The sequence below is a fragment of the Ochotona curzoniae genome, unplaced genomic scaffold, assembly GCF_017591425.1.
Source record: "Ochotona curzoniae isolate NIBS_2020 unplaced genomic scaffold, NIBS_Ocur_1.0 contig_3644, whole genome shotgun sequence".
Classification (NCBI taxonomy): domain Eukaryota; kingdom Metazoa; phylum Chordata; class Mammalia; order Lagomorpha; family Ochotonidae; genus Ochotona; species Ochotona curzoniae.
The window spans coordinates 1-212,111 of NW_024465934.1; the positions used below are offsets into that span (position 1 = coordinate 1).

At 47.4% G+C, this 212,111-nt stretch overlaps 5 protein-coding genes, 1 long non-coding RNA gene and 1 pseudogene across 10 annotated transcripts; 4 read left to right on the forward strand and 3 right to left on the reverse strand.

Annotated features, from left to right (window-relative positions):
* Window positions 1-7: 7 nt before the first annotated feature.
* LOC121158209 (nuclear body protein SP140-like protein) lies at window positions 8-9,746 on the forward strand. The gene is made up of 7 exons (XM_040982866.1): window positions 8-92; window positions 2,723-2,865; window positions 3,998-4,036; window positions 7,131-7,172; window positions 8,019-8,134; window positions 9,564-9,684; window positions 9,729-9,746. Exons 1-7 carry the CDS (start codon window positions 56-58, stop codon window positions 9,744-9,746), a joined length of 516 nt encoding a protein of 171 aa, XP_040838800.1. The 5' UTR covers window positions 8-55.
* A 143-nt stretch (window positions 9,747-9,889) lies between these two features.
* LOC121158212 lies at window positions 9,890-13,107 on the forward strand. The gene is made up of 3 exons (XR_005884170.1): window positions 9,890-10,029; window positions 10,544-10,684; window positions 12,273-13,107. It is a non-coding gene; the product is annotated as an uncharacterized LOC121158212 (long non-coding RNA).
* Window positions 13,108-23,303: 10,196 nt separating this feature from the next.
* LOC121158211 (sp110 nuclear body protein-like) lies at window positions 23,304-42,156 on the reverse strand. 3 transcript variants are annotated; one of them, XM_040982868.1, is made up of 14 exons: window positions 42,087-42,156; window positions 40,895-40,979; window positions 38,673-38,834; window positions 36,919-37,087; window positions 35,555-35,788; window positions 35,175-35,258; window positions 33,244-33,318; window positions 32,330-32,398; window positions 30,613-30,675; window positions 28,956-29,096; window positions 27,136-27,201; window positions 24,940-25,038; window positions 24,359-24,498; window positions 23,304-23,531 (listed from the first exon to the last, which is right to left on the reverse strand). In XM_040982868.1, the coding sequence occupies exons 2-14, from the start codon at window positions 40,895-40,897 to the stop codon at window positions 23,415-23,417; spliced, it is 1,422 nt and encodes a 473-aa protein (XP_040838802.1). In that variant the 5' UTR covers window positions 40,898-40,979; window positions 42,087-42,156; the 3' UTR covers window positions 23,304-23,414. The 3 variants fall into 3 exon arrangements, with proteins under 3 accessions (XP_040838802.1, XP_040838804.1, XP_040838803.1); XM_040982870.1 differs by lacking the exons at window positions 38,673-38,834; window positions 42,087-42,156 and having other exon boundaries at window positions 40,895-41,240; XM_040982869.1 differs by lacking the exons at window positions 30,613-30,675; window positions 42,087-42,156 and having other exon boundaries at window positions 40,895-41,240.
* Window positions 42,157-49,981: 7,825 nt separating this feature from the next.
* Window positions 49,982-206,676, forward strand: LOC121158210 (component of Sp100-rs-like). The gene is made up of 7 exons (XM_040982867.1): window positions 49,982-50,125; window positions 64,026-64,183; window positions 65,117-65,282; window positions 66,358-66,441; window positions 204,139-204,296; window positions 205,230-205,395; window positions 206,471-206,676. The coding sequence occupies exons 2-7, from the start codon at window positions 64,028-64,030 to the stop codon at window positions 206,674-206,676; spliced, it is 936 nt and encodes a 311-aa protein (XP_040838801.1). The 5' UTR covers window positions 49,982-50,125; window positions 64,026-64,027.
* On the reverse strand, window positions 112,264-130,397 carry LOC121158214 (annotated as a pseudogene).
* On the forward strand, window positions 147,081-153,201 carry LOC121158215 (nuclear body protein SP140-like protein). The gene is made up of 6 exons (XM_040982875.1): window positions 147,081-147,269; window positions 148,116-148,231; window positions 149,659-149,779; window positions 150,053-150,124; window positions 150,639-150,779; window positions 152,367-153,201. The coding sequence occupies exons 2-6, from the start codon at window positions 148,140-148,142 to the stop codon at window positions 152,457-152,459; spliced, it is 519 nt and encodes a 172-aa protein (XP_040838809.1). The 5' UTR covers window positions 147,081-147,269; window positions 148,116-148,139; the 3' UTR covers window positions 152,460-153,201.
* Window positions 163,396-182,250, reverse strand: LOC121158213 (sp110 nuclear body protein-like). Of its 3 annotated transcripts, XM_040982874.1 has the most exons (13): window positions 182,181-182,250; window positions 180,989-181,073; window positions 177,014-177,182; window positions 175,650-175,883; window positions 175,270-175,353; window positions 173,337-173,411; window positions 172,423-172,491; window positions 170,706-170,768; window positions 169,048-169,188; window positions 167,228-167,293; window positions 165,032-165,130; window positions 164,451-164,590; window positions 163,396-163,623 (listed from the first exon to the last, which is right to left on the reverse strand). In XM_040982874.1, the coding sequence occupies exons 2-13, from the start codon at window positions 180,989-180,991 to the stop codon at window positions 163,507-163,509; spliced, it is 1,260 nt and encodes a 419-aa protein (XP_040838808.1). In that variant the 5' UTR covers window positions 180,992-181,073; window positions 182,181-182,250; the 3' UTR covers window positions 163,396-163,506. The 3 variants fall into 3 exon arrangements, with proteins under 3 accessions (XP_040838808.1, XP_040838805.1, XP_040838807.1); XM_040982871.1 differs by lacking the exons at window positions 180,989-181,073; window positions 182,181-182,250 and adding an exon at window positions 178,768-178,918; XM_040982873.1 differs by lacking the exons at window positions 170,706-170,768; window positions 180,989-181,073; window positions 182,181-182,250 and adding an exon at window positions 178,768-178,918.
* Window positions 206,677-212,111: the final 5,435 nt, after the last annotated feature.

Below are 212,111 nucleotides of genomic sequence, written 5' to 3' on the forward strand. Positions count from 1 at the left end.
TATACAAAAAATTGCAAAATTCAACGGTCCTGAGCTTCCCGTCGAATGTGGACCCATGGAGGGGATTCTATACAAGAATCTGCTGCAACAAGGTGAGCTTCATGGGCTTCTGTGAGTTACCGCTGAAATGCCCCTGCAAAGAGCGTGCAGTTCAGGAGGCAGACCACCATGCTGAGCCTCCAAGTCCTGCTGTGTTCTGTAACATCGCCAGGAGAAGCCCTAGGACTCAGTCTGCAGCTGTGCCCCCAGCCAGTGGTTCTCTAAGTGAAGGACAGCACAGCAGAGTCAGCAAAGGAAAAAGACACTTAGCTCTGGTCCAGAGGAGACCGAGAACAAGCCCCTTGGGAGCCCTATCTGCTGCAGGCGCATAGGGCACAGTCCTGCATGTGTCACATGGTGACTGCCAGGGAAAGCCAGGATTTCCATCAAAAGGTAATCAGTCATGGAGACGGCCTCTCCATGGCGCATTCCCAATCCCAAACTCACAGAAGGAAAGCAGGTGTTCTGCATAAGCTGCGTGGCTTGCACACACACACTTGCAGGCACAGCTGACCACTCTTCTCAGTTCTGAGGATGGCAGAACCCCTCCTGAACTCCATCCCATAAGGCCAGCTCAGGACCGACCATTCCCCATTGGCTCTTCTAAGGATAGTCCCAGGCTCATGGTGCTAGCTTTCTTATACACACACGCCAGATGTCCTGTAGTAACAGTGGCTTTTCCAACCTCTGAAATGCGTAAGACATTAGCCTACTGGGCCATATCTCCTCTCATCATGAGAAAGGTCCACAGGATGCCATTTAGCACTTGACACCAGCTCAAGCAGCTCAAAACCTGGATTAAAAAAATGCACACATCTGAGAAATCCCACAGGCCCTTCATGGGCCCTCTCCCCATAGCAGCCTTATGCTAGGGGCGCAGAGCTCAGGATTTGGAATCAGAAGAAAGATCGGCAGCCTGTTTCAGATACACTATGGTGTGTCAGTCAGTTTTCCATTCCTACAATGAAATACCAGAGGCAAGCTCCGTTATAACAAAAAGAGGTCGGCTTAGCTCTTGTGTTTGGAGGCTGCAAGTGTGAGATGAGGCAGCCACATGTGTCCACCCTCCAGTGAGGGCCTCCTGATGGATGGCACCTGGATGGGTGGACATGAGAGGAGAGCACACTGCGAAGCAGAAAGCCCAAGAGCAGCTGGACTCCTGCGATTCCTTCTGTGGGCAGCCCCTCAAGCACCTGCAGGGTTCCCATGATGCCTGACTTCTTCAGGGTCCAGCCACTTCTCCCATGGCCACACTAAGGACCTAGCATCCCACACATGAAGACTTGGGGGACAAACTCAGAAAATGCCTTCGCCATGACAGTGTGCGTCAGGTGTGACATGATACTCAGTCGCTGTGGCTCTTAACTTCCCCCCACACACAATGAGAACAAGTAAAACTTGCCTCCCCCTTCTCTGCCAGTTTCTCCCACTTCCACAGTATACCTCTGGGCTCCAATGGCTGTTTAAGTATTTGCTCTATGATTCTATTTCATATTTGTAACTTAACTTTTCACTTTGGAAAACATTTCTGTAATAGAGGTTTATTTAGTGCCTCACACTGTGTCTCACTAAATCTTCACCTTGCAAGCACCAGAATCTAGTTCAGGTCTCAGATGCTCCACTTCCCATCCAGCTCTCTGCTTGTGGCCTGGGAAAGCAGCCGAGGACAGCCCCAAGCCTTGGGACCCTTCACCTGCGTGGGTGACCAGGTAGAAGCTCCTGGCTCCTGGCTTCAGCTCAGCTCCAGCTGTTGAAAATGTTTGGGGAGTCATCCAGCAGATGAAAGATTTTTCTGTTTCTCCTCTCTGTGAATCTGCCATTCCAATTAAATAAATGTATCTCAAAATATTTATTTCCATTGGAAAGGCAGGCTTATTTACAGAGAGAAGGAGAGACAGAGAAAGATCTTCCATCTGCTGCAGGTTCACTCTTCAAATGGTCGCAACAGCCGAAGCTGAGCCTATCCAAAACCAGGAGCCAGGAACTTCTTCCAGGTCCCCCACGTGTGTTCAGGGTCCCAAGACCTTAGGCCAGCCTCTGCTGCTTTCCCAGGCCATTAGCAGGGAACTGGATTGGAAATGCAGCAGCCAGGATTCCAACCGACACCCATATGGGTTGCTGGTGGAGGATTAGCCTGTTGAGTCATAACACCAGAATCCTATAATAATAGTTAGTTTTAGCATGAAGTAGCCATGAGTACAGACCATGATAAAGAGTTGATGATCAATCATTATCTTGAGGAATGAAGTTATGCAAGTCATGGTGGAAGTAGCTGTAAAGACAGTTTCCACGTGGCTACATATAGCATGGGGCTGTATGTCCTCATCTGTCCCACTGATGTTTAGGCTGGCACAGAACCAGAGAGAGACAGGGAGGACAGTCCTGCTTGTTCTTCAGTGCTGCTCAACTGCTTTTTATCATAATAAAATATTGTGAACGGGTAAATATTGCTGGCAGTTATTCTCCACCTCACTGCATGAAAGTCCCAGACACAAATACACGATGCAGAGTCTCCTTCGACCCTGACCTTTCTTTCTGGGAATGGAGCACTGAGGTCTGTTGGGGAAACAGTCTCCTGTGACAGATGCAGAACCCCAGATGGGCAGCTCCACGGCCAGGGTGGTAGGAAGCCAGGCTTTAGTGCTGTCGCCATGGAGGAGCTAACCTTGTCCTGATCTTACAGGCTCCAGTCAGAAGTGTATACAGGGTGAGGATGGACGGTTCTTCACCCTGCGAGAATTTGAAATTGAAGGCGGCTACAAGGCATCCAGGAACTGGAAGCAAAGCGTGCGCTGCCTCGGGTGGCCCCTGAAATTTTTGATCCAGGTATTTTGGTGACTTGAGGTCTTGTCAATGCTTTACCATCAAGATTCACCAGTCTGGACTTTGGGGGACCTTTGCTGTGTCCACAAAGCCATCCTGACTACATCCCAGGGTGACAATGCAATTGTAGCTTTACTGCACAACTCAGTGTCTCCATGATTGGCTTGCTTTACAGCCTGGTCCTGTAAGTACATTAGCATGTCCCCTTTGGGGGACAGGATGGTTGGCACCTTGTGGTCTTCATTCTGCCACAAAGGAATTGTGCAGTGGGTCACATGAGGGGAGAAGGGAGTGTGCAACTTTAGGAACCAATAAATGTACCGTCATAGAATTATGTATATGGAAATGCTGAATGGTGTGGGTAGTTCCTAGATTCTAGTGTATTTCAGCTAGATGAACCAGTCAGTGTTAACCTTGAAAGAGGACATAAACAGAGTACATTATAAGTGATAGCTTTGCCCCTTCCATGAATCCCCTGGCATGGACAAGGCAGGAACAGGCTCTCCGTGCAGATGAACCTGTTGAATTTCAAACCCGGATACTGAGCTCTTCCAGCACACCTCAGACAGTCCTTGCTTGTGGCATTCTTGCAATGAAGAAAGGGTTTTTTGTAAAGCAAATATTTAATGAGCTCCATCTCAAGCTACAAGAGAGGGCCAGGTATGAATCCCAAACTAGGGAGATGGCTGCCCCCAACCACGGAGTAGCATGGGGCGCATGCTGGAGTAAGGAGCATTGGCAGGAGGTGAGGAAGCAGCTGGATGAGGGACTGTCGTTTCTGGCTCTGAAGTCAAGGGCAGATTCCCAGGACAGTTTTCATGTCCAAGAACAGTCTGGCAAACAAGAATGATGAACAGGGCATCATATGTGCACACAAAGGACAGCCAGAATTGTGCTGCACCATGTGCTGGGACACATCTGGTTAAAAAGGCTCCAGTTGTTAGCTCAGCTGATGGTAGAGGGCAGGAAGCCCTCCATTACCAGAGCATCGTGGAAAACAATCTCCATGAAGACATCTTGACTTAGAGCTGACAGTGAGACACCCAGATAGAAATTGCTAGAAGATAGTCATAGACACAAGCCTCACAGAACAAAGGCAAGATCCATGATGTCGCTGACTGTTTCTGTCTTTCAGAAAGGATTTCTGCAAAACCCACCAAGAAGCAGAAGAAAGGTGACTATCGCCTGACTTCCTACCAGTGTCTCATCCATCCAATCTCTGATTTTCCGTGATAAAATTAATTTTATTCATGATGCTCTTGCTGCTTCCAAACATCGCACAAGGTAGGAGGCTTTGGGCACTGGAAGCTGCAGCTGGAGATGGGAGCAGTCCTGCAGAATAAATGATCAGAGTGAGCCCCCCTGGTATGTATTTCACTGTCACGCCACTTCCAGTGGAGCCTGCGTGAGAAATCACCAGGCCGAGGCGGAAGCTTCAAGGAAGGATGCCTCCTGGACTCGGCTGCATCTCTAGTGGTCTTGGCATTCCTGACTGTGCTCTCTTTGCTCTTATCTTCATGGCTGGAATAATACTACTTGTGTTCGGCAAAGGCTCAATGTTCCTTTATAGTTCTATGAAGCCTTCTGACAGGAGACTGGACAAGGCTGGCAAGCAGTCTGAGATAAAACTATCAGGTCACTAGCTTTAACAAACCTACCTGGGACTATGTTTGAGAATTCCTAAAAAGAAGATTATAGTGGAAATCTATAGCTTAAAACACCATACAGGAAGAAAAACTAAGAAAAATAGACAGGTTAATATTAAAGCCAATGTAAGGCACAAAACACAATGAGAGCTAAGCGCTTAATGATTAAAACTGCAGCTGGTGCCACACCGCATCCACAAGAAATAGCAACTGCAGGCTGTCACCAGGCTGTTAGAGAACAATCTTTTATCAGCAGACCCACTTACCTCCCTGGAATAATTGTTTGTGAAATGTAACCACATGAATAAACAAAGAGAACATCCCTTTGCAATCATCTACTATATATAAGCTGATGCCTTGCTTTTGCAAAATGCACTCACGTACAACTGCCTTGCGTTGTCGTGTCTGTCTGTCAACCGCGAATTCTTGCCCACCGTTCCAGGGGTCCTGTTCCCGTCGGACTGATTGCTCCCAGCTGAGCCAGTCTGTCGCATTTCACTAGATCTGAAATGTCGTACTTTCTTAGAGCTAAGCACAGACGATGGAAGTGGAGTTTAAAAAGCAAGTGTGGGTTTGAAATACATACAGGGAAGGAGCAGCTGTTTCGCTGGGAACATCCTATGATCACACTAAATGACCTAATGTAGAATTCCCCAGGGAACGAACATCACCCAGTGGCCAAACAACAAAAACACATCCTCTGCCTTTCATGCATACTTTCCCTGCACTGCACATAAGCTTGTATACACACACACACACACACACACACACACACACACACACGGGAAATGCTTTTGCTTTATTACATTCTGAGAAGAACAGGACTGCAGCAGAAGTGCCCTGTAAGCCTGCTGATCTGCAGTCTCTCCTTTGTGAAGAGACCTCGGCCTATCAGAGGGGCTCTACAGACCCCATGCCATCAGTGATGGTGGAGACTCCCTCCGTGTGAGCGAGCCATTATGGAGTTCACAGACCAGCGACCTCCATGCTGTGTGGACTCCAGAGAAAGTAGTGAAAGCACTGCCTTGCCTGTCCTCGCCAAGGCTGCAGGTGAGCGAGCAAGCACGTGGTGCAGGAGTGTCAGGGAAGGACTTCCATTTCCATAACCTGTGGCATAGGTAACCTTCCACATCCCTTGCATACCAGGAAGCCAGTCCTCACAAAGCTGGCCAGGGGCCATTTTCTTCACTGACTTGATAACTAGAGATGCAGGGACAGGCTTCTGCATCCACCAAGGTTTCTGGAGAGAAGTGATTTGATCTATTGATTAAGTGAGTTCAGCATAGGCTAATCCAAAGCTGGTCATCTCCCTTCCTTCGCTTCATCACAGGTGCTCCCCCGCCATGCCCTAAGCACCTGCTCCAAAGGTGAAACCACCTCAGCTCCCAGAGGGTCTCTCCACCGGGTCTTCCACCCCAGCCCTTGGTTTCTGATTCTTGTGTTATGCATCCATTCAACAAGCAACTGTGGAGCAGCTATTAGGTGCCAGGTGTTATGCTGATCAGTGGTAATGCAGAGCAGGCCAATATGACTGAATTGTGTAAGCCTCCTGCCTGACTTGGCATAATAATACATGGTGGGGCTGGGGGAAAATGGAGTTCTGCACCACTCAAAGAGGTGGGCAGTGACATGGCCATCATCTCCAGTCTGTGTGGTCTGAGTCACACTGAGTGCTGTGGGCAGGAGGTAAGAGCTGGGGTAGCCATTGTTCTAGGCTGGAGGGAGGCCAAGCCATCCCAGATACCCAGGGTCCATGTAGCTGGGATTCAGGAGAATGTGGAGAAGTCCCATCTTGAGGAAGAAGAGCTGTGAGCACTGGAGACTCTGGGAACTTGTGGTCCTCAGCATTGCATCCCACTGAGGAGGTCTTTTGGGGGCTGCTGCATTGCTCTGAACTGAATGGTTATGAGAGTCAGTGAATGGTGACCCAGCCTGGTTTCCACGGTCCTAACTTAGAGGAAAAGGGCCAAGGGCCCCCACGTGGGAGGACCAGCACAGTGTCGTGGCTTAGTCTGGGAACCAAGGCCAGGCTCCCTGCATGGCCTCCAAAGGCCTGCACCTGGGGTTGAAGAACCAGGTCTGAAACCTACTTAAAGCCAAACCTCCATGAACACAGTAATGAATGCTTTCCATTCTCTAGTTCGACACCCAGCCACATAAACACAGATACAAAATGAAACCAAGGGAGGGCTGTGGCACAAAAGACTGAAATGTTCTGTTCAGGTGTCACAGGTTAAACTGCTGCCTACAACACTGGCATGCCATCTGAGTGCTGGCTGAAGTTCTGGCTGCTCCACTTCTGATCCTAGTCCCTGCTGATGCACCTGGGCAATGCAGCGAAAGGTGGCCCAGGTGCTTGGGCTTCTACTTCACATGGGAGAGACCCAGATGGAGTCCCAGGAGTCAGGCTTGAGGCTGGCTCAGTCCCAGCTGCTGTGATCATAGGGGAGTGAACCAGACGAGTCTCTGTGTGTGTGTGTGTGTGTGTGTGTGTGTGTGCCCCTCTTCCTCTGTAAGTCTAACAAATCTTTAAAAATAATTCTTTTAAAACTATACTCATGAAACTATGACTCATGAAACGTCATATCCAATATTGTGACTCAGTCTTTCTCTTTTCCACAGCGTACACAGCAGTCTGACAGCAGCATCTCTATTGACCCTTATGTAAGTACAGTCTCCTTCCTGTGATCCTGTGAGAGTCCGGGCTTCTCCCCAAGCACATGATCTCAGTCCTACTGCTGTCCCCTGCCGCATGCTCACAGTTGGCGGCAGAATGCCTTTCGTACCCTGGTTCTTTCACCTCAACACACAGAACTCCCAGGACAGGGTCTGCACCCAGGCCTGCCATTCAACTGCTCAGAGGCTTATGGATGGAACTACGGGACACAGAATGTCACAGAAGTTGACTCCATCATAGTATGTTCTCATGAACTGCCCTGGAACAAGTCAATTTAAATGATGAATGTAGCTAGATAACACACTATGTTTTGAGGCCAGGCTTTGCCAACCAAAAAATAATTGATTCAGATGATTTTTAGTTCATTTTTGGTGCTATTTCTAAGCTATTCTGGGTCTGAATCTCAGCTTTCATAAAAACTTCTGTCCTGTCACTGCCCTGCACCAGTGGCATCCCATATGAACACTAGTTTGAGTTGCAGCTGCTGCACTGCTGATCCAGCTCCCAGCTAATGTGCCTGGGAAAGCAGTAGGTGACGCTCCACATGCTTGGGCCTCTGCAGTCACATGGGAGACCAAATGGGGTTCCTAGCTCCTGGCTTCAGCTTAGCCCCACCTCTGCTGTTGCTGACACAGAGCCAGCACTTCCTGAACTTTACCGCACAACAGAATGGTCTTGAAAAATCTCCACTCGATGTGGATCCTTTCCTTTTGAGGTTGGAGACTTCCAGGTGTCACCTTGGCATGTGCAAGGTCACATGTCCTAGAATCCCAGTGTGTTGACCTGTGGGGTCTCACTAATCCCCAAGACATCTATTCCATCTCCTCTTTCAGCCAGAGAACTCCAATGAGTGTGACATGTGCTGCCAAGGGGGGATGATTTACTGCTGCGATACCTGTTCAAGATCCTACCACCAGGACTGCCACATCTCACATATAGACCCTAAGAGGTTAGTAAGCCACTTCCCCACCCAACCCTCTCCTGGTACAGCACCTGCATCATTCACAGCTGGCCTGCCGGGTTCTGGGTCCTGGTGAGAGCTTCAAGGATCTATCAGATGAGGATCCATAAGGATCTCCCAGAGCTCTAACGTGGCCAATAGCAGCAGACTCATAGAGGCAGAGTCTCTTCAGATGGTTCCTAGAACCTCACACACTGACACAGTGACACCATCCTACCCTGGCTGTTGGTTCAAGCCATATCTCTCCCCTCTCCCCGACCCTCTACCATACACACACATACGCATCCTGACCTGCTGTGGCAACATTGCAAGCATGGTTGTTAGGGCCTTCAGAAGGCTGTGCCACTATCTGTCAAGTCAGCTGATTCTGCATCGCAAGGAGCATGGTAAGGTCTGTGAACTCTGTGGATGTGAGCCCCTGCTTCAGACAAGGCTGATGCTGTGTAGGTTACCATGGAGACCGATGAGGTGTCCTGAGAATGATGCTCTGGGTAGAACTGCTGTGGCCAGGAGAATGGCCTCTATGAGGAAGGCATCTGTCCTGGTGAGGTCAAAGCTTTCTCCTTCCATGTTGGGAGGGATCAAGTAAGCCACCTGCCCCCAGGGTGCCATCTGAGGGCATCAGTGCAAATGCATGCCTTTGATGAACTGGACAAACTATAGAGGCAGAAGACAGAACAGCCGTTTTGATCAGCCTGTATATAGTCCCAGATCCACGCTGGTCTGGGTCCATGGAACATGCACTGAACATCCTGGGAGAGGTGACATCTCAAGGATGAGTTATTGTATGTGTATCTGATTTTCTTTTTTTTATATATTTATTTATTTTGTATCTGATTTTCAAAAGCCTCACAGCACAGACAGCAGGGGAGAGACACTGGGGAATGACTCTTAGGGCAAATGGAAGGTGTCTAACTCATTTGTAGGTTTCCTTTCCAAGAAGGTTTTACGGGACAAATTCTAGAATGGAATAAGGCAGTGTCAGAGTAGAAGATGCCTATAGCTTGGCTTTTGCCAAAAGTGAAAAAAACAGAAACCTGGCTCTCCTGAGTTTGACAAAGATGAGGTTGATGCATCATGGCCCAAGACACCAGTACTTAAGGTGCTAATTTCTAAGACTTGACTGTGCCAAAAAGGAATCGTTATCAAACTCCCAGAGGCTCTGATGCAAACTCCAGGTTTGGAGGTGAATGAGACTCCATCGCTCCTTAGGCATGTCACTCAACAGGCTTGTCACTCGTGCTGCCACTCTTGATGGGAGGGGAGTCTCTAGTTACAGAAAACAAGGGGTCTCCAAGAGGAGAGTGAGAGAAAGATGGAAACCACAGGTCAGTCTTGAGGAGAGGACTTCAGCAATCACAGAATCCCTGACTGACTCACCGATCCTGTCTTTGCTCACTTATGTCCAACCTCCTAGCAACCCATGGAGTTGCCTCAACTGCAGGACCAAAGACATGTGGCAGAGTTGTGGGAAGAAACAGCCACTTCATCAGGAATCAGAGGTGCTGCAGATGCAGATGAAGCCTGAGCAGCAGCTGGTGAGTGGTGCCAGGAGCCTGAGGCCACTCCTTGCCGGGCACAGGGCAGGAGCGCAGTCTGACAGCAGGCTGAACCTGTGCCTGAAGGTAAACCACAGGCCCTCACTGGGCTTCCATCCCACGACCTCACACCAGAGTGTGGTCTTCAAAGGAGACCCGCATTCCATGTGTGCTCCCAAGAGTCCGCAAGCCTGGAAGCTGTGTTCTGCCTGGGCGTGTAGGTGAGCAGCTCTATGCAAGGGGCCTTTCCCTCACTGTCTTCATCTTCTACAGAGATGCGAGTATCTCCTCCTGAAGGTATACCAGTGCTCAGAAAGTACCGCTTTTGCCTCGAAACCGCATTATGTAAGTAGCAGCCACAGCCTGAAGGCTGTGAACTTGTGATTGGAAATTGTACAAACAGCTTTTCTCTCTGCTTTCTGGGTGACTGTCTTCCTTCATATGTCTTATCACAGATCATCCTAGATGAGATCTCAAGTTTGCATCGTAGATGGGGGGCTGAAGCCACATAATTTGACTTCTCAGAATCTGGAAGCTGCAAGGCTCAGATGAGGGTGCCAGTGGGGTTGGGCTTAACCCAGGCTCCTCCTCTGAGAGAGCTAGCTGCACCAAGAAGGAGGGAGCTCCTGAGGGTCTCCACAAGGGCACCAAGCCAATGGGGAGGCTCCACCCTCACAACATGGTTACCTCCCAACAGCTCTTACACGGGGGGAGGAGAGTGTCAGGGTTCAGCCATGCAAGGGAGGCGGGAGGGGGAGGAACACACGCCCTTTCCTCATCCACCCACCCTGGGAGTCTAGAGAAAGCAGGCGTGGAGCCACACCCCCAGCCCTCCCATTGTATTTGTTGATCTCAACAGGGCACCCAGCCATGCCAGGGCACACAGGGGCCCGTGTTAGACGAGATCAAGAAGAAGCTGCGCAGTCAGGTGTACTCGCACGTGGGGGGCTTCGTGCAGGACATGCGCCTCATCTTTCAGAACCTCAAGGCGTTTTGCAGCGTAAGTGATGCTCCTAGCGTCCCTGCTCTCCGTCATGGCCTTTCTACCTTGCATCTTCTATAGAGCGAATGTTTCAACTGCCCTCGTCAGTTGAGAAGCTCATACAAGCCAACGTGATAATGACAACCTGGAAGTATCCAGAAAGCTCTGGGGGGAAATAGCCCAAGCCAGAAAGCGTCACTGCCAGCAGGACCTAAGGCCCCTGCCTGTACTCTCTCACAGATGGAAGATTTCTGCCAAGGCAGAACGCTCGGCGTTCAGCAGAGCTGTTCACCCCCACAGGAAAGACAAGGGCATTTTCAGGGCAATCAGCTCTTCCCATCTTGAAGGGATGCTGTCATGGACGCCCTGTTAAAGCCTGGGTTCACTTGCCCCATGAGCAGCCAGTCCATGGCTGATGCCAGTACGGTGGTGAGAGAAAGTGGGTGTTGATTTTGCACTCCGTGATGCCCTGAGGGACTGAGGGCAGCAAGGCTTAGGGACTAAAGCTGGGGCTGAGCCGTGCTCCCCAGCTTGTGTGCCACGGTGCTGGCAGCTTTCCTGTGATTGGTCGGTGGCTGAAGCCCCCGCAATTTCCTGAGAACATTGTGATGGCAGAGTGGACCAGAGGCCACCATAGATGGACATGGTCACTGTTTTGTTTGGTCAAGGCCAGGGGTTCTTGTGAAGTGTCTCAAATGGAATCCAGCTGCTCGAGATGAACTAGAGAGGTCATCATGGCTTTGCAGTCTCGTGGCTGCAGTCTTGTGGGGCTAGACTGATCCTTTTCCATAGAGTCATCAAGGCGGAGGCATAAGAGGACACGTTGAGGGGCGAGGCCGGAGCCTGCTAGTCTACCTCCCAGCCGGTAGGGACAGGCCCTGCAGACGACACCACACCAACCACCTCCCACCTTCAAATCCTGCTTTGCTTTACGCCTGAATTTCCTAGTCCTATAGCAAAAATAGTGAAAGGCATTCCCAAGGGGTGAGGTCAAGGTACAAGGGAAACGTGAATTAAAGGTAGACACTTTTGTGCTATCACATTATTACATTTAAAATGTGCTAGTATCTAGTATCTAGAATTCATAAAAGTGACATCTATCCATGAATTCATAAAAGTTATCCAATATCTAAAATTCATAAAATTAAATCTCTCCGTGAACTGCCCATCAGGAATTAGCCTGAAGTTTGTGAGTTGAGTATTCCTAACCAAAACATGTGAAATTCCAAATGTTCAGAAAATTCCACACTGTAAACCTTTGCTTCATGCATTAAATTATTAAAAGTTGCGTGCACACTTACCTACGGGCCGTGTGGAAGGCACAGACGGTACATCAATGAATTTTTGTGTGTGAACTCAGCCTGTATAAACAGTGCATCCTGTTGCGCATGTGCAAATGTTTGCCAAGTCTCCAAAACGCAGAATCTGCCGCACTCCTGGCTCCAGGCGTCTTGGGGAAGAGGTGCAGAGTCTGCTTTTCCACCTTCCAAAGAGAAACCACCAGAACAGCAGAGCACACCTGCCTTCCGGCTGTGGGGCTCATGCCCACGGGGGAGGTGAGGAGTGGAGCCCCACAGTGGCTAATGTCATATCTATTCCTTTTCAGGATGGAGTGTTCCTGAGTGAACTCGAGGCCAAGTTTGAGAAGAACTTCCAACATATTTTTGCAGTTCAGGAAACCGGGCAGAGCATGTCTTAGTTGGAGCCCACCGCTTGTCAACATTTCTTAGCCATCCCTGACCACCTATTTGTCTAAACTAAATTTAGACTTGTCCAAGTGTTCGGATTGAACCACTTGGAGAGAAAGTTGCTGTGGAAGAAGGGCACCTTTCTCCACAGAGCGTTGGCCTGCTCATGGCCTCCATGCATTCAGATCCTTCATCAGATCCTTCAGCAACGTCGTCTCTTCCCACACAGGACTGACATTCTTCTTCACCCCGAAGTATTTTATGTTTCGGTTGTTACTGTCAACGGTACCACTCTCCCTGTGCTTTGTTACTGTCGACTGTTACAGAAAGCTCCTGAGATCTGTGCATTCACTCACACACATGCAGATGTAAGTGCAGAGATCACTCCCTTACTGAATGCTGGGCAGTACTGGCGATTGTTTTCTGTTTTGTTTTGTTTTGTGCCTGGTACCCAAAAGCATCAGGAAGACTTGGTGGATACATGACATTTCCGTGGAACCGCGATTGACTCCACTGATGGAAGCATTCACTACCTGGGCTCTGAAAGCTCTGACGAGCCTTGGCTCTGCTGGAGGGTGGCTCTGCCTAGATGGTTAGGGTCAGCCACTCCAGGTGGCTTCCTGATGCCACCAGAAAGCCCACAGGGAACATCCGAGACCGTGGATGCGGCGTATTCTCTTAGAACATACTTTTTCTTATGAGTGAGTGTACATTCAGCAATGACAATAAAAATAAAGAACAGTGAAACATAAACCAGTCCCGTAGTCATTTCCATTGTCCGTATCCAAAATTGCACATTGTATGTAATTTACGTACCTGCTCTATCTTTATGCACCTGGCCACGGTTTGCTTCTGCCAGTACCACCGCCTGGCACTGTAATGCTAGGAAAGCCGCAGCATCGCTGACTGATGAGAATGTCTGGCTCCATTACAAACCTAGGACCACCCTTACACATGCCTCCCTTCTGTGGCCAAAGCATCATCATGGAGTATATGACTCTACAGACATGGACAACTGCGGGGAAATGAGTAACTCTTCAGCAGGTGCCTTATAGTCCAGGCTGCAATACCACCTCCAGATTTCAAAAGGAGGATGGAAAGGCCAGGGAGGTGGGAGGGTGAGCAGAGAAGGTAGGCACTGGATGAAGCTTCCTGTAGTGCAGAGGGAGCCACTGTGATTCCAAGGACCCGGCTCCAGCCCTGCAGCACCGCATCACCTGTCACACATCACATGCCTGCAGGGAGCAGGATACAGAGCTCTCCTTGACCAACATCAGTTTCCCCTGTAACCCTTATGATTCACTCAGAAATATGCCTCCAAGGCAAGGGTCATCCGTGGCAGGTGCTCCCAGACCCTGCTTCCCAACATCACCAGAGAACACGGGGAGCTCGCAGTGGTCCCAAGCCACAGAGCAGTGACAATGCGGGGTCTCCCGACTGCTGTGGCATCCCCCCACAAGAGCAGACCAGGCCTGGGCCCACCCAGACAGAGCTCTGTGCACAAACCCACATCATCCTGGCACCTGTTAAGTCTTGCCCTGCAGCCCCCAGGCTGTACTATAAGTCAGGAGATAAGCTCTGGGTGAGTGCAGACCCATTGTCTCCGACTGCGACACAAACCCATCCATGGCACAAGGGTTGGCAGCTCTACTATCCATCTCCCACATACATTCCTCATGGTATTCCGTCCTTACATCTGGCAGGAAAAATGGCATGCCTCCCTATGAGTAGCTCTGGAAATGCCCCCTCCGAGGTAAGTCACTGACAAGGGCTTGCTCAAAGGGACCCGATGGGCACCCACCCCGTTACCTCCCCAAGAGCTTCCAGACCTGTCTAGCTGCAGGGCATGTGGGGTGTCCTTGTGCGGGGGACAAAGGTGCACCACTCATGTGACTCTGCCTGCTACCGGCTCATTCCTTGGAATCCATTGAGGCACCTTCCCCCACCGCACCACCACCTGCCCTCACCCTCCCACCCCAAGACTCCAGCCTCCCCAAGACAGCGAACCAGCAACCGGATGCTTGGCTCCAGATGAATGGAAGGCTTGTAGGAAGGAAGACAGGGCTGCCAGGGTCTTGCGGTCGTGCGGTGTCTGTGTGACTTCAGCCCAAGCAGCAGGGCCAGGGCCTGGCTGCACAGAGCCCTTTTAACTTGCTTCTGGTGAAACCCAACTCTAGGCTGGCAAACACTGGCACCCAGAAGCTCCCCACCTGTTGAGTGCACCCCTCCATGCTGGCCTGGAGCCATGCAGTTTGCACTACCTGCTTCTTCTCCTGGGCTCCCTCCTGATAGGGTGCCAGGGGCCACTGAGTTATAGAGAAATGAGGGGCAGCTGGACACACAGTTAGGCAGCCTCCTGGATTCCCACCTTCCCAGCTGCCACTTTCTCATTTTCTTCCGCAGGTTCCCTCCCACCCCTGACCTTGAAAGGTGGAAGCGACTGCAGGTCAGTTCTTGGGTAGCCTCGTTCTGGTCCCAGCTCCAGTGTCACTCTCTGTGCTGACAGGTCTCTAAGCCTCTGCCACCCAGGCAGGCTTCTGACCTCCAGGATTCTGACACCTCCACCTGACCCTGGAATGTCTATCTCGTGTTCTTGTTCTCCAGTAGTCAATGCAAGGAAATGAACAGAGCATCCACACACAGCACATGAATGCAGACAGAACTGGTGCCACTGTGAAAACAGCTCAGAAGGGATTACTTGAAGAATCAAAATGGCGGAATGGGTAAGGACACGTTTAAACGGATGGAGAAACATTTAATCAGGATGAAGCAGAGAGGACATTTTTCAGGAAATAGGAAAGGTGAGTACAACAGCAGAGGGGTACCTGGAGACTGACAGACACAGGAAAGCAGCGGGCACAGCAGTGTGGTGTTGCAGTGACTGATACTCCAGCACGGCGATCTGAACTCCACTAGCAGCCTGAACTCCACCAGCAACCAGGTGGGAAGGGACTTTCACTGGGTGCTCACCAGGTGAACCCAGACAGGGAACTATCTGTCCTGCTGGTCCGTTTGATTTGGCCAGGAGCAGAGACAGAGCAATAAATCTCAGGTGGTGTGAGAAGAGTGAATTTCATAGCCCAGTCAGCCCCCTAGAGCTGAATTGGGCACCATTTTGCGTAAGGAGGAAAGGGCAAGGGAAAGGACTGAGCATGCTCTAAGAGGGAGTGAGCTCATTTCTGACTCAGTGAACTGCAATGACGTGGCATTCTACAGGTTCCATCCAGGGCAGGTCTGGGTAACCCTCGGATCTGTCAGCCAGCAGATCAAGAACTGTTGTGGTAGCACGTCGGGCGCCATTTTGTGCACTGTGGCAATAGCTTTGGGACTGCAAGTGAAAACAGTGAACTGCGCTTGGGCTGAGCTCGTGAGAACTCACTGAGGTCCCGCAGGAAAATAATACCGACTGTGGCATCGTACCGGTCAAAATAGGTCAGTGTGGCATCCAGACCTAACGTCCAACAAGTTCCGACAAGATCAGCACCACCAACAACCTAACTAGATAGTACACCTGGTGTCTCAAATCCTGGAACCCACTCCAACCGGAAGAGGGAGAAAGGTTGCAGAGACACTGGTGCAGCCTCAGCACAGTATCACAGGAGGTGGAGAGCGGTGAGCCAAGAGCTGGGGCTGTGGAGATCACGGTGGATATCTGACATAAGAATCCAGGCCTGGAACTCGCTGGAGGTTGTGGCACAAGTGGCTGCAAAGCAAAAAAGTGGTGTACCAACTGTAATAAGTAAAATCGCATTGTAGACCTGTGGGTGACACAGCTTAGGACCTGCCCCAAGAAGAAGACTCTGCTAACTAGAAGTACAATGATCAAGAGCAAAAGAAGAGACAAAGGCACAATGAATCTTACTGAAAACTCCCCTGCAAAGGAGCAAAATCCTTTGGCCAACCTCAGAGTTCACTAAGGAAGACATCGAGAAAATGGGGGACACAGAATCCATAAGACTCATTTTAAAGATTCTGGTCAAAAATGAGAAGCTCATGCAAGAGTTCAAAGAATTTAAGGAAGCAGTAAAGCAAATCAAGGCTGGGATATCAGAAATTAAGAACACAGTAGAGCAAATTACAAGTACAGTGGAGAGTCTCCAAAATAGAATGAAGCAAGCAGAAGAAAAAAATCTCAGAATTGGAACATATCTCCTGTCACCAGGGGGAAACAAACAAAAAGCTGGAAGCAGAGCTGGATCAGGCCAAAAAAAGTATTCAAGAATTGAAAGACACTATTAAGAGGCCAAATATAAGAGTTATGGGAGTCCCGGAAGGTGCAGAAAGAGAAGCTGAGTTGCAAATGTATTTAATGAAATAATCAAGGAAAATTTCCCTAATCTGGAGAAAGAATTGGGAAACAAGATCCAGGAGGGACACAGAACTCCCAACAGGCTTGATCAAATGCAATCTTCACCAAGACACCTGATAATCAAGCTCTCTTCAATTGAACATAAGGAAAAGATCCTTAAATGTGCATGTGAAAAAAATCAATTGACATATAAAGGAATGCCAATTAAGCTCACAGGAGATCTCTCACAGGAAACTCTACAGGCAAGAAGAGAATGGAGTGACATATTCCAGATTCTAAAAGAAAAAAATTGTTGGCCTAGGATAACATATCCAGCAAAGCTTTCTTTCATCTTTGAAAATGAAATAAAATTATTCCAGAGTAAAGAAAAGTTAAAAGAAATTGCCTCTTCCAAACCTGCCCTACAAATGATACTTCAAGATGTTCTCTTGACAGAGAAGAGGAATAGCACCTACCAAAACCAAAGGCAAACGGGAAGAACATCCCAGTAAAATGACAACAGAAGACTAAATCAATGAACAATCCATTCCTAAAATGACAGGACCAAATTAACTCTGAATGTAAATGGCATAAGCTCAATCAAACATCATAGATTAGTAGACTGGATTAAAAAACAAAACCCATCTGTTTATTGTCGGGAGGAGACACACTCCAACAAAGATCAGCGGAAACTATATCACATGGGTTTTGTTGTTTTCTATTGGTTTCATCTCTTCAAAACACTTTCTTCTGATTAAATCATTCAATGACTCGTAGACCATGCAGTGGCATCACTTTCTTCAAGAAGGTTCTTGATTTTCACTTCTTCAGCTACACATTATACATTTAATAGCATGCTGTTTAACTTCTTGGTAGTGTTAATTTCTTTTTTCTCTCAGATGCTGAGTTTGTTTTGTGGCTCTTCATTTAAGGGAATGCATAGTAGTTGTGCAATGGAGATGGTCATATCTAGTAACATGTCATTTAACTTCATGGCATTGTAAATTTCTATTTTTCTTTCTATTGTTGATTTTGTATCATGACTTTGCATTTAAGGAAATGTACAGTAGTCATGTAATGGAGACTAACATCCAGATGTGAGGATGCAGTGTGGTATGCATTTCTGCTTCCAGACAAAGATGGACTTACAGTGAAACAGTTTATATTATATTTTGACAATAGGACTCAGGACTCTCTGCCATTGTCCATGCCCGAAAAGATGGACATATGACTGAGTATGAAGAACTATATATTAGTGATGATATAAAGGAACTAGGTGGGTGGGGGAGGGAATTGGGGAGGGGATAAGGGAATATGGAACTGTATCATAAAATGACAGCAATAATAATAAAATGTGAAAAAAGGGATTACTTTTCTTTTCAAGAAAGATTTATCTTTATTTGAAACGCAGAGTTACAGAGCGAGAAGAAACAAATATCTTCCATGTACTGGTTCATTCCCCAAAATGGCCACAAAGACCAGAGCTGGGAAAGAGCCAGGAGCTTCTCCAGGTCTCCTAGGTGGGTCTCCCATGTTCTGCTGCTTTCCCAAGTGCAGGGAGTTGGTTCCAAAGTGGAGCAGCCAGGACACACACTGGCACCCATCTGGCATGAGAACACTGCAGGTGTAGGCTCAACCTTCTGTGCCACACCAGCCCCAGGCATCACAGTTGAAACGTAAAATTCAAAGAGAATCCTCTTGACTTAGATTTTGACGTCGATTTGCTTTCTTTCGATCCCAAAGTCATAATCTGAAAGAATTGATGAGCTAGACATCACTAATTTTTTTAAATGTATGCCTGTCCCCAGCTGGCTGCTGGTGGGTCTCAGAACGGGGTGTCTCATGCCTGTATCCTAGACAACAGCCACCATGTGCACGTGGTAAGCTGTCCCTGGGCCTGCCTGGGCTCTGAGGGCTGCTCCCTTTGGGGAGAATACACCAAGGGGGAGGTCTCCAGGGCTGGGCAGGTCCAGGGCCCACCTGCGGCTCACATTGGGCAGTGAATGGGATTGGGGAGGGGCGCGACCTTGGGCCTGGGAGTTTAAACTTCCAGCAGCCTTCCGGCTGCTGGTGGGTCTCAGGATGGGGTGTCTCATGCCTGGGTCCCAGAAGACAGCCACCATGTGCACGTGATAAGCTGTCCCCAGGCAGCCAGTATGCCATTTGGTGCCAGGCTCTGCCTGTTGGCCGCCCAGCCGGGGAGCTCTGGGTTTTGGTTCTTTGAGCCGCTGCTTAGTTAGCTCCAGGTTGAACCCATTGTGCTTCTAGGACATGAAGCATTCGTAAAGATTCCCATTGGCAGTAACTCTTCCTTTGTAAAACTTGCAATCACTGAACAATGCTGACCACCAAATACCAGTCCATGCAGAAGCTATGGCTTGGGGCTTGTCCTGCACAATTATATCATGTTACCTGACATGATGATGGATCAGGAGAAGGGTTACAGTAAGCAAGCCATTACATTAACTAGCACTCAAGAACCATAACCGGGAGTAGATTCTGTGAGGGATGTGTGGGCCACATCCTGTGAAAATTCTAGCCCCACTGCTTAGCTCAAGAGTTGGGGTGGTGATAGACTAGATGTGACCATGGAGCCTGCCATCAATCACAGGTAAAGGAACCCCCAATAGTCTGGACTGGTCAGGGCAGCAGCACCCAAATGTGCATTCTGAATAGGGTGTGGGGTGGGCCGGCTGCAACGCACACCAGCTCATACAAGGCCAAACGGAAGGCCAGACTGCGCCGGGCACTGGCCTAAACCCAATGGCATGTATGAGAACTGGGTCTGGGAGTGGATTAAGTGGAGCAACTTGGGAAACTCCCTTGGCAAATTGTAACTCCCACTGGTGAACATGTGGTCCAGGCCTGGGGATTGGACAAGCTGGGAAAATTAGCTCCAATGGCTGGGTAATGTGTCAACTAGTAATGGAACAGACTGGACCGAACAGGACTGAGCAAACCTTAGCCCACAAGCAAAACTAGAGACCAGGACGGAGCACAGGTCATGCTGAGCTAGGCTCTTGTACGTACTGGTGTGCATGAGCCAGGAATGCTAAGCCACAGTGTTGAAGGCAAAGGTCAGGACAGGTAAGGGTCTGTGCCAAGCTGAGTCAGAGCAACCACTGGCATGCGCATGATCTATGGCTGCGAATAGGCCTGGTTGGGGAGCTAGGGGACAACCCCAGCTGGGTTGAGGTCCCACCAAGGGGCGTGTGACCTAGAATGGGAGCTACGTTCTGATCTGGAAACGGTTATAGTCTCCCTTGGCACAAGTGTGGACTGGGATTGGATGCACCGAACTGGGCCGGACCCCAACACCCCCTGGTGTCATGGAAGACTGGGATAGATGTGGGACAAACTAGGCAAGGTCTCTACCCCCTACTGAGCCATATGTGAGCCATATGTGGGTATGGACAAACCATGGTTGGGCTGAAACATCCAACAGCAAGAACCAGTTTGGGTTGAAGGCCAGTCAGGAAAAGCCACTGTTCCTGCTAGGACAGGAGGTAGACTGAGTAGGGTTGGCTCATGGACCCACTGGTAAGCGTGAAATCTGGCATTGGGAGAAGTTCTGATGGAGGAGCCTGGGCAACTGCTCTGGCAGGACACAGACCCGGCAGGTCAGCGCAAGAAACATGATAGGATACAGCCCAGAACAGGCCATGGAAAGTTTCCCACTGGCATACAATTGGCATGGGTCGGGGAAGACCAGGCTGAATCTGTTCACGTCATCTACTGGCATTCCAAGCATCAGAACAGTGTGTGTCAAGCCAGGTTCGGTCGCAACAAAGACTAGTGCACAATACGGAATGCCAAGGTGAGGTTGCCTGTACCAGAAGGGACCGCAGCGCCCAACCAGCAAGCATGAGAACAAGGAAGGGAGGCGAACGAGCCGGCAAGGGGAATAAGGGAGGCTTCCTTTGCTGGACAGCTACTCCCACTGGAGAGTGTGGGCTGGGATGGGGGCAGACCAGACTAAGCAGGGCTACAACACCTGTGTGCCTCATGTGGACTAGATCAGGGAAAAGCCAGGCTGGGCCGATTATTCCTACTGGTGCAAACAAAATTAGAGTGGGAGTTGGTTGTTTGGGCTTAGCTGCAGCATCAGCTGGCAGAAGCTGGCACTGGGGGCTAGGTCTGTCAAGTTAAACCACAGAACTACCTGGAGAGAGCACAATCCGGGAGTGGGAGAGGCCTGGGAGGGAAATAGTGGGCTCATCCATCTTGGGTAACCAATTCCATGGGAGGGCACGAAAACCAGGACAGGGGCTGGGGTGGAATGGGGTGTGGGACAGACTGGATTACTGCTACACATACTGGCAAACCAGGGTAGGGGCGGGCCTGGTGGGGGTTATTGCGGGTCGCTCCAACTAGGCTGCAGCTCCCACTGGTTTATGTGAGGGCCAAGTATGTGCTGGGCAGAACCAGGCTGGACTGCAACACCCATTGGTCCCAGTGGAAGTCGGGAGTGAAAACACAACCAACCCAGGAATTGCAACCACCAGCTGATCTGGACTGTGCCGGGCCCTATACTTGCTAGCACATACAAGAATCTGGTTTGAGTACAACTCAGATAAAGTTTGTTTGGAGATCTCCCCAATCAAAATGTTGGACTCTGAACCCTAACGAAGAAAAGAGAGAATATAGAACAGGTCAGCCAACCATCTCAGCTATGATGGACTATGTCAATCAGTGGATTCTTCAAGGACCTCATAGTGCTTGGAGTGGCAAGATTGGCAGCGATTCATAACTGTTGAAATATCAAATCCACTTGAGCAAGAACCTCAGGGCATACCCTACATGTGGGACTTGGGGAGGGTAGGAAATTGGGTGTACCTTCTCCCTTAATACCCCCTTTAAACATGAAGGAAACAATATGCACCTGCTGGGACCTTCTGGTTCAGGAGACTCCACACCTGCTTCCACTGCATCTTAGGTCATGGAGGCAGCACCCCGTGGGCACATCACGAGACACACTCTTGGAGGATCAGCGTCAGGTCTGTTTATTGCACACATGCACACAGCTAGACCCTCGTAGAGGCCGGGTGAGCTGCAGAACTAGTTGCGCACTAGGAAAAATAGCTGAGGGAGAGCCTAGCCTCAGCCCATATCTGATCAGAACTATTCAGTCTGTGTCAGGAGGTGGGACTGAGAGGTGTGATGGGGTGTGCCCCTGGCTGTCACCTGCTACCACGTGGCATTATAAGGATTGGAGACACTAGCATATCTTACATATTAATGAGTGATCCTTGTTTTCAAGACGTGTAAGTTACAAAAGTAACAGTTGTTCTAGGAATTCCAGGTTAGGTGCTTGGATCCCTGGCTCCAGCTTCCTGCTAATGCAGACCCAGGGGAGGCAGTAGCAGTGGCTCAGATAACAGGGTTCCTGCCCTCCACGTGAGAGTACTGGATTGGTTTCTGGCTCCTGGATTTAACAAGGTACAGACCAGGTCACTGGGGGCATTGGGAGTGAACCAATGGATAGGAAGTCTCTTTCTGCTTATCTCTCAAAAAAATTCCAGTTGTATATAATTCCATAATGCAGAAGATAAGTGTCCCTGTGATTCTCCTCTCAGGATAACAACGGTTGAGTATTTCAGATACTTGTATGGTTTCCGTGGCAGACCTAGCTGGACTCCTCCCTCATACATTACCACCAGCGTCAGCTTTCTGCTGCTGTCCTGACTGTAACAATGTGTGGGGACTTCCCACTGGTGGAAATATGAATCCACATAACTAAGAAACACCATTCTGTGTTGTCAGAGTCATGATATGCAGGCTAAGCCCCTGCCTGTGATGCAGGTGTCCGTCCAGTAGAGGGGCTGGTTTGAGTGCTGGCTGCTCCACCTACGATCCAGCTCCCTGCTAATGTGTCCAGGAAAGCACTGAAGGATGGCCCAAGTGCTTGGGCATCTGCACTCACGTGGGAGACCTGGATAAAGCTCCTGGTTCTTGCCTGGCCCCATCCAGGCTATTCCAGCCATTTGGGGAATGAACCAGCAGATGGAAGATTCTCTTTGTTTCTCCTCCTTTTTCAATAACTGTGCTTTTAAAATAAATTTTTAAAAAGTCTTTTTACAAATCCACCATTCTGCAGATGTAACAGGTTTTTCATAGCTGATGGGATTTGTGTTCCTCTCTTAATTTTGTACCATGATTAATGTTACACTGAAGATCCTTGAACTCCTGGATATTTCAAATCAGGTTGGAAAAGCGGTTTATGCAACACATGGTAGAATCCGCAGCTGAAATTGTGAATGAAGCCCTCAGAGGGTCAGACTGGGATCTCGGGAAAGACAGAGAAGTGCTACTGTCTGTGCTGGAAGCTCACCCTAACGACCCTCCCTCGTGAGCGATTGAGACTCATTCCTGGAGAACCCAGGCAGGCAAGTGAGGAAAGACAGGGCACATGAGGTCAAACAGGCAACGGACAGCTGCAGAGACCAGCTCGGTTGAGCAAGCATCCTGATGCCACCACCAGCACACACTCTTGGGCAATACTCGTGTCCTGTAGGGATCAGCGGCTTCTCCATTCCTGTGATTCTCTTCTACTCCAATGCCACGTTTACTTTTCCAACTGTGGTGTTCTAGTTCTGACACCTTCGGTTTGTAGTCATCCCAACAGCCATATTTTAACAAAACACACACATGGACACATCAGTTTGTGTTCTAATTTTTCATTTTGGAAAAACCTGTTCTTAGCCATTTAAGATAAGCTGTGGAATCCTATGCTCAGCAGTCGCAATGATGATGTCCTGCCAGGATGTGGAAGTTACTTGGAGCTGGTTAACTTGGGGACTCTGAGGCCTTCAGACAAATGTGGCAGAAACTCACCTGCCCTTCCCCCTCTCTTGAGACATCTGCCTGGAGGACAGAGCAGCAGTCCTTCCTGAAAGAGAGGAAGCATCAGTGAAGGGGATGAGTCTAGAGCGTCCTTTGTGGACATGCAAGTTCCCACCTTCCCGCTTACATGCCTGGACTTCACACCGGACCTCAAACTCAGAGTGTCTACCTGCAAAGTAAGCTCCGGTCCCCAGCCAGCTCGTTCCGACTCTCCCTAGTGGGGAAATCAGACTCTTGGGTCACTCAGACCTGAGACCCATGTCCTTTTGCCCCAGTCCCTCATCCATCCCTGCACTCTCCCTTCTCATGTCTTCCTCTCTGGATGAAGATCCTTCCAAGTGCATCCTAGTGGTAACTGCTTATCCCTGGAAAGTTTGTGTGTTAAGGTAGCTAGGGCTGGTCCCCTGTGTGCACCTGACCATGGGCAAGCACAGTATCTGTGCAAATGCAAAGGAGAGCCTGGCCCCCAACAGTGGCCACAGGTGTTTTTAGAGGGGTCCCGGCAGGTGGGTGCTGAGCAGGCGATGATCCGATGATCCAGTAGAGGAGGGGAAGTTGTCACAGGTACCTATATCTCCCGCTCATTTCTTTCCCACCCTCCCCACCCAACACTGGCAGACCACGTCCCTCCTTCCTCGAACCCCTCGGCCTGCACATTGGAAGCTCTCACATTATTCTCTCTGCCCTTGAAATTTCCCAACACCATCACCCGTCTGCCTCTGTTGCCTGTCACGCTTCTCTGGCTGCACTAAGCTCCACCTCCATCATGCCGGTGAAGCTTAGTGGGAGTTCCTTGGTCTTTCTGCTCCTTGAAATCCTTCTCATTCCTGGAAGGCTTCCAACCGCCTCCTGTGAACTTTTGCCCCCATTCACCTCCAGCAGCTCTCTGAGGGACTTTTCTCCACAGCGGATGTCCCGTTTCCAGTTCTTGCCTCCTCGTTTCCCTTCTGCTGCAAATTCACTTGGGGTGAACCAGGCACCTTTTCCATTCTGAATACACTTCTCCAAGGAGCCTGCAAGGGAAGGATGACCCATTTCAGGATCCAGCCCTATCCTCTCCTGCATCCCAAGTCTTTGAACTCCTGCTCAGGGCATCCACCAAGAAAGGCTGGCCCTGTGAGGTGGGGGCCTCGAGCAAGAGGTCCAGGTTCCTTCTCTCCTAACCTAAAGGAAGCCTAGGAATCTGCTTGGGTGGTGAGGGAGTCGACAGAACTTCCATGTTATGTGACACCCACACGCCCCAAAGCGCTCAGCGCTGCTGGGTGCATTTGGATTTCCTTGTGGGAGTGGGGCAGTCTGCTGGCCAGACACAACATGGGAAAAGGGCTTTAAATCTCTTCCCCAAACACTTGCTTCCCTGCAGCCATTTCTGGAACAACGACATGTAAGGGCCCTCTCCTCCCTCTGACTCCCCCATGGTAGGATGCGAAAGAGCAGGAGACCATAGGCCTCACCTTGTCTCATTTTCTTTTTGTATAAAATCCCCTTAGCCTTTCCACAGGTCACAGGAAGCTTTGGACAGCGAAAGTCCACGGTGTCATCCTCATGGTTTTCTGAAAGTAGAAGTTGACCTTACTCAGTTCTAGCTTCCTCTTGCATTGTCCCCTCCAGGAAACCCAATCAATGGGGATCAGTGGTAATCAATGGTATTGGGAAAGATAGCTTAATTTGCAGGAGGCATTCCACTTTGAGCAGTGGATGAGCTATCTGCCCAGCGTGGTGTGCCGTGCTCCCTACTGATTACAGATGTCTCAAATGGCAGAGCAAAAGGTGGCTTTGTGGGTTACCATGCAGAGTTTCCCCTTTCCTGGGGTAGGTAGGTCACCAAAGCAGGTGGTGTTTTTTGACCTGAAAGCTTTCAAAGCCAAGTCTATTCCTAAGCCCAATTTCCTGGACTGTTCTTGACAGTCCTGCATTTGGCTTATTCATCGTAGCAAATTGCACCCAAGAGAGGGGACCCTGTGGGGAAAGTGCTGGTCGGGGGCGGGGGTGGGCTCTGACATCAGCCAGCCCATGCTCCTAGGTGAGCGTCAATAGGGACTGGTGTGGAGCACCACAGTGAGTGAACAGTGACAGCCTGCTGTGAAAAGCCAGCAGTTACAGATGAATGAGTTCATGGAAATGAGAAGCACAGGCAGGGAAGGAAATTAACAGAAAAGCCTGACCGAGTCCAGGAAGTACAAAACGGAAAAGCACCTAATTAACAAGGCCGGCAGAACAACTCCAAGAATTCTTAGAAAACATAAGGGGAAAGAGCCAGGTGAAAATTAGCTGTGGAAAAGGCCTGGAAAAGATCTGGGGGCTGGGAAGCGACACTAGAGGGGATGTGGAGGGGCTAGGGAAGCTCGGGGGCCTGGAGGAAAAGCAGCCACGAGAACATACTACCAGTGGCAACGTGGACCATCCTGTGTTGACAGCTGGGGGAGGTGGGGCCGGGCAGGGCTCAGATTCACAGAGAAGGAGTGGTGGTCAGCTCACTGTATGGGGAGGAGTTGGCACTACAAGTGAGACAGGCCAGACTGCAACGGTCACATCAGAGACACCTCAGCAGGCTCCCCAACACGTGATCGGCAGCAGCACAGAAGCCCTGTGTTAGAGCAGGAGGCACGGCCAAGGCCAAGTGCTCACGGGGGGAGGCATGTGCCCAGTGTCCGCCTGCATCCCGGATCCCCCAGGGTTTTATAACCCACGTGTCTGGGCTCATTTGCCTTTTGGTGCAAAGGACAAAGGGCTCAGATCACCTGGGCTGATTGTGGCTGATGCAAGTGCTTCAACTTTTAATTGAATCTGTAAAATGGGTTGGTAGTACCAGTTACGATGAGGATCTGATGGGCTAACTGCAAAGCAATGTACATATTTGGATTTTTATCAGGGTTTCTGCAAAACGTTGTGTGGATTGTGCAGGGAGCAGTGTTGAAGAGGAAGATGCTGGGATTTCACCTCAGAAACACACTCAACATGTGTGCTTAGCACAATCATCTTCCAGCAGGGAGTAGCAAAGGCCTTGTCTTAAAGAGTCAGCTCTGCGAGAGGAAGGCAGGGGTGGGGAAAGTGGCACTCGGTGTCCAGCTGACCTAGAGTGGGCGTGCCAAGCTGGTGCAGCCTGTGGGGTGTCAGTGCTGGCGAGGTCCTGGCTGTAGACCAGGGGGCCAGGTATGTTATGCTCTTCCCTGCTGTCCACTCCTTCCACTGCACACTTACAAGGCCAGTGCTGCCCGATGCATCAGCAGCAGAACCAGGGCACTGCCCACCTCTGCTGAGGAGTCCAGCAGCTGCCAACACTGTGAGCCAGGCATCCCAGGGCATCCATGAACCCACCGTCCTTGCATTTCTGCCAACAACAGGCTGGAGGCAGCACAGGCTGGGATCTCTCTTTGAGAAGCATCTGTAGGACTTACAGTGGGAGCAAGTGACAGAGGGGACAGTCAGCAGCAATGATGCTGAGGAGGGAAGGTGTGGAACACGATGGGGGCAGTGGGAGTAGGGACACCAAGAGGCCACGTGTGGTGCACAGAGGGGAAGCACAGACGCCAGCCTTAGAGAGCTCCTCTCTGCTCTGAACTGACATGGAGGCGGAACCCAGGGCAGTGAGGACAGGGGTGGGAAGACAGTAGGGGACCAATTCCAGGGAGGACCCTGGGTGCACCCACCTCTCTGGAGAATATTTTTCTGGATCCTTTTTGAACGTGCACGAGTGTTCGCTTTCTGTTTCTTTTCTAAAGAAATGAAAACATACCATAAACAAAGATGTATACACCTCATATGATAACAATTTTAATTTTTTGCTGTATTTCTATAAGTTAGGGGGAGAAAGAATATATATATATACATACAGTACAGAAAGAGAGACATGACAGAACACGAATTTTCACAGTAAATGTGTACTTACGTATTTAATATAAACACTCGAAGTGAACAAAAGGGACATGTAGTTTCTGAATATCACACAGAAGGGCTTTAACGGCAGCAGAACGGGGCATGGAGCAGCAGTTCTCAGGGCAGGCGAGTTGGCCTCCTACATCAGCATGTGGCAGGGATGGGAAATCCTGCTGCCACGACCACCGGCACCTCACGGTGAAGGACAGGGGCTTGCTAAGCAGCCCCTACTGCACAGGGCAGTGAACACGTGAGCAATTATCCTTCTGTAAGGCCAACTGTTACATGAACCGCACACTCATACCTGCACACTACAGATACACTCATTTTTCCAAATTAAATTGTCCCCGCAAGCAGAAGCTTCTCACAATAAGTGAAAGGGGTTAATTTTTAACATGAACAGTCATATAAAAATGGGCAAACATAAGCAGGTAGTCTATGAAAGAAGAAGATTCTGATGACAGACTTATAAAACAGGTAAATTAGTAAAGACAGGTTAGACGTGGGGTACAAGTTCCCAGTGATTCAAGACCAGTATTGGCAACTCCAGCCCGACAGCCTGGCACCTCTTCATGTGAATAAAGACTTAGTGCAGCACGACCCTGCCCACACCCTTGTGGGTGTGTCCCTGGCTGCCAGCATGCTACAGAGACAGAGCTGAGCAGTTGATGCACAGACTGTGGGGCTGTAAGCCTGCACTATTTATCATCTGAAACTTGGGGTTGTGGGGGAACTTGCCATGCAGCAACTTTTCCCTTCTCCCTCATGCTATTTCTTCATCACAAGGTAGATAAGGCTCAGCCCCACATGACTGACATGCTTGGCTCTAGTGGCTGACAAGCCTCGGTTTAGCACATTGCTGCTTTGGGGCCAGAGAGAAAAGGAACAGGAGCTCTTCAACCTTTGCCCAGAAACTGACCCTGTGTTATAGTCCACCTTTCTCTGGCTGACTTAAGTCACATGGCATCTCTGAGTGCACAGCGTGGGTGTCTGAAACCTTCTCAAGGGACTGGGGACGGGATACTGATGAGCAGTGAGACGTATGCACAGCCTACTGCCGTGTGTGTGCCCACGGCACACAGAAAGTCGGAGGAAAACCGTGGAGAGGCCAGGAGTAAAACCTCATTATTTCTAGTGTTGGTGAAAATAAGGGCTTTTGTTTGCTCATTGGGAGTGCAAACTGTATACAAGATGGGTAAATGAGGAACACTCTACAGAGTCCTTGACCAAGACACTTCACTTCTAGAAATGAACACTGAACAAACAATCCTGAAAATACATCCACCCTGAGGACTGGAGCCACTTGCGATCCTGGCATGAAAGAGTTGATCACACTCAGTGAAGTAGTGGTGCCTCCATTACTGCAAATGGAAATAGCAGACACTGGGGAGCAGTCCAGTGAACACACATCCAAGACCAGCTGCTCCCTGAGGATGTCCTGCCAACAAGCTCTCTAAGCCCGACTGAGCCTTGTCCTGGCTTCACGTGCCTCTTGGCTGTATGTCTTCCAACAGCTTTACGCTTCCACCTGCTCAGGAGAGACCACGCACACAGAGACAGAGTCCATCAAATGGCGGAGTCCATCGCAGCTTACCCTCCAGTCTGGACACCCGGGTACAGTTCATTTTTGCCTTCTTGTTCCTTGTCATCACCCCTGAGTTTTGGATTGGATCCCCTTGCCTTCTAGCCACCTGCTCCAGCTTCTTTTGCATTCCATGCCCAGATGAGACAGCGCCTGGGCCAACAGTGATTTGTGATTATTCTACATTTGGGCCTCCAGCAAACCTCTCCGCACCCCGCACCCAATTCGTGACTCCCTCCTTCTCAGTCCAGCCACTCTCCCACCCCTTGGAGATCCATGGACCTTTCCACACCCCGCACCCAATTCGTGACTCCCTCCTTCTTAGTCCAGCCCGACTCTCCCACCCCTTGGAGATCTATGGACTTTGCTTTAGCCTGGTCATTTCTCTATAATTACTTCTTTGTTTTCTGCAGTGTCTTCCTTTCTCCCCTAGACTCACTGTACTTCTTCCAGTTTAGCTTTTCCCCCTTTATGTCCTTCACCACCAACATTCCATAAAAGAAGGACTGGCATCTACCTGGCTCACTCCTGAGTCCCCATGGCTTGGGCTATAGACCTGACACTTTATGGATGCGCTACAAAACAGCCCATCTTTGAAAATACAAAATGTGTATATTTTTCATTACTATAAAGTAGCAGGGTTCACGGCTATGAAATCAACAGGATTCAGGGAAGGGCAGAGGCTGGCCCAGAGCCGAGGAGTCACTGCTCATCCTGGCCATCTGGGAGGCCTCCAACACTGAAGCACAGAATCTCCTGAGTGGTAGGGGATCCCTACATTCCCAGAACCACCTGTCCATACCAAGAAGCGCTTAGAGGCCTGCATGTCAACTTTCCTGGAAGTCATCAGTAGAGGAAAAGCAAATGGCAGAGAGTAGGTTTCCTCCAGCCTAAGGAGGCAATGGGTAGGAAATCAGAAGGTAGAAAAGGAGGGCAGGGGAGGACGAGCAAGCAGAGTCCAGGTCACAGCCCGAGACTAGTGGTGCTGGAGCACCCTGAGCCTTTGGAGGTGTCCTCAAAGCAGTCGAGCACCTATCTCGACCATGGTTCGGCAGCTGCAAGGAAAGTTCTTCCAAGAGTCCCTATCCTCCACACGGGCAAGGCATCCCACATCTCCCTGACAAGAACCCCCGAGGCCCTCAGCAAACAGCCAGGAATGGGGGAAAAGAGGATGAGGAAACAGAGTGAAGAGGGACAGAATCTGGGGAAGGAGATGGAGACAGGAGGGCGGCGAAGCAGGCAGTTTCTTCAGCATGTTTCCTACGCTGCCAACAGCACAACCTCCATGCACTGAGACGCAGACAGGGCAGGGGAGGGGTTCTGAGAACTAAGTGACTCCAAACGTAATTCCGGCTTGGGATTGGGCGCCTCAGTCCTGCTGCAGCTCCCTGCTCTCCCTGGCTGGGACCCTGCAGTAGACACAGTCTTCACCTCGATGCTCCCTGCTGCCTCCTGCCCCCACCTCCACCACCAGTCCTTCCTGGGGGCAAGAGACCAGAAGGCCGGGTTTGCGTCACTGTGGTGCCAGGTTCTGTCTTGGTGGGAGATGTCTGCTGATGGCGTGGCTTGGGCAGAGATGGGCCAGTAAAACTGGGTGACCACACTGGTCGCTCAAGTGACAATCAGAACACTTACAGGAGAGTAGTGACACTTCACTTTTCTTGCTTACCTCCTGGGGTTTTTGTTTCCTCTTGTCTTGAATTTGAGCAGCTAGCTCTCTTTCTTTTTTCCTCTAAAAAACGGGGAAAAAAATGTTTCTGTCTGCAAATATTGATTATTAAAGGCTATACTGTGAATTTTTTTTCTTAATGTTCAAAAAATGTATTAGACTGTCCACTGGCTGGTTTACTCCCCCACATACCTGCAATGGTCAGGGTTGCACCAGGCTGAAGCTGGAAACTCAGAACCCAACTCAGGTCTCCCCATGGGTGCTAAGCTGGGGTTGGTGCTGCACCCAAGCCCTGCCATGTGGGTGCTGCTGTCTTCTTTTTTCTTTTTTGAAAGCTTTATTTATTTATTTATTTATTTTTATTGGAAATGAGGATTTACAGAGAGGAGAGACAGAAAGATCCTCCATCTGCTGGTTCACTTCCCAAGTGGCTGCAACGACTAGAGCTGAGCTGATCTGAAGCCACGAGACTCTTCTGGGTCTCCCATGCAGGTGCAGGGTCCCAGGGCCTTGGGCTGTCCTCCACTGCTTTCCCAGGACACAAGCAGGGAGCCAGAAGAGAAGCAGAGTAGCTGGAACATGACCCAATGGCTACATGGGATCTTGGTGGGTACAAGGCAAAGACATTAGCCACTAGGTTACCACACTGTGCCCGATGCTGCTATCTTCACCACCAGGCTAAAGGCCCACTCCCTCAATGCTTTTTAAACCAAAATTGTCTGTTTTCTCATCACTTTGTGGAGGCCTATGTGATACCAGTGCTTCTCTTTTACCTGGAAATGAGTAAAGATGTAAGAGAGCTATACTAGAAACTCACACTTAGAATATACCAATTTCAAATTAATAACCATTTTTTAAGACTAGAAGAAGAAAGCAGAAAACGATCATCAGAAGCCACGGACATGGAAAGGTTTTCCAAGCTGAAATTCAAGCCTAGGAATCAAAGACTATGAAAATGAAGTGAGAAAAACTGCACAATATGTAACATAACAAGTCATCATCCTTCACAGAGGAAGCAAAAAGCAAGTACTCTGTGTGGAGCAGAGACCAGCATTGTAGCGGGTTAAGCCACTTGGCCCACCACTTCGCACTTCTCTCTTGCATTTCATGGCTGCCCATGGACCAAGAAGTGATCTGTGGACAGTTCTAACTGGGGTCCCCAGGAAACCCCTTCTTCCCCTGCCCGATGACCTTTCTTCCTGAACCCAGATCCCTCCCTTCAGGGGCTCTTTACTTGCTTTTCTCTCACTATTTCTCCATGAGTATCTCTTTTTGGTTGTATATAGGTTTTCTCCCCTGAGATCATCATCTGCTTTCTCTCTCTGTCCAGGCACCATGAGTGGAAATCCACCATATACAGTTAGGGAAATTTTAGAGAAGCCTTGTCAAGTTACCTGCAAACTTGATCTATAATTAACCCTCTTCTAGAAACCACCCCTCCCATCCCCAATCAGATCCGAATCCAGCCTGTTTATAACACTGCCTGAGTGTCCGTCCTCAAGGCCACGCTACTCCACTATGTCCACCTCCACTCCTTCTTAACCCAGCAGCCACTCTGATCTTGTCAACTTTAAAACCAGACCACGTCACTTCACGGATTCCACCTGTCCAGTGGCTTCTCACTGCATTTGAAATGAATTCTAATGCCCACATCTTGGCCGGCCGACCCTGTGTGAGCTCTCTCCAGCTCCCAGCTCCTCCCCTTGCCTCATCTTACCTCTTGGGAGTCTTTTTTTCTGACGTCGCTTTTTTGGAGTTGACCAGATACTCCTTTTCTTCTTAGTTCCTAAAAAGAAGGGACAGAAGACATCTTTTACATTCACAGGTGTAGATCTTCCGACCTTCAATGTCAATGATGTTCAGCTTCTAAGAAGGAGCAAACTTCAAAGACAGGGGTCAAAAAAGGGGAATTATTGAACATTAGAAATGGAGCTGGGTCTCCATTACAGAACCTATAAGCTGGCCCTTTGGAGTGACCAGAATATGTGGCAGAAGAAGCCACCAGACACTGGTGGAGGAAGGATTTGAGATGCCAGAGTGTTGGGTGGGTTGTCTGTTGCCTTTAGCTACTGTCAAAGAACCTAGGATGATGGCAGGACCTACAGTGGGAGAAACACAGCATTTGATGACAGTGGGAGAAACACAGCATTTGTCTTTCGGGGGATGGTGGGGAAGCCGGCAGGTGACAATGATGGAACGAAGGGACTTTCAGCTGGGTGCTGGAGTCTCCAAAGAGGGGACACAGGACCAGGGTCCCAGATTGGAGCATCAGGCAGCAAAAAGCAAACTGCAGCCTGCCTCCCACCAAGCAGCCTCAGCAACAGCAGGGAAGGCCCAGCCATGTCTTAGAGGAAATGCTGTCTGCTCAGGGGAAACACCCATCCATTGCAGAGGTTGGTGCAGCTAACTGTCTAGGAAGCTGGGGAACTGGGAGACCAGTGGTGCCAAGGGATGGACATTCAGAATTCCCTCTGGTTTCCCTGTGAGTCTCTTCACTGCAAGAAGGTACCATGAGTGGGAACAATGGAGAAGCTGTGCTGGCCATCCCGAAGCAAGACATGGCAAGCTATGATAAGGGAGAGAGAGCAGCTGTGGGTCCCCTGACACCTGCAGGAGGAAGACAACTCTCACCTTTCCTGGGAGATGGGCATGGGACCTCCTGGGAATCTTCTGGGTCATCTGGCTCTGGAGAATCCTCTCTTTTCACTGACAAGAGAAATGCACTTTAGGCTCAGAACATCCGGGGGTCGGGGAGGAGGCAGGATGATAAGAAGGTGAACCTGCTGGCACCACACCCCCAGGGGTCCCTGATTCTGCCTTCATTTTGCCAGCCTGTGATGGTGGTTCCTTGGGTGACTTGTCCCAGTGACCCAAAGGATATAGTGAAGGGATATAGTGACCCAATATAGTGAAGCCTTAGTCTGACCCATTTAGGGGAATTGCTTCAGTGGAAGCGGGAAGACAAGCCCACGGGTTCTTGGTGGCTGTGCTCCAGGGATGCAGCTAAAGGCAGTGGGGAGCAAGATGTCAAATTCTGATGGCCAGGTAGAGGGCACCACCTTGGCCTTGTGGAAAATATGGTATTGCTGCGATGTCTACACATGCTGTATCTGTGACTGTCTCACCTTGAGAAACAGTAAAGGAGACTAAGTGCCTTGTATACCATTAAACACAGAAGGACGGCTGAAAAACCAGGAGCCTTTTTCTTTTTCAACAGCAAATGTACTTGGACACAAGGTCCTACTAGTTTCTGGTTGCAAAAGACAGGACTGGAAAGTTCCTCTTACGCAAGGTTGCCATCTTCCTCTTGTTTCCCAATACCACGGACCTGTCTCAAATGCTGGCCTACTTAGGAGCAGGTGAGAGAGGGGACAGGTCACCATTAGATCCCTGAAATGAGGACATCCACAATTATAGACCCAAGTGACCTGGAAGTGACTAAGGTTCAAAGTCAGGGTGGGTACCAGCAAGGAGGAACAGCACTGCCTCGTCACTGTTGGGCCACTCAGGACTTGCTGGCTTTGCTTCTTCACAGTCATCTAATTCCTTGCAATATAAATCTGTTTTCTTTTTGTTTCAAAGGCAGAGAGAAGTAAGTCTTCCATCCTGAAACAGCCAGAGACAAGCCAGGCCCCAACCAGGAGAGAACTCAGTTGTCAAATCATTGCAGTTTCCAGGCCAGCACACAGGGACCAGGGTAAGGAGGAGAGAGAACATCCAATTCCAACTGGTCCCCACGATGGGGCGGCCAGCTGCCAAGGCCTGGCCCATGGTGGGAAGGAATGGGCAAGTCAACAGTCATTTATGTTCCATGAGTCATTACTGTAATAATGCTACTTAGTATCTGACAACTGTGAGGATGGAATCTTCTCCAATGGAATCCAGAGCTCCTGGCATCAGCCCTGTCCATCGTCGGCTGTTGCAGCTTTTGGGGGAATAAACCAGCAGATAGAATCTCTCTCTCTCTCTCTCTCTCTCTCTTTCTTGCATGCTCTCTCTCTGTGTCTTCCACTCTCTGTAACTCTGCATTTCAAATAAATAGATCTTTATTCACAGTGTTCCATTTGGGAACACTGTCCAACAATATCGCACTGCCAGAGTTAATGTGAGCAGATGCTATCATAGTGATGATTTGGGGCAATAAGTGGCATAATTTGGAAGCTCAATCAAGTTTGAATGCTCTTTCAACATTTAGTAATCTCTCTCCTTTTTAAAAAACAATTCTTCTAATGTTAGTCTTGCAAATTAAACCCTACTAAGACAAATCAGGTTGAAACTCAAAGCTCCCCCTAGTTATCCTGGGTCAAGGAACCAAATAAGGCCACCAGCTCGGGAGGTGCACCACTTACCTGACCGTCCAGAACAGTGTGTGCAAGGCTGACTTGCCCTGCAGTGGGGGCTGCTCAATCAGCACCTCTGATTCTTTTTCTTACTGTTTTTTTTTTTTTTGCCATGCCCAGGTGGGTCTCCTGGGGTTTCTGCCACAGCTTCCTGCTTGGCAGGTGCATGCCATCCTACACAGCCACCTGGAGCTAAGCTAAGCCGGTCCCAACCCACATTACCTTGGGCAGTGTCCAAAGGAGGGCTGGGCAGCCTTTGGGGGTCTTCCTGCTCATCTCTTTCAGATATTAAGTTGGCGTTGGTCACTGCATGGAGGAAGGAGACCCTTACAGGTTACAGGGACTGGGTGGGAGAGGAGAGTGTGGCAAGAACACTGGGGCAGACAGAGTGCCAAGGGCTAAGATAGGTGGCTGGTGTCCTCACAGTGGGAAGTGGGTGCTCCAAGCTCCGGACCTCCTGGGACACTGCCCATGCTCACCATCCTTTCTGGAAGGGGCGGTGCGTGGACAGGCAGGACCATGGCAAGGACCACTCCAATGAAACACAGCCCAGGGTCCCCAGGGTGGGCACACATAAGGGTTGGACAGGGTTTGTTTCTCACCTGGCTTTTTCCTTCCTTCCAAGATGTGCACAGGCTGAAGCACAGAAGTGTCCGAAGAGCTGGGCGAGGACACTCCAAGGTCACCAACTCTGCTGGCACTGGGCAGCTGGCCCTGAGGAGGCGGCTGTGGCAGGGGCAGCAGCAGGGTCTGGGGGCAACTCCCTTCAGTGGGGCCAGGTGGGGCTTCCAGCGGGATTGCTGGGCGTGGGTGCCACTCTCCATAGGAAGTACAGACTGGGATGGGGAAAGAGCATGTGGGTCACGTGGGGGAGGGGATTTTGCTGACGGGAGGATAGGGGTGTGCAGTTGTTCACTAGCTTCCTGGGTACAGAGAACAGACTCAAGGTCCTCGGCCCACCCGTGCCCTTTTCTACTGTACTGGATAGGGCCACCCAGTGCTGCAAAGCCCTGATCTAACATGGGTGTGGTTTCATACCCAAAGCTCACTTTGCCTTTCTACACAAGCATTTAAGCTTTTTCATTTCAGTTTCATAGAATTAAATCAATCACGTACATGCAATAATTTTAATAGAAGTCTCTGCTTTTAGAAATAAATACACAGGGCATGCCTCTCTGAGTAAGTACAATACAATAAAAATTCCCTTGCAGGGGAATGAGTCCATTCATATTCTCATGTCTGCAGATTCAGCTCCTGGGCCTCCTGCCGTTCCCTCCCATTGGCTTACACTGCCCCTTCTCTTACTTTACTTCTCCAGGACCCTGAACTTCCTCCCTACTGTTCCCCTGCACGGTTGGTCTTCCCTTGTGATTCTTCCCCATCATTTTTCACAGAAGTAAAATTGTTTCATGCAGTGAACAGGAAAAGGAAAGGAAAGGTGGATTTGGGGAAAGAGCCTGGAACAAAATAAATGAGGTTGAGCCCCATGGGGTCGGGGCTGTTCAGCCATGGGGTTCCTTTGGCTTCAACATGCTTAGCAAAGCTTTGCCTGTCCCGGCTTCTCCTGGCACTGCCCTGATGCTGCCGAGAGAATGGGCTCACCTGCAGGTATACCTGCACCTGTCTGGAGCTCAACCTTCCCCTTGGCTGCCCCCTTCTCTGACACTGTGACTGTTACCTGGTTACTAGTCTCTTGGGCATCAGCTTTTACTGTGTTCAAACCATGTTCCTCGTATCACCAAAATGCCCAAGTGTTCCCCGTTTCACTATGTTGAACCTTTCTCACCACAAGATCTTGTTTTGCACAAAACTGTTTTTCACTGTTGAAGACTGATGGTTCATGTCACCACTGACAAGAGCAAACTTGGAGAATCCAGATGTTGGGGAGTTAGCTTCTTTACACACCCCCAGTCTCCCATCGGGCTGAACTGACACCCTGACGGCTGGACACGGCTCAGCTCCTCACCTCTCCTGAAGCTCGTGAGAACTGCTGCCAGCCTGGGGTATTCACACAGGTTGATGTGGCTGAACAAGGTGCCCAGCAATGCTGGGGTGAATGTCTGCTCCAGCCTGGTAAGAACGTCATACACCACTCTGCTTACAGGGACCAAACGACGACACTCCTCCACCGAGTCCTTTCAGAATGGAGCAAAGAATGACAGCCCATGCTTATCCAAGCAGACAGAGAGCAAATCCACTCACACACGTGGGGCTCTGTCCATTGTAAGAAAGCTAGTTTACCCTTTCAAAAATTTTAACAGAAAACACAGTGCCAAGTCCCCTAAGGTGAAGTTTTGTGAAATTTGATATCATATACACTTGAGGGAAGAGAATCTCTTAAAAACAATCTTATTTGTTTGAATGGCAAAATGATAGAGACAGAGGGACAAGACACAGAAAGAATCTTCTGTTTGCTGGTTCACTCCCCAAATGGCTACAACAGCTGGGGCTAAGGCCAGGCCAAACCAAGAGCCAGGACTGCGTCTAGCTCTCCCACATGGGTCAGGGAACTTGAACTTGAGTCATCCTGTCTTGCCTTCCCAGACACACTAGCAGGGAGCTGGACTGGGAGCAGGGCAGCTGGGACTTGAATAAGTGCTCTGAAATGGGATGCTAGTGTCACAGGTGGAAGCTTAACTTGCTGTTCTACCATGCTGGCTCATGGAAGACAGCATTTTTAAGGAAGTAAAGTAGCATCATGGGATGCTGTCATGTAGTTAATTTTTGAAGGCTTTGGGCTAGAAACTTTTCCTTTCTTGTACTTGAGGTGGTCTAAGTAGCTTCCAGACTCCCTCTTGGTGAGATGAAGTTGAGAGAAACAGAACAGAAGAGAACTGATAGCAAACATGCACTGAACCCCTTCTAGGCTCAGGGAGCCTTGGGTATGGCGTTGTGTGTGAGAGCAGCAAGACACGGCCCGTGTTGGAGGTGGGCAGTGTCAGGTAGAGAAGATGAGCCCTGAGCAATTAAACACACGTGAAATGAATTCCCAAGGACGGCTATGCATCATGCTATGAAGGAAAAGTGCACATAGCTATGGGAGAGATGAATGACCAAAGACTTTACAGACGAGGGCTAAAGAGACCTGTGCGGGGCAGTGATGACGGAAGGAAGGAGCTGCAGCAAAGAAGGCCACCCAGGGCAACCGTTCAACACCTGCTAGCACCTATGAGCAATCGCACTCCTCCCGAAGACAGGCCCATTCAGAATCTTGAATGTGAACTTAACAATGTTGAGATGTGACCATGAAGGATCAGAGTGGGTCCTGAATCCGAGAGTCATCGAAAGAGAAGGAAAGCAGGGCAGACATGGATGACAAAAGGACACGGAGCTGGATGTGTGTGGCCATAGGCAAGGCGCACCAAGCAGCCACCAGACACCACGAGGGAGGCAGGGAGTGGAGTCTCATCGGAGCCTCCAGACAGAATCAACCCCATCAAGTCTGGACTTGGGATTTCCGGCCTCCACACCCATGAGAAGGAGTGAATTTCTGCTGTTCTGAACCAGCTGATTGGAGGTCATCCACTAGGGCTGACGCTGTGGCACCCTGGAAGCTAATGCCCTCTGAGTGACGCACAGACCCCATCTACGTGAGCATGAGCAGGCCCAGACTGGACCTGCCAGATCCCAGAAGCCGCAAGGGCTGGGGGTTTGAATCTCTGTGATTGGACAGCCCTGTTGGGGTCTGGGCTGCCAGGAGAAGGGGTGTACCCGACTCACCGCAAGCACTCTGTCAGTGATGAAGGAGTTGTCCCGGAGGCCCTCGAAGAACGGAAACGGCTTGTGGATGGCATAGGCGATCTCCATCTTCTGACACATGAAGTGCTGAAAAAGAGCCTCTTCCAAGGCCGCTGGCACAATGAACATCCTGCCGGGGGCTGCCTGTCAGGCACGGAGAAGCCCAGAGTCAGAGGGGTGTGCCCAGCCGCTCTCGGCATGGCCCAGCCCCTGAAGACGGGCAGGTGATGCCCAAGTCATTCCTCACTGCAATGTCTGCCTGAAACGTGCACGGGCAAAGGAAACAAGGACAATTTCCAGGAACTATGCATGCCAAGAGCAGCTGACATCATGATGCTAAAATTCCAGATGCTGAGGCACATGTGCTTTACAAAGCTATTTATTAAGTGCCTCCTGTTTACCAGACTTTGTTCTAAGGGTTTTTTATGCAGTAATGTATTGGATCTTTTTAAAAAATATTTTATTTATTTGAAAGGAAGAGTTTTATATAGAGAGAGGAAGAGACATACAGAGAGACATCTTGTATCCACTGGCTCACTCCCCATATGATCACAACGTCCAGGACTGGGCCAGGCTGAAGTCAGGAGCTCCTTCCTGGTCTCCCACGTCGGTGCAAGCGTCACGTACTTGGGTCATCCAGGAGAAATAGCAGGGAGCAAGATTGGGAATGGAGCATCCAAGATTTGAACCAGTGCCCAGATGGGATGCCAGCAACTACATACAGGTAGAAGCTTAACCTGCTATGTCACAGTGCCCACCCCACTAACCTGATCTTTACTAAATGTTTGTAGGATGGTTACTATGACTAGACCCATTTATATTGTTGAGGACACTGAGCCATAAAGAGGTTTTTTCTGGTTTGCCTCTAAAATGATTTATTTATGGGGTTAGAACGGTGGCACAGCAAGCTAATTCTATTTGGTGTGGGTATTCCATATGTGTACCAGTTCAGTCCAAACTGCCCCATTACTTTCATTTTTCAATAATAAATTCATTTTATTTTTGATGATGTTTACATATTTGAGAGGGATGCATGCCCATACAGATCACCGATTAGGGTGCAGAGGGTTGAGGCATGGGGAAAGTGGATGAGACAACTGCTTCTAATCTTTTTTTTTCTGTATCTGTGGAAAGTGGAGAAGGAAGAGGTGAGGGCCACTCCCCACAGCCCAACTGCATCAGTACTCAGGGATTGCTACCCAATGTCATCCCAGGGTCCCCAATGTGGAGCATGTTCTGAGGATACTGCTTAAGTGGTTTTAACAGTTCTGAGATGCTGTTGATTGAGTTGCTCCAGGGATAAGGAATTCCTTCCAAGGTCCATTGGCTGACATAGTCCACTCAGAGTCTCCATTCACCCAGACACTCGCTATCAAAAGCTTGTCTGGGAGAGCTGTTTAATTTGTTCTGCCATCCACGGTACTAGACATCCTCTAGGCCTAAATGAACTGGTTGCCATGTCCCCCGTGAGCAGGTGGGCATGCCGTTCACCACACAGGCCTCAGCAACCATGGAGACCCAGCTCTGACATACGCACCCCAGGGTCAGACCACACATCTGTGATTTTCACTGTGGCTGGAGTTTTGAGTCCATTGATCCAGCTGGGGGCTCCCCAAAGAAACTTCATCTGAGGTGACTTTGGACCTGACTCCTGTGTGGGTTTGGTTCAGTCTGTCACCCACATCAGCCTACACACACACTGATGGTTTCCGTCATATGGTCGGTTCTGTCTCCAGCCTATCTCATATGCAAACTAAGGGATGCTGTAGCCAAGGCCAACCTTCATGCACACAGCTGCTCTGCTTCTGATCCAGCCATAGGCTAACGGCCTGGGAAAGCAATGGAGAATGACCCAAGGACTTGCACCCCTGCACCTATGTGGGAGATATGGAGGAGTTTCCTGGCTCCTACCTTTGACTCCAATCGGCTCTATCTAGCTGTTGCAGCCATTTGGGGAGTGAACCAGTGGATGTAAAATCTCTCTCTGTCTCTCTCCCTCACTCTCTGTAATTCTGAATTTTAGGTAAAATAAATAATCTTTATTTTAAAAGTTATTTATTTATTTGAAAGGCATAGAGATGGTGAAATCTCCAGTTACTGGTTCACAAAAATGGCTGCAACCATCACAGCTGGGACAGGTGAATGCTGGGAGCAGGAACTCAACCCAGGTCTCCCAAGAGGGTGGCAGGGATCCAGCCACTTACCATGTATGCTTTTCAGGGTATACATTCACAGGAAACTGGAACCGGAAATGGAGTTTTGACGTCAACGTGGGTGTCCTGGTAGGGCCTGCATGTGTCCCAAGTAGCACTTTTACCAAGATGTCCAACACCTGCACCTGTGGACAGGGAGGATGACTCCTGCTCCAGCTTGTGTGGCTTATAGAGAACAGAAGGGAAAGAAGCATGCTGCCCACACTTTGCACAAGGGAAGGAGACAGGGGAAGGAGAGATAGCACAGACCTGGGCAGGAGTGCAGGTCAGTATGATCGCTGGCTAAGAAGAGGCGACGGCCCTGCAGCTCCACACAAACAATGCATTACCAACAGTGCGCAGAGAAAGACATCTCATGGTTTCTCCTTCTTACTCTGCTATGAGCCACAGAAAGGTGAAGTCACCAGCTCCAGGCTTTCTTGGTGGCCTAGTAGAACTTATTGACCTTATGGTCCTACTTTTTATCACACAGGACACTGCTGTTCAGAGCGGGGGCTCCTTTCATGATAGATGGGATCTGACACATGAATATGCAAAAGGTAAACATCCAAGCAAAGCAGGGAAACACAAAGACACAAACAGGCTATTAATAAAGAGCTAAGTCCAGCACTCAACAGCTGCATGAGAAACACACTGACCACCAGCAGTCAGAAAAGCTCAAAGGAAGACAGTTTGAGAATACATGCACTTGTCAAGTTGGCCAAGCTAGGAAACCCTAGTCCTCATCACTAAATTTAGAAGCTAATTTAATGATCACCCCCAAACGAAGCCCTTTGAACTCCTGTTTCTAGAAACTGAACTCGAAGCAAGAACCATGAACGTGCCTACAGAAAACACAGGGGAACCTTGTGGCAGGCTTCCAACAGTTACTCAACCAATCACTGGAAAGGACTGGGAATGCAGGAGCAGCCTGAGGGCGGGGTCAGCGTTTCAGGGAAGATCCAGGGCACAGGACACACTGCTGCAAACGCCAATTTAGGAGAAAGGCAAGTATGTCAGCTTTGCCTTCCTGTGCCCCCTTTCCCTTTTATGTGCTCCCCAAAGTCCCACCTATCCTCTCCCACCCTTGGGACAACCTCAGAATCCAAACACTTGCATTTCAAGCCCCCAGTGGCTGCTTCCAGAAAGTTAGTCCAACAGCCCTAGCCACCAGTCACGAAAAGTTAGGGGCCCGAAAACTCACCTGTTGCTGCTGTTGCAACTGCTCCTATGCCCTTCTTGACCCCAGGGAACTGAGGCCCGCAAGTCCTGTGGATGGCTGACCCAGGCAGCCAGGGCCTGCTTCTGAGAAAACGAAAGTGCTCTTAGGAAGTTGTGGGCGGGACCAGTGCTTGGTGCCCAGGCCGGCCTGTGGGCGGGGCCGGGCCGGAAGTGGGGCCTGTGCAGCTGCAGGTTGATGCTGCTCAGCCCCTCAGGGTCAGCCCTCAGAGGGGCTGAAGCGGGTGGGGAGCCAGGGACCCGCTCGGAGTGTTGGGAATAGGAAATCCACCTTTGGGTGTGTCTCACATGTGGCCCAATCTGAAATGGCCTGACTCACCATGGCTTTTGCTGGTGGGTACTGCAGCCTGGCTTGGTCCAGCCTGCCCCTGGGGATTTCACTTTCTTTGGACTGCCTGCTGCTGCCACTGCTGGGAGTGGACCCACTGGCTCAAAGAGTCCACAAAGACTCTTCACACACTTTAGGCAGTGTCTCTTCCCCCAGTCCACCAGAAAGGAGGGCAGTGGCAGACACAGCAACAGGGGGGCTGTTTCCAGGGACCGTGCCCTCTGCTTGCCTCGAGTCTAACCTTTCAGGATCCGGGGCAGCTGAACTTTGTGCAGAACAAAGCAGTCTTTGGAAGTCAGCAGAGTCATGGGGAATTCTAAGCTCCTGGCAGCTGGAGGTGGCATGGGAGCAGCTGCTGAGTTGGAGGTGGACCCCAAGTCTTCTCCTTTCCATTCTCATGTGAGCAGCACTGGCGGGCTCAGGGTCAGGGGAGTGACCCTCCCCCTGCAAAGGGAGCACTTCCAAGCCCTGCTTCAATCACACAGACATAACACCAAAGCTTGTTGCTAAAAAAAGAACTCAGCAATCTATATCCATTTCCAAGATCTACATGTCTGGAGAAAGTTCCAGAAGATGGTGTGACTCATGCCTCTGCCTGCACGATGAGCATGCAGATGAGTTCCTTTGCACCGAGCTGCTTTTCAATCCCAGCCTCTTTCCTGGGTGAAATGTGAGTTCTTTGTCTTGAAGACCCACTGCTGTCCCCAGAAACTTGTTCTAGAATGATTCCATAGTTATTAGCGTGCATAACTACAGCCAAGTCGGAGTCAAGGCTGCCACATCAATGACACTAAAACAGGTGCTCGACAGAACCGAGATTTTAATGCAGGGGAGAGAGAGCACCTGCCCTAGCTGTCCCTTGGATACTTTTGTCACCACGTTTGAGACGCTTCTGGAAATCTGCAGATACCCACATGGTTGGATGAGGAGTGGTCTGAGTGCATGGTGGGGTTGGTGCAGGGAATGCAGCTCATGTTGGAGAACCACAGGGCAGCATGCAGCGTCGGTGGCTTTCCCTGCTCCCAGTTCCTTCTCTTTCCATCGAGTCACTCTGCCCCTCACTTCCTGCTGCACCAGGGAAATTGGCTTCCCTCATCCTGTAAGCAGCAGTTTGGGGAGGTCAGGATGCAGGCTCCCTACAGAAAGTGAGAGCGAGTCGGGTGTCCCTGAAACCAGGACCTGAAGCTTTCACACACAGAGAACTTCATCTTAAAGTCATACTGTGCTGCCTGCCCCAGCCGACGGACACTCCAGGGAAAGGGGCCTCATGGCTTCCAAGGACTGTTCCCTATGACATCTGAGTATCCTCCTGCGGACCCCGAACCTCACCATGGCCCCTGATAGTCTGCAGTGTTTGTAGCTCAGGCAGTGTCCATCTCACAGTGGGAGCCTGCTGAGTTCTGACCCTGGAGGGCACTCAGAGGACTCAGCACTGTCATTGTCCTAAGCTATGAGATCATGGGCTTTGGGTAAAGACCCCTCGGGCTCAGCTCCCAGCGTGGGCCGTCGCTATGAATCCACATTGCACGCTCCTTGCGGGGGAGGAGGGAGATGGGGACCCTCTGCTTCTCTCTGTGTTCTTGGTTGGGAGACATCCTCCTGAGGATTTAACGAACCCAGGAACCAGATGTGTCTGTACTATACTTCCTGTTAGACCCAACTCTCCTGCTCTTTGGAAGACAACGTTTCTGTCAGGTTCTATCAGGGCAGGACCCGAGTCCCTTTAAAGTGGTGGCTGCTTCAATACATCCCTAAAAATAAAACAAAACCATATGCAACAAAGAAAAAAGAAATCCTCTCCAACTTGTGAGAAACAGCGTGCACAGCTTTCCTGTCACTCCAGATGGTTTGTTAACTCCAGTGGAGATCTAGAACAATCCATGCGTCTTCTAGGAGTTTCTTGGTTTCCAAAGTCCACTCTGGGGGGCACAGAGTGCCAGCACTTCCGATCAGTGCCACCATTCTTCCAGGGTGGCGCTCGCCTCGGGGGCCCTGAGGTCTCCAGGACCAGTTCTGGCCATGGGAGGGACAGTGCCAGGGGACAGCTGAAGAGGGAGCACCACACCTAGCAACGTCCGGTGTGCGGTGTCCAGGAGGCGCCTCCCGTGCATGGCACTTCCGGGAACTCCGCAGGAACACCCGCCTGAGTTACCGGAAGCAGGCGGCCCTGGCGGGGAGAAGCCCGAAGTGACGCCACAGAGTAAAGCGACTTCTTGTTGGTTATCGAGGGGGCCGGGGAGAAAGCAGCCCCACCAACGCTCTCCTTATTCCAACTGGGTATGCCTTCTCTGTAGCCCTGGGCGTGCCTTCCTTGTAGCCCTGACACTGTGGTCAGCCTCGGGCTCCGCAGGCCTTCTGCTCCCATCAGACCTGAAACCCCCTGATTCTGCGTGACATTGAAAGTGGATTTTTCCATCCTCAAGTCTTCAGGTTTCCCCTGAACCCACAGGCTGGGGGTTGGACAAGGGCTACAGTGGGGTGGGATGGGGCCCATGGCAGGCGCTCTGTGCACGCTTTCAGAAATGTTTGCAAGGTCCCGTGTCCAGCCTGGAGCTGGCCAGCTGTTTCTGTTTTCTGATTTCTCGGGAAATAGAAGAGTGAGCCCTTAGCTCCTTTGTTGGAGGATTGTCCGAATGGTGAACGGCCAGTGTCAACTCCACCTGCTCAACCACCCTCGTGGGAAAAGGACCAGTTTCCAACATGCAGTTCATGCTGCCACAGCTCAAGGATACCATTACCGTGGTCACACCCAGCCCGGAAACCCAGCCCTTGCACACATATGATCCCTTCACTCACAGCAGTTCACATCTTTGGGCACTGAGGACCGCCCAGCATGATGTGTGGGTAAGGGGTCGTAGCCATGGAGAGTAGGCCATGGGAAGAGCAGAGGGTCTGCATTCTCTCTAGAGTGGGATGGTGTCACCTGCTGGACAAGTCCACCAGCCATTCTCAGCTCATGCCAACCAGTCACTGGGCACTCGCCCCTGCTGCCCAAGGAAATGGGTCCATCTCCAGAGAGAAAGCCAGGAGTTTCCAAGGTTGATGTCAATGTTTTGAGAACCAGCACAACCCCGACCAAAGAGCCGTTGTACCCAGAGACCCCTGCGGCTGCCAGCTGTCGAGATGCCGTTCTGTTTGCCAGCCCACCAGCACCTGATGAACCTCGTCCCAAGGTAAGCTCACAGTTCACCCGTACCCTCATCAAAGGATGAGGCCCAGGAAATTCAGCAAATACCTGGGATTACCCGATGTGTTTCCTGAGCCACTGTGTAACCTGGAGCCATTTGGGTGCCAGCCTGCGGTGTGCGTAGCCACATTGGTACCTGGCAGGCACACGGGGGTCAGACATGGCATCTGCACAGTGATGTCCCATCAGCTTTAGAGAACTTGACTTGGAGTTTCCCAGGGACTGGAGCTGCTAGAGCTGATGGTCTCAAGAGGCCCACCTCACCCTCTGCGCTGGGGCAGTGCGCTTTCAGTTAGCTCCCATCGATCACGATTTCCAGCAGGAGCTGCTGTGGGCAGGGCAGAATCTGCTCTTCCCTGCCTGTCTGCTCTAGCCATGGTCAGCTGGTGTGTGTCAGACACCCCGGGCAGGCTGCACGCAGACTCCTCTCCCCTCCCTCTCCCTCTTCCCATGGCAGAGCCTCTTGACGGCAACGCATCTCCTCTCATACTTCAAGAGTGTCATGTTGGCTCATGGGCCTGGCTTATAAAGCTCCACTCTAACCGCTGAAGCCAACCTACTCTCTTCCCAAGGCTCCCACGAGCACCCCGAGGAGCCCGCGGTTGGATTGTGTCCTGTCTCCCCTCTCTTAGTTTCAGCAGCGTAAGACCTCGGGGTCTGAGCTCCTGAGGTCACGAGAAAAGTAGTGAATGTATGGCTACAGCCTCCTTTGTGTCTGGAGTTGTCAGCAGGAAATGCGCAGTGAATTGGCTCTGCGCCATCCACTGTTGCTGCCTGCTCAATCTTCTGCGCTTACTCATCACTGAGTAAAATCCATGTGCTGGGGAGGGGTTCCCACAATTAATTTGCAGGGCATCCAGGAGAGCAGGAAGATGTGAACTCTGGGCCACCTTGGGACTCCCAGAAGAGGGAGCTCCCGGGAGGCAGATGGCCCTAGAGGGTTAACAAGGGGTGGAGTCATGGTACTTCCTGTTGGACTGGAACCCTGAATTTATGCGGATGACAAGACTGCTGATGCTTTAGAACTGCTCTCAGAAATGTATTCTTAAGTTGGCCCACATGTGTCTAGGGAAAAAAGAAAAACCAATGCTTCCTTGCAGGTCCTGTAAAATTGCGATCTTGCAGAAAGGATATGTGGTTCCTATTGCCACTACCAACAGAACCCAGTTCAAGGGAGATGGTAATATCGGGCATGGCCACTAGAGGGGAGTGTGGGAGCTAAGCTGAGGCAGCAGGCCTTTACTTGGATGGATGCTCTGGATGTGCAGGGTCTGGGTTGGGCACAGCCACTGACTGGTCAGTCCTGGGGAACACGCACAAGGGGCTGCGTGGGTATGGGCCGCAGAGAGTCGGGCTGGTCGTAGGTAGCACCAGGCACAGGGGCTACATAGCAGGAAAGGATGTGGGTAATGATGCAGCCTGGGAAAGGGGATTTGGACTGTGACTTGGGGCCAGCCCCTACCTCGGCTCCCTCATGAGGACAACACACTTCTTGGGGGCTTTTTCAGAAGGGGGATTGTGGGGGTTGCAATGCTCCCTGGGGCTTCCCTCCCCTTCTTATACCCAGATCCCATTGTTGGGAGCCATATACATTATAGCCATATTAAAGCCATTTTGGAATCTAGATCTGGCTCAGTGAAAAGTACCAGCTAGCAAAGTGCAAGGGAAACCAATTTTTAAGACACCCTGCGGTTTACAAGTTATCTAGCAACCCACCCAGCTCTGAGCACACTTGGTGCTTGTAACAGGATGTTGGCTTGTGCCCTACCTGCTGGCATCCTCTTGTGAGCATAAGGGGGGGGCTTTGGGAAATAGCTACCCAGAAAGAGTTGTGAACCATGCCCGCCTCTTGCAAGCATAAAGGGCTTTTAGAAGTAACTGTCCAGAAAGAGCTGTGAAGCCATGTCCTGGACCCTATTTCCTCTTTCTCCTCACCCATAGATCCTGTCTTGCAGACTATAAAGCCTTGTGTGAAAATAAAATTTGGTCAGCTTGATCAGACATTCCTGTCTTGCTGTCCATTCCTGTGTCTCTTGTCCTCCCATTCTCTCCTAGGTTGGCTGTGACCCCTGTTGACTGTCCTGCTGGACGGGACACCCCATAGCCCTTTCCATGTCAGCCTGGGGCCTCTTGCCAGCCATCCACTTTCCCAAGAATTTGCTTTCCTGTAGCAAGAAGAATTACTTTTCCATTCCCAGGCATGATCCAGCCCCTCACAAGCTCTTCCCCCTGTGGTACCCAAAGGCCCCCACTCCTGTACCCCGTCTCTGAGTTTCCACTAAGCAGATACCCGTGTGGGGGTGGGGTTGGGAGAGGAGGAGCCAGGCTCAGTGTCACCCCAGATGTTTATCTCTCTCTCTTTTAAAGATTCACTTTCTTTATTGGAAAGACAGATTTATAGAAAGGAGAAACAGAAACTGAAAATTCTTTGTTTCCCCAAGTGGCCACAATGACCGGAGCTGAGTGGAACTGAAACCAGAAGCCACAAGTTTGCTCTGGTCTCCACATGGGTGCAGGATCCCAAGATTTTGGGCCATCCTTGATTGCTTTCTCAGGCCACAAGCAGGGAGTTGCATGGGAGGTGGAGCAGTTGGGGTACGAACTGATGCCCATATGGGATCCCAGCACGTGTACAGAGATTTAACAACTGAGCCACCGTGCAGGTCCCCATCACAGGTTCTTCTAAAAGCTGCAGAGTTGGTACTGCTGTTCTGCTGAACCGGGTGGGAAGGGGAGGATTTCTGCACAATCGTGTGATTCCAAGAGGCTGTTACTGCCCACCCCTGTCTCTGCCCACTTGGGGCACAAGCAGATGACAACCCACAGAGAGAGCCACCTCTGTGTGCTTGAACACTTAGAGTGTCAGAATGTGCCCCTCCCCGACCCGTTGCATCTTTTCTCACACTGATTTCCAACTAGATCTCCAAGTAGACATAATCAAAATGAGCAGACACGTGGGGACACACACACACCAGCTTTATTCTTGCTAACAGCGCTTGAGACATAGATTAGACAGGTGGAATAGACAGCCCTAAAATAGACTCCAGAATTGGGCTGATCCACAGAGCCCCAGGCTGCCCCACACCATCAACCAACATCCCCATCCCCACCCTCACACCAGCCCCTGTCACTGTGCACTTGAGCTTGGTGGTACCCTGTCCACAAGCCCTCCCCCTGCCGCAGCGAGAGATGTCTACCCCAGAATAAGACACAAAACAGACCATGCGTGTGCACCTGCAGGTGCAGAGGTCCTGTGTCCTGCCGAGGATGTCCTGCCCAGCATCGGCCACTGTGTCCTAAGTTGACTGATCCCACTCCTCTGTGGAAAGCGAGAGTGGGAGTGGAGAGACAAGAAGCCCTTTCCTCCCTGTGTTTTCAAGGGTGATGTGCAGGTGCTCTTAAGGCAGCGGAGTGTCATCAGATTCCCTGGGAGGAGTTGGGAATCCATTGCTCTTATGCCTTAGCCATCCACCCCCTGCTTCCCTGGGCCCTGGGTTCTCCACGCCCCACCCCTGCTACTTCCAGTCCCTGCCCCCTCGGTTCTGTCTGGACTTCAGCTCCCCAATGGAGTCTTACAGCTGCATTTGCTCCCCTGTGCTTTGATGCCTACACCCCACATCAGATCACGGGTGACTTCAGTGTGGAAGGGTGAATCGGCTGCGGCCCTGGGTAGGGAATCAGGGGAGCAGCACTATGTACTGGCTTGCTTCCTACCTCTAGGGGCCTCCTCCTCAGCCCTAGCTGGGGTTGCAAAGCAGCCCGCAGTCCTGGTTGGTACCTTGGGGGCCCTCTTGCCCCAGCCTGATCACAAGGCATGCTGGTGGAGTGCCCAGCACCAGGCACCCTGTGCTTTCCACACGCGGGCCTGCCCATCAGCACCACTCTTGGTGCAGCCTGGGCTTTACATGGGCCCGTGAGAAGGGCTGACATTTCTGCTTTCCTCCAGCCACCCTGCCCCACAAAGGGGCAGATGGGCAGTCAGCACCTCCGTTTGCTGTGTGGACTGTGCCCTGCTCCTGCAAGGCAGAAGCAGCTGAGGACAACTTGGGTTCAAGGCATTTTATCTTTCTGACTTGGTATGCAAAAGTGGACTCCCTGGAGCTGGTCCTGCTGGCCCCGGGATCCCCCTTTCCTGTCCTCCAAGTGGTGTCAGCCACCTCTGAGGGCAGCAGTGAGGAGACAGCTTGTTTAGCTCTCAAGTTGTAGTTTCACTTCTCTTTTCCCCGTTTGGGTGGAGCCTGCTGGCTTCCCAGCCAGGCCCTCTGAGGCGGGGGGGGGGGGGGGGGGGGGGCTTCCTGCTAGGGCAGGGCACAGGCAGGGAGCCTGGGGGAATCAGAAGTGGAGCAGGCTGTTGGCAGGAGGGGACAGCAACAGCTCTACCAGGAGAGTTCTTAGCCACTTCCTTAGCTGTCTGTCAGTCCGCAGAGCAGCTCCAGTGTCCTCAGCTTCTGTGGTTCCTGGGGACTAGTGCAGATTCCCAGGAGATCAGGTAGGTGGGCTGAGGAGCCCGGTGTGCGGGAATGGGCTGTGTGGGGCAGCTGGGCCGTTTCGAAACTAGCAGGGGGCAGTGCGCTGTGAACACAGCTGGAGGATGTGTGACTTTCTCATTCAGCAGCTTCTACTCCTCTGGCCAGCCTGCCCGCAGACAGGGCTGTCCTGGTGACGGGTGCAGGACTGATTTCCTCGCGGCCTCTGAACGAACTTTCTCTAGGGTCCCTGCCTGCTCCTTCACGCAGGTCATGGCCATCAAGGAAGCTTAGAAAATAGCAAACATGGGAGGAAGCGCTTTGCCCATTTTCCAGCTTTGGGCGTGGTGGGTCTCACCCTGGCAGCAGGACCAGCCCTGGACTGACTCGGGTCTGAGCTTTTCTCTGGAAGAGAGGGGCCCGTGGGCATCAAAGGCTGGTGCAGGCTCAGGGGCTTTATTTTCACTCTTAACTTCCAGATGAGTGGCACTTCTGACATAGTCACAGAAATCGTCTCTTTTCCTGTAGTGGGCTCAGAAATAACATGGCCTCATCGTTTTGATTTAATTTTTCACAAAGAAACATGATTTTGTTCATAAAATTTCCAATAACACAGAGGTAGACAAGAGAAAGAAATGCTGTCGCTCCTTCCATTCTCAAGTCCTGCGATGTCTTGGATGTGCCTTCCGTATCTGTGCACTTAACATAAATAATTGGCTTTGCAAATATTGAGGGTGCTTCAAAAAATGGAATGAAAAAATAAAGTTTGGGTTTTTTTGATGCAGAAAATATTTGAAATCTGTATGTACAGGTGTCTCCAGGAAATTCACTGCAAATACAGGTTAGGAAAAAACTATGCATGAAATTCCAATGAACTTTTGCAGTCCACTGATAAAATTTACATATTCTCCATCAGTAATAAATGGGACTAGACTATGGGTATAGGGTCTGCATTTTTCATTTTCAATTATTTTAGCAGTGGAAATCTTAGCAGTCTTTGTGTTTATGTGTAGCTCTACCTCACTCTTTCTAACAGCTACATGACATTGCTTGCATAGGATTTATACATCCTTATTGTCAAACGAGTACCTGTGGATGAAATCTAGACTCTCGGTTGTTCACTTTGATCAACAAGCCATAGTGATGGTTGTGCTTCTCTCTCGCTGTGTGACAAGTATTTATCTTATGTCAAAAACCAATAACAGGTCTTTTTGTTTGTTTCAAAGATTTACTTAGTTTTAGTGGAAAGGCAGATTTACAGAGATAAAGAGATACAGAGAAAATAATCTTCCATCTGCTGGTTCACTCACCATGCGGCAGCAATGGGTCTCCCACGCGGGTCTTGCAGGCCTCTCTCTCGGGTCTTCCAGGTCTCCCGCATGTGGCGCAGGGTCCCAAGGCTTTGGGCCATGCTCAACAGCTTTCCCAGGCCACCAGTAGGGTGCTGGATGGGAAGCAGAGCTGCCAGGATTAGAACAGCTGCCCATATGGGATCCTGGCACATGCAAGGCAAGAATTTAGCCACTAGGCCACTGTGCTGGGCCCCAGCAAAAACAGGTCTTGAGGCAAGGTTAGAACATTTACTGGCTGGGTCAGTGTTTTTAGTAAGAGCAAATGAGGGAAGCCATCTCTCCCCACTTGGCCAAACTTTGCGACGGTGACATGTGACTTCTTGTTTCCATTTGTGTTTTCTGGTTGCACGGGCAGCTGGGGAGTTTGTGTGTGTTTAACAACCACTCAAATCCCCTCCTCTCTCGCTAGTTCATTCTTTGCCTGTGTCATTTGGGTTAGGCATTTGGCCTCCTGTTCAGGACATGGGAGGATTTGCTTGATATTCTGAAAAGCAGAAGTACGCTTTCCTCATCCTTTATCTTCGCAGTAGTCATGGCCATATTGAATACTCATTAGGGTTTGGTTCTTTAAATGTATATTCTTGTAGGAGTGTTTCTGAGCTCAGTGCTATAGTTCCGTGAATCACCCATGAAGCCATCATGTCAGCCACCGTGTGTTTGTTTCTCAGCCTAGAGTTCACATTCCTGCTTTGTTTAGGTTGTTGGGAGGCCTTCAGCACCTTGGGCTACCCTCTGTCCCTGTGCAAGTTTGCCTTCTCTGCCCCTTTGTTGTTTGGCATGCTACCGTGGCCTCACAGCCCACCTCGCCCGTGCTTGCCCGGAAGCTGGCTCTCATGTAACTGCCTTGGCTGAAAGTGAATCATCTCCCTTCTGGGCAGTTGGAAGATTCTTCTTAGGTGCTTGTTTCACCTGGGGGTGCCACCCGTCTGCACACTGCTTGCCAGCGCTGCCCTCTTGCCCAGGTCAGCAGAGGCAACACAAAGTAGGGACTTATTGGGTGCAGGTTTTTTTTTAGTAATATATGGGAATTGTGTAGTATGAAAAAATTCTTCATGAGCCTGGTATTCTATGGTATAGAAACAGTGATGGCAGTGGCTTGCCTCTTGGTCCCAATCCTAAATCATTTTTAAGTTGAAGAAAAAAATTTTTTTTTTACTATTGCACAAACAAGGGTGTTGCCTGCTGTTAGTTTTCTTTTAAAGAAGGTTTTCTCAAATGAAAGAAGTTTTACAGTTAGCGTTCAATATTTCCAATATGTAGTTTGGCTTATTTCTGCTGTTTCTCACTTATAATATTATTTTTTATCTGGGACTATAAAAGATGATATTTATTTGAAAGACAAAGTTAGAGAGACATGGAAGAGAGAGAGCAAGAGTGAGAGAGAGAGAACTTTTGTCTGCTGGTTCAATTGCCAAAGCGCAGCAACGGCCAGGGCTAGGTTAGGCCAAAACCAGGAACTTCTTCTGGCTTCTTTTAGGTCTCCCACACAGTTGCAAAACTGCTGTTTTCCCATGTACATCAGCAGAAAGTTGTATCAGAAGTGGAATAGCTGGGACTGGACCCAGCACCCACATGAGACACCAGCACTGCAGGTGTCAGTTTAACCCACTGTGCCACAGTGCTGGCCCTGTCTTTCTCCTCATCCTCCATATTAAAGCTTTTAGCAGCTCTTTTATACCGTCCTCCACCAATCACTTCTCCCCATGGTCCACTTGGCGCAACCTGATAGGCCAGTAGCAATGACATAATCGCAGGAAGGGCATCAGCCTATCCCTGTGACTTCCTGTTTATCTGCTGGCGAGACCAACCCCGCCTCCTGGCCCTGGGCCAGCCGCCATCTTGCAAAGGCCCTTCCTATTCCTGGGAGTGGCTTCCTCACCCCGCTCCCCACAAACATTGGATTGTAACAATGGACAACAATGTTAGCTGTGTAAGAAAGGGATGAGAACCTAGAGGAATGAGAACTTATAGACATTAAAGGACATTAGAAATAACTGGAGATCCCAAAAGAGAGAGTTGAAAATTGATCAGCATTTCATGTATGAAATGACATGGCCTGGGATGTGTGAAGTGCTGATCATATCTGAGACTGAGACTTGGAAAATGCACCAGTTGGTAGGATGTTGAAGCCTATATATTGGCTGGAAAAGTTGCAAAAATGGAGTCAAAGACGAGATGTTAGACAGCAATGTGTCAATATACTTAAAGGCCTGGGATCTATTGGATTTCCCAGTGGATATTCAAATTGTAAATTTCTTCAGCAGTTCTGATAACTCCAATGTTGAAGTTCTCAGTGAATAGGAAATGGTCAGTGCAATGAGAGAGGAAAGGAAAGAAAAGATTTTATAGGCTATCGAATTGGTTGGTTTACGTTTAACTATTAATTCCATGGGAAGTTTATTTTTACATGTGAAATGAAATGCAAAGCTGCTTTTAAAATCCAAGCATTTATGTAACAGCATTGCCAGACTAGTTTATCCTTTATTGCTTTGAAATAACATCAATTTTATATATTAAAGCATCTTGCAAGGAATATTTTACAAGGGGATGAGCTCCTCGCACCGTGGGTCAAGCCACCGCCATCCCATAAGGGTATTGGTTCAAGTCCCAGCGGCCCCACTTCTGATCCAGGTCTCTGCTGATTGCCTGGGAAAAGCAATGGAAGATGAGCCAAGTGTTTGGATCCCTGCCTCTTGCATGGGAGACCCAGGTGAAGCTCCTGACTTCTGCCTGGCTCAGCCTTGACCATAGTGGCCATCTCATTAGTGAACTAGCTGCAAAAAAAAAAAAAAACAAAAAAAAAAAAAAAAAAAAACTGTCACTGTGACTTTCAAAGAAATAGATCTTCTGTTATAAAAAGCTCAGGGAAAATGCTTATATGAAAAAAGCATGTGTTTCCAATAATTTTTGCACTAAAAGTAAACTAACCATTTCATTCCATGTTTTTTACAAACTTTTTGAGGTACTCTGAAATGTGAGTCTGTGCAGATGATTTCTGTTGATAAGTATTCTTATTTGATAAACTACTCTTATTTGTATTTTAATATTGAAATGACTTATTGACCATTATTTTAATGGGAAGTACAATCCCTTTTCATAGATCTTTTCAAAGCACAGTTGGCTCTTCTGGAGTTTTATTCCCTGAGAAAAATTTCAGAACCAATTGATAATGTTCTGCAGCCTGTCTAGCTGGGAAGCCATCCCGGGGCACCCCAACCTCCCCATCTAAGCAGTTCTGGCTGTCTTAGGCTGATGTGGCTCACTTCTGAAGCTGGACCTCTCCTGTGTTGGAATTGTTGTGGGCATAATGTGTGCTCTTCTTTCTTTCTGTCCTTCACTCATGAAGAATGCACAGATCTGCATATATTTTAGAAATATCCTTCATATCTGAAAGTCTACTCTCACAACTACCAAAACTGTGGCAAGCATAGAGGTTTACTATGAAAATTAGTCTACTTCTCTTTTTCCATTTTCAGTATTGCTAATGAGAAGCCTGCAGCCATTCAGGTTCTTGATCCTTTCTTTTGTATCACTTGCTTTTCATTCTTTGAAATTACCAAGTTCTTTTCTTTCATCCGTTGGTTCTGACATGTCTGGATCGTTTGCTTTAGTGTGGGTGTAGTGTTTAGTCACTTTTCTAAGTCCTTCAGGACTATTTGAGATGGAAATTGATTCTAAATCTCTTAAGTTTGATTCTAATGTTTCTTTGATTATTGTTGTCCATCTTTGAACCTTTTAAAGTTCCTGTTTTTGGATTTTAGGTCCAAGAATAGGTCTTCCTTCTGGAGTCTTCTTGGGCTTTCTTGTGTTTTGCATATCTACCACCTATGAAATTTTTTCAGATTGTTCTTTGCTTGTAGTGATTTTTAAATTTCTTCCATTTGTTCCATTAAATAAAAGTGTAGGTAGGTTTTCTAATGTAACCTGTCTTAGAATTTCTGACATAATATCTTCTTGGTCCTGTCACACTGATTTCCCATCTGCTACTGGGTGGTATTTACCAATAGTTTACTGTAAGGTCTTTATCATATGTGTCTATGAGCAACTTTGAGCCCAAATCTTTATTTCTTAATTTGTAGTTGTCTGTTTTTGACGGAATGAATACACCAGCATCCAGAAGAGATTGGGAGTTGTGTGTGTCTGCTTTTCATGCTGGTACTGCAAAGCCTCAAGGGAAACTTCTAGGTCTGTTTCAGCTTGCAGTTTGGATGTTACAGTTCTGGGCCAGGAAGCCCTAGTCTGATGTGTCCTGGAGGCTTCTCAGCATGGGTGGGGGGGAATGATCCCATGGTGTTCTAGGAAGCAGGGGAACAGCTAGATGGGACCTAACTCAGCCATTGCTCGAGAACACCTTCGAGGGCTTGTCCAGAGTGAGCTAAGGCTTCCCACTGTCCCCACCTTTCAGCCACCACAGTTAGATCAGGTCTCCACTCTTTCTTTTCTGTTGGGTTTTTTTGGTTTTTTTTTTTTTTTAGATTTATTTATTTGAACTTGAAAGTCAATTACAGAAAAAGAGAAAGATTTTCCATCAACTAATTGTCTCATTCAACCTGCCACAACAGGAAATGCTGCCCTGGTTTGAGGCCAAAGCCAAGTACCAGAAACTTCTTCATGGTCTCCTTCGTAGGAGATTCTGCCTGCATCCTGTATCAGAATGCCTGGATTTTAAGTCCGTGATCCACTCCCAGGTCCAGCTTCTTGCTAATGAACACGCAGGGAGATAATGCTGATGACTCAAGTAGCTGGATCCCCACCAGCCTCTTGGGAGAGACCCAGATGGAATTCCTGGCACTTGGCCTTAACCTGGCCCACCACTTGGTCGTTGCAGATATTTGGAGGGTGAATCAGTGTATGGGAAAATGTCGCGCCCACGTGTCTTACCGCCCAGCAATAAGACGCAGACGCGAGTGAAGTCTTCTGCGGTAAAATTTATTGCGAGCACCAAGATGAGGAAGAGAGAGAGGGGCGACCCCAGCAGGCTGTCTGCTCTTATGTGCTGACTGGCCCCGCCTCCGCCGATGATAGGTCGGCGTCATGATCACGCAGGGTCCTGGGCGACCGGATTCGTCAGTCCCCAGTGTTCACGTGCCGGCCACGCCGCAGCTCACTGCGCATGCGCTAGGCACCTGCGCAGTACCGCGAAGGCTACGTGACTCTCCACCACGCACGAAGGTGTGGCTTCTTCGGCCGGCGCCATTTTAGGTACGGCATGTGGCCAGTGCATACAGATGCGGCTTGCAACATCTCTCCCCTTCTTATACAATAAAAAAAATAAGCTGGTATGGCCCTGTCTTAGGTTGTAGACTCAAGGCGCACGATACGTCATAGGGAGGCTGCGTAGCTTGACGTAGTCCCTGTCTTAGACCGATAATTGTCTGGGTCTATCTTACCCGTCATGGGCTACAACCGCGGTGGTTGTAAAGAGCAATGTCTCGACAAGGCAGTTATAAGAGTGACTACCCTCTCGCGTGCAGTGGACAAGTCCTGCGAGGTGCAAGGGCTAGTCAGGTGCATCATGCTCGAACTCAGTGCAATGCCATAATGGCCTGAGGTGCAGGAGCCATGATGTCCATGCTCTTAACTAAGCCTGTTGAAGCATGCTCAACCATACCATGGGGGAGTCACCATTCTGCATGGCTAGTAGGGCTTGATGTATTGCCACACAATCTCGCTGAGTGCGGCGTCTCAGACGACACAGGCAAAAAAGGCATAAGGCACAGCCTGCACACAAGAGCAGAATCAGCACAACCACTCCCACCCATTCCTTAATATGGGAAGTGATGTTCCAAATCCAAGTGGCCAGGGTTTCAGCAACAACAGGATCCACCCGTGTAGAATTAATCTGGACAATGGCAATTCTCAACTCCGACTGTAAAATATCAAATTCTCTCGTCCAATTTCCTAAAAGATAAGAAGAAAGCTGGCAAGAAAGATTAGCAGTCGTTGAAACATTTTGAAAAGGAATAGAAGTAACACATAAACCTTGACACTAAAATTCTCAGGAAATGCTTGAATACAAAGCGTGTCCTGTAGGGGGAATAAAAAATTACGCACATTCTCCTTAATATCATCATAAGGGAGAAAAGGCAAATCCAAAGAAGAAAAAATCAAGGAAACACTCAGGCTGAGTGGGCAGCCGGTAAGGGTCGTGGAAAAACACTCAAAACTCCTCATCGTGGCTCAGCAATCACGGTCCTCACAAGCGCCATACAGACCATTAGTTGCACCATCAGCCGTGTTTGCACTGGGCGGGGCACCATTGTCCTGTGGGATTGTAGGAGGAGCTTCTGATTGCAGGGTTGCATGAATCTTCCCCAAGTCAGATCCTCGGGCAAGCGTTCCAACGGTTGCAGAAACGTCAGAAGGCGGTGATGGACAGAAACGAGTCAATCGAGCTGGAACCCAAACCGGAACTGGGGCGTCCTGTGGAAACACACAAATGGCTCCTCGAGCCTGCCTAATAACTGGGTCTGGGCCCTTCCATTTGGACTCCAGAACATCCTTCCACTTGACCCAAGATTGCTCTTGCGCCGTGTTGAGGGAATGACGATCTGCAGCACTGAGGCCTTGCTCATCCAGCTGTAAAAAATTGATGGTGAAAAGAGCCAGGGCTAGAGTGGCCCGAGGGCTCTGACTGGCGAGGCCAAGTGATTCCCAGGTGGTTTTTTGTTTTTGTAATATTTCTTTTTTTTTTTTTAAAGATTTATTTTTATTATTTTTTCATTGGAAAGGCGGATATACAGAGAGGAGAGACAGAGAGGAAGATCTTCCGTCCGATGATTCACTCCCCAAGTGAGCACAACGGGCCGATACTATGCCGATCCGAAGCCAGGAGCCTCTTCCGGGTCTCCCACGCGGGTGCAGGTTCCCAAAGCTTTGGGCCGTCCTCGACTGCTTTCCCGGGCCACAGGCAGGGAGCTGGAAGGGAAGCGGGGCTGCCGGGATTAGAACTGGCGCCCATATGGGATCCCGGGCGTGCAAGGCGAGGACCTTTAACCACTTGCGCCACCGCGCCGGGCCCTGTAATAATTCTTTAATAGAGCGATGAGCACGTTCGATTATTCCCTGACCTTGTGGATTATAAGGGATGCCAGTCACTAATTTGACACTCATTTTCTGCATTACACGTGCCACAAAATCACCAAAGGGCTCATCCGGCTCCTGCTTAACCTGTGTAATGCCCAGTTTCTCTTGCCCTTTAAGTGAAAGAGCCTTCCAAGCCTTTATAGCTGCAGTAGAAATTTGAGTATATACTGGCCATGGATATCTATTTTGATCATCAGAGTATTGGCCTTGTCCGGAAAGCATATTATAAGACCACGTCAAAGTGTCGCCGCCGCGCTGTTGATTTGCCCGGGCGGTCTCAACCAAAAGCTCTTGCCAGAGGCCCTTCCAATTTAGATATGATCCCATATTAGGGAGAACAGCCTTCACCACAAATTGCCAATCAGAGGGAGTCATATTCATTCCCCCCATACGTTCTAACAGGGACAAAGTGTAATTGGCATGAAGACCGTATTGCTTTACAGACATGGCCAATTCTCGCACTAATGCTGCATCTACCTGTCTGTAAACTCTTTCCCTTTCTTCTTCTAAGACGGGGAACATATTTTGAAGTTCCCGGCGTGTGGCTGGATCGATGAAGGAGGAGTCGGCACCACAACTCATGGGCGGGGCAGATGGCTTCACAGCAGGAGGAGCCATTAGTGAAATGGCTCCAGAGCCCTGAGGCCATGGGCCGAGCGTGGCCGGCGCAGTAGCACCGCCATTCTCTTTCTTCTCTTTTTCTGATCCTCCTCTGCTTCCTGCGGGTTGTTTGCGTCCTAAGCGCCTATCCCGCTTGTACCCTTCCTCCGCATCGGATGTCTCCAAACTTGATGAGGAAGATCCTGCTTTCAGTTTCACCTTTATTTTTTGCTTCAAACCGGTTCTCCTCTCCCGCTCTGTTTCTGAGAGACTATCCTGGGCAGACTGAAGGGCTTTGTCACTCTCTCTGACCGCTCCCTTACGGAGGGCATAAACCATCTGCAAAAATTTCACCAGAGAGACCTGTGCGCCCATGTCTATAACCAGAAGCAGTGGCTCATATACCTCCGATTTATGCTCCTAGTCACCCGAAAGTTCTCCCTCTCAGAGCTCCTTACCTGTTTTTTGGCCGCAGTTCTGACTTCCTCCCGTTCGAAATGGGAGGCCCCCTCCAGGTCCCGGGTTTCCGGCACCAGTTGTCGCGCCCACGTGTCTTACCGCCCAGCAATAAGACGCAGACGCGAGTGAAGTCTTCTGCGGTAAAATTTATTGCGAGCACCAAGATGAGGAAGAGAGAGAGGGGCGACCCCAGCAGGCTGTCTGCTCTTATGTGCTGACTGGCCCCGCCTCCGCCGATGATAGGTCGGCGTCATGATCACGCAGGGTCCTGGGCGACCGGATTCGTCAGTCCCCAGTGTTCACGTGCCGGCCACGCCGCAGCTCACTGCGCATGCGCTAGGCACCTGCGCAGTACCGCGAAGGCTACGTGACTCTCCACCACGCACGAAGGTGTGGCTTCTTCGGCCGGCGCCATTTTAGGTACGGCATGTGGCCAGTGCATACAGATGCGGCTTGCAACAGGAAAACTCTCCCTGTCTCTGTCTCTGTTTCTCTCTCTCTGCCTTTCAAAAAAATAGAGATAGGGTCCCGTTTTTCAGAATCTGCTTTTTGCTTCCTGGCCTAATGCAAGCACATGGCTTAGGCTCTGCTGTTTGAAAAGCCACATAGTGTGATGATCAAAGAGGGTGGTTGGAGGTGGGAGCGTTGGGAGTCAGGAAGCTGGAGAGAAGGTGGCCTGAATTCCAGTTCTGTCACTGTATGAATCAACTGGGGTAAGCTGGCTTCACACCTGTAGAACACTGGTGACGGTAATGGTTCTCATTTCATGGAAGGGCCAAGAGAAGAGACAGTGTAGCACCATGGAAGGCACACTTAAAAGAGTGTGCTGTATCAATCAAGCACTCACAGTATTTCTAAATGTGTTGCAACAAATTGGAACCTTAGAATGCTGTACCTTTTCAGTCCTGAGTGTCCATTTAAAAAAAATTCAGGTTTTAAACAGCCCAGAAAAGGCCATGGAAAGCTACACACAGGCATACAATTGGCATGGGTCGGGGGAAGACCAGGCTGAATCTGTCCACGTCATCCATTGGCAAATCAGGCACCAGTGTGGGACTACCCATTTCGGTCGCAACAAAGACTAGTGCACAATACAGAATGTCAGGGTGAGGGTGCCTGTACTGGAAGGGACCACAGTGCCCAACCAGCCTGAGAACAAGAAAGGAAGTGGGCAGAGCCGGCAAGGGGAATAAAGGAGGGTTCCTTTGCTGGACAGCTACTTCCGCAGGAGAGCATAGGCTGGGATGGGGGCAGACCAGACTAGGCAGAGCTACCACACCTGTGTGCCTCATGTGGACTAGATCAGGGAAAAGCCAGGCTCGGCGGATTATTCCTACTGGTGCAAACAAAATTAAAGTGGGCGAGGGTTGTTTGGGCTTAGCTGCAGCATCAGCTGGAATCTGGGAGTGGGAGAGGTCTGGGAGGGAAATAGTGGGCTCATCCCTCTTGGGTTACCACTTCCACGGGAGGACATAAAACTAAGATAGCGGCTGGGGTGGAATGGGGTGTGGGACAGACTGGATTACTGCTACACATACTGGCAAACCAGGGTAGGGGGCGGGCCTGGTGGGGGTTATTGTGGGTCGCTCCAACTAGGCTGCAGCTCCCACTGGTTTATGTGAGGGCCAAGTATGTGCTGGGCAGAACCAGGCTGGACTGCAACACCAATTGGTTCCAGTGGAAGTTGGGAGTGAAAACAGAACCAACCCAGCAATTGCAACCACCAGCTGATCTGGGCGATGGACTGTGCCAGGCCCTGTGCTTGCTAGCACATCCAAGAAGTTTTTTTGGAGATCTTCCTAATCTACATGCTGGACTCAGAACCCAAACGAAGAAAAGAGAAGACAGAACAGGTCAACCAACTATCTCAGCTAGGATGGACTATGTCAATCAGTGGATTTTTCAAAGACCTCATAGTGCTTGGAGTGGCAAGATTGACAGCAATTCATAACTGTTGCAATATCAAAACCACTTGAGCAAGACCTCAGAGCATGCCCTACATCCGGGACCTGGGGAGGGTGGGAAATTTGGTGGGCCTTCTCCCTTAATATCCCCCTTTAAACATGAAGGTAACAATATGGAAAATATACTAGTATTATCCACTTTCCTGTAGCCCTTGAACCTTCTTACCCTAATTAACTATGTAAAGATTGTCAAAAAAAAAAATTCAGGTTTTTGTCTTTGATTTAAGTTTGGCTTAGCTACATTCCTTCTCTACTCAGGTTTTCAGAGTGTTTGTCATCAAGGATGTTGAACCTTACCATGAGCCTGTTGAGATGATTTGTTTGTCCTTCCCTCTGTTAATGTGATGGGTCATATTTATAGATTTGTGTGGTTAAACCACATGTACATTCCGGGAATAAAGACCACCTGATCCCAATAAATGACCCTGTTGGTGTGCTACTGTATTTGGTTTGCTAGTATTTTATTGGGGATTTTTGTAATCACGTTCTTAGGGAATTTGGCCCAGTAATTTCATTTTCTTAAATTGTTGTTTTCTGGAGTTGGTATCAGGGCAGTGCTGATTTGGAGGTGTTCTCATCAATTGTTTGGAACAGTTCGAGAAGGATTTGTATTATCCTCCTGATTGTTTTGTAGCATTCAGCCATGTTGCCATCTAGCCCTGCACTTCTAGTTGATAGTAGATTCTTTTTTGTTAGTAATTCAGTTTCCTTACTCTCTTCAGATTTTCTGTTTCTTCTTGATTCAGTCTTGGTATGTTTCCAGGAATTTCTCTATTTCCTCTAGGTTACTAAATTTGTTGGTATGTAACTATTCATCATAGATTCTTAGGGTAATCTGTGTATCAGTGGTATCAATTGTGATGTTTTCTTTTCACTTTTTGATTGGGTTGTCTGTCTCCTGATTAGTCCAACTAAAGGCTTGTCAGTTATGCTTCTATTTTCCAAGAATCAACTCTGACTTTCGTTGAGCTTTTTTCCTATCGTCTCATTTATTTTTCTGTCGTTTTATTCCCTTCCTCCTGCTGACTTCAGGGTTGGTTTTTCTTTTTCTGGTTCCTTGAGTTGTAAGTTGGATTGTTCACTGAGTTTCTCTCTTTTTGTTCAATCCCAGTGTCTATAGCTAAAATCTCTTCTCTTAGGATTGCTTTTTTTTTTTACCAAAGTTTTGGTATGTTATATTTCTATATCCATTGGTGTCAAAAATGTTAAAAGTCTTCCATTCTTGTTTTTTTCTTTCACTTGCTGTTTGTTCAGTAATATGTTAACTTTCATGTGTTTGTGAATTTTTTCAGTTTTCCTCTCATTACTGATTTCTAGTTCATATCATTATGGTTAGAAAAGATACTTGGTATAATTTCGGTCTTTCTATTTGTTGAGACTTGTTTTGTGGTCTTGGTGATCTATTTTCTTTCAACACACACGCCCAGGCTCTCTTTGGGAACCATTTACATAGACTGTGATTTTTCTTTCTTTCATTTTCAGTTGTGTGTCTGTGAAGTCAGCATGAGTGTCTTGTAGGGAGCAAGCAATTAGATCATGTTGGACTTACTATACTTTTTTCTGCCTTTTGATTGGAGAATTTGATCTATTTGCATTCAAAGTAATTATTGATAAGTAAAAATTTACTGTTGCCATTTTGTTAGTTACTTTCTGGCTCTTGCATAGTTTCTTTGTTTCTGTATTTTTTCTTGTTAAGTTCATTTATAATTTAATGCTTTTTGGTAAAGATAATACTTTTTTCGCATTTTGTGCATATACTGATTTTTTTTGTAGTTATCACAAGGCTTGAAAAATATCTAGAGTTGTATGTAATTGAAATTCAGTTATTATCAACTAAAATAGAAGAGCACCAATTTGTGTTAACACAAAACAAAACCAGTTGTCTCGGGTAATATGGTTGCCATTCTTGTTACACTCTCAGCTTACAATTGTTATTATTACACCATGTGATATCACTCATAACTAAGTTTTTGAGGTAGAATGGCATTTCTCACTTAATTGTGTGGTTTGATGACTGTGATCAGAAATAGGGCATTTTGCTTTTGTCTTTTTGTGATCTGTTTTCTCTTAATTGCTCATTAAGATAAATTTTCAAGGACAGATCCTGTTTTTCTTTCATTATTTTATACTCCTGTCTGAATGCCCTTCTTATTCCACCTTAATTTTATAGGAGTTAAGGTTTTTCAATTGAAATACATTCTACATAAGCTTAGGTGGGAAGTACCTATAATCGCTGTGATGCAGGATGGGCTGGGCAGTCCGCAGTTACTTCTTCTGTGACCTGTGCGCTTCCTCCCATTTCATCTCTATTGCTTTAGCTCCGTTCATTCTGGCATCTACCTAGGATGCTTGCTTTGAATGTGCTGGTGCGTGGTGGCCTTTCCTTCCCGAGTGTGACCTTAGGACCTCCCACGGGCCCTGTAATCCTAATGACCATTTTCATGGGGTGTGCTTTCCCACAGAGATGTCCACAGAAGACGAAGAAGAAAAGCTCATCTATGAGGCAGTGTTAAATCATTTCAAGAGCTGCAGAGTGGAGATCTCACATGCAATAACGCACACATTTCCTTTCCTGCATGGCCTCCGTGACCGTGGACTCATCACGGATAGAATGTTTCAGGTAAGTGAAGTCCACTGTGTCACAACCTGGTGTACTAGCAGCCACTTAATTTATGCTCTGATATTCCAGATTCAATTTCAAGTTACAACCAGTGACAGACAGGTGTTTCTGTAAGTGCTTCTGTATCACTCATGCCCTGCTTCTCCCTGATGCGATGGTGTTATGTGACGCCCTCTGGAGGTGGGCGGATGCACTGGTGATAAGCCAGAGTTGACACAATTGCACTCTTAGATGGGTGCTGTCTTGTATATGTCATACCATGTAGTTCAAACAATCATTCATTGTAACATAAACTAAATGTTGTAAATAGTTTTAGTGAATTAATGGTTTTACTGGTTTACTGAAACAGTTACTGGCACAGCACTTTATTTCAATTAATGTTGATTCAAAATATCTAAGTCCAAAAGCCTTAAAACTCATTGGGATGAATTTAGAAGTAGAGGCTTGCTTGGTTTTTCTTTCATTTGTGTGTGTGTGTGTGTGTGTGTGTGTGTGTGTGGCACTTGTGTAGTCTTAAGAGTTTGAGTAGGGCCCAGCATGATAGTGCAGTGGCTAAATCCTCACCTTGCATGGGCCGGGATCCCATACTGGGCACCAGTTTGTGTCCTGGCTGCTCCACCTCCCATCCAGCTCCCTGCTTGTGGCCTGGGGAAGCAGTGGAGGACGGCCCAAAGCCTTGGAACCCGGTACACGTGTGGGAGACCTGGAAGAAGCTCCTGACTTTTGGATTTGGATTGGCTTAACTCTGGTCATGGTGGCCACTTGGGAAGTGAACCAGCAAGTGGAAGATCGTTCTCTCTCTGTGTGTCTCTATCTCTGCACCAAAAATTGCTTTAATAATAATAAGTAAATCTTAAAAAAAAAGAATGAAACTGACTTCTGGAGCTTGTTGTAGCTTAATATTCTGTGTTTTTCTATTTTATATTTTTTAAGGATGCAGAAAATTCTTGGAGAAACATGATGCGTGTTGAACATGTGGTGTATGATGTTCTTGAGAAACTGGAGAAGTTTGACGAGACTGTTTTCGAGGCAGTGTTCAACGAGGTCAACCTGCAGGAATACCCCAAATTAGTTCCTGTTCGTAAAAGCTTTGAAATTGGTAATTATGTTAATTGTCTACCTTTAGGAGTTTAGGGTAAAATATTTTCAGCAAGCATGTACTGAGTTTCTAACACAAACCACAGACTGTGCTGGACAGTGGAGATAAAGTACTTGTCAAGACAGACGCGGCATGAACCTTCTTGGAGCTTCTGGCATGATAGCAGGGGTACAGCCGCCACTCAGAGATCTGCTGAGCCAGGCGTTTAGAATAACAAGATGACCAGCATGACACGGGCACCACGGTTACTTAGGAGGACACAGGACAAGTCACAGAAAATCCCAATGAGCAGAACCAGTGGCTTCTGTTCCACTGGAGCCCTTGTGCTGGTCTACACTGCAGCCCACCCCATTGACTGCAGCCTGATTTGAGCGATAGACAGTCTAACTAACTGTGGGTGCGGGACCCAGCTTGGCTTGGTACTCTGTGCTCATGGGGTCGGTCTCTTGTAAAAACCTCCCCAGCCAGTTTCAGGGACACCCAATGGGGGCAAGGCCAATTGTAAGAGTCACCACACTGAAGGGAGATCTCCTCACCCCTTACTCTGCTTTCTAAACAATAAAAGAATCTTTTTTAAAAAGAGGTACCAGAGAAAAAACCCCACATGATTCTCTTTTATTGAATATGTTGCTATCTGCTTTCTCTCTCTCAGCACTCTTTTTTTTTTATTGTTGTTTACATTGTATTATGTGATACAGTTTTATAGGCACTGGGGATTCCCCCCTCCCCTGCCAAACCCCTCCCCCCATGGTGGATTCCTCCACCTTGTTGCATAACCACAGTTCAAGGTCAGTTGAGATTCGTTCCTTGCAAACACATACCTAGTCTCTCAGCACTCTTTAGGTAACACAGCCCACAGTGCTTCCACTTCTGTTTTCTCCAGCCTTGCTTGTCTTTTTCTGTCTGGAAAACATAAAACCTCCCTTGCTGACATGCCATCTCCCATGGACTGATGGGGAACGTTCAGTTCTGTGGGATGCACTGATCCGGAAACTGGAGAATCCTAAGCAGGTGGTTTTGTGACTTCCATGGTTCCTGCGAAGATCTCTAACCGCCTTCTCATCTCTGTCTTCAGAAGTCAACCGCAAGCTTCGATTCCAGAACAATGTCAGAGGCCACATAGAGGAGAATTCCAGGATTCAGCTGCCACTGGAACAAGGTAACAAGCATTTCTCACTTGTAGAGGGAACGGAGCCAGCTGGGTTCTGGACAGAGAGGATAAGCCAGGGATGGAACGTGGGAGGACATGGAGAAGGTCAGGGACACGAGGGAGGACATTGAGAAGGCAGCCGAGGTCAAAGTGGAGGAAGCCAGACTTGCACAGCTGAAACACCTGGAAACAGTAGTGCTAGAGAACCTTCCAGACAGGAGAGCTAGGGGTGGAGCCCTGAAGGGCTCAGAAGCATGGCCCGTGGCCAGCGTTAAAGAGGAGCCCAGATGAAAAGCTTTCCACTATCTGGTCTTTGTCCTCTAACACACAGCATCTGAATATGTTAAACTGGTAACACGTGTGATCCATATCCTTGATAACTATCTGTGTGTGCAGGTGCCAGGAACAGGGAGGGATGAATGGAGGAGGAGAAAGGGTTCAAGGCTGCAGGGTGTGGGCAGGGCTCCCTGAGGGATCCCCAGGCACGTCGGGAGTGGAGAGCAAAGGGAGACAAGGAGAACCCTGCAGCTCACAGCCCACTGACACAGAATAAAACGGATGACTTGATGTACCGAGCATATATAGCTCTTCATATACTTTTTGTGGTAAGAACACTTAAAATCCGTTTTCAGTAATTTTTAAGAAAACGAGATGCTGTTGTGAAGCACAGATGAGCTCTGTGATGGTCCTCTTGTACCTGGCTTGTTTCCCTCAGTGTTGTGTCCTCCGGGTCATGTGGGTTGATTCAGGTGATAGGAGCTTCTTCCTTTTGAGGCTGAGTCGTATTCCTTTGTGTAGATGTCATCTTTGCGCATTCCTCTGTCGCCGGGCACTTGGGCTGACTTCACGCCTCGACTTCTGTGTCTAATACTGCTCTGAACGGGGGAGTGCAGGCACCTCCGTGACATATTGACTGCATATACTTGGGATAAATATCCAGGAGTGTGACTGCTCTGTCTTACGTAGTTGATGTGTGATTTTCAAGGAATCTCCATTTTGTTTTCCATGATGGCTGTACTATTTATAACCCAGCCAGCAGTAGCACCGGGGTTCCCGTTTTTAGACATCACCACCGGCATCTGTCCTCTCATGTCTTTCTGCTAAACACCAATGCAGCCAGCGTGAAGTGACATCTTCTCATGATTTTACGTTATGTTTCCCGGGTGGTTAGTGGTGCTGTGCATTTCCCATTTACACGTTGGTCACTTGTATAGGTCCTTTTGTGCAGGACTTTTTTGATAATAAAATACCCATTATTAATTTATTATTGAGTTGCTTAAGTTAGTTCCATCATTTGGGTCTCAGTCATTTAGCAGATAGATTTGCACATGTCTTCTGCCATAGTGTAGGTTGTCTCTTACCTGTGGGTTATTTTCTTGACTCTACAGAGCTTTTGGCTTTAGATAATCTTTGTTGTTGATTTTTGCTTGTATTGATCATACTTTTGTGTCACATTGAAAATCATTGCCAAGACCCATGATATGTAGCTCTTCCCCATGTTTTCTTCTACAGTTTTAGGTCTTAGATTGAAGCCTTTAATTCATTCTTGATGGATTTTTTCAGGTGATTTTGATGAAGGTCTAATGTCACTCTCTGGTCTCGTGTTATCCAGTTGTCCCAGTACTGCTTATTGACAAATGGTCCTTTCCGCATTGTGTGTTCTTGGCACTTTTTCTGAATAACAGTTGACCATGCAAGAGTTTATTTCTAGACGCGCTGTTGTGCTTCATCTATTTAGGTGTCTGTGTTTATGACAGTAGCGTACTGTTTGGCTTACTGTAGTTTTATAGTGTACATGTGTATTTTAAAGATTTATTTATTGTTGATGAAAGAACTACAGAGAGCAGTAAAACACACACATTCCATGCACACACACACACACACACACACACACACAGGTATCTTCCATCTTCTGGTTCATTCCCCTGATGGCCACCCTGACCATAGCTGGGCCTTCCAGAGCCAGGAGCTGGTAGCTTCTTTCAGGTCTCCATGTCAGTTCAGAGAGCCAAGATCTTGAACATCCGTTGGTGCTTTCCCAGGCCATTAGCAGGAAGCTGGATAGAACTGGAGCAGCTGGGACACAAACTGGTGCCCATATAGGATGCAGGTTTCACAGGTGGAGGATTAATATATTACTCCACTGCACTGTCCCAGTATTTCTTTGCTGTCAGATACTGTGACGCCTTCAGCTTTGTTCTTTGTCATCAAGTTTGCCTCAGCTAGTCAGTCTGTTGTGTTTCATAAAAATTGTAGACTTAGTTTTGTTTTGCTATATCTGTAAAAAAAAGTCATTGGAATTGTGAAAAAAAATTATATTAACTCTATAGAGAACTTCAGTACTACACACAGTCCACAATATAAATTTTTTGAATTCATGAACATGAAAAATCTTTCCATTTATGTTGTCATCTTTTCTAGATGTATTTATTTTTATCGGAACTGCAGATATACAGTGAGGAGGAGATATAAAGAGGAAGATCTTTATCTGCTGGTTCACTCCCCAAGTGGCTGCAATGGCCATAGTGGAGCTGACCTGAAGCCAGGAGCCAGGAACTTCCTCTGGGTCTCCCATGTGGAAGCAGAATGCCAAAGCTCTGGGCCATCCTTGACTGCTTTCCCAAGCCACAAGCAGGGAGCTGGATGGGAAGTAGGGCTGCTGGGATACACACTGGTGCCAATATTGGATCCCAGCAGGCGTAAGTCAAGGACTTCATCCACTAGGCCATCAAGAGCGGGTCTATCTTGTCATCTTTAATTTTTTTTAATCAAAGTTTTAGGATTTTTAGTGTACACATGTTTTACTCTAAATTTATTTCTCTGTATTTTGTTCTTTATCAGTTCCAATGTAAATGGGATTTTTTTTTCCAGAGTGGCCATGCTTAAAAATGGAAAAGCAACATTTATAGTAACACCGCTGACTTTTTTTTCCTTCTTTTAAAATTACTGTTATCGTGCCCGGTGCAGTGGCGCAGTGGTTAAGGTCCTCGCCTTGCACGCCGAGGATCCCATATATGCACCGGTTCTATCCCGGGAGCTCCGCTTCCCTTCCAGCTCCCTGCCTGTGGCCCAGGAAAGCAGTCGAGGACGGCCCAAAGCTTTGGGACTCTGAGGCCCAGAAGAGGCTCCTGGCTTCGGATTGGCATGGCATCCACCGTTGGGCTCACTTGGGCAGTGGATCATCGGACGGAAGATCTTCCTCTCTGTCTCTCCTCTCTGTATATCTGCCTTTCCAACAAAAAAAATGATAAAAGTAAATCTTTTAAAAAAATAATAAAATAAAATTACTGTTATCATTTTATGATACAGTTCCATAGGCTCTGGGATTTCCCTCCCACCCTTGTCAAGTCCCCTCCTCCTCTCCCAAGTTTACCTATATCATTACTATAAGTTCTTCATAAGGAGTCATATGTCCGTCATTGCGGGCATGGTAATGGCAGAGGGGCTAGCATTGTATTGTCAAGATGTAATTAACAGTTTCATTGGGAGTTCATCTTTGGTCTGGAAGTAGAGATACATACTGCATTGTATCCTCACATCTGGATATGACAGACTCCATTTCACAGTTACTGTACATCTCCTTAAGTGAAAAGCCACAATACAAAATCAACAGCAAAAAAAAGAAAAATAGAGATTTACAATGCCATGAAGTTCAATAACATGATACCAGATATGAATATGAAAGTCTCCATTACAAAGTTACTGTACATTCCCTTAATTGAAAAGCCATAAAACAAAATGAACAACAGGAAACAAAGAAATTTAAAATGCCATGAAATTAAATAACATGTAAAATAAAATCAAGAACCTTCTTGAAGAAAATGATGCTCCTGTATGATCTACGAGTCAGTGAAGAATTTAATGGGAAGAAGGTGGTTTGAATGGATAAATTAAAGATATATATATAAAATCCATGAGATATGGTTTCTGCTGATCTTTGTTGGTGAGATATTTCTCCTGTAGGCAACAAATAGATGGGTTTTGCATTTTTAATGCATTTTGGGTAAGTATGACATTTGACTGAAGAGTTAATCCATTAACATTCAGGATTAATATATACGGGTGGTAATTTGGTCCTGTCATTTTAGCAATGGGTTGTTCGTTGATTTAGTCTTGTGTTGTTATTTCACTGGGATGTTCTTCACATTTGCCTTTGGTTTTGGTAGGCGCTATTCCTCTTCTCTGTCAAGAGAACATCTTGAAGTATCATGTGTTGGTCGGGTCTGAAAGAGGCATATTCTATAAATTTTTTTTGCTTTACTGTGGAAGAATTTTATTTTATTTTCAAAGACAAAGGAAAGCTTTACTGGGTATGTAATCCTGGGCCGACAGTGTTTTGCTTTGAGATTCTGGAATATGTTGCCCCATTTTCTTCTGGCCTATGGAGTTTTTGTGAGAGATCTCCTGTGAATTTAACTGGCATTCCTTCATATGTCAGTTGATTTTTGTTTCACATGCACATTTCAGGATCTTTTTCTTATGTTTGACTGGAGAGAGCTTGATTATCATGTGTCGTGGTGGAGATACTTTTGGTCAATCCTGTTGGGTTTCTGGATGTTGTTTGCCAATTCTTTCTCTAGATTAGGGAAATTTTCCCTTATTATTTCATTAAATACATTTTTGAACCCAGCTTCTCTTTCTGCACCTTCTAGCACTCCCATAACTCTTACATTTGGCCTTTTAATAGTTTCTCTTAATTCTTAAATACTTTTTTGAGCTTGACCCAGCTCTGCTTCCAGCTTTTTGTCTGTTTTCCGCTGGTGAAAGGAAATATCTTCCAATACTGAGATTCTTTCTTCTGCCTCCTTCATTCTACTTTGGAGACTCTCCATTATACTTTAATTTTTGCTTGACTGTATTATTAATTTCTGATATATCAACTTCCATTTGATTCATTTTCTGTGTGACATAGTCCTTAAATTCCTTGAATGCCTGCTTCATATGCTTCTTGTTGATAAGAAGCTTTAAAACAAGTGTTTTGAATCTGTATCCTCCACTTTCTCGATGTTCCTCAGTTAACTCTGAGGCTTTGATTCTTTGTAGGGAAACTTCAGTAATATTCATTGTGCCTTTGTTTCTTCTTTTGCTCTTGGTCATTGTGCTTCTGATGATCAGACTCTTCTCCTTGGGCCAGGTTTCTAAGCTGTGTCACCCACAACTCTATAATTCGATTTTTCTTATTTGCTAAAGTTACTTGTGCCACTCCCTCCAGTGAGTTCCAGTTCTGGGATCTTATGTTAGACTTCCACTGTGGTCTCCATAGCTCCAGTTCCCGGCTTACCAGTCTCCAGCTCCTGTGATACCGTACTGAGGCTGCACCATTGTCCGTACAAATTTTTCTCCCGCTTGTAGGGGTTTGAGCAGTTCCCAGGATTACAGAGACACAAGGAGTCCTATATACCTAGGTTGTTGGTGGTGCTGCTCTTGCTGGAACCTGTTGGCCACTAGGTCTGAGGGCCACACGGACCTATTTTGACCTGTCTGATGCCAAAGTTGATATTATTTTCCCTGTGGGACAATTGCTCAGTGAGTACGCTCAAGCTCAGTACAGACACAACTCACCGTGTTCCTTTACTCCTTTTTTTGTTGTTAAAGATTTATTCATTTATTGGAAAGTCAGATATACAGAGAGGAGGAGAGACAGAGGAAGATCTTCCATCCGATGACTCACTCCCCAGGTGACCACAATGGCCAATGCGGCCGCTCTGAAGCCAGGAGCCAGGAACTTCCTCCAGGTCTCCCACGCGGGTGCAGGGTCCCAAATTTTTCGCCATCCTAGACTGCTTTCCTAGGCTACAAGAAGGGAGCTAGATGGGAAGTGGAGCAGCTAGGACACAAACTGGGACCATTCTTGGTTTGCAGTTCATGCAAGGAGAGGACTTCAGCTACTAGGCTACTGCACTGGGCCATTGGATTTCCCACACTGGTTGGGATTTTCCCCCCACGCCTATTGGATTTTCCCCACGTGCCTGAGATTCAGAGAAATGGAGGTCGTGAGTATTGACGCCAGAGAGACTATTTTCAATAAAGAGAGGCAGGCAAGGGGCTAGGCGTCAAGTAACTGGGACAACAACCAGGAATCCGTGAGTGTGGAGAACAAAGCAGCAGCAAGACGAACAGGTGTAGGGAGACACGGGTGCCAGGACAGGAGAATGGGACAGTCGGGTGTAGAACCCAGTAGAAAGCTAACATAGGAGTGAGAGGCAAGTGTGAGTGTGGGGACAGACATGGAGTGAGGGTGGAGGTGGAAGATTCTGGTGGGCTTGGTGAAGCTGCCCACTCTGCGTCACTGGTTAGCTTTCGGCTTAGGGCCTGCAAGCACCTGCCAGTCCCACACATTCAAGGCATCAGCCAGGGACTGAGTTCCCTCAGCCTCTCGGGTGTCCTGATGATGCTCTTTGCTGCCACTCGAGACTAAGGGAGAATTTTGCTCCTTTGTGCAGTCATCCACAGCGAAGAATCTGAAGCGCTTACCCATGAAGACCAGCCCCCAGAAGTCTCCACTTCAACCGCGGGAGGTGAGCCTGGTAAGGAAGGGCCGGCAAGGCTTGGGCGGCGGGAGTCAGAATGCAGAGTCATGTTTCCCTAAGTGTTGGATTCTGGGTCTATTGTCTACGATGGTTCCAGCTTATGCTGGGAATCCCATCGTCTGCATTCATGCTACTCGACTCTTTTAGGAAATGCAGGGAATGAAAATTGCAAGAATTGCTTGCAAACACATGCCTAGCATAAAGTTCAGCGTCTTATTGTCCAGATAAGTCCAGTGGCCTCTTGGGGAGACCTTGTATGGTCTGAAGATACGTCTAACAGAGTAAAGATCCGGTCAGTTAAAAGCCCCAACAAGGCCTCAGTATCAATATACAACATTATGGAATTAATTGACATAGTATTGGGTAAACAATATGTTAAAAATAATGCAAGGCATGTGTTTGCAAGCAATGAATCTCAACTGAACTTGAACTATGGTTATGCAACAAGGTGGAGGAATCCACCATGGGGGGAGGGGTATGGGAGGGGTTGGGGGAATCCCCAGCGCCTATAAAACTGTGCTACATAATACAATGTAAGCAACAATAAAAAAAAAAAAGAAAATTGCAAGAATTTATTCTTGAGGATTGGACCATGCTTTGGATGTATGTAGGGATAGGATAGCAAAATGATGCATCTGTCTTTAAGGTTCATTTCTATGTCTACAAGGTTTTGGATATATGCAGTGGTGTCTATGGAGGACAGAAAGCTAATATTCCCTGTGGGAAGGTCACATTGTCACCTGATCCAAAGCTTTGAACAGTGGCAGAAGAGAACTCACCAGCCAGCGGGTGGGAGCAGCAGTAGACAGCTCAAGCTCTCTGGACCCCAAGTTTTGTTTTTGACGGTTCTCCCGTGAGTCATGGCGTATACAGTGATTTGTCAAGAGATTTGCATAAATAATAGTTCTTTTTTCTCTTTGCACCAATTTTGGATGATAAGAGGCACGGACATTATCATCTTTATTTCCAAATGATAAAACCCAATCACGTAAGTGTCAGGCGGTCTTCCCTCACAGTTGCATAAGGGAGTAAAGACAAGGCTAGCGTCTCGGATTCTGTGTTTATTTGCTTTGCAAAACGAGCAACAGAAACGCTTGTGAGAATGTTGAGTTATCTCAGTCCTGTCTACAGCATGCGTTGGTGCCAGTTTTGTAATTTCTTAGATATTTTTGTGTTATGTCCATATAGCACATACATACATATATATGTATGTATGTATATAGGATTCTAGAAGCACACCTTAAAACACACTAGGGAGAGACCTAAAAACTAATGCAAATGTTACCTGGTCTGAGGTTGCAGAAGAATGGCATTTTAATGAATGCCCTCAGAGGCTGTGAACTCTGAGCTCACTCATTTCCTATTGGATTTCTGACATGGGTTGGGATTTCCCCACACGCCTATTGGATTTTCCCCACGTGCCTGAGATTCAGAGAAATGGAGGTCGTGAGTATTGACGCCAGAGAGACTATTTTCAATAAAGAGAGGCAGGCAAGGGGCTAGGCGTCAAGTAACTGGGACAACAACCAGGAATCCGTGAGTGTGGAGAACAAAGCAGCAGCAAGACGAACAGGTGTAGGGAGACACGGGTGCCAGGACAGGAGAATGGGACAGTCGGGTGTAGAACCCAGTAGAAAGCTAACATAGGAGTGAGAGGCAAGTGTGAGTGTGGGGACAGACATGGAGTGAGGGTGGAGGTGGAAGATTCTGGTGGGCTTGGTGAAGCTGCCCACTCTGCGTCACTTTGGTTAGCTTTCGGCTTAGGGCCTGCAAGCACCTGCCAGTCCCACACATTCAAGGCATCAGCCAGGGACTGAGTTCCCTCAGCCTCTTGGGTGTTCTGATGATGCTCTTTGCTGCCACTCGAGACTAAGGGAGAGTTTTGCTCCTTTGTGCAGTCATCAACAGCGAAGAATCTGAAGCGCTCACCCATGAAGACGAGCCCCCAGAAGCCTCCACTTCAACCGCGGGAGGTGAGCCTGGTAAGGAAGGGCCGGCAAGGCTTGGGCGGTGGGAGTCAGAATGCAGAGTCATGTTTCCCTAAGTGTTGGATTCTGGGTCTATTGTCTACGATGGTTCCAGCTTATGCTGGGAATCCCATCGTCTGCATTCATGCTACTCGACTCTTTTAGGAAATGCAGGGAATGAAAATTGCAAGAATTTATTCTTGAGGATTGGACCATGCTTTGGATGTATGTAGGGATAGGATAGCAAAATGATGCATTTGTCTTTAAGGTTCATTTCTATGTCTACAAGGTTTTGGATATATGCAGTGGTGTCTATGGAGGACAGAAAGCTAATATTCCCTGTGGGAAGGTCACATTGTCACCTGATCCAAAGCTTTGAACAGTGGCAGAAGAGAACTCACCAGCCAGCGGGTGGGAGCAGCAGTAGACAGCTCAAGCTCTCTGGACCCCAAGTTTTGTTTTTGACAGTTCTCCCGTGAGTCATGGCGTATACAGTGATTTGTCAAGAGATTTGCATAAATAATAGTTCCTTTTTCTCTTTGCACCAATTTTGGATGATAAGAGGCATGGACATTATCATCTTTATTTCCAAATGATAAAACCCAATCACGTAAGTGTCAGGCGGTCTTCCCTCACAGTTGCATAAGGGAGTAAAGACAAGGCTAGCGTCTTGGATTCTGTGTTTATTTGCTTTGCAAAACGAGCAACAGAAACGCTTGTGAGAATGTTGAGTTATCTCAGTCCTGTCTACAGCATGCGTTGGTGCCAGTTTTGTAATTTCTTAGATATTTTTGTGTTATGTCCATATAGCACATACATACATATATATGTATGTATGTATATAGGATTCTAGAAGCACACCTTAAAACACACTAGGGAGAAACCTAAAAACTAATGCAAATGTTACCTGGTCTGAGGTTGCAGAAGAATGGCATTTTAATGAATGCCCTCAGAGGCTGTGAACTCTGAGCTCACTCATTTCCTATTGGATTTCCGACATGGGTTGGGATTTCCCCACACGCCTATTGGATTTTCCCCACGTGCCTGAGATTCAGAGAAATGGAGGTCGTGAGTATTGACGCCAGAGAGACTATTTTCAATAAAGAGAGGCAGGCAAGGGGCTAGGCGTCAAGTAACTGGGACAACAACCAGGAATCTGTGAGTGTGGAGAACAAAGCAGCAGCAAGACGAACAGGTGTAGGGAGACACGGGTGCCAGGACAGGAGAATGGGACAGTCGGGTGTAGAACGCAGTAGAAAGCTAACATAGGAGTGAGAGGCAAGTGTGAGTGTGGGGACAGACATGGAGTGAGGGTGGAGGTGGAAGATTCTGGTGGGCTTGGTGAAGCTGCCCACTCTGCGTCACTTTGGTTAGCTTTCGGCTTAGGGCCTGCAAGCACCTGCCAGTCCCACACATTCAAGGCATCAGCCAGGGACTGAGTTCCCTCAGCCTCTCGGGTGTCCTGATGATGCTCTTTGCTGCCACTCGAGACTAAGGGAGAATTTTGCTCCTTTGTGCAGTCATCCACAGCGAAGAATCTGAAGCGCTTACCCATGAAGACCAGCCCCCAGAAGTCTCCACTTCAACCGCGGGAGGTGAGCCTGGTAAGGAAGGGCCGGCAAGGCTTGGGCGGCGGGAGTCAGAATGCAGAGTCATGTTTCCCTAAGTGTTGGATTCTGGGTCTATTGTCTACGATGGTTCCAGCTTATGCTGGGAATCCCATCGTCTGCATTCATGCTACTCGACTCTTTTAGGAAATGCAGGGAATGAAAATTGCAAGAATTGCTTGCAAACACATGCCTAGCATAAAGTTCAGCGTCTTATTGTCCAGATAAGTCCAGTGGCCTCTTGGGGAGACCTTGTATGGTCTGAAGATACGTCTAACAGAGTAAAGATCCGGTCAGTTAAAAGCCCCAACAAGGCCTCAGTATCAATATACAACATTATGGAATTAATTGACATAGTATTGGGTAAACAATATGTTAAAAATAATGCAAGGCATGTGTTTGCAAGCAATGAATCTCAACTGAACTTGAACTATGGTTATGCAACAAGGTGGAGGAATCCACCATGGGGGGAGGGGTATGGGAGGGGTTGGGGGAATCCCCAGCGCCTATAAAACTGTGCTACATAATACAATGTAAGCAACAATAAAAAAAAAAAAGAAAATTGCAAGAATTTATTCTTGAGGATTGGACCATGCTTTGGATGTATGTAGGGATAGGATAGCAAAATGATGCATCTGTCTTTAAGGTTCATTTCTATGTCTACAAGGTTTTGGATATATGCAGTGGTGTCTATGGAGGACAGAAAGCTAATATTCCCTGTGGGAAGGTCACATTGTCACCTGATCCAAAGCTTTGAACAGTGGCAGAAGAGAACTCACCAGCCAGCGGGTGGGAGCAGCAGTAGACAGCTCAAGCTCTCTGGACCCCAAGTTTTGTTTTTGACGGTTCTCCCGTGAGTCATGGCGTATACAGTGATTTGTCAAGAGATTTGCATAAATAATAGTTCTTTTTTCTCTTTGCACCAATTTTGGATGATAAGAGGCACGGACATTATCATCTTTATTTCCAAATGATAAAACCCAATCACGTAAGTGTCAGGCGGTCTTCCCTCACAGTTGCATAAGGGAGTAAAGACAAGGCTAGCGTCTCGGATTCTGTGTTTATTTGCTTTGCAAAACGAGCAACAGAAACGCTTGTGAGAATGTTGAGTTATCTCAGTCCTGTCTACAGCATGCGTTGGTGCCAGTTTTGTAATTTCTTAGATATTTTTGTGTTATGTCCATATAGCACATACATACATATATATGTATGTATGTATATAGGATTCTAGAAGCACACCTTAAAACACACTAGGGAGAGACCTAAAAACTAATGCAAATGTTACCTGGTCTGAGGTTGCAGAAGAATGGCATTTTAATGAATGCCCTCAGAGGCTGTGAACTCTGAGCTCACTCATTTCCTATTGGATTTCTGACATGGGTTGGGATTTCCCCACACGCCTATTGGATTTTCCCCACGTGCCTGAGATTCAGAGAAATGGAGGTCGTGAGTATTGACGCCAGAGAGACTATTTTCAATAAAGAGAGGCAGGCAAGGGGCTAGGCGTCAAGTAACTGGGACAACAACCAGGAATCCGTGAGTGTGGAGAACAAAGCAGCAGCAAGACGAACAGGTGTAGGGAGACACGGGTGCCAGGACAGGAGAATGGGACAGTCGGGTGTAGAACCCAGTAGAAAGCTAACATAGGAGTGAGAGGCAAGTGTGAGTGTGGGGACAGACATGGAGTGAGGGTGGAGGTGGAAGATTCTGGTGGGCTTGGTGAAGCTGCCCACTCTGCGTCACTTTGGTTAGCTTTCGGCTTAGGGCCTGCAAGCACCTGCCAGTCCCACACATTCAAGGCATCAGCCAAGGACTGAGTTCCCTCAGCCTCTTGGGTGTTCTGATGATGCTCTTTGCTGCCACTCGAGACTAAGGGAGAGTTTTGCTCCTTTGTGCAGTCATCCACAGCGAAGAATCTGAAGCGCTCACCCATGAAGACGAGCCCCCAGAAGCCTCCACTTCAACCGCGGGAGGTGAGCCTGGTAAGGAAGGGCCGGCAAGGCTTGGGCGGTGGGAGTCAGAATGCAGAGTCATGTTTCCCTAAGTGTTGGATTCTGGGTCTATTGTCTACGATGGTTCCAGCTTATGCTGGGAATCCCATCGTCTGCATTCATGCTACTCGACTCTTTTAGGAAATGCAGGGAATGAAAATTGCAAGAATTTATTCTTGAGGATTGGACCATGCTTTGGATGTATGTAGGGATAGGATAGCAAAATGATGCATTTGTCTTTAAGGTTCATTTCTATGTCTACAAGGTTTTGGATATATGCAGTGGTGTCTATGGAGGACAGAAAGCTAATATTCCCTGTGGGAAGGTCACATTGTCACCTGATCCAAAGCTTTGAACAGTGGCAGAAGAGAACTCACCAGCCAGCGGGTGGGAGCAGCAGTAGACAGCTCAAGCTCTCTGGACCCCAAGTTTTGTTTTTGACAGTTCTCCCGTGAGTCATGGCGTATACAGTGATTTGTCAAGAGATTTGCATAAATAATAGTTCCTTTTTCTCTTTGCACCAATTTTGGATGATAAGAGGCATGGACATTATCATCTTTATTTCCAAATGATAAAACCCAATCACGTAAGTGTCAGGCGGTCTTCCCTCACAGTTGCATAAGGGAGTAAAGACAAGGCTAGCGTCTTGGATTCTGTGTTTATTTGCTTTGCAAAACGAGCAACAGAAACGCTTGTGAGAATGTTGAGTTATCTCAGTCCTGTCTACAGCATGCGTTGGTGCCAGTTTTGTAATTTCTTAGATATTTTTGTGTTATGTCCATATAGCACATACATACATATATATGTATGTATGTATATAGGATTCTAGAAGCACACCTTAAAACACACTAGGGAGAAACCTAAAAACTAATGCAAATGTTACCTGGTCTGAGGTTGCAGAAGAATGGCATTTTAATGAATGCCCTCAGAGGCTGTGAACTCTGAGCTCACTCATTTCCTATTGGATTTCCGACATGGGTTGGGATTTCCCCACACGCCTATTGGATTTTCCCCACGTGCCTGAGATTCAGAGAAATGGAGGTCGTGAGTATTGACGCCAGAGAGACTATTTTCAATAAAGAGAGGCAGGCAAGGGGCTAGGCGTCAAGTAACTGGGACAACAACCAGGAATCTGTGAGTGTGGAGAACAAAGCAGCAGCAAGACGAACAGGTGTAGGGAGACACGGGTGCCAGGACAGGAGAATGGGACAGTCGGGTGTAGAACCCAGTAGAAAGCTAACATAGGAGTGAGAGGCAAGTGTGAGTGTGGGGACAGACATGGAGTGAGGGTGGAGGTGGAAGATTCTGGTGGGCTTGGTGAAGCTGCCCACTCTGCGTCACTTTGGTTAGCTTTCGGCTTAGGGCCTGCAAGCACCTGCCAGTCCCACACATTCAAGGCATCAGCCAGGGACTGAGTTCCCTCAGCCTCTCGGGTGTCCTGATGATGCTCTTTGCTGCCACTCGAGACTAAGGGAGAATTTTGCTCCTTTGTGCAGTCATCCACAGCGAAGAATCTGAAGCGCTTACCCATGAAGACCAGCCCCCAGAAGTCTCCACTTCAACCGCGGGAGGTGATCCTGGTAAGGAAGGGCCGGCAAGGCTTGGGCGGCGGGAGTCAGAATGCAGAGTCATGTTTCCCTAAGTGTTGGATTCTGGGTCTATTGTCTACGATGGTTCCAGCTTATGCTGGGAATCCCATCGTCTGCATTCATGCTACTCGACTCTTTTAGGAAATGCAGGGAATGAAAATTGCAAGAATTGCTTGCAAACACATGCCTAGCATAAAGTTCAGCGTCTTATTGTCCAGATAAGTCCAGTGGCCTCTTGGGGAGACCTTGTATGGTCTGAAGATACGTCTAACAGAGTAAAGATCCGGTCAGTTAAAAGCCCCAACAAGGCCTCAGTATCAATATACAACATTATGGAATTAATTGACATAGTATTGGGTAAACAATATGTTAAAAATAATGCAAGGCATGTGTTTGCAAGCAATGAATCTCAACTGAACTTGAACTATGGTTATGCAACAAGGTGGAGGAATCCACCATGGGGGGAGGGGTATGGGAGGGGTTGGGGGAATCCCCAGCGCCTATAAAACTGTGCTACATAATACAATGTAAGCAACAATAAAAAAAAAAAAGAAAATTGCAAGAATTTATTCTTGAGGATTGGACCATGCTTTGGATGTATGTAGGGATAGGATAGCAAAATGATGCATCTGTCTTTAAGGTTCATTTCTATGTCTACAAGGTTTTGGATATATGCAGTGGTGTCTATGGAGGACAGAAAGCTAATATTCCCTGTGGGAAGGTCACATTGTCACCTGATCCAAAGCTTTGAACAGTGGCAGAAGAGAACTCACCAGCCAGCGGGTGGGAGCAGCAGTAGACAGCTCAAGCTCTCTGGACCCCAAGTTTTGTTTTTGACGGTTCTCCCGTGAGTCATGGCGTATACAGTGATTTGTCAAGAGATTTGCATAAATAATAGTTCTTTTTTCTCTTTGCACCAATTTTGGATGATAAGAGGCACGGACATTATCATCTTTATTTCCAAATGATAAAACCCAATCACGTAAGTGTCAGGCGGTCTTCCCTCACAGTTGCATAAGGGAGTAAAGACAAGGCTAGCGTCTCGGATTCTGTGTTTATTTGCTTTGCAAAACGAGCAACAGAAACGCTTGTGAGAATGTTGAGTTATCTCAGTCCTGTCTACAGCATGCGTTGGTGCCAGTTTTGTAATTTCTTAGATATTTTTGTGTTATGTCCATATAGCACATACATACATATATATGTATGTATGTATATAGGATTCTAGAAGCACACCTTAAAACACACTAGGGAGAGACCTAAAAACTAATGCAAATGTTACCTGGTCTGAGGTTGCAGAAGAATGGCATTTTAATGAATGCCCTCAGAGGCTGTGAACTCTGAGCTCACTCATTTCCTATTGGATTTCTGACATGGGTTGGGATTTCCCCACACGCCTATTGGATTTTCCCCACGTGCCTGAGATTCAGAGAAATGGAGGTCGTGAGTATTGACGCCAGAGAGACTATTTTCAATAAAGAGAGGCAGGCAAGGGGCTAGGCGTCAAGTAACTGGGACAACAACCAGGAATCCGTGAGTGTGGAGAACAAAGCAGCAGCAAGACGAACAGGTGTAGGGAGACACGGGTGCCAGGACAGGAGAATGGGACAGTCGGGTGTAGAACCCAGTAGAAAGCTAACATAGGAGTGAGAGGCAAGTGTGAGTGTGGGGACAGACATGGAGTGAGGGTGGAGGTGGAAGATTCTGGTGGGCTTGGTGAAGCTGCCCACTCTGCGTCACTTTGGTTAGCTTTCGGCTTAGGGCCTGCAAGCACCTGCCAGTCCCACACATTCAAGGCATCAGCCAGGGACTGAGTTCCCTCAGCCTCTTGGGTGTTCTGATGATGCTCTTTGCTGCCACTCGAGACTAAGGGAGAGTTTTGCTCCTTTGTGCAGTCATCCACAGCGAAGAATCTGAAGCGCTCACCCATGAAGACGAGCCCCCAGAAGCCTCCACTTCAACCGCGGGAGGTGAGCCTGGTAAGGAAGGGCCGGCAAGGCTTGGGCGGTGGGAGTCAGAATGCAGAGTCATGTTTCCCTAAGTGTTGGATTCTGGGTCTATTGTCTACGATGGTTCCAGCTTATGCTGGGAATCCCATCGTCTGCATTCATGCTACTCGACTCTTTTAGGAAATGCAGGGAATGAAAATTGCAAGAATTTATTCTTGAGGATTGGACCATGCTTTGGATGTATGTAGGGATAGGATAGCAAAATGATGCATTTGTCTTTAAGGTTCATTTCTATGTCTACAAGGTTTTGGATATATGCAGTGGTGTCTATGGAGGACAGAAAGCTAATATTCCCTGTGGGAAGGTCACATTGTCACCTGATCCAAAGCTTTGAACAGTGGCAGAAGAGAACTCACCAGCCAGCGGGTGGGAGCAGCAGTAGACAGCTCAAGCTCTCTGGACCCCAAGTTTTGTTTTTGACAGTTCTCCCGTGAGTCATGGCGTATACAGTGATTTGTCAAGAGATTTGCATAAATAATAGTTCCTTTTTCTCTTTGCACCAATTTTGGATGATAAGAGGCATGGACATTATCATCTTTATTTCCAAATGATAAAACCCAATCACGTAAGTGTCAGGCGGTCTTCCCTCACAGTTGCATAAGGGAGTAAAGACAAGGCTAGCGTCTTGGATTCTGTGTTTATTTGCTTTGCAAAACGAGCAACAGAAACGCTTGTGAGAATGTTGAGTTATCTCAGTCCTGTCTACAGCATGCGTTGGTGCCAGTTTTGTAATTTCTTAGATATTTTTGTGTTATGTCCATATAGCACATACATACATATATATGTATGTATGTATATAGGATTCTAGAAGCACACCTTAAAACACACTAGGGAGAAACCTAAAAACTAATGCAAATGTTACCTGGTCTGAGGTTGCAGAAGAATGGCATTTTAATGAATGCCCTCAGAGGCTGTGAACTCTGAGCTCACTCATTTCCTATTGGATTTCCGACATGGGTTGGGATTTTCCCACACGCCTATTGGATTTTCCCCACGTGCCTGAGATTCAGAGAAATGGAGGTCGTGAGTATTGACGCCAGAGAGACTATTTTCAATAAAGAGAGGCAGGCAAGGGGCTAGGCGTCAAGTAACTGGGACAACAACCAGGAATCTGTGAGTGTGGAGAACAAAGCAGCAGCAAGACGAACAGGTGTAGGGAGACACGGGTGCCAGGACAGGAGAATGGGACAGTCGGGTGTAGAACCCAGTAGAAAGCTAACATAGGAGTGAGAGGCAAGTGTGAGTGTGGGGACAGACATGGAGTGAGGGTGGAGGTGGAAGATTCTGGTGGGCTTGGTGAAGCTGCCCACTCTGCGTCACTTTGGTTAGCTTTCGGCTTAGGGCCTGCAAGCACCTGCCAGTCCCACACATTCAAGGCATCAGCCAGGGACTGAGTTCCCTCAGCCTCTTGGGTGTTCTGATGATGCTCTTTGCTGCCACTCGAGACTAAGGGAGAGTTTTGCTCCTTTGTGCAGTCATCAACAGCAAAGAATCTGAAGCGCTCACCCATGAAGACGAGCCCCCAGAAGCCTCCACTTCAACCGCGGGAGGTGAGCCTGGTAAGGAAGGGCCGGCAAGGCTTGGGCGGTGGGAGTCAGAATGCAGAGTCATGTTTCCCTAAGTGTTGGATTCTGGGTCTATTGTCTACGATGGTTCCAGCCTATGCTGGGAATCCCATCATCTGCATTCATGCTACTCGACTCTTTTAGGAAATGCAGGGAATGAAAATTGCAAGAATTTATTCTTGAGGATTGGACCATGCTTTGGATGTATGTAGGGATAGGATAGCAAAATGATGCATTTGTCTTTACGGTTCATTTCTATGTCTACAAGGTTTTGGATATATGCAGTGGTGTCTATGGAGGACAGAAAGCTAATATTCCCTGTGGGAAGGTCACATTGTCACCTGATCCAAAGCTTTGAACAGTGGCAGAAGAGAACTCACCAGCCAGCGGGTGGGAGCAGCAGTAGACAGCTCAAGCTCTCTGGACCCCAAGTTTTGTTTTTGACAGTTCTCCCGTGAGTCATGGCGTATACAGTGATTTGTCAAGAGATTTGCATAAATAATAGTTCCTTTTTCTCTTTGCACCAATTTTGGATGATAAGAGGCATGGACATTATCATCTTTATTTCCAAATGATAAAACCCAATCACGTAAGTGTCAGGCGGTCTTCCCTCACAGTTGCATAAGGGAGTAAAGACAAGGCTAGCGTCTTGGATTCTGTGTTTATTTGCTTTGCAAAACGAGCAACAGAAACGCTTGTGAGAATGTTGAGTTATCTCAGTCCTGTCTACAGCATGCGTTGGTGCCAGTTTTGTAATTTCTTAGATATTTTTGTGTTATGTCCATATAGCACATACATACATATATATGTATGTATGTATATAGGATTCTAGAAGCACACCTTAAAACACACTAGGGAGAAACCTAAAAACTAATGCAAATGTTACCTGGTCTGAGGTTGCAGAAGAATGGCATTTTAATGAATGCCCTCAGAGGCTGTGAACTCTGAGCTCACTCATTTCCTATTGGATTTCCGACATGGGTTGGGATTTCCCACACGCCTATTGGATTTTCCCCACGTGCCTGAGATTCAGAGAAATGGAGGTCGTGAGTATTGACGCCAGAGAGACTGTTTTCAATAAAGAGAGGCAGGCAAGGGGCTAGGCGTCAAGTAACTGGGACAACAACCAGGAATCCGTGAGTGTGGAGAAAAAAGCAGCAGCAAGACGAACAGGTGTAGGGAGACACGGGTGCCAGGACAGGAGAATGGGACAGTCGAGTGTAGAACCCAGTAGAAAGCTAACATAGGAGTGAGAGGCAAGTGTGAGTGTGGGGACAGACATGGAGTGAGGGTGGAGGTGGAAGATTCTGGTGGGCTTGGTGAAGCTGCCCACTCTGCGTCACTTTGGTTAGCTTTCGGCTTAGGGCCTGCAAGCACCTGCCAGTCCCACACATTCAAGGCATCAGCCAGGGACTGAGTTCCCTCAGCCTCTTGGGTGTTCTGATGATGCTCTTTGCTGCCACTCGAGACTAAGGGAGAATTTTGCTCCTTTGTGCAGTCATCAACAGCAAAGAATCTGAAGCGCTCACCCATGAAGACCAGCCCCAGAAGCCTCCACTTCAACCGCGGGAGGTGAGCCTGGTAAGGAAGGGCCGGCAAGGCTTGGGCGGTGGGAGTCAGAATGCAGAGTCATGTTTCCCTAAGTGTTGGATTCTGGGTCTATTGTCTACGATGGTTCCAGCTTATGCTGGGAATCCCATCATCTGCATTCATGCTACTCGACTCTTTTAGGAAATGCAGGGAATGAAAATTGCAAGAATTTATTCTTGAGGATTGGACCATGCTTTGGATGTATGTAGGGATAGGATAGCAAAATGATGCATTTGTCTTTAAGGTTCATTTCTATGTCTACAAGGTTTTGGATATATGCAGTGGTGTCTATGGAGGACAGAAAGCTAATATTCCCTGTGGGAAGGTCACATTGTCACCTGATCCAAAGCTTTGAACAGTGGCAGAAGAGAACTCACCAGCCAGCGGGTGGGAGCAGCAGTAGACAGCTCAAGCTCTCTGGACCCCAAGTTTTGTTTTTGACAGTTCTCCCGTGAGTCATGGCGTATACAGTGATTTGTCAAGAGATTTGCATAAATAATAGTTCCTTTTTCTCTTTGCACCAATTTTGGATGATAAGAGGCATGGACATTATCATCTTTATTTCCAAATGATAAAACCCAATCACGTAAGTGTCAGGCGGTCTTCCCTCACAGTTGCATAAGGGAGTAAAGACAAGGCTAGGGTCTCGGATTCTGTGTTTATTTGCTTTGCAAAACGAGCAACAGAAACACTTGTCAGAATGTTGAGTTATCTCAGTCCTGTCTACAGCATGCGTTGGTGCCAGTTTTGTAATTTCTTAGATATTTTTGTGCTATGTACATATAGCACATACATATATATGTATGTATGTATGTGTATATATATGTATGTATGTATATAGGAATTTAGAAGCACACCTTAAAACACACTAGGGAGAGACCTAAAAACTAATGCAAATGTTACCTGGTCTGAGGTTGCAGAAGAATGGCATTTTAATGAATGCCCTCAGAGGCTGTGAACTCTGAGCTCACTCATTTCCTATTGGATTTCCGACATGGGTTGGGATTTCCCCACACGCCTATTGGATTTTCCCCACGTGCCTGAGATTCAGAGAAATGGAGGTCGTGAGTATTGACGCCAGAGAGACTATTTTCAATAAAGAGAGGCAGGCAAGGGGCTAGGCGTCAAGTAACTGGGACAACAACCAGGAATCTGTGAGTGTGGAGAACAAAGCAGCAGCAAGACGAACAGGTGTAGGGAGACACGGGTGCCAGGACAGGAGAATGGGACAGTCGGGTGTAGAACCCAGTAGAAAGCTAACATAGGAGTGAGAGGCAAGTGTGAGTGTGGGGACAGACATGGAGTGAGGGTGGAGGTGGAAGATTCTGGTGGGCTTGGTGAAGCTGCCCACTCTGCGTCACTGGTTAGCTTTCGGCTTAGGGCCTGCAAGCACCTGCCAGTCCCACACATTCAAGGCATCAGCCAGGGACTGAGTTCCCTCAGCCTCTCGGGTGTTCTGATGATGCTCTTTGCTGCCACTCGAGACTAAGGGAGAGTTTTGCTCCTTTGTGCAGTCATCCACAGCGAAGAATCTGAAGCGCTTACCCATGAAGACCAGCCCCCAGAAGCCTCCACTTCAACCGCGGGAGGTGAGCCTGGTAAGGAAGGGCCGGCAAGGCTTGGGCAGCGGGAGTCAGAATGCAGAGTCATGTTTCCCTAAGTGTTGGATTCTGGGTCTATTGTCTACGATGGTTCCAGCTTATGCTGGGAATCCCATCGTCTGCATTCATGCTACTCGACTCTTTTGGGAAATGCAGGGAATGAAAATTGCAAGAATTGCTTGCAAACACATGCCTAGCATAAAGTTCAGCGTCTTATTGTCCAGATAAGTCCAGTGGCCTCTTGGGGAGACCTTGTATGGTCTGAAGATACGTCTAACAGAGTAAAGATCCGGTCAGTTAAAAGCCCCAACAAGGCCTCAGTATCAATATACAACATTATGGAATTAATTGACATAGTATTGGGTAAACAATATGTTAAAAATAATGCAAGGCATGTGTTTGCAAGCAATGAATCTCAACTGAACTTGAACTATGGTTATGCAACAAGGTGGAGGAATCCACCATGGGGGGAGGGGTATGGGAGGGGTTGGGGGAATCCCCAGCGCCTATAAAACTGTGCTACATAATACAATGTAAGCAACAATAAAAAAAAAAAAAAAGAAAATTGCAAGAATTTATTCTTGAGGATTGGACCATGCTTTGGATGTATGTAGGGATAGGATAGCAAAATGATGCATCTGTCTTTAAGGTTCGTTTCTATGTCTACAAGGTTTTGGATATATGCAGTGGTGTCTATGGAGGACAGAAAGCTAATATTCCCTGTGGGAAGGTCACATTGTCACCTGATCCAAAGCTTTGAACAGTGGCAGAAGAGAACTCACCAGCCAGCGGGTGGGAGCAGCAGTAGACAGCTCAAGCTCTCTGGACCCCAAGTTTTGTTTTTGACAGTTCTCCCGTGAGTCATGGCGTATACAGTGATTTGTCAAGAGATTTGCATAAATAATAGTTCCTTTTTCTCTTTGCACCAATTTTGGATGATAAGAGGCATGGACATTATCATCTTTATTTCCAAATGATAAAACCCAATCACGTAAGTGTCAGGCGGTCTTCCCTCACAGTTGCATAAGGGAGTAAAGACAAGGCTAGCGTCTCGGATTCTGTGTTTATTTGCTTTGCAAAACGAGCAACAGAAACGCTTGTGAGAATGTTGAGTTATCTCAGTCCTGTCTACAGCATGCGTTGGTGCCAGTTTTGTAATTTCTTAGATATTTTTGTGTTATGTCCATATAGCACATACATACATATATATGTATGTATGTATATAGGATTCTAGAAGCACACCTTAAAACACACTAGGGAGAAACCTAAAAACTAATGCAAATGTTACCTGGTCTGAGGTTGCAGAAGAATGGCATTTTAATGAATGCCCTCAGAGGCTGTGAACTCTGAGCTCACTCATTTCCTATTGGATTTCCGACATGGGTTGGGATTTCCCCACACGCCTATTGGATTTTCCCCACGTGCCTGAGATTCAGAGAAATGGAGGTCGTGAGTATTGACGCCAGAGAGACTATTTTCAATAAAGAGAGGCAGGCAAGGGGCTAGGCGTCAAGTAACTGGGACAACAACCAGGAATCCGTGAGTGTGGAGAAAAAAGCAGCAGCAAGACGAACAGGTGTAGGGAGACACGGGTGCCAGGACAGGAGAATGGGACAGTCGAGTGTAGAACCCAGTAGAAAGCTAACATAGGAGTGAGAGGCAAGTGTGAGTGTGGGGACAGACATGGAGTGAGGGTGGAGGTGGAAGATTCTGGTGGGCTTGGTGAAGCTGCCCACTCTGCGTCACTTTGGTTAGCTTTCGGCTTAGGGCCTGCAAGCACCTGCCAGTCCCACACATTCAAGGCATCAGCCAGGGACTGAGTTCCCTCAGCCTCTTGGGTGTTCTGATGATGCTCTTTGCTGCCACTCGAGACTAAGGGAGAATTTTGCTCCTTTGTGCAGTCATCAACAGCAAAGAATCTGAAGCGCTCACCCATGAAGACCAGCCCCCAGAAGCCTCCACTTCAACCGCGGGAGGTGAGCCTGGTAAGGAAGGGCCGGCAAGGCTTGGGCGGTGGGAGTCAGAATGCAGAGTCATGTTTCCCTAAGTGTTGGATTCTGGGTCTATTGTCTATGATTGTTCCAGCCTATGCTGGGAATCCCATCATCTGCATTCATGCTACTCGACTCTTTTAGGAAATGCAGGGAATGAAAATTGCAAGAATTTATTCTTGAGGATTGGACCATGCTTTGGATGTATGTAGGGATAGGATAGCAAAATGATGCATTTGTCTTTAAGGTTCATTTCTATGTCTACAAGGTTTTGGATATATGCAGTGGTGTCTATGGAGGACAGAAAGCTAATATTCCCTGTGGGAAGGTCACATTGTCACCTGATCCAAAGCTTTGAACAGTGGCAGAAGAGAACTCACCAGCCAGCGGGTGGGAGCAGCAGTAGACAGCTCAAGCTCTCTGGACCCCAAGTTTTGTTTTTGACAGTTCTCCCGTGAGTCATGGCGTATACAGTGATTTGTCAAGAGATTTGCATAAATAATAGTTCCTTTTTCTCTTTGCACCAATTTTGGATGATAAGAGGCACGGACATTATCATCTTTATTTCCAAATGATAAAACCCAATCACGTAAGTGTCAGGCGGTCTTCCCTCACAGTTGCATAAGGGAGTAAAGACAAGGCTAGCGTCTCGGATTCTGTGTTTATTTGCTTTGCAAAACGAGCAACAGAAACGCTTGTGAGAATGTTGAGTTATCTCAGTCCTGTCTACAGCATGCGTTGGTGCCAGTTTTGTAATTTCTTAGATATTTTTGTGTTATGTCCATATAGCACATACATACATATATATGTATGTATGTATATAGGATTCTAGAAGCACACCTTAAAACACACTAGGGAGAAACCTAAAAACTAGTGCAAATGTTACCTGGTCTGAGGTTGCAGAAGAATGGCATTTTAATGAATGCCCTCAGAGGCTGTGAACTCTGAGCTCACTCATTTCCTATTGGATTTCCGACATGGGTTGGGATTTCCCCACACGCCTATTGGATTTTCCCCACGTGCCTGAGATTCAGAGAAATGGAGGTCGTGAGTATTGACGCCAGAGAGACTATTTTCAATAAAGAGAGGCAGGCAAGGGGCTAGGCGTCAAGTAACTGGGACAACAACCAGGAATCCGTGAGTGTGGAGAACAAAGCAGCAGCAAGACGAACAGGTGTAGGGAGACACGGGTGCCAGGACAGGAGAATGGGACAGTCGGGTGTAGAACCCAGTAGAAAGCTAACATAGGAGTGAGAGGCAAGTGTGAGTGTGGGGACAGACATGGAGTGAGGGTGGAGGTGGAAGATTCTGGTGGGCTTGGTGAAGCTGCCCACTCTGCGTCACTGGTTAGCTTTCGGCTTAGGGCCTGCAAGCACCTGCCAGTCCCACACATTCAAGGCATCAGCCAGGGACTGAGTTCCCTCAGCCTCTTGGGTGTTCTGATGATGCTCTTTGCTGCCACTCGAGACTAAGGGAGAGTTTTGCTCCTTTGTGCAGTCATCCACAGCGAAGAATCTGAAGCGCTCACCCATGAAGACGCAGCCCCCAGAAGCCTCCACTTCAACCGCGGGAGGTGAGCCTGGTAAGGAAGGGCCGGCAAGGCTTGGGCGGCGGGAGTCAGAATGCAGAGTCATGTTTCCCTAAGTGTTGGATTCTGGTCTATTGTCTACGATGGTTCCAGCCTATGCTGGGAATCCCATCATCTGCATTCATGCTACTCGACTCTTTTAGGAAATGCAGGGAATGAAAATTGCAAGAATTTATTCTTGAGGATTGGACCATGCTTTGGATGTATGTAGGGATAGGATAGCAAAATGATGCATTTGTCTTTAAGGTTCATTTCTATGTCTACAAGGTTTTGGATATATGCAGTGGTGTCTATGGAGGACAGAAAGCTAATATTCCCTGTGGGAAGGTCACATTGTCACCTGATCCAAAGCTTTGAACAGTGGCAGAAGAGAACTCACCAGCCAGCGGGTGGGAGCAGCAGTAGACAGCTCAAGCTCTCTGGACCCCAAGTTTTGTTTTTGACAGTTCTCCCGTGAGTCATGGCGTATACAGTGATTTGTCAAGAGATTTGCATAAATAATAGTTCCTTTTTCTCTTTGCACCAATTTTGGATGATAAGAGGCACGGACATTATCATCTTTATTTCCAAATGATAAAACCCAATCACGTAAGTGTCAGGCGGTCTTCCCTCACAGTTGCATAAGGGAGTAAAGACAAGGCTAGCGTCTCGGATTCTGTGTTTATTTGCTTTGCAAAACGAGCAACAGAAACGCTTGTGAGAATGTTGAGTTATCTCAGTCCTGTCTACAGCATGCGTTGGTGCCAGTTTTGTAATTTCTTAGATATTTTTGTGTTATGTCCATATAGCACATACATACATATATATGTATGTATGTATATAGGATTCTAGAAGCACACCTTAAAACACACTAGGGAGAAACCTAAAAACTAATGCAAATGTTACCTGGTCTGAGGTTGCAGAAGAATGGCATTTTAATGAATGCCCTCAGAGGCTGTGAACTCTGAGCTCACTCATTTCCTATTGGATTTCCGACATGGGTTGGGATTTCCCCACACGCCTATTGGATTTTCCCCACGTGCCTGAGATTCAGAGAAATGGAGGTCGTGAGTATTGACGCCAGAGAGACTATTTTCAATAAAGAGAGGCAGGCAAGGGGCTAGGCGTCAAGTAACTGGGACAACAACCAGGAATCCGTGAGTGTGGAGAACAAAGCAGCAGCAAGACGAACAGGTGTAGGGAGACACGGGTGCCAGGACAGGAGAATGGGACAGTCGGGTGTAGAACCCAGTAGAAAGCTAACATAGGAGTGAGAGGCAAGTGTGAGTGTGGGGACAGACATGGAGTGAGGGTGGAGGTGGAAGATTCTGGTGGGCTTGGTGAAGCTGCCCACTCTGCGTCACTGGTTAGCTTTCGGCTTAGGGCCTGCAAGCACCTGCCAGTCCCACACATTCAAGGCATCAGCCAGGGACTGAGTTCCCTCAGCCTCTTGGGTGTTCTGATGATGCTCTTTGCTGCCACTCGAGACTAAGGGAGAGTTTTGCTCCTTTGTGCAGTCATCCACAGCGAAGAATCTGAAGCGCTCACCCATGAAGACGAGCCCCCAGAAGCCTCCACTTCAACCGCGGGAGGTGAGCCTGGTAAGGAAGGGCCGGCAAGGCTTGGGCGGCGGGAGTCAGAATGCAGAGTCATGTTTCCCTAAGTGTTGGATTCTGGTCTATTGTCTACGATGGTTCCAGCCTATGCTGGGAATCCCATCATCTGCATTCATGCTACTCGACTCTTTTAGGAAATGCAGGGAATGAAAATTGCAAGAATTTATTCTTGAGGATTGGACCATGCTTTGGATGTATGTAGGGATAGGATAGCAAAATGATGCATCTGTCTTTAAGGTTCATTTCTATGTCTACAAGGTTTTGGATATATGCAGTGGTGTCTATGGAGGACAGAAAGCTAATATTCCCTGTGGGAAGGTCACATTGTCACCTGATCCAAAGCTTTGAACAGTGGCAGAAGAGAACTCACCAGCCAGCGGGTGGGAGCAGCAGTAGACAGCTCAAGCTCTCTGGACCCCAAGTTTTGTTTTTGACAGTTCTCCCGTGAGTCATGGCGTATACAGTGATTTGTCAAGAGATTTGCATAAATAATAGTTCCTTTTTCTCTTTGCACCAATTTTGGATGATAAGAGGCACGGACATTATCATCTTTATTTCCAAATGATAAAACCCAATCACGTAAGTGTCAGGCGGTCTTCCCTCACAGTTGCATAAGGGAGTAAAGACAAGGCTAGCGTCTCGGATTCTGTGTTTATTTGCTTTGCAAAACGAGCAACAGAAACGCTTGTGAGAATGTTGAGTTATCTCAGTCCTGTCTACAGCATGCGTTGGTGCCAGTTTTGTAATTTCTTAGATATTTTTGTGTTATGTCCATATAGCACATACATACATATATATGTATGTATGTATATAGGATTCTAGAAGCACACCTTAAAACACACTAGGGAGAAACCTAAAAACTAGTGCAAATGTTACCTGGTCTGAGGTTGCAGAAGAATGGCATTTTAATGAATGCCCTCAGAGGCTGTGAACTCTGAGCTCACTCATTTCCTATTGGATTTCCGACATGGGTTGGGATTTCCCCACACGCCTATTGGATTTTCCCCACGTGCCTGAGATTCAGAGAAATGGAGGTCGTGAGTATTGACGCCAGAGAGACTATTTTCAATAAAGAGAGGCAGGCAAGGGGCTAGGCGTCAAGTAACTGGGACAACAACCAGGAATCCGTGAGTGTGGAGAACAAAGCAGCAGCAAGACGAACAGGTGTAGGGAGACACGGGTGCCAGGACAGGAGAATGGGACAGTCGGGTGTAGAACCCAGTAGAAAGCTAACATAGGAGTGAGAGGCAAGTGTGAGTGTGGGGACAGACATGGAGTGAGGGTGGAGGTGGAAGATTCTGGTGGGCTTGGTGAAGCTGCCCACTCTGCGTCACTGGTTAGCTTTCGGCTTAGGGCCTGCAAGCACCTGCCAGTCCCACACATTCAAGGCATCAGCCAGGGACTGAGTTCCCTCAGCCTCTTGGGTGTTCTGATGATGCTCTTTGCTGCCACTCGAGACTAAGGGAGAGTTTTGCTCCTTTGTGCAGTCATCCACAGCGAAGAATCTGAAGCGCTCACCCATGAAGACGAGCCCCCAGAAGCCTCCACTTCAACCGCGGGAGGTGAGCCTGGTAAGGAAGGGCCGGCAAGGCTTGGGCGGCGGGAGTCAGAATGCAGAGTCATGTTTCCCTAAGTGTTGGATTCTGGTCTATTGTCTACGATGGTTCCAGCCTATGCTGGGAATCCCATCATCTGCATTCATGCTACTCGACTCTTTTAGGAAATGCAGGGAATGAAAATTGCAAGAATTTATTCTTGAGGATTGGACCATGCTTTGGATGTATGTAGGGATAGGATAGCAAAATGATGCATTTGTCTTTAAGGTTCATTTCTATGTCTACAAGGTTTTGGATATATGCAGTGGTGTCTATGGAGGACAGAAAGCTAATATTCCCTGTGGGAAGGTCACATTGTCACCTGATCCAAAGCTTTGAACAGTGGCAGAAGAGAACTCACCAGCCAGCGGGTGGGAGCAGCAGTAGACAGCTCAAGCTCTCTGGACCCCAAGTTTTGTTTTTGACAGTTCTCCCGTGAGTCATGGCGTATACAGTGATTTGTCAAGAGATTTGCATAAATAATAGTTCCTTTTTCTCTTTGCACCAATTTTGGATGATAAGAGGCACGGACATTATCATCTTTATTTCCAAATGATAAAACCCAATCACGTAAGTGTCAGGCGGTCTTCCCTCACAGTTGCATAAGGGAGTAAAGACAAGGCTAGCGTCTCGGATTCTGTGTTTATTTGCTTTGCAAAACGAGCAACAGAAACGCTTGTGAGAATGTTGAGTTATCTCAGTCCTGTCTACAGCATGCGTTGGTGCCAGTTTTGTAATTTCTTAGATATTTTTGTGTTATGTCCATATAGCACATACATACATATATATGTATGTATGTATATAGGATTCTAGAAGCACACCTTAAAACACACTAGGGAGAAACCTAAAAACTAATGCAAATGTTACCTGGTCTGAGGTTGCAGAAGAATGGCATTTTAATGAATGCCCTCAGAGGCTGTGAACTCTGAGCTCACTCATTTCCTATTGGATTTCCGACATGGGTTGGGATTTCCCCACACGCCTATTGGATTTTCCCCACGTGCCTGAGATTCAGAGAAATGGAGGTCGTGAGTATTGACGCCAGAGAGACTATTTTCAATAAAGAGAGGCAGGCAAGGGGCTAGGCGTCAAGTAACTGGGACAACAACCAGGAATCCGTGAGTGTGGAGAACAAAGCAGCAGCAAGACGAACAGGTGTAGGGAGACACGGGTGCCAGGACAGGAGAATGGGACAGTCGGGTGTAGAACCCAGTAGAAAGCTAACATAGGAGTGAGAGGCAAGTGTGAGTGTGGGGACAGACATGGAGTGAGGGTGGAGGTGGAAGATTCTGGTGGGCTTGGTGAAGCTGCCCACTCTGCGTCACTGGTTAGCTTTCGGCTTAGGGCCTGCAAGCACCTGCCAGTCCCACACATTCAAGGCATCAGCCAGGGACTGAGTTCCCTCAGCCTCTTGGGTGTTCTGATGATGCTCTTTGCTGCCACTCGAGACTAAGGGAGAGTTTTGCTCCTTTGTGCAGTCATCCACAGCGAAGAATCTGAAGCGCTCACCCATGAAGACGAGCCCCCAGAAGCCTCCACTTCAACCGCGGGAGGTGAGCCTGGTAAGGAAGGGCCGGCAAGGCTTGGGCGGCGGGAGTCAGAATGCAGAGTCATGTTTCCCTAAGTGTTGGATTCTGGTCTATTGTCTACGATGGTTCCAGCCTATGCTGGGAATCCCATCATCTGCATTCATGCTACTCGACTCTTTTAGGAAATGCAGGGAATGAAAATTGCAAGAATTTATTCTTGAGGATTGGACCATGCTTTGGATGTATGTAGGGATAGGATAGCAAAATGATGCATTTGTCTTTAAGGTTCATTTCTATGTCTACAAGGTTTTGGATATATGCAGTGGTGTCTATGGAGGACAGAAAGCTAATATTCCCTGTGGGAAGGTCACATTGTCACCTGATCCAAAGCTTTGAACAGTGGCAGAAGAGAACTCACCAGCCAGCGGGTGGGAGCAGCAGTAGACAGCTCAAGCTCTCTGGACCCCAAGTTTTGTTTTTGACAGTTCTCCCGTGAGTCATGGCGTATACAGTGATTTGTCAAGAGATTTGCATAAATAATAGTTCCTTTTTCTCTTTGCACCAATTTTGGATGATAAGAGGCACGGACATTATCATCTTTATTTCCAAATGATAAAACCCAATCACGTAAGTGTCAGGCGGTCTTCCCTCACAGTTGCATAAGGGAGTAAAGACAAGGCTAGCGTCTCGGATTCTGTGTTTATTTGCTTTGCAAAACGAGCAACAGAAACGCTTGTGAGAATGTTGAGTTATCTCAGTCCTGTCTACAGCATGCGTTGGTGCCAGTTTTGTAATTTCTTAGATATTTTTGTGTTATGTCCATATAGCACATACATACATATATATGTATGTATGTATATAGGATTCTAGAAGCACACCTTAAAACACACTAGGGAGAAACCTAAAAACTAATGCAAATGTTACCTGGTCTGAGGTTGCAGAAGAATGGCATTTTAATGAATGCCCTCAGAGGCTGTGAACTCTGAGCTCACTCATTTCCTATTGGATTTCCGACATGGGTTGGGATTTCCCCACACGCCTATTGGATTTTCCCCACGTGCCTGAGATTCAGAGAAATGGAGGTCGTGAGTATTGACGCCAGAGAGACTATTTTCAATAAAGAGAGGCAGGCAAGGGGCTAGGCGTCAAGTAACTGGGACAACAACCAGGAATCCGTGAGTGTGGAGAACAAAGCAGCAGCAAGACGAACAGGTGTAGGGAGACACGGGTGCCAGGACAGGAGAATGGGACAGTCGGGTGTAGAACCCAGTAGAAAGCTAACATAGGAGTGAGAGGCAAGTGTGAGTGTGGGGACAGACATGGAGTGAGGGTGGAGGTGGAAGATTCTGGTGGGCTTGGTGAAGCTGCCCACTCTGCGTCACTGGTTAGCTTTCGGCTTAGGGCCTGCAAGCACCTGCCAGTCCCACACATTCAAGGCATCAGCCAGGGACTGAGTTCCCTCAGCCTCTTGGGTGTTCTGATGATGCTCTTTGCTGCCACTCGAGACTAAGGGAGAGTTTTGCTCCTTTGTGCAGTCATCCACAGCGAAGAATCTGAAGCGCTCACCCATGAAGACGAGCCCCCAGAAGCCTCCACTTCAACCGCGGGAGGTGAGCCTGGTAAGGAAGGGCCGGCAAGGCTTGGGCGGCGGGAGTCAGAATGCAGAGTCATGTTTCCCTAAGTGTTGGATTCTGGTCTATTGTCTACGATGGTTCCAGCCTATGCTGGGAATCCCATCATCTGCATTCATGCTACTCGACTCTTTTAGGAAATGCAGGGAATGAAAATTGCAAGAATTTATTCTTGAGGATTGGACCATGCTTTGGATGTATGTAGGGATAGGATAGCAAAATGATGCATTTGTCTTTAAGGTTCATTTCTATGTCTACAAGGTTTTGGATATATGCAGTGGTGTCTATGGAGGACAGAAAGCTAATATTCCCTGTGGGAAGGTCACATTGTCACCTGATCCAAAGCTTTGAACAGTGGCAGAAGAGAACTCACCAGCCAGCGGGTGGGAGCAGCAGTAGACAGCTCAAGCTCTCTGGACCCCAAGTTTTGTTTTTGACAGTTCTCCCGTGAGTCATGGCGTATACAGTGATTTGTCAAGAGATTTGCATAAATAATAGTTCCTTTTTCTCTTTGCACCAATTTTGGATGATAAGAGGCACGGACATTATCATCTTTATTTCCAAATGATAAAACCCAATCACGTAAGTGTCAGGCGGTCTTCCCTCACAGTTGCATAAGGGAGTAAAGACAAGGCTAGCGTCTCGGATTCTGTGTTTATTTGCTTTGCAAAACGAGCAACAGAAACGCTTGTGAGAATGTTGAGTTATCTCAGTCCTGTCTACAGCATGCGTTGGTGCCAGTTTTGTAATTTCTTAGATATTTTTGTGTTATGTCCATATAGCACATACATACATATATATGTATGTATGTATATAGGATTCTAGAAGCACACCTTAAAACACACTAGGGAGAAACCTAAAAACTAATGCAAATGTTACCTGGTCTGAGGTTGCAGAAGAATGGCATTTTAATGAATGCCCTCAGAGGCTGTGAACTCTGAGCTCACTCATTTCCTATTGGATTTCCGACATGGGTTGGGATTTCCCCACACGCCTATTGGATTTTCCCCACGTGCCTGAGATTCAGAGAAATGGAGGTCGTGAGTATTGACGCCAGAGAGACTATTTTCAATAAAGAGAGGCAGGCAAGGGGCTAGGCGTCAAGTAACTGGGACAACAACCAGGAATCCGTGAGTGTGGAGAACAAAGCAGCAGCAAGACGAACAGGTGTAGGGAGACACGGGTGCCAGGACAGGAGAATGGGACAGTCGGGTGTAGAACCCAGTAGAAAGCTAACATAGGAGTGAGAGGCAAGTGTGAGTGTGGGGACAGACATGGAGTGAGGGTGGAGGTGGAAGATTCTGGTGGGCTTGGTGAAGCTGCCCACTCTGCGTCACTGGTTAGCTTTCGGCTTAGGGCCTGCAAGCACCTGCCAGTCCCACACATTCAAGGCATCAGCCAGGGACTGAGTTCCCTCAGCCTCTTGGGTGTTCTGATGATGCTCTTTGCTGCCACTCGAGACTAAGGGAGAGTTTTGCTCCTTTGTGCAGTCATCCACAGCGAAGAATCTGAAGCGCTCACCCATGAAGACGAGCCCCCAGAAGCCTCCACTTCAACCGCGGGAGGTGAGCCTGGTAAGGAAGGGCCGGCAAGGCTTGGGCGGCGGGAGTCAGAATGCAGAGTCATGTTTCCCTAAGTGTTGGATTCTGGTCTATTGTCTACGATGGTTCCAGCCTATGCTGGGAATCCCATCATCTGCATTCATGCTACTCGACTCTTTTAGGAAATGCAGGGAATGAAAATTGCAAGAATTTATTCTTGAGGATTGGACCATGCTTTGGATGTATGTAGGGATAGGATAGCAAAATGATGCATTTGTCTTTAAGGTTCATTTCTATGTCTACAAGGTTTTGGATATATGCAGTGGTGTCTATGGAGGACAGAAAGCTAATATTCCCTGTGGGAAGGTCACATTGTCACCTGATCCAAAGCTTTGAACAGTGGCAGAAGAGAACTCACCAGCCAGCGGGTGGGAGCAGCAGTAGACAGCTCAAGCTCTCTGGACCCCAAGTTTTGTTTTTGACAGTTCTCCCGTGAGTCATGGCGTATACAGTGATTTGTCAAGAGATTTGCATAAATAATAGTTCCTTTTTCTCTTTGCACCAATTTTGGATGATAAGAGGCACGGACATTATCATCTTTATTTCCAAATGATAAAACCCAATCACGTAAGTGTCAGGCGGTCTTCCCTCACAGTTGCATAAGGGAGTAAAGACAAGGCTAGCGTCTCGGATTCTGTGTTTATTTGCTTTGCAAAACGAGCAACAGAAACGCTTGTGAGAATGTTGAGTTATCTCAGTCCTGTCTACAGCATGCGTTGGTGCCAGTTTTGTAATTTCTTAGATATTTTTGTGTTATGTCCATATAGCACATACATACATATATATGTATGTATGTATATAGGATTCTAGAAGCACACCTTAAAACACACTAGGGAGAAACCTAAAAACTAATGCAAATGTTACCTGGTCTGAGGTTGCAGAAGAATGGCATTTTAATGAATGCCCTCAGAGGCTGTGAACTCTGAGCTCACTCATTTCCTATTGGATTTCCGACATGGGTTGGGATTTCCCCACACGCCTATTGGATTTTCCCCACGTGCCTGAGATTCAGAGAAATGGAGGTCGTGAGTATTGACGCCAGAGAGACTATTTTCAATAAAGAGAGGCAGGCAAGGGGCTAGGCGTCAAGTAACTGGGACAACAACCAGGAATCCGTGAGTGTGGAGAACAAAGCAGCAGCAAGACGAACAGGTGTAGGGAGACACGGGTGCCAGGACAGGAGAATGGGACAGTCGGGTGTAGAACCCAGTAGAAAGCTAACATAGGAGTGAGAGGCAAGTGTGAGTGTGGGGACAGACATGGAGTGAGGGTGGAGGTGGAAGATTCTGGTGGGCTTGGTGAAGCTGCCCACTCTGCGTCACTGGTTAGCTTTCGGCTTAGGGCCTGCAAGCACCTGCCAGTCCCACACATTCAAGGCATCAGCCAGGGACTGAGTTCCCTCAGCCTCTTGGGTGTTCTGATGATGCTCTTTGCTGCCACTCGAGACTAAGGGAGAGTTTTGCTCCTTTGTGCAGTCATCCACAGCGAAGAATCTGAAGCGCTCACCCATGAAGACGAGCCCCCAGAAGCCTCCACTTCAACCGCGGGAGGTGAGCCTGGTAAGGAAGGGCCGGCAAGGCTTGGGCGGCGGGAGTCAGAATGCAGAGTCATGTTTCCCTAAGTGTTGGATTCTGGTCTATTGTCTACGATGGTTCCAGCCTATGCTGGGAATCCCATCATCTGCATTCATGCTACTCGACTCTTTTAGGAAATGCAGGGAATGAAAATTGCAAGAATTTATTCTTGAGGATTGGACCATGCTTTGGATGTATGTAGGGATAGGATAGCAAAATGATGCATTTGTCTTTAAGGTTCATTTCTATGTCTACAAGGTTTTGGATATATGCAGTGGTGTCTATGGAGGACAGAAAGCTAATATTCCCTGTGGGAAGGTCACATTGTCACCTGATCCAAAGCTTTGAACAGTGGCAGAAGAGAACTCACCAGCCAGCGGGTGGGAGCAGCAGTAGACAGCTCAAGCTCTCTGGACCCCAAGTTTTGTTTTTGACAGTTCTCCCGTGAGTCATGGCGTATACAGTGATTTGTCAAGAGATTTGCATAAATAATAGTTCCTTTTTCTCTTTGCACCAATTTTGGATGATAAGAGGCACGGACATTATCATCTTTATTTCCAAATGATAAAACCCAATCACGTAAGTGTCAGGCGGTCTTCCCTCACAGTTGCATAAGGGAGTAAAGACAAGGCTAGCGTCTCGGATTCTGTGTTTATTTGCTTTGCAAAACGAGCAACAGAAACGCTTGTGAGAATGTTGAGTTATCTCAGTCCTGTCTACAGCATGCGTTGGTGCCAGTTTTGTAATTTCTTAGATATTTTTGTGTTATGTCCATATAGCACATACATACATATATATGTATGTATGTATATAGGATTCTAGAAGCACACCTTAAAACACACTAGGGAGAAACCTAAAAACTAATGCAAATGTTACCTGGTCTGAGGTTGCAGAAGAATGGCATTTTAATGAATGCCCTCAGAGGCTGTGAACTCTGAGCTCACTCATTTCCTATTGGATTTCCGACATGGGTTGGGATTTCCCCACACGCCTATTGGATTTTCCCCACGTGCCTGAGATTCAGAGAAATGGAGGTCGTGAGTATTGACGCCAGAGAGACTATTTTCAATAAAGAGAGGCAGGCAAGGGGCTAGGCGTCAAGTAACTGGGACAACAACCAGGAATCCGTGAGTGTGGAGAACAAAGCAGCAGCAAGACGAACAGGTGTAGGGAGACACGGGTGCCAGGACAGGAGAATGGGACAGTCGGGTGTAGAACCCAGTAGAAAGCTAACATAGGAGTGAGAGGCAAGTGTGAGTGTGGGGACAGACATGGAGTGAGGGTGGAGGTGGAAGATTCTGGTGGGCTTGGTGAAGCTGCCCACTCTGCGTCACTGGTTAGCTTTCGGCTTAGGGCCTGCAAGCACCTGCCAGTCCCACACATTCAAGGCATCAGCCAGGGACTGAGTTCCCTCAGCCTCTTGGGTGTTCTGATGATGCTCTTTGCTGCCACTCGAGACTAAGGGAGAGTTTTGCTCCTTTGTGCAGTCATCCACAGCGAAGAATCTGAAGCGCTCACCCATGAAGACGAGCCCCCAGAAGCCTCCACTTCAACCGCGGGAGGTGAGCCTGGTAAGGAAGGGCCGGCAAGGCTTGGGCGGCGGGAGTCAGAATGCAGAGTCATGTTTCCCTAAGTGTTGGATTCTGGTCTATTGTCTACGATGGTTCCAGCCTATGCTGGGAATCCCATCATCTGCATTCATGCTACTCGACTCTTTTAGGAAATGCAGGGAATGAAAATTGCAAGAATTTATTCTTGAGGATTGGACCATGCTTTGGATGTATGTAGGGATAGGATAGCAAAATGATGCATTTGTCTTTAAGGTTCATTTCTATGTCTACAAGGTTTTGGATATATGCAGTGGTGTCTATGGAGGACAGAAAGCTAATATTCCCTGTGGGAAGGTCACATTGTCACCTGATCCAAAGCTTTGAACAGTGGCAGAAGAGAACTCACCAGCCAGCGGGTGGGAGCAGCAGTAGACAGCTCAAGCTCTCTGGACCCCAAGTTTTGTTTTTGACAGTTCTCCCGTGAGTCATGGCGTATACAGTGATTTGTCAAGAGATTTGCATAAATAATAGTTCCTTTTTCTCTTTGCACCAATTTTGGATGATAAGAGGCACGGACATTATCATCTTTATTTCCAAATGATAAAACCCAATCACGTAAGTGTCAGGCGGTCTTCCCTCACAGTTGCATAAGGGAGTAAAGACAAGGCTAGCGTCTCGGATTCTGTGTTTATTTGCTTTGCAAAACGAGCAACAGAAACGCTTGTGAGAATGTTGAGTTATCTCAGTCCTGTCTACAGCATGCGTTGGTGCCAGTTTTGTAATTTCTTAGATATTTTTGTGTTATGTCCATATAGCACATACATACATATATATGTATGTATGTATATAGGATTCTAGAAGCACACCTTAAAACACACTAGGGAGAAACCTAAAAACTAATGCAAATGTTACCTGGTCTGAGGTTGCAGAAGAATGGCATTTTAATGAATGCCCTCAGAGGCTGTGAACTCTGAGCTCACTCATTTCCTATTGGATTTCCGACATGGGTTGGGATTTCCCCACACGCCTATTGGATTTTCCCCACGTGCCTGAGATTCAGAGAAATGGAGGTCGTGAGTATTGACGCCAGAGAGACTATTTTCAATAAAGAGAGGCAGGCAAGGGGCTAGGCGTCAAGTAACTGGGACAACAACCAGGAATCCGTGAGTGTGGAGAACAAAGCAGCAGCAAGACGAACAGGTGTAGGGAGACACGGGTGCCAGGACAGGAGAATGGGACAGTCGGGTGTAGAACCCAGTAGAAAGCTAACATAGGAGTGAGAGGCAAGTGTGAGTGTGGGGACAGACATGGAGTGAGGGTGGAGGTGGAAGATTCTGGTGGGCTTGGTGAAGCTGCCCACTCTGCGTCACTGGTTAGCTTTCGGCTTAGGGCCTGCAAGCACCTGCCAGTCCCACACATTCAAGGCATCAGCCAGGGACTGAGTTCCCTCAGCCTCTTGGGTGTTCTGATGATGCTCTTTGCTGCCACTCGAGACTAAGGGAGAGTTTTGCTCCTTTGTGCAGTCATCCACAGCGAAGAATCTGAAGCGCTCACCCATGAAGACGAGCCCCCAGAAGCCTCCACTTCAACCGCGGGAGGTGAGCCTGGTAAGGAAGGGCCGGCAAGGCTTGGGCGGCGGGAGTCAGAATGCAGAGTCATGTTTCCCTAAGTGTTGGATTCTGGTCTATTGTCTACGATGGTTCCAGCCTATGCTGGGAATCCCATCATCTGCATTCATGCTACTCGACTCTTTTAGGAAATGCAGGGAATGAAAATTGCAAGAATTTATTCTTGAGGATTGGACCATGCTTTGGATGTATGTAGGGATAGGATAGCAAAATGATGCATTTGTCTTTAAGGTTCATTTCTATGTCTACAAGGTTTTGGATATATGCAGTGGTGTCTATGGAGGACAGAAAGCTAATATTCCCTGTGGGAAGGTCACATTGTCACCTGATCCAAAGCTTTGAACAGTGGCAGAAGAGAACTCACCAGCCAGCGGGTGGGAGCAGCAGTAGACAGCTCAAGCTCTCTGGACCCCAAGTTTTGTTTTTGACAGTTCTCCCGTGAGTCATGGCGTATACAGTGATTTGTCAAGAGATTTGCATAAATAATAGTTCCTTTTTCTCTTTGCACCAATTTTGGATGATAAGAGGCACGGACATTATCATCTTTATTTCCAAATGATAAAACCCAATCACGTAAGTGTCAGGCGGTCTTCCCTCACAGTTGCATAAGGGAGTAAAGACAAGGCTAGCGTCTCGGATTCTGTGTTTATTTGCTTTGCAAAACGAGCAACAGAAACGCTTGTGAGAATGTTGAGTTATCTCAGTCCTGTCTACAGCATGCGTTGGTGCCAGTTTTGTAATTTCTTAGATATTTTTGTGTTATGTCCATATAGCACATACATACATATATATGTATGTATGTATATAGGATTCTAGAAGCACACCTTAAAACACACTAGGGAGAAACCTAAAAACTAATGCAAATGTTACCTGGTCTGAGGTTGCAGAAGAATGGCATTTTAATGAATGCCCTCAGAGGCTGTGAACTCTGAGCTCACTCATTTCCTATTGGATTTCCGACATGGGTTGGGATTTCCCCACACGCCTATTGGATTTTCCCCACGTGCCTGAGATTCAGAGAAATGGAGGTCGTGAGTATTGACGCCAGAGAGACTATTTTCAATAAAGAGAGGCAGGCAAGGGGCTAGGCGTCAAGTAACTGGGACAACAACCAGGAATCCGTGAGTGTGGAGAACAAAGCAGCAGCAAGACGAACAGGTGTAGGGAGACACGGGTGCCAGGACAGGAGAATGGGACAGTCGGGTGTAGAACCCAGTAGAAAGCTAACATAGGAGTGAGAGGCAAGTGTGAGTGTGGGGACAGACATGGAGTGAGGGTGGAGGTGGAAGATTCTGGTGGGCTTGGTGAAGCTGCCCACTCTGCGTCACTGGTTAGCTTTCGGCTTAGGGCCTGCAAGCACCTGCCAGTCCCACACATTCAAGGCATCAGCCAGGGACTGAGTTCCCTCAGCCTCTTGGGTGTTCTGATGATGCTCTTTGCTGCCACTCGAGACTAAGGGAGAGTTTTGCTCCTTTGTGCAGTCATCCACAGCGAAGAATCTGAAGCGCTTACCCATGAAGACCAGCCCCCAGAAGCCTCCACTTCAACCGCGGGAGGTGAGCCTGGTAAGGAAGGGCCGGCAAGGCTTGGGCGGCGGGAGTCAGAATGCAGAGTCATGTTTCCCTAAGTGTTGGATTCTGGTCTATTGTCTACGATGGTTCCAGCCTATGCTGGGAATCCCATCATCTGCATTCATGCTACTCGACTCTTTTAGGAAATGCAGGGAATGAAAATTGCAAGAATTTATTCTTGAGGATTGGACCATGCTTTGGATGTATGTAGGGATAGGATAGCAAAATGATGCATTTGTCTTTAAGGTTCATTTCTATGTCTACAAGGTTTTGGATATATGCAGTGGTGTCTATGGAGGACAGAAAGCTAATATTCCCTGTGGGAAGGTCACATTGTCACCTGATCCAAAGCTTTGAACAGTGGCAGAAGAGAACTCACCAGCCAGCGGGTGGGAGCAGCAGTAGACAGCTCAAGCTCTCTGGACCCCAAGTTTTGTTTTTGACAGTTCTCCCGTGAGTCATGGCGTATACAGTGATTTGTCAAGAGATTTGCATAAATAATAGTTCCTTTTTCTCTTTGCACCAATTTTGGATGATAAGAGGCACGGACATTATCATCTTTATTTCCAAATGATAAAACCCAATCACGTAAGTGTCAGGCGGTCTTCCCTCACAGTTGCATAAGGGAGTAAAGACAAGGCTAGCGTCTCGGATTCTGTGTTTATTTGCTTTGCAAAACGAGCAACAGAAACGCTTGTGAGAATGTTGAGTTATCTCAGTCCTGTCTACAGCATGCGTTGGTGCCAGTTTTGTAATTTCTTAGATATTTTTGTGTTATGTCCATATAGCACATACATACATATATATGTATGTATGTATATAGGATTCTAGAAGCACACCTTAAAACACACTAGGGAGAAACCTAAAAACTAATGCAAATGTTACCTGGTCTGAGGTTGCAGAAGAATGGCATTTTAATGAATGCCCTCAGAGGCTGTGAACTCTGAGCTCACTCATTTCCTATTGGATTTCCGACATGGGTTGGGATTTCCCCACACGCCTATTGGATTTTCCCCACGTGCCTGAGATTCAGAGAAATGGAGGTCGTGAGTATTGACGCCAGAGAGACTATTTTCAATAAAGAGAGGCAGGCAAGGGGCTAGGCGTCAAGTAACTGGGACAACAACCAGGAATCCGTGAGTGTGGAGAACAAAGCAGCAGCAAGACGAACAGGTGTAGGGAGACACGGGTGCCAGGACAGGAGAATGGGACAGTCGGGTGTAGAACCCAGTAGAAAGCTAACATAGGAGTGAGAGGCAAGTGTGAGTGTGGGGACAGACATGGAGTGAGGGTGGAGGTGGAAGATTCTGGTGGGCTTGGTGAAGCTGCCCACTCTGCGTCACTGGTTAGCTTTCGGCTTAGGGCCTGCAAGCACCTGCCAGTCCCACACATTCAAGGCATCAGCCAGGGACTGAGTTCCCTCAGCCTCTTGGGTGTTCTGATGATGCTCTTTGCTGCCACTCGAGACTAAGGGAGAGTTTTGCTCCTTTGTGCAGTCATCCACAGCGAAGAATCTGAAGCGCTCACCCATGAAGACGAGCCCCCAGAAGCCTCCACTTCAACCGCGGGAGGTGAGCCTGGTAAGGAAGGGCCGGCAAGGCTTGGGCGGCGGGAGTCAGAATGCAGAGTCATGTTTCCCTAAGTGTTGGATTCTGGTCTATTGTCTACGATGGTTCCAGCCTATGCTGGGAATCCCATCATCTGCATTCATGCTACTCGACTCTTTTAGGAAATGCAGGGAATGAAAATTGCAAGAATTTATTCTTGAGGATTGGACCATGCTTTGGATGTATGTAGGGATAGGATAGCAAAATGATGCATTTGTCTTTAAGGTTCATTTCTATGTCTACAAGGTTTTGGATATATGCAGTGGTGTCTATGGAGGACAGAAAGCTAATATTCCCTGTGGGAAGGTCACATTGTCACCTGATCCAAAGCTTTGAACAGTGGCAGAAGAGAACTCACCAGCCAGCGGGTGGGAGCAGCAGTAGACAGCTCAAGCTCTCTGGACCCCAAGTTTTGTTTTTGACAGTTCTCCCGTGAGTCATGGCGTATACAGTGATTTGTCAAGAGATTTGCATAAATAATAGTTCCTTTTTCTCTTTGCACCAATTTTGGATGATAAGAGGCACGGACATTATCATCTTTATTTCCAAATGATAAAACCCAATCACGTAAGTGTCAGGCGGTCTTCCCTCACAGTTGCATAAGGGAGTAAAGACAAGGCTAGCGTCTCGGATTCTGTGTTTATTTGCTTTGCAAAACGAGCAACAGAAACGCTTGTGAGAATGTTGAGTTATCTCAGTCCTGTCTACAGCATGCGTTGGTGCCAGTTTTGTAATTTCTTAGATATTTTTGTGTTATGTCCATATAGCACATACATACATATATATGTATGTATGTATATAGGATTCTAGAAGCACACCTTAAAACACACTAGGGAGAAACCTAAAAACTAATGCAAATGTTACCTGGTCTGAGGTTGCAGAAGAATGGCATTTTAATGAATGCCCTCAGAGGCTGTGAACTCTGAGCTCACTCATTTCCTATTGGATTTCCGACATGGGTTGGGATTTCCCACACGCCTATTGGATTTTCCCCACGTGCCTGAGATTCAGAGAAATGGAGGTCGTGAGTATTGACGCCAGAGAGACTATTTTCAATAAAGAGAGGCAGGCAAGGGGCTAGGCGTCAAGTAACTGGGACAACAACCAGGAATCCGTGAGTGTGGAGAACAAAGCAGCAGCAAGACGAACAGGTGTAGGGAGACACGGGTGCCAGGACAGGAGAATGGGACAGTCGGGTGTAGAACCCAGTAGAAAGCTAACATAGGAGTGAGAGGCAAGTGTGAGTGTGGGGACAGACATGGAGTGAGGGTGGAGGTGGAAGATTCTGGTGGGCTTGGTGAAGCTGCCCACTCTGCGTCACTGGTTAGCTTTCGGCTTAGGGCCTGCAAGCACCTGCCAGTCCCACACATTCAAGGCATCAGCCAGGGACTGAGTTCCCTCAGCCTCTTGGGTGTTCTGATGATGCTCTTTGCTGCCACTCGAGACTAAGGGAGAGTTTTGCTCCTTTGTGCAGTCATCCACAGCGAAGAATCTGAAGCGCTCACCCATGAAGACGAGCCCCCAGAAGCCTCCACTTCAACCGCGGGAGGTGAGCCTGGTAAGGAAGGGCCGGCAAGGCTTGGGCGGCGGGAGTCAGAATGCAGAGTCATGTTTCCCTAAGTGTTGGATTCTGGTCTATTGTCTACGATGGTTCCAGCCTATGCTGGGAATCCCATCATCTGCATTCATGCTACTCGACTCTTTTAGGAAATGCAGGGAATGAAAATTGCAAGAATTTATTCTTGAGGATTGGACCATGCTTTGGATGTATGTAGGGATAGGATAGCAAAATGATGCATTTGTCTTTAAGGTTCATTTCTATGTCTACAAGGTTTTGGATATATGCAGTGGTGTCTATGGAGGACAGAAAGCTAATATTCCCTGTGGGAAGGTCACATTGTCACCTGATCCAAAGCTTTGAACAGTGGCAGAAGAGAACTCACCAGCCAGCGGGTGGGAGCAGCAGTAGACAGCTCAAGCTCTCTGGACCCCAAGTTTTGTTTTTGACAGTTCTCCCGTGAGTCATGGCGTATACAGTGATTTGTCAAGAGATTTGCATAAATAATAGTTCCTTTTTCTCTTTGCACCAATTTTGGATGATAAGAGGCACGGACATTATCATCTTTATTTCCAAATGATAAAACCCAATCACGTAAGTGTCAGGCGGTCTTCCCTCACAGTTGCATAAGGGAGTAAAGACAAGGCTAGCGTCTCGGATTCTGTGTTTATTTGCTTTGCAAAACGAGCAACAGAAACGCTTGTGAGAATGTTGAGTTATCTCAGTCCTGTCTACAGCATGCGTTGGTGCCAGTTTTGTAATTTCTTAGATATTTTTGTGTTATGTCCATATAGCACATACATACATATATATGTATGTATGTATATAGGATTCTAGAAGCACACCTTAAAACACACTAGGGAGAAACCTAAAAACTAATGCAAATGTTACCTGGTCTGAGGTTGCAGAAGAATGGCATTTTAATGAATGCCCTCAGAGGCTGTGAACTCTGAGCTCACTCATTTCCTATTGGATTTCCGACATGGGTTGGGATTTCCCCACACGCCTATTGGATTTTCCCCACGTGCCTGAGATTCAGAGAAATGGAGGTCGTGAGTATTGACGCCAGAGAGACTATTTTCAATAAAGAGAGGCAGGCAAGGGGCTAGGCGTCAAGTAACTGGGACAACAACCAGGAATCCGTGAGTGTGGAGAACAAAGCAGCAGCAAGACGAACAGGTGTAGGGAGACACGGGTGCCAGGACAGGAGAATGGGACAGTCGGGTGTAGAACCCAGTAGAAAGCTAACATAGGAGTGAGAGGCAAGTGTGAGTGTGGGGACAGACATGGAGTGAGGGTGGAGGTGGAAGATTCTGGTGGGCTTGGTGAAGCTGCCCACTCTGCGTCACTGGTTAGCTTTCGGCTTAGGGCCTGCAAGCACCTGCCAGTCCCACACATTCAAGGCATCAGCCAGGGACTGAGTTCCCTCAGCCTCTTGGGTGTTCTGATGATGCTCTTTGCTGCCACTCGAGACTAAGGGAGAGTTTTGCTCCTTTGTGCAGTCATCCACAGCGAAGAATCTGAAGCGCTCACCCATGAAGACGAGCCCCCAGAAGCCTCCACTTCAACCGCGGGAGGTGAGCCTGGTAAGGAAGGGCCGGCAAGGCTTGGGCGGCGGGAGTCAGAATGCAGAGTCATGTTTCCCTAAGTGTTGGATTCTGGTCTATTGTCTACGATGGTTCCAGCCTATGCTGGGAATCCCATCATCTGCATTCATGCTACTCGACTCTTTTAGGAAATGCAGGGAATGAAAATTGCAAGAATTTATTCTTGAGGATTGGACCATGCTTTGGATGTATGTAGGGATAGGATAGCAAAATGATGCATTTGTCTTTAAGGTTCATTTCTATGTCTACAAGGTTTTGGATATATGCAGTGGTGTCTATGGAGGACAGAAAGCTAATATTCCCTGTGGGAAGGTCACATTGTCACCTGATCCAAAGCTTTGAACAGTGGCAGAAGAGAACTCACCAGCCAGCGGGTGGGAGCAGCAGTAGACAGCTCAAGCTCTCTGGACCCCAAGTTTTGTTTTTGACAGTTCTCCCGTGAGTCATGGCGTATACAGTGATTTGTCAAGAGATTTGCATAAATAATAGTTCCTTTTTCTCTTTGCACCAATTTTGGATGATAAGAGGCACGGACATTATCATCTTTATTTCCAAATGATAAAACCCAATCACGTAAGTGTCAGGCGGTCTTCCCTCACAGTTGCATAAGGGAGTAAAGACAAGGCTAGCGTCTCGGATTCTGTGTTTATTTGCTTTGCAAAACGAGCAACAGAAACGCTTGTGAGAATGTTGAGTTATCTCAGTCCTGTCTACAGCATGCGTTGGTGCCAGTTTTGTAATTTCTTAGATATTTTTGTGTTATGTCCATATAGCACATACATACATATATATGTATGTATGTATATAGGATTCTAGAAGCACACCTTAAAACACACTAGGGAGAAACCTAAAAACTAATGCAAATGTTACCTGGTCTGAGGTTGCAGAAGAATGGCATTTTAATGAATGCCCTCAGAGGCTGTGAACTCTGAGCTCACTCATTTCCTATTGGATTTCCGACATGGGTTGGGATTTCCCCACACGCCTATTGGATTTTCCCCACGTGCCTGAGATTCAGAGAAATGGAGGTCGTGAGTATTGACGCCAGAGAGACTATTTTCAATAAAGAGAGGCAGGCAAGGGGCTAGGCGTCAAGTAACTGGGACAACAACCAGGAATCCGTGAGTGTGGAGAACAAAGCAGCAGCAAGACGAACAGGTGTAGGGAGACACGGGTGCCAGGACAGGAGAATGGGACAGTCGGGTGTAGAACCCAGTAGAAAGCTAACATAGGAGTGAGAGGCAAGTGTGAGTGTGGGGACAGACATGGAGTGAGGGTGGAGGTGGAAGATTCTGGTGGGCTTGGTGAAGCTGCCCACTCTGCGTCACTGGTTAGCTTTCGGCTTAGGGCCTGCAAGCACCTGCCAGTCCCACACATTCAAGGCATCAGCCAGGGACTGAGTTCCCTCAGCCTCTTGGGTGTTCTGATGATGCTCTTTGCTGCCACTCGAGACTAAGGGAGAGTTTTGCTCCTTTGTGCAGTCATCCACAGCGAAGAATCTGAAGCGCTCACCCATGAAGACGAGCCCCCAGAAGCCTCCACTTCAACCGCGGGAGGTGAGCCTGGTAAGGAAGGGCCGGCAAGGCTTGGGCGGCGGGAGTCAGAATGCAGAGTCATGTTTCCCTAAGTGTTGGATTCTGGTCTATTGTCTACGATGGTTCCAGCCTATGCTGGGAATCCCATCATCTGCATTCATGCTACTCGACTCTTTTAGGAAATGCAGGGAATGAAAATTGCAAGAATTTATTCTTGAGGATTGGACCATGCTTTGGATGTATGTAGGGATAGGATAGCAAAATGATGCATTTGTCTTTAAGGTTCATTTCTATGTCTACAAGGTTTTGGATATATGCAGTGGTGTCTATGGAGGACAGAAAGCTAATATTCCCTGTGGGAAGGTCACATTGTCACCTGATCCAAAGCTTTGAACAGTGGCAGAAGAGAACTCACCAGCCAGCGGGTGGGAGCAGCAGTAGACAGCTCAAGCTCTCTGGACCCCAAGTTTTGTTTTTGACGGTTCTCCCGTGAGTCATGGCGTATACAGTGATTTGTCAAGAGATTTGCATAAATAATAGTTCCTTTTTCTCTTTGCACCAATTTTGGATGATAAGAGGCACGGACATTATCATCTTTATTTCCAAATGATAAAACCCAATCACGTAAGTGTCAGGCGGTCTTCCCTCACAGTTGCATAAGGGAGTAAAGACAAGGCTAGCGTCTCGGATTCTGTGTTTATTTGCTTTGCAAAACGAGCAACAGAAACGCTTGTGAGAATGTTGAGTTATCTCAGTCCTGTCTACAGCATGCGTTGGTGCCAGTTTTGTAATTTCTTAGATATTTTTGTGCTATGTCCATATAGCACATACATATATATATGTATGTATGTATAGGATTTTATTTTGTTTTTTAAATGTATTTTATTAGTTGCATTTCTTATGTTATAAAGTGTTATGAGCAGTGGGAACCCCCCCCCCATCTCCGAACCTTTTCCCCATTGTGGAGTTCTCTACCTTGCTGCCTTAGCACAGTCCAAATTAAGTTGAGGTCTTTTTTTTGTAAGTATTTACCAAGGTAAAGTCCAGTGTCTCATTTTCCTCGTGGGTTCAAAGAGTTCTTGGTGAGACCATCTCTGGTCTGAAAGTAAACTAGCAAATCATCATCCCTCTCATTTGAAGGTCCTGACATAACTTCAACAGCCATTTACCACACTATGGCATTAATTGATAAGGTGTGGATTAATAGCATATTGATAGGAAAATGCTGTTTCTTAACTACATCCTGTGACTTCTTTATAGACATTTCAGTTTTGGTTTGTATTCATCCTGATTCCATACGGGTATCAGTTTAGGTACAGTACATTTTTTTAGGATGGGTGTGCAGAGAAATCCCCAATACCCTAGTGAGGCGTAATTAATCTTTGTGTCCCACCTAGTGAGGCATGTTTGGTTCCACGCTGGCCGTTGCCCGTCTGATTCTAAGCTTTCCATTTTGTTGTCTCTCCATTCTAGATTTTTTTGTTTGTTTATATATTTGTTTGTTTGTTTCGAGGTGTTACTGGAGCGATCCTAATGGTCACCGCGTGAGAGGGTAGGGTCACAGAGCCAGAGCCAGGCTAGGACCAGAGAGAGCTCACCTCTCTAGTCCCGAAGGAAGTTTATTATTCTTCTGTTTCTGCAGATCGCTCAGGGCTCCTGGGATCGTTCCCATGGTGCTGGTTTCTGTACTGCAGAGTTTGGACTTCTTCCATCCCCTGTGGAGGCTCCAAATGGGGGTGGGTGACCTCAGAGTTCTCAGCCTCCCCGTGGTCTCCTTAGCGGTTGGGATGTAGTCCTTGGTGTCCGTGTTGATGGTCCTTGGTGAGTGTCTGGGAGTCTTCAGGGTTGGGATGCGAGCCTCTTCCTGACCTCCTGCTCCACTCTGCGGTCTTACCGTGCTCCATATGCATGACCTCCTGTTAAGAGGCTTACAGGGTCGCTCCCGATTCCCCCCTTATGCCTGTGTAGCTTTACATTGTCTAGTGCTGACTCAAGTTTGTTGTCTATGGGTTATCAGATTTGATCCTGATAGGCTATATTTCACGTCTTCCTCTCACTTTTTAGGGAGATGGAAGATTTCTCTGCATTCCCTCCCCATTACGGAGTAACATAGGGTATTAAGAGTGTTTTAGGTTTTACAGTTCTTTGATGTAGATCATAAGCATTCTGACTCACATTAATTGTTGTATTATAGGTTACAATGCATTGTCTCATTGCATTGGATACATGTTTTCAGAGGTTGCAATAATGTTACAATGTGTAGGTATTATTTTCCAGATTAACAACTTTTCATCTCAGATTAAGGCAAACATGTGGTATTTAACCTTTTGGGATTGGTTCATTTCTCTTAGCATAATGGATTCCAATTGGGCCCATTTGGCCACAAAGAACTGCATTTCATTTTTCTTTTTTTTGATAGCTGAGTAGTATTCCATGGAGTATATGAACCATAGCTTTCTTATCCAGACCTCTGTTGATGGGCATTTTGGTTGCTTCCAGGTTTTTGCAATTACTGATTGTGCTGCTATAAACATAGGGGTGCATGTTGGTTTCTCGTAAAACAGGTGTTTTGGATATATTCCTAGGAGTGCTATTTGCTGAGTCATATGATATGCTGATTTTCAATTGATTTAGTATCTTCCATACTGATTTCCTTAGAAGCTGTACAAGTTTGCAGTCCCACCAACAGTGGAGTAGGGTTCCCTTTTCCTCACATCCTCACCAGCAAGTGTTGTTGGTAGTTTCTGTTTGTGTGCCATCCTTTCTGGCATTAGTTGGTACCTCATTGTTGTCTTCATCTGGATTTCCCTTATTGCCAGGGAACTTGAGCATTTTTTCATATGTTTGTTTGCCATTTGGGTTTGTTCTTTTGTGACGCGTCTGCCCATTTCCTGTGCCCATTTCTTGAGTGGTTTGTTTGTTTCGGTGTTTTGGTTGTTCTGGAGATCTTTGTATATTCTGGAGATTAGCCCCCTATACCTATGTAGTGTGCAAAGATCTTCTCCCATTCTGTGGGTTGCTTTTTTACTTTGTCGATGGTTTCCCCTGCTGTACAGAAGCTTCTTAGTTTGATGAAGTCCCATTTGTTTATTTTGGTCTTGATGGCTATTGCCTTTGGAGTCCTTTTTAGGAAGTCAGGGCCTACACCTAGATCTTGTAGTGTGTTTCCTACATTTTCTTCCAAAAGTTTGAAGCTTTCTGGGTGTAGGTTTAAGTCTTTTATCCATTTAGATTTGATCTTAGTGTATAGTGAGATATATAGTGTATAGTGTATAGTGTATGCCCTATCATCTTGTTTCTACAGGCTATCATCCAGTTGTCCCAACAGCATTTGTTGAATAGAACTTCCCATTTGTTTGGGTTGTCGTCTGTCTTTTTGTCGAAGATTAATTGGCTGTATCTATGTGGGTTTCCTTCTGTTGTTTCTATTCTGTTCCATTGATCCTCTTTTCTAGCTTTGTGCCAGTACCAGGCTGTTTTGATAACCACTGCTGTATAGTATGTCCAGAGGTCCAGAATTGTGATTCCCCCGATAAGTTCCTATTCTCCAGAATGGTTCTAGCTATTCATGATTTTTTGTGTTTCCAGATGAACCTATGTATCATTTTTTTTTAATTCAATGAAGAATGTTTTGGGTTGCTTGATTGGGATTGCATTGAAAGTATATATTGTTTTTGGTAGTATAAACATTTTAAGGATATGAATTTTGCCTATCCAGGAGCATGGGATGTTGCTCCATCTTTTGAGGTCTTGTTCAATTTGTTTTTTAAGTGTTTTGTAATTTTCTTCAAAAAAGTCTCCTACGCTTTTGGTTAAATTTATTCCTAGATACTTCATGCTTTTCTCTGTTATTTTGAATGGTAACTTGCTGGTTAGATCTTTTTCCATCTTGGGGCTGTTTGCGTACACTATGGCTGTTGATTTTTGTTCATTCATTTTGTACCCTGCCACTCTACCAAACTCTCATATAAGTTCTAGCAGTCTCTGTATTGAGTCTCTTGGTTCTTCTATGTAAAGGATCATGTCATCTGCGAATAGTGAAAGCTTGACTTCTTCATTTCCCATTTGGATTCCTTTGATTTCTTTGTCTTGTCTTATGGCCTCTGCAAGCACTTCTAGGACTATGTTGAATAGCAGCGTATTGGGGGTCCTCCCGTCCCACGGAAGAAATCACCTGATACTTGAAAGGGTCTCCAAGGCACTTTATTCCGATCTTCTGCTGTGTCCGTTAACTCTGTTGTGACCGTTAGGACCGTTAGGACCGTTACGCTCCAGCCCCTCCCCCGCCAAGCCCCCTGCTTATCTGTCAAACCTGACCAATCAACTTAAAGATAACCAATGCACACCAATCAGGGCAAAGGGCCAATCACAGGGCAGGAAATGGTTAGTGCCTCCAACAGCTCCCCCTTCTTGTTTTATTAAGCAAGGGACAGTGCCTGTCTTAGGTGTTCCGAGGTTGGGCTCCCCTTACCTGTCCTGGGCTAACCACGTGTCTAGGAATGTGGCGCCTGTCTTAGGTTGGTGAAGCCATATTGGATACTTACCCATCTCTGGCTACCGGTCCAGCATGCCTAGCCAGACTTCTGGGGACTCTCTGTTGTAAAGGGCAAACACAGCTTGCACTAGCAGCTGCTGTTACTGCTGCTGATGCTGTGCTCAAGGATGAAGCATCCACAGACCCCAAAGAATGATAATTAATAAGATAAGGCCCAGGGCTACTATACCGGCCCATTGGTGTGCAAAGGAAAGATCCTTTAATATGCAATTTGTCCATTGCTTTACTGTGGCAATCTCTACTTTCGTGCTATTTATGGCTATAATTTGTGATCTTAGTTCGTATGTCAAATTATCGAATCGTATGGACCAGCTTCCATTAGGGGATAGCATAGCGGATAACTCTCTGGACAAATTCAATGCTCGGGAGCCATTGGCAACAATAGAGGGAGTGACACACATTCCAGGTAGACTAAGCACACAGGAGGTCCCCATATGATGGAAATAAGTTGTGGAATGCGTACCAGCACCGCAGTGCCAGAGCCATTCCAACACTGGTTAAGGGCTCACTTAACTACAGAGCAATTCAAAAGGGTAACACTAGCACTCATGGAAACAATAAACATAAATGGAGCTTGTACACATACATAAATAGCATTATAGATAACATCACAACTGCAATTAACTGTAACATCTTCTTCCCATATTCTCAAACTATTACTATTATAATTACAATTTCTTACCACTACCTTATCAATAAATGCAAAAGCTGATATATCTGAACACCCACCCCTACTAGTGCAAAGTACCCAGACATTCCAAGACTGAGCAGAAACAGATTGAACAGGGTTACCATGTGTATAGTTATACCTCACAAAGGCAGAATTTGAACAGGTAGGAAACAGCAAGATCAGGTGCTACTCTTCTAGGAGTCACAGTACTTTGACAGCAGTCCATTCTGGGGGCCATTTCCAAGGCCCTAGACAGCAAGGCAATATTTGCTGCACCCCTTTTATGGTGCAGTTTTAGCTGGAGATTCTGGCTGTCTCCTCTCGGTATCTGAATGAACATCAGGCTGGTCAGCATCCACCACGTCCACAGATTCATCTTGCTCCGGCTTTCTTATCACTCGCGTCAAACGTTCTGGCACCCACACCAGTCCGTCAGAATCCTGCGGAAAAACACAAAGCGCTCCTCGCGTCCGTTGTAAGACAGGATGTGGGCCCATCCATTGTTTTGTTAAAACATCCTTCCACATCACCCAATCTTTGCAGGGGCCTGCGCCAACAGCGTGGTGTTCGGCAGCAGAATGGCCATCCAAATCCAGAATCAAAAAATTAAAAATATAAGTAACTAAAGCCAATTGATGTTTAGGACTATTGGGATATAGGGTGGCTCCTACTCCCCCTTTTTGTTTTATTAATAATGCTTTGAGAGTTGCATGGGCACGCTCTACCACAGCCTGGCCTGTGGGATTATATGGGATGCCAATGGAGTGTTTAATCGCAAATTCAGAACAAAACTTATCAAATGCTTTGGCTATATAGGCAGGTCTATTATCAGTCTTATAACACTGGAGGACGCCCCAGGCTGCAAAAGCCTGAAGGCAATGAGATATACAAAAATATGGTCGGATCCAATTAATATACCCCAATACCTGTTGGAAATCATTAAGAGTCTTTAAACCATCGATTCTGAGTTTTTTTGTTTTTTTTTTTGCGTTTCCATAAGACTTTCTCACCTTCCTGTATATGTCCTCTGAATTTATCAGTGCCATCTGTCAGGCAAGACTTAATCAATGTCCAGATCCTGACTGTTCCTGGAGAAAGGGGCTCCTGGTGTTCTGCCTTAGATAAGTCTCTGCCTAAGTGCTCCCATTGCAGCAGGATCAAAAGGCCCTCATCCAGAAACCACAGGGGGATCCTCTGCACAGTTTGCAAAAACAACAGCACCGTCAGCAGTTTCTGCAATAAAGGCTGCACGTGCACTGAAGAAGTTAAATTGGCCATATTTCTAACATCTCTGATCACCGCTTACCTGCAAACTTGACCGATCATCTGACTGATCGTTAACCACGAACTTGAATGGGCTTGCTAAACCGCGAACCTGAATGGGCGGTAAACCCGACCCTAAATGGCGGTAAACCGCGACCCTGAATGGCAGCAAACCGGGATTGATCATGAATGGGCCGTAAATGCAATCGTAAATGGGCGGTAAATACGATCGTTGGTGAACCTGAATGAATCTGAATAGCTGCTAGACCCCAGCTTTAATGGTCGCCACCCTGTGAACTTGACTAACTTGACTCGTCGCTACCCCGCGAACTTGACTCGTCACTAATCCGCGAACTTGACTCGTCGCTAACCCGCGAACTTAACTAACTTGACTCTTTGCTACCCCGCAAACTTAATTAACTTGACTCCTCGCTACCCTGCGAACTTGATTGACTTGACTCGTCGCTACCCTGCGAACTTGACTCGTCGCTAACCTGCGAACTTGACATGCACGTCCCTGCTGCTATCAGCGGCTCCCTGAGCTAACCTGAAACCTCAACTTAAATGGGCCCCCTGCTGCTGTGGCTTCCTGAGCAAAAAGCTCAGTTGTAAACTAATTCCCCTGCTATAAGCGGCTCCCTGAGCTATCTGCTCAGCTTACCGTCCTGGGGTTCACCAGCTGACTTCTATCCGATTCACAGTGCCAGTTATCTTCTATCTGATTCACGGCACCAGATATCTTCTATCTGAGTCACGGTACCAGATATCTTCTATCCGAGTCACGGCACCAGATATTGGGGGTCCTCCTGTCCCACGGAAGAAATCACCTGATACTTGAAAGAGTCTCCAAGGCACTTTATTCCGATCTTCTGCTGTGTCCGTTGACTCTGTTGTGACCGTTAGGACCGTTAGGACCGTTACGCTCCAGCCCCTCCCCCGCCAAGCCCCCTGCTTATCTGTCAAACCTGACCAATCAACTTAAAGATAACCAATGCACACCAATCAGGGCAAAGGGCCAATCACAGGGCAGGAAATGGTTAGTGCCCCCAACAGCAGCGGGGATATCGGACATCCTTGTCTTGTTCCGCATCTCAGTGGAAAGGGATTCGATTTTTCTCCATTCAGTATGATGCTGGCGTTGGGTTTTCGTATATTGCTTTGATTATGTTGTGGATTGTTCCTTCTATGCCAACCCTGGTTAGGGTTTTTAACATAAAGTGATGTTGGATTTTGTCGAGGGCTTTTTCTGCATCTATTGATACTATTACGTGGTTTTGTTCTTCAGTTTTTGGATGTGGTGTATCACGTTTATGGATTTCCGTATGTTGAACCATGCCTGCATTCCCTGGATGAATCCTGTTTGGTCTGGGTGTATGATCTGTCTGATGTTTTTTTGAATTCTGTTGGCTAGGATTTTATTGAGAATCTTGGCGTTAATGTTCATTAGGGAGATCAGTCTGTAGTTCTCCTTCTCTGTTAATTCTCTATCCGGTTTTGGGATTAAAGTGATATTGGCTTCATAGAATGAGTTTGGAAGGGTTGCTTCCTTTTCTGTTGTTTTGAAAAACTTGTGGAGGATTGGGATTAGCTCTGCTTGGAATGTTTTGTAGAATTTTGCGGTAAAGCCACCTGGGCCTGGGCTTTTCTTTGTTGGGAGATCCTTAATCACTGATTCAATCTCTGCTTCAGTTATGGGTTTATTCAGGTCTTCTGTTGCTTCTGAGGTGAGTTTTGGTAAGTGGTGGGAGTCTAGGAACCTTTCCATTTCCAAATGGTTACCTGATTTTTTGGAGTACAGTTCTTTGTAGTAATTTCTGATTATTTTCTTAATGGTTGCAGTGTCTGTTGTTATGTTGCCTTTGTCATCTTTGATGCTGCTAATTCTTGCTTTCTCTTTGTTAATCGGGCCAGTGGGGTGTCTATTTTATTTATCTTCTCGAGAAAACATCTGTTTGATTCATTGATTTTGTGTATAGTCCTTTTGGTTTCTATTTGATTTTTTTGTTCCCTTGTTTTGATAATTTCTTGTTTCCTCTTGTTTGTGGGGTCATTCTGTTGCTGTTTTTCCAATTCCTGGAGGTGTGTGTTTAATTCCTGTATTTGGTGCCTTTCTTGTGCCTTGACGTGAGCACTAATTGCAATAAGCTTACCATGTAACACTGCTTTGGCAGGGTCCCGCAAGTTTTGGACCGTTGTATCTGAGTTTTCATTGGTTTCCATAAATTTTTTGATCTCGTCTTTGATTTCTTCTCTAACCTATTGCTCGTTTAATAGCATATTGTTCAACCTCCAGGAATTTACATATTTCCTGGGGCATTTTGAGTTGTTGATTTCCAGTCGCATTCTGTGATGATCTGAGAAGGTGCATGGTATGATTCTGATTTTTTGTAGTTAGTTAAACTTGATTTGTGTCCTATCATGTGGTCTGTCCTAGAGAAGGTGCCATGCACTGCTGAAAAAGTATAATCTGCGGCCTTAGGATGAAATATTCTATCTATGTCTACCAGGTCCAGTTGTTCTATTGTTTGTGCAAGCTCTGTAGCTTCTCTTTTGAGCTTTTGTCTCATTATCTATCTAATGATGTTAATGGAGTATTCAGATCTCCAAGAATTATCATGAGTTCATCTCTATCTCCCTTTAAGTCTATAAGGAGTTGTTTCATATATATATATATATTATATATATATATATTTATAATATATATATATATATTTATGGATCTATTCTAAGTGTTTGTCTCAGCATAAGATATGAATTTAAAACAAAAGCACAGTTATAAGTGCAAGAATAGGAGCAGGACATACTTATCTAAAGAGATTAAACAGATGGTGCACATTCAGAGAAGAGAGTGTAAGAGAAATGCAACTCACCCGTTCCGTGGCTTTGTGTATTGGGTAAGGGGTGGTTCTCTAGTTGAATATACAAACAAGGATGAGTTTCAGGATATGTATGTGTGAAACATGGAGGGGGAATAAGGGAGAGAGAAGAATAATGGAGGGAGAAATGAAGAGAGGGAGGAGAACTCTGCAAAGAACCTGGAGCATTTCTCTGCGAAGGTCAGTAAGCATGTGTTCATCATGGTATCCTACTTTGTGATGGAGGAAACTCAAGTGCATCATGGGAAAGTGGGTGTACTGAATAGGCTTAGAATGATTTTTGTCCTATTTTGTTCAGATAATGCAGAAGTAAGGTGCAGATACTGCTAGAAACCTCTCAGCTTTTTGTTCACTGACTCCCTGCCCAGGTCGTATCAAAATGATGATCTTGTCTACCACACCTGATCCTATCTGTTAGTACTGTTGAGTTGTTCTCTTTCACCACCTCTTGCATTTTATAAATCATAGCAAGCACGGTGTTCCACTATTTGTTGATGAGATCATCATTAGTCACAAGCTTCAAAGGTCATCAAAGGATAATTTGTTATTTAATTAACGTGGATAAAAGGGTTTCAATTATAGTGTAAGCATTGTCTTACATTGTGATTTTCCTAGCAGTATTTTCTTATGCAAAGCTTCATTTTGTAATCACAAAAATCTTAACAACGAAGTAGGGTAGTCAAGCTATCCTGGCTTTATAGATGAGAAAACTAGACCTCGTGATTGTTAAAGGGTCGTTGACGAATTTACCTAGACAAACAATAAAAGGAAAAGGGGATAGGATCCTGAAATCCTGTCCCTGGGCCTCAAGTACAAGATTCCACACAAGTGTAGGTGGGTGTGAAGGTGCTTTAAGCCTTGGACAACAGATTTGATTAAACTCACAAAGGCATTGAGTATAAATTTATCAAAGGAGGTTGGAAGCTGGCCTCTGGAAAGCACTCAGCTCAGAGATTCCCCGATGACTGGGCACTCCGACCACGGGGTGGCCAACACAAGGCATACGTGTTTCTCAGGCTGCTGCCTTCTCCCTGCACTTGTCCTGGGTTGGTCTTTAATCTCATACAGGTAAGTAGCTGTCTTTGGGCTAGCTGCTTCTAAGCTGGCATTTAAAGCAGATAAATAGGCAATTTTGCTTGAAAGAATAAAACAGTTTTAGCTTTTGTTTTTCGATTTTCCTGCATTGTCCTTTTTCTTGATATTTCCCTTGGAACCTGGTCATTTCCCTCCCTCAGTAGGAAGGGGAAAAATTAATCAAGTTTTTATGATGATGACAATCTTGTCTGCATGTGAACTGTCATAGAATGCTAAGGTTTTTTGTGTCCAAATAATGATTCTCCTGCTTACAGAGCCCATGGATTTCAACAACTCATCTACATTTAAGAAGCAGCTTAGGAAAAGAGGTTGAAGAAAATAATAACTTCATGGTTATCAACAAACAGTATTTTCTAAAGGAGATTCATTCTATTCTTTGCTATTGCCTTCAAAGTAAAACACAAATTTGAGTTCATAATTTAGCCTTTGCATTTCGCTGGCAGGCTCATATAAACCCAGAGAAATCAATGACTCAAATACAATAGAAACTTAGCTTTTGTCTCAAGTAAGCAGTCTACAGGCTTTTTACACAAGGGGAAGATGGAGCCCTATTTGTCAGGGACGTGACCAAGCTGAAGATCTGCCTTCAGTGTCAGCCTTCTTGGGTTCCCCTAAGAGAAAAGCGAGGCCATAAGCCAGCAAAGATACATACTTAAAGGGACAGGTCAAAGAAGAAAGATGATGCAGTGTGAGAAGCCAGAGTCCGACACAGAGCAGGATGCCCAATGGGGGATGACGTTTTCTCAGCTTACCCACACAGGTCGTCAGTTCCAGGCAGAACCCCTCTTGCTGTGTTATTTCAGCATTTCCCAGTTTCCCATTGCTATTAAACATTCCCAGAATGGTAGGGGGCAGCCACCATAGCATTCCCTAAACTGGATCCACCTGCCTGAGGCACAGCAAGCCAATGATTGACACTGCAGTGCTGGAAAAAATCAGGTGTTTATTACAAGTGCAAAGGGAAGGAACCAAGCGTCTGGGGCTTGATTCCCATGGTCCCTGAGTGTGTAGGGGGTAAAGGCTAAATTCTGTGAATCTGGATTAAAAGCTGGGGAAGACCACTGCATGATCAGCTCATGTGTGGGTCCCCTATTGGTCTCCAGTTAGTTCCCAGCACTGGTGGATTGCTTTTGATGATTCAGTGACAGGCGAGCGGCTCTGGACATAGGTCAGTCTGGCCACAATCAACAGTGTCCTGGCTAGTCATATGGGAGACCCAGATGGAGTTAAGGCCCCTGACCTCAGTCTAGCTTGGCTCCTGCTGTTTGGGGTCTTTGGAAGGCGCGCCTGCAAATGAAAGATCTCTGTCTAGATCTCTTTGACTTTCAGATAAAAGTAAATAAATTTATCAATAAAGGTTAACATAAAGATGAGCTTGAGAGAGAGCTATCATTGAAGAGAGAAGAGAAAGGGAAACAGCGGTAGGAAGACAACCACTCCACTAATACAATGAGAACTAAGCAGAAACAAGACGTATGGGATGATGGATGGAGAGACGCAGAGATGAGATACATGATGAGAGCTATGGAGAGAGTTAAAGAACAGTGGTGACAGGGACGGGGCAGTAGTATGAAAGGAGAGAACAGATGGAGAAACCACGGGATCTGGGATGAGCACGAGACCAAAGCACCTGGGAGTGATCACAACAGCCAGGAGTTGTCAGTCAGGTGTGTCTCGGTGTCACAGCTACTCCTGCGACTCACCTGGATTACAAAGAACCTCACTCCAGTTCCAAACCCAACACTCCCAAAACCTCATCCTTTTTTTTTAAGATTTATTTATTTTTATTGGAAAGTCAGATATACAGAGAGGAGGACAGACAGAGAGGAAGATCTTCCGTCCGTTGATTCACTGCAGAAGTGGCCTCAACGGCTGGAGTTGCACTGCTCTGAGGCCAGGAACCTGGAGCTTTTTCTGGGTCTCCCACATGGGTGCAGCATCCCAAGGCATTGGATTGTCCTCGACTGCTTTCCCAGGCCACAGGCAGGGAGCTGGGAAGTGGAGCTGCCAGGATTAGAACTGGCATCCTTATGGGATCTTGGCGCTTTCAAGGGAAGGACTTTAGCCACTAGGCTACTGCCCCAAAACCTCATCTTTCCCCTAAAGCCAGGCTGTGTTCCTCCAGGGCTCTTTCTTCAAAATGTGCACTATCCGTTTCTTCAAGTTGAAATCCTCTAAATTATTCACAAAGCGGAGAGGGGGGTAGAAACAGTGGGGAACATAGAGAGGAAAGGGATTCCTTCTTGATGAGGAATGGAGAGGAGGGGGCCCCTAATGTTGGGGGGTAGAAAGGATCTGTGGGGAGACGGGTCAAAAATGAAACTTCTTTACATGTCACAATTTAGGAGCAGAGCTGCATTTGCGTGCACCTGAACATGGGAATTGCACCTGTGTCATGTGCTCCCCAAGTGGAGGCCAAGAAGCACAGACTGGGAGCAACCAAGCTTCTAATACGACAGGTAAGGGAAAGCTGCGTGAGGGTGCTGGGGTGGCTGTGACTCAGCACGTACCACAGACCCTGCAGTGGCACGTGGCAGGAGGTGGGGTTCAAGGAGTACATCAGGCAGCCTTGGGCTCTCCATCAGGAATCTGCAAGTGAGGGTGTGGGGACTCTGACACCAGAGCTGCTGCTTCTCACTGTGCCTGCCTGTGAGCATCCTGTAATAAGGAGCCAGACTCTTTTCCCCTCTATCTGCATAACCTGACTCTTTGAGAACTGCGTGGAAGCAAGAGATTGTTGTGAAGTCATGTTTAGTGGGACACAGCCTGTTGATTAAGTATGGACAGTGTGGTAGAAATGTCCTGGTAAAACAGGCAGTATCTAATTTGCTGCATCAACCGCAATACTAAAGAATGGATTTCTGAGATGACCTCTGCCCTTGTCTGTGAATCAGTAAGCCGAATACTCTGTTGCTGCTAGATAACGGGTCACTTTGTCACAACCCTCACTGCCAGCAGATAAAAGCCTCTTAAACTCAATGTACCGTTTCGAAGAGGGCCCCCTTCTCCCATTAACAAGAAGCTGGATCGGAAGCAGAGTCGCTGATATGAAATGTAGGATGCCAAGCTGCAACGTAACCCTCTGCTCTGCATCACCTGCCCCTAATAACACTTAATCATTACATCTGTGATGCACACTGAACAAGGCGGATGTCCTTGTGAAGAAAGGATTTTTAAAATAGCCCCGAATCTGCTGCATGCTAGCCCCTACCGTCACTGTGGTAATACAGGTCTAGTTTAAACTTGCTTGTCCATGTTTCATTGTTGGCTGTCAGGTTTTCTATTTTAGGGCAAAGACCTGTGCTGTTTAGATGCATGTTCCATTTTACAGAGTGACTCCAGAAACTTGTTTCTTGAAGTACCTTTAAATATTTCTTCAATTATTTTTATTTTTATTTTCTTCAGAAATTCCAATGACTGGTTCACTGCCTTCTCTTGACTATTTTCTTTGTCGTTTTTAATTGTTCTTCTTCATTTCCTTTTTGCTTTTCCTTCTATAGTCTGTGTCCTGCACTTCAATTTCTCGAGTTTCTAATCTCTATTATCCCTATAAATTTGTCTTTATTTCTCTGATGATTTTTCTTCTACCTACATCTTAAGTTCTGACTGTTATAAAATTCTGTAGGTATTCAAGCCAGGCTGCTGAATTCCAGGAATCAAAGTGCACCAGTGATTTCTGAGGGCTGCAGTGGCCTGACTGCCTTGACATGCCCCTGCTTCTAATGTTAGCTTTCACCTGACTTCAGCTGCTTTCCATATTTTCTCTATTGTAAATGGATAATAAAGGCCCATGTGGATATGTAAAAGCACAGTGTACATTTTGGCTGTGTCTAAGTGTACAATGTTTTGTGGAAATTATTATTTCCCCATGATAATAACTGCCAACATGGTATGTTAATGACTGGGGAATGAAGATTTAAAAATAAAATAGCTGAAGGCTACTGATGTAAAGAACTTGAAAATCTGCTTCTCTTATAATCTGAAAGATTATTATTATTTTTTTTTTCTGTTTTAAGGACAAAGGAGAAGATGCAACAATAAACAAAGAAACCTCCAAGGTGCTAAAAAAGGTACTGGGGCGGCAGGGGAGCAGGGATAGGCACAGCAAGGCACTCTGGTTGGGGGTGGGAGCAGGGATAGGCACAGCGGGGGCACCGGGTTGTGGAGGGTGGTCCTTGGCTCTCTCCATGGTGCTGATCTTTCTGCCAGATGCTGTTGTCTTTGCTGCAGCCCACAGATTTCCTGTGTGCCGTGATAGCTTCACAGCTGCTGGATTATTCAGAGTATAAGCTATGTCATTACAACAAATAGTATCCAAAACAAGCAGTTTCAACACAAATACATTAGTTGTCATCTAGAATTCCAGAAGTGGTAGGGAGAATCTGCCCTCCTTGATAGGTTTCAATCTCCAGGCCCACAAAGGCCACTCTGACTGTCATTGTCTCCCATCGAGTGGGAATGGAAAAAATGAAGAAGAGAGTAAGCCTTTCATTTCCTTAATGAAAATCTGATCACATCTTTTTGGCCAAAACTTAGTCAACGCTAGCTTCAAGTAAGTAAGGCTAAGAAATATGATCTCTGGCCAGGCACTGAAGGATCAAGCTGTGATTCTGTGCCCATGAGAAGAAGTGATTATGTGTGACCAACACCACTCTGTCCACCTGCCTTACGTATTTGCATTCAAATGGCTGATTCCCTGAACTAACAAGGAAAACTGAATTGGCTCAAACCCAACCATCTTTGATAAGAACAGGATTTGGAACTGAGGGTGCAAACCAGAGCTGTGGTAAAGGACATGCCAACACTAATTTGGAAACGAAGAAATAGAGTAAAACATTGGAGAGACTGTGTGTTGTAACAATGAATGCAGAAAAGAGGAGACAGAACAAACACAGACAGACAAAATCTGAACAACTAAATACAAGCCAAAGCATTAGTACAAGATCAGTTCCAATCCTGGGAAACTCATGACTCCTTAAACCCAGTTAAGTCAGAGCATACCCAAAACTGGATTTACACATTGAGGCATGGGTGTGTGAATGATGTAGGATGTTCCATTCTGTGCACCACAAAGGGAAGTTGGACATTTCTATTGCATTTCTATTTTCAGAATTACTCTGTCAAGTGAACCAATTCCATGTATTCCACAGCACAGATTTAGTAGCATAGTGACTGCCCACCCAGCACTCCCTCCTGGCCACATTCTCCACACACCCTCCTCCTTCCTCATTTCTTCTATAGAAATGTTTACAATGACAGGATTTCAGTTCATTTCACAATCACAGGCTGATCACGGCATTGGATGAAGCATTCAACAAAAGCAAGTAGAAAAAGAAAGCAATGTACAGGGCATAGACCAGGACTGTAAACAATAATCAAACCTCAACATGTCAGTTTTGCTCCTATAGATTACATTTGTTTGTATTTTGTGCATTAGCTACCATAGATGAGGAACGTGCACAATATTTGTGTTTCAGGGAACTAGCTTATTTCATTAAGCATAGTGGTTTCCAGTTGCATCCATTTTGTTGCAAAAGACAGGATTTCATCATTTTTTATGGCTGACTAGTGCTTCATACTATATGATTACCACATTTTCTTGATCTATCAATTGGTAGGCATCCAGGTTGTTTCATATCTCAGGGCCACAATAAGCATGGAAGTACAAACAACTTTCATATGCTGATAAATTCCCAGGAGTGGAATGGCTCGATTGGATGGTAGATCTGTTTTCAGAATCTCCATGCTGTCTTCCATAATGGCTGTACTAGTTTACATTCTGCCAACATGCTACCCAGCATTTATTCTTCTTAAATTGTTGAATGTGAGGTGAACCCTCATTGTAGTTTTTATTTGCATTTACCTGATAGCTAGTGTTCCTTAGATTTTTTTTCATTTATCTACTTACCATTTTTATTTTAACTATTGAGAACCATCTTTTCTTCTCATATTCTTTGTCCATTTATTAACTGGATTGTTTTGTTATTATACAGTCTGATGCTATTAGGTCATAGACTTAGATTTTTGATCCATTTTGAGTTGTTTTTTGCATGAAGGGTAAGGTACGTGTCATATCACTTGTGCATACGTAGATCCAGTTGTCACAGCAGCATTCATCGACTAGACTGTCTGTTCTGCAGAGATTAACTTTAGCTTATTTGCCAAAGATTTGTTGGCTGGGGATGTGTGGGTCAATTTCTGGGGTTTATATTCTATTCTCTTGGTGCCAGTGCCAGGCTGTTTTGATTTAACTGCCCTGTACTATGCCCTGAATTTTGGTATTGCGATCCCTCTGGCTTTTTTTGTTTGTTTGTTTAAGAATGCAGTAGTTATTTGGGATTTGTTTTGTTTTGAACCAAATTCTGGCATAACTTTTCTAAATATGAGAACAATGTCCCCGGTATTTTGATTGAGATCACATTACATTACGTTCACATTAAATCTATAAATTGCTTTGAATAGTATGGAAATTTTGATAATATTAAGTCTTCAAATTCATGAATGTAGAAGATTTTTTCCATTTTTTACGTGTTGTCTTCCACTTTTTCTTTAATGTTTTGTAATTTTCATTCTAGAGTTTTTTTTATTGTTATTAACATTGTATTATGTGTTACAGTTTTATAGGCACTGGGGATTCCCCCCACCCCTCCCATGCCCCTCCCCCCATGGTGGATTCCTCCACCTTGCTTCATAACCACAGTTCAAGTTCAGTTGAGATTCCTTCCTTGCAAGCATATACCTAGCATAAAGTCCAGTGTCTTATTGTCCAGATAAGTTCAAGGGCCTCTTGGGGAGACCTTCTCTGGTCTGAAGATAGGGCTAACAGAGTAAAGTTCCGGTCAGTTAAAAGCCCCAACGAAACCTCAGTATCAATATACAACATTATGGAATTAATTGACATAGTATTGGGTAAGCAATATGTTAAAAATAATGCAAGTTCCATTCTTCGAAACATCTGGGTTGAGACAGTATCAATGACAGGTTCAAAAAATAACCAACAACCAAACAAAAATTACAAGTTAAATCAAGGCAAACATGTGGTATCTAACCTTTTGGGATTTGCTCATTTCCCTTAGCATTATAGTTTCCAGTTGGGCCCATTTAGCCACAAAGAACTGCATTTTGTTTTTTTTAATAGCTGAGTAGTATTCCATGGAGTAGATGAACCAAAGCTTTCTTATCCAATCTTCTGCTGATGGGCATAGAGTTTTTTTTAAACAGCTGTTTTTATTTGGAAGAGTAACACAACATCTTAATCTTTCTGTTGCTGGCTTAATCTCCAAATGCTTGCAGCAGCCCAGCGCTAGATCAGTCCAGATACAGATGCCAGACACTTCAATCATCATGGTTTACTTGGGTGGCAGGAAACCAAGCCATTGCCTCCTGTCCTTCAGTTGCACATTAGCAAGAGACTGGATTAGAAGTGGGATAGTGTCAACATCCACAGCTCCATGCAATTCTTACATATATGGGTCTGTCATTCTAAAACTTGCAAACAGTATGACAGCAACTGTTATTATACAACAAATACAGATGAAGCAAATTCATTGACATGGATATAAATATGCAAATTTTAAGATAATACAAGAAAATCTAAAGTGGAGCATAACACCAAGACATTACTTTACAGTATGTATAATTATAATTTATTGAAATTAACTTAACACAATATACAAAATATAAACAGTTAATGTGAAATGGCAACTACACTAAGTAACTTTTGCATGGGTGAGTCTAGGTTTCTAGTTCAGATTGAACATTCACCCTCCGAAGCACTTCTTCAGGCATGCAAAAGACTGGATTAACAGGTTTTATCTGTTCTTCTCCCAGAGGAGACAATTCAGCTATTCCAAATAATGTATGAAAAGGATCCACCATATCTCCTGGTCTGTCGGCAAATCCCCCCATTTCTTTATCTTGACATGCCAAAATGAAATTCCTCAGTTTTTCCCTATTGATTCAATGAAGCCTTCCAATAATCTTTAGAGACGCCAGCACCCACCATGCATAGCACACATCTGGTAACTTCTCAGGTCTTCCATTAAGTCTACCTGAAGGTAACTGTCGATCACAAAGCCACGAACCAAGTAAATCAGAATTTACTTGATGTAGCTGATTAGCCAGGAATCCTGTGCAACAATAGATCTGCCCAGCATGGGATTCAGAACCTGATCTGCAACCAAGTCCACCATCAAAGTTCATACAAATTCGATTGCTTTTTCTGCATCAGTTGCCATCAAGCTTCCCCAATAGTGCTAATGTCACCATCGCACAAAAAGAGAATCTTGTATCATTTCTCTCTGCTTTAGAGATTTTCACATCCCATGAAACAGCTGGTCTCTCTGGCCTGCACTGTGTTCAGTCCTTATCTTTTAGACTGGCCCCCTCTGCTCCAGTGCTCCTGCATGCTGATATAACTATCACAGTGCATGCTGGAACTTCCAGCAGACCATTAACTCCACTTAGACCAGCTGCTTCATGGGACCCCAAATGTCTCCAGCAAACGAGCCATCTTCTTTCTGTAGACTCTGGGCATATTCCAAAACTTTATTTATGTCAATAAGATTAGTACTATCATATAGAGTGAGAATCTGGACAGCACTTAGAGTATATAAGAGATAAGGATCATGTCCAATACTTGCACTTCTTCCACCACCTTCATGTTGCCACAACTTTATAAATGTCAGAATTTCTTGTCTATTCATGCAATTCAGTTGTCCCATGAGATCCATTACTGTCAGACCCCAACATATGCCACTCATCCTCAAGTACTCAGACATGCAATATTCATAATCATCTTTCTTTGAGCCACAGGATGCGATATAATTGGCATGTTTGTCCAGGAACAGTGTGTTGGGAGTATCTGGCTTGATAATAACATCCTTCTGTGGTGTGCCCATGTCCCGGAGCAAAAAGGTTCATTCTAGAGTTCTTTCAAATCCTTGGTTGAATTTATTCTAAGATATTTAAATTTTGTAGCTATTGTGAGTGGGACTGGTCTTACAAGTTCTTTCTCAGCCATTGCATTGTGTATACGAAGGTTATTGATTTTTGTGTGTTGGCTTTACACCCTATCATTTCGCCCAGTTCCCTCGTGAGCTCCAGCAGCCTCTTAGTAGAGTCATTTGGTTCTTCTACATACAGAATCATGCCATCTGTGAACAGGGATAGCTTGAGCTTTTCTTTTCCAGTTTGTATTCCTTTGGCTTCCTTTTCTTGCTTTATGACTCTAACTAAAATTTCTGGGACTCTAATGAAAGCAACAGTGGAAATGGGCATTCTTGTCAGGTTCCAGATCTTAGTAGAAATGCTTACAGTTTTTCCCCATCAATATGGTGCCCACTGTGGATTTGTCACATGTTCTCTTGATTGTGTTATGGCATGTTTTTCTATATCCAATTTGCTATGATTTTTTATCATGAAAAGATGTCATATTTTATCAAAGCTTTCTCTGCATCTTTTAAGATAATCAAGTGATTTCTATGCTTCAGTTTATTTGTGCTATGTGTCACATTTCTGGATGTGCATATGTTAAACAGCCCTTATTACCAAGGATAAATCTCACTTGGCATGAGTGAATCACTTCTCTCATACGCAGTGGAGTTGGATTAGCCAGTAATTTTGTTGAGGATTTCTCCATCTTTGTTTATTAGGAATATTGATAGGTCGTGTTGTCATTTACATTTGTTTCCAGGAATTTTTTAAAAGAATATTTTTTCTTTTGATTTCTTCTATGATCGACTGTTCATTCAGTGGATTCCTGTGCAAACTTATCAGTTTCTGTGTGTTTGTATATTTCCTAGAGTTTGCTAGGCTGTTGCTTTTCACCTTCATCCTACTGTGGTCAGGAAAGTTGCATGGTATGATTTCAATGTTTTGAATTTGCTGAGAATGATTTATGGCCTCAAATACAGTCTTTCCTTAAAAAAAAAATCTCACAGAGTGATGAAAGAATGTGTTCTGCAATGGTGGGGTGAGATGTTCTGTAGACAACGACCAGGTTCATTTAGTCCACAGTGTAGATGAACTCTGTGTGTTTTGTTTGCTTGTTGCTTGCTGATTTTCTGTCTAGTTGATCTGTCCATTGATGAAAGTGGGGTGATGAAGTTCCAATTATTATTATGTAATGATGTCTCCCTTTAGATACACTAACATTTGTTTTAAATAGCCAGCTTTTCACTAACTTTTTCTCCTTCACATTCTGTAATGATGACTATTTTTCCTGGTTTCTATGTGCAGCAGGTTCTTAAGAACCATTTGTAAGGCTAGACAAGTGGTAACAAATTCTCTCCATTTTCTGTTTTTGAAACTCTTTATTTCACCTTGCTTTGCTGGGCACAGTATTCCCGATTGAAACTTTCTTTTAGGACCTGGCCTGTGTGTCTCCATTCTCTCCTAAACTGAAGGGTTTCTTAGAGAAACCAGCTGTTAGTCTGACTGAGAAGCTCCTGAAGGTGATCTGGCATTTCTCTCATGAACATTTTAGAATCTTTTCTTCATGTTTTACTGTTGCGTGTTTGACTATAATGTGTCATGGTGAAGATCTTTTCTGATCATATCTAATACAGAGAGTTCTGTGTGCGTCTTGAACTTTATTATCATTTTTTCTCCTCCAAATTAGGGAAGTTTTCTGTCATGATCTCACTTAATAAACATTCTGTTCATTTCACTCTTTCCACACTTTCAGGAACTCCTAAGATACATAAGTTTGGTCATTTGTTAATATCCCACAGAGCTCAAAGACTATCTTTAGTGTTTCTCTTTTTTTTTTTTTTTGTTTTTGTTGTTGTTGTTGTTGTTGGTTTTTTGTCTGACTGAGATATTTCCAAGGATTTGTCTTCTTGCTAGGATATTCTTCCTCCTGCCCCACCAAGTCTGTTGTTAAGATTTTTTTCTGTGTTTCCCATTTGACAGATTGAATTATTCATTTCAAACAGCTAAGTTTAATTTCTTCTCAATATTTATCTCAGAAAAAATAACCATATCATACATTAATTCCTCTGTGTTCGTTTCCCTGTGTTTCTGTGTAATCTTATGATCATTCTTTTTCAGTCATTTCATCTATCTCTTCATCATCGTATTTTAATATTGAAGTGCTATGTTTCTTTTGGGGAATCATTATCTTTTCCTTGTGCATGTTGTTTGCATTTCTGCTTTTATTTTTAGGCATGAAACACTTGTTGGTTTCTCCCCTCTGGTGACTTGTATCTTGGCACTGTGCCTCTCTGGCTGGAGTTTCTACTCCTTCAGTAAATATCCAGAGGTGTGTGCTAGGTAGGACCAAGGAGCTCTGAAGCACAAGGGTGGGACAGGAGTCCACAATGACACCTAAGTTGGGCATGATAGATCTTTATGAACAGCAGGGGGAGATATGACCACATTGGCTGGTGTGAGCCCACTGTGACCACAGCATGACCACTGTGAGCCCACCATGACCATGGTGTGACGACTGTGAGCCCACCATGAGTATGGTGTGACCAGTGTGAGCCCACCATGGTCAGAGTATTACCACTGTGAGCCCACCATGAGCATGGTGTGACCAGTGTGAGCCCACCATGGTCACAGTATTACCACTGTGAGCCCACCATGAGCGTGGTGTGACCAGTGTGAGTCCACTCACTTTCTCACTTCCACGATGATCAATTCCTAGAATTAGTCCACAGTAATGAGTCCATCCACAGAAGCACATAAATTACACAGTATCTGTATGGTCCTCAGGGTGAGCCCGGAACCCTCTGCACTCATGAAACTGTGAGCCTTGAAGTAGCACCTGTGACATCCCTGAGATCCAGCCACTCTCCATGCCCTATCATGCTGTCACAGAGTCCCCATCTTGCTTTGCTGGGCAAGGTACAGTAAGGGGGAAGCCACTCTCAGTCCCATGAACCTGCTAAGCCATGGAGAGAAGCAAGGCATTCCCTGAGCCTCTGCTTAGCCCCCACAATTCCTCTAAGCCAAACTCTGTCAGTGGGGAACAGAAATGTATCCTTCTCATAAAATCCCCTAATCATATATATGCAAGCCACCACGGCTTGGAATTGAAGACTCTGGAACGTCCTGGAAATTATAACAACGGAGGTTCTTTCTAATAGATTCCCTGGGCAAAATGTGTCTCAAAAATACCCTGTCCAGCTCCCATCTTGACGATACCAGGTCAAGGTAATCCCATTTGTTTATTGACGCTGTTATTGGCCCCAAGTCCTGCCTTCATCTCTGCTCATGACCTTGCAGCTCTACACGTTTCCAGAGTGAGTCTGAGATCTCCAGTGCAGGGTAGGGTGAGTGTATTTAGACTTTAGTGCTTGGCTGAGTCCTGGAGATGGGGATGGCTGGTGCTGGCAGAGGGAGAGCCCCTCCATTTCTGGCAACAGGACTAGACCAGCACCTTGCCTTAGGATGCAGAGCATCTGTTGCACCTTCCTTGGATGTTGAGGCATCTGTTCATGTTCTGAATAAATCAGTCAGCTGAACATCGCCTACACTCTTTATCTCCAAATACTGGTCCCAACTAGAGGCAAAAGTAGTTTTGTGTGACTTAATTTTTCTAGTTTACTACTGCATTAATGAGCTGATGCTGGTTTTAGTATTGTGCAGTGGCTGACTCAAGAAGAGCCATATCCTAATTTCTCCAAGTATTCTACTTCCTAGATATAAGACAGTAGCAAGGGACCAGAGCTCACTGACACACAAGGAACCACTATACAACAGGACTGAGCACTTTGTTTCATATAATGTGACTGGCAACCTGAATTTCTTCATGCTGAGAACCAAGAGAGACTGCCTACATGCTGTTTCTTTGCTTTGAAGTTGTTTGCTATCAGTACATTTTAATTAAAAGGGAAATCCAGCTAAGACACAGAGCAAAACCATGTATGTTGCTCAGTAATAGCTATTGCTGCAGATCCAGGTTACATACAACCAGGGCCAGGGCGTCATCTTGGCTACCTTATAGGGAAGGGAAAAGCAGACATAGTCCAGAAATAGCACAGGTGTCTTCTCATGGGACCCCAGGGACAAGGGATGGAGGGAAGAGGCAGGGGAAGGAGACAGAGAGACACAGAGAGAACGAATCAGAAAAGGGGCAGAAGAAGAGAACAAGTAGGTTCTCTTTTTCCAAGATATGCCTTCAGCACTGTTAGTGACAGGAGGAGAATCCCACACAGAACAACTTCATGGGTGACTTTGACCCTTGGCAGCCACAGCATTACCCTACTCAGCCCAGTACCACTCTTTGATCAATGCAGAGCAATTTCTGATTCTGAAGATCAAGCAAGAAGTACTCTACCTGCTAGATTTCTTCATTTCCCCTGCTTGTTCCTCTCAGGCCTTTAGGACCCACTGCCAAGCTCTTATTCCTGAATGCAGGCTTCGTCACCTCTTCCGACAGGTGCCTCCCTGGCATCTTCACTTCCCTCCCGAGGGCAGCGTTTGTGAAGCAGAGCATGTCTTGATCTCGGGTTGTGAGTCCTCTCGGCATGGCAGTCATCCCTTAGTGTCTTAGGAAACCCGTTGTATCCTGGTGAGGTGTATAGTGTATGTAAAACAGAGCCTTGCTACGTGAAGCAATGTGATCAGCACCAAGAAGTCCCGTCTTGGATGGAGGGAAGTGCTCTGAGCGGCATCCCGTGGGGGCAGGACTTTAGAAACAATACCTGTTCTGTCCCTTGACTCTAACGCTCAGACACTTTTGAATGCTGCAGCCCTAAGTGCATGTATGGAGAGTGACTCATGTTGAGGGACAACACATCCAATCAGTGCATGAATCAGGCACCTTGCTCCTCTGAAATGCATTTGAATTCAGGTGCTTGTGCTTTTAATTAGACCTTGGCCCTTCATTTCTACAGATTCCTCTCAGTGGCCTGGCTTTTAAGTTCTTGATCACTTCCCTTCTTCTTCAGTACAAAGATTTTATTTAAAGTTTATATTTGTAGCATCAATCTCCTCAGTAAAAGTCACCATAATGTTGGTTTTAAGGCCTTGTATTGTTGCTTCCATATTTTATCTCTGTCTCTTTCCCAAAGGAAACCTGTTCAAAACTTATATTTACTTTCCCTTTTTATCTATGAGCATCACTTTGTCTTTTGTAAAATAATGGTATTACTACCTTGCTGCAGTCCAGTTCCAGCTGTTTTCGGAGCTCGAGAAGGGTGCGTGAAGTAGGCGTAGAAAGAAGAAAAAAGAGACGGATCACTACAATTCCAACATCATTGTGGACCACGCGAGAAAGTTGTCCGCTTCATTTATACAGAAGCAGTACACAGTCTTTTTTAGGGCATTTTGACCTTGCTTCAAGGGGGGGGCACAATTTACAACAGCTTGAGAGGCGAGTGAGGGTGGACCCCACATTCTTTGCTTATCTCAGCTTGCCAGCCCCTACTTACTTTCCTCAAGTCTGGGTCCCATGCTTGGCGCCGCCTGTGGCAACCAGACCCCTACTTTGAATTACTCATGGGAAAATGTCTGAGGCCTTGATTTATTGGGATTGGGGCATTGATACCAAATGTCATTAGGTCTGCAGGCCCACACAGTTTGTTAACTAAGCAAGAGTTACGACAACAGAAAGAACTGCAATTACCAATGAGCCTTGTTTACTCCATTTAGGTTTCTGCTCTACAATGGGCAAATAAATGTTTCCAAAGATAACTACAAATAGTTTCACCTTAAGACAGGGCATTATCCATTCTGTTGTTGCAGCCAACATTTTCTCAGTAAACAACACATCTTGTCCAGTAATACATTCCTAATATAATTCTTATTCTACAACTTATCCATCACTTAATGAGAGAAATACATCAAAAGAGAGAAAAAACATAGAGATATAAGACAAAAGTTTCAAACATTAAATCCCTCTACAACTGCAGGTTCTACAACCTCATAAATGATCAAACAATAATCAAAAGTATACATGATGTTAGTAAAGTCACCCTATATTTCCTCTAGTTAAAAAATTATGAAGGCAGCCAAAGCAACTACATTTACTATGTTCTAAAGAGTTGAGAGTTGCAAGGACAGGCTAACCTTTAAGGTCACAGTAGCTATATTTTTGCCATAGCAGGATGGCCTTTTGGGGTCACAGTAAATATAACAGGATAACCTTTAGGATCCCAGTAGCAGGATAGCTTTTAGGGTCCCAGTAACAGGATAGCTATATTTTTTGTCATAGCAATTTCAACCCATACTCCCATCACTTCCATTAGTTTGTGAAACTCTTTATCAGGCCATTTCCCAGAAAGCATGCTAAATGTTTGGGCCGGATTCAGAGCAATGGTTAGGCACACAATAAGGTGTCTAGAAACAGCATGGGCTTAATTGTACCCCTGTGTGCAGTTAAAGGCCCATTCAACAAGACATTATCAGTAACATTAACTTTTAAGCTCATGTTGGTTGTAAAAGCCATCTCACAGGGGCAAACTATGCCTAATAGATTGCAGAATTCTTAGTGGGGTACTTGAGTGTCCATGCAAACAGGGGGCGAGACTGCATCAAGGTGGTCAGAGAGAAATCCGCCGGGCCCTGCCAAATAGCTGGAAGCTCTCCAGGCCCTGCCAAGCAGGGGAGCAGTTCTCTTCACACCTTCCTGTCATTCACACCTACTGCACAGACCCCAGCACTACCTTTTTGATACATTTCTTTCTAAGGATGAAGAAAGTTAGTGGAAGCAAAAGTCTAAAATACAGTCAACATATTGTCATTATTTTACTCACCCTGTATTACAGCAAATGCTGTTTGCAGTTTCTTTGAAATGACTTGGGAGCTGATTTTTAAAATACAGTATATCCAGTTTCAAGCATCTTGCTTGTTAGTAAGACTAGGTAGGGCCCAGCACAATAGCCTAGCAACTCAAGTTCTCGCTTTGCATGTGCCGGGGTCCCATATGGGTGCTGGTTCTGGTCCCGGCACGCTCCACTTCCCATCCAGCTCCTTGCTTGTGGCCTGGAAAAGCAGTCGAGGATGGCCCAAGGCTTCGGGACCCTGCACCCATGTGGGAGACCTGGAGGAAGTTTCTGGCTCCTAGCTCCGATCAGCACAGCACCAGCCATTGTGCGCACTTGGGGAGTGAATCATCGGACGGAAGATCTTCCTCTCTGTCTCTCTTCCTCTCTGCATATCTGACTTTGTAATAATTATAAATAAATCTTTTGAAAAGACTAGGCAGAAGGTCGGCAAACTACATTCTACAGGTTACATCTAGCCTCCCAACTGCTAATAAAGCTTTATTAGCACACAGTCACAGGCGTTTCCTGTACGTATGGGCATGAATGTTTCCTGGTTTGCCTGCAGAGCTGAGTAGTTGCAGCTGCTAAATATCAGCGGGCCCTCTAAGAAAAGCTCTTGACCTCCAATCAATTAATTTGTTTCACATGTATGTGAAAAGTGTTAGACCCCAAAGGGATGTGGGGAGAACCAGAAGGAACTATGCCTGTGGTCCCTGATTCTCACGGTGCGAGCCCCAGGACCTGCAGTTGTAGCTGATCCTGGAAGCTGGTTACCAGCACAGGCAGAGGCAGAGGCCTTGGGTTGGGGCCCAGCCCCCTGTGCTGCAACGCAACCTCAGGTGACCCCGGTGCCTGCCCCGGGGAGAAGCACCATGTAGGAATGTGGTTGAATAGAATGAAGTAGAATTCCTTAAAAAGTATAGAAAAAACAATAATTAGTATATATCATTACTATGCATCTATTAATGATTATACAGTAATAATAATGAAATGTCGCAGCGTATAAAACAAATTCATGTATATTTTAAGTACTAGAAAGGGTCCTGAAATTTTACCTTTGTGTGGTGTTTTGTAATGAACTGCTGTTTGCAATGCAGTGCTGTAAGTAACAGGCACATTGCTGTTCCTTCTTTCTCAGGGACAAGAAGAGTCAACAGTGATCCTTTGAAAAGAGGCAGGAAGAGAGGTAAAAAGAAATGATTGCCACCTTTTACATAGTTAGTAGGAATTAACTAACAACTTATTAATAATGACGATTCTTCTTGATTTCTGCCTTGGGCGTGACCCAGTCCCACTGTTTTCCGCATTTGGAAAGTAAGAACAAGTGGGAGGTTTTTGTGCATTTCTCTCTCTTAAACACAGTTGATCTATATTATACATCTGTAAAACCACAGTTAAGTTTTTAAAAATGTGTAATGCATATCTAGTCACAGGTATGTATAATGCATGATTATACTAAGTCAATATATTCTTATATGTCATGTATTTATAATTTTAGGATATAATTTTTGTAAGTATGTCCCAGATGGGCTTCTGAAAAGTTACCTCTGTAGAGAACAGGTAACAAGAACAGAATGCTAAAAAGTACTGTTAACAATTCAAGGTCCGAGCTTTTATTCAGCGCTGCACGTCCTGAGCAGTGTGTGGGTCTCCTGAGCTGGCTTCTGCAGCTGCCCTTGTGTATGGGGACTGTGGCAGCATGACGGGTTGGTGCTAACACCCACCTGCTGGATTAGCCAGCCGATCCAGGAGGCACCCTAGGTCTGGCAGCACCTCCTTAACTGCAGATGCCATTTGAGGAGGGAAAGAAGAGAAGGATGGAAAGGGCACACCCATGTAATGCTTAGCCGACCCTTTCCTTGCACACGTGGAGAGCCATTGGTGGCTCCACCCAGATCCATGTCCTGACTCCCACTCCACCTCTGACTGACATCTGTCCTGTTTTGGCGTGGGAGGTGGTGGTAGATGAACTCCATCAAGTGCCCCAGCTCTGGGCCTGCCCCAGCTCTGGTGGCCTGTGTATCTCCAAGTGGTTCTTGGAGGACTGAGGGCAGCCCATCCTCCTACTTACCAGTGTGCAGCCACTCTGCCACAGAGGTTCTCTCTAAGACTATGCTGCAGTGGAATCAGATCCCTGCAGGCCCCTGGTGCAGGGTGCAGCCTTGCCTGAGCTCCAGCAGCTTCCTCTGCAACACATCCACCCGGCCCCCCATCACACCAAGAGCTGAGTCCAGGAAGTGAAGCAATACACAGGGAGGGGGAGACAGACACCTCCCACTGGGAGCCCACAAGCCGCCCCTGCATGTTCCTGCTCCCCCTGCTGATGCCTCAAGTTGGAGAGGGACAAGACTAAAAGCTACTGGTTTTGCCTCCCATCTACACAATTCCGAATCCATAGCGCCAGGAAGCTGTGGGTTGGCCAGCAGCTTGGTGTTCAGACTGTGCCACACAAGACAGGATTTTGGAGGATGGGAGTGGAGGTGACATCATGTTTAGGTGTCCAGACTGCCATAAAAGAACTCAAAATGTAACTCATGGGGGAATCCTTGCTGAGTATTCTAAGCTATGAAGGGGGAATCTTGAAGCTGCTGCCATCAGGGTGCCAGGTGGAGTCCCAGCTGACTGCCTTCTGCCTGGGAACACAGCAGAAGATGGCCCAAGTACTTGGGCACCTGCCTCTCACCCTAAGGACCTGGATGGAGTTCCTGGTTTACCCAGACCTGGCCACTGCAGCCATGAGGGGACTGAAACAGTAGAGAGAATCTCTGATTATCCTTTCCTCTGTTGTTCAGTCTTTCAAATAAGTAAATAACAAAAACAGCCCATGCATAATAGTAGAGGATAACGAAATGGAAAAAAAAAATGTATGCTTCCTACAGGTCAAAGAATTCCCAGAAACATAACTGAAAAATTTAAGGGTCCTGAGCTTCCCGTTGAATGTGGACCCATGGAGGGGATTCTATACAAGAATCTGCTGCAACAAGGTGAGCTTCGTGGGCTCCTGTGAGTTTCCGCTGAAATGCCCCTACAAAGAGCGTGCAGTTCAGGAGGCAGACCACCACGCTGAGCCTCCAAGCCCCGCTGTGGCCTGTAACATCGCCAGGAGAACCCCTAGGACTCAGTCTGCAGCTGTGCCCCCAGCCAGTGGTTCTCTAAGTGAAGGACAGCACAGCAGAGTCAGCAAAGGAAAAAGACACTTGGCTCTGGTCCAGAGGAGACGGAGAATAAGCCCCTTGGGAGCCCTATCTGCTGCAGGCGCATAGGGCACAATCCTGCATGTGTCACATGGTGACTGCCAGGGAAAGCCAGGATTTCCATCAAAAGGTAATCAGTCGTGGAGACGGCCTCTCCCTGGCGCATTCCCAATCCCAAACTCACAGAAGGAAAGCAGGTGTTCTGCATAAGCTGCGTGGCTTGCACACACACTTGCAGGCACAGCTGACCACTTTTCTCAGTTCTGAGGATGGCAGAACCCCTCCTGAACTCCATCCCATAAGGCCAGCTCAGGACCGACCATTCCCCATTGGCTCTTCTAAGGATAGTCCCAGGCTCATGGTGCTAGCTTTCTTATACACACACGCCAGATGTCCTGTAGTAACAGTGGCTTTTCCAACCTCTGAAATGCATAAGACATTAGCCTACTGGGCCATATCTCCTCTCATCATGAGAAAGGTCCACAGGATGCCATTTAGCACTTGACACCAGCTCAAGCAGCTCAAAACCTGGATTAAAAATGCACACATCTGAGAAATCCCACAGGCCCTTCATGGGCCCTCTCCCCATAGCAGCCTTATGCTAGGGGCGCAGAGCTCAGGATTTGGAATCAGAAGAAAGATCAGCAGCCTGTTTCAGATACACTATGGTGTGTCAGTCAGTTTTCCATTCCTACAATGAAATACCAGAGGCAAGCTCCGTTATAACAAAAAGAGGTTGGCTTAGCTCTTGTGTTTGGAGGCGGCAAGTGGAGATGAGGCAGCCACATGTGTCCACCCTCCAGTGAGGGCCTCCTGATGGATGGCACCTGGATGGGTGGACATGAGAGGAGAGCACACTGCGAAGCAGGAAGCCCAAGAGCAGCTGGACTCCTGCGATTCCTTCTGTGGGCAACCCCTCAAGCACCTGCAGGGTTCCCATGAGGCCTGACTTCTTCAGGGTCCAGCTACTTCTCCCATGGCCACACTAAGGACCTAGCATCCCACACATGAAGACTTGGGGGACAAACTCAGAAAATGCCTTCGCCATGACAGTGTGCATCAGGTGTGACATGATACTCAGTCGCTGTGGCTCTTAACTTCCTCCCCCACAAAATGAGAACAAGTATAACTTGCCTCCCCCTTCTTCTGCCAGTTTCTCCCACTTCTACAGTATGCCTCTGGGCTCCAATGGCTGTTTAAGTATTTGCTCTATGATTCTATTTCATATTTGTAACTTAACTTTTCACTTTGGAAAACATTTCTGTAATAGGTTTATTTAGTGTCTCACACTGTGTCTCACTAAATCTTCACCTTGCAAGCACCAGAATCTAGTTCAGGTCTCAGATGCTCCACTTCCCATCCAGCTCTCTGCTTGTAGCCTGGGAAAGCAGCCGAGGACAGCCCCAAGCCTTGGGACCCTTCACCTGCGTGGGTGACCAGGTAGAAGCTCCTGGCTTCTGGCGTCAGCTCAGCTCTAGCTCCAGCTGTTGAAAATGTTTGGGGAGTCATCCAGCAGATGAAAGATTTTTCTGTTTCTCCTCTCTGTGAATCTGCCATTCCAATTAAATAAATGTATCTCAAAATATTTATTTCCATTGGAAAGGCAGGCTTATTTACAGAGAGAAGGAGAGACAGAGAAAGATCTTCCATCTGCTGCAGGTTCACTCTTCAAATGGTCGCAACAGCCGAAGCTGAGCCTATCCAAAACCAGGAGCCAGGAACTTCTTCCAGGTCCCCCACGTGTGTTCAGGGTCCCAAGACCTTAGGCCAGCCTCTGCTGCTTTCCCAGGCCATTAGCAGGGAACTGGATTGGAAATGCAGCAGCCAGGATTCCAACCGACACCCATATGGGTTGCTGGTGGAGGATTAGCCTGTTGAGTCATAACACCAGAGTCCTATAATAATAGTTTTAGCATGAAGTAGCCATGAGTACAGACCATGAGAAAGAGTTGATGATCAATCATTATCTTGAGGAATGAAGTTATGCAAGTCATGGTGGAAGTAGCTGTAAAGACAGTTTCCACGTGGCTACATATAGCATGGGGCTGTATGTCCTCATCTGTCCCACTGATGTTTAGGCTGGCACAGAACCAGAGAGAGACAGGGAAGACAGTCCTGCTTGTTCTTCAGTGCTGCTCAACTGCTTTTTATCATAATAAAATACTGTGAACGGATAAATATTGCTGGCAGTTATTCTCCACCTCACTGCATGAAAGTCCCAGACACAAATACATGATGCAGAGTCTCCTTCAACCTTGACCTTTCTTTCTGGGAATGGAGCACTGAGGTCTGGTGGGGAAACAGTCTCCTGCGACAGATGCAGAACCCCAGATGGGCAGCTCCACGGCCAGGGTGGTAGGAAGCCAGGCTTTAGTGTTGTCGCCATGGAGGAGCTAACCTTGTCCTGGTCTTACAGGCTCCGGTCAGAAGTGTATACAGGGTAAGGATGGAAGATACTTAGCCCTGCGAGAATTTGAAATTGAAGGCGGCTACGTGACATCCAACAACTGGAAGCAAAGCGTGCGCTGCCTTGGGTGGCCCCTGAAATTTTTGATCCAGGTATTTTGGTGACTTGAGGTCTTGTCAATGCTTTACCATCAAGATTCACCAGTCTGGACTTTGGGGGACCTTTGCTGTGTCCACAAAGCCATCCTGACTGTACATCCCAGGGTGACAATGCAATTGTAGCTTTACTGCACAACTCAGTGTCTCCATGATTGGCTTGCTTTACAGCCTGGTCCTGTAAGTACATTAGCATGTCCCCTTTGGGGGACAGGATGGTTGGTACCTTGTGGTCTTCATTCTGCCACAAAGGAATTGTGCAGTGGGTCACATGAGGGGAGAAGGGAGTGTGCAACTTTAGGAACCAATAAATGTACCGTCATAGAATTATGCATATGGAAATGCTGAATGGTGTGGGTAGTTCCTAGATTCTAGTGTATTTCAGCTAGATAAACCAGTCAGTGTTAACCTTGAAAGAGGACATAAACAGAGTACATTATAAGTGATAGCTTTGCCCCTTCCATGAATCCCCTGGCATGGACAAGGCAGGAACAGGCTCTCCGTGCAGATGAACCTGCTGTGGAATTTCAATCCCGGATACCGAGCTCTTCCAGCACACCTCAGACAGTCCTTGCTTGTGGCATTCTTGCAATGAAGAAAGGGTTTTTTGTAAAGCAAATATTTAATGAGCTCCATCTCAAGCTACAAGAGAGGACCAGGTATGAATCCCAAACCAGGGAGATGGCTGCCCCCAACCACGGAGTAGCATGGGGCGCATGCTGGAGTAAGGAGCATTGGCAGGAGGTGAGGAAGCAGCTGGATGAGGGACTGTCGTTTCTGGCTCTGAAGTCAAGGGCAGATTCCCGGGACAGTTTTCATGTCCAAGAACAGTCTGGCAAACAAGAATGATGAACAGGGCATCATATGTGCACACAAAGGACAGCCAGAATTGTGCTGCGCCATGTGCTGGGACACATCTGGTTAAAAAGGCTCCAGTTGTTAGCTCAGCTGATGGTAGAGGGCAGGAAGCCCTCCATCACCAGAACATCGTGGAAAACAATCTCCATGAAGACATCTTGACTTAGAGCTGACAGTGAGACACCCAAATAGAAATTGCTAGAAGATAGTCATAGACACAAGCCTCACAGAACAAAGGCAAGATCCATGATGTCATTTACTGTTTCTGTCTTTCAGAAAGGATTTCTGCAAAACCCACCAAGAAGCAGAAGAAAGATGACTATCGCCTGACTTCCTACCAGTGTCTCATCCATCCAATCTCTGATTTTCCGTGATAAAATTAATTTTATACATGATGCTCTTGCTGCTTCCAAACATCGCACAAGGTAGGAGGCTTTGGGCACTGGAAGCTGCAGCTGGAGATGGGAGCAGTCCTGCAGAATAAATGATCAGAGTGAGCCCCCCTGGTATGTATTTCACTGTCACGCCACTTCCAGTGGAGCCTGCATGAGAAATCACCAGGCCGAGGTGGAAGCTTCAAGGAAGGATGCCTCCTGGACTCGGCTGCATCTCTAGTGGTCTTGGCATTCCTGACTGTGCTCTCTTTGCTCTTATCTTTATGGCTGGAATAATACTACTTGTGTTCGGCAAAGGCTCAATGTTCCTTTATAGTTCTATGAAGCCTTCTGACAGGAGACTGGACAAGGCTGGCAAGCAGTCTGAGATAAAACTATCAGGTCACTAGCTTTAACAAACCTACCTGGGACTATGTTTGAGAATTCCTAAAAAGAAGATTATAGTGGAAATCTATAGCTTAAAACACCATACAGGAAGAAAAACTAAGAAAAATAGACAGGTTAATATTAAAGCCAATGTAAGGCACAAAACACAATGAGAGCTAAGCGCTTAATGATTAAAACTGCAGCTGGTGCCACACCGCATCCACAAGAAATAGCAACTGCAGGCTGTCACCAGGCTGTTAGAGAACATCTTTTCTCAGCAGACCCGCTTACCTCCCTGGAATAATTGTTTGTAGAAATGTAACCACATGAATAAACAAAGAAAACGTCCCTTTGCAATCATCTATTACATATAAGTTGATACCTTGCTTTTGAAAAATGCACTCAGGTACAACTGTCTTGCGCTGTCGTGTCTGTCTGTCACTCGCTGAATCCTTGCCCACCATCCCGGGGTCCTGTTCCCGTCGGACTGATTGCTCCCAGCTGAGCCAGTCTGTCGCATTTCACTAGAAGATCTGAAATGTCGTACTTTCTTAGAACTAAGCACAGAAGATGGAAGTGGAGTTTAAAAAGCAAGTGTGGGTTTGAAATACATACAGGGAAGGAGCAGCTGTTTCGCTGGGAACATCCTATGATCACACTAAATGACCTAATGTAGAATTCCCCAGGGAACATGCATCACCCAGTGGCCAAACAACAAAAACACATCCTCTGCCTTTCATGCATACTTTCCCTGCACTGCACATAAGCTTGTACACACACACACACACACACACACACACACACACGGGAAATGCTTTTGCTTTATTACATTCTGAGAAGAACAGGACTGCAGCAGAAGTGCCCTGTAAGCCTGCTGATCTGCAGTCTCTCCTTTGTGAAGAGACCTCGGCCTATCAGAGGGGCTCTACAGACCCCATGCCATCAGTGATGGTGGAGACTCCCTCCGTGTGAGCGAGCCATTATGGAGTTCACAGACCAGCGACCTCCATGCTGTGTGGACTCCAGAGAAAGTAGTGAAAGCACTGCCTTGCCTGTCCTCGCCAAGGCTGCGGGTGAGCGAGCAAGCACGTGGTGCAGGAGTGTCAGGGAAGGACTTCCATTTCCATAACCTGTGGCATAGGTAACCTTCCACATCCCTTGCATACCAGGAAGCCAGTCCTCACAAAGCTGGCCAGGGGCCATTTTCTTCACTGACTTGATAACTAGAGATGCAGGGACAGGCTTCTGCATCCACCAAGGTTTCTGGAGAGAAGTGATTTGATCTATTGATTAAGTGAGTTCAGCATAGGCTAATCCCAAGCTGGTCATCTCCCTTCCTTCGCTTTATCACAGGTGCTCCCCCGCCATGCCCTAAGCACCTGCTCCAAAAGTGAAACCACCTCAGCTCCCAGAGGGTCACTCCACCGGGTCTTCCACCCCAGCCCTTGGTTTCTGATTCTTGTGTTATGCATCCATTCAACAAGCAACTGTGGAGCAGCTATTAGGTGCCAGGTGTTATGCTGATCAGTGGTAATGCAGAGCAGGCCAATATGACTGAATTGTGTAAGCCTCCTGCCTGACTTGGCATAATAATACATGGTGGGGCTGGGGGAAAATGGAGTTCTGAACCACTCAAAGAGGTGGGCAGTGACATGGCCATCATCTCCAGTCTGTGTGGTCTGAGTCACACTGAGTGCTGTGGGCAGGAGGTAAGAGCTGGGGTAGCCATTGTTCTAGGCTGGAGGGAGGCCAAGCCATCCCAGATACCCAGGGTCCATGTAGCTGGGATTCAGGAGAATGTGGAGAGGTCCCATCTTGAGGAAGAAGAGCTGTGAGCACTGGAGACTCTGGGAACTTGTGGTCCTCAGCATTGCATCCCACTGAGGAGGTCTTTTGGGGGCTGCTGCATTGCTCTGAACTGAATGGTTATGAGAGTCAGTGAATGGTGACCCAGCCTGGTTTCCACGGTCCTAACTTAGAGGAAAAGGGCCAAGGGCCCCCACGTGGGAGGACCAGCACAGTGTCGTGGCTTAGTCTGGGAACCAAGGCCAGGCTCCCTGCATGGCCTCCAAAGGCCTGCACCTGGGGTTGAAGAACCAGGTCTGAAACCTACTTAAAGCCAAACCTCCATGAACACAGTAATGAATGCTTTCCATTCTCCAGTTCGACACCCAGCCACATAAACACAGATACAAAATGAAACCAAGGGAGGGCTGTGGCACAAAAGACTGAAATGTTCTGTTCAGGGTCACAGGTTAAACTGCTGCCTACAACACTGGCATGCCATCTGAGTGCTGGCTGAAGTTCTGGCTGCTCCACTTCTGATCCTAGTCCCTGCTGATGCACCTGGGCAATGCAGCGAAAGGTGGCCCAGGCGCTTGGGCTTCTACTTCACATGGGAGAGACCCAGATGGAGTCCCAGGAGTCAGGCTTGGGGCTGGCTCAGTCCCAGCTGCTGTGATCATAGGGGAGTGAACCAGACGAGTCTCTGTGTGTGTGTGTGTGTGTGTGTGTGTGCCCCTCTTCCTCTGTAAGTCTAACAAATCTTTAAAATAATTCTTCTAAAACTATACTCATGAAACTATGACTCATGAAACGTCATATCCAATATTGTGACTCAGTCTTTCTCTTTTCCACAGCGTACACAGCAGTCTGACAGCAGCACCTCTATTGACCCTTATGTAAGTACAGACTCCTTCCTGTGATCCTGTGAGAGTCCGGGCTTCTCCCCAAGCACATGATCTCAGTCCTACTGCTGTCCCCTGCCGCATGCTCACAGTTGGCGGCAGAATGCCTTTCGTACCCTGGTTCTTTCACCTCAACACACAGAACTCCCGGGACAGGGTCTGCACCCAGGCCCGCACTTCAACTGCTCAGAGGCTTATGGATGGAACTACGGGACACAGAATGTCACAGAAGTTGACTCCATCATAGTATGTTCTCATGAACTGCCCTGGAACAAGTCAATTTAAATGATGAATGTAGCTAGATAACACACTATGTTTTGAGGCCAGGCTTTGCCAACCAAAAAATAATTGATTCAGATGATTTTTAGTTCATTTTTGGTGCTATTTCTAAGCTATTCTGGGTCTGAATCTCAGCTTTCATAAAAACTTCTGTCCTGTCACTGCCCTGCACCAGTGGCATCCCATATGAACACTAGTTTGAGTTGCAGCTGCTGCACTGCTGATCCAGCTCCCAGCTAATGTGCCTGGGAAAGCAGTAGGTGACGCTCCACATGCTTGGGCCTCTGCAGTCACATGGGAGACCAAATGGGGTTCCTAGCTCCTGGCTTCAGCTTAGCCCCACCTCTGCTGTTGCTGACACAGAGCCAGCACTTCCTGAACTTTACCGCACAACAGAATGGTCTTGAAAAATCTCCACTCGATGTGGATCCTTTCCTTTTGAGGTTGGAGACTTCCAGGTGTCACCTTGGCATGTGCAAGGTCACATGTCCTAGAATCCCAGTGTGTTGACCTGTGGGGTCTCACTAATCCCCAAGACATCTATTCCATCTCCTCTTTCAGCCAGAGAACTCCAATGAGTGTGACATGTGCTGCCAAGGGGGGATGATTTACTGCTGCGATACCTGTTCAAGATCCTACCACCAGGACTGCCACATCTCACATATAGACCCTGAGAGGTTAGTAAGCCACTTCCCCACCCAACCCTCTCCTGGTACAGCACCTGCATCATTCACAGCTGGCCTGCCGGGTTCTGGGTCCTGGTGAGCTTCAAGGATCTATCAGATGAGGATCCATAAGGATCTCCCAGAGCTCTAACGTGGCCAATAGCAGCAGACTCATAGAGGCAGAGTCTCTTCAGATGGTTCCTAGAACCTCACACACTGACACAGTGACACCATCCTACCCTGGCTGTTGGTTCAAGCCATATCTTTCCCCTCTCCCCGACCCTCTACCATACACACACATACGCATCCTGACCTGCTGTGGCAACATTGCAAGCATGGTTGTTAGGGCCTTCAGAAGGCTGTGCCACTATCTGTCAAGTCAGCTGATTCTGCATCGCAAGGAGCATGGTAAGGTCTGTGAACTCTGTGGATGTGAGCCCCTGCTTCAGACAAGGCTGATGCTGTGTAGGTTACCATGGAGACCGATGAGGTGTCCTGAGAATGATGCTCTGGGTAGAACTGCTGTGGCCAGGAGAATGGCCTCTATGAGGAAGGCATCTGTCCTGGTGAGGTCAAAGCTTTCTCCTTCCATGTTGGGAGGGATCAAGTAAGCCACCTGCCCCCAGGGTGCCATCTGAGGGCATCAGTGCAAATGCATGCCTTTGATGAACTGGACAAACTATAGAGGCAGAAGACAGAACAGCCGTTTTGATCAGCCTGTATATAGTCCCAGATCCACGCTGGTCTGGGTCCATGGAACATGCACTGAACATCCTGGGAGAGGTGACATCTCAAGGATGAGTTATTGTATGTATATCTGATTTTCTTTTTTTTGTATATTTATTTATTTTGTATCTGATTTTCAAAAGCCTCACAGCACAGACAGCAGGGGAGAGACACTGGGGAATGACTCTTAGGGCAAATGGAAGGTGTCTAACTCATTTGTAGGTTTCCTTTCCAAGAAGGTTTTACGGGACAAATTCTAGAATGGAATAAGGCAGTGTCAGAGTAGAAGATGCCTATAGCTTGGCTTTTGCCAAAAGTGAAAAAAACAGAAACCTGGCTCTCCTGAGTTTGACAAAGATGAGGTTGATGCATCATGGCCCAAGACACCAGTACTTAAGGTGCTAATTTCTAAGACTTGACTGTGCCAAAAAGGAATCGTTATCAAACTCCCAGAGGCTCTGATGCAAACTCCAGGTTTGGAGGTGAATGAGACTCCATTCCTCCTTAGGCATGTCACTCAACAGGCTTGTCACTCGTGCTGCCACTCTTGATGGGAGGGGAGTCTCTAGTTACAGAAAACAAGGGGTCTCCAAGAGGAGAGTGAGAGAAAGATGGAAACCACAGGTCAGTCTTGAGGAGAGGACTTCAGCAATCACAGAATCCCTGACTGACTCACCGATCCTGTCTTTGCTCACTTATGTCCAACCTCCTAGCAACCCATGGAGTTGCCTCAACTGCAAGACCAAAGACATGTGGCAGAGTTGTGGGAAGAAACAGCCACTTCATCAGGAATCAGAGGTGCTGCAGATGCAGATGCAGCCTGAGCAGCAGCTGGTGAGTGGTGCCGGGAGCCTGAGGCCACTCCTTGCCAGGCACAGGGCAGGAGCGCAGTCTGACAGCAGGCTGAACCTGTGCCTGAAGGTAAACCACAGGCCCACACTGGGCTTCCATCCCACGACCTCACACCAGAGTGTGGTCTTCAAAGGAGACCCGCATTCCATGTGTGCTCCCAAGAGTCCGCAAGCCTGGAAGCTGTGTTCTGCCTGGGCATGTAGGTGAGCAGCTCTATGCAAGGGGCCTTTCCCTCACTGTCTTCATCTTCTACAGAGATGCGAGTATCTCCTCCTGAAGGTATACCAGTGCTCAGAAAGTACCGCTTTTGCCTCGAAACCGCATTATGTAAGTAGCAGCCACAGCCTGAAGGCTGTGAACTTGTGATTGGAAATTGTACAAACAGCTTTTCTCTCTGCTTTCTGGGTGACTGTCTTCCTTCATATGTCTTATCACAGATCATCCTAGATGAGATCTCAAGTTTGCATCGTAGATGGGGGGCTGAAGCCACATAATTTGACTTCTCAGAATCTGGAAGCTGCAAGGCTCAGATGAGGGTGCCAGTGGGGTTGGGCTTAACCCAGGCTCCTCCTCTGAGAGAGCTAGCTGCACCAAGAAGGAGCGAGCTCCTGAGGGTCTCCACAAGGGCACCAAGCCAATGGGGAGGCTCCACCCTCACAACATGGTTACCTCCCAACAGCTCTTACACGGGGGGAGGAGAGTGTCAGGGTTCAGCCATGCAAGGGAGGCGGGAGGGGGAGGAACACACGCCCTTTCCTCATCCACCCACCCTGGGAGTCTAGAGAAAGCAGGCGTGGAGCCACACCCCCAGCCCTCCCATTGTATTTGTTGATCTCAACAGGGCACCCAGCCATGCCAGGGCACACAGGGGCCCGTGTTAGACGAGATCAAGAAGAAGCTGCGCAGTCAGGTGTACTCGCACGTGGGGGGCTTCGTGCAGGACATGCGCCTCATCTTTCAGAACCTCAAGGCGTTTTGCAGCGTAAGTGATGCTCCTAGCGTCCCTGCTCTCCGTCATGGCCTTTCTACCTTGCATCTTCTATAGAGCGAATGTTTCAACTGCCCTCGTCAGTTGAGAAGCTCATACAAGCCAACGTGATAATGACAACCTGGAAGTATCCAGAAAGCTCTGGGGGGAAATAGCCCAAGCCAGAAAGCGTCACTGCCAGCAGGACCTAAGGCCCCTGCCTGTACTCTCTCACAGATGGGAGATTTCCGCCAAGGCAGAACGCTCGGCGTTCAGCAGAGCTGTTCACCCCCACAGGAAAGACAAGGGCATTTTCAGGGCAATCAGCTCTTCCCATCTTGAAGGGATGCTGTCATGGACGCCCTGTTAAAGCCTGGGTTCACTTGCCCCATGAGCAGCCAGTCCATGGCTGATGCCAGTACGGTGGTGAGAGAAAGTGGGTGTTGATTTTGCACTCCGTGATGCCCTGAGGGACTGAGGGCAGCAAGGCTTAGGGACTAAAGCTGGGGCTGAGCCGTGCTCCCCAGCTTGTGTGCACGGTGCTGGCAGCTTTCCTGTGATTGGTCGGTGGCTGAAGCCCCCGCAATTTCCTGAGAACATTGTGATGGCAGAGTGGACCAGAGGCCACCATAGATGGACATGGTCACTGTTTTGTTTGGTCAAGGCCAGGGGTTCTTGTGAAGTGTCTCAAATGGAATCCAGCTGCTCGAGATGAACTAGAGAGGTCATCATGGCTTTGCAGTCTCGTGGCTGCAGTCTTGTGGGGCTAGACTGATCCTTTTCCATAGAGTCATCAAAGCGGAGGCATAAGAGGACACGTTGAGGGGCGAGGCCGGAGCCTGCTAGTCTACCTCCCAGCCGGTAGGGACAGGCCCTGCAGACGACACCACACCAACCACCTCCCACCTTCAAATCCTGCTTTGCTTTACGCCTGAATTTCCTAGTCCTATAGCAAAAATAGTGAAAGGCATTCCCAAGGGGTGAGGTCAAGGTACAAGGGAAACATGAATTAAAGGTAGACACTTTTGTGCTATCACATTATTACATTTAAAATGTGCTAGTATCTAGTATCTAGAATTCATAAAAGTGACATCTATCCATGAATTCATAAAAGTTATCCAATATCTAAAATTCATAAAATTAAATCTCTCCGTGAACTGCCCATCAGGAATTAGCCTGAAGTTTGTGAGTTGAGTATTCCTAACCAAAACATGTGAAATTCCAAATGTTCAGAAAATTCCACACTGTAAACCTTTGCTTCATGCATTAAATTATTAAAAGTTGCGTGCACACTTACCTACGGGCCGTGTGGAAGGCACAGACGGTACATCAATGAATTTTTGTGTGTGAACTCAGCCTGTATAAACAGTGCATCCTGTTGCGCATGTGCAAATGTTTGCCAAGTCTCCAAAACGCAGAATCTGCTGCACTCCTGGCTCCAGGCGTCTTGGGGAAGAGGTGCAGAGTCTGCTTTTCCACCTTCCAAAGAGAAACCACCAGAACAGCAGAGCACACCTGCCTTCCGGCTGTGGGGCTCATGCCCACGGGGGAGGTGAGGAGTGGAGCCCCACAGTGGCTAATGTCATATCTATTCCTTTTCAGGATGGAGTGTTCCTGAGTGAACTCGAGGCCAAGTTTGAGAAGAACTTCCAACATATTTTTGCAGTTCAGGAAACCGGGCAGAGCATGTCTTAGTTGGAGCCCACCACTTGTCAACATTTCTTAGCCATCCCTGACCACCTATTTCTCTAAACTAAATTTAGACTTGTCCAAGTGTTCGGATTGAACCACTTGGAGAGAAAGTTGCTGTGGAAGAAGGGCACCTTTCTCCACAGAGCGTTGGCCTGCTCATGGCCTCCATGCATTCAGATGCTTCATCAGATCCTTCAGCAACGTCGTCTCTTCCCACACAGGACTGACATTCTTCTTCACCCCGAAGTATTTTATGTTTCGGTTGTTACTGTCAACGGTACCACTCTCCCTGTGCTTTGTTACTGTCGACTGTTACAGAAAGCTCCTGAGATCTGTGCATTCACTCACACACATGCAGATGTAAGTGCAGAGATCACTCCCTTACTGAATGCTGGGCAGTACTGGCGATTGTTTTCTGTTTTGTTTTGTTTTGTGCCTGGTACCCAAAAGCATCAGGAAGACTTGGTGGATACATGACATTTCCGTGGAACCGCGATTGACTCCACTGATGGAAGCATTCACTACCTGGGCTCTGAAAGCTCTGACGAGCCTTGGCTCTGCTGGAGGGTGGCTCTGCCTAGATGGTTAGGGTCAGCCACTCCAGGTGGCCTCCTGATGCCACCAGAAAGCCCACAGGGAACATCCGAGACCATGGATGCGGCGTATTCTCTTAGAACATACTTTTTCTTATGAGTGAGTGTACATTCAGCAATGACAATAAAAATAAAGAACAGTGAAACATAAACCAGTCCCGTAGTCATTTCCATTGTCCGTATCCAAAATTGCACATTGTATGTAATTTACGTACCTGCTCTATCTTTATGCACCTGGCCACGGTTTGCTTCTGCCAGTACCACCGCCTGGCACTGTAATGCTAGGAAAGCCGCAGCATCGCTGACTGATGAGAATGTCTGGCTCCATTACAAACCTAGGACCACCCTTACACATGCCTCCCTTCTGTGGCCAAAGCATCATCATGGAGTATATGACTCTACAGACATGGACAACTGCGGGGAAATGAGTAACTCTTCAGCAGGTGCCTTATAGTCCAGGCTGCAATACCACCTCCAGATTTCAAAAGGAGGATGGAAAGGCCAGGGAGGTGGGAGGGTGAGCAGAGAAGGTAGGCACTGGATGAAGCTTCCTGTAGTGCAGAGGGAGCCACTGTGATTCCAAGGACCCGGCTCCAGCCCTGCAGCACCGCATCACCTGTCACACATCACATGCCTGCAGGGAGCAGGATACAGAGCTCTCCTTGACCAACATCAGTTTCCCCTGTAACCCTTATGATTCACTCAGAAATATGCCTCCAAGGCAAGGGTCATCCGTGGCAGGTGCTCCCAGACCCTGCTTCCCAACATCACCAGAGAACACGGGGAGCTCGCAGTGGTCCCAAGCCACAGAGCAGTGACAATGCGGGGTCTCCCGACTGCTGTGGCATCCCCCCACAAGAGCAGACCAGGCCTGGGCCCACCCAGACAGAGCTCTGTGCACAAACCCACATCATCCTGGCACCTGTTAAGTCTTGCCCTGCAGCCCCCAGGCTGTACTATAAGTCAGGAGATAAGCTCTGGGTGAGTGCAGACCCATTGTCTCCGACTGCGACACAAACCCATCCATGGCACAAGGGTTGGCAGCTCTACTATCCATCTCCCACATACATTCCTCATGGTATTCCGTCCTTACATCTGGCAGGAAAAATGGCATGCCTCCCTATGAGTAGCTCTGGAAATGCCCCCTCCGAGGTAAGTCACTGACAAGGGCTTGCTCAAAGGGACCCGATGGGCACCCACCCCGTTACCTCCCCAAGAGCTTCCAGACCTGTCTAGCTGCAGGGCATGTGGGGTGTCCTTGTGCGGGGGACAAAGGTGCACCACTCATGTGACTCTGCCTGCTACCGGCTCATTCCTTGGAATCCATTGAGGCACCTTCCCCCACCGCACCACCACCTGCCCTCACCCTCCCACCCCAAGACTCCAGCCTCCCCAAGACAGCGAACCAGCAACCGGATGCTTGGCTCCAGATGAATGGAAGGCTTGTAGGAAGGAAGACAGGGCTGCCAGGGTCTTGCGGTCGTGCGGTGTCTGTGTGACTTCAGCCCAAGCAGCAGGGCCAGGGCCTGGCTGCACAGAGCCCTTTTAACTTGCTTCTGGTGAAACCCAACTCTAGGCTGGCAAACACTGGCACCCAGAAGCTCCCCACCTGTTGAGTGCACCCCTCCATGCTGGCCTGGAGCCATGCAGTTTGCACTACCTGCTTCTTCTCCTGGGCTCCCTCCTGATAGGGTGCCAGGGGCCACTGAGTTATAGAGAAATGAGGGGCAGCTGGACACACAGTTAGGCAGCCTCCTGGATTCCCACCTTCCCAGCTGCCACTTTCTCATTTTCTTCCGCAGGTTCCCTCCCACCCCTGACCTTGAAAGGTGGAAGCGACTGCAGGTCAGTTCTTGGGTAGCCTCGTTCTGGTCCCAGCTCCAGTGTCACTCTCTGTGCTGACAGGTCTCTAAGCCTCTGCCACCCAGGCAGGCTTCTGACCTCCAGGATTCTGACACCTCCACCTGACCCTGGAATGTCTATCTCGTGTTCTTGTTCTCCAGTAGTCAATGCAAGGAAATGAACAGAGCATCCACACACAGCACATGAATGCAGACAGAACTGGTGCCACTGTGAAAACAGCTCAGAAGGGATTACTTGAAGAATCAAAATGGCGGAATGGGTAAGGACACGTTTAAACGGATGGAGAAACATTTAATCAGGATGAAGCAGAGAGGACATTTTTCAGGAAATAGGAAAGGTGAGTACAACAGCAGAGGGGTACCTGGAGACTGACAGACACAGGAAAGCAGCGGGCACAGCAGTGTGGTGTTGCAGTGACTGATACTCCAGCACGGCGATCTGAACTCCACTAGCAGCCTGAACTCCACCAGCAACCAGGTGGGAAGGGACTTTCACTGGGTGCTCACCAGGTGAACCCAGACAGGGAACTATCTGTCCTGCTGGTCCGTTTGATTTGGCCAGGAGCAGAGACAGAGCAATAAATCTCAGGTGGTGTGAGAAGAGTGAATTTCATAGCCCAGTCAGCCCCCTAGAGCTGAATTGGGCACCATTTTGCGTAAGGAGGAAAGGGCAAGGGAAAGGACTGAGCATGCTCTAAGAGGGAGTGAGCTCATTTCTGACTCAGTGAACTGCAATGACGTGGCATTCTACAGGTTCCATCCAGGGCAGGTCTGGGTAACCCTCGGATCTGTCAGCCAGCAGATCAAGAACTGTTGTGGTAGCACGTCGGGCGCCATTTTGTGCACTGTGGCAATAGCTTTGGGACTGCAAGTGAAAACAGTGAACTGCGCTTGGGCTGAGCTCGTGAGAACTCACTGAGGTCCCGCAGGAAAATAATACCGACTGTGGCATCGTACCGGTCAAAATAGGTCAGTGTGGCATCCAGACCTAACGTCCAACAAGTTCCGACAAGATCAGCACCACCAACAACCTAACTAGATAGTACACCTGGTGTCTCAAATCCTGGAACCCACTCCAACCGGAAGAGGGAGAAAGGTTGCAGAGACACTGGTGCAGCCTCAGCACAGTATCACAGGAGGTGGAGAGCGGTGAGCCAAGAGCTGGGGCTGTGGAGATCACGGTGGATATCTGACATAAGAATCCAGGCCTGGAACTCGCTGGAGGTTGTGGCACAAGTGGCTGCAAAGCAAAAAAGTGGTGTACCAACTGTAATAAGTAAAATCGCATTGTAGACCTGTGGGTGACACAGCTTAGGACCTGCCCCAAGAAGAAGACTCTGCTAACTAGAAGTACAATGATCAAGAGCAAAAGAAGAGACAAAGGCACAATGAATCTTACTGAAAACTCCCCTGCAAAGGAGCAAAATCCTTTGGCCAACCTCAGAGTTCACTAAGGAAGACATCGAGAAAATGGGGGACACAGAATCCATAAGACTCATTTTAAAGATTCTGGTCAAAAATGAGAAGCTCATGCAAGAGTTCAAAGAATTTAAGGAAGCAGTAAAGCAAATCAAGGCTGGGATATCAGAAATTAAGAACACAGTAGAGCAAATTACAAGTACAGTGGAGAGTCTCCAAAATAGAATGAAGCAAGCAGAAGAAAAAAATCTCAGAATTGGAACATATCTCCTGTCACCAGGGGGAAACAAACAAAAAGCTGGAAGCAGAGCTGGATCAGGCCAAAAAAAGTATTCAAGAATTGAAAGACACTATTAAGAGGCCAAATATAAGAGTTATGGGAGTCCCGGAAGGTGCAGAAAGAGAAGCTGAGTTGCAAATGTATTTAATGAAATAATCAAGGAAAATTTCCCTAATCTGGAGAAAGAATTGGGAAACAAGATCCAGGAGGGACACAGAACTCCCAACAGGCTTGATCAAATGCAATCTTCACCAAGACACCTGATAATCAAGCTCTCTTCAATTGAACATAAGGAAAAGATCCTTAAATGTGCATGTGAAAAAAATCAATTGACATATAAAGGAATGCCAATTAAGCTCACAGGAGATCTCTCACAGGAAACTCTACAGGCAAGAAGAGAATGGAGTGACATATTCCAGATTCTAAAAGAAAAAAATTGTTGGCCTAGGATAACATATCCAGCAAAGCTTTCTTTCATCTTTGAAAATGAAATAAAATTATTCCAGAGTAAAGAAAAGTTAAAAGAAATTGCCTCTTCCAAACCTGCCCTACAAATGATACTTCAAGATGTTCTCTTGACAGAGAAGAGGAATAGCACCTACCAAAACCAAAGGCAAACGGGAAGAACATCCCAGTAAAATGACAACAGAAGACTAAATCAATGAACAATCCATTCCTAAAATGACAGGACCAAATTAACTCTGAATGTAAATGGCATAAGCTCAATCAAACATCATAGATTAGTAGACTGGATTAAAAAACAAAACCCATCTGTTTATTGTCGGGAGGAGACACACTCCAACAAAGATCAGCGGAAACTATATCACATGGGTTTTGTTGTTTTCTATTGGTTTCATCTCTTCAAAACACTTTCTTCTGATTAAATCATTCAATGACTCGTAGACCATGCAGTGGCATCACTTTCTTCAAGAAGGTTCTTGATTTTCACTTCTTCAGCTACACATTATACATTTAATAGCATGCTGTTTAACTTCTTGGTAGTGTTAATTTCTTTTTTCTCTCAGATGCTGAGTTTGTTTTGTGGCTCTTCATTTAAGGGAATGCATAGTAGTTGTGCAATGGAGATGGTCATATCTAGTAACATGTCATTTAACTTCATGGCATTGTAAATTTCTATTTTTCTTTCTATTGTTGATTTTGTATCATGACTTTGCATTTAAGGAAATGTACAGTAGTCATGTAATGGAGACTAACATCCAGATGTGAGGATGCAGTGTGGTATGCATTTCTGCTTCCAGACAAAGATGGACTTACAGTGAAACAGTTTATATTATATTTTGACAATAGGACTCAGGACTCTCTGCCATTGTCCATGCCCGAAAAGATGGACATATGACTGAGTATGAAGAACTATATATTAGTGATGATATAAAGGAACTAGGTGGGTGGGGGAGGGAATTGGGGAGGGGATAAGGGAATATGGAACTGTATCATAAAATGACAGCAATAATAATAAAATGTGAAAAAAAGGGATTACTTTTCTTTTCAAGAAAGATTTATCTTTATTTGAAACGCAGAGTTACAGAGCGAGAAGAAACAAATATCTTCCATGTACTGGTTCATTCCCCAAAATGGCCACAAAGACCAGAGCTGGGAAAGAGCCAGGAGCTTCTCCAGGTCTCCTAGGTGGGTCTCCCATGTTCTGCTGCTTTCCCAAGTGCAGGGAGTTGGTTCCAAAGTGGAGCAGCCAGGACACACACTGGCACCCATCTGGCATGAGAACACTGCAGGTGTAGGCTCAACCTTCTGTGCCACACCAGCCCCAGGCATCACAGTTGAAACGTAAAATTCAAAGAGAATCCTCTTGACTTAGATTTTGACGTCGATTTGCTTTCTTTCGATCCCAAAGTCATAATCTGAAAGAATTGATGAGCTAGACATCACTAATTTTTTTAAATGCATGCCTGGCCCCAGCTGGCTGCTGGTGGGTCTCAGAACGGGGTGTCTCATGCCTGTATCCTAGACAACAGCCACCATGTGCACGTGGTAAGCTGTCCCTGGGCCTGCCTGGGCTCTGAGGGCTGCTCCCTTTGGGGAGAATACACCAAGGGGGAGGTCTCCAGGGCTGGGCAGGTCCAGGGCCCACCTGCGGCTCACATTGGGCAGTGAATGGGATTGGGGAGGGGCGCGACCTTGGGCCTGGGAGTTTAAACTTCCAGCAGCCTTCCGGCTGCTGGTGGGTCTCAGGATGGGGTGTCTCATGCCTGGGTCCCAGAAGACAGCCACCATGTGCACGTGATAAGCTGTCCCCAGGCAGCCAGTATGCCATTTGGTGCCAGGCTCTGCCTGTTGGCCGCCCAGCCGGGGAGCTCTGGGTTTTGGTTCTTTGAGCCGCTGCTTAGTTAGCTCCAGGTTGAACCCATTGTGCTTCTAGGACATGAAGCATTCGTAAAGATTCCCATTGGCAGTAACTCTTCCTTTGTAAAACTTGCAATCACTGAACAATGCTGACCACCAAATACCAGTCCATGCAGAAGCTATGGCTTGGGGCTTGTCCTGCACAATTATATCATGTTACCTGACATGATGATGGATCAGGAGAAGGGTTACAGTAAGCAAGCCATTACATTAACTAGCACTCAAGAACCATAACCGGGAGTAGATTCTGTGAGGGATGTGTGGGCCACATCCTGTGAAAATTCTAGCCCCACTGCTTAGCTCAAGAGTTGGGGTGGTGATAGACTAGATGTGACCATGGAGCCTGCCATCAATCACAGGTAAAGGAACCCCCAATAGTCTGGACTGGTCAGGGCAGCAGCACCCAAATGTGCATTCTGAATAGGGTGTGGGGTGGGCCGGCTGCAACGCACACCAGCTCATACAAGGCCAAACGGAAGGCCAGACTGCGCCGGGCACTGGCCTAAACCCAATGGCATGTATGAGAACTGGGTCTGGGAGTGGATTAAGTGGAGCAACTTGGGAAACTCCCTTGGCAAATTGTAACTCCCACTGGTGAACATGTGGTCCAGGCCTGGGGATTGGACAAGCTGGAAAAATTAGCTCCAATGGCTGGGTAATGTGTCAACTAGTAATGGAACAGACTGGACCGAACAGGACTGAGCAAACCTTAGCCCACAAGCAAAACTAGAGACCAGGATGGAGCACAGGTCATGCTGAGCTAGGCTCTTGTACCTACTGGTGTGCATGAGCCAGGAATGCTAAGCCACAGTGTCGAAGGCAAAGGTCAGGACAGGTAAGGGTCTGTGCCAAGCTGAGTCAGAGCAACCACTGGCACATGATCTATGGCTGCGAATAGGCCTGGTTGGGGAGCTAGGGGACAACCCTAGCTGGGCTGAGGTCCCACCAAGGGGCGTGTGACCTAGAATGGGAGCTACGTTCTGATCTGGAAACGGTTATAGTCTCCCTTGGCACAAGTGTGGACTGGGATTGGATGCACCGAACCGGGCCGGACCCCAACACCCCCTGGTGTCATGGAAGACTGGGATAGATGTGGGATGCACTAGGCAAGGTCTCTACCCCCTACTGAGCCATATGTGAGCCATATGTGGGTATGGACAAACCATGGCTGGGCTGAAACATCCAACAGCAAGAACCAGTTTGGGTTGAAGGCCAGTCAGGAAAAGCCACTGTTCCTGCTAGGACAGGAGGTAGACTGAGTAGGGTTGGCTCATGGACCCACTGGTAAGCGTGAAATCTGGCATTGGGAGAAGTTCTGATGGAGGAGCCTGGGCAACTGCTCTGGCAGGACACAGACCCGGCAGGTCAGCGCAAGAAACATGATAGGATACAGCCCAGAACAGGCCATGGAAAGTTTCCCACTGGCATACAATTGGCATGGGTCAGGGCAAGACCAGGCTGAATCTGTTCACGTCATCTACTGGCATTCCAAGCATCAGAACAGTGTGTGTCAAGCCAGGTTCGGTCGCAACAAAGACTAGTGCACAATAAGGAATGCCAAGGTGAGGTTGCCTGTACCAGAAGGGACCTCAGCGCCCAACCAACAAGCATGAGAACAAGGAAGGGAGGCGAACGAGCCGGCAAGGGGAATAAGGGAGGCTTCCTTTGCTGGACAGCTACTCCCACTGGAGAGTGTGGGCTGGGATGGGGGCAGACCAGACTAAGCAGGGCTACAACACCTGTGTGCCTCATGTGGACTAGATCAGGGAAAAGCCAGGCTGGGCCGATTATTCCTACTGGTGCAAACAAAATTAGAGTGGGAGTTGGTTGTTTGGGCTTAGCTGCAGCATCAGCTGGCAGAAGCTGGCACTGGGGGCTAGGTCTGTCAAGTTAAACCACAGAACTACCTGGAGAGAGCACAATCCGGGAGTGGGAGAGGCCTGGGAGGGAAATAGTGGGCTCATCCCTCTTGGGTAACCAATTCCATGGGAGGGCACGAAAACCAGGACAGGGGCTGGGGTGGAATGGGCTGTGGGACAGACTGGATTACTGCTATACATACTGGCAAACCAGGGTAGGGGCGGGCCTAGTGGGGGTTATTGCGGGTCGCTCCAACTAGGCTGCAGCTCCCACTGGTTTATGTGAGGGCCAAGTATGTGCTGGGCAGAACCAGGCTGGACTGCAACACCCATTGGTCCCAGTGGAAGTCGGGAGTGAAAACACAACCAACCCAGGAATTGCAACCACCAGCTGATCTGGACTGTTCCGGGCCCTATACTTGCTAGCACATACAAGAATCTGGTTTGAGTACAACTCAGATAAAGTTTGTTTGGAGATCTCCCCAATCAAAATGTTGGACTCTGAACCCTAACGAAGAAAAGAGAGAATATAGAACAGGTCAGCCAACCATCTCAGCTATGATGGACTATGTCAATCAGTGGATTCTTCAAGGACCTCATAGTGTTTGGAGTGGCAAGATTGGCAGCGATTCATAACTGTTGAAATATCAAATCCACTTGAGCAAGAACCTCAGGGCATACCCTACATGTGGGACTTGGGGAGGGTAGGAAATTGGGTGTACCTTCTCCCTTAATACCCCCTTTAAACATGAAGGAAACAATATGCACCTGCTGGGACCTTCTGGTTCAGGAGACTCCACACCTGCTTCCACTGCATCTTAGGTCATGGAGGCAGCACCCCGTGGGCACATCACGAGACACACTCTTGGAGGATCAGCGTCAGGTCTGTTTATTGCACACATGCACACAGCTAGACCCTCGTAGAGGCCGGGTGAGCTGCAGAACTAGTTGCGCACTAGGAAAAATAGCTGAGGGAGAGCCTAGCCTCAGCCCATATCTGATCAGAACTATTCAGTCTGTGTCAGGAGGTGGGACTGAGAGGTGTGATGGGGTGTGCCCCTGGCTGTCACCTGCTACCACGTGGCATTATAAGGATTGGAGACACTAGCATATCTTACATATTAATGAGTGATCCTTGTTTTCAAGACGTGTAAGTTACAAAAGTAACAGTTGTTCTAGGAATTCCAGGTTAGGTGCTTGGATCCCTGGCTCCAGCTTCCTGCTAATGCAGACCCAGGGGAGGCAGTAGCAGTGGCTCAGATAACAGGGTTCCTGCCCTCCACGTGAGAGTACTGGATTGGTTTCTGGCTCCTGGATTTAACAAGGTACAGACCAGGTCACTGGGGGCATTGGGAGTGAACCAATGGATAGGAAGTCTCTTTCTGCTTATCTCTCAAAAAAATTCCAGTTGTATATAATTCCATAATGCAGAAGATAAGTGTCCCTGTGATTCTCCTCTCAGGATAACAACGGTTGAGTATTTCAGATACTTGTATGGTTTCCGTGGCAGACCTAGCTGGACTCCTCCCTCATACATTACCACCAGCGTCAGCTTTCTGCTGCTGTCCTGACTGTAACAATGTGTGGGGACTTCCCACTGGTGGAAATATGAATCCACATAACTAAGAAACACCATTCTGTGTTGTCAGAGTCATGATATGCAGGCTAAGCCCCTGCCTGTGATGCAGGTGTCCGTCCAGTAGAGGGGCTGGTTTGAGTGCTGGCTGCTCCACCTACGATCCAGCTCCCTGCTAATGTGTCCAGGAAAGCACTGAAGGATGGCCCAAGTGCTTGGGCATCTGCACTCACGTGGGAGACCTGGATAAAGCTCCTGGTTCTTGCCTGGCCCCATCCAGGCTATTCCAGCCATTTGGGGAATGAACCAGCAGATGGAAGATTCTCTTTGTTTCTCCTCCTTTTTCAATAACTGTGCTTTTAAAATAAATTTTTAAAAAGTCTTTTTACAAATCCACCATTCTGCAGATGTAACAGGTTTTTCATAGCTGATGGGATTTGTGTTCCTCTCTTAATTTTGTACCATGATTAATGTTACACTGAAGATCCTTGAACTCCTGGATATTTCAAATCAGGTTGGAAAAGCGGTTTATGCAACACATGGTAGAATCCGCAGCTGAAATTGTGAATGAAGCCCTCAGAGGGTCAGACTGGGATCTCGGGAAAGACAGAGAAGTGCTACTGTCTGTGCTGGAAGCTCACCCTAACGACCCTCCCTCGTGAGCGATTGAGACTCATTCCTGGAGAACCCAGGCAGGCAAGTGAGGAAAGACAGGGCACATGAGGTCAAACAGGCAACGGACAGCTGCAGAGACCAGCTCGGTTGAGCAAGCATCCTGATGCCACCACCAGCACACACTCTTGGGCAATACTCGTGTCCTGTAGGGATCAGCGGCTTCTCCATTCCTGTGATTCTCTTCTACTCCAATGCCACGTTTACTTTTCCAACTGTGGTGTTCTAGTTCTGACACCTTCGGTTTGTAGTCATCCCAACAGCCATATTTTAACAAAACACACACATGGACACATCAGTTTGTGTTCTAATTTTTCATTTTGGAAAAACCTGTTCTTAGCCATTTAAGATAAGCTGTGGAATCCTATGCTCAGCAGTCGCAATGATGATGTCCTGCCAGGATGTGGAAGTTACTTGGAGCTGGTTAACTTGGGGACTCTGAGGCCTTCAGACAAATGTGGCAGAAACTCACCTGCCCTTCCCCCTCTCTTGAGACATCTGCCTGGAGGACAGAGCAGCAGTCCTTCCTGAAAGAGAGGAAGCATCAGTGAAGGGGATGAGTCTAGAGCGTCCTTTGTGGACATGCAAGTTCCCACCTTCCCGCTTACATGCCTGGACTTCACACCGGACCTCAAACTCAGAGTGTCTACCTGCAAAGTAAGCTCCGGTCCCCAGCCAGCTCGTTCCGACTCTCCCTAGTGGGGAAATCAGACTCTTGGGTCACTCAGACCTGAGACCCATGTCCTTTTGCCCCAGTCCCTCATCCATCCCTGCACTCTCCCTTCTCATGTCTTCCTCTCTGGATGAAGATCCTTCCAAGTGCATCCTAGTGGTAACTGCTTATCCCTGGAAAGTTTGTGTGTTAAGGTAGCTAGGGCTGGTCCCCTGTGTGCACCTGACCATGGGCAAGCACAGTATCTGTGCAAATGCAAAGGAGAGCCTGGCCCCCAACAGTGGCCACAGGTGTTTTTAGAGGGGTCCCGGCAGGTGGGTGCTGAGCAGGCGATGATCCGATGATCCAGTAGAGGAGGGGAAGTTGTCACAGGTACCTATATCTCCCGCTCATTTCTTTCCCACCCTCCCCACCCAACACTGGCAGACCACGTCCCTCCTTCCTCGAACCCCTCGGCCTGCACATTGGAAGCTCTCACATTATTCTCTCTGCCCTTGAAATTTCCCAACACCATCACCCGTCTGCCTCTGTTGCCTGTCACGCTTCTCTGGCTGCACTAAGCTCCACCTCCATCATGCCGGTGAAGCTTAGTGGGAGTTCCTTGGTCTTTCTGCTCCTTGAAATCCTTCTCATTCCTGGAAGGCTTCCAACCGCCTCCTGTGAACTTTTGCCCCCATTCACCTCCAGCAGCTCTCTGAGGGACTTTTCTCCACAGCGGATGTCCCGTTTCCAGTTCTTGCCTCCTCGTTTCCCTTCTGCTGCAAATTCACTTGGGGTGAACCAGGCACCTTTTCCATTCTGAATACACTTCTCCAAGGAGCCTGCAAGGGAAGGATGACCCATTTCAGGATCCAGCCCTATCCTCTCCTGCATCCCAAGTCTTTGAACTCCTGCTCAGGGCATCCACCAAGAAAGGCTGGCCCTGTGAGGTGGGGGCCTCGAGCAAGAGGTCCAGGTTCCTTCTCTCCTAACCTAAAGGAAGCCTAGGAATCTGCTTGGGTGGTGAGGGAGTCGACAGAACTTCCATGTTATGTGACACCCACACGCCCCAAAGCGCTCAGCGCTGCTGGGTGCATTTGGATTTCCTTGTGGGAGTGGGGCAGTCTGCTGGCCAGACACAACATGGGAAAAGGGCTTTAAATCTCTTCCCCAAACACTTGCTTCCCTGCAGCCATTTCTGGAACAACGACATGTAAGGGCCCTCTCCTCCCTCTGACTCCCCCATGGTAGGATGCGAAAGAGCAGGAGACCATAGGCCTCACCTTGTCTCATTTTCTTTTTGTATAAAATCCCCTTAGCCTTTCCACAGGTCACAGGAAGCTTTGGACAGCGAAAGTCCACGGTGTCATCCTCATGGTTTTCTGAAAGTAGAAGTTGACCTTACTCAGTTCTAGCTTCCTCTTGCATTGTCCCCTCCAGGAAACCCAATCAATGGGGATCAGTGGTAATCAATGGTATTGGGAAAGATAGCTTAATTTGCAGGAGGCATTCCACTTTGAGCAGTGGATGAGCTATCTGCCCAGCGTGGTGTGCCGTGCTCCCTACTGATTACAGATGTCTCAAATGGCAGAGCAAAAGGTGGCTTTGTGGGTTACCATGCAGAGTTTCCCCTTTCCTGGGGTAGGTAGGTCACCAAAGCAGGTGGTGTTTTTTGACCTGAAAGCTTTCAAAGCCAAGTCTATTCCTAAGCCCAATTTCCTGGACTGTTCTTGACAGTCCTGCATTTGGCTTATTCATCGTAGCAAATTGCACCCAAGAGAGGGGACCCTGTGGGGAAAGTGCTGGTCGGGGGCGGGGGTGGGCTCTGACATCAGCCAGCCCATGCTCCTAGGTGAGCGTCAATAGGGACTGGTGTGGAGCACCACAGTGAGTGAACAGTGACAGCCTGCTGTGAAAAGCCAGCAGTTACAGATGAATGAGTTCATGGAAATGAGAAGCACAGGCAGGGAAGGAAATTAACAGAAAAGCCTGACCGAGTCCAGGAAGTACAAAACGGAAAAGCACCTAATTAACAAGGCCGGCAGAACAACTCCAAGAATTCTTAGAAAACATAAGGGGAAAGAGCCAGGTGAAAATTAGCTGTGGAAAAGGCCTGGAAAAGATCTGGGGGCTGGGAAGCGACACTAGAGGGGATGTGGAGGGGCTAGGGAAGCTCGGGGGCCTGGAGGAAAAGCAGCCACGAGAACATACTACCAGTGGCAACGTGGACCATCCTGTGTTGACAGCTGGGGGAGGTGGGGCCGGGCAGGGCTCAGATTCACAGAGAAGGAGTGGTGGTCAGCTCACTGTATGGGGAGGAGTTGGCACTACAAGTGAGACAGGCCAGACTGCAACGGTCACATCAGAGACACCTCAGCAGGCTCCCCAACACGTGATCGGCAGCAGCACAGAAGCCCTGTGTTAGAGCAGGAGGCACGGCCAAGGCCAAGTGCTCACGGGGGGAGGCATGTGCCCAGTGTCCGCCTGCATCCCGGATCCCCCAGGGTTTTATAACCCACGTGTCTGGGCTCATTTGCCTTTTGGTGCAAAGGACAAAGGGCTCAGATCACCTGGGCTGATTGTGGCTGATGCAAGTGCTTCAACTTTTAATTGAATCTGTAAAATGGGTTGGTAGTACCAGTTACGATGAGGATCTGATGGGCTAACTGCAAAGCAATGTACATATTTGGATTTTTATCAGGGTTTCTGCAAAACGTTGTGTGGATTGTGCAGGGAGCAGTGTTGAAGAGGAAGATGCTGGGATTTCACCTCAGAAACACACTCAACATGTGTGCTTAGCACAATCATCTTCCAGCAGGGAGTAGCAAAGGCCTTGTCTTAAAGAGTCAGCTCTGCGAGAGGAAGGCAGGGGTGGGGAAAGTGGCACTCGGTGTCCAGCTGACCTAGAGTGGGCGTGCCAAGCTGGTGCAGCCTGTGGGGTGTCAGTGCTGGCGAGGTCCTGGCTGTAGACCAGGGGGCCAGGTATGTTATGCTCTTCCCTGCTGTCCACTCCTTCCACTGCACACTTACAAGGCCAGTGCTGCCCGATGCATCAGCAGCAGAACCAGGGCACTGCCCACCTCTGCTGAGGAGTCCAGCAGCTGCCAACACTGTGAGCCAGGCATCCCAGGGCATCCATGAACCCACCGTCCTTGCATTTCTGCCAACAACAGGCTGGAGGCAGCACAGGCTGGGATCTCTCTTTGAGAAGCATCTGTAGGACTTACAGTGGGAGCAAGTGACAGAGGGGACAGTCAGCAGCAATGATGCTGAGGAGGGAAGGTGTGGAACACGATGGGGGCAGTGGGAGTAGGGACACCAAGAGGCCACGTGTGGTGCACAGAGGGGAAGCACAGACGCCAGCCTTAGAGAGCTCCTCTCTGCTCTGAACTGACATGGAGGCGGAACCCAGGGCAGTGAGGACAGGGGTGGGAAGACAGTAGGGGACCAATTCCAGGGAGGACCCTGGGTGCACCCACCTCTCTGGAGAATATTTTTCTGGATCCTTTTTGAACGTGCACGAGTGTTCGCTTTCTGTTTCTTTTCTAAAGAAATGAAAACATACCATAAACAAAGATGTATACACCTCATATGATAACAATTTTAATTTTTTGCTGTATTTCTATAAGTTAGGGGGAGAAAGAATATATATATATACATACAGTACAGAAAGAGAGACATGACAGAACACGAATTTTCACAGTAAATGTGTACTTACGTATTTAATATAAACACTCGAAGTGAACAAAAGGGACATGTAGTTTCTGAATATCACACAGAAGGGCTTTAACGGCAGCAGAACGGGGCATGGAGCAGCAGTTCTCAGGGCAGGCGAGTTGGCCTCCTACATCAGCATGTGGCAGGGATGGGAAATCCTGCTGCCACGACCACCGGCACCTCACGGTGAAGGACAGGGGCTTGCTAAGCAGCCCCTACTGCACAGGGCAGTGAACACGTGAGCAATTATCCTTCTGTAAGGCCAACTGTTACATGAACCGCACACTCATACCTGCACACTACAGATACACTCATTTTTCCAAATTAAATTGTCCCCGCAAGCAGAAGCTTCTCACAATAAGTGAAAGGGGTTAATTTTTAACATGAACAGTCATATAAAAATGGGCAAACATAAGCAGGTAGTCTATGAAAGAAGAAGATTCTGATGACAGACTTATAAAACAGGTAAATTAGTAAAGACAGGTTAGACGTGGGGTACAAGTTCCCAGTGATTCAAGACCAGTATTGGCAACTCCAGCCCGACAGCCTGGCACCTCTTCATGTGAATAAAGACTTAGTGCAGCACGACCCTGCCCACACCCTTGTGGGTGTGTCCCTGGCTGCCAGCATGCTACAGAGACAGAGCTGAGCAGTTGATGCACAGACTGTGGGGCTGTAAGCCTGCACTATTTATCATCTGAAACTTGGGGTTGTGGGGGAACTTGCCATGCAGCAACTTTTCCCTTCTCCCTCATGCTATTTCTTCATCACAAGGTAGATAAGGCTCAGCCCCACATGACTGACATGCTTGGCTCTAGTGGCTGACAAGCCTCGGTTTAGCACATTGCTGCTTTGGGGCCAGAGAGAAAAGGAACAGGAGCTCTTCAACCTTTGCCCAGAAACTGACCCTGTGTTATAGTCCACCTTTCTCTGGCTGACTTAAGTCACATGGCATCTCTGAGTGCACAGCGTGGGTGTCTGAAACCTTCTCAAGGGACTGGGGACGGGATACTGATGAGCAGTGAGACGTATGCACAGCCTACTGCCGTGTGTGTGCCCACGGCACACAGAAAGTCGGAGGAAAACCGTGGAGAGGCCAGGAGTAAAACCTCATTATTTCTAGTGTTGGTGAAAATAAGGGCTTTTGTTTGCTCATTGGGAGTGCAAACTGTATACAAGATGGGTAAATGAGGAACACTCTACAGAGTCCTTGACCAAGACACTTCACTTCTAGAAATGAACACTGAACAAACAATCCTGAAAATACATCCACCCTGAGGACTGGAGCCACTTGCGATCCTGGCATGAAAGAGTTGATCACACTCAGTGAAGTAGTGGTGCCTCCATTACTGCAAATGGAAATAGCAGACACTGGGGAGCAGTCCAGTGAACACACATCCAAGACCAGCTGCTCCCTGAGGATGTCCTGCCAACAAGCTCTCTAAGCCCGACTGAGCCTTGTCCTGGCTTCACGTGCCTCTTGGCTGTATGTCTTCCAACAGCTTTACACTTCCACCTGCTCAGGAGAGACCACGCACACAGAGACAGAGTCCATCAAATGGCGGAGTCCATCGCAGCTTACCCTCCAGTCTGGACACCCGGGTACAGTTCATTTTTGCCTTCTTGTTCCTTGTCATCACCCCTGAGTTTTGGATTGGATCCCCTTGCCTTCTAGCCACCTGCTCCAGCTTCTTTTGCATTCCATGCCCAGATGAGACAGCGCCTGGGCCAACAGTGATTTGTGATTATTCTACATTTGGGCCTCCAGCAAACCTCTCCGCACCCCGCACCCAATTCGTGACTCCCTCCTTCTCAGTCCAGCCACTCTCCCACCCCTTGGAGATCCATGGACCTTTCCACACCCCGCACCCAATTCGTGACTCCCTCCTTCTTAGTCCAGCCCGACTCTCCCACCCCTTGGAGATCTATGGACTTTGCTTTAGCCTGGTCATTTCTCTATAATTACTTCTTTGTTTTCTGCAGTGTCTTCCTTTCTCCCCTAGACTCACTGTACTTCTTCCAGTTTAGCTTTTCCCCCTTTATGTCCTTCACCACCAACATTCCATAAAAGAAGGACTGGCATCTACCTGGCTCACTCCTGAGTCCCCATGGCTTGGGCTATAGACCTGACACTTTATGGATGCGCTACAAAACAGCCCATCTTTGAAAATACAAAATGTGTATATTTTTCATTACTATAAAGTAGCAGGGTTCACGGCTATGAAATCAACAGGATTCAGGGGAAGGGCAGAGGCTGGCCCAGAGCCGAGGAGTCACTGCTCATCCTGGCCATCTGGGAGGCCTCCAACACTGAAGCACAGAATCTCCTGAGTGGTAGGGGATCCCTACATTCCCAGAACCACCTGTCCATACCAAGAAGCGCTTAGAGGCCTGCATGTCAACTTTCCTGGAAGTCATCAGTAGAGGAAAAGCAAATGGCAGAGAGTAGGTTTCCTCCAGCCTAAGGAGGCAATGGGTAGGAAATCAGAAGGTAGAAAAGGAGGGCAGGGGAGGACGAGCAAGCAGAGTCCAGGTCACAGCCCGAGACTAGTGGTGCTGGAGCACCCTGAGCCTTTGGAGGTGTCCTCAAAGCAGTCGAGCACCTATCTCGACCATGGTTCGGCAGCTGCAAGGAAAGTTCTTCCAAGAGTCCCTATCCTCCACACGGGCAAGGCATCCCACATCTCCCTGACAAGAACCCCCGAGGCCCTCAGCAAACAGCCAGGAATGGGGGAAAAGAGGATGAGGAAACAGAGTGAAGAGGGACAGAATCTGGGGAAGGAGATGGAGACAGGAGGGCGGCGAAGCAGGCAGTTTCTTCAGCATGTTTCCTACGCTGCCAACAGCACAACCTCCATGCACTGAGACGCAGACAGGGCAGGGGAGGGGTTCTGAGAACTAAGTGACTCCAAACGTAATTCCGGCTTGGGATTGGGCGCCTCAGTCCTGCTGCAGCTCCCTGCTCTCCCTGGCTGGGACCCTGCAGTAGACACAGTCTTCACCTCGATGCTCCCTGCTGCCTCCTGCCCCCACCTCCACCACCAGTCCTTCCTGGGGGCAAGAGACCAGAAGGCCGGGTTTGCGTCACTGTGGTGCCAGGTTCTGTCTTGGTGGGAGATGTCTGCTGATGGCGTGGCTTGGGCAGAGATGGGCCAGTAAAACTGGGTGACCACACTGGTCGCTCAAGTGACAATCAGAACACTTACAGGAGAGTAGTGACACTTCACTTTTCTTGCTTACCTCCTGGGGTTTTTGTTTCCTCTTGTCTTGAATTTGAGCAGCTAGCTCTCTTTCTTTTTTCCTCTAAAAAACGGGGAAAAAAATGTTTCTGTCTGCAAATATTGATTATTAAAGGCTATACTGTGAATTTTTTTTCTTAATGTTCAAAAAATGTATTAGACTGTCCACTGGCTGGTTTACTCCCCCACATACCTGCAATGGTCAGGGTTGCACCAGGCTGAAGCTGGAAACTCAGAACCCAACTCAGGTCTCCCCATGGGTGCTAAGCTGGGGTTGGTGCTGCACCCAAGCCCTGCCATGTGGGTGCTGCTGTCTTCTTTTTTCTTTTTTGAAAGCTTTATTTATTTATTTATTTATTTTTATTGGAAATGAGGATTTACAGAGAGGAGAGACAGAAAGATCCTCCATCTGCTGGTTCACTTCCCAAGTGGCTGCAACGACTAGAGCTGAGCTGATCTGAAGCCACGAGACTCTTCTGGGTCTCCCATGCAGGTGCAGGGTCCCAGGGCCTTGGGCTGTCCTCCACTGCTTTCCCAGGACACAAGCAGGGAGCCAGAAGAGAAGCAGAGTAGCTGGAACATGACCCAATGGCTACATGGGATCTTGGTGGGTACAAGGCAAAGACATTAGCCACTAGGTTACCACACTGTGCCCGATGCTGCTATCTTCACCACCAGGCTAAAGGCCCACTCCCTCAATGCTTTTTAAACCAAAATTGTCTGTTTTCTCATCACTTTGTGGAGGCCTATGTGATACCAGTGCTTCTCTTTTACCTGGAAATGAGTAAAGATGTAAGAGAGCTATACTAGAAACTCACACTTAGAATATACCAATTTCAAATTAATAACCATTTTTTAAGACTAGAAGAAGAAAGCAGAAAACGATCATCAGAAGCCACGGACATGGAAAGGTTTTCCAAGCTGAAATTCAAGCCTAGGAATCAAAGACTATGAAAATGAAGTGAGAAAAACTGCACAATATGTAACATAACAAGTCATCATCCTTCACAGAGGAAGCAAAAAGCAAGTACTCTGTGTGGAGCAGAGACCAGCATTGTAGCGGGTTAAGCCACTTGGCCCACCACTTCGCACTTCTCTCTTGCATTTCATGGCTGCCCATGGACCAAGAAGTGATCTGTGGACAGTTCTAACTGGGGTCCCCAGGAAACCCCTTCTTCCCCTGCCCGATGACCTTTCTTCCTGAACCCAGATCCCTCCCTTCAGGGGCTCTTTACTTGCTTTTCTCTCACTATTTCTCCATGAGTATCTCTTTTTGGTTGTATATAGGTTTTCTCCCCTGAGATCATCATCTGCTTTCTCTCTCTGTCCAGGCACCATGAGTGGAAATCCACCATATACAGTTAGGGAAATTTTAGAGAAGCCTTGTCAAGTTACCTGCAAACTTGATCTATAATTAACCCTCTTCTAGAAACCACCCCTCCCATCCCCAATCAGATCCGAATCCAGCCTGTTTATAACACTGCCTGAGTGTCCGTCCTCAAGGCCACGCTACTCCACTATGTCCACCTCCACTCCTTCTTAACCCAGCAGCCACTCTGATCTTGTCAACTTTAAAACCAGACCACGTCACTTCACGGATTCCACCTGTCCAGTGGCTTCTCACTGCATTTGAAATGAATTCTAATGCCCACATCTTGGCCGGCCGACCCTGTGTGAGCTCTCTCCAGCTCCCAGCTCCTCCCCTTGCCTCATCTTACCTCTTGGGAGTCTTTTTTTCTGACGTCGCTTTTTTGGAGTTGACCAGATACTCCTTTTCTTCTTAGTTCCTAAAAAGAAGGGACAGAAGACATCTTTTACATTCACAGGTGTAGATCTTCCGACCTTCAATGTCAATGATGTTCAGCTTCTAAGAAGGAGCAAACTTCAAAGACAGGGGTCAAAAAAGGGGAATTATTGAACATTAGAAATGGAGCTGGGTCTCCATTACAGAACCTATAAGCTGGCCCTTTGGAGTGACCAGAATATGTGGCAGAAGAAGCCACCAGACACTGGTGGAGGAAGGATTTGAGATGCCAGAGTGTTGGGTGGGTTGTCTGTTGCCTTTAGCTACTGTCAAAGAACCTAGGATGATGGCAGGACCTACAGTGGGAGAAACACAGCATTTGATGACAGTGGGAGAAACACAGCATTTGTCTTTCGGGGGATGGTGGGGAAGCCGGCAGGTGACAATGATGGAACGAAGGGACTTTCAGCTGGGTGCTGGAGTCTCCAAAGAGGGGACACAGGACCAGGGTCCCAGATTGGAGCATCAGGCAGCAAAAAGCAAACTGCAGCCTGCCTCCCACCAAGCAGCCTCAGCAACAGCAGGGAAGGCCCAGCCATGTCTTAGAGGAAATGCTGTCTGCTCAGGGGAAACACCCATCCATTGCAGAGGTTGGTGCAGCTAACTGTCTAGGAAGCTGGGGAACTGGGAGACCAGTGGTGCCAAGGGATGGACATTCAGAATTCCCTCTGGTTTCCCTGTGAGTCTCTTCACTGCAAGAAGGTACCATGAGTGGGAACAATGGAGAAGCTGTGCTGGCCATCCCGAAGCAAGACATGGCAAGCTATGATAAGGGAGAGAGAGCAGCTGTGGGTCCCCTGACACCTGCAGGAGGAAGACAACTCTCACCTTTCCTGGGAGATGGGCATGGGACCTCCTGGGAATCTTCTGGGTCATCTGGCTCTGGAGAATCCTCTCTTTTCACTGACAAGAGAAATGCACTTTAGGCTCAGAACATCCGGGGGTCGGGGAGGAGGCAGGATGATAAGAAGGTGAACCTGCTGGCACCACACCCCCAGGGGTCCCTGATTCTGCCTTCATTTTGCCAGCCTGTGATGGTGGTTCCTTGGGTGACTTGTCCCAGTGACCCAAAGGATATAGTGAAGGGATATAGTGACCCAATATAGTGAAGCCTTAGTCTGACCCATTTAGGGGAATTGCTTCAGTGGAAGCGGGAAGACAAGCCCACGGGTTCTTGGTGGCTGTGCTCCAGGGATGCAGCTAAAGGCAGTGGGGAGCAAGATGTCAAATTCTGATGGCCAGGTAGAGGGCACCACCTTGGCCTTGTGGAAAATATGGTATTGCTGCGATGTCTACACATGCTGTATCTGTGACTGTCTCACCTTGAGAAACAGTAAAGGAGACTAAGTGCCTTGTATACCATTAAACACAGAAGGACGGCTGAAAAACCAGGAGCCTTTTTCTTTTTCAACAGCAAATGTACTTGGACACAAGGTCCTACTAGTTTCTGGTTGCAAAAGACAGGACTGGAAAGTTCCTCTTACGCAAGGTTGCCATCTTCCTCTTGTTTCCCAATACCACGGACCTGTCTCAAATGCTGGCCTACTTAGGAGCAGGTGAGAGAGGGGACAGGTCACCATTAGATCCCTGAAATGAGGACATCCACAATTATAGACCCAAGTGACCTGGAAGTGACTAAGGTTCAAAGTCAGGGTGGGTACCAGCAAGGAGGAACAGCACTGCCTCGTCACTGTTGGGCCACTCAGGACTTGCTGGCTTTGCTTCTTCACAGTCATCTAATTCCTTGCAATATAAATCTGTTTTCTTTTTGTTTCAAAGGCAGAGAGAAGTAAGTCTTCCATCCTGAAACAGCCAGAGACAAGCCAGGCCCCAACCAGGAGAGAACTCAGTTGTCAAATCATTGCAGTTTCCAGGCCAGCACACAGGGACCAGGGTAAGGAGGAGAGAGAACATCCAATTCCAACTGGTCCCCACGATGGGGCGGCCAGCTGCCAAGGCCTGGCCCATGGTGGGAAGGAATGGGCAAGTCAACAGTCATTTATGTTCCATGAGTCATTACTGTAATAATGCTACTTAGTATCTGACAACTGTGAGGATGGAATCTTCTCCAATGGAATCCAGAGCTCCTGGCATCAGCCCTGTCCATCGTCGGCTGTTGCAGCTTTTGGGGGAATAAACCAGCAGATAGAATCTCTCTCTCTCTCTCTCTCTCTCTCTTTCTTGCATGCTCTCTCTCTGTGTCTTCCACTCTCTGTAACTCTGCATTTCAAATAAATAGATCTTTATTCACAGTGTTCCATTTGGGAACACTGTCCAACAATATCGCACTGCCAGAGTTAATGTGAGCAGATGCTATCATAGTGATGATTTGGGGCAATAAGTGGCATAATTTGGAAGCTCAATCAAGTTTGAATGCTCTTTCAACATTTAGTAATCTCTCTCCTTTTTAAAAAACAATTCTTCTAATGTTAGTCTTGCAAATTAAACCCTACTAAGACAAATCAGGTTGAAACTCAAAGCTCCCCCTAGTTATCCTGGGTCAAGGAACCAAATAAGGCCACCAGCTCGGGAGGTGCACCACTTACCTGACCGTCCAGAACAGTGTGTGCAAGGCTGACTTGCCCTGCAGTGGGGGCTGCTCAATCAGCACCTCTGATTCTTTTTCTTACTGGTTTTTTTTTTTTTTGCCATGCCCAGGTGGGTCTCCTGGGGTTTCTGCCACAGCTTCCTGCTTGGCAGGTGCATGCCATCCTACACAGCCACCTGGAGCTAAGCTAAGCCGGTCCCCAACCCACATTACCTTGGGCAGTGTCCAAAGGAGGGCTGGGCAGCCTTTGGGGGTCTTCCTGCTCATCTCTTTCAGATATTAAGTTGGCGTTGGTCACTGCATGGAGGAAGGAGACCCTTACAGGTTACAGGGACTGGGTGGGAGAGGAGAGTGTGGCAAGAACACTGGGGCAGACAGAGTGCCAAGGGCTAAGATAGGTGGCTGGTGTCCTCACAGTGGGAAGTGGGTGCTCCAAGCTCCGGACCTCCTGGGACACTGCCCATGCTCACCATCCTTTCTGGAAGGGGCGGTGCGTGGACAGGCAGGACCATGGCAAGGACCACTCCAATGAAACACAGCCCAGGGTCCCCAGGGTGGGCACACATAAGGGTTGGACAGGGTTTGTTTCTCACCTGGCTTTTTCCTTCCTTCCAAGATGTGCACAGGCTGAAGCACAGAAGTGTCCGAAGAGCTGGGCGAGGACACTCCAAGGTCACCAACTCTGCTGGCACTGGGCAGCTGGCCCTGAGGAGGCGGCTGTGGCAGGGGCAGCAGCAGGGTCTGGGGGCAACTCCCTTCAGTGGGGCCTGGTGGGGCTTCCAGCGGGATTGCTGGGCGTGGGTGCCACTCTCCATAGGAAGTACAGACTGGGATGGGGAAAGAGCATGTGGGTCACGTGGGGGAGGGGATTTTGCTGAAGGGAGGATAGGGGTGTGCAGTTGTTCACTAGCTTCCTGGGTACAGAGAACAGACTCAAGGTCCTCGGCCCACCCGTGCCCTTTTCTACTGTACTGGATAGGGCCACCCAGTGCTGCAAAGCCCTGATCTAACATGGGTGTGGTTTCATACCCAAAGCTCACTTTGCCTTTCTACACAAGCATTTAAGCTTTTTCATTTCAGTTTCATAGAATTAAATCAATCACGTACATGCAATAATTTTAATAGAAGTCTCTGCTTTTAGAAATAAATACACAGGGCATGCCTCTCTGAGTAAGTACAATACAATAAAAATTCCCTTGCAGGGGAATGAGTCCATTCATATTCTCATGTCTGCAGATTCAGCTCCTGGGCCTCCTGCCGTTCCCTCCCATTGGCTTACACTGCCCCTTCTCTTACTTTACTTCTCCAGGACCCTGAACTTCCTCCCTACTGTTCCCCTGCACGGTTGGTCTTCCCTTGTGATTCTTCCCCATCATTTTTCACAGAAGTAAAATTGTTTCATGCAGTGAACAGGAAAAGGAAAGGAAAGGTGGATTTGGGGAAAGAGCCTGGAACAAAATAAATGAGGTTGAGCCCCATGGGGTCGGGGCTGTTCAGCCATGGGGTTCCTTTGGCTTCAACATGCTTAGCAAAGCTTTGCCTGTCCCGGCTTCTCCTGGCACTGCCCTGATGCTGCCGAGAGAATGGGCTCACCTGCAGGTATACCTGCACCTGTCTGGAGCTCAACCTTCCCCTTGGCTGCCCCCTTCTCTGACACTGTGACTGTTACCTGGTTACTAGTCTCTTGGGCATCAGCTTTTACTGTGTTCAAACCATGTTCCTCGTATCACCAAAATGCCCAAGTGTTCCCCGTTTCACTATGTTGAACCTTTCTCACCACAAGATCTTGTTTTGCACAAAACTGTTTTTCACTGTTGAAGACTGATGGTTCATGTCACCACTGACAAGAGCAAACTTGGAGAATCCAGATGTTGGGGAGTTAGCTTCTTTACACACCCCCAGTCTCCCATCGGGCTGAACTGACACCCTGACGGCTGGACACGGCTCAGCTCCTCACCTCTCCTGAAGCTCGTGAGAACTGCTGCCAGCCTGGGGTATTCACACAGGTTGATGTGGCTGAACAAGGTGCCCAGCAATGCTGGGGTGAATGTCTGCTCCAGCCTGGTAAGAACGTCATACACCACTCTGCTTACAGGGACCAAACGACGACACTCCTCCACCGAGTCCTTTCAGAATGGAGCAAAGAATGACAGCCCATGCTTATCCAAGCAGACGGAGAGCAAATCCACTCACACACGTGGGGCTCTGTCCATTGTAAGAAAGCTAGTTTACCCTTTCAAAAATTTTAACAGAAAACACATTGCCAAGTCCCCTAAGGTGAAGTTTTGTGAAATTTGATATCATATACACTTGAGGGAAGAGAATCTCTTAAAAACAATCTTATTTGTTTGAATGGCAAAATGATAGAGACAGAGGGACAAGACACAGAAAGAATCTTCTGTTTGCTGGTTCACTCCCCAAATGGCTACAACAGCTGGGGCTAAGGCCAGGCCAAACCAAGAGCCAGGACTGCGTCTAGCTCTCCCACATGGGTCAGGGAACTTGAACTTGAGTCATCCTGTCTTGCCTTCCCAGACATACTAGCAGGGAGCTGGACTGGGAGCAGGGCAGCTGGGACTTGAATAAGTGCTCTGAAATGGGATGCTAGTGTCACAGGTGGAAGCTTAACTTGCTGTTCTACCATGCTGGCTCATGGAAGACAGCATTTTTAAGGAAGTAAAGTAGCATCATGGGATGCTGTCATGTAGTTAATTTTTGAAGGCTTTGGGCTAGAAACTTTTCCTTTCTTGTACTTGAGGTGGTCTAAGTAGCTTCCAGACTCCCTCTTGGTGAGATGAAGTTGAGAGAAACAGAACAGAAGAGAACTGATAGCAAACATGCACTGAACCCCTTCTAGGCTCAGGGAGCCTTGGGTATGGCGTTGTGTGTGAGAGCAGCAAGACACGGCCCGTGTTGGAGGTGGGCAGTGTCAGGTAGAGAAGATGAGCCCTGAGCAATTAAACACACGTGAAATGAATTCCCAAGGACGGCTATGCATCATGCTATGAAGGAAAAGTGCACATAGCTATGGGAGAGATGAATGACCAAAGACTTTACAGACGAGGGCTAAAGAGACCTGTGCGGGGCAGTGATGACGGAAGGAAGGAGCTGCAGCAAAGAAGGCCACCCAGGGCAACCGTTCAACACCTGCTAGCACCTATGAGCAATCGCACTCCTCCCGAAGACAGGCCCATTCAGAATCTTGAATGTGAACTTAACAATGTTGAGATGTGACCATGAAGGATCAGAGTGGGTCCTGAATCCGAGAGTCATCGAAAGAGAAGGAAAGCAGGGCAGACATGGATGACAAAAGGACACGGAGCTGGATGTGTGTGGCCATAGGCAAGGCGCACCAAGCAGCCACCAGACACCACGAGGGAGGCAGGGAGTGGAGTCTCATCGGAGCCTCCAGACAGAATCAACCCCATCAAGTCTGGACTTGGGATTTCCGGCCTCCACACCCATGAGAAGGAGTGAATTTCTGCTGTTCTGAACCAGCTGATTGGAGGTCATCCACTAGGGCTGACGCTGTGGCACCCTGGAAGCTAATGCCCTCTGAGTGACGCACAGACCCCATCTACGTGAGCATGAGCAGGCCCAGACTGGACCTGCCAGATCCCAGAAGCCGCAAGGGCTGGGGGTTTGAATCTCTGTGATTGGACAGCCCTGTTGGGGTCTGGGCTGCCAGGAGAAGGGGTGTACCCGACTCACCGCAAGCACTCTGTCAGTGATGAAGGAGTTGTCCCGGAGGCCCTCGAAGAACGGAAACGGCTTGTGGATGGCATAGGCGATCTCCATCTTCTGACACATGAAGTGCTGAAAAAGAGCCTCTTCCAAGGCCGCTGGCACAATGAACATCCTGCCGGGGCTGCCTGTCAGGCACGGAGAAGCCCAGAGTCAGAGGGGTGTGCCCAGCCGCTCTCGGCATGGCCCAGCCCCTGAAGACGGGCAGGTGATGCCCAAGTCATTCCTCACTGCAATGTCTGCCTGAAACGTGCACGGGCAAAGGAAACAAGGACAATTTCCAGGAACTATGCATGCCAAGAGCAGCTGACATCATGATGCTAAAATTCCAGATGCTGAGGCACATGTGCTTTACAAAGCTATTTATTAAGTGCCTCCTGTTTACCAGACTTTGTTCTAAGGGTTTTTTATGCAGTAATGTATTGGATCTTTTTAAAAAATATTTTATTTATTTGAAAGGAAGAGTTTTATATAGAGAGAGGAAGAGACATACAGAGAGACATCTTGTATCCACTGGCTCACTCCCCATATGATCACAACGTCCAGGACTGGGCCAGGCTGAAGTCAGGAGCTCCTTCCTGGTCTCCCACGTCGGTGCAAGCGTCACGTACTTGGGTCATCCAGGAGAAATAGCAGGGAGCAAGATTGGGAATGGAGCATCCAAGATTTGAACCAGTGCCCAGATGGGATGCCAGCAACTACATACAGGTAGAAGCTTAACCTGCTATGTCACAGTGCCCACCCCACTAACCTGATCTTTACTAAATGTTTGTAGGATGGTTACTATGACTAGACCCATTTATATTGTTGAGGACACTGAGCCATAAAGAGGTTTTTTCTGGTTTGCCTCTAAAATGATTTATTTATGGGGTTAGAACGGTGGCACAGCAAGCTAATTCTATTTGGTGTGGGTATTCCATATGTGTACCAGTTCAGTCCAAACTGCCCCATTACTTTCATTTTTCAATAATAAATTCATTTTATTTTTGATGATGTTTACATATTTGAGAGGGATGCATGCCCATACAGATCACCGATTAGGGTGCAGAGGGTTGAGGCATGGGGAAAGTGGATGAGACAACTGCTTCTAATCTTTTTTTTTCTGTATCTGTGGAAAGTGGAGAAGGAAGAGGTGAGGGCCACTCCCCACAGCCCAACTGCATCAGTACTCAGGGATTGCTACCCAATGTCATCCCAGGGTCCCCAATGTGGAGCATGTTCTGAGGATATTGCTTAAGTGGTTTTAACAGTTCTGAGATGCTGTTGATTGAGTTGCTCCAGGGATAAGGAATTCCTTCCAAGGTCCATTGGCTGACATAGTCCACTCAGAGTCTCCATTCACCCAGACACTCGCTATCAAAAGCTTGTCTGGGAGAGCTGTTTAATTTGTTCTGCCATCCACGGTACTAGACATCCTCTAGGCCTAAATGAACTGGTTGCCATGTCCCCCGTGAGCAGGTGGGCATGCCGTTCACCACACAGGCCTCAGCAACCATGGAGACCCAGCTCTGACATACGCACCCCAGGGTCAGACCACACATCTGTGATTTTCACTGTGGCTGGAGTTTTGAGTCCATTGATCCAGCTGGGGGCTCCCCAAAGAAACTTCATCTGAGGTGACTTTGGACCTGACTCCTGTGTGGGTTTGGTTCAGTCTGTCACCCACATCAGCCTACACACACACTGATGGTTTCCGTCATATGGTCGGTTCTGTCTCCAGCCTATCTCATATGCAAACTAAGGGATGCTGTAGCCAAGGCCAACCTTCATGCACACAGCTGCTCTGCTTCTGATCCAGCCATAGGCTAACGGCCTGGGAAAGCAATGGAGAATGACCCAAGGACTTGCACCCCTGCACCTATGTGGGAGATATGGAGGAGTTTCCTGGCTCCTACCTTTGACTCCAATCGGCTCTATCTAGCTGTTGCAGCCATTTGGGGAGTGAACCAGTGGATGTAAAATCTCTCTCTGTCTCTCTCCCTCACTCTCTGTAATTCTGAATTTTAGGTAAAATAAATAATCTTTATTTTAAAAGTTATTTATTTATTTGAAAGGCATAGAGATGGTGAAATCTCCAGTTACTGGTTCACAAAAATGGCTGCAACCATCACAGCTGGGACAGGTGAATGCTGGGAGCAGGAACTCAACCCAGGTCTCCCAAGAGGGTGGCAGGGATCCAGCCACTTACCATGTATGCTTTTCAGGGTATACATTCACAGGAAACTGGAACCGGAAATGGAGTTTTGACGTCAACGTGGGTGTCCTGGTAGGGCCTGCATGTGTCCCAAGTAGCACTTTTACCAAGATGTCCAACACCTGCACCTGTGGACAGGGAGGATGACTCCTGCTCCAGCTTGTGTGGCTTATAGAGAACAGAAGGGAAAGAAGCATGCTGCCCACACTTTGCACAAGGGAAGGAGACAGGGGAAGGAGAGATAGCACAGACCTGGGCAGGAGTGCAGGTCAGTATGATCGCTGGCTAAGAAGAGGCGACGGCCCTGCAGCTCCACACAAACAATGCATTACCAACAGTGCGCAGAGAAAGACATCTCATGGTTTCTCCTTCTTACTCTGCTATGAGCCACAGAAAGGTGAAGTCACCAGCTCCAGGCTTTCTTGGTGGCCTAGTAGAACTTATTGACCTTATGGTCCTACTTTTTATCACACAGGACACTGCTGTTCAGAGCGGGGGCTCCTTTCATGATAGATGGGATCTGACACATGAATATGCAAAAGGTAAACATCCAAGCAAAGCAGGGAAACACAAAGACACAAACAGGCTATTAATAAAGAGCTAAGTCCAGCACTCAACAGCTGCATGAGAAACACACTGACCACCAGCAGTCAGAAAAGCTCAAAGGAAGACAGTTTGAGAATACATGCACTTGTCAAGTTGGCCAAGCTAGGAAACCCTAGTCCTCATCACTAAATTTAGAAGCTAATTTAATGATCACCCCCAAACGAAGCCCTTTGAACTCCTGTTTCTAGAAACTGAACTCGAAGCAAGAACCATGAACGTGCCTACAGAAAACACAGGGGAACCTTGTGGCAGGCTTCCAACAGTTACTCAACCAATCACTGGAAAGGACTGGGAATGCAGGAGCAGCCTGAGGGCGGGGTCAGCGTTTCAGGGAAGATCCAGGGCACAGGACACACTGCTGCAAACGCCAATTTAGGAGAAAGGCAAGTATGTCAGCTTTGCCTTCCTGTGCCCCCTTTCCCTTTTATGTGCTCCCCAAAGTCCCACCTATCCTCTCCCACCCTTGGGACAACCTCAGAATCCAAACACTTGCATTTCAAGCCCCCAGTGGCTGCTTCCAGAAAGTTAGTCCAACAGCCCTAGCCACCAGTCACGAAAAGTTAGGGGCCCGAAAACTCACCTGTTGCTGCTGTTGCAACTGCTCCTATGCCCTTCTTGACCCCAGGGAACTGAGGCCCGCAAGTCCTGTGGATGGCTGACCCAGGCAGCCAGGGCCTGCTTCTGAGAAAACGAAAGTGCTCTTAGGAAGTTGTGGGCGGGACCAGTGCTTGGTGCCCAGGCCGGCCTGTGGGCGGGGCCGGGCCGGAAGTGGGGCCTGTGCAGCTGCAGGTTGATGCTGCTCAGCCCCTCAGGGTCAGCCCTCAGAGGGGCTGAAGCGGGTGGGGAGCCAGGGACCCGCTCGGAGTGTTGGGAATAGGAAATCCACCTTTGGGTGTGTCTCACATGTGGCCCAATCTGAAATGGCCTGACTCACCATGGCTTTTGCTGGTGGGTACTGCAGCCTGGCTTGGTCCAGCCTGCCCCTGGGGATTTCACTTTCTTTGGACTGCCTGCTGCTGCCACTGCTGGGAGTGGACCCACTGGCTCAAAGAGTCCACAAAGACTCTTCACACACTTTAGGCAGTGTCTCTTCCCCCAGTCCACCAGAAAGGAGGGCAGTGGCAGACACAGCAACAGGGGGGCTGTTTCCAGGGACCGTGCCCTCTGCTTGCCTCGAGTCTAACCTTTCAGGATCCGGGGCAGCTGAACTTTGTGCAGAACAAAGCAGTCTTTGGAAGTCAGCAGAGTCATGGGGAATTCTAAGCTCCTGGCAGCTGGAGGTGGCATGGGAGCAGCTGCTGAGTTGGAGGTGGACCCCAAGTCTTCTCCTTTCCATTCTCATGTGAGCAGCACTGGCGGGCTCAGGGTCAGGGGAGTGACCCTCCCCCTGCAAAGGGAGCACTTCCAAGCCCTGCTTCAATCACACAGACATAACACCAAAGCTTGTTGCTAAAAAAAGAACTCAGCAATCTATATCCATTTCCAAGATCTACATGTCTGGAGAAAGTTCCAGAAGATGGTGTGACTCATGCCTCTGCCTGCACCGATGAGTGCATGCAGATGAGTTCCTTTGCACCGAGCTGCTTTTCAATCCCAGCCTCTTTCCTGGGTGAAATGTGAGTTCTTTGTCTTGAAGACCCACTGCTGTCCCCAGAAACTTGTTCTAGAATGATTCCATAGTTATTAGCGTGCATAACTACAGCCAAGTCGGAGTCAAGGCTGCCACATCAATGACACTAAAACAGGTGCTCGACAGAACCGAGATTTTAATGCAGGGGAGAGAGAGCACCTGCCCTAGCTGTCCCTTGGATACTTTTGTCACCACGTTTGAGACGCTTCTGGAAATCTGCAGATACCCACATGGTTGGATGAGGAGTGGTCTGAGTGCATGGTGGGGTTGGTGCAGGGAATGCAGCTCATGTTGGAGAACCACAGGGCAGCATGCAGCGTCGGTGGCTTTCCCTGCTCCCAGTTCCTTCTCTTTCCATCAAGTCACTCTGCCCCTCACTTCCTGCTGCACCAGGGAAATTGGCTTCCCTCATCCTTTTTAGCAGCAGTTTGGGGAGGTCAGGATGCAGGCTCCCTACAGAAAGTGAGAGCGAGTCGGGTGTCCCTGAAACCAGGACCTGAAGCTTTCACACACAGAGAACTTCATCTTAAAGTCATACTGTGCTGCCTGCCCCAGCCGACGGACACTCCAGGGAAAGGGGCCTCATGGCTTCCAAGGACTGTTCCCTATGACATCTGAGTATCCTCCTGCGGACCCCGAACCTCACCATGGCCCCTGATAGTCTGCAGTGTTTGTAGCTCAGGCAGTGTCCATCTCACAGTGGGAGCCTGCTGAGTTCTGACCCTGGAGGGCACTCAGAGGACTCAGCACTGTCATTGTCCTAAGCTATGAGATCATGGGCTTTGGGTAAAGACCCCTCGGGCTCAGCTCCCAGCGTGGGCCGTCGCTATGAATCCACATTGCACGCTCCTTGCGGGGGAGGAGGGAGATGGGGACCCTCTGCTTCTCGCTGTGTGTTCTTGGTCGGGAGACATCCTCCTGAGGATTTAACGAACCCAGGTACCAGATGTGTCTGTACTATACTTCCTGTTAGACCCAACTCTCCTGCTCTTTGGAAGACAACGTTTCTGTCAGGTTCTATCAGGGCAGGACCCGAGTCCCTTTAAAGTGGTGGCTGCTTCAATACATCCCTAAAAATAAAACAAAACCATATGCAACAAAGAAAAAAGAAATCCTCTCCAACTTGTGAGAAACAGCGTGCACAGCTTTCCTGTCACTCCAGACGGTTTGTTAACTCCAGTGGAGATCTAGAACAATCCATGCGTCTTCTAGGAGTTTCTTGGTTTCCAAAGTCCACTCTGGGGGGCACAGAGTGCCAGCACTTCCGATCAGTGCCACCATTCTTCCAGGGTGGCGCTCGCCTCGGGGGCCCTGAGGTCTCCAGGACCAGTTCTGGCCATGGGAGGGACAGTGCCAGGGGACAGCTGAAGAGGGAGCACCACACCTAGCAACGTCCGGTGTGCGGTGTCCAGGAGGCGCCTCCCGTGCATGGCACTTCCGGGAACTCCGCAGGAACACCCGCCTGAGTTACCGGAAGCAGGCGGCCCTGGCAGGGAGAAGCCCGAAGTGACGCCACAGAGTAAAGCGACTTCTTGTTGGTTATCGAGGGGGCCGGGGAGAAAGCAGCCCCACCAACGCTCTCCTTGTTCCAACTGGGTATGCCTTCTCTGTAGCCCTGGGCGTGCCTTCCTTGTAGCCCTGACACTGTGGTCAGCCTCGGGCTCCGCAGGCCTTCTGCTCCCATCGGACCTGAAACCCCCTGATTCTGCGTGACATTGAAAGTGGATTTTTCCATCCTCAAGTCTTCAGGTTTCCCCTGAACCCACAGGCTGGGGGTTGGACAAGGGCTACAGTGGGGTGGGATGGGGCCCATGGCAGGCGCTCTGTGCACGCTTTCAGAAATGTTTGCAAGGTCCCGTGTCCAGCCTGGAGCTGGCCAGCTGTTTCTGTTTTCTGATTTCTCAGGAAATAGAAGAGTGAGCCCTTAGCTCCTTTGTTGGAGGATTGTCCGAATGGTGAACGGCCAGTGTCAACTCCACCTGCTCAACCACCCTCGTGGGAAAAGGACCAGTTTCCAACATGCAGTTCTTGCTGCCACAGCTCAAGGATACCATTACCGTGGTCACACCCAGCCCAGAAACCCAGCCCTTGCACACATATGATCCCTTCACTCACAGCAGTTCACATCTTTGGGCACTGAGGACCGCCCAGCATGATGTGTGGGTAAGGGGTCGTAGCCATGGAGAGTAGGCCATGGGAAGAGCAGAGGGTCTGCATTCTCTCTAGAGTGGGATGGTGTCACCTGCTGGACAAGTCCACCAGCCATTCTCAGCTCATGCCAACCAGTCACTGGGCACTCGCCCCTGCTGCCCAAGGAAATGGGTCCATCTCCAGAGAGAAAGCCAGGAGTTTCCAAGGTTGATGTCAATGTTTTGAGAACCAGCACAACCCCGACCAAAGAGCCGTTGTACCCAGAGACCCCAGCGGCTGCCAGCTGTCGAGATGCCGTTCTGTTTGCCAGCCCACCAGCACCTGATGAACCTCGTCCCAAGGTAAGCTCACAGTTCACCCGTACCCTCATCAAAGGATGAGGCCCAGGAAATTCAGCAAATACCTGGGATTACCCGATGTGTTTCCTGAGCCACTGTGTAACCTGGAGCCATTTGGGTGCCAGCCTGCAGTGTGGGTAGCCACATTGGTACCTGGCAGGCACACGGGGGTCAGACATGGCATCTGCACAGTGATGTCCCATCAGCTTTAGAGAACTTGACTTGGAGTTTCCCAGGGACTGGAGCTGCTAGAGCTGATGGTCTCAAGAGGCCCACCTCACCCTCTGCGCTGGGGCAGTGCGCTTTCAGTTAGCTCCCATCGATCACGATTTCCAGCAGGAGCTGCTGTGGGCAGGGCAGAATCTGCTCTTCCCTGCCTGTCTGCTCTAGCCATGGTCAGCTGGTGTGTGTCAGACACCCCGGGCAGGCTGCACGCAGACTCCTCTCCCCTCCCTCTCCCTCTTCCCATGGCAGAGCCTCTTGACGGCAACGCATCTCCTCTCATACTTCAAGAGTGTCATGTTGGCTCATGGGCCTGGCTTATAAAGCTCCACTCTAACCGCTGAAGCCAACCTACTCTCTTCCCAAGGCTCCCACGAGCACCCCGAGGAGCCCGCGGTTGGATTGTGTCCTGTCTCCCCTCTCTTAGTTTCAGCAGCGTAAGACCTCGGGGTCTGAGCTCCTGAGGTCACGAGAAAAGTAGTGAATGTATGGCTACAGCCTCCTTTGTGTCTGGAGTTGTCAGCAGGAAATGCGCAGTGAATTGGCTCTGCGCCATCCACTGTTGCTGCCTGCTCAATCTTCTGCGCTTACTCATCACTGAGTAAAATCCATGTGCTGGGGAGGGGTTCCCACAATTAATTTGCAGGGCATCCAGGAGAGCAGGAAGATGTGAACTCTGGGCCACCTTGGGACTCCCGGAAGAGGGAGCTCCCTGGGAGGCAGATGGCCCTAGAGGGTTAACAAGGGGTGGAGTCGTGGTACTTCCTGTTGGACTGGAACCCTGAATTTATGCGGATGACAAGACTGCTGATGCTTTAGAACTGCTCTCAGAAATGTATTCTTAAGTTGGCCCACATGTGTCTAGGGAAAAAAGAAAAACCAATGCTTCCTTGCAGGTCCTGTAAAATTGCGATCTTGCAGAAAGGATATGTGGTTCCTATTGACAGTAGTACCCAGTTCAAGGGAGATGGTAATATCGGGCATGGCCACTAGAGGGGAGTGTGGGAGCTAAGCTGAGGCAGCAGGCCTTTACTTGGATGGATGCTCTGGATGTGCAGGGTCTGGGTTGGGCACAGCACTGACTGGTCAGTCCTGGGGAACACGCACAAGGGGCTGCGTGGGTATGGGCCGCAGAGAGTCGGGCTGGTCGTAGGTAGCACCAGGCACAGGGGCTACATAGCAGGAAAGGATGTGGGTAATGATGCAGCCTGGGAAAGGGGATTTGGACTGTGACTTGGGGCCAGCCCCTACCTCGGCTCCCTCATGAGGACAACACACTTCTTGGGGGCTTTTTCAGAAGGGGGATTGTGGGGGTTGCAATGCTCCCTGGGGCTCCCCTCCCCTTCTTATACCCAGATCCCATTGTTGGGAGCCATATACATTATAGCCATATTAAAGCCATTTTGGAATCTAGATCTGGCTCAGTGAAAAGTACCAGCTAGCAAAGTGCAAGGGAAACCAATTTTTAAGACACCCTGCGGTTTACAAGTTATCTAGCAACCCACCCAGCTCTGAGCACACTTGGTGCTTGTAACAGGATGTTGGCTTGTGCCCTACCTGCTGGCATCCTCTTGTGAGCATAAGGGGGGGGGCTTTGGGAAATAGCTACCCAGAAAGAGTTGTGAACCATGCCCGCCTCTTGCAAGCATAAAGGGCTTTTAGAAGTAACTGTCCAGAAAGAGCTGTGAAGCCATGTCCTGGACCCTATTTCCTCTTTCTCCTCACCCATAGATCCTGTCTTGCAGACTATAAAGCCTTGTGTGAAAATAAAATTTGGTCAGCTTGATCAGACATTCTGTCTTGCTGTCCATTCCTGTGTCTCTTGTCCTCCCATTCTCTCCTAGGTTGGCTGTGACCCCTGTTGACTGTCCTGCTGGACGGGACACCCCATAGCCCTTTCCATGTCAGCCTGGGGCCTCTTGCCAGCCATCCACTTTCCCAAGAATTTGCTTTCCTGTAGCAAAAAGAATTACTTTTCCATTCCCAGGCATGATCCAGCCCCTCACAAGCTCTGCCCCCTGTGGTACCCAAAGGCCCCCACTCCTGTACCCCGTCTCTGAGTTTGCACTAAGCAGATACCCGTGTGGGGGTGGGGGTTGGGAGAGGAGGAGCCAGGCTCAGTGTCACCCCAGATGTTTATCTCTCTCTCTCTTTTAAAGATTCACTTTCTTTATTGGAAAGACAGATTTATAGAAAGGAGAAACAGAAACTGAAAAATCTTTGTTTCCCCAAGTGGCCACAATGACCGGAGCTGAGTGGAACTGAAACCAGAAGCCACAAGTTTGCTCTGGTCTCCCACATGGGTGCAGGATCCCAAGATTTTGGGCCATCCTTGATTGCTTTCTCAGGCCACAAGCAGGGAGTTGGATGGGAGGTGGAGCAGTTGGGGTACGAACTGATGCCCATATGGGATCCCAGCACGTGTACAGAGATTTAACAACTGAGCCACCGTGCTGGTGCCCATCACAGGTTCTTGTAAAAGCTGCAGAGTTGGTACTGCGTTCTGCTGAACCTGGGTGAGAAGGGGGAGGATTTCTGCACAATCGTGTGATTCCAAGAGGCTGTTACTGCCCACCCCTGTCTCTGCCCACTTGGAGCACAGGCAGATGACAACCCACAGAGAGAGCCACCTCTGTGTGCTTGAACACTTAGGCTGTCAGAATGTGCCCCTCCCCCACCCGTTGCATCTTTTCTCACACTGATTTCCAACTAGATCTCCAAGTAGACATAATCAAAATGAGCAGACACGTGGGGACACACACACACCAGCTTTATTCTTGCTAACAGCGCTTGAGACATAGATTAGACAGGTGGAATAGACAGCCCTAAAATAGACTCCAGAATTGGGCTGATCCACAGAGCCCCAGGCTGCCCACACCATCAACCAACATCCCCATCCCCACCCTCACACCAGCCCCTGTCACTGTGCACTTGAGCTTGGTGGTACCCTGTCCACAAGCCCTCCCCCTGCCGCAGCGAGAGATGTCTACCCCAGAATAAGACACAAAACAGACCATGCGTGTGCACCTGCAGGTGCAGAGGTCCTGTGTCCTGCCGAGGATGTCCTGCCCAGCATCGGCCACTGTGTCCTAAGTTGACTGATCCCACTCCTCTGTGGAAAGCGAGAGTGGGAGTGGAGAGACAAGAAGCCCTTTCCTCCCTGTGTTTTCAAGGGTGATGTGCAGGTGCTCTTAAGGCAGTGGGTGTCATCAGATTCCCTGGGAGGAGTTGGGAATCCATTGCTCTTATGCCTTAGCCATCCACCCCCTGTTTCCCTGGGCCCTGGGTTCTCCACGCCCCACCCTGCTACTTCCGGTCCCTGCCCCCTCAGTTCTGTCTGGACTTCAGCTCCCCAGTGGAGTCTTACAGCTGCATTTGCTCCCCTGTGCTTTGATGCCTACACCCCACATCAGATCACGGGTGACTTCTGTGTGGAAGGGTGAATCGGCTGCGGCCCTGGGTGGGGAATCAGGGGAGCAGCACTATGTACTGGCTTGCTTCCTACCTCTAGGGGCCTCCTCCTCAGCCCTAGCTGGGGTTGCAAAGCAGCCCACAGTCCTGGTTGGTACCTTGGGGGCCCTCTTGCCCCAGCCTGATCACAAGGCATGCTGGTGGAGTGCCCAGCACCGGGCATCCTGTGCTTTCCACACCCGGGCCTGCCCATCAGCACCACTCTTGGTGCAGCCTGGGCTTTACGTGGGCCCGTGAGAAGGGCTGACATTTCTGCTTTCCTCCAGCCACCCTGCCCCACAAAGGGGCAGATGGGCAGTCAGCACCTCCCTTCTCTGTGTGGACTGTGCCCCGCTCCTGCAAGGCAGAAGCAGCTGAGGACAACTTGGGTTCAAGGCATTTTATCTTTCTGACTTGGTATGCACAAGTGGACTCCCTGGAGCTGGTCCTGCTGGCCCCGGGGTCCCCTTTCCTGTCCTCCAGGTGATGACAGCCACCTCTGAGGGCAGCAGTGAGGAGACAGCTTGTTTAGCTCTCAAGTTGTAGTTTCACTTCTATTTTCCCCGTTTGGGTGGAGCCTGCTGGCTTCCCAGCCAGGCCCCTCTGCAGTCCGGGGAGGGGGTGGGGAGAGTTGCGGGGGGGGGGGGCTTCCTGCTGGGGCAGGGCACAGGCAGGAAACCTGGGGAAATCAGAAGTGAGCAGGAGGTTGGCAAGAGGGGACAGCAACAGCTCTACCAGGAGAGTTCTTAGCCACTTCCTTAGCTGTCTGTCAGTCCGCAGAGCAGCTCCAGTGTCCTCAGCTTCTGTGGTTCCTGGGGACTAGTGCAGATTCCCAGGAGATCAGGTAGGTGGGCTTAAGTGCCGGAGTGCGCCCGGAGTGCGGGAATGGGCTGTGTGGGGCAGCTGGGCCCTTTCGAAACTAGCAGGGGGCAGTGCGCTGTGAACACAGCTGGAGAATGTGTGGACTTTCTCATTCAGCAGCTTCTACTCCTCTGGCCAGCTGGCCAGCAGACAGGGCTGTCCTGGTGACGGGTGCAGGACTGATTTCCTCGCGGCCTCTGAACGAACTTTCTCTAGGGTCCCTGCCTGCTCCTTCACGCAGGTCATGGCCATCAAGGAAGCTTAGAAAATAGCAAACATGGGAGGAAGCGCTTTGCCCATTTTCCAGCTTTGGGCGTGGTGGGTCTCACCCTGGCGGCAGGACCAGCCCTGGACTGACTCGGGTCTGAGCTTTTCTCTGGAAGAGAGGGGCCCGTGGGCATCAAAGGCTGGTGCAGGCTCAGGGGCTTTATTTTCACTCTTAACTTCCAGATGAGTGGCACTTCTGACATAGTCACAGAAATCGTCTCTTTTCCTGTAGTGGGCTCAGAAATAACATGGCCTCATCGTTTTGATTTAATTTTTCACGAAGAAACATGATTTTGTTCATAAAATTTCCAATGACACAGAGGTAGACAAGAGAAAGAAATGCTGTCGCTCCTTCCATTCTCAAGTCCTGCGATGTCTTGGATGTGCCTTCCGTATCTGTGCACTTAACATAAATAATTGGCTTTGCAAATATTGAGGGTGCTTCAAAAAATGGAATGAAAAAATAAAGTTTGGGTTTTTTTGATGCAGAAAATATTTGAAATCTGTATGTACAGGTGTCTCCAGGAAATTCACTGCAAATACAGGTTAGGAAAAAACTATGCATGAAATTCCAATGAACTTTTGCAGTCCACTGATAAAATTTACATATTCTCCATCAGTAATAAATGGGACCTAGACTATGGGTATAGGGTCTGCATTTTTCATTTTCAATTATTTTAGCAGTGGAAATCTTAGCAGTCTTTGTGTTTATGTGTAGCTCTACCTCACTCTTTCTAACAGCTACATGACGTTGCTTGCATAGGATTTATACATCCTTATTGTCAAACGAGTACCTGTGGATGAAATCTAGACTCTCGGTTGTTCACTTTGATCAACAAGCCATAGTGATGGTTGTGCTTCTCTCTCTGTGTCTCGCATGTAGACAAGTATTTATCTTATGTCAAAAACCAATAACAGGTCTTTTTGTTTGTTTCAAAGATTTACTTAGTTTTAGTGGAAAGGCAGATTTACAGAGATAAAGAGATACAGAGAAAATAATCTTCCATCTGCTGGTTCACTCCCCAAGTGGCAGCAGTGGGTCTCCCACGCAGGTCTTGCAGGCCTCTCTCTCGGGTCTTCCAGGTCTCCCACATGTGGCACAGGGTCCCAAGGCTTTGGGCCATGCTCAACAGCTTTCCCAGGCCACCAGTAGAGTGCTGGATGGGAAGCAGAGCTGCCAGGATTAGAACAGCTGCCCATATGGGATCCTGGCACATGCAAGGCAAGAATTTAGCCACTAGGCCACTGTGCTGGGCCCCAGCAAAAGCAGGTCTTGAGGCAAGGTTAGAACATTTACTGGCTGGGTCAGTGTTTTTAGTAAGAGCAAATGAGGGAAGCCATCTCTCCCCACTTGGCCAAACTTTGCGACTGGTAACATGTGACTTCTTGTTTCCATTTGTGTTTTCTGGTTGCACGGGCAGCTGGGGAGTTTGTGTGTGTTTAACAACCACTGAAATCCCTCCTCTCGCTAGTTCATTCTTTGCCTGTGTCATTCAGTTTCGGCATTTGGCCTCCTGTTCAGGACGTGGGAGGATTTGCTTGATATTCTGAAAAGCAGAAGTACGCTTTCCTCATCCTTTATCTTCGCAGTAGTCATGGCCATATTGAATACTCATTAGGGTTTGGTTCTTTAAATGTATATTCTTGTAGGAGTGTTTCTGAGCTCAGTGCTACAGTTCTGTGAATCACCCATGAAGCCATCATGTCAGCCACCGTGTGTTTGTTTCTCAGCCTAGAGTTCACATTCCTGCTTTGTTTAGGTTGTTGGGAGGCCTTCAGCACCTTGGGCTACCCTCCGTCCCTGTGCAAGTTTGCCTTCTCTGCCCCTTTGTTGTTTGGCATGCTACCGTGGCCTCACAGCCCACCTCGCCCGTGCTTGCCCGGAAGCTGGCTCTCATGTAACTGCCTTGGCTGAAAGTGAATCATCTCCCTTCTGGGCAGTTGGAAGATTCTTCTTAGGTGCTTGTTTCACCTGGGGGTGCCACCCGTCTGCACACTGCTTGCCAGCGCTGCCCTCTTGCCCAGGTCAGCAGAGGCAACACAAAGTAGGGACTTATTGGGTGCAGGTTTTTTTTTAGTAATATATGGGAATTGTGTAGTATGAAAAAGTCTTCATGAGCCTGGTATTCTATGGTATAGAAACAGTGATGGCAGTGGCTTGCCTCTTGGTCCCAATCCTAAATCATTTTTAAGTTGAAGAAAAAAATTTTTTTTTTACTATTGCACAAACAAGGGTGTTGCCTGCTGTTAGTTTTCTTTTAAAGAAGGTTTTCTCAAATGAAAGAAGTTTTACAGTTAGCGTTCAATATTTCCAATATGTAGTTTGGCTTATTTCTGCTGTTTCTCACTTATAATATTATTTTTTATCTGGGACTATAAAAGATGATATTTATTTGAAAGACAAAGTTAGAGAGACATGGAAGAGAGAGAGCAAGAGTGAGAGAGAGAGAAACTTTTGTCTGCTGGTTCAATTGCCAAAGCGCAGCAACGGCCAGGGCTAGGTTAGGCCAAAACCAGGAACTTCTTCTGGCTTCTTTTAGGTCTCCCACACAGTTGCAAAACTGCTGTTTTCGCATGTACATCAGCAGAAAGTTGTATCAGAAGTGGAATAGCTGGGACTGGACCAGCACCCACATGGGACACCAGCACTGCAGGTGTCAGTTTAACCCACTGTGCCACAGTGCTGGCCCTGTCTTTCTCCTCATCCTCCATATTAAAGCTTTTAGCAGCTCTTTTATACCATCCTCCACCAATCACTTCTCCCTGTGGGTCCACTTGGCGCTACCTGATAGGCCAGTAGCAATGACATAATCGCAGGAAGGGCATCAGCCTATCCCTGTGACTTCCTGTTTATCTGCTGGCGAGACCAACCCCGCCTCCAGGCCCTGGGCCAGCCGCCATCTTGCAAAGGCCCTTCCTATTCCTGGGAGTGGCTTCCTCACCCCGCTCCCCACAAACATTGGATTGTAACAATGGACAACAATGTTAGCTGTGTAAGAAAGGGATGAGAACCTAGAGGAATGAGAACTTATAGACATTAAAGGACATTAGAAATAACTGGAGATCCCAAAAGAGAGAGTTGAAAATTGATCAGCATTTCATGTATGAAATGACATGGCCTGGGATGTGTGAAGTGCTGATCATATCTGAGACTGAGACTTGGAAAATGCACCAGTTGGTAGGATGTTGAAGCCTATATATTGGCTGGAAAAGTTGCAAAAACTTAAACACGAGATGTTAGACAGCAATGTGTCAATATACTTAAAGGCCTGGGAATCTATTGGATTTCCCAGTGGATATTGAAATTGTAAATTTCTTCAGCAGTTCTGATAACTCCAATGTTGAAGTTCTCAGTGAATAGGAAATGGTCAGTGCAATGAGAGAGGAAAGGAAGAAAAGATTTATAGGCTATCGATTGGTTGGTTTATGTTTAACTATTAATACCATGGGAAGTTTATTTTTACATGTGAAATGAAATGCAAAGCTACTTTTAAAATCCAAGCATTTACGTAACAGCATTGCCAGACTAGTTTATCCTTTATTGCTTTGAAATAACATCAATTTTACATATTAAAGAATCTTGCAAGGAATATTTTACAAGGGGGTGTGCTCCTCGCACCGTGGGCCAAGCCACCACCATCCCATAAGGGTATTGGTTCAAGTCCTAGCGGCCCCACTTCTGATCCACGTCTCTGCTGATTGCCTGGGAAAAGCAATGGAAGATGAGCCAAGTGTTTGGATCCCTGCCTCTTGCATGGGAGACCCAGGTGAAGCTCCTGACTTCTGCCTGGCTCAGCCCTGACCATAGTGGCCATCTCATTAGTGAACTAGCTGATTTAAAAAAAAAAAAAAAAAAAACTGTCACTGTGACTTTCAAAGAAATAGATCTTCTGTTATAAAAAGCTCAGGAAAAATGCTTATATGAAAAAAGCATGTGTTTCCAATAATTTTTGCACTAAAAGTAAACTAACCATTTCATTCCATGTTTTTTACAAAGTTTTTGAGGTACTCTGAAATGTGAGTCTGTGCAGATGATTTCTGTTGATAAGTATTCTTATTTGATAAACTACTCTTATTTGTATTTTAATATTGAAATGACTTATTGACCATTATTTTAATGGGAAGTACAATCCCTTTTCATAGATCTTTTCAAAGCACAGTTGGCTCTTCTGGAGTTTTATTCCCTGAGAAAAATTTCAGAACCAATTGATAATGTTCTGCAGCCTGTCTAGCTGGGAAGCCTTCCCGGGGCACCCTAACCTCCCCATCTAAGCAGTTCTGGCTGTCTTAGGCTGATGTGGCTCACTTCTGAAGCTGGACCTCTCCTGTGTTGGAATTGTTGTGGGCATAATGTGTGCTCTTCTTTCTTGCTGTCCTTCACTCATGAAGAATGCACAGATCTGCATATATTTTAAAAATATCCTTCATATCTGAAAGTCTGCTCTCACAACTACCAAAAATGTGGCAAGCATAGAGGTTTACTATGAAAATTAGTCTACTTCTCTTTTTCCATTTTCAGTATTGCTAATGAGAAGCCTGCAGCCATTCAGGTTCTTGATCCTTTCTTTTGTATCACTTGGTTTTCATTCTTTGAAATTACCAAGTTCTTTTCTTTCATCCGTTGGTTCTGACATGTCTGGATTTTTTGGTTTAGTGTGGGTGTAGTGTTTAGTCACTTTTCTAAGTCCTTCAGGACTATTTGAGATGGAAATTGATTCCAAATCTCTTAAGTTTGATTCTAATGTTTCTTTGATTATTGCTGTCCATCTTTGAACCTTTTAAAGTTCCTGTTTTTGGATTTTAGGTCCAAGAATAAGTCTTCCTTCTGGAGTCTTCTTGAGCTTTCTTGTGTTTTGCATATCTACCACCTATGAAATCTTTTCAGATTGTTCTTTGCTTGTAGTGATTTTTAAATTTCTTCCATTTGTTCCATTAAATGAAAGTGTAGATAGGTTTTCTAATGTAACCTGTCTTAGAATTTCTGACATAATATCTTCTTGGTCCTGACACACTGATTTTCCATCTGCTACTGGGTGGTATTTACCAATAGTTTACTGTAAGGTCTTTATCATATGTGTCTATGAGCAACTTTGAGCCCAAATCTTTATTTCTTAATTTGTAGTTGTCTGTTTTTGACGGAATGAATACACCAGCATCCAGAAGAGACTGGGAGTTGTGTGTGTCTGCTTTTCATGCTGGTACTGCAAAGCCTCAAGGGAAACTTCTAGGTCTGTTTCGGCTTGCAGTTTGGATGTTACAGTTCTGGGCCAGGAAGGCCCTAGTCTGATGTGTCCTGGAGGCTTCTCAGCATGGGTGGGGGGGAATGATCCCATGGTGTTCTAGGAAGCAGGGGAACAGCTAGATGGGACCTAACTCAGCCATTGCTCGAGAACACCTTCGAGGGCTTGTCCAGAGTGAGCTAAGGACTTCCCACTGTCCCCACCTTTCAGCCACCACAGTTAGATCAGGTCTCCACTCTTTCTTTTCTGTTGGGTTTTTTTTGGTTTTTTTTTTTTTTTTTTAGATTTATTTATTTGAACTTGAAAGTCAATTACAGAAAAAGAGAAAGATTTTCCATCAACTAATTGTCTCATTCAACCTGCCACAACAGGAAATGCTGCCCTGGTTTGAGGCCAAAGCCAAGTACCAGAAACTTCTTCATGGTCTCCTTCGTAGGAGATTCTGCCTGCATCCTGTATCAGAATGCCTGGATTTTAAGTCCGTGATCCACTCCCAGGTCCAGCTTCTTGCTAATGAACACGCAGGGAGATAATGCTGATGACTCAAGTAGCTGGATCCCCACCAGCCTCTTGGGAGAGACCCAGATGGAATTCCTGGCACTTGGCCTTAACCTGGCCCACCACTTGGTCGTTGCAGATATTTGGAGGGTGAATCAGTGTATGGGAAAATGTCGCGCCCACGTGTCTTACCGCCCAGCAATAAGACGCAGACGCGAGTGAAGTCTTCTGCGGTAAAATTTATTGCGAGCACCAAGATGAGGAAGAGAGAGAGGGGCGACCCCAGCAGGCTGTCTGCTCTTATGTGCTGACTGGCCCCGCCTCCGCCGATGATAGGTCGGCGTCATGATCACGCAGGGTCCTGGGCGACCGGATTCGTCAGTCCCCAGTGTTCACGTGCCGGCCACGCCGCAGCTCACTGCGCATGCGCTAGGCACCTGCGCAGTACCGCGAAGGCTACGTGACTCTCCACCACGCACGAAGGTGTGGCTTCTTCGGCCGGCGCCATTTTAGGTACGGCATGTGGCCAGTGCATACAGATGCGGCTTGCAACATCTCTCCCCTTCTTATACAATAAAAAAAATAAGCTGGTATGGCCCTGTCTTAGGTTGTAGACTCAAGGCGCACGATACGTCATAGGGAGGCTGCGTAGCTTGACGTAGTCCCTGTCTTAGACCGATAATTGTCTGGGTCTATCTTACCCGTCATGGGCTACAACCGCGGTGGTTGTAAAGAGCAATGTCTCGACAAGGCAGTTATAAGAGTGACTACCCTCTCGCGTGCAGTGGACAAGTCCTGCGAGGTGCAAGGGCTAGTCAGGTGCATCATGCTCGAACTCAGTGCAATGCCATAATGGCCTGAGGTGCAGGAGCCATGATGTCCATGCTCTTAACTAAGCCTGTTGAAGCATGCTCAACCATACCATGGGGGAGTCACCATTCTGCATGGCTAGTAGGGCTTGATGTATTGCCACACAATCTCGCTGAGTGCGGCGTCTCAGACGACACAGGCAAAAAAGGCATAAGGCACAGCCTGCACACAAGAGCAGAATCAGCACAACCACTCCCACCCATTCCTTAATATGGGAAGTGATGTTCCAAATCCAAGTGGCCAGGGTTTCAGCAACAACAGGATCCACCCGTGTAGAATTAATCTGGACAATGGCAATTCTCAACTCCGACTGTAAAATATCAAATTCTCTCGTCCAATTTCCTAAAAGATAAGAAGAAAGCTGGCAAGAAAGATTAGCAGTCGTTGAAACATTTTGAAAAGGAATAGAAGTAACACATAAACCTTGACACTAAAATTCTCAGGAAATGCTTGAATACAAAGCGTGTCCTGTAGGGGGAATAAAAAATTACGCACATTCTCCTTAATATCATCATAAGGGAGAAAAGGCAAATCCAAAGAAGAAAAAATCAAGGAAACACTCAGGCTGAGTGGGCAGCCGGTAAGGGTCGTGGAAAAACACTCAAAACTCCTCATCGTGGCTCAGCAATCACGGTCCTCACAAGCGCCATACAGACCATTAGTTGCACCATCAGCCGTGTTTGCACTGGGCGGGGCACCATTGTCCTGTGGGATTGTAGGAGGAGCTTCTGATTGCAGGGTTGCATGAATCTTCCCCAAGTCAGATCCTCGGGCAAGCGTTCCAACGGTTGCAGAAACGTCAGAAGGCGGTGATGGACAGAAACGAGTCAATCGAGCTGGAACCCAAACCGGAACTGGGGCGTCCTGTGGAAACACACAAATGGCTCCTCGAGCCTGCCTAATAACTGGGTCTGGGCCCTTCCATTTGGACTCCAGAACATCCTTCCACTTGACCCAAGATTGCTCTTGCGCCGTGTTGAGGGAATGACGATCTGCAGCACTGAGGCCTTGCTCATCCAGCTGTAAAAAATTGATGGTGAAAGAGCCAGGGCTAGAGTGGCCCGAGGGCTCTGACTGGCGAGGCCAAGTGATTCCCAGGTGGTTTTTTGTTTTTGTAATATTTCTTTTTTTTTTTTTAAAGATTTATTTTTATTATTTTTTCATTGGAAAGGCGGATATACAGAGAGGAGAGACAGAGAGGAAGATCTTCCGTCCGATGATTCACTCCCCAAGTGAGCACAACGGGCCGATACTATGCCGATCCGAAGCCAGGAGCCTCTTCCGGGTCTCCCACGCGGGTGCAGGTTCCCAAAGCTTTGGGCCGTCCTCGACTGCTTTCCCGGGCCACAGGCAGGGAGCTGGAAGGGAAGCGGGGCTGCCGGGATTAGAACTGGCGCCCATATGGGATCCCGGGCGTGCAAGGCGAGGACCTTTAACCACTTGCGCCACCGCGCCGGGCCCTGTAATAATTCTTTAATAGAGCGATGAGCACGTTCGATTATTCCCTGACCTTGTGGATTATAAGGGATGCCAGTCACTAATTTGACACTCATTTTCTGCATTACACGTGCCACAAAATCACCAAAGGGCTCATCCGGCTCCTGCTTAACCTGTGTAATGCCCAGTTTCTCTTGCCCTTTAAGTGAAAGAGCCTTCCAAGCCTTTATAGCTGCAGTAGAAATTTGAGTATATACTGGCCATGGATATCTATTTTGATCATCAGAGTATTGGCCTTGTCCGGAAAGCATATTATAAGACCACGTCAAAGTGTCGCCGCCGCGCTGTTGATTTGCCCGGGCGGTCTCAACCAAAAGCTCTTGCCAGAGGCCCTTCCAATTTAGATATGATCCCATATTAGGGAGAACAGCCTTCACCACAAATTGCCAATCAGAGGGAGTCATATTCATTCCCCCATACGTTCTAACAGGGACAAAGTGTAATTGGCATGAAGACCGTATTGCTTTACAGACATGGCCAATTCTCGCACTAATGCTGCATCTACCTGTCTGTAAACTCTTTCCCTTTCTTCTTCTAAGACGGGGAACATATTTTGAAGTTCCCGGCGTGTGGCTGGATCGATGAAGGAGGAGTCGGCACCACAACTCATGGGCGGGGCAGATGGCTTCACAGCAGGAGGAGCCATTAGTGAAATGGCTCCAGAGCCCTGAGGCCATGGGCCGAGCGTGGCCGGCGCAGTAGCACCGCCATTCTCTTTCTTCTCTTTTTCTGATCCTCCTCTGCTTCCTGCGGGTTGTTTGCGTCCTAAGCGCCTATCCCGCTTGTACCCTTCCTCCGCATCGGATGTCTCCAAACTTGATGAGGAAGATCCTGCTTTCAGTTTCACCTTTATTTTTTGCTTCAAACCGGTTCTCCTCTCCCGCTCTGTTTCTGAGAGACTATCCTGGGCAGACTGAAGGGCTTTGTCACTCTCTCTGACCGCTCCCTTACGGAGGGCATAAACCATCTGCAAAAATTTCACCAGAGAGACCTGTGCGCCCATGTCTATAACCAGAAGCAGTGGCTCATATACCTCCGATTTATGCTCCTAGTCACCCGAAAGTTCTCCCTCTCAGAGCTCCTTACCTGTTTTTTGGCCGCAGTTCTGACTTCCTCCCGTTCGAAATGGGAGGCCCCCTCCAGGTCCCGGGTTTCCGGCACCAGTTGTCGCGCCCACGTGTCTTACCGCCCAGCAATAAGACGCAGACGCGAGTGAAGTCTTCTGCGGTAAAATTTATTGCGAGCACCAAGATGAGGAAGAGAGAGAGGGGCGACCCCAGCAGGCTGTCTGCTCTTATGTGCTGACTGGCCCCGCCTCCGCCGATGATAGGTCGGCGTCATGATCACGCAGGGTCCTGGGCGACCGATTCGTCAGTCCCCAGTGTTCACGTGCCGGCCACGCCGCAGCTCACTGCGCATGCGCTAGGCACCTGCGCAGTACCGCGAAGGCTACGTGACTCTCCACCACGCACGAAGGTGTGGCTTCTTCGGCCGGCGCCATTTTAGGTACGGCATGTGGCCAGTGCATACAGATGCGGCTTGCAACAGGAAAACTCTCCCTGTCTCTGTCTCTGTTTCTCTCTCTCTCTGCCTTTCAAAAAAATTTAGATAGGGTCCCGTTTTTCAGAATCTGCTTTTTGCTTCCTGGCCTAATGCAAGCACATTGCTTAGGCTCTGCTGTTTGAAAAGCCACATAGTGTGATGATCAAAGAGGGTGGTTGGAGGTGGGAGCGTTGGGAGTCAGGAAGCTGGGGAGAAGGTGGCCTGAATTCCAGTTCTGTCACTGTATGAATCAACTGGGGTAAGCTGGCTTCACACCTGTAGAACACTGGTGACGGTAATGGTTCTCATTTCATGGAAGGGCCAAGAGAAGAGACAGTGTAGCACCATGGAAGGCACACTTAAAAGAGTGTGCTGTATCAATCAAGCACTCACAGTATTTCTAAATGTGTTGCAACAAATTGGAACCTTAGCATGCTGTACCTTTTCAGTCCTGAGTGTCCATTTAAAAAAAATTCAGGTTTTAAACAGCCCAGAAAAGGCCATGGAAAGCTACACACAGGCATACAATTGGCATGGGTCGGGGGAAGACCAGGCTGAATCTGTCCACGTCATCCATTGGCAAATCAGGCACCAGTGTGGGTCTACCCAGGTTCGGTCGCAACAAAGACTAGTGTACAATACAGAATGTCAGGGTGAGGTTGCCTGTACTGGAAGGGACCACAGTGCCCAACCAGCCTGAGAACAAGAAAGGAAGTGGGCAGAGCCGGCAAGGGGAATAAAGGAGGGTTCCTTTGCTGGACAGCTACTTCCGCAGGAGAGCATAGGCTGGGATGGGGGCAGACCAGACTAGGCAGAGCTACCACACCTGTGCGCCTCATGTGGACTAGATCAGGGAAAAGCCGGGCTGGGCTGATTATTCCTACTGGTGCAAACAAAATTAAAGTGGGCGAGGGTTGTTTGGGCTTAGCTGCAGCATCAGCTGGAATCTGGGAGTGGGAGAGGTCTGGGAGGGAAATAGTGGGCTCATCCCTCTTGGGTTACCACTTCCACGGGAGGACATAAAACTAAGATAGCGGCTGGGGTGGAATGGGGTGTGGGACAGACTGGATTACTGCTACACATACTGGCAAACCAGGGTAGGGGGCGGGCCTGGTGGGGGTTATTGTGGGTCGCTCCAACTAGGCTGCAGCTCCCACTGGTTTATGTGAGGGCCAAGTATGTGCTGGGCAGAACCAGGCTGGACTGCAACACCAATTGGTTCCAGTGGAAGTTGGGAGTGAAAACAGAACCAACCCAGCAATTGCAACCACCAGCTGATCTGGGCGATGGACTGTGCCAGGCCCTGTGCTTGCTAGCACATCCAAGAAGTTTCTTTGGAGATCTTCCTAATCTACATGCTGGACTCAGAACCCAAACGAAGAAAAGAGAAGACAGAACAGGTCAACCAACTATCTCAGCTAGGATGGACTATGTCAATCAGTGGATTTTTCAAAGACCTCATAGTGCTTGGAGTGGCAAGATTGACAGCGATTCATAACTGTTGCAATATCAAAACCACTTGAGCAAGAACCTCAGGGCATGCCCTACATCCGGGACCTGGGGAGGGTGGGAAATTTGGTGGGCCTTCTCCCTTAATATCCCCCTTTAAACATGAAGGTAACAATATGGAAAATATACTAGTATTATCCACTTTCCTGTAGCCCTTGAACCTTCTTACCCTAATTAACTATGTAAAGATTGTCAAAAAAAAAAATTCAGGTTTTTGTCTTTGATTTAAGTTTGGCTTAGCTACATTCCTTCTCTACTCAGGTTTTCAGAGTGTTTGTCATCAAGGATGCTGAACCTTACTATGAGCCTGTTGAGGTGATTTGTTTGTCCTTCCCTCTGTTAATGTGATGGGTCATATTTATAGATTTGTGTTGTTAAATCACACATACATTCCTGGAATAAAGACCACCTGATCCCAATAAATGACCCTGTTGGTGTGCTACTGTATTTGGTTTGCTAGTATTTTATTGGGGATTTTTGTAATCACGTTCTTAGGGAATTTGGCCCAGTAATTTCATTTTCTTAAATTGTTGTTTTCTGGAGTTGGTATCAGGGCAGTGCTGATTTGGAGGTGTTCTCATCAATTGTTTGGAACAGTTCGAGAAGGATTTGTATTATCCTCCTGATTGTTTTGTAGCATTCAGCCATGTTGCCATCTAGCCCTGCACTTCTAGTTGATAGTAGATTCTTTTTTGTTAGTAATTCAGTTTCCCTTACTCTCTTCAGATTTTCTGTTTCTTCTTGATTCAGTCTTGGTATGTTTCCAGGAATTTCTCTATTTCCTCTAGGTTACTAAATTTGTTGGTATGTAACTATTCATCATAGATTCTTAGGGTAATTTGTGTATCAGTGGTATCAATTGTGATGTTTTCTTTTCACTTTATTATTGGGTTGTCTGTCTCCTGATTAGTCCAACTAAAGGCTTGTCAGTTATGCTTCTATTTTCCAAGAATCAACTCTGACTTTCGTTGAGCTTTTTTCCTATCGTCTCATTTATTTTTCTGTCGTTTTATTCCCTTCCTCCTGCTGACTTCAGGGTTGGTTTTTCTTTTTCTGGTTCCTTGAGTTGTAAGTTGGATTGTTCACTGAGTTTCTCTCTTTTTGTTCAATCCCAGTGTCTATAGCTAAAATCTCTTCTCTTAGGATTGCTTTTTTTTTTTACCAAAGTTTTGGTATGTTATATTTCTATATCCATTGGTGTCAAAAATGTTAAAAGTCTTCCATTCTTGTTTTTTTCTTTCACTTGCTGTTTGTTCAGTAATATGTTAACTTTCATGTGTTTGTGAATTTTTTCAGTTTTCCTCTCATTACTGATTTCTAGTTCATATCATTATGGTTAGAAAAGATACTTGGTATAATTTCGGTCTTTCTATTTGTTGAGACTTGTTTTGTGGTCTTGGTGATCTATTTTCTTTCAACACACACGCCCAGGCTCTCTTTGGGAACCATTTACATAGACTGTGATTTTTCTTTCTTTCATTTTCAGTTGTGTGTCTGTGAAGTCAGCATGAGTGTCTTGTAGGGAGCAAGCAATTAGATCATGTTGGACTTACTATACTTTTTTCTGCCTTTTGATTGGAGAATTTGATCTATTTGCATTCAAAGTAATTATTGATAAGTAAAAATTTACTGTTGCCATTTTGTTAGTTACTTTCTGGCTCTTGCATAGTTTCTTTGTTTCTGTATTTTTTCTTGTTAAGTTCATTTATAATTTAATGTTTTTTGGTAAAGATAATACTTTTTTGCATTTTGTGCATATACTGATTTTTTTGTAGTTATCACAAGGCTTGAAAAATATCTAGAGTTGTATGTAATTGAAATTCAGTTATTATCAACTAAAATAGAAGAGCACCAATTTGTGTTAACACAAAACAAAACCAGTTGTCTCGGGTAATATGGTTGCCATTCTTGTTACACTCTCAGCTTACAATTGTTATTATTACACCATGTGATGTCACTCATAACTAAGTTTTTGAGGTAGAATGGCATTTCTCACTTAATTGTGTGGTTTGATGACTGTGATCAGAAATAGGGCGTTTTGCTTTTGTCTTTTTGTGATCTGTTTTCTCTTAATTGCTCATTAAGATAAATTTTCAAGGACAGATCCTGTTTTTCTTTCATTATTTTATACTCCTGTCTGAATGCCCTTCTTATTCCACCTTAATTTTATAGGAGTTAAGGTTTTTCAATTGAAATACATTCTACATAAGCTTAGGTGGGAAGTACCTATAATCGCTGTGATGCAGGATGGGCTGGGCAGTCCGCAGTTACTTCTTCTGTGACCTGTGCGCTTCCTCCCATTTCATCTCTATTGCTTTAGCTCCGTTCATTCTGGCATCTACCTAGGATGCTTGCTTTGAATGTGCTGGTGCGTGGTGGCCTTTCCTTCCCGAGTGTGACCTTAGGACCTCCCACGGCCCTGTAATCCTAATGACCATTTTCATGGGGTGTGCTTTCCCACAGAGATGTCCACAGAAGACGAAGAAGAAAAGCTCATCTATGAGGCAGTGTTAAATCATTTCAAGAGCTGCAGAGTGGAGATCTCACATGCAATAACGCACACATTTCCTTTCCTGCATGGCCTCCGTGACCGTGGACTCATCACGGATAGAATGTTTCAGGTAAGTGAAGTCCACTGTGTCACAACCTGGTGTACTAGCAGCCACTTAATTTATGCTCTGATATTCCAGATTCAATTTCAAGTTACAACCAGTGACAGACAGGTGTTTCTGTAAGTGCTTCTGTATCACTCATGCCCTGCTTCTCCCTGATGCGATGGTGTTATGTGACGCCCTCTGGAGGTGGGCGGATGCACTGGTGATAAGCCAGAGTTGACACAATTGCACTCTTAGATGGGTGCTGTCTTGTATATGTCATACCATGTAGTTCAAACAATCATTCATTGTAACATAAACTAAATGTTGTAAATAGTTTTAGTGAATTAATGGTTTTACTGGTTTACTGAAACAGTTACTGGCACAGCACTTTATTTCAATTAATGTTGATTCAAAATATCTAAGTCCAAAAGCCTTAAAACTCATTGGGATGAATTTAGAAGTAGAGGCTTGCTTGGTTTTTCTTTCATTTGTGTGTGTGTGTGTGTGTGTGTGTGTGTGTGTGGCACTTGTGTAGTCTTAAGAGTTTGAGTAGGGCCCAGCATGATAGTGCAGTGGCTAAATCCTCACCTTGCATGGGCCGGGATCCCATACTGGGCACCAGTTTGTGTCCTGGCTGCTCCACCTCCCATCCAGCTCCCTGCTTGTGGCCTGGGGAAGCAGTGGAGGACGGCCCAAAGCCTTGGAACCCGGTACACGTGTGGGAGACCTGGAAGAAGCTCCTGACTTTTGGATTTGGATTGGCTTAACTCTGGTCATGGTGGCCACTTGGGAAGTGAACCAGCAAGTGGAAGATCGTTCTCTCTCTGTGTGTCTCTATCTCTGCACCAAAAATTGCTTTAATAATAATAAGTAAATCTTAAAAAAAAAGAATGAAACTGACTTCTGGAGCTTGTTGTAGCTTAATATTCTGTGTTTTTCTATTTTATATTTTTTAAGGATGCAGAAAATTCTTGGAGAAACATGATGCGTGTTGAACATGTGGTGTATGATGTTCTTGAGAAACTGGAGAAGTTTGACGAGACTGTTTTCGAGGCAGTGTTCAGCGAGGTCAACCTGCAGGAATACCCCAAATTAGTTCCTGTTCGTAAAAGCTTTGAAATTGGTAATTATGTTAATTGTCTACCTTTAGGAGTTTAGGGTAAAATATTTTCAGCAAGCATGTACTGAGTTTCTAACACAAACCACAGACTGTGCTGGACAGTGGAGATAAAGTACTTGTCAAGACAGACGCGGCATGAACCTTCTTGGAGCTTCTGGCATGATAGCAGGGGTACAGCCGCCACTCAGAGATCTGCTGAGCCAGGCGTTTAGAATAACAAGATGACCAGCATGACACGGGCACCACGGTTACTTAGGAGGACACAGGACAAGTCACAGAAAATCCCAATGAGCAGAACCAGTGGCTTCTGTTCCACTGGAGCCCTTGTGCTGGTCTACACTGCAGCCCACCCCATTGACTGCAGCCTGATTTGAGCGATAGACAGTCTAACTAACTGTGGGTGCGGGACCCAGCTTGGCTTGGTACTCTGTGCTCATGGGGTCGGTCTCTTGTAAAAACCTCCCCAGCCAGTTTCAGGGACACCCAATGGGGGCAAGGCCAATTGTAAGAGTCACCACACTGAAGGGAGATCTCCTCACCCCTTACTCTGCTTTCTAAACAATAAAAGAATCTTTTTTAAAAAGAGGTACCAGAAAAAAAACCCCACATGATTCTCTTTTATTGAATATGTTGCTATCTGCTTTCTCTCTCTCAGCACTCTTTTTTTTTTATTGTTGTTTACATTGTATTATGTGATACAGTTTTATAGGCACTGGGGATTCCCCCCTCCCCTGCCAAACCCCTCCCCCCATGGTGGATTCCTCCACCTTGTTGCATAACCACAGTTCAAGGTCAGTTGAGATTCGTTCCTTGCAAACACATACCTAGTCTCTCAGCACTCTTTAGGTAACACAGCCCACAGTGCTTCCACTTCTGTTTTCTCCAGCCTTGCTTGTCTTTTTCTGTCTGGAAAACATAAAACCTCCCTTGCTGACATGCCATCTCCCATGGACTGATGGGGAACGTTCAGTTCTGTGGGATGCACTGATCCGGAAACTGGAGAATCCTAAGCAGGTGGTTTTGTGACTTCCATGGTTCCTGCGAAGATCTCTAACCGCCTTCTCATCTCTGTCTTCAGAAGTCAACCGCAAGCTTCAATTCCAGAACAATGTCAGAGGCCACATAGAGGAGAATTCCAGGATTCAGCTGCCACTGGAACAAGGTAACAAGCATTTCTCACTTGTAGAGGGAACGGAGCCAGCTGGGTTCTGGACAGAGAGGATAAGCCAGGGATGGAACGTGGGAGGACATGGAGAAGGTCAGGGACACAAGGGAGGACATTGAGAAGGCAGCCGAGGTCAAAGTGGAGGAAGCCAGACTTGCACAGCTGAAACACCTGGAAACAGTAGTGCTAGAGAACCTTCCAGACAGGAGAGCTAGGGGTGGAGCCCTGAAGGGCTCAGAAGCATGGCCCGTGGCCAGCGTTAAAGAGGAGCCCAGATGAAAAGTTTCCACTATCTGGTCTTTGTCCTCTAACACACAGCATCTGAATATGTTAAACTGGTAACACGTGTGATCCATATCCTTGATAACTATCTGTGTGTGCAGGTGCCAGGAACAGGGAGGGATGAATGGAGGAGGAGAAAGGGTTCAAGGCTGCAGGGTGTGGCAGGGCTCCCTGAGGGATCCCCAGGCACGTCGGGAGTGGAGAGCAAAGGGAGACAAGGAGAACCCTGCAGCTCACAGCCCACTGACACAGAATAAAACGGATGATTTGATGTACCGAGCATATATATCTCTTTTTGTGGTAAGAACACTTAAAATCCGTTTTCAGTAATTTTTAAGAAAACGAGATGCTGTTGTGAAGCACAGATGAGCTCTGTGATGGTCCTCTTGTACCTGGCTTGTTTCCCTCAGTGTTGTGTCCTCCGGGTCATGTGGGTTGATTCAGGTGATAGGAGCTTCTTCCTTTTGAGGCTGAGTCGTATTCCTTTGTGTAGATGTCATCTTTGCGCATTCCTCTGTCGCCGGGCACTTGGGCTGACTTCACGCCTCGACTTCTGTGTCTAATACTGCTCTGAACGGGGGAGTGCAGGCACCTCCGTGACATATTGACTGCATATACTTGGGATAAATATCCAGGAGTGTGACTGCTCTGTCTTACGTAGTTGATGTGTGATTTTCAAGGAATCTCCATTTTGTTTTCCATGATGGCTGTACTATTTATAACCCAGCCAGCAGTAGCACCGGGGTTCCCGTTTTTAGACATCACCACCGGCATCTGTCCTCTCATGTCTTTCTGCTAAACACCAATGCAGCCAGCGTGAAGTGACATCTTCTCATGATTTTACGTTATGTTTCCCGGGTGGTTAGTGGTGCTGTGCATTTCCCATTTACACGTTGGTCACTTGTATAGGTCCTTTTGTGCAGGACTTTTTTGATAATAAAATACCCATTATTAATTTATTATTGAGTTGCTTAAGTTAGTTCCATCATTTGGGTCTCAGTCATTTAGCAGATAGATTTGCACATGTCTTCTGCCATAGTGTAGGTTGTCTCTTACCTGTGGGTTATTTTCTTGACTCTACAGAGCTTTTGGCTTTAGATAATCTTTGTTGTTGATTTTTGCTTGTATTGATCATACTTTATGTGTCACATTGAAAATCATTGCCAAGACCCATGATATGTAGCTCTTCCCCATGTTTTCTTCTACAGTTTTAGGTCTTAGATTGAAGCCTTTAATTCATTCTTGATGGATTTTTTCAGGTGATTTTGATGAAGGTCTAATGTCACTCTCTGGTCTCGTGTTATCCAGTTGTCCCAGTACTGCTTATTGACAAATGGTCCTTTCCGCATTGTGTGTTCTTGGCACTTTTTCTGAATAACAGTTGACCATGCAAGAGTTTATTTCTAGACGCGCTGTTGTGCTTCATCTATTTAGGTGTCTGTGTTTATGACAGTAGCGTACTGTTTGGCTTACTGTAGTTTTATAGTGTACATGTGTATTTTAAAGATTTATTTATTGTTGATGAAAGAACTACAGAGAGCAGTAAAACACACACATTACACACACACACACACACACACACACACAGGTATCTTCCATCTTCTGGTTCATTCCCCTGATGGCCACCCTGACCATAGCTGGGCCTTCCAAAGCCAGGAGCTGGTAGCTTCTTTCAGGTCTCCATGTCAGTTCAGAGAGCCAAGATCTTGAACATCCATTGGTGCTTTCCCAGGCCATTAGCAGGAAGCTGGATAGAACTGGAGCAGCTGGGACACAAACTGGTGCCCATATAGGATGCAGGTTTCACAGGTGGAGGATTAATATATTACTCCACTGCACTGTCCCAGTATTTCTTTGCTGTCAGATACTGTGACGCCTTCAGCTTTGTTCTTTGTCATCAAGTTTGCCTCAGCTAGTCAGTCTGTTGTGTTTCATAAAAATTGTAGACTTAGTTTTGTTTTGCTATATCTGTAAAAAAAAGTCATTGGAATTGTGAAAAAAAATTATATTAACTCTATAGAGAACTTCAGTACTACACACAGTCCACAATATAAATTTTTTGAATTCATGAACATGAAAAATCTTTCCATTTATGTTGTCATCTTTTTTTTCGAGATGTATTTATTTTTATCGGAACTGCAGATATACAGTGAGGAGGAGATATAAAGAGGAAGATCTTTATCTGCTGGTTCACTCCCCAAGTGGCTGCAATGGCCATAGTGGAGCTGACCTGAAGCCAGGAGCCAGGAACTTCCTCTGGGTCTCCCATGTGGAAGCAGAATGCCAAAGCTCTGGGCCATCCTTGACTGCTTTCCCAAGCCACAAGCAGGGAGCTGGATGGGAAGTAGGGCTGCTGGGATACACACTGGTGCCAATATTGGATCCCAGCAGGCGTAAGTCAAGGACTTCATCCACTAGGCCATCAAGAGCGGGACTATCTTGTCATCTTTAATTTTTTTTAATCAAAGTTTTAGGATTTTTAGTGTACACATGTTTTACTCTAAATTTATTTCTCTGTATTTTGTTCTTTATCAGTTCCAATGTAAATGGGATTTTTTTCCAGAGTGGCCATGGTTACAAATGGAAAAGCAACATTTATAGAAACACCGCTGACTTTTTTTTCCTTCTTTTAAAATTACTGTTATCGTGCCCGGTGTAGTGGTGCAGTGGTCAAGGTCCTCGCCTTGCAAGCCCAGGATCCCATATATGCGCTGGTTCTATCCCGGGAGCTCCGCTTCCCTTCCAGCTCCCTGCCTGTGGCCCGGGAAAGCAGTCGAGGATGGCCCAAACTTTGGGACTCTGAGGCCCAGAGGAGGCTCCTGGCTTCGGATTGGCATGGCATCGACCGTTGCGCTCACTTGGGGAGTGAATCATCGGACGGAAGATCTTCCTCTTTGTCTCTCCTCTCTGTATATCCGCCTTTCCAACAAAAAAATGATAAAAGTAAATCTTTAAAAAAAATAATAAAATAAAATTACTGTTATCATTTTATGATACAGTTCCATAGGCTCTGGGATTTCCCTCCTACCCTTGTCAAGTCCCCTCCTCCTCTCCCAAGTTTACCTATATCATTACTATAAGTTCTTCATAAGGAGTCATATGTCCATCATTGTGGGCATGGTAATGGCAGAGGGGCTAGCATTGTATTGTCAAGATGTAATTAACAGTTTCATTGGGAGTTCATCTTTGGTCTGGAAGTAGAGATACATACTGCATTGTATCCTCACATCTGGATATGACAGACTCCATTTCACAGTTACTGTACATCTCCTTAAGTGAAAAGCCACAATACAAAATCAACAGCAAAAAAAAGAAAAATAGAGATTTACAATGCCATGAAGTTCAATAACATGATACCAGATATGAATATGAAAGTCTCCATTACAAAGTTACTGTACATTCCCTTAATTGAAAAGCCATAAAACAAAATGAACAACAGGAAACAAAGAAATTTAAAATGCCATGAAATTAAATAACATGTAAAATAAAATCAAGAACCTTCTTGAAGAAAATGATGCTCCTGTATGATCTACGAGTCAGTTAAGAATTTAATGGGAAGAAGGTGGTTTGAATGGATAAATTAAAGATATATATATAAAATCCATGAGATATGGTTTCTGCTGATCTTTGTTGGTGAGATATTTCTCCTGTAGGCAACAAATAGATGGGTTTTGCATTTTTAATGCATTTTGGGTAAGTATGACATTTGACTGAAGAGTTAATCCATTAACATTCAGGATTAATATATACGGGTGGTAATTTGATCCTGTCATTTTAGCAATGGGTTGTTCGTTGATTTAGTCTTGTGTTGTTATTTCACTGGGATGTTCTTCACATTTGCCTTTGGTTTTGGTAGGCGCTATTCCTCTTCTCTGTCAAGAGAACATCTTGAAGTATCATGTGTTGGTCGGGTCTGAAAGAGGCATATTCTATAAATTTTTTTTTGCTTTACTGTGGAAGAATTTTATTTTATTTTCAAAGACAAAGGAAAGCTTTACTGGGTATGTAATCCTGGGCCGACAGTGTTTTGCTTTGAGATTCTGGAATATGTTGTCCCGTTTTCTTCTGGCCTATGGAGTTTTTGTGAGAGATTTCCTGTGAATTTAACTGGCATTCCTTCATATGTCAGTTGATTTTTGTTTCACATGCACATTTCAGGATCTTTTTCTTATGTTTGACTGGAGAGAGCTTGATTATCATGTGTCGTGGTGGAGATACTTTTGGTCAATCCTGTTGGGTTTCTGGATGTTGTTTGCCAATTCTTTCTCTAGATTAGGGAAATTTTCCCTTATTATTTCATTAAATACATTTTTGAACCCAGCTTCTCTTTCTGCACCTTCTAGCACTCCCATAACTCTTACATTTGGCCTTTTAATAGTTTCTCTTAATTCTTAAATACTTTTTTGAGCTTGACCCAGCTCTGCTTCCAGCTTTTTGTCTGTTTTCCGCTGGTGAAAGGAAATATCTTCCAATACTGAGATTCTTTCTTCTGCCTCCTTCATTCTACTTTGGAGACTCTCCATTATACTTTAATTTTTGCTTGACTGTATTATTAATTTCTGATATATCAACTTCCATTTGATTCATTTTCTGTGTGACATAGTCCTTAAATTCCTTGAATGCCTGCTTCATATGCTTCTTGTTGATAAGAAGCTTTAAAACAAGTGTTTTGAATCTGTATCCTCCACTTTCTCGATGTTCCTCAGTTAACTCTGAGGCTTTGATTCTTTGTAGGGAAACTTCAGTAATATTCATTGTGCCTTTGTTTCTTCTTTTGCTCTTGGTCATTGTGCTTCTGATGATCAGACTCTTCTCCTTGGGCCAGGTTTCTAAGCTGTGTCACCCACAACTCTATAATTCGATTTTTCTTATTTGCTAAAGTTACTTGTGCCACTCCCTCCAGTGAGTTCCAGTTCTGGGATCTTATGTTAGACTTCCACTGTGGTCTCCATAGCTCCAGTTCCCGGCTTACCAGTCTCCAGCTCCTGTGATACCGTACTGAGGCTGCACCATTGTCCGTACAAATTTTTCTCCCGCTTGTAGGGGTTTGAGCAGTTCCCAGGATTACAGAGACACAAGGAGTCCTATATACCTAGGTTGTTGGTGGTGCTGCTCTTGCTGGAACCTGTTGGCCATTAGGTCTGAGGGCCACACGGACCTATTTTGACCTGTATGATGCCAAAGTTGATATTATTTTCCCTGTGGGACAATTGCTCAGTGAGTACGCTCAAGCTCAGTACAGACACAACTCACCGTGTTCCTTTACTCCTTT

What these genes read in the sequence shown, in the direction of transcription:
- LOC121158211 (XM_040982868.1), bottom strand. An exon ending in GAAAAATATTCTCCAGAGAG is followed by an intron (nt 25,039 to 27,135) that starts GTGGGTGCACCC and finishes TTCTACTTTCAG; the next exon opens with AAAACCATGAGGATGACACC. An exon ending in CAAAAAGAAAATGAGACAAG is followed by an intron (nt 24,499 to 24,939) that starts GTGAGGCCTATG and finishes CTTCCCTTGCAG; the next exon opens with GCTCCTTGGAGAAGTGTATT.
- LOC121158215 (XM_040982875.1), top strand. Translation starts at nt 148,140, where the DNA reads ATGTGCTGCCAAGGGGGGATGATTTACTGCTGCGATACCTGTTCAAGA. An exon ending in TCACATATAGACCCTGAGAG is followed by an intron (nt 148,232 to 149,658) that starts GTTAGTAAGCCA and finishes CCAACCTCCTAG; the next exon opens with CAACCCATGGAGTTGCCTCA. An exon ending in TTGCCTCGAAACCGCATTAT is followed by an intron (nt 150,125 to 150,638) that starts GTAAGTAGCAGC and finishes TGATCTCAACAG; the next exon opens with GGCACCCAGCCATGCCAGGG.
- LOC121158210 (XM_040982867.1), top strand. Translation starts at nt 64,028, where the DNA reads ATGTCCACAGAAGACGAAGAAGAAAAGCTCATCTATGAGGCAGTGTTA. An exon ending in TCGTAAAAGCTTTGAAATTG is followed by an intron (nt 65,283 to 66,357) that starts GTAATTATGTTA and finishes CTCTGTCTTCAG; the next exon opens with AAGTCAACCGCAAGCTTCGA. An exon ending in TCACGGATAGAATGTTTCAG is followed by an intron (nt 204,297 to 205,229) that starts GTAAGTGAAGTC and finishes ATATTTTTTAAG; the next exon opens with GATGCAGAAAATTCTTGGAG.
- LOC121158213 (XM_040982871.1), bottom strand. Translation starts at nt 178,914, where the DNA reads ATGTTCATTGTGCCAGCGGCCTTGGAAGAGGCTCTTTTTCAGCACTTC. An exon ending in TCCTTTGGACACTGCCCAAG is followed by an intron (nt 173,412 to 175,269) that starts GTAATGTGGGTT and finishes TTCTCTTGTCAG; the next exon opens with TGAAAAGAGAGGATTCTCCA. An exon ending in GAAAAAAAGACTCCCAAGAG is followed by an intron (nt 170,769 to 172,422) that starts GTAAGATGAGGC and finishes CCCGTTTTTTAG; the next exon opens with AGGAAAAAAGAAAGAGAGCT.
- LOC121158209 (XM_040982866.1), top strand. Translation starts at nt 56, where the DNA reads ATGGAGGGGATTCTATACAAGAATCTGCTGCAACAAG. An exon ending in CAAGAATCTGCTGCAACAAG is followed by an intron (nt 93 to 2,722) that starts GTGAGCTTCATG and finishes CTGATCTTACAG; the next exon opens with GCTCCAGTCAGAAGTGTATA. An exon ending in CACCAAGAAGCAGAAGAAAG is followed by an intron (nt 4,037 to 7,130) that starts GTGACTATCGCC and finishes TCTTTTCCACAG; the next exon opens with CGTACACAGCAGTCTGACAG.